A 204450-nucleotide genomic window follows, 5' to 3' on the forward strand; every position below is an offset into this window, starting at 1 on the left:
CCCCCCTCCTGCAGGGCAGGGCAAAGCCAGCACCCAGCAGCGGGAGGAGGAGGAGGGCTGCCCGCCCCCTGACCGCTCAGGGACGTCGGACGGCCCAGCCAGCGGAGCCTGCAGCTAGGGCACACGTACCCAGGCTGGGACCCGTGTCTGGGCAACGCCGTCCCAGGCGGAGGTGCCCCCTGTGACCCCGATCCATGGCAGGCGACGGAGAGGGGAGCGTGCCTGCAGCAGCCTGGATAACGGTGTGTTCTGGGCACGGCCCTGTCCGAACCCGAGGGGCCCTGAGCGACGCCTGAACCGGAGAGACCCCCGGGGCACGTGTGTCAGGGCAGGGGCACAGGGAGAGCAGCCGCTGGGAACTGCTGGGGAAGGGTTCCTCCAGGCAGCCTGCTAAATGCAAACTGCCCGACGGGCCGAGCCCGAGGGGGGATTCTGCAGGTCGTTACTGAGGTCCTTGGTTATAGCTGTGTGGGTGCCCGGGCCGAGGAGAGCAGGGAACGCAGCAGGTCACGCGTGAGGTGTACTGACCGCAGCCTGGGACAGGAGCGTGTGCCAGCACGGGCATCCATTGGCACTTTGGGCGTGCTCCAGCCAGCGCTGACGGACCATCATAGGCATCAAACCACCTCACCCGATTTTCATGTACGTTTAAAATAAAGAAAACCACAGATTCCCAATGTACCGAAGGACCAAGAACCACTGCCAAGGACTCGGCCCTCTCGTTAAAAAAGATTTATTAAGTACTCCTTGTGGCACCAGCCCAACGGGCCATTGCCTCCCAAAAAACCAGCAGGCTGCCGTTAAGCAGTTAAGGATGCAGGAACTGGCGAGACGGTTAGTGCTTCTCCACACAGAACAAACCAGAGCAAAATCCACTGGCTGTTAGGACGTCGCTCTGAAGCGCAGCGAGGTTAGGAAGCAGAAAGGTGACCACAGGCCTTTGTCTCTTAAACCTGCTAGGGGCACACGGGCTGTGCAAAATACAGCCCATCGACCCAATGCTATTCACGACCACCCCACCCCAGAGGCTGCAGGCATTCAGTAGTTAAGGCTTATAAAGTGCTTTGAAGAAAATCAGCCCTATCCAAGCACAAGCAGTAGTATTAGGGTGTCATGTATACACACCGCAGCTGCAATAATACAGAGCAGGGTGAGCAGTGGCTGTCAGGTGCATGCTCGGAGGGCAGTGATGGAAGACGGAGGGCGGGGAGATGTATCTCATACATGCACCTCTGTCATAACAGCACAGGGCAGCTGTACACTGATGATGTCGTAAACACATGCCTGGCATGAAAGAATAGAGGAGCGGGCGTGCAGTGACAGTGTGTTATCCACACACACCAAGGGTACAAGGCGGGGCTGGCCTGGCACACCCATGCGCCTCGGCTGCAATAGCAGGAGGGGTGCAGCGATGGCGTGAGCTACTCACACCGCAGGGGCGCTGACACAGGAGAGGGTTGTGTCCATAAAGCTCCAGCTTAGTAATACGGGACGGGGTGTGCTGTGATTGGGCTGGGTATTCTACACCCACCTGAGGGTCAGCTGCACTGAAGTGAGTCTGCAGGTGCGACGTCAGCCCTGCATGCGAGTTGGGAGGCAGGGACGCAGAGTGCTGAAAAACCACCACCCAAGCGATTGGACCCTACCTCCATTGAAATCAACAGCAAAGCTCCCATTGACTTAGGGGTGCAGAATTGCACCCACAATGAACAAATCAACAGCCCGTGGTGCACTGGATGAGGGTGCAGACTCCCTCAGAGGCTTCCAGGTGCACGTCCTGAGCTACAGACTCTTCTCCCTAACGCCTGTCAATACTGATGAACCTCCTTGACCCACGTCCTGCAGAAAGCGTCGGATCCGCACGTTGCCAGGTGCGCCACCACCGTAGCTGCTGAATGCGCTGGCTGCAAACCGACTAGGTTCTACAGTCAGTTGTTCCTCTGCCCCGTACATGGCACCTCCCTCCCCCGCGCCCCCTCCCCCCCCCCACATTAGCACCTTTATGAAAGAGTCACTTTAACCCTGAAGTCGAGACGTTTCAGAGTCGGGTGATTTACAGCTTCATAATCACACCGCTTAGAATGCTCATCGGCCAATCAAATTGTTCCCTTGATCCAATTGGTCACAACAACGTCCTTTTTACAATAAAAGAAGCCCAGGCTTCAGGAATTAATCACTGTCCCGAGGGCAGAACGAGTCCTTTGGCCCCCTGGGAGTGAGAATATTAGTCCATCGTTTTCGTGTTCTGTCCCTCTTTTCTTTGTTTCTCAATGCAGACGGGAGAGAGAGCATGCCCATGCGGTGTAAGATCTGCCTCTTCGGCTGGCAACGCCCAGCCCTCCTGCTCTCCCTACATCACCATAAGCAATGAGGTCCTGGAATGGATCTGGCCCCGTGCGGCCCCTTTTAGGAAGGTTATTTGTTGCAAGAGAATTCAGAGCTAGCTGTACAGCTCTTCGTGCCGACAGCTTTTCTGCTGCTGTTGTCTCGGAAGCGTAAGAAGTGCCGCACCAAATAGACCAATGGTCCCTCTAGCCCAGTGTCCGACCTCCCACAGCGGTCAGTAAGCCTGAGCACATCCATCTACCTGCGCATGCATCTCTCCACTCGCGTGTCGGGGCGCACGTTCCTGGCGGGGGCTTGCCCCCTCAGGCTGTACAGGACGGCACTCCTGCGCAGCGATCGAATCCTCGATCGCAGAGCGGGGCATCCCTCTCCAACCCTCTCTTTTCCTTTTTCTAAGAATTCTTTATTTTTGTTTTCTCCCGTGATTTTTGTTTTCTAAAGTTCCCTGTGTGGGATGAAAAAAAAACCCCACACAAACAAAAGCTCCCGCCCAAGCTCTTCACCCAACAGATGGCAAAGACCCCGGGACGGTCTAAGGCAACTGGGCTGCTCCATGGATGCAGTGTTCCGAGACACCCCATTTCATTTGACATCAGTGAGCGGGAGGGCTAACGAACCCTCCCCCTGTTACTGACCGGAGGGGAGGAGGGAAGGGAGCATTGAGCATTTACAATATGTAGAATGCGAGTTCATTATAAACATGGGGAAATAATCAAACCAGACCCCACCTCTCTGCGGCTGGCTTGTAGTGCCGCGATACAGCTCTCTTCACGCTAGAGGGGGCTCCGGGGACATTCTGGCCTGGAATGGAGCCACCACTAGGATATGAAGAGAATGTCTCGGGCTTAGACCCGAGCCAGCAGTTTACACAGATATTTTCCTAGGATCAGAGAAGACAGGGGTGGAAGAGCCCCCTGAGGTGTCCCCATCAAAGCGGGGCTGGGAATCAAACCGGAACTGCGGTGGAAGCTCTGTTTAGTGCTATGGCCCCCCATCAGGGCTGATCCCACTGGATTCGATGGGAAGAGGGGGGGTTTCTGTGGAATTCGGTGGATCAGCCCAAAGCTGGCACAGTGAATGGTGTGCAGCTGACCAGGACAGGAGAGGGGACAGGGACGGGGAAGGCTGGCCACGGCTCCACAGAGCAGCATTAACAGGGGTGGGGTGAAGGGTCTGAGCCTGGCTGGGGAACGCAGCGAGCGGAGTTGCAATGGTCGGGACTGTGACAAAGCCTGTCTCCGCTCACCTCCCTGACACCAGGAGGCTGAATCAGAAAGACTCCTGCTGACTTCAACGGGCTTCAGATCAGGAGGGACCCGACCAGAGAGGGCCCAGCTGGCACTGGCCAACCGTGCCCACCTCGAAGTCCACCCTGCCCAGAAGACAATGGCCTGTCCCCATCTCCCCTTTCCCTGCCGCTTTTGTGAGAGGGAGAAGGGCAAAGAGAGGCAGGAAAGCGGAAGCAGCAGCAGCAGGAGGGCAGGCGGCAGCGGCGGGAGTAGGAGAGCGGTCAACAGACTCCGGGGTGTCTCTCTACCCGAGGGGAAAGGAAAGGGGACATGGCAATCCGCAGCGGGGGGACGGACTCGGGGTCGGGCAGGGCTGGCCAGCCTCACCCGGAGTGGAGGGACAAGACCACGTTGACACAGGCGAGCTGCTTGCCTTCGTGGCTCAGGGTAGCCTGGACACGGTAGTCGCCGTTGGTCAGCCAGGAGGGCAACTCTAAGGCGGGCAAGTAGAAATCAGTGGGTGGCAGGGAGTAGGCACCCTGAGGAGGGAAAAGAAAGAGTTAGCGCACGGCAGCTCCTACCTCAGCCCACCATGACCCTTGGGATGAGCCGGCTTTCTCTGCCCCCGGATACAGGCCCAGTGAGGAGTGACCACACCAGGCGTTCAGATTCTACCCCCATCCGCTCCCACCCCTGCACCTCTCGTGCAATCTCTATCATTATCAAGATGAACAAACTAAAGAGGATTCGAATCTCCGTAATTCCTGATCACGACATTACTTCCCCTCTGGCACCCTTTGCTGCCCACCCTTCCCCAGGGGAACCCTGCAGCACGCCACCCACTGATTTCCAGATCGGCCTCTCCGCGGCTCAGCCACCTGCCTGGTGCAGAGACTTTAGCACCTGGAGGTTTCTGTCTGTATTTCCATGTGTTCCTGGGCCCCGTTTCCAGTGTCTGGTCTAGCTCAGTACAACTAGCTACAGCAGTGTCTGGAAGGTGACTTTCTCCACCCCAGCTTCACCACTGCAGGCAAGTTACTCCCGGTCCCGCTCAGGGGCGAATCCAGCGGCCCTTGGGACTGCATTTCCCAGCCACATTTCAAGCAACCAGCAGGTGACGGCGGCGATCAAAGTGAGCGGACACCCCATCAAACCAGTCTGGACCCGGAATTTGCCAGCCCGATTCTCCACTGCTGGGCATCGCCGTGCACCTTGTGTGCAAAGCAGGTGCTTCAGATTGGGTCAGATGGGCCCAGCTCATTCAGGACCGTCTCCGTCAGTGACACAGGCTGCAAGGCAGTGGAGAATCCAGCCAGCCCACACGCTGCCATCTAACTACCCCTTCTCTCGCCTGCCTGGGTTTCTAGTCTCTTTCCTCCACGTGGTCGCAAAGCCCCTTCCCCAGCGCGCCAACAGCTGACTGACAAGGCCAGAGGGGAGGAGGGCTGTGGGCTGGGCAGGGGTCCTGGCCTTGGGGATTGTGATCACCCTGCCACATAGTGACATGGGGCTCCCAGCTGGGTCTTGGCTGGATGGGAGGGAGGAGGTCCTGGCCAGGAACAAGCAGCGGACTGCTGGCTTAGCGCTTACCTGTTTGAAGGGGCAGTGACAGGGGATGCCATAGCTGAGCAGGGGCTCAGGGCACGGTGTTCCAGGCGGGATGGCCATGTCTAGTATGTTGCATAGGCCATCGTACGTGCAGCTCCCGATCTGGTCAATGCAGGGGATCTCTATCCACAACTCAGCTATTTTCTTCTCCATCCGTAACACCGCCTGGAACAAAGGGCGGCACACACAGTCAGATACCAGAGAATCCCAACTGGTACAACAGCAAGAGTCCTGCAGCACCTTAAAGACTAACAAATTTATTTGGGCATAAGTTTTCCTGGGCAGAAACCCACTTCGTCAGATGCAACTGGTGCAGTGTTCCCTCCACACTTCTCCCCCTCCAGGAAGCTTTCCTCTGTAAACACCATCCGCCAGCTTTCCTGTCCAATCAGCCCCTTTCTTGTCTGGTTTCTCTTGTTGGTCTTAGATTGTAAGCTCTTCCAGGCAGGGAATGCCCCTTCCTAAACTGAAGGCACTGGTGTTTCTCCAGACTGACACCTGCGTAACCAAGATCAGAAACCAGCCCTCTGCCTGCTAAGTGCTTAGGGCACAATGCAAGAGATTTTTAGGAAGAATAACACCTGGTCCAGCCATCACCGGGCTGCAGGTTTCCTATTTAGAACAGCTCAATGGAAACCCAGCTTCTTCTTTAATTCTGTTCCCAAAAAAACACCTCAATTATAAACCCTTTAGGGCAAGCAATGCCCTTTCCTGTCTCTCTGTTCAGCATCTAACACAGCGGGACCTCGACCTAGGCAACTTCCAAGCATTGCCACAAACACAGACGTGAACTAACAGCGACGGGAACAGCAATGAAGGTTGCAAAGTCTTGCCCAGGGTAGAATCTGGCCCGCTCTGATTCTTTTTGCACGAGCAGCAGCGTGAACTAGAGCCACGCACCACTAAATAAAAGAGAGGGAACAGAAACGTAGTGTCCTGGTCAGCAGTTCCCTGTCCGCCTTGCTCAGCGTTTGTTACTGTGGTAGCTGTCTGGCTGTGGGACAGGAGGCACTAGGGCAGCAGGGGTGAAAGCTGTCTAGTTCCTCTGTAACTTCTGTTATTGCAGCTGTGTCCTTGGGTCAGCCCCTTTCTTCAACTCCCCCGGCACAGCCCGTGGATCACAGCAGCCATCCGTCTGCCAGGACGGGGCTGCAGCAGCGCCAGACCCTGCGTCTTTGTCCTAGTTGGCTATGCCAGGCCAGCAGGGACTTCGCCCAGGAGCAAAGGGCAGGGGAGAATCAGGCCTGCTATCACTCGCTGTTCACACTCCTGGGGAAAACATCCCCCCAGTAGCACTGGTTCTGCGGGGCCGGGCTGCCTGCAGCAGAGAGCAGACCGGAGAATCCTGCCCCTGCAGATCAGGGCGCGAGGCAGAGCCGGTGTAACTGCCCTGATCCAGCTGAGCCGTCAGTCAGCCACACTGATTCCAAGGAAGGGCAGAGCAGGGTTCATAGTGTAACTGATGGGCAGGGAGCATTGCTGCTAGGCCGGCCTCGCCTGGCAGCGTCTTCTTCCCTCCCCCAGCCACCCACGCCATCACAAGACCCAGCTCACACAGCTGGGGAGCTCGGTGAACCAGAGACACCACCACAGCCGCCCCTTCCTTCCGTTTTCAGCAAGGCGTGGGAACAGCAACGCCATGTTTGCAGCCTGAGCAGCCGTCACTAAACTCCAAAAGCCCAAACCCTCTGCCCCCGGCACCCAGGCCCAGTGCACACCTCGGGTCCCAGGAGGGCGTGTGGGTTCAGGAGGGCTCCAGGCCCCCGCGGCAGCGGATGGTGCGCGCCTGCGGATTAGTTTTAAGGAGGCGATTATGTTAATTATCAACGTCTCCACAGCCAGGAGCCCAGACTGGCGTTTTGGGGCGGGTAATAGGTCTGTTCCCCAGGGCCGGTGTTCAGGGGAGGGGGTCTCACCTGCCTCGCCGCACCCCCTGGAGTCCTATCCCTCTCTCTTCCTCTTCGTTCATTTCATCTTCCGCTTCCCCTCCTCTTGACTTTAATCGGACTCCCGCACGCAGGGTCCCCCATCTCTCTGCCCCCGAACACCCCCTTCTCACTGCTTCCACGTTCCCTCCACCCTCTCTCTCCCTCCCCCCGTGTCTCTTCATTCCCTTCTTTCTCTGACCGCCCCTTTGTGGCTTTAGCTCTGTGAAATCATTCCCCACCCGGGCGAGGAAAGATCAAGGAAACGGCTCCCTGGCCCCAACTTCTCCGGAAGACAGCCTCTCTCCAGCCGTCTTCTAGCCTCTCCCATGGAAGCGGCCTTATTCTCAAAGGTGCTGCGGGCTCAACAGCTCCCACCGGTCTCACTGGGATCCGTGGGTGCCCAGGATTTGCCAATCAGGCCACGTCAGTTTCGGTCTTACACTGTAGGTGCTTCTCAGACTTGGCCGCGTTCCCTCAGAGGCAAGGCTGAGACTCACTCATCACCCCAGCCTAACACAGACACCAGCAGGTTGCTCAAGGGAGCCGGAGGTGGAAGCGGCTTGGATCTTCTCCAGATCCACTCCACACAGGCCCTGGGCGCTGAGAGGGGGTGGGAAGTCACACGGGCGTGTTTAACTCAAGCCTCATCCACACGCACACAAAAAAGGGCTGCTTTAACTTTCCCGAAGGGAAGGGGAACAGCTATTGTGGTATAAGCACCTTTCTGCCCATATAACGGCATCCGTCCTGGGGCTTGCACTGACCTATTTCAGTGAAAAGTCGCTGCTCAACAGACACACTGTGCACAGACCAGGCCAGCCTGAGGCCCCCCCAACAGCAAATATTTGTATTCATAAGAAACAAGAGTTTTTTAAAACTCTGCTCGCTGGAAACTGAACGCAGGGTCTGGGGCCGTGGGGTCAGAAACACGCCGCAGGTCTAGCAAGACTCGTGTATTCACAACTGTTGGGCATTGCAGAGAACTGAAAAGCTGCTGGGGCTAGGTATGGTGGTGGCTTTTGGCACGTTCTTTCCCAACGCACCACAGCAGGCGAATGGGAAGAGCCTATGTCTGAAGAGGCCTCTCGGCCTGGCTTGCCTTTTTCACCTACCTTCAGAGGCGAGGAGAGGTCAGCTTCACTGGAAACAGCCACACTGACTTTCAGGTCCCCTGGAATGCTGATCGGGTCCGGTTCTACGGACAGGCTCTTAATCACCAAGGGATCGGTCCCATTGCCACAATTCTTCCACGAGAAGCCACCAACCTACAGGATTCAGCGAAGGAAAGGGTTAAACAGACTCTGCATTAAGCTGGGCCTGCTGGCCTGGGAGCTAGAATGCCAAGGAGACCCAGTTCTCAGACCCAGCCTCGTGCTGGGACACCACAGGAGGGAAGGTGCTCCAGCGGGCTCGTGGGAGGCTCGGAAGGAAAGACGGAGTGCGACGATCCCTCAGAATCCCATTGTGGGGGTGGGGGCAGAGAACTCCATCCATTTCACACACACACACGCGCGTTCTTACCGATGACATTAAAAACCAGAGGAAAACGAGCATTCAAAATGTGCAATCAAATGCTGGAGAAACAGTAACACTGCACCAACATTTCAGGAAGAGATTTTTAAAGGTGCCAAGGGATTTAGGAACACAGAACAGGGCAATTACTGAGTAGTCCATCCCCGGTCATCCAGGCCCAGCTTCTGGCAGTCAGAGGGTTCGGGCCATGGGTCGCTTAGCATTTCCATGGAACATCCTGTGCCACTTACTCAGAGTGCTCCAGTCTGAGTCACGCACCGCACGGTTACATCTAAAGCACGTTTCCCCAGCCACATCCCAGGCGCATGTCCCCGGGCAGGGACAAAAGCCCAGTTCAAGTCTGAAGTTTTAATCATTTCAGCCTTTGAGTTAGTTTGAGTGCAAAGAAGTGTCTAGCTCAGGTAATGGGACGCTTGCCACTTGAATGCCCCTTTTCACTGCCACAGCGGTGTAAAGCGGCGTCGCTGTAAATGAGAATCAGGCCCTAATCAATGTTTGCTTTCTACTGGATGCTCTTGTATAATGGCTGGGCACACACTGAAACCCCATTCTGTGCTCACATGGCCCAGAACCCTACTGGGCGTGCTCCAGACAGTGACAGCTTTTACTCCGGCTGTACTTGGCTTTGCTCACGCCCTGACACAGTGTCGGTTTGGAAACCCCATGGGGAGATGAAGGGCTCCTCCTTTTCCGCCGAGACGTCCGGCGGCCCTAGCCGTTTGGCACAAGCCAGTAGCAAAACGTCCATTGCACTAGCCTGGCTTCATCTTACCAGTGCCCAGCACCAGCCAACTCCCTTTCCAAGGTCCACATCCTTTCCCAGCTAGCACCTCCAGCTTGCAAGTGGCCTCTGGTTGCTTGCTGCAAGCAGATCTGTGTGTCAGGTAAAGCAAGCGCCAGGCTCAGGGATGGGTTACGGGACACAGAGCCTTTCACCTCCACGGCACCCCAGCTCAAAGGCTGGCGATGGCGATGGCTCAAGAAACGGGAGCAGGCACTGGAGCCATGTTCTGCTGTGCCTCCGGTTTGAATCCGGAGCAAGGCATTCAGCCTGAAAGTGGTTAACCCAGATCCTTCCCTGCACCCAGGTCACTTTGCACCACGCTGGCAGCAGAGTGGCTCGAGCGCTAGCGCAGCCAGTCTCAGAGGTTCACCTCGATGTAAGGGATCTTCCTGAGGGTATGAAACCAGCGTAGCAGCATTTACACCATCGCTCCACCCGACAGCCTCCCTTCCCAAGTCGCACGCCTCAGCTGCAGGGAAGCTGCGGGCCATGTGTCAATGTCCGTTCTGCCGCCTCTGTGCAACGTGTTACATGCCTGTCTGCTTAACCTTGGGTTTTTGGCTGGGAGATCGCTCACACCCACACACCTGTCTCCAGAATATTCTGACTTTTGCTGGGGAGGCGGTTGCTGCAAAAGCAGAACTGATATTCAACAGAACAAAACGGGAACCGAATGTTCGGGCAGGCGCCAGAGAAGGCAGTTTCTGAGCCCCTGCTCTGTGCTGGCTCTCTTGAGCTGTTACTGGACAGATTCAATAACACTGCAATCTATTTCATGCCTGAGTTTCTGTCCGCGGCAAGGAGGACTGCAGGAGGCAGGTAAGGAACGGGACAACCATTCGGAAGAGCTCAGGCTGCACAATGACCCATCTGAAGCAGGTGTGGCTGAGGGATCTTGGTCCAGCTCCTGCCAGACAAGCATCCATGTCACCAAAGCAGCATTGCTGGGACCCCTTCTGGCTACGGACACGGGCAGGGCCAGCTCACAGAAGGGCAAAACCTGCAGGGTCTGACTCCCCCACCTGGCGCCATCATTTATACCCATGCAAGAGGAGCTGGGCAAACTGCCAAATCAGGACGCCAGCGATTCACGCCTGCGTGGCACAGCTGTGAACAACTCCACAAGGTGCAGGGCCACAGGGAATTGGAGATCATTGTTAGCCACTCCGGGATACAGGCAGGCAAGCAGGGCGCTATGCCCATAGGAATTCAGGCCAGCATTCACCACTGCCCTCCTTGGGACAGAAGTGGGCATATGGCCCATGCTACCAAGGGTGGGGGGGATATGCAGTCCCAGTCTCCATACTAAGAGTCCGGGCTCCTCCACCTGCGCACACACATTCATCTGGATACAAGACAGCCCCACTGCCACGTGACTCTCCGGGCAGGGCAATGGCTATGTCTCCGCCTGGCGTGGGGCTCTGCCAAGCCACCGACCTTCAGCCTCTGCCTTCCTCCCCACCACAGGGCAGCCACACAGATTACCCTAACTCAGCCTAACCCTCGTTCCTGTTACAAGCCTCCCTGGGAAATAAGCCATTTCCCCCACTGTAAGAAAATAACCCAGCGCTTAGCAAGGGCTTGTCGTTAAAGCCAGGCTTGACTTTTTGGTCCAACGGTTTTGTTCATGTTATAACCCCCCGCAAAAAAAAAAAAAAAAAAAAAAATTTTTTTAAAACCACGTCAAAGGTGGAGATCCAGGGGAAAGGGGTGGAAATGATGGCAAGGTCCCCACCGACCCCGCTGGCCGTTCTTCTGGGCCGGTGAAACCCGTTGGGAGGCTGAGATCGGCTCCTCGTCCGGCTGCAAAAAAGGGGGAACATTTCTGGAGATCTGGACAAAATCCTGGCCGGGCAGGAGAACCATTTCCCACCCGGCTCAGCCCCTCTGCCGGCTGCCCTGGGGCTGGCTCCCAACACAGGCTCTCTCTGTCCACGCGGGCCGGGCCAGGCAGGACAGGAGCAGGTCCCAACAGGTCCTTGGCACTGGGGGTTAGTGCGGCTGGCCGCAGAAACCTGCCCCTTCCCCATCAGACAGCCCCGGGGGGGGGGGACGGACCCTTACCTGGCTCAGCATCCTGCGCTGGGGCCGCTCCAGCACGAAGGGCTGCCACCGCTGGCCGCCCCGCACAGCTGGACACAGCTGCAGAGCGCACAGGGCCAGAGCCAGGGCCTGCATCGCTCCCTCGGCTCCGGGACCGGCGGCTGGAGAATCCCACGGGCGGCTCCGGCTCGGCGGGGACTGCGGCTGTGGGTGCGCGCTGCACCCGGCTGGCTCGCCCTTCCCCGGCGCTGCCCTCTCCCCGCCGGTGCTCGGCCGCTTTCCTCTTCCTCTTTCGGCTGAGCTGGTGCCGGGGCGGGGAGCTGGGCGGGGGAAGCCATCCCCGCTCCGCCCGGGGCCGGGAGGCGTTCTTCCCCCTGCCCTCTGCCGGCACAGCCGCTGCCTTCGTCTGCCTCGCCTCCCAGCAGATCCCGGGTGGGTCCCCCCCCCTCATTTCTAGCAGCCCCCCCGCCGTCCTGCAGACAGAGAACCAAAAGCCAGGCTCTGGCCCCAACCGCTCTGCAAGCTGAGAACAGAGCACAGGCCCCAGGGTGACCCCATGTCCTGATTTTATAGGGACAGTCCCGATATTCGGGGGTTCTCTTACATAGGCGCCTGTTACCCCCACCCCAGCCGGTCCCGATTTTTTACCTGGTCACAGCGGACAGGGAAACAGCGGCACAATGCTGGCCCTGATCTCCGCTGGTTCCGCAAGGGCCGGCCCTGCAGCCACCGGCTGACACAGGACCGTGGTTCTCAGCCAGGGTTACACCTGCCCCTGGGGGTAGGCAGAGATCTCCCAAGGGGTACCTCAGCTCATGGAGGTATCTGCCTCATTTTACAGCAGGCAACATAAAAAGCACTAGCAAAGTCAGAACAAACTAAGATTTCTTACAGACCGCGGCTTGTTTATACTGCTCTGTGTACTCTGCATTGAAATGTAAGTGCACTGTTCATATTCCAGTCGATTTATTTTATAATGATATGGTAAAAATGAGAAAGGAAGCAATTTTTCAGTCATAGTGTGCTGTGGCACTTTTGAATTTTTATGTCTGATTCTGTAAGCAAGTAGTGAATGAAACGATGATGTAGGAAGGAGAGGTTTAGATTTATTAGGATCATGGGAACATTTTGGGGAAAGGGGGAGTCTATGCAGTAAGGATGGACTCCACCTAAACCAAAATGGAACCAGATTGCTGGCACGTAAAATTAAAAAGATCATAGAGCAGTTTTTAAACTAAGGGGTGGGGAAAAGCCGACAGGTGTGGAGAAGCATGTGGTTTGAACAGAGACATCCCTTCTGGGAGGATCTGTTAATGGAGATTCTCTTTAGCCTCTATATCTATATGTAGTAAGGAGGAGAGGATGGAAGAGGATAAAATATGGGTAGGATCTGATGAGAAAGAGTCAAATGAAAAAGAGCCCAACTCAATTACATCACAGAATGGCAGACAGCTAAAAAAGTGACAATTTTTTAAGTGTTTACAGACAAATGTTAGAAGTCTAAATACTAAGATGGGTGAACTTGAGTGTCTCATATTAAATGAAGATATTGATGTAATAGCCATCACAGAAACTCAGTGGATGGAGGATAATCAACGGGACACGGTAATGCCAGGATACAAAATATATCAGAAGGGACAGAATAGGTCACACTGGTGGGGGAGTGGCACTATATGTGAAAGAAAGCGTAGAGTCAAATGAAATAAAAATCTTAAATGAACCAAACTGCCATAGAATCTCTATGGATAGTAATTCCATGCTTGAATAAGAAGAATATAGCAGTAGGGATATACTACCGACCACCTGACCAGGATGGCGATAGTGACTGTGAAATGCTCAGGGAGATTAGAGAAGCTATAAAAATAAAAAAAAACTCAATAACAATGGGGGATTTCAACTATCCCCATATTGACTGGGTGCATGCCATCTCAGGACGGGATGCAGAGATAAAGTTTCTTGACACCTTAAATGACTGCTTCTTGGAGCAGCTAGTCCTGGAACCCACAAGATGAGAGGCAATTCTTGATTTATTCTTAAGTGGAGCACAGGATCTGGTCTAAGAGGTGAATATAGCTGAACTGCTTGGTAATAGTGACCATAACATAATCAAATTTAACATCCCTGTAGGGGGATGACATGAAAACAGCCCACGACAGTAGCATTTAATTTCAGAAAGGGGAATTACACAAAAATGAGGAAGTTAGTAAAACCGAAACTAAAAGGTACAGTGCCAAAAGCAAGATGCATGGAAAGCTTTTAAAGGCACCATAATAGAAACTCAATTTAAAGGCATACCCCAAATTAAAAAAACATAGTATGAAAACCAAAAAAGTGTCACCATCGCTAAACAACAAAGTAAAAGAAGCAGTTGGAGGCAAAAAGGCATCCTTTAAAAAGTGGAAGTTAAATCCTCTTGAGGAAAATAGAAAGGAGCATAAACTCTGACAAGTGAAGTGTAAAAATATAATTAGGAAGGCCAGAAAAGAATTTGAAGAACAACTAGCCAAAGACTCAAAATGTAACAGCAAAAAAAATGTAAGTGCATGAGAAGCAGGAAGCCTGGTAAACAACCAGTGGGGACACGGGACGATCGAGATGCTAAAGGAGCACTCCAAGAAGATAAATCTATTGCAGAGAAACTAAATGAATGCTTTGCATTGGTGATCATAGCTGAGGATGTGAGGGAGAGTCCCAAACCCGAGCCATTCTTTTTTAGTGACAAATCTGAAGAACTGTCCCAGATTGAGGTGTCATTAGACGAGGTTTTGGAACAAATTGATGAATTAAACAGTAATAAATCACCAGGACCAGATGGTATCCACCCAAGAGTTCTGAAAGAACTCAAATGTTAAATTGTAGAACTACTAACTGTGGTATGTAACCTATCATTTAAATCAACTTCTGTACCAGATGACTGGAGGATAGCTAATGTGACGCCAATTTTTTAAAAAGGCTCCGGAGGCGATCATGGCAATTACAGGCCGATAAGCCTAACTTACGTACCAGGCAAATTGGTTGAAACTATAGCAAAGAACAGAATTATCAGACACATAGATGAATACGATTTGTTGTGGAAGAGCCAACATGGTTTTTGTAAAGGGAAATCATGCCTCACCAATCTACTAGAATTCTTTGAGGGGGTCAACAAGCATGTGGACAAGGATGATCCAGTGGATATAGTCTACTTAGTTTTTCAGAAAGCCTTTGACAAGGTCCCTCACCAAAGGCTCTTAAGCAAAGTAAGTGGTCATGGGATAAGAGGGAAGGTCCTCTCCTGGATCAGTATTACTGGTTAAAAGATAGGAAACAAAGGGTAAGAATAAATGGTCAGTTTTCAGAATGAAGAGAGGTAAATGGCGTCTGGCAGATGAAATTCAATGTTGATAAATGCAAAGTAATGCACGTTGCAAAACATACTCCCAACTATACATATATGATGGCATCTAAATTAGCTGTTACCACTCAAGAAGGAGATCTTGGCATCATTGTGGATAGTTCTCTGAAAACATCCACTCAATGTGCAGCAGCAGTCAAAAAAGCTAACAGAATGTTGGGAATCATTAGGAAAGAGATAGATAAAAGAGAAAATATATTGCCTCTTTATAAACCCATGGTACACCCACATCTTGAATACTGCGTGAAGATCTGGTCACCCCATCTCAAAAAAGATATATTGGAATTAGAAAAGGTACAGAAAAGGGCAACTAAAATGATTAGGGGTATGGAAAAGCTTCCATATGAGGAGGGATTAATAAAACAGGGACTTTTCTGCTTTGAAAAGAGTTGACTAAGGGGAGGATCTGATAGAGGCCTACAAAATCATGACTGGTGTGGAGAAAGTAAATAAGGAAGTGCGATTTACTCCTTTTCATAACACAAGAACTATGGGTTCACTAGTCACTAGGGGAGTTATTTACTCCTGTTATTTACTCCTGTTATTTAATCCTTCTCATAACACAAGAACTAGGGATCACCAAATGAAGTTAATAGGCAGCAGGTTTAAAATGGACAAAAGGAAGTATTTCTTCATACAACGCACAGTCAATCTGTGGAACTCCTTGCCAGAGGATGTTGTGAAGGCCAAAATATAGCAGAGTTCAAAAAAGAACTATCTAAGTTCATGGAGGATAGGTCCATCAATGGCTATTAGTCAGGATAGGCAGGGATTGCTGTTTGCCAGAGGCTGGGAATGGGTATTACCTGTTGCATGCATTTCCTCTGAAGCACCTTGCCTTGGCCACTGTCAGAAGACAGGAGAAGACAGAAGACTGGGCTAGATGGACCATTGGTTTGACCCAGTATGGCCATTCTTATGTTCTTATGTAGTTTTTAAGGTAGGTGAAAGTTGGGGGCATGCAAGACAAATCAGGCTCCTGAAAGGGGTACAGTAGTCTGGAAAGGTTGAGAGCCACTGACAGAGGACTATCGGAATAGCCCCACTGAATGAGATCAATGGTCTATCAAACCCAGTATCCTGTCTCTAACAAGAACCAGTACCAGATGTTTCAGGGGATCATGTATCATGGACACTTATGGATGTTATTAGTTATATAAATATCTAATCTTGTTTTAAATCCTGCTAACCTGTTGGTGTCAATGATATATAGTGGCAGAGAGTTCCACAGGTTAACTGTGTTGTGTAAAAAAATAGTCCATTTATCTACCTGAGGAGTGTAGGTATCTCTTGACCTGCAGCTTAGAACCCTTAGCCAACCCCTCCAGATCAGTACAAAAGTGCGTCAGAACATTTTCCAGCTTTGTGGGTTTGTTCCATGAAAACAGAGGCAATGTTTCTGGGGGGGCAATATGCCATTTAGGGAATTTCTAGGGGGCAGGAGAAGCAGGTGATAAGAACCATGCAAAAGGCAAGTTTCCTAGAGTCTGTGTGACTGTGAGTCTGTTGTGGGGTTTTCCTTTCTCCAGTCCAGTTCTGCGCTGAAGAATTTGGAGCTTTTTTTTTTTCAAAATTCTTAGAGCTTCAGGGACATACAGCAAAATGCACGCCAAGAACTCCGGCAGGCACATCACCACTGTGGTGTCAATGTGGGCCCAGCAATACTATCACATTCTGGGTGCCCAGCAGCAAGGAGGTTAAAATTGGCAGCGTAAGGCACTTAGTGAACGTCCGGCTGTCGGCACCGGCTCTGACTAGCTGTGCCTCCATGACCTTATCTAGAGAAGGGCCAGGAACTGAAGACCCACAGAGTTATTTAACCCAAACGCAATTGCCCTTGTCTTTACATCAGGCCAAACTAAACCACCAGGATCCAAACAGCCCCCCGATTGGGGGGGGGGGCTTTCATTATCCAGACCGTAAAGCGAGAAGAAAGTGCTACGCGGGATGGAACATCTTTCCGTGCAACAGACCAGTGGGATAGCTGCCATGCAACGGCCCAGGGAATAGGTGGAAGGGCTGAGGGAGTCTTGAGTGTCGAGTGTGGTAGACATGGCACCTAGTAAAGGCTTAGTCATGTCTGGGAAGCGGTTACAATGTCTTCCCCTTGGGGATGTTTAGCCCACGAGGCTGGCGCAATGCTGGTAACGTAACCTCCTTACTGGAACTTGTATGGGCGGAGGACTCTGCAGAACCAGTCCCGGCTGCATCGCTCTGACGTGGGGAACGCCCTCATGCTGGGGCCTGCTCCCGCAGCTGACTCAACCTCTCCATGCGAAAGCCGTGGTTATCCTCTCTCCGTGGCCCCTGCGCACAGACTCTGCCACTCCGCCGCGCAGACTGGCCTGCAGGGAGACAAAATGCTTCTGTATGGAGCTCAGGTACGGGCGTTCCACAGGCAGGGGGGTGCTTGGAGCGGAGGCGACAGCATCACCATGTCACCAGCCACGGAGCCTGGTTTGGCAAACGGGGCAATGGGTCGGTGGTGGTGGGCTGGACGGCGAGCCGGCCCCACACTCAACCGGCAGCGGAGTCTCCTGCCCCAGGGGGCTGGGCCCCACTCTCCCTTCCGGGTGCTGTGACCTGACGCACGGGCTCGCCGCGCCATTCTGGTTCGGCTTGGCCACACCTCTGTCACGACAGAGAGGCAGCTGGGCCAAATGGTGCTGCGACATGGCACGTGGGGCGGCCGTGCCACGTGAACTTGTCATCACGCCTGGAGCAGAGAGCTGGGCCCTGAGCCGCTACTACTGGGTGAGTGCGGGGTGGGCCCCCTTTGAACATGTGTGCAGTACAGTACACCTCCTTCGTCAATTGCATAATGTGCTAGCAGGGGAACCGGTTGGTTGCCCCACTGGGCTAACTCTCTCGCTCCTTGCAGCTGCTTACCTGTGCTCCTGCTGGAGAAAAGGAAATTCCCTGAATAACTGTCTCTGCCTCCCTCTCACCTACCCCCCCCGGGGGCCCTCTGTGCATTTCTAGGCTCCGGGCAATCTGCCTGAACTGGAGAACGGGAGGTTTCTGAGGGTGAGAGGCCTGGAATTATGAACTTCACGAGGATGGGGCATGCACGCACCTGCACAGAGGCTCTTGTTTCCTCTCATGTGTCTTTGAGGCCAAGTTCATTATGCTCCAGCCCTGCTAATGGTCGGGCTTATTTCTCACCCTTGGGGGATCTCCTTCACACTCCTGGTCCCAGCACCCACACCCATCCTCTCCTTTAACTGTGACCTTTGCTGTCCTAGCTGCTTTCCCATCCGGGACGAGAGCGCCGTCGGGGCGCGTAGCTCAGGATGAGGGTAAGAAACAGCACTTTGGGGTTTAAGGTTATTTGCTCAATAGATGCCTCCCCCCCTACAAGCAGAATGATGCAGCAAATAAAGAAATCAATACGGGTGACAGTCAACTGACAGCGCTCCGTGACAAACGTGCTCTGCGCTTCCACCGCTGTCCGCAGATCTGCGAGCGCTTCGAACATCAGCATTCATCCCCACAAGCCAGAGAAACGCCTCCAGGAGCTGTTGGAGACATGGGGGCAGCTTGCGCTGCCCACTCTGCTCTCTGCAGAGGGAGGGTGGGCCTGGAAACTGGAGGGGAGATGCACTTTTCCTTAGGTGCCTCCCTCTTTCCCTGGCAGATCAGACCCAGCGCATTCTGCTGCCCTGCTCTGCTGGATGTGCATCACGTTCAGAGCGAGGAGGGGTGCAATATTCTGGTGGGCCCCAACTAATGCACCCACCCAGGCACTGACTCCAGTAGGGGAAGGGTCCCAAAGGTCAGCAGAACCCTTGGCAGAGCTCTATTTTTAGCAGCCCTGTGTTTGCAGCTCCTCCTTATTTAGTCATCATCAGCTGCACCAGAGTGTGCGTGCGGGAGCGCAGGAGGGGCCTGGGGGGGCTGTGACACAGGCAGGGTGCATGGAACATATTAGCTCGCCTCACACCGGCCAGGCAATGACAACTGCTTCACTTATCATCCTACAGAGGCTTAGGGCTGAGGAATAAATAGCAGCACGCCCATGACCCTCTTCCTCCCACCCAGCCCCCAAGGCAGCCATGACCTTCCTATGCCCTTGGCAGCAGGGGTGAGAAAGTGCAAGTTACCCAGCAGGGATTAATTTTCACTCGGCCTCTGCTTACCACAGGGCCTGAGAGCTACCAGTAAGCGAAGCCACACAGAGTGCAAAGAGCTCACCTGGGGAGAGGCACAGTGCATGGGCCGGTCACAGCCAGGCAAGCCCCCCATCCTTACACAGAGGCAGTAGCCTGGTTATTCAGCCACTTCCGTGTTGCAATAGCATCCCCACACAGCCCTGCCAGCGAGCCTGGCACCTGTCCTGCCGATTACAGTCCCGAGTCTCCGTTCTGCTCCGCCAGGGTCCCCAATCCTGGTGTGCTCCTGTCATTCTAGGCCTCTCTTGAGCAGAGCTGGGGAGCGTATGGTGGTTCCGCGCTGGGCTCAGCTCCGTGCCGATGACCGGGCTGAGAACACCAAACTCATTCCACGCGTGACCCAGGCCAACGTTTGAAAGTAGATCCCTGCCCCCAGGTTTGGGGGCTGGATTTTGCCCTAAACCTTGCACATTTCATCCATCTGCAAGCCTAGATTTTTGCTTTTTGTGGGCAAAGTGAATTTCATCCTCTCCCTTTTTTTTTTAACTTAATTCTATTTTCCCTTTATTTACCATTAAAACGAGAGATCGAAAAAGGAACATGGTCGACGGGCTTTGGCTTCCCTCCTGTCCCCACTTTTTGCAAAAACACAGATTATTCCCCCAGAATGACAAGAATGCTCTGAAATCACCGCTCCAGCCCAAAACCAGAGCCACACTTTACCTCAGGCCTTAGAAGACGCTATACTTTCCATCTGAAGGAGCCTGTGTGTCTATTTCCTCTGGGTCAGGTGGGCCTGAGCTCTCTCTCGCTTCGACAGACGTGCTGAAAACTAGCCACGCTCAGTCAAAGTTGCAGAGTCTCAGCTAGTTGGACAGAACCTATAAACACCCGCCGGCTAGGTAAGCATCCAGCAGATATCAGTGATAGCATGAATATCTCGTTTATTTATAGCCTACCATAAAAGGCCTCAGCCTGGCAAATCGTGCAGGTGTCCAGTCTGCATGACCCTGAACTCCTGCTATGGGTCTTTTCAGCCTCCCTCCCATTGCCTGTTGTCTTTAATTTAGTTCAGGTCCCAGGACAGCGAAAGCGTAGCAGCGTGAGTCATTACGCAGGGCTCCGGGCGTGTTTGTACAGCCCCTGTTGGAAGATGCTCCACCGCAGTGTCGCTGCTCCAGGACCTGAACTAGCTACTTGGGTACATCCGCTCCAGTGGCAATCGCACCCTGTGACTGTGGTATACACTGACCCATAGTGCCAGGCACTATGCTGGGAGCTGAGAACAGGGCTGGCATAGAGCCCTGCTGCCAATGCCACTCGGCTGGAAGAGGATGGGGTGTTCTCCAGGGGCCATCTCCAGCCACTTGGAGGTCCCTTCGCAAATCTCTTCAGCCCATTTTGAATGAGAGAAACGTGGGGAGGGGGGGAAAAAACCCACTTTCCTACTGTGAGTGAACGTGACGACTGTTTTGACACCGCGGCCCAGAAACGGCCTGTTGTGAAGTGCAGCTGCTTCTCCGATAGCCACCTTCAAAATAAGGGAGTGGCAGATTGTGCCCTTGGGAGCTGCCTGGGGAGAGAACTCTCTGCACACAGACCTCCCGCCGCCCAGAAAGGGGTGTGCGCTGTCTCCAACAAACGGTCCCAGGCAGGGCTGTCTGTAGCACTGGGGACCCTGGGGGGAGTCATGGCAGGAAGGTGTTAGAAGGTGCTTTGTGCACTTAAGAGCTTCGGTCCATCTTCAACTATAAGAGACCAGGAGGAGGCCTAATGTGGGGGGCAGATTATCCCACATCTGCTGCTGCCTTCCCCTGCAGTGTCAGAGACAGGATAGGGGATTGGATCGGACCCATCTGGCAATTCCTATGTTCCTAAATTAACTGTTTCCCTGCACCAAAACGCACGTACAGAAAGACGCTGAAACCCCTTGAAATGGCTGTCTGCGAACGGCGTAAACTCCCAGTCCATTGGGGCAGGGGAAAGCGACATAGGAAACAGGCCTGAAAAGCAAAATCTCGCCGGTGATGACACATCCTGTGTAGCCCACACAGGAGAGGTTTGATAAGGATTTGCTGCCAGTGGAACGCAGAGATCTGGGGCAGCAAAGTGACGCACAGTGAACCAGTTCTCCTCCGGGCCTCAGTATGCAGCCAGCCGCCTGGCGGGGAGGAGGGTCTTAGGGCATGTAACCTAATCCGGCCCAAAGCCCCGGATTTCAATGGCAGTATTTTAAAAACAAACATGTGTTGTAACAGCGCTTGGTAACCATAACACTGCCTGCCATGCGGCTGCCCAGCGCACAGGAAGCCTGGCCTATCGGCACATCCGATATAGTTATCGTATTACAGCTAGTAGCGCGCTCTGAGCAGCAAGCGAGAACTGTCCATTGAACAAACTGCGGGACGTGGATCCAAGCCTGCATTGGCCGCAGAACCGTGGCCGGGCTGCCCTTCATCCTGCCATATCGGAGGAGCTCAGGCCTGCAGCTCCACAAGCCGAGAGGTGGGAGCAGAGGCGCTGGGAAGCTGGGAACCGATCAGGGAGCGGCGCGAGGCAGCAGATGGCGTGTGCACACAGCACCCAATGATTCCACGGGCACGGAGGGTGGAGCCTTAATTGATTCAGAGGAGTTGGAGGTGGTCATTGAGTGCATTTCCCTGCAGCACAGATCCTAGTCAATGCCCAGATAGTGACACTGCCCGAGACAGTCAGTTCCAAAGACCACTTTTGTATGGCTGAATTCATGAGAGCCGCTTCTCCTCCTGTGACCAACCACACTGCCCTACTCCACCCTATCCTCTGATGCCCTACTGCACCCCAAACAGCTCTCGCAATGCCTCATCCCACCCCTCCCCACCATCCAGACAGCCTGCACCTGGACTTCCATTTAGCGGCTGGGTCCCTGAATCCGGCCAAAGCTTCCTGAATTAGGGGGAAGTTTGATCTGGATCTAAAATGTGTGGCTTAGGCTTCGCTCTAGTACGGACTACCAGCCCCCTGCCCCTCTCTGCTAAAATCAGAGCCATTTATGGAATGAGACCCCAGCAGGGGGATGGTGTCGCAAATACCCATCCCCCTCCACCCCTGCTGACATCCCATGGCATGTGATCACTCATTTAAAAGGTGATCTGTAAAGCCCTGTAGAATGTAATAGAGTTCTAGAGAAATCACTCCAAAACAAGCTATAGAAACTATACCATTTTTTAAACATCATACGGAATTATCTAGCACGAAATTATTTTCTATGTCAGTCCAAAAAAACGTATAGAAGAGTTATCATTTCCCAATAAGTAAGTTCTCCAGGGTTTTCCCTGGGCGAAGGGGTGTGGTACCGTGTCTGTGCCTTTTTCCTGTGTTAAGAAATATTGGGGTGGATTTTCAAAAGAACTCAGGTCGCATTTAGGACCGTAAATACACTGGGCAGATCTTCGGCAGCTGCCATTGAGAATGGTGGGGGTTGTTGAAAGCTGAACACTTTTGAAAGTCTGGCCCATCAGATCTTGTCTTTCTGGGGAGGCTCCTGGCACACAACGTCCACTCCCCTATCCCTCTTCATGTCACATTTGAAAGGCAGTAAGAGGAGAACAGTGCCCGGGATTTTTTTCTTTTTTTAATATATATTCCAAACTCAAGTTCAAGATGCCTCTGTATATCCTGGCCCACCAGGGATCTTAGCCTGGCAGTCTGAGAATAGGCATCTAAAAAATGTATGTGCACAAAATTGTGTGCAGATTTGGGCACTCGGTTTGCATACACAGTTACCAATAAAGCACATGCAATTGCCATAATTTCATATGCAAGTGACCGATTAGACATGGAACTGGTCAGTTGCCCATGTAATTAATTTCCATGTTCCTGTGCACAATCATAGCAACATTGCATGCAAATTAGACACAGTAAAGTGCATGTATTTTTGCATTTCCATGTTGCATGCCTTAAATTTTGAAAACCTGGGCCAGTGTTTTTAATTAACTCTTAGTCATCGAGTGTAGGGCCGTGGGCTGATTAACCCTTTGCCTACCAAATGGTGTATTAGGCACATCCAGCAAATGCCCTCAGCTGATGTACCAGCCTTGCCCAGTCTACTTAATGTTCCAAAGGAAAGTGCTGCTGGGACATGCTTCCCTCATGGCAGCCACAGAAGGGTTAAGAACACGGGCCTTATCTGTGGTTCCCACATCACCTTTGCAAAGGAGAAGTTGGTGACAACGGAAAGCTGGGAGGCAAAAGTGACTCACAAAGCTGAGCTCGGAGCTAATTTACAGCTGAAGGTAAAGATTGGGGACAACGGGCTAAGCAGCAGGTCTGCAGAAAAGGACCTGCGGTTTACAGTGGATAAGAAGCTGGATATGAGCCAGCAGTGTGCCCTTGTTCCCAAGAAGGCTAATGGCATATTGGGCTGCATTAATAGGAGCATTGCCCGCAGATTGAGGGAAGTGATTATTCCCCTCTATTCCACACTGGTGAGGCCACATTTGGAGTATTGTGTCCAGTTTTGGGCCCCCCACTACAGGAAGGATGTAGATAAACTGGAGAGAGTCCAGGGGAGGGCAACAAAAATGATTAGGGGGCTGGAGCACAAGACTTATGAGGAGAGGCTGAGGGAACTGGGCTTATTTAGTCTGCAGAAGAGAAGAGTATGGGGGGATTTGATAGCAGCCTTTAACTACCTGAAGGGGGGTTCCAGGGAGAATGGAGCTAGGGTGTTCTCAGTGGTAGCAGATGACAGAACAAGGAACAATGGTCTCAAGTTGCGGTGGGGGAGGTCTAGCTTGGATATTAGGAAAAGTTTTTTCACTGGGAGGGTGGTGAAGCACTGAAATGGGTTACCTAGGGAGGTGGTGGAATCTCCATCCTTAGAGGTTTTTAAGGCCTGGCTAGACAAAGCCTTGGCTGGGATGCTTTAGTTGGGTTGGTCCTGCTTTGAGCAGGGGGTCAGACTAGATGACCTCCTGAGGTCCCTGCCAACCCTCATCTTCTATGATTCTATGGTTATGCAGCATCTGACCCAAAAGAGAATAGACAAATCTGGCCCTACCAGTTGCGAGAAGACTCTTGGATTTACAGAGCTGCAGATTGGCCTGCTTGGTGCAGTGTGTCCGTCCCCACGCTGTTATCAAACCAACATGTCACAATTCTCTGGGCTTTTTCACCCTGTGGTTGTGACAAAGCAAGCTGTAGCATGCGTCAGCCAAAAAAAACCACCCACCATTCTTACTAGGGGCACATCTTCTTGGCTCTCTCCATTAACACCTGGACCAGGAAAAAATGAGTCTGGCCTTGTCTACACTAGAAAAGGATTGCCAGGATAGCTCTCCATACCAGTAAACCTTTGTAGTGTTATGGACATAGAGCTGGTCAATATATTCCTATGGAATGGTTTTCCATTAGAAAATGCTGTTTCATCTATATGGAAATTTGCCATGGGAACATGTTGATTTTGATGAAATTTTGCACTGGCGGGAGGGGGGGCGGGGGGGGGAAGCATTTCCATAAGATTGAAACATTCTGTTTCAACATTTTCAGGATAGAACATTTCGATTTTTCTTATCACAACACATTTTTTGTTTACAAATTCCTTTTTATATTTAAAAATTTTTAAATGTTGAAATCAAAACGAAATGTTTCAATTGACCTGAACTAGGTCCCCCCCCCCCTGAAAATGTCATGTTGGGGGAATTTTTTTCTTTCCAGTCTGTTTCGGAAGGAAACAAACAAACAAACAAACAAACAAACCCCCATGGAATTTCCTGCAAAATGGAAATTCCAGTTCCCGCGCAGCCGGAGACACAGCTTAAAATGTTTGCCAGTGTAGTTTATCCTGGTTCCTGCCTGAAATACACTATCCCAGCGCACTTTTATGCCAGCGTAACTGCCTCTTCGCTAGGGCTTTTGCTGGTATAAAAATGATGTAAAATCATCATTACAAAGATTGACAGAAGTTTCTGGCCTAGCCCTGACTTAAGAGACAAGCGGGGGCTGCCCTCTGCCCGGGGAGGGGGGGATACAAGTCACTGACTCTTTCCCCATTTGTTCCTTAACACGTGGAGCCGGGAACTCCTGGGGAGGAGGAGAGCAACATGTGCAGGGCGACATGCAAGCATTTTGCTTTGTGACTCCCATTGGACTCTCCCTCGAAGCTGCCCGGCAGTGATGGGCTGGATGCGGGGGGACACCGGGAGGATGCCCTCCGGCCTGGAGGAGGAGGAGGAGGAGGGCAGACTGGAGTCCATAAAGGGATCAAAGGAAGTCCGAGCCCCCAGGGGCCCGAGTGGGACGCGGGGCTGTTTCCCCAGCTTGCAAGCGGCTCTTTCCGTGCAGCGGGCGGGGTCCCTGCAGCGCTGGGCTCCGGGCAACCTCCCCGGGCCAGGCCCAGGCTGGCGAGCCGCGAGGCGCCCGGCATGCTCTGCTCGGCCGCGTCCGGCCCGCCGGGGCTGGGTGGGTGCGGGTTTTTTGGAGGGGGGCCGCTCCTCGGGTATTTACGGCGCGCGGCGGTCCCAGCAGAAGTTCAAGCGGGCGGCTTGCTGTAGGGCGCCCAGCTGCAGCGCCGGGCACCGAGCGCCCCGCCGCCAGCCGCACCCGCCCGGCCATGGGCTGCACCTGCAGCACGACGGGCCGCTGCCAAGCCAGGAGCCAGGTAACGGCGAGCGACCGACCCCCCGCGCTGGGGTTTGGTTTTGGTGGGTTCTGCTTTTGACGGCGATTCCGGCGGCCGAGGAAGGGAGGCAGCCCCCGGAGCCTGCCAGCGAGCTTAGATCGAGCCCCGGGGCTCTGCCCACGGCCAGCGAGGGCAGCTGCCTGCCGGACTGCCTGCCTCCAGCATCGCCCTCCCCAACCCCCCGGGAGTGCGCGGCTCCACACCAGCTAGAGACTTGTGTGGGGGGTGCCTGTTCTTCCCCGCTTTAGACAAAGACCCAGAGACCCTTCCCCAAAGCCATGAGCAGGAGAGGGGCTGGCCGGCGTCTGGGCACAGGAATTGGCTGGAAGGGGTGAGGCATCCTGCCTGAACACGGCAGCCAGTGTGTTGATGGTAGCGGTGTGTGTGTGTGTGTCTTGGAGGGGTGCTAGGGGTGTGTGTGTGTGTGTGTAAGTAATGGAGAGGATCTAGGGGTTCCTCCCACAGTAAAGTGTGTATCTATTTATTCATAACATTGGTAGACTGGTGAATTCCAAAGGCAAAACACGACAGTGCCCTTCAGAAGTTGTCTCCCTTAGCCTCAGAGAGCAAAACCTTCCCCACAGCAGGACAGGATTAGCAGCGCCCAGAGAAGGGGTGAATTCACCAGAGCAAGGAAAGTCAGGCCCATCCTCTCTTCAGTTCAAACAAGCGGGTTCCCTCCATCTGCCTCCAGCCCATCACTGGCTCCTGCGGAGCGAGAAAGATGCTTTTAAGGTTTTGGCTGAGGAAGCTAACTGCTCTATAAGGGGAGGGTGGCAGCAGGAGAGAAGGAATCTGAGATCATAACGGGGGCCGAGCAGGTTGAAGCAGCACCAGAGCAGTTTAGATGTCTGCAAACCTCAACTTCTAGCATCTGACGGTTAGATGCTGCTTTTCCTTTCTTTGCTACTTGTGCCCCTAAGCAGGAAGTGCAGCAGCGATATCCTCAGGGTGCAAACTGCATGTGAGCAAAGTGCTCCCAGTGAATGGATTTAGCCTTTTTCCAGTTCTGGAATTATCTGCCAACAAACTGATCTTTACAAGCGTGTTCATTATTTGATTGAAAGGTCCTGTGTCCAGTGTCAGTTTCTGAGTTGTTCTTGAACTGTTGGTTTCCATTGTGCTAAAGTTATTTGCTATTTATTATTCAGAGCTTGTGATTGGTCATCTGAGCCATGCAGTGCACCCTACATGAATGATTTTGAAAGGAGAAGGGAAATCAAAGAGATTGCAAGATGGCTGTACAAAGCTTTTTGCATATTAGCATTTGTACGAGGAGGTGGGTCTGAGACTTCCAGGAACACTGAGAAAGAAAAACACTTGTATAAATACTCAGGGAAAACGGATACAAAGGGACACACGTGCTGCCCAAGGGAATTCACAGGGGAGTTGCAAACGAATGTCTGTGAATACTTTTTATCAGCCCAATGCACATGCTTAGCTGTGTAGTAAAGAAATGTACTAATCTCTTACACACAAGCTCAAACATTTCTAGGCCAGTCCATAACTCTGAGGACTCCCTGTGCAAAAGAGACATTGGGTGAGAAATGCAGCACAGAAGCCCCAGGAATTGAGATTAAGGCATGCGCTGGCATGAGACAAGAAACACCTCCCTTGATTCTGATATGTCCAGTAAATACCACAAACTTAGCTGGGGCAAGGAAGGGGATACGGCCCGTGCTGGCCACATCTTTAAATCAAGATTGGATGCCTTTCTAAAGGGTATGTCCTAGCTCAGCCAGAATGTATGGGCTTGATGCAGAAACCACTGAGTGAAATGTGATGGCTTGTGTTACACAGGATGTCAGACTGGATGATCACAGTGGTCCCTTCTGGTTTAAAAATCTGTGACTCACAAGGAGATATCAGAAAGCCTGAAAGGGGAGTGTAAAAGGGATTGAAGGTGGGGGGAGGGGCACGGGAGGGATTCAGAGAGTCAAAAGGAAGTAGAAGATGACTCCTTCATGCTAGGATTTGAGAAAAACAAACAGTCAGACGCTAGGGACCTGATTCCATTCATGTTTAGTGACTTCTCAGGCTGGGAAAAGTCTCTTGGACGCTAGTGGTTCTTCTGTTTTAAATGGGGACGGATCTTGAAGTGCTCTGATTCTTTCAGCATTGCACAGAGTTAAACCTGATTGCCGGAATTGGGGATGGGATGCAATTTTCTCCCAGGACCCATATGGAAATGACCTTGTGGAGTCGTCACCTTGCTATAGGGTATTAACCAGGGATCATCTGTTCAGACCCAGTGGGCGTATCATATCTTCCGAGGGCAGGGGGAAGGGAATTGGCAGGCCTCAGTCCTTTGTGTCCTCTATTTTTGTCTCTTAGCAGAGCAAAAAGATAAGAAAGTGATTGTGCAGGTGCCGCCTGCAAGAACCCAGCAGGGATCTTGTAGCCATAAGACCACTGGAGCACGATTCAAATGGTTCGCCTCTGTGCTATTAATTTGAATCAGCTGTGTAATTCAGCTGCCTGAAGTAGCAGGACGCAACCTGCATTTCATCGGACATCCAGCCATGAGAGGTACTAAGGTGCCTTCTTGAAAGATCAGGGCTCTGGCGTGGCATCAGTTCAACAGTGGGTTATATATATTACAATTAAATGCTACATCTACACTAACACCTCCTTCCCCCATATTTACTTACAATCAGAAATTAAGATGCTAACAAGAGGGTTAACTCAGCCCCAAAGCTCAGTCTGTATGGTTATGATGCAGATTGAATGGCACAAATGGTAATAGGGTAAAAGCCATGGAAGAATAGACAATGGTTTATAAGTGCACCAGGCCTCTGCCAACATTGCTCTTGACGCATTGAGCACCAGCTGCCATTGAAGTTGTTGACCTAACTCTGCTCCCACGGAAGTCAATAGCAATCACAAAGTAAAGTTCCTGGTGCCTTTAGGGGGAGCAGCAGCAGGATTTAAACGCACATTCCTTGGTTTTTGGTGACTTCATTCTGCAGCATTAATATTGCCTTCTGCATTAAAAAGGCAATTTTAGAAAAGAATCTCGCACTAAAACCTCAGGCACAAATCCTGCATAATTCACTGCTCGGGGTGCAGCTCTCTACCCCCACCCAGCTGCATTGACTCCACAGGGGAGCACATACACATAGGCATTGCAGGATTGCAAGCAGTATTGAGTCCAAGGCTGATGGGTGCCGCCTCAGTTCCTTGGGAGTAGGACAGAGTAACAAAGGGACGCAGCACATACCTTAGGGCATGTGCACTCTTCCGGGTGTCTCTCTGCAAAAGTGCCAGTGCTTTCTAGGCACATTCCAAACGGTCGTCGTTTTCAGCCAGGTTTTTGGGGTTGTTTTTTTTTTAAAATACTTGGTTCTGAACTTTCAGGGTGAGCTGACACCTAAGAATCAAGTGGCCAAGCTTCAGGTGTTTTGGAATTCCCTCGAGGGGGTGGGGAACATGGCAATCGTTTTTGACATCGGGAAAAGTGGCTTGATTTTCTTCTGCCCACACTCGCCCTTCAAAAACAGCGGAAGGGATTTGGACCCAGCTCTGCAAAATAATTCACCCCAGGACAGACACCCACTTTAAGGCCCCTTGACACTGCCAGCGCAGTGGGCTCTTGAAACACAGCTTTCCTGGACATCCTGCTGTTCTATTCATTTGGACGGGCTTTCCACCAGAAACTGCAGCCAAGGACATTTGCTCATTCTGGCACCTGTGAGCAGTTAATGGGCTCCCTGGGATACTCCTAGAGAGACTCTCACGGAAACAGAGAGAGAGATCATTAGCACATGTGGAATACTCAGACTTCTCTTCCAGTTAGATCCCTTAGTCCCTATTCTCCCCTTGCAGCATGAGTAGTGTAACGTCCCTGGTTTGGTATTGGACACAGGGACAGCTAACCCAGAGACACAATCCAGGAGCTTCCAGCAGGAGCTGCCCTGTACTGCAGCTTGCTCAGAGATTGGGCTGCAGAGATCCAGCCACTTGCACCTCCTGGGGTGTGCTGCAACTGGGACTGTCAAAGGCACAGTCCACTTCAAACAACATCCATTGAATTCCATGGAAGTTTCTCCTCTCCTGTGTGGACTGGCGAGAATCGCCCACTATGGCTTGTGTACAGCATCATTGCAGAGAGAGAGCAGATCTAGATGTGATGGACACACAATGCACTAGATGCTGATTTGATTTATTCTTCTTTTCATCTCTTTCTGCATTTCTTTCATTTCCCAGATTCCCATTTTCTTTCGCCAAGGAAGGGAATCCAAGATGTGCTTGCCAAATGGCAATAGGGCATCTCAGCCTCAGAGTTAGGTTTGCTGGGATTGCGGGGAGCTGGGTGCAAACCCATCCAGAGCAGATGCCTTTGTGGAGAGCGGGGTAGTCCTGGGAGCTGAGCTGCCCCCCTCCCCGGTACACACATGCTTCCTTTCCCCTGGGGGCTGGTACATTAGGCCTGATGGGCTCCCAGCTGGTTCCAGGGCTAGGTAGAGAAGAGGGATCTGATCAGATCCTTCCTTGTCTGTGCACCCCCTGCAAGAGTCTTCTTGCAACTGGTAGGAGCACATGATCCTGCTGTAAAAAGCAGTCTCTGTGCGTAAGAAGGGCACTCCTTTCTGGGTAACTTAATGCTTGGGGAAGAGGTGGACCCCACAGTGTATTTCAGGGTTTTCAGGCCCCCCGCTGTCTCCTTGTCTGTCACTCTCTCCCCACCCCCAGGGACTCTGGGATGCACGGAGAGCAACCTCTTTGATCTTTTCCTGTCCTGGGAAATGGTGCTCAAAACCCCACTGTCCTTTTCTCTAAATGTGGCCGTCACACATCACAGGTTGTAAAGTAGCAGCCCCCCCGTAAGTTGGTCTAAGTTTCTGGACCCCTCTCAATCTCTCTCTCGCACACACCATGGCTTGGAAGTTGAGAGGATTCGAGCCCCGTGTTCAGAATTCAGGGAGTTCCTGCAGTGTTCAGGAAAAGTGGCACCGCCCAAATCTGTTTTGCAGCGCTGGGCATTTCCCCCCTACCCCCAAATTAAATTTTCCGTTTCTTTCCAGCCTGCATCTTCCCAAATCCATCCCCTACCAGCATCACTCCAAGAGGGGCATGGCAGCGGGCAGCAAACGGCTCTCTTTGCCTCCTCGCTCTTTCCCTGGCTGTTGCTGTGAGATAAAAGTGCTCGTTGCAAAGTCCTTCTAGGGATGTTCTGGGGAGGATTCAGGCACCAGCCTGGGCTCTGGACAGGCTTGATTTGTTTTGTGCTGCTGCTTCAGCTGAAACTTGGCTCTCTCTTGCATTCTGTGTGTTTTGGTGACCTGGAGCCTGCTGGCCCGAGCGAATGAGCCATGTGCTTTCAGTGCATAAACACGGAGCGCCTGGAGCTCAAATCCTCCTCGTAAAGCTAGCCAGAGCAGGAGGAATCTCTTGTAGCGTAGGGCGCTGTGACCACTCCTGACCCTTCTCCAGATGGCCATAGTCTTCTCTCTTCCCTCCCATTCTGCAACAGAGTCGCTGTCAGTAAGATTCAGATTATTTTCAGGGCTTTGTTTTCCTGACTCTCAGGTTCCTGGTGCCGAGTGTGGGAGTTCTCTGTCACTTAAAGGACCCTGTTTTGCCCAGGTTTGGATCCTGAGTGGGCTATCAGTTTCCATTCAGTAAGTGGTGTCTGCATGTGTGCATGCCTGTGTCTGCATGGGAGGAGCTGGGCACACATCGCCCTGGAAGTGTCTTTACCTATGTGACTATTTTCCCTTGGTTTTCTGGGTCCTACGCCTTTCACCCTGTAGGGATGCTCCTGTCTGCAGGGAAAGCCAGTCGGTGTTCAGTTCACCTCCGTTTCATTTCCAAGGCAGACCCCATTAGACAGTGAAAGGCACCCTGCGGTAATGAGTGGAGGGCACAGATCCCAGAAAATCAACTAATTCCCTGGAACCAAGAATGAAAAAACAGGGATGGGGTGCAGGTTACAAGGGATGCAGAGAGGGACCCGGAACAGAAAATCCCCCCTCTGTCCGCTCTGAGTAGGAGTCCCAGGAGTCAGTGAATGCCTCCCAGAGGAACTGTCTCTGGGCCCAAAGAAGTATTCTCTCCCCTGTAAAGATGGGCAGCTGAGTCAGAGTGTGTAAATGATGTGAGCAAGGTCACATAGGATATACCTTCCTGAGATGCAATTTCCTGTCCTCTGGTCTCTTGCTTTCAGGGTTTGTCTCCGTATCTGTGAAAAACCTAAGGTGGCCCCCTCCCTCCCTGCCTCTGTTGCAGGAAACAGACAGCAGCACAGGTCCTCTGCTGCAGATCTGCAGCTCACTACAGACCAATCTCGGCTGTCACTGTTCTCTTAGAAGCTCTGCCACTCTTACCCAGGACCTTCTGTGAGCACATCAAGCGGTGCAGGACGGGATGAATGGGACTCCTTGTCCAGTCGCTGTCATCCATCCGAGTTTATGACAGAAGGCAGCTTACAGTGCAGGGATCAGTGGGTGAAATTCTCTGGCCTGTGTTACGAAGTCAGAGTAGATAATCATCAAGGTCCCTCTGGCCTTGACATCTATAATAGAAACCCTCTTCAGACTTCCCCTCCCACCACAACAGAACATTCAGTTCCTGGATCTACATCTGCATGCATTCCTGGGTCTACACCTGCCCTGTTCTGGGAACTGTTCCCTGCCCAGAGCAGCGCTTGCCCCCGGTCGGAAATACCTCATTCCTTGTTTTGCACATACTACTTGCCTGGGAATCTTTCTTTCCCAGAGGTGCATCGCCACCATGCAAGAAGTGTAGATAAGCCACGGAGGATGATCTGCCCTCACTTTAAATAAGAGGGGGGTTGATGGTTGTGGTTGGTTATATGTGAGGTTCAGATAACTGAGGTTTATTCACAGCTTTAAAAACAATTCTAGCTGACTTACATACTGTTACAGTGGATTACTTGCTTATAGCTTTTCTGATTTAAATTGTTTTTTCTTTTGCTATAATGGAGTTAGTTTGAAGCTACAGGGACATGAAAAAATTGCTTAAATGCAAGGCACGTATATATCACCTTTCAGCTGGGGCAGGGACTGACTATCTTTCTGTTCTGTGTATGTACAGCTCCTTGCACAGTGGGGTCCTGGTCTACAATTGGTCTACAGCCTCACTACAAGTAATATTAGGACTCTCAAGCACTTTATAAGGACACCCTCCGTTCCTAATATCCCCACCTCCAGTTTTCAGAGAGGAAAGGTGAGGCAGAGACATTGAACCAGGGCTTTGTTTCGCTCACACAGCAAATTGGTGTCCGTCAGGAGCGGAACCCAGATGGCCAAACTCACAGTCCTCTGCTCTGTTAGAGACTGGGCCAAATTTAGAGCTCACTGCAGTAAAGCGGTACGAGCAAGTCTAAGACTTGTCTATGATAAGGAAATGCACACTGGCGTAACTCCATCAGTATGGTTACACTGGTAGGATTTCCTGAATATAGACAAGGCCTCACCTGGTGTGACTCGCGCCTCCTTCAATCCTCTTCTGTATGTATAGCGAGGTACACCGCCCTGTCCAGGCTCCGGGGGCCCAGTTCAGAGGTGGTAGGCGCAGGGTGTGAGTCACACATTGGGCAGCGGGTGTGAATTTTCAGGAGTCTGACTCAGGAGGAGGGAGGCGGAGCTGGGGTCATTGCATGCTGAGCGGGCTGGAAGAAAGCGGGAGTGACACCTGTTGGATTCCTTCACGCCAGGTCTACACTACAAAGTTAGGCTGATCCCACTACGTCACTCCGGGGCGTGAAAAATCCATGCCCCTGAGCGACACGGTTAAGCCGACCTAACCCCTGGTGTAGACGGTGCTAGGTCAACGGAAGAATTCTTCTGTTGACCAAGCTACTGCCTCTCGAGGAGGGGGATTAACTACCACGGTGGAAGAACCCCTTCTCTCACTTCAGGGTTTGTCTACACTGAAGCACTCCAGCTGTGTCACTGCGGTGTTTCTAGTGAAGACACAGCCACAGAGCTTAGTTCTCTTCTTGCTATTCCACACGGGGCTGACTCTACTGGTGTGAGTGGATCTGTTCCTGATCTACACCAGTCAGCTTGATCCACCTTGTCTGAAGGGTTTTGAGGCAGGGGAGTTGGGGAGAGAGTAGTATTGCTCTTCGGCAGTTGAACAGTAGCTAAAAATAATTTTTTTTTTTCCCTTCCAGTGTTGTTAATGCAACTAAACTCAACTGCTCTGGGCCTGGAACGTGACCTGCTAAGTCTGCGTCCCCTCAGCAGGCTCCTAAATCTGAGTTATACGAACTCCCTTAAACAAGGAGGCTGGGTTGGAAACTGTGACCCGACCTTAGCACTCACTCCTGGGGCCGGTAGCACGAATTGGTGCTATAACAAAGCATTCCTCTGGTGATGATGATGATGTCATTGTTTGATATTGTTTGAGAGCAGGAGAGTGAGAGCTTTGCTGGTGCCAGATATGCAGAGGCATTGTTAGGACTGGGCTTTATCCCTGTAATGGCGTGTGATTTATCGTTGTTTTTCATTTCTCATTCCTGCCCCGGCTCTAGTGCAAGCTATTTCTAGGCTCAGAGCCTGGCTATAAAAAGCATCAACTGCGCTACAAGTTCGTGGGCGTCGCTAGCAGACCCGCACTCCCTATCGGATCCTGGGTTCTGACTGGCTAGCGAGCTGTCCGGTATCAGGGGCGTATGTGGCGTGCAGAGGGAGTTAAGGGAGGGCCCAGCAAAGAGCACTGGAAAATGTTTCCAGCCCACTGGCTCCCAAAGCTTTGGCGCTAACCCCTATCTCACACCGACTGCTTGTTGGACAGATTCGTACGTGTCCTTCCCGTTTTCCAGTCTCCCCCTCCCAGCAGCCCTTCGAGGGAGTTTGGGACTGAGAATGATAGTAAGGCAAGGGGCAGATTTGTACCTCCAGCTGGGAGGGTCCCCGTGGGCAAGCCCCCTCCACTCCCCAAAAGGTGGAAGGGCAATAAATCTTCTAGCCTGTCTGTGTGGCGGGCGGGTGCATGGGATGAGCGTGTGGGTGTGTACATGTGTGCGCGGCAGGGAGTGTTGAGTGGGGTGTGGGTGTCTCCTCCCTTTACTGGTACACGCCATCTCCACAGAGCACTGTGAGTAACCAGCAGGGAGGAGGGAGAGAAAACAAGCAGGCACGTGTGATCCAGCCTCACGCCCCTCTGCTGGCATTTCTCCCCAGATATGCCACAGGATCTCTCTCTGCCCTGGAATGTGCGTGGGGTCCCTCTGCGTGCGGGCTCACAGGTTACACGTTCCCCCGCGTGCGCTGGACCATGTTAGCCGTAAGGCCAGCCAGTGACGCGTCACTTGCCATCAGACCCAAAGGAGAGAGGTGGCAGACGGCCAGGGTGGGCTCCGTGGAGGAGGTGTAGCAGCCTAAAATGGGAGGTCAAAGGTGGAGTTTGCCAAGATACTGAGCTCCCTAGAAGGAGAATTGGCAGAGATTCAGAGCAGGCTAAAGAGGACGGAAAGTGACAGAGGCTTGGGTTGTTGGCTGGGGCTGCAGGTTGAGCTGCCCAGGGACAAAGACAAGGTGCTGGGTCCATCTGGCTCTTGGGAGCAGCACTCTGGGTTGGATGGGACGTAGCTGAGCTGCTGGGATCTTAACGTTGCAGCAGCTCTTTCATGGAGAGGGACTGCTAAACAACTCAGCCTCACGGGGACCTATTTAAAAATGTCTTTTTGTTAAGGGGACTAATTTCACGGTCTTTCATCCATGACATGATTCCCTTCGAGTCTCCGCTCTGCCGAAAGTCAGCCTGCCACCACCTAGCATGGTTTTACATTTTCCTCCCTGCATTTCATGACTCCAGTTTTCTGATCTTCCCTGCAGAAACGACTAAGAACTCACCAGGTTTCTCAGGAACGGGCGGCCTTGAAGAGAGAGAATGGTGAGATGCAAATCTTTTTCCCCCCCACAGTGGTTTTCAATGCAGCTGCACCTTAAAAAGCATGAAGCTAAGATTGGGGCCCAACAGATGGGCCAGTGTGTTCTGGGCACAGATGGACCCTGGACCTGCTCAGACAGGCAGCGTTGTGAGCATGGGTGCTGCCAAAGTGGCCTTGTGTCTCGTGGCTGTCGCATTCTGGTCCGTACTAAGGCCATCTCGTATGTGTCTGAGGCTCCTAGGGACGGGGAGGTGATGGGTCTGGGGAACGCTGGGTAAAAGGTCTTCACTGACTTGAGTTAAATCAGAGTGGATTCTCTCACTCCAGTTTCCCGGGAGGGATCTCGGCTTTAGTCCCACTTGAGGTGGTGTCACAGAGCCACAGGATTGATGCTACACCCCAGCTTTTAAACAGCCCCTCTCAGGACCCCCTTCTGTGTGGCAGACCCGGGAAGGGCCCCACTCTTCCTTAAGGTTGGCCACGCAGCCTGAATGCCTCCAAGACTGAGCTTCCAGGCTCCAGCAGCCCCGCTCCACATCGTGAGCTCTGCCCAGCGAGTCCAGCTGAGATGAAACTCCTGGTCAGAGATGCGGACACGTCCTGGCAGCGACACCAGGCAGCCTTTTCAGAACAGAGTCAGCTGGAACACGCCCCTGGAAAGGCCTTAGGTTAGCACAGAGGAATAAAGGTTAAAACACCTCTGTTCTGGCGAGGGCAGCGTTCCACCCAGCCAAGGAATCCCTTTCTGGCTCTGGCTTTCCGTGTCCCTCTGTCAGTCCCAGGGGGGAGCTGCTGAGACCCTCCCAAAGCCAACTCTTCTCCCCACCGCCTGAAACCTTTGGGTCCATTCTCCACCTCCTGCAGACCCATGCTGAGTTCACAAGCTCCGCCTGCTGGAGAGTCCCATGGATAAGTGTCAGGGGCTCAGTCCTGGGGGGGGGGCTTCCATGGTCTTTGCAGACCCTCCATTGACATGGGTCAGTTTCAGCCAGTACTTGAATGAGCCGTTCATTTCCCCTCAGATGGGTACATGACACAACACCTCACGTCTCTTTCTGTGCCCCACGAACAGATCTAGCCCTTTTGCACCTGCTGGGGAGCAGTGCAAAGTACATAGGGAAACTGAGGCACACATCGGCCCCATAAAAATATATTACAGGAGATTCCCTCTTCGTCACAGGTGGTTCCTTAGAAAGCGACAGATTATGTGGGATGCGTTCCTGGAAACGCAGCCTTGTTCAAGTAGAAATACTGCAAATTTGTAGGAGACAAACTGAACCATCCAGAACCAGGTTAAACATACAGATCTGTATCCTCGTCTGGCATAAACCAGCCATTGAGTCAACCGAGCGATGCTGATTTACACCAGCGGTGGATCTCAGGCTGATGAGGCAGGCGCCGTGTTGGCCGCGGCACCAGGTCGAGCCCTCCCCGCGCTGCCCCATAATGAGCTTCGCAAACCGTTGCCGGGATGAACAACAAACGGAGCATGCTGCCCTACCAGTTACTCTCCAATGCCTGAGCAGGGGGCACCCGGGCTCCTGAAAATCTGAGCAAAATTCAGAAAATGTCATGAATTCCTAAGGGAAGTGAGTAAAAAAGACCCAACGGCTTGCTAAAGGGGGAAGTGACTAAGCAGAACTCTGGGCAGCTGTTTTAATGTTTACTCATGGACAGAGAGATCCATTACTGAAGTCGAGTCATATGTAGGACCGGGCGCACATCACAAATGGCCAGCTCAGAAACTCGACTAGCTGGCCAAAACACCCCCCCAAACCAATCCCGCCCCTAAGGAAGTGGTAGGTGCAACAGTGGGGAGGATATTGCGTTCTAGCTGGAGAGGATGGTGTCTGTACAACAGTGGGATGTGTGGTGTTGCCCTGATCAGAGTTGACACATGCTAGCTCTTAGGTGGACAGCTGACGCAGAAAGAACGACCGACTAGCTCTGAGAGAACCGCTCTCTCTGCCCACCAAGTTATTCAGCAGGCTGTGTTCGGCATTCATTAAAGTCCTGTTTAAATAGCTTTAGGCACCCGGTCAGGAAGGGGATGCTATACCAAACTGTGACTGGCAGTCAGCTGGGGCCGACTGTTTGCAAGTCTCCACCCCAGGTCTGGAAATGATTCGCTCAAACTATTCGCTGAGTAACGAATGCATTCACAGAAACTGGGCACGACTGAGGGGAAATCAAATGAGACTGCCGACACAATGCCTATTGTTGCTAATTAGTACCAGCCGTAGTTTGGGTAGCTGTCCAATAGGAACGAGACTGAGATCGTATTTTATGTGGGCCACCAAGTGATAATGACTTGACCAGGCCAGGATTCAAACTGGCGACCTAGGGGAGAACAGCCCCAGAATCCTGTCAGCAAAACCAGCCAGCCAATCTCGCCATTTCTGTTTCATTGGCAGCCGTCGCAGCCCCCTTGCACGAGGAAGCGGAGAGGAAGAAGGCGGTGCTGCTGGAGGAGCCGAGGAGTGAGCTTGAGAGGCTCCTACAAGGACAGCAGGAGGAAAAAGAGAGGATGAAGGAGGCCCACCAGGCAGAGACCACGACACTGACCCAAGACATCAAAATCCAGGTTGGATCAAAGTAGCTTCCCCACCCCAAGAGCTTCTGTCTAGTGCTCCAGCACAATCACCCCAGTCCTTGGCATTCATGTTTCTGCTTCCTGACAGCCACTATTACAGGTTCAGAACTGTGGAGCAGATACAGCAGGACCTTGATTACCTGATAGTCTCCACAGACACCAGACATCATGAGAACCTTTTGTGTGGTCAGCTAACAGGCTTTGAACTTCCTTTTCTGGCCCTGATCTCACACTTCAAAGCCAACTGACCTGCTCCCCCAGTTATAAACACCTGTCTGCCTTTCCCATGATGGGCTGACACATCAGGAGTTTTCGGTGGCTGCATTCATGAGATTTCTGATACTGCCTGGTTCCAGTGGGATCAGGGATACTAAGGGGAACAGCAGCCTCTTTTGTTGATTTCAGCCCATTTGCTTCTGATCTTGCCCATCAACAGAGGGAAGGAAAAGAGAGAAACGTCAGAAAAACCGGTTGGTTGGGATTTAGTTTGGGTTGGGAGCAGAAGACCAGGTCAAGTCCGCTATCGTCCAAACCAATTCATCTGCCCCTAGCTAATGACACGCTCTCACTTGTTCCCTTTGTGTCTTCTACTTGAAATACGGACCAAGGGATGATCTCCTGACTCTCCCACTGGAAATCTAGCGTAGCTGCCAGAGAGCCACTGCCAGCTCCATTCCCAGCTGGGTTCTGATTTCAGAATCCTTGTTGCTGTTGATAACAAAGGACCAGGCAGCAACATAGAAATGGGGCTCTCGGGACAGACTGTTGAAATCCATGAGTTCTGGGCAGGGTTCTTCATAAAGATTTCTTGGACCTGGTCACAATTCAGACTTGCTCTGATCCAGGCAATGAGTAATTTGTCCTGTAGAAACTTTCCAACCAGCCATTATGGGACAGAATATGCCAGTTATGATGGAACCTAGTAAACACGCTCTGTTTGTCTTGTTTAGTTTTCTTGACCTGCAAAGTCGCTGGGCAGTTTACCACATCATTGAGACAATGCCAGGAAGGGTCAGGATCAGCCTGTGGTGCCTGACGCATCTCTGTAACTTCCCTGAACCATGTCAGGTCTCTCGTGTGTTTAAGGCGAGGCAGGTGGGCAGGGGTTTGGTAGGTTAGTGTCCTCAGTTTTCACCTCTAGACACCTAAGGCCAGGAGTGAGGCTACAGTTTTGTCATTGGGAGGGGTCACGGAAATCGTGAATTTGAATAAAGTCTGTGAAATCTCAGAAATGGCTGATTAAAAAACGCTTGATCCGTGGCATCGTGGCCTGGTGCATGGGGGGGTCTCGGCGCTGCTCAGGTTTGGCCTCTCCGGCTCTATCTACGGAGGGGCGGACAGACCAAACCTGAGAAGTGCTGTGACCCATTCACCTGGAGCAGGAAGCTGCGCCTCCCCCCACGAGACGAGCTGCTGCTGCAGGGTGAGCTCGCTCTCTGGCCTCCCCCACCTTCCCTGACTTATTGGGGGTTTTTTTCCCTGCACCTCTGTTGTGAAATGTCCTTGCCAAAATCAGAGCCTTAGCTGTGAGCGAAGCTGACCTCCGTGGTTCACCTCTTTGTCCCCCTTTGACTGAGATCACAGAATTCAGCAAAAGGGGCAATGGTCCAGGAAATACTGGAAAAGTCCAGGGTGCTGCAGGGCGGCTGTCCTAGCAGAACTGTGTGAGACGCTTGCCCCCCACCCTCCCCAATCTATGTATATTGTTGCCAGTGGTATTAACCCCTCGCGCTCATAAGCAGCCACGTTAAATTCCTGGATCCGCCACGCAGGAGATGACTCAGAGACTCTACTGAGAGGTGCACTTCAGTGTCTCTTAAATCCCTGGATCCTTAGGGCTTCTTGTTCCCTTTGTTTCTAGGTGGAAAAGGAGAGAGATTTAGAGCTTAAAAAGCAGCTCTCCGAGCAGTTCAGCACACTGCAGAGAGAGCATGAGGAGAACCTCCGAGGTAAGGCCAGAGTCTCTCCTTCGCTGGGCGGTGGCTTCCTTCTACACCAGCGCTATGGTTTAAATGTCTCCCTGGGCTTTTCTTGCCTCTCTTCTCCTCTCCAACCCCTTGGCTCTCTTGAGCAGCAGCCAGTTGCTCCTGTGATGAATATTCAGTATTGTCATTGGAAGCTCCATGTCCAAGAGGTCTGCCCACTCTCTCTTTGACGGGTCCAGCTGGCTATCATCTGCCATGCCCTCTGGATTTCCCATGGTCACCTGTCACGATGGCGCTCGCTTACTGTCCTGTCGTCTGCACCTCTTTGTGCCACGGGGACGGGGGTACTCTGGGAAGGGCATAGAGAGATGCTGGAAGAAGATATTACCCTGCATTTCATGACCTAGCATGGAGTGTTTGCAGACAACCCAACCCAATGCTTGGAAAATCAACCCCATGACAGGGATGTTACATCTGCCCTGCCAATGTCTCTGAAATAAACCTAAAAGCCTTCAAAAAGGAGACTCCTTCCATCTGAGCTGGAAGCTTTCCAGGGAACGTCTGGGCTGGTCATGTTTGCACCACAGCCAACCGTGCGTGAGCAGGTCACCCAGTCTCAGCTCTCAGGCTGCGAATGGTGCTGGGGTCATTCCCTCTGGGCAGCATCTTGTCTCTCTCCACAGCATAGCAATCACTCGGCTAGTAGCCCAGCCACTCTAGCTGAGGGAGGCTTCCAGGGATCTCCCAACTCCAAGGCTGCTCCAAGAAACTGCATTTCCCCTGCTTACCGTCCCAAGCCCCAATCCCAGCTGAGTCTTAGCCTGGAGTGATGCTGGTCCCCCTTGTGGCAATGTCCTCTGCTGCCACTTGGGCCGTTCTACACAGGTAAGGGGGCTGGGCCAGGCTTGCTTCCCTGTCTCCCGCATCTGACCTTGGTTTTGTGTTTCCCCTGCAGAACTCCAGAGGGCCCACGACCAGGAGAAGCTGCTCTTGAGGGAAGCCTGTGAAAGGTCCCAGTCATCCTTACAGGTGCTGCCCTCCTTGTCTTTAGCTGGCTGAGAAATTCCCCCTGGGCTAAAGCGCACTAAACGAAGTACAAAGGCCTGAGGGCTCTGGGGGAAGCTTGCAAGGGACCTGGCTGAACTACGCCTGGGGCAAGACAGCCCTGTCTGCCCCTCGCTTTCACAAGAACCAAAGTGAGAAAGCCAAGGTTTTCTAGGTAGCCCTTGTGCTGAATCCTCTTTGAGCTGCCCCGAATCCACCAACCGTGGGGTAACCCAGGCCGGCTGTTTGGGGGAATGACTGGCTCGCCTGAGCCCGGCGGGCTGGCTCACAAAGTGAGCTTGCCTTAATTTTGCAGCAGTCAAAGAGGTGTTTAATCAAGATGGCCACCTGGGCGTTAAATTCCAACACACAAAACAGTCCTTCACTGGCTCAATCAAAAAAGCACAGTCAGCGTTCAGCCCCAGCCCCAGCCCAGTGTGACTTGGGTTAAGGCAGCGGAGATCCTTCTTCCCCTAGAAGACGCAGCCAGAGCCCGCCCTTTTTATCTCGTCTGCTGAGCCCTGATTGGCTTCTGCCTGCTCCCAGCCCTTCTAGCTGCTGGAGGATTAGACCTCATTGGTTCTGCCAGCAGCTGATCCTTGGTGTCTTCTCTAGGCAGATCTTGGAGGTCTGAACTCACTGTTTTCCCTGCAGAGGACACCTTCTTGGGGCAGAGTGTGCCAAGGCGGTGGGGCTGGCATAGGGTGACTAGATGTCCCAATTTTATAGGGACAGTCCCGATATTTAGGGCTTTTTCTCATATAGGTGCCTATTATCCCCCACCCCCTGTCCCGATTTTTCACACTTGCTATCTGGTCACTCTAGGCTTGCACCAGGGGACATCAAACGCCTGCTACACTCCATCACAGGGACTACCAGGGTTATTTACTCCTGGTTAATTTGTGGGTGAATGCTAGTGTTTATGGAAAAGACCCGGGTGTGATCTCACTAGCCAGAGCTAGGCTTCATGCAGGCTTCCCCCATCCATATCGCTCCGCTGACGCCCTTCCGTGCTCGCCTGCAATAACTCCTGCTCTTTTAGCGGTAGGCTTCCCAGCAGCTCTGCCGAAGAATCCCACAGCTCCTCCTGCAATTCTGAGTCCTGAGAGTTTGCCGAGCACTTCCAGTCTCCAGCAAAGTCGGTGGAAGTTGCAGGGACTCAGCGCTCAGGATTTGCCACAGAGGCTGACAGTTGTGCCTGCACAAATTACTGTACAGCACCAAGCACTGGGGTCCCTGACCGCACCTCCTTGGATTTGTGACCGTAGATGGGTCTGATCTGCAGGGTGGGGTTGGCAAAGGGATTTCGACCCTTGCAACGTGCCAAGGGATTTGGACCTGGTGGTTTGGGTCAGCCCACTGGTGACACAGGGGACAGATGTGAATGTTGGCTCCAGAAGAGGGGTTGAGTTCTGAATATCTCCATAGCCTTCATGGTGCTCAAAGCTCAGGTTTTGGCTGGGGCACATTTCCATTGGCAGCCACGTCAGTAACCTGAACACTCCCAAAGGGAAAGGCTGGTGCTAAGGAGCTAACGAGCTGCTGTCCTGTGGCTAATAGCAGAATTGGCAAAGTCAGGGAGTCGGTTCTTATAGAAGGCCCCCAGGAAGTGCTGGTTATAAAGAGATCTCTCCTGTGGTTACCGACTGACCCGTTGTCACCAAGGAAGCCATGGTGGCAGAAGGCATTACAGTGGGAACTGCTCCCCACTGCCGTTAAATCCTGCATTAGGGAATTACTGCATGGGGCTCAATGTTCGTTTTGAAATAGCATGAATCAAATTGCAAGACATCTCCATACAATGCAGTAGGTTATTGTCTTCCCTTATCTGAACGGCACCCCTACTGGCAGGGAGGCCATAAAACAGGACTCAATCACATCCCTCTTCCTTTCTCTTCTGCCCTAGGAGACGATAGACAGATTGGATTCCCAGCTGAAATCCTTCCAGGAGAAAATGAAACGGGTGGAGAAATCGATCCTGAACAGAGACTATAAGAAACATATTCAGGTGCAGGAAAACAAGCCAACTGTGGCCTCTGGGAAGGGTATTTCTTTGTCCCATGATTTGCTAGTGTCTCTGAGCAAGCCTGTTGGATTCACAGTACCGGCAATGAAGTGCTCCAACTTGCGGAGTCCTAGAAGTATTTGCATGCTATAAACGCTTTGTCGCCAAAACAAAAGCCAAACCGGGGTTCTTCGTGGCTGGTAAACCTGTAGTATGTTTGCAGTAAGCAAAGGGATAGGAAGTAGACCATAGAAAATGAGGGGCACATGCTGTGTGCGTTATGCAGGTAGTTCAAGTTCCTTGCACTTAGGTGGCTAACGCAAACACTGTAAAGACATGCATGTAGGAGGTGAATGACTACCAGTAAGTGCATTTTTTGGTGCCAAAATCCTATCAGTCCAGGACTGAGAACACTGGACAATATGCCTATTAGCTGTTGTCACCTTTGGCTCACCTTCATTCAGGAATAAAGGAGCAAACCAGAGCCATGCGTTAGCCCCTCCACACTCTCCCTCAAGTGGACTTAATGCGTTTTCTTTCTCCCCTGCCAGGATTATGGGAGCCCCAGCCAGTTCTGGGAGCAAGAATTGGAGAGTCTGCATTTTGTCATAGAGATGAAGAATGAACGCATCCATGTCCTGGACAAGAAGCTGCTGAACTTGGAAACAGTGGTGGGTTTGATGGGTTTATTTCTTCCCCTCCGTATCCTCTTCCAAAAAGTCCACGGACTCCTTTCCAGGGGCAGCAATAGCAGAGATGGAAAAGCAGAGCGAGCGGGAGAGCTCTCCACCTACCTAAAGGCAAACCGCGTCCTCCAGAAGCACTCCCCTCTGGCTCACCTGCTCTCTGTGGGCAGCCAGTCTCCTGGCTGGCCCCTCAGCTGAGCTAGCGGGTAGGATGCAGACACAGTGAGCGCAACCAGCCGATGGAGGACTACACTAATTGGCCAAGGCTGCTGCAGTGCTGGGCACCTGCCGGCATACCCAGCCACTGGCTGCTGTGTATTACTAACCTCGCAGAGAGGCAACGTTGGTTCAGTAACCATCAACGTTTGTAAGCTGGCGCTTAGACAGGAGCTCATTAACCAGCATAGGGGATCTTCTACTGCCAGCTCCATGTCCCTTCTGACCCTTGAATCCTCTCCTTTGAATCCTCCCTTCCCAAACCCTTCTGGGATGTCACAGATGGAGAGGAACCTGCTGCTGGAGGAGAAAGTGAAAACCCTTGAGCAGGAGAACGAGGATCTGCACGCTCGGACCCAGAACCACTTGACGATGTCAAGGTAACGTCGGCAGTACCTCCTACCTGCTGCTGGCGTCGGCGCTCACGGGCAGAGCTCTGGGCGATGGGGAGGACGAGCACGGCAGGAGCGGCTTTATTCTGAACTGTAGGCTGGATAACTGGACGCTGTGACCGAATACGCAGCCCGTGGGAGGGCCTCCAAGCTCCTAGCATGGAAGCTGCAGGGCAGGGGGGAGATGGGAGCAGGGCCATGTCAGCAGGGGTGCTGCAGTATAGGGCTGAGATGCACGAGCCGGGCTCCCCATGGGTGTGACACCTGGCACAGAACTTGTCTGTGTCAGGCGGGTGTGCGTGTGCGTGCATCGATTTGCACCCGTCTGGCTCAGGTCAGTGTGTGTACGTGGCCGTGACCAGCCCCTAGCTGACTCTGGGAGTGCATATAATCCACCCCACCCCTTTTCAAGACCATCCTATGCCCCCACTGCACTGGCCCACCTGTGGCAGTGATAGGAACGGCTGGCAGGGCCCGGATCCCTGTCTCCATCTCGCTCCGTCGCTCTTTTACCAGCTCGGCTTCGTCACATGCTGTGTCTTTGCAGGCAACTGTCCGACGAGCTCCTGGTGGTGCGGGAAGCCCTGGACAAGGAGTCCCAGCTGCGGGAACAGGCGCGCCGGGAAAAGGAAGAGCTGCTCTACAGGGTCCTGAACGGTGACTCCTGCCCCACCTTCCCCATCCCCCACGGCGAGGTGCCGCTCATCGCCAGGTAGCGCTTTGGGACGCGGCGACGGAGGCTGCTGGGATGAGGAAGCAAACGAGGGGCACCGGCGACTATTCCAGCTCTCGTTTTTAGCCCTTCCTTTATTGCACGGGGCCAGAGCTGCTGCCCTGGGGACGCTGTCCGGGAGAAGGGCAGCTCGTGAGCGCTGCCAAGGCCGTGCGACGTCCTCCCTCTGAAGTGACAGTGCCGTATTTCACGGGACCTTTTCATTGTGCTTTGATCCCTCTTGTGCGTTCCCGTCTGATGCCCAACACGGGGGGAGCTTATGAGACCTCCCACAACCCAGACATGGCAGCAGACAGCCGAGACGGACCAGTGAGTGCCTGCAGCCGGAGATGGGAATAGCAGAGGAGAGGATGCACCGCTGCACTGGGGCAAACATGCCCCATCTCACCCATCCCAGACCTGCCTGTGGATGGATCGTCTGGGCCCGGAGCACCTCTGGGCCGGAGATGGGTGCACATGTACAGGGAGTGGCCTACAGCTCCTGGGGCCCGCAGACTAGGTGACGTGGGCCTGTGGGGGGTGACGGGGAAATTTGCTGCTGTGAGCAGGGCCTCTTGTTTCACATGCCCAGACTGCAGGTGCCGCCTTCTGGGCTGTGCCAAGTTAACGCTCCTAGGGGCTCTCGAAGGATGGACTCACCCCCCAGGCGCGCCCCCTCGTGGCCAGGTGCGGTGTAGCGGCCTTTTCCTTTCAGGTGCCCCTTGCCACCTGTGCTCTGCCTCCTCTCGTGAATCCTCCTCCGGCCAGCTGACGTCTCATTTCCACCCCTTCCGGGGAACTCTAGCCCTATGGCCACAGTAAACTGTACCCACCATTCCAGCCACTTCAGCCCTTCTCCCTGGGGGTGGGCAAGACCCACGGGTCCTCACCCGGGATCTTCAATATTGGCCACTCAAAGAAACCTCCCCTCCAGCACCTCTAGTCCCACTCAGCTCCCAGCACTTCACTCAGCACCGTGAGACTGGCTCCCAGCACCATGGTGAGCCTCCCTTGGGCCCTGCTGCAGTGAGAATCACCATCTCCCGTAGCCGTCGCCTCTTGAGTGTCCAGGGCCAGGGTTTGCCCTGCCTTTAGTGACCTTCCCTGACAGCCGGAGCTTCCCGGGCTTCCGTTCCGGCTCCCCCGCCCTCCTTCCTCTTAGCTTCTTGCTGGGGCTCAGCCTAAGGCCTGCCACGTTCTCTTTTGCTCTTGTTTCAGAGCCCTGCCTGCCAAGAATCTCCCCTCCTTGGGGACTGCCGCAGGTGCCCGTCCCTTCCTGCAGCTCCTCGTCGCAGTCCCCCAACTATCAGTCGAAATGCTGCCTCCTGCTTCCTTCTGACTCAGGGCAACATTCCTATTGCCCCAGGCTTCCTCCTGGGCCAGGACCTTCTAGGTCTGGCTCTCTCCTCCCAGCCCTTAGCCCAAGAGAGGGCAGTCCGAGCTACTCCTCTCCTCCCTGGCCTTTCTTTCCGCGGTGCTCCTTCCCTTGTGGAAGCCCAGCTCCTCCCCTGCTGGGTTTGCTCACCCCTTATGTCTAACACCCTTCCAGGGGCCACCCCGTGGGCTCTGGTTCACTGGGGGTTAGCAGGAGCCTAGCTGGAGGTTTATACCCCATCGCGGGGCCGGATCTCATCTTGCACAAGGGCTTCTTTATGCCTCTCCGGCAGGGTAAAGGGACCTGAAAGTACAAATGTAATTTATTCCCACTTTAAGACCCCGTCCACTGCCAGTGGGGTGTAAAAGGACCTTTTTGTAAATAAGACTCTGTTTAAAGAGCCTCTGACGTCTACCAGAGTCATTTGCAAAACATTCTCCATTGCACTCTAGACCTCCTGTGGTCAGTGCGGCTCACTCCCTCGCTCCCCTATAGCTAAAGGTCACCTCCTGGAAAAGGATCTTTGTTCCTTACAAACTCACCTGCTCCTGCTGTTTGCTCTCCACGTCACCCTTTAACCTCCCCCTGGGGGCTGTGGGAATGACTGAGATTGAGGAAGGGGTACGAGGGTTGCGAACAAGCAGCAGGAGCAGCTGTGAACTCAGAAAACCCGACTCTGGTGGGGACGGCCCTCCTGGAGAACGGGAGGGGGAGACGTGGAAAGCCCAGGGCTCTTCAAAGCTCTCCACCAGAGGTCAGTCATTTGAGCAAAGAGCCTGTCCTGGGTCAACCTCCAGAGTCTGATTCACTTCTGGTTTACACCGGGGGTGGCCCATTAGTTTGTATTTTGTTTTTGGAGAAAAACAATGCATGCCCTCTGAAGCACATACACATAATCAGTCATGGAGAAGAGCAGCGTACTGGTGGAACAGGTCACCATAGTGGGAGATGTGCAGAAGCTAGCGGTCAAGGACTAGCCGGGGAGGCAGAAAGGTTTGCGGTTGTGATTTAGCACACGGCTGTCACTGATATCACAAAGCAGGGGAGAATCCAACCCTGCCCAGGCCCTGGGCATCCTGTCAACTCCTTCCCATGCTTTGAAATTCTCCGCCAATGAGCCGTTGATGCCTTCGTTTGTTCCCAGCTGGGGTTCTCAGGCAAGCTGACAGCGGGTTGGGCAGACCCATCCCTCTCAGCTTGGCCATGATTCAGCTGGGCGTGGCTGTTTTAGTGAGAGTTTGGCCCAGGTTGAAATCTTGTCACTTCCGGGCTCGCAGGCAGGACTTGTAGAGTCACAACACGATTCCAGTCAGCCCACTACAACCCCTGGGCAATCTGGAGATTTCCTTCAGGTGGAAATTGCCCGTTTTCCCAAAGACGGGCCACCATTTTCACGGTGAAGTGAGTGTTTTCTCGGGCTGGAAACAGTCCATTTCCACAGGAGAAAAAAAAATTGAGACCCTCCCTCTGCTTTTCCCCCCTTCTCTTCCTCCTCATCTTTCCATTTTCTCCTCCTCTTCTGTGCCTCTTTCTTTTCTAACCCTCAGCCCCTAAGAGAGATTTTTAGACACTGCACAAACATGCTCCAAATCACCGACCCCGCAACAAACCGGCAGTTCTCCTCGCCCTTCTGTGAAAGCAAAGGAGGCGGGGGGAAGCTGTGACTAGAAAGCGAACTACTCCAGGGTCAGTCCTCACAGAAAGCAGAATGGGGGAAATGAGTCTGTTCTGCTTTGCATACTTCAGTCTAGGGGGGGATAGACAAGATCCCCTGAAGCTGTCTGAGACCTTTGATGGTCTTTGCAGAACCCGCACAAGCCAGGGGCCTGAGTGAAGGGAACCTAGCGGGGTTCTCGCGAGCAATGAAGAAGTCAGTGTTCAGTCAATACTGATTAATTACAGTAACCCGGCTCCCACGGCCTGTACCTTTTCCTTGCAGACCCATTTCTCATAGAGCCAAGAGACCAGCATGGGGTGGCGCAAAAAGAGACGGTGCATGACAGCAGGCCCGGGCAGCTCTGGTGGGCTCAATTCTCCTTCTGCTTGCCCTGACGTGACTCAGGAGTAACGCCGTAGCGCCAGTGGAGTTATTACACCAGCATAAGGGAGCACGGCAGCAGGTAGAGGTGCACCGGTTTAGGAGCTCAGACTAGATAATCACAACAGTCCCTTCTGGCCTTAAAAATCTATGAATCTTGCATCCTACGACTATCGTGCTTCTTGGAGACATCACGACAACGTGGCTTCCTAAGTTGTGTGCTCCCCCTTCCCTTGTGCAGGGCTCAGACCCCTGAGGCTTTCCCAGCGCCTGTCTTAGATGAAGAACCAGCCGTTAGCTAAGTCTGCACAGGGCCCAGTTAGTTAATCCACCCTCAGGTGCATTAGAACTTGAACCGTGTTTTGACGCCAGTCTACAACTCGCTCGGCTGTCACAGTAATACCAGCTCCAGCTCCGAGTGCAGGAGCAAAACAGAGGTTGCTAATATTGTGGTATTTGTTACTCCTCTAGGTGTGACTTCTTTATAGGTCCCCGTTGTGTTTGCGGTGGTGTGTGTAAAGCCATCCACGGGGCTGGCTGCTTTCCTCTTTCCTTTCCCCCTCCTCCCAGCCCGAATGTGCCCAGAGCAGTGACCGCGCTCCACGCAGGCCGGGGGATGAGGGTGAGCGGAGACAGCGGCCCAGAGCCGCGCCACTGGAGAGCTGACATGTACTAATTGGACGCCCGCAAGCACTTTCCACGGGTGGGCGAATGCTTTCAGGAGAGACCAAGCGGAGGGTTAGCAAGTGCCACAGGCTGCCCCGCAGCTTTCCACCGGGATTGTTTCACACCCCGTGTGTGTAAAACAGGTCCATGTGCTAAAGGCTGCAACAGTCCAGTCCTGTGAGACACCGTTACCAAAGAAATGAAAGGTCAGTGTTGTCCGTGTGTGCGTGGGGTTTGTTTTGCGTCTCTGACACGTTGCTTCAGAAGCTCTGTAGGGTGGTTGCAATGGGATTGTGTCACAGGTTGTGTCTTGAGGTGGCCCTGGGGTAAGGACAGGCGCCTACTTACCGCATGTGTTGTTCCCTGCACAGTGGCCATCCTGCGTCCTCCGGCTGCACCCCTTCCAAGTCCACTTCCTTCCAGGGGATATAAAACAGTCCATACAAAGAGGAAAGTCGATCCAGGCCCCTCCCGCACACAAAGGAGGGACGCAGTCTCTCAGGAAGTCCTGGCTCCCACCCTCCTTCCCGTGGGGCTAAAGGCCAAGAGTTAATCCTGGGCTTTTCAGCAAAAAACAAACAAACAAAGCAGCCTGTCTTCTTTCCTCAGAGGGCCTGGGCTGGGAGCTCTAGCTCTGCTGGGCCTAGATTGCCCCCGGCTGGGTCCCTGCCCCAGGATTAAGAAGCCATGCAGGTGCAGCAGGTTGGGGCTGATTGCGAGCACAGGAGTTCTTTAGCCTCTGCCGGCGTGGTTGGAGGGTTATCTGCCCCCGCCCAGAGGGGGTGTTTGGCAGGGAGGCGTGGAACCCCAGGCCCAGAAAAGAGGAGAAGCCACAGGAACCAGAAGGGGCCCCAGCTGGAAAGATGGTGGAGCTCAGTGGGAAGTCAGCCCGTGGCAGGTACTGCACTCTGCCTGAGACTAGGAGAGAGGGGAAGACTCTGGTACCAGGCCTTATGGTCTGTGGAGCGTGGCTGCTGGGCTGTGTGCAGTCACGGGCCGGGAGAAGCCCTTTCCCATAACCAAAAGGGGTTCTTGTGGTGGGTCACACGTGCGGCCCCGGAGATCCCATCGGAGTTGGCTGAAGTCTTTCTAAATTTCACTTTCCGATGGGAGAGGAAGGGAGAAAGCTCTGGCAATAATTTCCCCCTCTCCCTCCTTGTGTTTTTTGACGAGACAGGATGCTCATGGCTGGGATTCTCCCAGCTGCCTCTGGAGCACAGGTTGGGGGGGGGCAGGCGTATTCCTACTGCGCTCAGCACTGGGGAAATTCCCACCCTACGTCAGCATGCTCTCTGGGGTCGGAGGGCCCCAAGGCACTGTGGAGTTTCAGGTCTGGGGCTAGTGCATCGGTCTCCACAAAAAGCACCCCTGCGATTTGCCAGCCTTGTGTGTGGTCTCTGCTGCGAAGTCCAAGACTGATCGAGCTACCATCTTACCCACCTCCTCCCCTCCCTGTGTGGATGGAGACACGCAGGCACTGCAGGGGGGGGGATGTTTGCACTGATCGTTTTCTAGCTACATACCTGGCCCTCTTCACTGTAGCATCTGAGCACTGGCGCAATTATCCTGCCCTCGGCTGGCACCCCCGTAGCTGGAGTACTGCGGTGTTATCCCTGTTTTACAGATGGGCAATTGCAGCACAAAGCGGCTAAGAGCTGGATGTTCAAAAGAACTCAGCAGGGGGGGGGCCCAGGGGGTGCTGAACTCTTGCCAGCAGGGTTGCAATGGCAGCTTCTGGCCACTGAGCACGTTAGAAACTCTGGCCCTTATCTGTGTGCTTAAGAGACACCCCCTTACTCCCCAACCCGGCCATACCCTGAAACGAAGCAACCTCCATAAACCCCACTGGGGGCAGAACAAACCTGCGTGACTTCACCAAGGGCACCCAAGGAGTCGGTGGCAGAGATGGGAACACACCCTGATCTTCTGAGCCCCACGCTGTTGTCCTACCCCCAAGATCTAGCCCCCCGCCATGGAAACACTGAGGAGGTCGCTCCCCAGAGCTGTCAATCAGGCAATTGTCACCAGCACTAAACTGATTTTGAAACCGGCTGCTAACGAGAGACGTCTCAGCTTCTTATGGGGCAGGGGAAAGGAGAGGCTGGGCAGGGACTGAGAGAGGCCTGCTGTTGTGGCTGTGCAACCATGGAGAGAAACCGCTAGGCGGCCGCCCCTGTTCGTCAGGACAGCAGCACTCCCGTGGGTCATGGCCACAGGAGAGCAGCAAACCTTCGCAGAGGCTGTGTCTGCCAGTGTCTGCCCCAGAGGCTCCCTGGAGCCAGCCATTCCGTCATGCATCCAGCGTGCCTGGGACCACTTAGACCTCACTGTGTCTCTCCCAGAGGTAGTTTGCTGCTATCTTTTCAGCCTGCTAGGTTAGGAGGGAGATGAGGCAGGTAGGCGAAGATGAGGCCGCCAGACAACGGCCCTTTCTCTGGGCTGCTAAATTAGAGCGTGTTCGTCACCTCCCTGAGGTCCAACTCTTACCCAGGCACTGACACCGCGGGTGTCCGAGGGAGCCGTCTCTGTGCAAGGACTGCAGGCAGGGATCCTCCTGTGCAAGCTGTCAAACCCTGGGTCGTTACAGATCCAGGCACAAAGAGAGAGCGATGGAATTCCTGGCCGGGTGTGTTTCCAGAGCGTGGCTGTCTCCCCTTGGCCTTTCCCAGGAAAGGACTGGGGGAGCAGCGGCGTGTTTGAATAGAAGTGTCCAGCTGCTGGAAAAGGAGGAAAACGGAGGATGGTCTCTGCTCGGGCTGCACACACAGGCTGATGGATGGATGGATGTGTGAGTCCCTCGTGCACTGCACACATACGTGCATGTTCATGGGTGTGCATGTACACACAGGCCCATCCAACCGTTCAGGCGAGCACACACAAGTGCACGGACACACCTGTGGACAGCTGTGTCTGCAGACAAACACACACTGCATGCAGCCGTGCAGCTGCACACCCCCCCCACACACACACGGTCACACACCGTACACTGGTGACAATTAAACGATAGGGCCGTCTCCCAGCCTGAACCACAGCTGAGCCTGACCCAAAAACCTGGAGCCAACCAGCCCTCAACTGTGGGATAGCAGAAGCGGTGAGAGACCCCACCAGGTGACAGGCTCTGGGGCAGGACTGTCAGAAAGGCAAGCTGCCAGCAAGGCTCTGTGGCACAGGGGGTTGGTTTCCCATCTCCTAGCCTGTGGAAGAGCTCTGCTTGCTCAGGGCAGACCCGGATGGAGCTGGGCTAGCCTCTCTCCTCCAGTCCGGGCACCCTGTGGTCAAAACAAAGTCTCTCCTCTGTCAAGAAGCTGCTCATTTTAATGAGTAAAGAGATCACATGAAGGGGAGGAGGGAGAAGGGAAGCAAGTTTGGTCCCTGTATTACAAAGCGATCTCTGGTCCTTTTATTGCATATAGCAACCGGGGATGCACTGTCCTGCGTGACCTCCCTGGCCGTAGCCTGGGCTGGCTATCCAGACTAGGTCCCCCTCGGGGCCGGGGTGGCTGGGAGGACCCGGACCCGGGTGGACACGCTGGTGGTACCCTGCAGGTTGGTGGCACGGCAGGTGTAAAGCCCCTCATCGACGGCGCGCGCCTCGTCCACGTAGAGGACGCTCTCCGACTCCTGCTGCACCTGCCCGCCGCGGCGCACCAGCTCAGCGTGTTCCCGGCTGTAGGGAGGCCTGCCCACCTGAAAAGCGAGTGAGGCGGGGGGTTGGAGAGCACCTCTCCTTGCCCTGGCAGCCCTGCAGGGCTAGCTTCTGGGGAGGACAGAGCTGGAGGCCAAGAAGGACTGGTCAGATGCCCACCGGCCCCTCGCTCATAGCCCTGGCCAGGGGAATCTGCTGTAGCAAGAGGGGGCAGAGTAGCCAGCCCCCCGCGACATCCCCTGTTCCATGCACAGAGCACTAGGGGGGCTTTGTATCCCCCCCCCCCCTGCAGTGGCACCACCGATGGGCAGAGGAGAGCTGGGCTGAACAGCCGCCCCCGCCACCTGCGCCGCCCCCACCCCATATTACCCCACAGTGCCTGCACGGGGCTGGCCTGTGAGCTCTGCGTCCATCCACCCTCGTCCAGCTCAACCACAGGCCTGCTCCCGGCTGAGCTGCACCCACTCGTGACGCCAGCGGACCAGCCCGAAGGAAGCACCCCCCGTCCCTCTGTGCAACACCCTCCCGGGGGGCGGGCCTGGGCCCAGGCTGGGAAGGAAGGTTTCTCAGGGTGAGGACAGCGGCCACGCTAGTCCTGGCATGCACAAGTTGCTCCAGTGCTGCCCCTGGGTAGAATTCAGCACCTTTGTAAGATAACGAGTCCCTCCGTGACGCTCAGAGAAGGGGGCCGGGTGCATTTGCCCCATTCCTTCGCCTCCCTCCCCCCCTCATTCCTTTGCCTCAGTGGAACCCCCCGTCATTTTGCAGGGCCCAGCTCATCTCCTGTGCGGTTCTGTGTGGTTTTCCCTGGGGCGCCGAGTTAACAGTGCGACTGCAACGGTCCCGTCAGTCCTTTGTGCTCTTCTCTACGGGGAAAAGGCCCTCGATCAGCCGCAGAGAAGGAGCCCTCGACAGGAAAGTTCTGTGCAGCATGAGGCCGTTCTCCTCCCTCTGCCCTTACATCTGGTGAGGCGCCATGGTCTAGGAGCCAGGAGAACCGGGCAGTTTCTGGCTCTGACCTGCTGTCTGACATGGGGCAACTGATTCCCCCTCACTGGCCTTTATTTCGCCCCCTGCCCTTTCTCTGTCCAGACTACAAGCCTTTGTGGGCAAGGACTGTCTCTTACTCTCTGTATGTACAGCGCCTGGCACGATGAGGCCCAGATCTTGTTGGGCCCTTCAGAACCTGCTGTCATGGAGAGACTTCAGGCGAACCACCCCCATCCCACCCACCTCGCTTCCCTACCTGCTGCCCTGGATACTCCCAGGTGAAATCCACGGCGACTTCTGGTTCTCCAAAAACCGTGCAGGTCACGTTGAAGTTTTCTCTGGCCCACACCGTGGCGGCTGAGGCGCTGACCATGGGTTTGGGAGCAGAGGAAGGGTCTGCAGGGGCAAGCATGAAGCGGTGAGACGCAGGCATAAACTGCTCTGAGTTAGACCCTTTCCCTTTCTAATCGGAGTAGCCGTTCCAGTATCTCTAGCTAATGGGGTCACTGCTTCTGCTTACCAGAGGATGAGCCTTTATCTATAACAACCTACCGTCTCCCGGTGCTGCATGGACTGTGTTTGGCTGGCTGGGTGGCTAAGTGTCTTGTCAACGTGCGTACGGTCCTTATAGACCAGGGCCTGTGACAAGGGGCACTTCGTTAACATGCCCTGATAGCTCAGCTGGCAGAGAGGTTGGCTGTGCCTGAGCAGGTCTGAGGCACCCTGTCTGCAGGCAGCAGTGCCCGTAAAGCTAGTGGCAGGGTGGATACACGGCCTCGAGAGCTAATTCCTCATGCTCTGTCTTACGAAGACAGGTGGAAGGCTCTGTCCCCATTCCTGCCCCCACTGCTGGTGGCGTGGGGTGTTTCTGGCTAGGTAGCACCGTTCCTGAGCTGGCCACGGGGGGGCTGGCTGGGTTAAATGCAGAAGACGCCGGCAGGTCTCAAAACAAAAGGAACACACCGGTGTGGGGCTGCAGAACCGGCTCTGGGATCTCAGTTGGCCACTCACAGTTGATGTAGATCAGCATGTACTTGGTGGATATCTGCCGCACGCCGTCCAGGCTGGCCATGCAGAAGAGCGACCCGGCGTAGGAGGGCCGCGGGCGGTGGATCGTAAACCCCCTCTTCGTGTCGTACGAGATGTCGATCCCGTCCACGGCCACCTCCTCGGGGGGGAATTCGCGGTGCAGCGTCACCTGGGCCAGTGGGTTGGTCACCTGGCAGGGCAGGAGCGTGGGGCGATTGGTGCGTAGCTGGACCACTTCGTAGTAATCCTCCGTCGGCACAAACAGCTCCTGCGGGTCTGGGGAGGGAGGAGGGCAGTGGGGTTATGGAGGGAGACATGCCCTCGCACTGTGACTGCCTGGGGCAGGAGCGGCGGGAGAAACACATGGAGAATCATTGCCTTCTGGCTGGCAATTGCCTTCAGTTGCCCTTTATGGAAAATGTGTGTCGTTTCCATCTACTGGCTGCCAGAAATCGAATCCTTCCTCCGCCACCTCCCGGCTGAGGAGGACGGGAAAAGCCCCCACAGCTGCTGTGTAATCACGGCGACAGCAGGAGGCCCCCCCTCTCCCCGGGGCTGAGCCCGTCAGCCCCAACGGTTCAGCTGGCGTTACGGCCTGTGGGCCCGACAAGACAGCGAGAGCGTAGGCGCCACCTCTGAGCTTCCCGGCTCTCCCGCTGCGCCCGCCTTCTCCGTAACGCGCCCCACCCCGCAGCAGGCCTCGGCCCGGCCTTCCCTCCCCGCTGGAGAAGAGGAGCAGACGCCGACGCTGTCCTGCTCGAGTCTCCTGCCTGCCCCAAACCCATCCAAGTGCCGAAGCGCTGACCTGTGAAGAAGATGAAAACCCTGCCCGTCCTGTCCGCTCCGTCCCGGCACTCGCTGTCACCGCACTGGAAGGCCCAGCAGCTATACTCGCCCGTGTCTGCAGCCGTGGCGTCCACCACCAGCAGCTGGCTGTGCCTCTCGAAGTGCTTGATTCTGAAACAGGCGAGAGGGCCCCGCTCAGACGCCAGAAGAGAGTCACCCTGCGCCGCCGCATCGAACATAAGAACATAAAAACGGCCAGACTGGGTCAGACCAATGGTCCACCTCGCCCAGGATCCTGTCTGCTGACAGCAGCCAGTGCCAGGTGCTTCAGGAAGAAAGAACAGAACATCGAGTGATCCGTCCTCTGTCATCCAGTCCCAGCTTCTGACAGTCAGAAGCTAAGGACATCCGGAGCATGGGGCTGCATCCCTGACCACCTTGGCTAGTAGCCATTGCTGGACCTATCCTCCATGAACTGATCTCATTCTGTTTTGAACCCCATTACAATTTTGGCCTTCTCAACATCCCCTGGCAAGGAGTTCCACAGATGGACTGTATGCTGTCTGAAGAAGGAAAACTCCCACTGATCTCCACTCCCATGATGACTGCCTGGGGAGGCCGGAGCTAGCCTGGGCCCCGTTGCATGTGCGTAAGGACAGAAGGTGTGTGACGGGGTCACAGTAACAATTCCCAGTGGGCACTGAATGTCACGCTCCCCTGCTTTGGCCTACCTGCCCACCCAGAGGGGTGGAGTCCAGGGACGGTTAATAATGAGAGACTTGGCCAGCGTGCTCCAAATGCTGAGAGATGGGCAGTGGACTCCTGGTACCGCCCCCAACACCTGTGTACCTGGCTCTGTCCCCCAGCCCGGGGGCATGAACGGTGGGCAGGGCAATGGAAGCTGCAGCCGGCTCGGCTCTAGATCCATGAGCAAGGACGAGCATGGCTGGCGAGTGCCTGCCAGCTTTGCTTCCTGGCAGATCTCACAGAGCCCCAAGTGTGTCTGTGTGTCTGTGCCTATTCAACGAGCTCCGGTTGTCCACGCCAGGACAAGGTGCATGCTGCATGCCCTCCCCAGCATTCTCTCTGAGAACAAGGGTCTCCCCGGCAGCCTCAAATCCAGGCCTCTTGCACTGAGTTTAGTGAAGCCATTTGACGCCCTTTGGCATCTGGGGGGAATGGACCCCACCCCCGCAGGCCCTGCTCAGTGCACGACCTGTCATCCACGGCACAGGCCCGCCACAAATACCACCGGCCTGGGCAGCTTCCCAGAGCTGCTGGCACATCACTGACACGCACCTGAGCCGCCCCTCGCCCTCATCCTCCAGGTAGGCAGGGAATCTCCACCTGACGGCCCGCCCTTTGCAGCGCAGCTCCAGGGTGTCCCCGGCTGGCAGCGTCAGGGAGTCGAGCACCTTCTGGAAGCGTCCCCTGGCCACCACCCGCGTCAGGATGGATGCAGGCGGGTGCACCAGGCTGGGAGGGGCCACGGGTTTCCCTCGGGGTTTGGCCTTCGACGGCTTTGCTGTTGCCTGTTGGAGTTTTGGAGCTGTTGCTCTGGGGGGTTTGAGCTCGTTTGGCTTGGGCTCTTTCATGACCTTCTTCTCGGTGGCTCTGGGGGGCTTTTCCTTCTCCCGACATTCAGCTGAGGACAGAGAAGGCGAGTTTCTCATCAGAGCAGCAGCAGGCACAGGCCCCCGGGGGCAGAGGCTCAGCGCCGCTTTGCAGGTTCTTGCCCTGATCTTTAATTACAAAGGCTGCTCAGCACCAGGACAAGGTGAGGCCCTGGGCATGGCAGGGAACCTGCTTGCTTATTCTGCCTCCTAACCCACAGCACAGGCACGGACACACCAAGGGCCTGGGGATGCGATGCCCCATTTGTGTGTCTGCAGCGGAACCCACAAAATGCGGGGGCACCAGTCTGCCACAACAGATCGACTCCGCTGGGGCCCAGCTCCACAGCGGATGTAAATCAGTGTCGTTTCATTGACGCTGATGAAGCTGCCCCAGCTGACGATCCGGCTCCAGGTGCCTGGCTCCCTGAATTCACATCCACAAAAGGCCATTTGCATGTTCCAAATGGGGGTCTGCCCCCATCCTCTGGCCACAATCCGTAGGGTGTGCAAAATCAGAGGCCAGGTCTGGAAATCTTGTCCTAGAGTCATATCCCATAAGGGGCAGAAACCTGCACTGCTGGCGGATAACATCGGTAACGTTCTTTACCAAGGAAATTCTTATCTGCTTCCCGTGCAAAGCACACGCCTGGCAGGGTCCCTGTGCCCTGTAAGATAAGGCTTTACCTAGTAGCATTAGGTGTCTGCCTGCTCAAAGCTGCTTCTGGATCCTGGCACAGAAGGGTGCTGTGAAATTAACTTAGCTGAACAGCCAAGAGGCCTCTCTGTTCACTCACTGCTTTGCCGGCTTTCTGCTCATTGATTGCTGGGAAGCATTTGTGTAGCAAGTGGCTTTTGCCTCCTACCTGTCATCCCCACATTGCACCCGAACCCTGGACTGCTGGCACGCACCTGGCAGAGAGCAAGAGATCAGGAGTCCTAGCTTAGATTTGGGTTTCCCGTATCTGCCAAGCCATCAGGCTGGCTTGCACCCCTTCTATGTATCCTCCTTCTCTGGGCAGGGAAGGAATGGCTTCTGTACTTGGGGCATGTCTGAAAGGAAGCCCGTCAGGCTTCCTTTACCACTGACCAACGGAGCCAGCAAAACCTGGGATCTTTCCCCTGATGATGCACAAGTCAAAATAATTGGGGCTGCGGCCCCATCGGCAAAGGTGTTCCAGTACCGCGGCCTGGCCAAAGCTGCAGAAGCAAGCCCCTGTACAGCCAGCGTCCCTGAGTTCCTGCTGGTATTGCAGGCAATAAGGGACCATCTTCGTGCCATGCGTGTCCTCCAACAAGGCATTTCTTGTGTAGGCCATTGAGGAACGCAGGGAGCACCATGTGAGCACCCGGAGAGGGGAGGGAATCGTCCATGCTTGGGAAATGAGTAGGAGGAACAGAAAGAGTCAGAAAAGCGAGACTTACCCACGATGAGGAGGAGAAGGCTGCAGCCCAGGACAGCCAGCGCCTTGGAGTTCATGCTGGGGCAATCCAGGCACAAACCACCCAGCTGTGCCGCCAAGGTGGGGTTGGAGCGCGGGAGGCTGAGGACTGTGGCAGCTGCAACGTTCACAGCTCTGGAGAAATTTCACACTCTCACGTTTTCTCAGAGAGGGGAGGGGCCAGAGAGTCCGGGGGACTCGGGAGATGAAGGGGAGAGATTTCAAAGTAAATCAAAGGCTTGACTCTTTTCCCTCTTTAAACAAAATTCCTTTCACCCCCACGTGCCATGAAGGCATTCAGGTTCCTTCGGAAGAGGTGAATGGAGCTATTCAGTGCCTGGTTCCAGCAGTCACACTCCAGGCTTAAAAGAAAACAGTTTCCACCTCCTACATTTCCCACCTGTGCCCGGTCCAGTTACGCTTTGGAGAGGACAGGGCAGTTCGGGTTGTTAGATGCAAAACTCTTTGGGGACGGGACCAGCCCTCCCCCCGGTGTTTGTACAGCTCCTAGCACAACGGGGTGCAAATCCTGAGGGAAGCCGCTGGGTACTATCCCAATGATGGTGATAGCAAAGGGTAGCAAGTGTGGGTGAAGGGGAGCTTCTTGTTTGAATCGTGGGGTTTGCTTCCCCTTCCAGCTATTATCTTTCATGCACCGTACTGAAGGGCAAACGTTGCAGGGCAAGATCATGTCACAGAGCACAGCACGATGCAGGCCAGCAACCTGGGATAAAGTAATACTTCGCTCCAATACAGCACTTTCCATCCAGCGGTCTCAAAGCACCATCCCTATGGTACAGATGGGGACGCTGAGGTACAAAGGGATGAATTGACTAGCCCAAGGACACTCAGTGAGTCAGTGGCAGGACTGGGTCACAGCACTCATGTTCACCTCCCAGGCTGGTGCCCTCTCCCCAAATCACGTGGCCTCTCTACGGTAGGACCGTTCTGCAGAATGCTGGGCCAACGTGTGGAGCAATATGGAGGATGGGTGCACATATTAATGAGACATGGGGGCTGGGGAACCGTAAAAGGGGGCAGGACACGGTGAGCAATGTCCCTGTGGTTTGGGGGAGATTTAGGCCCCCGCAGGCTGGGCAGAGGAAATATTCAGAGTTTGACTTTTTAACACTATTTGCTGCAGAAGCCCCGTTTCTGAACTTCCATGGAGAGCTGCAGGGGGTTTCCCCATGGGACTATGGAGAAAGGGGCCACCAGGCATTTCCTGCCGCTCGGACTCCTAAGCCCTGCCTCGCATGGCCCCTAGGGCAACGGCCTGTCACTGCAGTATTGGCACAGTGGCAGGCAGGCCGGGTTCTGACGCCTTCCCACACACCCCAGAAGGAATTAATAGAACAGATAATCATCAAGTGATCCACCCCGTCACCCATTCCCAGCTTCTGGCAACCAGAGGCTACAGACACTTCAGAGCATGGTTTTGCATCCCTACTCATCCTGACTAACAGCCGTTGATGGACTTAGCCATCCATGAACTTATCTAGTTCTTTTTTGAACCCTCTTATAGTCTTGGCCTTCACAAGATCCTCTGGCAAGGAGTTCCACAGGTTGACTGTGCATTGCATGAAGAAATACTTCTTTTAAACCTGCTACCTATTAATTTCATTTGGTGACTCCTAAAAGAATAATGCGTGTGGGTAGCTAGATTCTATTAGAAAGGCAGCCAAAATAGCACCATGAATGTCTGAGAAGAGCCATTTTCCTCATGAATACCAAATTCTGGAAATGAAATTACTAGCAGAACTGAAATGAAACTCATCCCAAGTGACCAGCAAATAGGGGCTGCATGGCAGGGAAGGTCTTTACTAAATGTCCAACCACCCGGCAATGGAACGTGCAGAAGGGGCACTTTAATACAACCACTTTAGATGTGGGGTTGGCTCTCGGAAAGTTTCCTTGGGGCAGCTTTCACTCCGTTTGCTCCCAGGGGAAGGGTTAATAATGAGCAGGGAGCCCATTTGTTGGGAAATTTGCAAAAGTCGCCCACCTGCTCCCCGCTCTTTGATGGCGGATCTGAGGAGGTCTCAGACAGGGTTTCGATTTTACTTATCAAACCATTGTTCTCGGCCTGGCCTATGGCCTGGCCTACACCAGCAAAGGGCCTTGCTCATTTTGAAATCACTTAATTTACTCCTCACGGCGTCTGTGCGGCATGTGCCTGGGACAAAGCGGGTCAGCTGGAGGCCCTGCTCGTTGCCCTGGGCACGTGAGAAGGCTTCTCATTCTGTAGGACTTAGAGGGCAGTGTGGACTCCAGTGGGTTCCTCTCTGCCCCTGCAGCTTTCCCCATCCGCAGTGATCCTCTGCTTCCCCTCCCCCGGAACTGCACTGGTGCCCCCTCCCCAGCCTCCATGGGGGGGCCTATGGGGTACTTCAGTCTAATGCCTTCTGCAGCTGGGCCAGCAGGTGGCAGTGTCGACTCACAGGCCGGCCAGAGGCCATGCTGCAGGGCAGGCCGTTCTGCCTGGGGTCAGGAAGTCAGGGCTCCGGCTGGGGCGTGCAGGGGCAGGCTCCTCTGTGCGTTGTTGACGCGAAAGCTCCCACTGTGTCTGTGTCTCTCACAGCTGAGGAGCCTGCGCCAGTGTCAGGCACGGCCAGAGCCCCGCTGACCAGACAGCAAGTGTGAAAAAATCAGGACATGTTTTTTCAGATCTGCCAGACAGGGCCCAAGCATCATTTTTTCAGGCCCAGTACACATTTGTGACACGGGCCCCCTCCCACACACGTACCCCTGGGGTTTGCAGCCTGGGCCGGGCCCCCCAGGGCCTCTGGGCCCTGGTAAAGTGCACCCTTCCCCCCCTGCCCTCAGGTGGGGTCCCTGCTGCCAGCACATGAAAGCGATGGACAGGGACAGGCTGCAGAAGAGAAAATTCAGTGACGACGCACGTTGGGTAGAGAGCGTCATGGAGTGGGGTGGAGAGATGTTCACAGACGTGACCTTCTAGCCCCCTCGCCAGGTGCCTTATTTCTCTCCCCCAGCCCCTCCTATGCAGTGTGGCCAACTCTCCTTATATTTGGTGTTTATCTTGAATCCCCTGCTGCGGGAATCGGGGGCTGGCGGGAGAATCTCCACTGTTCTTTGGGGGGGAGGGGGGAAGTAACTTTCGAGCTCCCATCATTGCAGAGAAAAGCTTGAAAACATGTAGCGAGCGCACCCAAAAGGCTCAGAAACCAGCAGGCAAAGAAAAAGATCCCAACCTTTTTTTTTTTTTTAAAAGTCTCATGAGTTTTAAGCAAATCTCTTAATTGTGGGGGCCTGACTCGTGGTTCTGGAACGTTTGGCAGCGCTGCGTCGCTCCCACTGACTTGTACTCTGCATAGACAGGTCCATCAGTGGCTATTAGCCAAGATGGCCAGGGACGCAACCCCATGCTCTGGGTGCCCCTAAACCTCCAACTCATTTACACTATGGCAGTGGAGAGGCCTCAAGCCTGGCAGGCCTCTTTACCCTGCCAGAGTGGCGTAAAAGGGCCTTTGTACAAATGAGAATTAGGCCCAGAGTGATTTCAATAGGAATCCTTTCTCTGCCCTTCTCTGGAGCATGGCCAGACGCGTGTCTTGGTGCCTGGGACCTTCTCTGAGGGCCCGTCTATACTAGCAGCGCTACAGCGGCGCAACTGCACTGGAAGAGCTCTCTCCCGTCGGCATCACAACCTCCGGCGAGAGGCCATAGCTGCCTCGGTGGGAGAAGCTCTCCTGCCGACACAGCGTGTCCACACCAGCGCTTAGGTCGGCGTAACTTACATCACTCGGGGGGGGAGGGGAGGGTGTATTATTTACACCCCTGAGCGATGCAGATGATACTGAAGTACGCTCTAGTGTAGACCAAGCCTCAGCCCTTTGCGTTACCACCGGTAACTGCCCGCGACACAGCTGTGGAGGGTGTGGTGCTCCCCAGGTCTTTTGAATCCCCCGGCGCTCTGATTTTGGAGCAAGGCAGGCCAGCCATGAACCCAGGCCCTGCACCAGAGCATGCAGCCCAACAGCTACGTTAGCGTCTAACAAGGCAATGCTGGAGATTGTTTGGTGAGGGTCCCTGGCCCAGGAGCACTATCCCCCTCCTGAGTTTAAAGGGTTTTGCTGGAAGGTGCTACTGGCCACTGCACGGTGAGGCTTTGCTCAGCCACAGACCTTATGAAGTGCATGTGCCAGGCCCCTCTTTCAGCTGCAGGGGAAGAGCAATTGGTTTGCATCCTTTGCAAGTTAGTTAGTTGGGGGCAGAAAGATCTGTGAGAGGGAGGAAGCAGAGCCACACACAGCTTCCCGGGCATGGCTGAGCCAGGGAACTGCGTGCTGCTGTTTCTTTCTACTGTGTTCAGGGAAGCAGGACTTTGTGCACCTTTTTGTTTTGTAAATAACCAAGCTGATACCAAAGAAGAGAGCTGATTCATATCACCAGCTTCTCCTCCTAACAGAAACAATCCTGCAAGGCCCCAACCTAACTGTTTGGGCTAAAAGGGCAACAACCGTTTCTGTGTAGTGGGCTGCTGCTGCTGGTGTTTCCAGGTACAGAAAGCAAGGCCTGCACTTTGAATCTGCAGCAGCTTTTTTCTTGGCTTGGAAAGATCAGCAAGAAAGGATCAAAGTAAAACTCTGCAGGAGAGAGAGAGCCCGGAGTGCACATCCCCTCCCTATGTGCCTGCAGCTGCCCAGAGATTGCAACAGCTACTGAAAACAGCAGGCAGGCAGCGGGCTTAGAAAGGTAAAGGTGCAATGCACTGAAAACTAATGGCCCCAGAGTTCCAGCTGCATGCCCCACAGCTCTGACCACACTAGAGTTAGGACTTTTAGTATTTCCATTATCAAGCCCAATTTTCAGGTGCTTGCAAATAGCTAAAAACCCTCCTTGGTGTCTGACCTGAGAGACTGCTTCTCACTCAGAGGAGAAGAAACTGGGCTGGTCTTTTATCGTTTCAGAGAGCACAAGAGAGAGAAAAGTGCCATATATGGTCTGACGCTTGCTAGATGGATGAAGGATGCACCCCTCTGCCACTCCACTATCCTACTCTCTCCTCTTATTCACTCCCATGGGGTGCAACACCCACCCAGTGAATGATCACCAGAGGTGCTTGAGCTGGGACCTCCCCCAGTTCAAAAGGGGCAGGGCATTCTCCATGAAGCCCTGAAACTTGCTTCCCTCCTTGGCGGGTCAGAGCCCCGCTTCGTCATTTAACTTTCCTGCAGCCTTGCCCCTGAATGAGGGGCAGGGGTGAGCTGATGGGGCAGAGGGGATCTTTGTGTTACGGTCATTGGTGGACGCCGGTGAGTGCTGGCACGGGCAGTTTCATCTAGCTATGAAGAGCTTACTCGTGTGAAATGTTCTTGTGTTAATCAGAATACAGCACCCAGGGTCTGAGATTCATGCTGTAAAATTGCAATAAGTATTATCTCCAGTACATGCCATATGACACACACCATGAGGCTGAGGGCGGTGGAATATGGCCGCGGTGAAAACCACAAGGGTTTTCCACCACGCTGTATCTACACAAAGCCAGTGGGGGCTGGCGTCGTATCTCTGCAGCCTTGAGAGTCACCCAAGTTATCCCTCTGCTTGTTCTTGACCTGGATTTTGCTGGGTGTAAATAAGCTGCGTTGCTGAGCTCCGTTCCCCCTTGGCGCGGCGAGACGTTAAATCCACTGGAGGCAGGGCTGGATTATTTCTCTGTCCCCGTCGCCTTTCCTCAGGGAGGGTGACGGCTGCCAGTTTGCTGGTGCAGGGTCTGTCTATAGTGTCACGGCTGAGGATCTCTCTGGGGGTCTTTGCCCCTGCCTGGGAGACAAGGGTGAAACCCAGGGGCCAGGCAGGATTGGAAGGCTCTGGAGCCTGTGACGTTGCTCCACTGGAGGAGGAGAGGAAACAGCTGCATTGCAAGGGGGGGGGGCAGGCTGCACACTGCCATATCAAGCCCTGCTCTGCACCGCTCTGGCGCTGTCTCCCTGCAGGCTGAGAAGAAGGGCTGCTCCAGGAGAAGAGGCCTTGGCAGGACATGTAAGTCTGAACCCTCCCTGGGAAAAGGCTGGACCCTGAGTTAGAGGGGAGGCTGGAGAGCACAAGAGCTGATTGGGGGGGGGGTCTGTCAGGCCACTGGGCTAAAGGCAGATTAATAGCCCCTCCCGTGTGCATTGCAAAATGTTTGGCGTGCTGGTGCGTTGCAGGGTTGTTTTCTCTTTAGAGTCAATTCATGATTATTTATTATTAATGAAAATCACCATAAATCCTCCCAGCACTCACCAAACTGCAAGCAAGCCCCATTCAAACCCCCCAAACCCCAGAAATCGCTGGGAGAGTTTTTAGGTAACGGTTCTGTAACCAGTGATGGCTGGGAGCTGGTGAGCGTGTTCTGAGCTCCTTTCCTGGGGTGCAAAACCCAGCCTCAGGGATGAGCCCGGCTTGGCTTGTCCTAGCAGTTGGGCAAACGACAGAAAAAGACAGGAGCTCAGTGTCCTGCTTGATTTGGGTTGGGGAAAGTGGCTCCCCAGGAAATTTTGCCCTCCCGTTCCACAAAACGTCCGCTGCAATAGTTATTTTACAATGTATACTTTGAATGATTCATGACTCCGGGGGGAGATTCTTGAGCTCCAGGCCGGTCCTTGAGGAGCTGGGTTCGCTTGTTATAAGGCTTAAGGTTGAATTTAAAAAAACAGACTGCATTGGATTCACGGGTCTGTGCGCTCCAAGGAGGCGGCTGCATCTCTGTTTAACCCTCCTGATGTTTCAATTGTTGCCCTACAGATGCTTCTTGTAACGTGAAGAGCCCCAAAGGGCTGGTGCAAGAGGGGTCTGTGGTTTCACATTTGCTCTGGGAGTGACTTTCTGAAAAAAAAAAAAACCTTCTGTCTAAAGCAGAAATAAACCTCTCCTGATGCTGCAGCTTGGTACCATAGTGGCGAAGAGCCAGCAGGGTGTGTTCCCAGAGCTGCAAGCTTTAAAAATAACCCCATGGCCCTTTCTTCCCCCTGGTCTCTCTGTCCATGCTACATCTCGGCAGGGATCTGCAGGACTGGGATCAATATATTAAAAACCAAAGCCCCCGGCTGCTCAGAGAAGCCATGCAAAGGTGGGCCAGGCTGAATGGGGAAGTGAATCCGTCAGTAGCTGTAGCTGACAAGAGCTGTAGCTGGCTCACACACCATGGCTTTCACGGGTTCTCTTTGGGAAGGGGAACTCCGGACAATTATCCTGCCACTTCACCGAGGGTTAAAAGGCCGTGGGGAGGGGTCACTGAGTCCCCAGAGACCCTGGATGTAACAACAGCAAGCTCTCTGCTCTGGTACATTATTTATTAGGTGCTGTTAGAAAATCCCTCTAAGCCCTGATACAGCATAATGAGCAGCGAATCCTTTTGTCTTCTCAAGAGCCTGCAAACATGGCCGCATTTACACCTCCCTGATTCCCACCCTCCCAGCCATCAGGGCTGTGTCCATCGACTCCCTTTGTCTTTCTGGTGCTCCGCAGTCGGGGAATGGGCTGCACTTGTCAGGAGAGATGGCCGTCCAGATTGGCCTATGGGGATCCCCCCTCCTCAGGACCCGGGAGGCTGGGCGCGTCGAATAGTTCATCGCCCGTCTGCGTCTCCCGGTGATTGTCCCGAGGGCTGACCGGCTCTTGCTGTTTGTCTGGTCATCGCTGGGCCTTGCCTAGGCCGTTGCCTGGGGAGAAGGAGCCTCCTCTACGGACCTTTGCCAGGGAAAAGCTGTGGAGCCGCTTGCTGTCCCGGCGGGGATCCGCCGCGCTCAGGGGAGGGGTTTCTGTCGGGAGTCATCCGACGCCGGTGGGATGAGTTTGGCTGGCTGGCACGTTTCTCTGGCGCTGCGTGCGCAGGCGGGAGCCAGGCCTGGGTAGGTGACCCGTAGCAGAGGAAGCGAGGCGGGATGATGACATTGGGCATGAGCCTTGGCGTCTCCCCGCTCCCATGAGCAGTAACGTGCTGCAGTAGTCACAGACAGCCCCCTCCCGCACCCGGTGCCACAGGGAGGGGCCCCGTCTGCGCAAGTACCCTCGCACGACGGGCGCCCCCTTTCAGCACGGCTCGCGCGCTCGTGGAGCCGCGGCAGCTGCTGGCCAGCCCGTCGGTTCCCCTGCTTTCTGCCCTGAGCCCTGCCCGGTGCCGGCGTGTTACTCATCAGGCTCCCTGTCTTCGCCGGGCATGGACAAGCACCCAGTTCCTGGAGCTGGCCCCGAGAAAAGGGGGCAGGCCATGTGTGCTTTCATCTCCCGGCGGGCTCGTCCGCACCCCACTGGGCCTGGCTCGCCATCCTGTCCAGTGGAGACCAGCAGAGCGGCAGGGTTCCATGCCTCTGGGCCAGGAGCCGTGGTCAGGCAGCCTGGAGGCTGAGGGGTGACTCTGGCTGGTGGGATCCTTGCTCTGCAGCCAGACTGCAATGCAGGGACAGGCGGCTGTCGTCAAGGAGCCAGCCAGGCCACTTACTGTCAGCTGGGCTCCCTCCTGGGAGATCTGAGCTGTGCGTTCGCTCTCCTCCTCTGGGCATAGCTGCAGGTAAGAGGGCGAGGCAGCTGAGATACGCAGCAGCCTTCGGAAAGAGAAAAGGAAAGCAAAGGGGGATGAGGAGGCTGCTATGTTTCTCAGCAGAGCAGGTACAAGTGCCCTTCCTTCTCCCCTGCAGCAATGCCCACTTGTGAGCCGCTGGTTCCAGAAATCCTGCCCCCGTGGAATGGATACTCGTGCTTAGAGACTCTGTGAATCATAACTAAAACAGTGACAATGCTGGACAGTCTTGTCAGCATCTCAAAGCACTTGATTCGTGTTGGGAGAGCACTGCGATGCTCTCATGAGACACTGTTGTCATCTTCATTTTAGCAAGGGGGAAACTGAGGCACAGAGGCGGTTAAGTGACTTGCCTAGGGTGACACAGGAAGTCTGTGGCAGTCAAGAATAGAACCCAGAACTTTTGAGTCCTACTCTTCTTGAGGAACAAGAAGGCAAGGGAAGCCCACCCTTCCTGCTGCCCCTGGAGCTGTGGTGCTAGAAATCCAGGAGCAGGACCCCATGATGGACAGACCTCTTCTGGGGCTGTGAGGGAAAACAGCCTCCTGTTTGAACACAGTTAGCTTTGGCCATTTGCAAACGCAAGCAGGCTTTGTGGCAGTGGAATGGATGGCGGGTGTAACGTATTCAACATAGGTTTGAAAAGTTCTCCCAGAATGAAAATTACCCCCCTTGAAATTGCTGCTTTGGAGGTTTGCCACTATTGAATCTTCCTGCAGCATGAAGCGTTGTCTCCGGGAAGAATGCAGGGTGCGGGATCTGAGTTGTACCCAGAACGGATGGGTGTCAGATAACACTCAATAGGCTCATTCATTTCCAGGGGCCGTTATCCAGCTGCTTCTCTTCCCACAGTCATCCTTCGCTTCTCTCTCTTCCCAGAGAAAGCGAAAACAGCGCCTCCTCTTTGGGGAATCTCTTCCCCTTGGGGCCGGCAGGTCCATTGCACAGCAACCTGCAGTTGTAGTGACTTTCATGGTGATGGCTTGTTTCCGTTAGATTTATATCACCGGAAACACCATCTTAAAGTAGGAGTACAGTGAGCTGCCATGGAAACCGAGCTCTATTTCCTGGAGTCAGGTCTCTGTATGTCTCTGGCATCTGGCTTGATTTCTAATCTAGACAAAGTGAGGGGCCCCAGAGGGAGCTGCACAGAGCGCTGCAGACACGTGGGACGTGGGACGTGGTTCTAGCACCTCAAGCGCAACGGGCTCCCCGGCGAAATCAGGGGCTGACTGAAGCTGAGGCAGGATTCTGTCTCTCGAGGGCCTACGGGATGAAATGGAGAATGGGGAGTGAACCAGCTGGGCTCTAACACAGCCCGGCCCCGGTCCGCATTGCCCTGCCCTGCGGGGTCACTGAACACAACACCCCATTGCAGGGGGTCTGGATTGTGAGGATGTCACCTGTAGCAGTGGCATATTGTGACCTCTGCTACTGCCTCAGTTTCCCTCCTTTCCCTGGTAAACGGGTGTAGTCACCATAACCTTCCCCTTCTGGGAGGTTGGTTTATTAAGTGTTCAACACACAGGCCTTCCGCCCAGCCGCCTGCTGCGTCACAGCCTTCGCCCTGTTGCTGCTGAGGCTTTCCCTCCCCGTTGGCTTGTTTTCTCCTAAGCCTTCCTGCAGGCTTGCGCTCGCCAAGACCTCGGCCTGGGAACTCAGGCCCCTTCATCGCTCTCACCCCGGCCTCATTCCCCGCGTCTGTGCCAACCAGCCCAGATCCCTTGTGTTCTGAAAGGGCCAGCATTGCAACTGGAGCTATGAGACGCCTAGGTACCCGGGGACCACTGCCCTGTTACACCAGCCATCCCTGTGTCCCCGGGTGGCTCTCCCGCCTGCCAGGGCTGCCCCGAGGTTTCGTAAGAGGCGTCTGAGTGTCTAGCGCAACTTCCTCTCGTTATGGCGATGCAGTGCCTAGCAAAATAGGGCCCTGATCCTCCCGGCTGGGGTCTGGGCCCTGATCCCCCCCCGGCTGGGCGGTCTGGGCCCTGATCCCCCCCCGGCTGGGCGGTCTGGGCCCTGATCCCCCCCCGGCTGGGCGGTCTGGGCGCTATCGCAGTACGCAGGATGCTGACGTGCAATAGTTCACCACAGGGTGCCTCCAGGTCCAGATGGCATAATGACATGACGTTGTTCCAGAGGAAAATGTCTCTGAGATGGCGGCCCTCAATGGCTTCCTCGGCCTGGTGCCTGAGGGAACCCTGTGCGTCTAGAGAGCATTATCGCTCAGCCGGTGTCTAATTTCAGGCACAGTCCGGGGATCCTGACTCTGGAAACACTGGTTGACGTCAATGACTTATTAAAAACTGCTGAGCACGCCAGGGTCCGGCCTTCGGTTCCCACTCCTGATGATCCTGGGTTTGACTGGGGCTTAGATTAGGAATAAAACCCGTCTGCTGGCTCCAGCCGGCGTTGGGTGGATGTGGAGACCATTGCGAACCAGGACAGAGCTGGCCCAATTTAACATGGTTGGCGGCTTCCTTGGGAGACGCCAAGGACTGGAATAGCAGGGGAGGGGGATGTGCAGGTCAGGCTTGAGGTGTGTTGGCGGAGCTCTACAGGGACTCCTTGCTCCATGCCCGGCCGGAGCTCTTCGTTCCTCACCTAGAGGCGTTCTCAAGTAAATGTCCTCGGTTGTGCCCGTGTAAATCTGGAGTGGATCCACTGATTTCAGTGGTGTCACTGCAGATTTACACGGCTGTGGCCGAGGGCACAATCTCTCCCAAAGTCATGATGGCTGTTGGGTAGAAGCACGTTTTAGCTGACATTTCTTTTTCTTTTTTCTGCAGCTGTCTCCTCCTCCGTTGATTCTGATCGAGAAGCCATGGCGCCCACCGGAAAGGTACTGGACTGGCTCTAGCACATGGGAAATGTCATAGCACCGGTTACCTCCTGCCGACTCCTCTGCAAAAATGGAGAGGCTTGGAGCATTTTGTCTTTGGGACAGAGTCACTAGTTCTGTCTGGTTGCTTTGAGTCTCTTTGGCCGTGCAAAGCAGCCACAATCCTGGCTTAAGGATTCACTACCAAGAATCCATCCCCTCTTTTACCAGGGGTAGTGAAGCGAACAGGTTGGCACGAGCTACTGACCCAGTTTATCATTCTTGCCATATGGTAGAGGGTAACTGAGCATTTCTGCTTGTTGTTGGGTGAGTTTCTTTGTTTCATGCCGCTGAAGCAGGAGAGCAGCCATGAGTTTGGCAGTGGGCGTTGGCTTTTCATCCGGGAGGGATGTGCGCGAGGCTTGAGATCTTAGTGACAGACGCCGTTTACGTTTTCCATCCTTCAGCTAGCGCTCTGTTGAGACACAGAGCAGATGCAGGGTCAAATCCAAATGGTTGTGATCGCTGAGTAGGGCTGGGAAGGAAAGCCAAAGGGGACCAACGAGGGGGGAAAAGAACTGGGAGGGAAAAAAAAGAAGAGAAAGTGGAAATAGAAAAAGGGAAATGGAGTCAGGCGCCTCTATGGCGACAATAAACTTCTCCATTCGCCCCAGGGAGGAACTGTTATAAGTTAAACCAGTTCACGGCCCTTAGTCCAGATTCTGGTCTCAGCTACTCCAGGGCAAATCTGGAGCAGCTTCACAGAAGCCAAAGGACTGACTCCTGTTTTACGCTGGGCTAATGGAGATCACAGCCTGGCCTCTCCTGCTTAGAGGAAATAGATCTGGAGACTCCTCTGAAGGAGAAAGACTCCCTTCCGCCAGGAGAGCAGGTCCCTTCGCCATCTGGCAGCTTCTTTAGCAAACAGGCACTCGCTACCGGGCTGAATATTTCACAGAGCCCCAGTGTGGGTGGAAAATCCCCTGTCTCTGGTGTCAATGATGTCCACACACACACACAGTGCTGGAGGGCTGCTCCCACCAGGCCAGTCTTTACTCCACCTTGACCCCACGGCCCTCTGGGGACATCAGTTGGCGGCTCCTTCATGGAGCCATAAGCACAGGCATGTACTTGGCGTGGTTCACCCCTCACCCCAACACCTGCCCCTTTGGCGGCATGAGGGAGACCCTGGCGCACGTTTATCTGGAGTGCGCCAGGCCGCAGCCCCTGTTCCGGCTGCTCCAGAACCTCCTGCTGAGGTTCTGGCTGCACTCTTCCCCACGCTTGTTTTTATACGCACACCCCGCCCGTGGCCCCACAAAGTTACGGGACCTCCTCGTCAACCTCCTCCTCGCCCTAGCCGAACAAGACCAGGGAGAGGAGGTTGGCTGGAGGGGCGAGGGGGGGCGCCCTGCGACTGTGGGCCCTACTTCCGCTCCTCCGTCCACTCACGCTCCGTTTGACCCTTTGACCGTCACGCCCCTCCCTGGTTTTTTTTTCATTAGTTGTCCCCTGTAATCGGTTCTATCCCGGGCTCAGTGACTCCTCCCCTTAGGCTGGGGGAGGGGCCTTTAGCAGTGGGCTTGCCCGCCCACTCCCTGGACTACAAATAGACCACTCTCCTACTGCCCACGGCCTGATCCCTCGCACCCCCCACCCCCAGCTGCTGTGCATGTGTGGCTGGTGCATCTTTCTGCCGCCACTCCCCCAGGAGCCGCTGGCCAGCATGTCTCGCCTCTCCCCCTCTGTGCCCGATCCACGCAGGACGTGGGCCTGTTGCAGCCCCTCGCCGCAGAGCTCGGCTCCTTAGCTCAGGCTGCGTGCGGCAAACCCTAGAGGGCCCTAGATCCATCCGGATGGTGGCAAGGGGGTCGCCACCGCTTCCCTGTGTACTGCTGCCTTCGTGGGGGTGTCCAGGTGTCCATGAGGAAGGAGGGGCGGGGGGAGCTGGCGTTCTCTCTCCCCAAAAGAGTTCCACGCCCTTAAAGCGACTGACAAATGTTCAGAGTATATTCAGAATATTCAATAGTGCAAAGAAAGCGGCCGCCGGGCAGGGAGCACGTGCACACGGGGCTCAGCAGACACTGAGGGGCCCCAACGTGCACGGGAGGAGAAGCGAGCGAAGCCGTGCAAGGAATTCAGCTTCCACCCACCCTGGAGCTGTCTATTTATAATAGCCAAGGCTCCAGCTGTCGGGAGGCTGGCGTGACTCAGACCTGGGGGGGATGGGAGCAGAAGGAGTCTCTATAGCCTATACACTCATTCAAGCAACAGAGGAAATGGGGGGAGGAGCGGGCAGGCAGGCTTTCCACCGGGCGCCGCGTGGCGTGGCTGTGAGGGTGAGCAAGTCACTGTTCATAAAGCACAGGGGGACCATAAAGTGTCCTCTCAGTGCTGGGTACTACTAAAGCCCCTGCCCGAGGGGTGGGAGCTGAGTTTGCCCATGCCATCTATGGCACGCCAGCTCCCAGGCAGTAAGAAGTTAGATCTGACTTAGATCCACTTAGCCAGCAATGGGCCCCGGCTCTGAGCTCTCCCCTTAGATGAGTATCCATAGAGAACACCGTACCCACCCTCCCATACACACTCACACTCTCTCTGTCTCTGCAGGAGTCTGTGACTCCTTTGTCAGGAGCTTTGTGTGGGAAGTTGCTTACAGTGAGAAAAAGAGATCTCAGACAGGAGCTTCATTGCGGGAAAGCAAGGATAAAGGCCTGGCCTCCCCGTGAATCATCCGCAACATGATCTTATCCCAGCAACATGGAGAATGATCAGCATCTCTCCTATTAGCCACGCCCGAGGCTCTGCATATGGCCTGCTATTCCCACTCTGGGAGGGAATGCCGGCTGTTGCTTTCCCAAAGGACAGCTTCCTCTCTGGCCAGGGCTGGCAGAGCAGAGAGGGAGGTGCCTGCACACGTGCCACTAAGAACCGGGAGATTAGCCCCAACACCTTCCCCCTCGCTCAGGGATAGTGTCACACCCACCACTCACCTCCACCCCAGGAAGGGGGGAGCAGCTCAGCTCGTCTGTCCTTTGTCTGGTCAGGGGAAAGGCTGGTCTGTAGCACTGTGGGAGCGCAGGATCATCTGTCCAGCGTCCTGTGTGTAACACGCCGAATCCTCATCCCACTGAATTCAGCGACAGTACTTCCAGTGATTTCAGTGGGAGCTGGATCTAATCTATTCTGCGCACAAGGGCCATACCCAGCCTGTTCTCGCCTGTTCAAGCTGGTAAAGAAACATACAGCTCTGCACTGCAGGACTGCAGATACTATGACCCTAGGGGAACCAGGCGGCTACTCTTAACGGGAGGCAGATTGGCTCAGTAGACAGAGCACAGACCTGGGTCACAGGAGACCTGGGCTCTGTTTTTGGCTCTGCCACTGATTTGCGGGGTGACAGTCAGCAAGTCATGTACCTGCTCTGTGCCTCAGTTTCCCCATCTGTAAAATGGAGCTAATGATACTGCCGTCCTGTGTAAAGTGCTGGAGATCTGCTGATGGAAACGAGCTAGGGAAAAGCTCGGGATTAGCGGCGCCCATGTTTGTAAACAGACAACAGACAAGGTGGGCAGGGTAATTAACAGAGCATCATTCAGCCCAAAGCATCACCCTAAGTGGCACCACGGAGGCAGAGCTCCTGCTGGGTGAGCAGCTGTCGTACGTCCCCAGGGCAGCACATATCCATCTGCGACTTATCAGTCACACAGCGTTTGGCAGGAAACCTTCGGCAGCCATCTCTTCTGCTTCAAACCTTTGTCCATTTCACCGATTCCACTTCTGTGAATTGCCCGGGGCGGGGGCTGCAATCTCTCCTTCCCCTCCACCTATGTTCCTAGTTTCTTACTGGCAGCTGTAAGAATGCCCTGTTATGGCTGGGACCACTTCCCCGTGCATCCCCCCTTTGGGAATTCACTCGAGGGCGAGCTCCCATGTGTAGTGGCACTGACAACGCTACAGTGATGGAGGTCTGACACGCCAGCTGACCTATGCGCTGCTCTGCAATAGATTTGCCTTCATTGAAAAGTCAGTACAAACACCGCTGTGCATTGCTCTAGCTACTGGGCCTTTTAAAGCCCTTTGCAAATATTAATTGATGAAGCCTCATAGCAGCGCTGGGAGATGGCTACGTATCCATTTTGCAGAAAGTAAAACTAAACCGAGGCACCAGGGGGTTACGTGACTTTCGCAAGGTCACACAGGAATTGAGAGGCAGAACCACAACTAGAACCCAGAAGTCTTGGCTTCAGGCCAGTGCTGGAATCACCAGACCATACTGCTTCTCCACATGCTAGCAAAAAAAATGCGTTTTTGCAAATACACTTCTCCCGGCTGTGGTCTCCTTTCAGTTCTTCAAACTGAACTGTTGGGGCTGACAGCTGCTGACTGACAGGATTTCAGATCTGCTCTCCAGCAGGGTCATAGCTGTCTATAGCTGTCCTGCTCATATGTTCCTGCACCAGTTCTTTTGTGGACCATTCTGCCTCTGTGGCTAACCATCAGCCAGGGACCACGAGGGATATCCAAGTTTCTCCCATTTGACTTGACTTATTCATTCTTAGGCTCTATTCTTGTGCCATAACTGTCCATGGTGACCTGATAGCTACCTGGGTGCATAGGAATTGCCATGATGTGTTAGACCATGGCCTCTCCAGCCAGTCTAGTGTTATACGTAGAAAAGACTAGCAGGATCTTATTCGGGGGGACAGGGCAATACGCCATGTTTATTATAAGAAAAACACAAGTCTATTAATAGACTTACACACACACACAAATGTTCTGCAGTCTGTCGGGTATAGTTACCGGTCCCGAGCGTTGCTTGGGATCGTAGCTTGAGTTCGTTGCCGGTGTTCGCAGCTTGTGGCGGCTACCTGGCCAGGGAAGCCGGGCACGAGGGAGAGCGGGGTCTCTGTCCGGCGCGCACCGATGCTTTTTGATGCTATGCAGAACATTACCCAAAGCTCTACAATCTCACCCATTCCTTTACAGTTTGTATTTTTGATGGGTGTCTATGGGTCCTGCTTTGTCACTCAGCTCCTGTGTGATCACTGATCACCAGTCAACTGCAGACATGACTTTCATCTTGTCTTGACTATGCTTTGTTCTTTGCTTTCTGGGGTGGATCCTTCTTTTTGCTTTTTCAGGGATTTGTCTGCATTCTTCAGCCGTTAGGGTGGTGCTTGTGTTTCATCAGGACAGGCTGGCATTGGAGACTGAGCCCACCACACACACACCCTTCATTCACACATCTCGTTCACATATCTAAATGAGATTACACAGTATGCACCTAAAAACAAGTTTAATCAAGATTTCATGGAGAGTACAAAATGGAGGACATTGTTCAAGATGGAGTTCTACATTTACAATAGGGCGTCTTGTGGGACGTGAGTTACAATGGAATAGGGCAAGTTATTAAGCAGAGTTACTTTAGTGTAAAAGCATTCTTCTAATGGTTACAGTAGAAGAGTGAGTTGCTTTTTCTATCCGTGGTAGTAATAAAAACACAAGTGATTTAAACAGCAGAGCAAGTAACTTGGAGACAGCTTTGTCCGTGGTAAGTAAAAGGAGCGGCTTTTTCAGAGCAAGAGTCTCCTAATACAGGCACAGTGCGATTTTTATGAATGAACCAATTTAGCGTGGTTTATGAATGGATCAAATAGTAATGTTTCAGTGTGTGTTGTACAGACCGTAAAGATAAATCATTTTTAATACTAACTGGAGGATCCCATCTCTGACCTTAGCTGGTATTAGATGCTTCAGGGGAAGGTGCGTGAAACCCCAAAGGAGATCGCGATGGGATAATCAGTCCCTCTGGAAGCCTCTCACTCCCTGGTGGCCGGAGGATGGCCTATGCCAGAAGGCAGCAGCGTTTGCAGCTTTTCAGAGCATTTTGTCTTTGTGAATTCCCTGTAACCACTCTGGCCGGGCCCGTCAGCCATATCAATGGCCAAGCCCCCTGGAGCCTGGCTGGGTTAGTTGTGCTAGAACCGCAGAGCAGCTGCACGCACAGGGGCAGCTAGAACTGCAAAGGCCGAGGGTTAAGGGACGATCCCGGGGCCTGATGTCTGTGGTTGGAGCAGGCCCAGCTGCCTCAGCGAGACCCTCCGGCAGAGGCCTGGCGCGCAGATAATTGCCGCACCATTGGCTGCTGGCAGAGCTGAGCTTCCTGACTCGGAAGGAGGGTCAGGTTGGGGCGGGAACAAAGGCGAGGGTCCGGTGGGGCACGGGGAAGCCCCGGGCTCTTGGTGAACCTGGGCCTGTTTTGCCTTCATCCCCCACTGGAGGCTGGTTGACAAGGCCAGTGGTGGGACTCAGCTGCGCCTGGCTGGCTCAGATGTTGGCTTTGCCCCACACGTTCACATTGCCACCCCCCTGCCAGGACTTTCTCTGGTCAGCCTCCAGCTGGCTCTGCCCCATTTGTTTTCTCGTTCCCTCTCTCTAGGCTGGCAGGTACCGGGGCTCCGTGAAGGACTCCCCAAGCTTCGACGCAAGCCAGGACGCAGAGGCTCTGTACAACGCTATGAAGGGCTTCGGTACGTATGTGCCGCGGCGCTACAGGCCCGGTCCAGCGTCCATTGGATCGACAGGTGTCCATGGCTTTGGAGCAGGCCTTGTGCTAGGAGGCTGCTAACAGCCCCCGGGGCTGGATGCCCAGCTGTGAGCGGGATGGAGGCAAGGGAGAGAATTAGGGGGAGAAGGCCACGAAAGCACCACCTGGTCCTTCGGTGCTGAGCCACCCCGTTCACTCACTCATTCACGTCACTGGTGAAGGAGGACGCCCAATGCGTCTGTTCTCCGGGCACGGCTGCCTGTTTCTGTACAGCACGGGAGTGGGTTCATGACGCACAAACGACCCTTCCTGTTGGCAGTGCCCCGTGGGCTGCCTTGGGGCGAAGAGGCAGGGATATGGGGGCGGGGTGGGGCAGGTGAAGGCACATCACTTCAGTCTGGATCTGAGCTGGAACAATCTCCGGTACCCAAGTACAGGATCCCCGTGGGGAGAGCCAATGAATGGGGCGAGCCCTGTGCTAGCATGCATGCCCCCCTTACCCATTCCTTTCCCCAGGGGTGCCCCTGAGACCGGTCAGGCCATTGCTCTGGTCCCTGCTAGGCCAGCCTCGGATGGATGTGCCCTGCTTGTAACTCTCTGCCCTAGCAGACCCAGCTCAGAGCTGGGATCCACTTCTGATCCAGGCAACGCTGGCTCACCAAGCAGAAGCAAATCTGAGCTGTGGGATGAGGGTGACCGCCCCTGTCTCCCTGCAGGCAGTGACAAGGAGGCCATACTGGACCTGATAACGTCCAGAAGCAACAAGCAGAGAAGCGAGATCAGCCAGGCCTACAAATCGCTCTACGGAAAGGTAACCCCAGAGGGTTGGAGGGCGCCAAATCCTGCTCTGGGATCTGCAGGAGAAGGAGCCTTTGCTGCGTCCTCCAAACGAGAGCTTGCAGGGTATCTAGCCCCTGCTGCACCCTGGCCCTGGCAGACTGGCAATGGGTCGTGGTTCCACACAAAGCAAAGCAAAATCCTTCACTTGGAAAAACTCACTAGCTAACGCCAGGGTGGATAAAACTCACACCAGCCTTCCAGTGCCCATGGCCAGTCTGGACTCTGCCAACAGCCCCGCTGTGAGGACCATGACCTCCTCCCAAACATCTGAATCTGCCCTTTCTCCAAGAGAGTCTGCCGCTCATGCATTCTTCTCTCTCTCCTTCTCGCATCCCCTTCTGCGTCCCGTGGCCAGGACCTGATCTCAGACCTGAAGCGAGAGCTGACGGGGAAATTTGAGAGGCTGATCGTGGGTCTGATGCGGCCCTTGGCGTACTTTGATGCCAAGGAGATCAAAGACGCCCTTCAGGTAAGGGGCGGGAAATGGCATTCTCTGACCGTCCTGGAACACAGGTTGTGCTACAGCCGAGCTCTGGGTGCTCTCTCTAAGGGAGCGTGCATTCATCCCAGCTCCCCCAGAGGCTGTCCTTCTCGGGGTGATGTCCACCTGGTGTCAGTGCCGGGCATCTCATGCGGGGATTGTTTTTCCTGCCTGCAGGGCATTGGCACGGACGAGAAGTGCCTGATTGAGATCCTGGCATCCCGGACCAACCAGCAGATACACAGCCTGGTGGAAGCCTACAGAGACGGTGAGAGAGGGGCTGGGAATGCAGCCGGGATGCCAGCAGTCACTGCCCTGTGGGCAAGGGAGGAGTAAAGCCAGATGGGAACAGGTTCACCAGAACAAAAGCACCCCCCCCCCAATAGCCTGTTCCTCTGCGCTCCCCTCCCTGCCGCTCCTGAGATGGTCTCCTCCACTCCGAACTCTGTGCATGATCACGGGGGAGTGGGGAACTGTGGGGGCACCTGCCTGCATCCTCGCACGTGCACGGGGGGGGGGGGGAGGAGGAGAAGGCCTGGCCCTGGGGCGGCTGAGCCTTTGTGCTCAGCTTTCCGATTGGTGCCGGGCAGCCGGAGTTAAGGAGAGGCGAGCGCTGTTTGGTTGGCACGGCGTTGCAGCCGAGAGAGGGGTTGCATGCGTGTCCGGTGCCAGGCTGGGAGTGGCAGCTCCTGGGAGCCCAGTGCCACATACACCCTTTGAACCGGGGGTCTGGATCTTGGCGTCCAAGGAACCTGCTTTGTGTTGGGCTGAAGTGCTTCCCATTTCCCTTTTCAACGGCTCCAGCCTACGAGAGGGAGCTGGAGGCAGACATCCTCCAGGACACCTCCGGCCACTTCAGGAAGATGCTGATTGTTTTGCTTCAGGTACATTGATCCGTCCCCGCCCCCCTCTGTCTGTGTGCCGTCTGTCTGTCTGTCTGTGACTGAGGCTCTCGGCTTCTGGTCTCTGATGCAGGGCACCCGGGAGGAGGACGATGTCGTGAGCGAGGATCTGGTGGAGCAGGATGCCAAGGTAAGCGTCACTGAATGGAGGCCGGCTCACGTCTCTGGCAGTCGCAGAGCCAGTGACTGGAAAGAAGAATGATGGGACCCAGAGCCAAAGAACGAGCTTTTCCCGGCACTGGGCCAGATCCCCAGCTGGTTCACATCAGCATAGCTTCATGAGTGACACTGATTTACACCAGCTGAGAATCTGGCCCCCCAGGGCTTCAGTTTCAAACCCAGGTTTTGTAGTTTTTTTTAGTTGCTCCACTGTGTGTCTGGGCAGCTAGGAAGGGGCCCAAAGACACCCCCTCCTGGCAAATTCAGCTCTGATTTCTGCCGCTTTTTACAGCCTTTGAGAGGCCGTATGGACAAGAGCCATCCAGGGGGTGCTTCTTAACCAAGTAGAAAGCGTTGCAAACAAACATGGCTGGGGACCAAACAGGAGTCAAACCCAGGTCTCCAGCCACAAAGGCCAGACTAGCTAACCCAGCAAGCCACCAAACCCTCTGCTACTTCCAGCCCTGTGAGCTTGCAGGGTTTGTAACTGGTTTTATGCACAGGCATGCCTGCACACACACACACACACATATATGCACACACACCCTGCAGCCTCTGCTTCCAGCCATGTGATCTTGCAGGCTTGTCGCTGGTTTTTTACACTCAGATAGAGATATAGCATGGGGGAAGGAAGACAAGACAGCATCAGATTTTGAATTTACAATGTTACGATAGATGAAGTCAGTTAAACAAATGATCCAGCCTGAAATATTCCATGCAGCTGAGCGAGACTGGGAAGGAGTTTTGCCTTTTGTAAGCAGTGGCATTAGGGTTTTGAGCTGGCACCGCAGACAGGTGTGGAGTGTGTTTGTGCGGCTAGGATTTTACCATTCTCTGACTCTAGGCTTTTGCTGCTGTTTTCACCTTTCTTCAAGGATCTTTTGGAAGCTGGGGAATTGAAATGGGGCACAGACGAGGCCCAGTTCATCTACATCCTGGGAAACCGAAGCAAACAGCATCTCCGGCTGGGTAAGCTGCTGTCTGCAGAGATCATGAGACCCTCCAGACAGCTTTCCTTCCCCAGAGAGAAGTTCCAGAGGGGTAGCCGTGTTAGTCTGTATACAGCAAAAACAACAAGAGTCCTATAGCACTTTAAGGACTAACAAACTTAATTTCTGCAGCCATAAGCTTTCATGGGCTGCAACCCACTTCATCAGATGCAAGAATTAGAAATCAGATCAGGGGGGTATATATATACATCCAAGGGTAAGGAACGACAATGGGGAGGGTAGGTGTTAGCAAAGTCCATTCAGTTAGAGTAGATGAGGCCTATTCACAACTGTTGACTAGAAGGTGAGAATGTGTGAACAGTGACAATTACTTCTTGTAATGAGAGAACCATTCCAAGTCCCTATTCAGACCCAGTCTGATTGTGTCAAGTTTGCAGATGAGTTCCAGCTCTGCAGTTTCTTGCTGCAGTCTGTTTTTGAAGTTTTTTTTTGTAGAAGTCTGGCAACTTTCAAGTCAGCTACAGAGTGTCCTTATGCCTGCAGAAATAAAATTGGTTAGTCTGTAAAGTGCTACAGGACTCTCGTTGTTTTTTCTTCCCCAGAGAGCCGCTGGCCGGTTCTTGCAGATTCGGTGTGGGTTGGCTGTCACACTCAGGGCGGTCTGGGCTGTCACCATCTGGTGGCCACGCTGGGGAAGGAGAAGTAACCATTTTGCATGAGCTCATGAATTTTGAGGGAAGAGAGCCCAGTGCCCAGTCCATCTCTGGCAAAATCTTATGGTTTGTTGCTGGGGGAGCCCTGAATGCTGAGAGACCTTGAACGTTCGTCTTGATCTTTCTCAGGCCTCACGGCAATGAAGGCCAGCCAAACCTGTAAAAGGCAATAATCCTGATCTCTGAGGCTCTCCCACACAGACACTGGCCTCCATTTCTCCCACCTCTGGGTGGCTTGTGACCAGGGCTTCTCTTGCGCTTTCACCCCGCAGTCTTCGATGAGTATCTGAAGCTTTCCGGGAAGCCTATCGAGGAGAGCATCCGAGATGAGCTGTCTGGGGACCTTGAGAAGCTGATGCTGGCAATCGGTAAAGCTGGTGCTGTCTGATGGAGGGCTGGGCTGGTCTGGAGCCAAAAGAGTCAAACCTGGGGACTTAAAGTTAAGGGCCCATCTCCATATTTAGGCACCTGAAGAAGAGGCCTGATTATCGGAAGCCCTGAGCACTCACTTATCCTGTAAAATCATAGACTCATAGGACCGGAAGGGACCTCGCGAGGTCATCTGGTCCAGTGTCCTGCACATATGGCAGGACCAAACATTAATCCACGATCCCATGGACATCACCCGGTGGTGTGGGTGCTCAGCCCCTCTAAAAAATGGGCCACTTTTGTATAGGTGCCTTAACATGGATTATGGGGCCTAATCCAAAACCCATTGAAGTCCATGGCAGAAATCCCCGTGATATCAGTGGGCTTATGATGAGGCCCCAATTGCCCAGTTTGAGGCACCCACATTTGGAAATGTGAAGCTAATCCCTGTGAAAAACACAGTGGGTCCCCCATGTGTACGAATCGTAGAATCATAGAAGAGGAGGGTTGGAAGGGACCTCAGGAGGTCGTCTAGTCCCCTCCCTCCCCCCGCTCAAAGCAGGACCAACCCCAACTAAATCATCCCAGCCAGGGCTTTGTCAAGCCGGGCCTTGATAAATGTAGGACTTGCCCTACTGCATGAGGCAAGGGACCATCTAGTCTGGTGTCCGGTCTCTGAAGGCGCTTCTGGGCAGATGATCGTTCGTGCTAAAATGGGTAACGTCCAAGATTCAGGAACATTCCACTGACCGTGCAGCGAATGGCTGGAGAGCCATGAACCTTGGAGAGACTCCCCCACAGACAGCCGGACTGCAAATCCCAGCTGTGTCATGGAACCAGCTCTGCTCTGTGTGTGTAAATACAAGGCCACATCCGGCAGTCCTCATTCAGGCCAGCCAGACCCTGTTATTGTAAAGGCTAAGAGAGAAGGAAGAGCTGCAATGATCTTATGTCTGCTGGAGTTACCTGTAACCTGGAGCAAGAAAATAGAGCTCCAAGATTTGGCCCAAAAGCCCAGAAGCTGCCATTAAAAAGACCTTTACCAGCTATCACATCCCAGCAGCAACTGTGATGCTACACTGATTTCCCTGTACCTAGATTACCGACAGCTGTGACACCTCCGGCATCACAACACAATAACTCTTCCTGGCTCTTCCGCGGTGACCACTGGCCTGGGGGTGGGTCGTTCTACACCGTAAAGGGAGACTCTGGAATTGTGCCGAGACAGGCAGAGAACAGACACAGTCCAGGGAGAACAACTGAGGCTGGGGTGGGAAGTCGGGGAGCAGCATCTAATGTGTTGTTGGAGGTGTGGGAGAAGAGACCGGGAGCCTGGAGGCTTTGATGGGGGTCGGCCGTGCCCTGAGCTGGGGTGCTGTGGTTTGACGGGTTAAGGAAGCCGCTCTGCTCTGCTGACCGACAGGGTGCCCTGTCTGACTGGACTCTCCTTGTTTTTTTGCCTTCATTGTGTCTCCGGCAGTGAAGTGCATCAGGAGCACCCCAGAGTATTTCGCGGAAAGGCTCTACAAGGCCATGAAGGTGAGTGGTGCGGTACGTTCTCAGGATCCCAGGCTCCACAGACGCTGTGTCCAACCCATACGGAGCGGGAGCCGAAAGGACATCCTCAGGGAAACCCCACTAGTTTCCTTTAGTCCGTGAGACGCACAGGGACTTCTCTTCCAGGCCCAGGCCTGGCAGGGTTCTAACCCCAGAGAGTGTTCAGCAGAGCCTGGGGCAGAGGGGGATTCCTCAGGGTGCAAGCGGGCTGGGCAGGTCCATTCTGTGAAATCCGAGCCCAGTCTAGCATAATCTCCCAGGGATCTGTGCTCACAGCTCTCCTCTGAAACTGAGCCCTGGAAGGAGATTGCACGGCTCCAAGAGAATGACCCTCCGAGCGGCTTGGGAACTAGCAATGTGAATGAGCAGAAATTCTGACAATGGGCCACGGATACATTGACTGGCTGGCATTTGGCTGGGCTACTGAGGTCCTGGGAGCCCAGCTGAGTGACTGGTGCAGAGAGAACCCTATGTCCAAGGTTTCACCTCTTTCTCGGCCGGCGAATTGTCTGCAAACCAGCTGTGACTTTCTGGCATGCTTCTGAGGCTAATCCTTGGCCCGGGGGGGGCTGTCCGTTCCAGGGGCTGGGAACAAAAGACAACACCCTGATCCGCATCATGGTCTCCCGCAGCGAGATCGACATGCTGGATATCCGGGAAGTGTTCAGGACCAAGTACGAGAAGTCCCTGCACAGCATGATTAAGGTATACAGAGGGCACTGCTGGGAGAATACCCAGTCATCCCGCTTCGCGCCCATCTCCCTGAATGTACGGGAGACACATGGGGCTAGGGGATCCCACCCTCTCCCCATCTTATGACAGTGCGGGGAGGGGCGAAGGGGAGGTGGACTTGGAAAACCACCAGGAGAACATTGGAGAGCTCTTGGGGTAATGAAGGCAAGGCAGGGAATATAATAAAGGCAGGCTAGCCCTATGGGCTACAGAGGTCTGCCCTGCACATGCGTGTGGTTCTAGCGTCTCCCTCTGCTGCTTCCTTTCCAGGACGACACGTCTGGCGAGTACAAGAAGGCCCTGCTGAAGCTGTGTGGGGGAGATGATGAGTAAGCACGCCCGCTTCCCTCTGCTCCTGTGGGTTGACTGGAGTCTGGGACCGTGGTGGAGGGTTTCCACTGCAGCCCAGGGAAACGCCCCCGATGCTGGTCTGGTGCCCAAGTGGACGTCAGTGGGAGTTTGCCATTGCGTAAAGTGGGAGCAGGAGCAGGCCCCATAGTGCACATGGCTAGCACAAGCAGAGGGGCTAGCATCCTGTCCCAGGCCTGCTCCATCTCCCTGACACCCTCTCTTATTGTCGCCTCGAGAGGTTCCCTCTCAGACCCGTCTGAGCCAAGTGTTTGTAGCTGCCCAGTCCCTGGGGCCAAGGGCGTCGCATTCTCCTGCGTCTTCAGCTTGCAGCGGCCGGAGACCCCCCTCCACCCCTGCAGATGAGTCACTCCCCCAGCTGGCTGGCGACGTCCCAGCGCGAAATAGCCTCGTTCCGTAGGAACGGCCCCAAACGCAGCCGTCAAAAAACCCCAAACCAACCCCCGCCTTGCAGGGGACGGGACCATTGTCAACACCCAGGGAAGCCCCAGCACCGGCAGGCACTGCGAATGCGAAACCAGCCTTCTTCTCAGCCCTGCGGTCCCCCGAGGGGACCCGTTCTGTGGGCAGGCGGGGACGCGAATGGGGGATTGTGACCGGTGCAGGACACATACTAGAGAACGGGTCCTACGCTGTGAGCGACAGTGGGGAGAATGCTCTGTCTTGGTGCCCCCAGTGCTGGGGGGCAAGGAGCAGAGAAACCCCCTGCCCTGTTCCCAGCCCACCAGTCGAGCCAATCTCTTGCCCCCTACCGGTGTCCCAGAGCGCAGCGAAGCAGCTGGATGGCCAATGGCACCCTGAGCAATGAAAACGCTAGCGGGAAACCCCCCCTCTGTGCCCACGGCTCGGCTCAGCCCAGTCGCTTTATCCTGACAATGCACTGCAGCCCCTCCGTTGTCTTGGCAGCGTTAAAATTCAGGCGATGGGGGCAGGGGCCCTGGGGATTGGGTTGTGATGCTGGCTGGTTTGTCCTGAGGGGCGTCTGGGTTTTAGTGGCGGCTGGTTTGCCCCAGGGGCAGCAGGAGATGCGCTGCAGCGTCCGCTGATCTGGGGTGGAATCCAGCGGGGATTGGGGGGGGTGCTGCCAGCTGGGCTGTCCTGTGTTGGCGAGATTTCCCCCCCGTGGCTCACCGGCCTTGTGTCCTATCCCCTCCCGTTTCAGCGCCGCGGGGGAGTTCTTCCCCGAAGCTGCGCAGGTGGCCTATCGAATGTGGGAACTTAGTGCAGTGGCTAAAGTTGAGGTTAGACCCCCCCCTGCTCCCTGCTAGCTTGGAAATCACAGCTTCTCCCCGCTGCGCGCCGGCACCTCCCGTCTGCCTGCTGCCCTGGTCCCTCAGACCTTCTTACTGTGCCTGCTAACACGGGGGGGGGGCTTCGATTTCCGCTCTGATTTCGGGTGACGGGGCAGCGGGAGCGCCTCCTGAGTTAACCCCGGAGGTGCCGGACGGCACGGCAGCAGCACGTGTTTCTGCTAACACCCACTGCTCAGGCTGAAATGCAGGCCGGGCAAATCCTGCTGGGCGTGGGCGATGCCCAGGGCCGGGTCCAGTGCCCTGAGGAATGGCAGCGCAGCAGATCAGCTGGGAACCTTTTCCAAATCCTGGGTCTGTCCAGGGGGCTCCGTCCCCAGCAGAGAGGCTCTTAAAGGAGCCCCTGAGGAACGTGGCCTGGCTGAGTATTACATGAGGAGCAGGGTTAGGTCGGGTGGCAAGGACCTTCCCCGCCCAGTCGGCCTGTGGTGGGGCACGGACAGCTCCGTTGGTGGGAGCTGCAGGACGCCCGAGGGTAGAATGAGGATTTCATCCCCTTCGTGCTGCTGACTCCCGGTTCTCAGCTCTCTCCCTTTGCCTGGTGTGTGAGGCGGTGAAACTCTCTGGCCGTCATGCAGCATGAGATGAGGATGGTATTTGTACAGGCAACAGCACCTCTTCTGTGGGGCTTTTTTTGGCTATTTCCTTCCCTGGGGGCCAGTATCTAGACACTTTGCTGGCTTGGCATCCACAAACAGCCCCCCCCCCCAACTGCTTTCTAATCTCACTAGCTGCTTTGCCTTTGGCTTGCTGGTTAACACGCCTTCTGCCTCTGTTTCTCCCCTCTCCCGGCCCAGTGGGCTTCCGGATTTAATCTAAACCTCTTAACGTTTCTGTAGCTGAGAGGAACCGTGCGCCCGGCTGCAGACTTCAATGCTGATGCTGATGCGAAGGTGCTGAGGAAGGCAATGAAGGGACTTGGTAAGTAGGACACAGTAAGCACCAGCACTGGTGGAAGGTGGGGAGGCCCTGGCTCCTCTGTCTTCTGGGAAACATTCCACTCGCCCGTGGGTTCTAGAGCAGAAAACCCACACAGGACCGAACCCCTCTGAATAAAGATCTAGAAACACAATTCTGCAGAAGAAATAACTGTCTGCATTAGGACCAGGCAGCTGGAATTGGAGCTGCTGCAGAGCGGGGCGCTTGCAAAGAAGGATTTACTCAGAGAGTTTGGCCCGTTACCCATATCACAGGTTGTCCCTCAGCAGACGGACTTTCCGGAGGGGGGGGCCCAGGCCAACCCCCGGGGGTTGGGGAGGGAGCACCACACAGACTCACTCTGCCCCCACACAGCCATGGCCTTGGTCTGGCTCCCAGCCCCGGCTTCGGACGCAGCTCTGGGGGGTCATGGACCAGGTAAGGGGAGGGCGCCACCAAAAACGTTTGGTCTACTCAGTTAACAAAAAATCCATAAAAAGACCCACCGCAGCGAGTCTCCGAGCCCGGGTCAGCCGACTCCGGCTCCCAGGACTTGCACTGCGGGGTTAGATACAGCCGTGTAGACTCTCGGAGCCGGGGGTCTGAAACCCAGCGTGGGGCTCACAGTCCAGCTTCCAGCCCAAGCCCGAACGTCTACACTGCTATGGATAGCTCCGCAGAACCAGCCCCGCCAGCCTGAGTCAGCTCGCTGGGCTCTGGGACACGCTGCCCCGGGTGACACGCTGGGGGCCAGGAGGACGCAGGGGTCATATCACCCGACCAGCTAGCTAGAGCCTCATCTTTCCCCGGGTAGGTGAGGATCACAGACCTGTCACTACCAGAGCTGGAAAAGACCCCCTCAGACTAATGGGATTCAGGCACCTCAGTAACTTCTGAAAACGGGTCTTGTTCCCTCGCTATTCGTAGACGCTTTTGAACCTTCTGCCTCTGGTGTCAGCTTGTTTTGCCGACGGAAGTTGCCGTTGCCAGCTTTGCTCAGTCAGGCTCTCCTCCGTGGCTGGCAGACGCAGAGTTGGGGTGGTGGTGTGACCCCACCGCCTTGGATGTGCCGCGCTGGAGTGTCCCAGCCACTCTAGAGTGGCTCTAAATATCAGGCCTGTTGTTAGAAATTGCCTGGGGGCTTCTGCCCAACCCCCTCACAACCCCACTGAGAAGGGTCTAGGGAGAGGGGCTCCCAATCACCTAGAGATCCAGGTTTCCACCTCACAGGCCCCGTGGAAGGGTCTTCTCAGGGTCTTGGGTTTTGTTCTTGAGTGGCACTGTCTAGAGCCTGGACTGGCTCGGTCTGTGCCTACCTGTGCTCCAGGCCCATCCCCCTGGGCAAAGCCCCTGGTCTTGGTATGGGCTGGGTTCTGCTGTCCATATAATCTCTGGCATCATTGCAGGCACCGACGAAGGCGCCATCATCGATGTCGTCACACAGAGGAGCAACACCCAGAGACAGGAGATCTTGAGAACCTACAAGTCTCACTTTGGCAGGGTAATGAGACTGGCTCCATCCCTGACGCTTCCTGCCACGTTCCCGTCCTTCCTGCTCTTTCCCTTCTGCCTGGCTGCTCATTTTCACCTTCTCTTTCCCTTTGACTGGCTCCTCTGGCTCCCCCAGGCCTGATGAAGCTGTGAGGGGGAAAAGACCCACATAGAGTGTTCAGCATCTTAGAATCTATCCCTTTCCGTGCAGGGAGGACTCTGGTCTTTAGTGAAACCTTTCTGTCCATTTTCTCTCCCAAATACCCTGTCAAGAAGGGCCGTGTTTTCAAAATGGCCCCAACTTTCGGATGAGTTTAGACAACTCGGGGGCTGATGTTCCAAGAGCTGGGCTCCTGCCTGTGAAATGGGGTCTCCTGCGGGGCATCCCATAACTGAGGCATCCATAATTAGAGGTGACGCTTGAGAATTTGGGCCCAAAAGTATCATTTCCATATCTGTCTAGTGCCATTTCCATGTCTCTGTAATCCCTCTGTCTCCATAGTACCTGCACGTCACACTCATTAATGGACTTTCTCTTCATGCCAACAGGGTGCAGCAGTATTAGCTCCATTTTACAGATGGGGAACTGAGGCACAGGGAAGCCTAGGTATTTGCCCATGGGATTTCTTCCTTGCTCCCCTCGCTTATTCCTGCATTCTGCACCTTTCCGCTAGCTGGCCAGCAGGGAGTGTTAAAGATTTGGAGTAGCCACGGCTCCCGCCGTTGTTAGCTGCCCTGAGTTGTGACTGGCTAGGAAGGGAGGAAGCCAGAGTTAAGCAGCATCACTTCCATCCCGTTTGCAGGACCTGATGGCCGATCTGAAATCAGAGCTGTCGGGAAGCCTGGCGAAGCTGATCCTTGGACTGATGATGACACCGGCGCAGTTTGATGCCAAGCAGCTGAAGAAAGCCATGGAGGTAAATTGTTTAGTCGAAAAATTCTCCACAGCAGTGCCTGAGAGCCAGACATGGTGCTTCCGATGTGCCCTAGCCAGGCACCCGGCGCTGCATGTCCCAGTGCACGAGGACAGTGCCTTAGGGTGGCATCTTTCACCCAGTTGGCAGCTTCCGTTTGCTTCTCCTCTTGCAACAGACTACCAGAGAGAGAGCAGCAGGGGACAGGCTCTCCCCTAGCTCTTGTCATCAGTCGATCTTAAAGCACTTTACAAAAGAGGTCAATATCATTATCCTCATTTGACAGGTGGGGAAACTGAGTCACAGGGCAGTGAAGCGACTTGCCCTAGGTCATTGAACAGGCCAGGAGCAGAGCTGGGAACAGAACGCAGGTCTACTGAGGGCTAATGCAGTGCTCTACCCACTAGGCCATGCCAGCACCCGCTTGGGAGAGGCGCTACAATAGGAGGGAAAAGCAAAACATGATCAACCTGGGACCACACACTTTGTCAGCAGAGAGAGAGAGCTACAGCTCTGGGGCAGATGCAGCTCAAAGACTTGAGCTGCATCCCACGTGTCATAAACTTCCCCACCCCAACAAGAAAACATTTCAACGATAGAGAAATACTTCGCTTTGGTTCCTACCCTCCCAGGAGCTCGGGGCCTGCTGCAGCTCCTAGCGCTTACAATAGCAGAACTCCTCTTTAAAAAGCCAATGGGTACCTGCAGGATTGTCAGGGCAAAAGGGATTTTTCTAGATGCCACTTGCCTCCGTGAATCCTGAGAGCTCTTCAAAGGCCCACACCACAAACGCAGCCCATGGATCAGTGAGTGCGCAACCGCACTGAGATAATCCCGGTAACTATGCGGGAAAGGAGCCAAGCGAGCAATCCCAGGAGAACAGCTTCTGTTTGCTGTGCTGGGAATTAGTCAGGGCTCGAGGCCCAGAAACGCAGAGTGACTTCTCCAGTCTCTGCAAATACAGAGTAAATAAACGGGAAGGACGGTACAGCAGCCGGGCATGTTACTGTGTAGTTACGGATTTTTGACTTGTGAAACAAAAGCGTCGCTGTGATTAAAGAGAGATTCCGTGTTGTGCGACTGGAGGATGATGTGGAGATGCCCAGACAGTAAAGTTTTCACACTAACTTCCCCAGCAACTTTGCTCCGTTAGGCATTTCCCCATCCCACAGTGCCCCTGGGGTCGCTAACGTATGGCCGTGCGGTTCTGTTCCCTTTGTGCTTCCAGGGGGCTGGCACGGATGAGAGCATTCTCATTGAAATCTTGGCCACTCGAAACAATCGGGAGATCCAGGCAATCAACGAGGCATACAGAGCGGGTAAGGAAGCTGGACGAGAGATCTTAGAGCAATGCATGGGGGCGATGGCCCTGGGGAGAAGAGGGCTACGTTGCAGCGCTAGTGAAGGTGAGGGACTCCAGACCGATGCTGTCCAAGTTTCCCCCAGCATAGCTCTGCCAAGGTAAACGGTCTATGTACCGCTGCTGTTCCAGGCTTGGGATCCTGACACAGCTCTATCGAGCCTTCTCGGCATGGCCAGCGTCTCACAAAGGAGATGTCTCCATTCAGGAGCGATAGAAATGTACAGGAAGCTTGGCACGAGCCCTGGATTTCCTGCAGGTCCATCATCAGAAAACAGGAGCCCAGGTTCTCGTCATGGTTGCTTCTCCCAGCGTGTCTGTCATTAGAAAACAGGAGCATCACAGGATCCCATTCAAAGCCCTTCCTCTTTCCTCGCCAACGCCCACTGCCCTTCACCAGACAGCTCCATCCATGGTTACTAGCCAGACATGCCAATCCTGGAGCCTTGCCATGACCCAGTTACACAACTCGTGCCTTACTATTGCACTCTCCTCTGCCCAGTCTTCTTCAGTCTGTCCCGTTCGTTATGGAACAAAAGGCGTGTCCTTTACCATGTGGGATCCAGCGGGCCTCCAATGCCGAGCACCCATTTTTCTGTGTCCAAAACTGTGCCTGTAAGAGCTGTTGTGCATCCATTTTATGTGTGCAAATCCGGCAGCTGGACACGTAGCTACACGGTCCGTAGGTGCAAAGTACTGTTCTCACGTGCACCGTTTCCAGGGGGCCAGTGTGGCATGCATAATCAGCTGCCTGAGCAAAAATAGATGCGTAAGTGGAAGGCAGGCGCCGACCCTTCAGGGTGTGATGCACATTTATTGGGTGATCATTTTTTTGCGTTCCTTTCTCCTCAGCCTATCACAAATCTCTGGAGGATGCACTGAGCTCTGACACATCAGGACATTTCAAAAGGATTCTTGTCTCGCTGGCTCTGGTAGGGTCGCTTTTTGTGTGATATGCTTTGCTTGGGGGACTGTCTGGTTTTCCATCTAACCCCATGCAAAACTCCAGTTGCCTCATAGTCTCCTTCTCCCTGACAGTTGACAGGGATGGGGATGTGTTTCTTCAGGTAGAATCTAAGACCTCTTGCAACACTCAGGAACACCTTGGTGTTTTCAGTGGTTGGCCCTTGGTTTGGCTGCACCCACTCAAATCTTTCCCTTCTTGCTCCTGTGGCCTAGAGTTAAAGCCCTGATAAATTATCCTGTAACTGCAGAGAACAGGGAAGAGACAGGGAGCCGGATGGCTTAAAGGGACATGACTCCACAGATGGCACCACGGACTCCAGTTCTCTAATTCTATACAGAACAGGCAGCGCAGGTTTCCCAGCCTCATCCATGTGTGTCAGGCCTCTTCTGGGGAGACCCCTTGCAGGGGTGAAAAGGGAGCGCAGGCTCCAGGACATTCAATCCTGGGCCTGCCGGCTGAGGGTGCCATTAGTGCCAAATGCGTGGCCATTGGGGTGTAGACGTGTGTCCATTAGGACCCAAGCCGAGGTCACCAAACAGTTGTCCGCCAGCCAGGGCTTTTGACACCAACCACGTGAACTGGCAGTGAAAGACTCTCTCTGCCACCCACCGCTCATTGCCTCAGCTGTCCAGTATCGTTTGGGTCTGCAGCAGGACATGGACCCTTCCTGCCCTGAGCAGACATTTCTTCCAAGATCCTTTCTCCATGACTGTCATGTTTAAACACAGGGAAACCGTGACGAAGGAGGAGAAGACCTCGCCCGAGCTAACGAAGATGCCAAGGTGAGAACCGCGCGTGCGCACACACACACACACATACGTACATTCACGCACCCGGTCATGGGAGTGGGAGTGTGTGTTATTTATCAACCTCTCCTCTGCTGACTGGGTCTGAAAACGCCCACACTGAGACTACCTCTCCGTTTCTGGGGGGGTCCCCTGCACCCAGCACTGAGGTGCACAGCCTTCAAAGAGTTTGCAGCGCTTAGTCGCTCTTCTTTTCCCAACCCAAAGGAAAAATCTCAGTGAAATTTTCCATGAAAATAGTCTAGCTGGGGCTTGCAGAAATCACACCGTACTGCTAGGAGAACTGGAAGGGTCGGGGGCGGGGGAAGGCAATGCTTCCTTTTAGAGTTTAAATCATTTTATTAGTTAAAAAGATGTAGAGCTAGTGAGCTGATTGGTGTCCGAGGCCCTGGACGAAGGCTGCAGAGTCTGCCAAGGGGTCACTTTTGCATTGGTAGAAGGATTGAGTGGCATTTTCAGAGCATTCTGGAAGGTATAACCAGTCTCCTGCCGGTTCGTGCGATCTCTGACTCTTTTCCCACTGGTCTCCTGCCTTGGCTTTGCTCTCTTTCCGGCTGCCTTGAACCACCCCAGACTCTGCACTTGGAAAGTCGGATGCCTGCACAAGGGGCCTGGTTTTCTGAGGTGCACCGATGCGGGCTCCACCCCTCTCTGCAAATCAAGCCATGGCTTCATGAGTCTTAACGTCAGGCCCCCGTGTTTGGAAAGGCTGACTTAGATGTCCCCGGGCATTAAACGCGAATGGAAAATGCCTAGTGAGGCGGGACCATACCTGGGACAAGTGTGTTTGCTTCAAACGGCCACCCCTGATTTCTGCAAGTCCTAGTTCTAATATCCTGGAGCCAGAACTACTGGCCGAGCTCTGTATATGTGTATGGCAGCTACCAAGGTTGACAGAAGACAAGGTCCCTGTCCTGAGAAGCTCCCCGTCCGGCCCCCTGAATTCAAAATGTTTGTATCCTAGGAAATGCCCCCCCGCCATCACCAACCCCCCTTGGCTTTTCAGAAGCTACTTAGCAAAACAGCCACCATTTTTGCGGGCCACACAAATAACAGTGAGCGCCCCCTGCTGGCGCTGCCACGGCAGTTAGCTTAGAAAAGCTGTCCCTCGGGGAGAAGCTCCGTGCTTTCGCTTTGCAGGGGCTGGCGCCAGGAGCTGCTTTGGTTTGGATCTGCGGGAGTTACCGATCCCTTGCATTTTGCTGGCAGTGAACTCAGAGATTCACAGTGAAATGCCGCTGAAACTGCTGAGCTTCACTTGGTGCCTAATCAGAATCAACGAGAAGCTGCTGAATTCGTGATTTCAGAACGAACCCCTAAACCGTCCTGGGCTTGCTTGAAAGTCCCGGGGTCCTCAGTGAGCACGGCTTGAGTTAGCCAGGCCAGGTTAGCCTGGTGGGGTCGAGCGGGGAGACCCCTTGGCACAGCTCTGCCCTCCCAAGAGCAGCACACTTCAACCCCCGTGGCAGGAATCACCACCCTCTCCCCCTCGCGCTGCGCCACCCGGACTGGAGGTCGGACGCGTGATTCCTGGTGAATTCTTTCTTGGAGATTCGCCTGAGCTGCCCAGTTCAGGTCGGAACCCAGGTCTGAATGCACCTGATTGCAGGTGCTTCTGATCCTGCTTGGAGCCTTGCGAGAGGCCCCCGAGCTCCGAAGCCTGTTTCAGAATCTCTCTGAGGTGGCTTCCCAGGGCGATTGGAGTGTCCTGCTGCTGCAACACACCTGGACGTGGCTGCTCTGCCACCCTCCCGTTCGCTGCTGGCTGTGCACGAAGCATGTTGACCTGTGCCTTTCATTCAGCACTGCTGCTGCTGTTCTCTTGTCGTTAGCATTGCTACCGGCAGAGGGGGGGCTTGCATCACGACTGCATGCCTCTGCCTCTTCCTCTGCCTGGCCTGGCTGGTGCTGCATTCACACCTGCTGCTGATTGGGCCAGAGAAAGAGAGAGGCAGTGATCAGTGGCTAAAATGACATATGCTGAGCAGATGAACTCAAAACCCCAGTGCCCTCATTAGGCCAGTCCAGCCAAACTACTCCCCCAGGGTCAGCTCTAGAGGAATGCACTGAGATAATCTCACTTTTCATCAGATAGCAAGACTGAGCCCCTCCCGGCTCAGCGCCTGAGGGCAGGGTAGGTTTCTGAGGCTGACAGAAGAGAACAGGCCCCGTGTATTTTTGCAGAACACCTTCCCCCTCTCCCTGCACCAAGCAAACCCCCTGACCTCCTCCCAGTTCCTTTGGCTTGACCTTGCATCACCAAGCTCCGCTCTGGGATGTGCACATGGCCTCATCCCTGTCTCTCTCCAAGTTTGTCCACACGGCAGTCGTGCAGATGGACCCGAACTAGCTTTAATCTAGCCAGCTCAGGTATCCACTCAGGGAAGCTGCGGCAGCTGCACGGCTAGCCCCGTAAATGCCCCGGGTTCCAGGTCGGCTTGGACGGCCAATGCTGAAGTGCGCGCAGCCGCAGCTTCACCATTGAACCCAAGCTAGTGAGATTAAAGCCGTAATCACAGGGGGTGACTGCAGTCCAGACGTACCCTTAGCCTGCCAGCTCTTCGGAGCAGAGGCCTTGTCTTCCAACGTGTTTGCAAAACACCACGTGCATTGATGGTGCCCTGTGAATAACAATGATGTGCCTCCATCACCCCATTGGGGGAGACTCCCCTTACTGCAAAGGGATTTCCATTGCACTCTCCATACCTCCCCCCTGCCCCCCCCCCCCCCCCCCCCCCGCTCTTCCCAAGAGAGGGCCCTCTCTTTAAGGGATCATTTGCAGAGGAGGGGTAATGGGGTTTTCCATCTTCTACCTAATGCACGTGTGAGCTGCCTGATTGCCAGCCCTGGGGTCGGCTGGCATTTTCATCAGCCAGAGCAGAAAAGGGCACGGCCCAGCCAGGCAATGGCCAGAAAGGTTGGCGCCTCCGCAGGAGAATGTGAGTCCTCTTCTGTCACCCTCGCCTCCCTCTCTCTTGGTAGCAGGGAATGATCGGTACCTCCCCCAGGAAAGGGTGTGTCCTGCACATCTCTGACCCTGTTGCCTTCCTGTCTCTCCCCCCCCCTTCTCTCTGTCAGGTGGTTGCTGAGAGCCTGGTGAGTGCCTGCCCTTTGATTCTTTAACCCCCATCTGCATGATTAACAGGATGCTACTGATTTTGTCTGCAGTGCTGGGGCCGAGGGGAATGGAGGGGGAGGGGGCAGTAAAAGCCAGCCCGCTGCACAGCCAGACCAGGCTGCAGGCTCCTCCTAGGGGATTCTCTGTGCTGGGATCTCCCCGTCTCCCTCCATCGCATCCCATGGGCCAAATCCTGAATCCGTCCTCTCTCAGAGCGCCCCCTTGAGGTCAGCACGGGAATTCTGCACACGCGAGGGCCCTCCGGTCTGAGCCCATGTATGCAGTGTCCTGTGGGATCCGCCTAGGGCCCTAGGCAATGCCCCCCGCCCCCCGAAAGGCCCATGGTAACCTGAGTGACAAGAACAGCGACGGGTGCCTTGGGAACGTGAGTCACGGCCGAGTCCCAGGGCAGTCCCAGGTCACATCAGAGGGGGCAGCACTGTGGTCCCAAGCAGGGGCGACATTTGCTATGGGGCAACGGGGCAGTCTCCCCCACACCTTGGTTTCTCTCTCCCCCCACAAGGTTTTCATAGGTCTATCTGCTCCATTATGTCTTCCACTTTTGCCCCCCGCCCCCTCGACGTTGCAGGCTGGAATACAATCCCCTCTAGTGTTGTGTGTGCTGACACAACTTCCCCCCTCCCCAAATGCTTCTGAAACGGTGCCCCCCCGATCCCAGGTTTAGTTGTATGCCACGTAGCCCCGTTGACTGCCGAGGGGTTACTCCTGACGTACACCGGCATAAGCAAAGGGAGACTCAGGCTTTGCGTCTGCACTCCCAGCAGACAAGCCTCTCTCTGCCCAAGCGGGCTCCAGCGGATGCGCTGCGCTATGGGGAGGAGAAGGGAGAGGTTCCACAGGCGCGCTCTACAGATGTGCAACAGCTGGGAGCCAAGCCTGTTCCCTTTGAAGTCAAGAGCAAAGCTCCCCCAGACTGCAGTGGCTGAGGACTGGCTCAGAACAGGGTCTGGAGTTGCAGGCATGTCTCAGGAGCACAGGTGCGGCAGAGCCGGGACAGTCGACTTATGTTCATTACTGCGATGGCTGATGTCCACACTACACCAGAAGCGCTTCCACCGACCCAAGGGGCAGCGTGAGGAGCTGAGATCCCGGCCTCTCAGCTCAGCGAGGAGCAGGGTCCAAGCCACCTGGACTTCTCTCCCTGTTCCCAGACTGGAGTGGGGCTCTCCAGGGGCGCGGGGGGCAGCTGGGCTCTAGCTGCCCAGCTTTCTTGTCAGCTGACAAGAATGGCAGCCAACAGCCGACGTAAGGAACGCAGTAACTACCCTGACACTGCGCCACCCTAACTACACCGACATAAGCCTACATGTTGAGGTGGTTGTATTATGTCGGCATAGCAGGGGAGTCACATCGGCGGGAGGAGCAGTTCAGTGTGTACGCCTCCACTGTTTTGTCGACGAAAGCTGACTTTTGTCGACAAAACTCTGTAGTGTAGACAGCCCTCAGGCCTGCACAGTTTTTTAGATCGGTTTAACTATTTCCATTTGGGGTGTGACTTCCTTCTGAAATAGTGAAATGAATGCAATCCCTAGTGTGGACGCAGTTCTAGCGGGATAAAGGTGCTTTACATCAGCATAGCCTATTCCTGTTCCCTACAGGAATAAAGCACCGCACACACCCACAGTCACAGTGTGGACCCAGGTATATCTCGTTAAATACACGAGTATAGTTAAAGCTTTTGTGTGTAGACAAGGCCTGAGTAAATCACAGGATCACAGAAATGCAGGGCTGGGAAGGGACTTCAGAGAGTCATCAAGTCCAGCTCCCCGGACCAGAATCAAACCTAGGGAGCAGAGTTGGTTGGGAAATAATTAACTTTCTCTGTAAAAGCATTTTCAACAAAAATGGGGGGAGGGGGGAACTCCTTTGTGTTGAAATTTTTCAGGTTTTCACTGAAAACCAAAATGTTTCTGTTTCCTGTTTTGCAGTAAAAACCCAAATATTTTCAACAGAAATGGAATCTATTTTGTCAAAATCTCTGTTTTGTCAAAGAAGCCGTTTTCCTTCTGAAAACCTTTTTGGTCTGAAATTTTTCAACCAACCCTCCTAGGAAGAGTTCCAGAGGGGTAGCCGTGTTAGTCTGTTTTCAGCAAAACAACGAGTCCTGTGGCACCTTAAAAACTAACCAGTTTATTTGGGCACAAGCTTTCGTGGGCAGAAACCCACTTCTGCCCACATAAGCCTGTGCCCAAATAAATTGGTTAGTCTTTAAGGTGCCCCAGAACTCTCGGTGTTCTCCCAGGAAGAAGTGGTGTACTGCACGCCCCCTTCTCTCTGTCTCCTCTCCTCCTCCTCCTTCACTTTTGCTTGGTTTTGCAGAAACTCTCTGATGTTTCCAGCGGCGACTCCACATCCCTGGAAACCCATTTCTTGAGCATTTTGTGCACCCGGAGCTACCCCCATCTCCGCAGAGGTAGGAGCGTGTTAATCACCAGCGTCTGGCCCTATGGCTAGACATGAATTCTTGGACCTGACCCACGGTGCCCACATTGCAGCTTCCTGGAAGCGTGAGCTTGTGATGGCCTCACCCCCAAAGGCTGGTGATGCATCCACTGAGAAGAGGGTGGAAATTCTCCTTTAGCCGGAGGGGAAGAGTGGCAGGCCCTGCAACTCGGGGTTTCTGGGTTCAGGTGGCCAACTACTCCTGCCTTAGGAAATCTCCAAGTGCTGTTTCGTAACAGTCCCTTCTGGCACCTACTCAGTCTTTCCTAACATGGACCAGACCATTTGATCTTCAAGTCTGGGCAGGACACTTGGGATGGGACCCAAAGGAAGGGCATAGGTGGCTTTGTGCCCTGCTCCCCCCCCAATGTTGGGGTCCACTTGAAGCTGGTTTGGCCTGCACCAGAACTTACAAGAGCCTTGGGACTGGGGGGCTGGGACTTCGTGTGCTGGCTTGTGACCATCTCTCTTCTGCTTCGCTCCCTAGTGTTCCAAGAGTTCATTAAAATGACCAACCACGACGTGGCCCACACCATCAGGAAGCACATGTCTGGAGATGTGAGGGATGCCTTCGTGGCCATAGGTCAGTTCCTCGCCGTGTGCTCAATGGGGACAGGGGGCCCGTGGTCTCACCGGGCACACCGGCCCAGTATGCGATGGCACATGGCATTGTCCCTCTGTTGGGTCCTGCAAATCCCAATGCACGTTAAGTCCTGGGAATGGACAGCAGTCCCATGGACCACCCCTCCCTGAGGGACGGCTCTGGGGCTCTCCCTGCAGCAAATCGAACAGGACCATAGCGCTGTATTGGTTTTCCCAGCAGTGGGCGCAGATATTCTCCCTCCCTGCGAAATGTGGGAAAGGAAAGTCCTGTTGATGTCTGTGGAGCTGCTGGGGGGGGGGAAAGAAAATCAGGGTTTGGTTCTGGTCCATCTTCTCCATTCCATGGAGACGAGGCAGCTGGACAATTCAGAGCCTGCTAATTATCTGCTTGGAGCGGGAGATCCCTAATGACTCCAGGGAGGGGCCTAGGCTGTGAAGTTGGGATGTCGGGTGAAATCCTGACCCCACTGACGTCCATGGGAGTTTTGCTATTGATATCAGCGGGACCAGGTTTTCCCCCGGGTTGTTATCCCAGCCCCGCTAGCATTCAGGGACGGTGGTTGCGCCCTGTGAAATACCCCAGGGGAGAGCAAACAGCGCTCCCAAAGCAAAAGCTGTTTGCGGGGCTGTCCTGTGGGGAAGGATTCCCCCATACCAGCCTCCACTGGGGTATCCTGGAGCCAGGCCACTATTGCTGGGGGGGCGTGGGGCAGGGCTGATTACCGGTGACCCTTGGCAAGGTTCCCATTCCGCGTCTCTTCTCTCTCTGCTCGCAGTGCGGAGCGTCAAGGACAAGCCGGCTTTCTTTGCTGACAAGCTCTACGACTCCATGAAGGTGAAAACAAGCTCGCTTTGGGCTGCCCGAGGGCAGCCTGCTGCTCTTTGCATTTTTCAGCCTGCCTAGTGCTGTGGCTGGTATTCTCAGGTCCCTGGGTTCTGGGGAAGCATCTGTCCGGCTGCTCCGGGTGCAGTGGTTCTGTCCTGCATTGCGTCAGACGCCAGTGTCGCTGCTGCCTCACTTCACGCAGATTTGGACAACTGGTTTACTTAATCAGCAAGAGGCGTGAGGGGGATGGGACACACCATGCTCACACACCCCCCCCCCCCCAGCCTATTGTGGTTATTGTACTTTCTCCTTATGTTGCCAGGGCATCGGCACAGATGAGAGAACCCTCACCAGGGTCATGATCTCCAGGAGCGAAACTGACCTGCTGAACATCAGGCGTGTCTTCAAGGAGATGCACGAGAAGTCGCTGCACCACATGATTGCGGTGAGGAGTGGGGGGGGGGAAGGACATCCCTGTCATGTTCCGCCCCATCCCCCCCATTGACCAAGACTGAGCCATGCTTTAAAGACATGCCTCTTAGCTGGGCTTTTGCCCTTAAAGCTGACTGCAGGGGGGTGTCCTGGGCTCTTCTGATTCGCTGGCCATTAGTGTCCCCATGCTGACTGCGGGGTGTCGGCCCCCACTCTTTCATCTGCCGAGGGGCAGTAACTAGCACTTTGTCCATTCAAGCTTTAATGTACCAGGCAAGGGGGGCTTGTGTGAACTCCCTGGGGAGATGGATCTTCAGGACGTAAATGAAGGCGTCCCTGAGGAAATTAAAACACAAACGCCCAGAAGAAACAGAGCAATGTGAGCTAGTCGCCAAGAAGCTGTTCTTCCATTACACAAAGAGAACGCGATTGGACGGGGAGTGCATGAAAGATGCTGCCTCGCTACTGCAGATCCTGCTGCCTGGGCCGGGGAGTTGCTGCTAATGATCTGGAGACGCCTGTATTTACTGAGCTCGTTACTGGCACACACAGGCAGGGGGACTGGGGCAGCCGAAGTGGGGAGACTCGTGCCACTGAAATGCTTGTGTTTCTATGGCTATGGTCTTGCTGTAATTGCCTGAGTTGTAGGACTGCTGGTGTCTTAACTGGTTGGCCATTCCGGCGGGATCTCTAAAGCAAAGCGTCACGTTAGTCCAGGTATTTCTAAGGGGCTTGTCCTCCGAATGTCTGGGCACCAATAGTGCTGATCACTCCTGTAGTGCCTTCCGCTGGAGATCATAAAGATTGCCATCCCCGTATCGTGTTGAAACAAGATTCGCTTCCCTCCCAGAGGGTGAGGCTGATTTGCAGAGGCATAGATCACAGGTGGATTCTGGCTTTTCATTTCTCTCTCACGCGTCTGTTTCCTTCTTGCAGAAGGACACCTCCGGCGATTACTGCAAAGCCCTGCTGGCCATTTGCGGAGGGGACGACTAAGCTGCCACAGGAGCCCTGCAGAAGCCTGTCCCTGTGTCCGAGCCATCATGCGCGCACAGCCTAGATGTCACTGTAGCTTTTAAGGCTTCGGAGGACGTTCAGTTCCACTTGGAAGAAGATTCAGCTCGTGCTTGAAAAAACACACCACAGAAGAACGTGATATCACAAACAGGGGAGACCCCCGGGGTGGGCATTGTGTGGGAGGGAGTCGGGGGGGGATTACTGTCTGAATTGGTGCAAGAAAACTCGTGTCCAAACATGTCACTAACCCAGGAAGTTATTATGATATAAGAAACGTTTTAAATCACAGAAATAAAACTTCAATGTTGCTAACCATGGAAAGACTCCAGTTTGCTTATTGCATGGCCTTCACACGAGAGAGAGAGAGAGAGAGAGAGAGAGAGAGAGAGAGACCGTCTTCTCAGCTACCCTGTGTAAGGCTGAGAGACTCCTGATTCTGCTATCTGCTATCTTCACTCCCATGGATATTTTCTGTGGGAAGTCTGTCTTCTTTCTGGTGGAGTGGGGGGACGGAATACCCAGGAGAAACAGTGGGAAAGGCACATCCAGGAGCTTCATGATTTAATGCCAAGATACGGAGCTGTCAGGAGTTCTCCAAGTGCTGTGTGACCCAGAGTCCGCTCCAAGTGGAAACAGAAATCCAGTCCAGGATCTGTCTGAACTGGGAAGAGGTTAGTTAATGAAACCTATTGTTCATTCATTGGCAATAGCTTAACTTCACTTTTCCGCTGTGAAAAAATCTGAACTGGATTCCTGTAGCCTTATGGAATGGACTGTGGTTACAATTCTGGATAATTAGGTGTTCGTGTGAATGATGGTACAATAAACCTGAAGTAAAACTCTGACCCTCCTGCCTTCACCTCGGATCCTATTCATAGTTCACTGTGCTTTACAAGCTGCTAACGGGGCGTTCAAAATACGTGAGCCAAAACTTTAACACGCACCCAACAATGACTTACTTTAAAGTTGCCTCCAGATCCTAGTAAGTAGGACTTGGAATATCCGTTCTGGAGGAAATGCCAGCATTTTGAAAACTCTTTTCGTTCCGAATTGGAAGGAAACATTGAAATGTCAAATCTTTGTGCCAAATGGAAATTCCGAAAAATCTCAGTTGGGAAACATCAAACTGTTGTTACAAACGTAATGAAATAATTAACACACACAAACTGAAATGAAATGATCAAGTGGAAACTGAATGTTCTGAAATTGCCAAAACAAGACTGTCCGAATGATTTGTTTAGACACAGCCACCGACCATTTCTTTGCCGTTGACGTGTTCTCACAAAATGTTACAATTTGGACAAAGGGGCATTTTCACCCACTCTCCCAGTAACCTTCTGCACTCTGCCATCCCATGTGCAACAACCAGGCAACCCAAGCAGAGTGACGAGGCTGCATTGCAAGCCGTTAATCCCCAAAACACAGCCGGTTGGAGGGGGGGCTGCCTAACGTAGAAGTTGGCATTGACCCCTTGTTGCTGGCCTCTGTTGGGAAGAGCAGAGAGCATTTTGCAGGATGCAGAGGATGTTTTAAAAGGGGCTGAACCTATTGCATGAAGGGTGATTGCGTGCTGGGCCTGTCTGCCTTGAGCCACATGAGTGGGTTGGACACAAGGACAGAACAGGTCTAGTAGTTGCCCCGATCCATTCCCTCCTCCTCGCTGCTCACTGAGAATGTTCTAACTAGGCGTCTGCTTGCGGAAGCTGTGGGGGCAGTTCCTGCTTTCAGTCACCGGGGGGTGAATTCAGAGTCACTCCAGTGACTTAGTGGAGTCACTCCAGCTTGACACCACTGTAGGAGGAAGAATTTGGAGCAGCACATCAGGTGCCTCCGGGTCGCTTGGAAACAGGAAGGTTGACCGCATCACGCAGTGTAACTGCTGGCAGATGTGATGGTGATGGGCGTGGCATCCTTGGGTGGAGCCTGTTTGTCTGCATACACTGGGGACCACCCCGAACCGCACAATTGGAGACCAGCTGTTTCCGTTCACGGGCAAGCCAAGCATAGAGAGGTGATCCCCAAAGCCCTCTGGAGGCACCAGGAGGTCCAGGAGCTCTTGCATGTCTTTGTTTTGGCCCCGTGTTCAGAGATTGTCCTCAACTCACCCTCCGCAGCCTGCCAGAAATTCCAGCTGAACCTGATGCACCGAGACCAGCCCCTTTGTTTTCATGCACCAGGAATTTCCCTGGGAGGGTGTGGCTGTGAATTCAAGTCCTGGCTGCTCCCTGTTTAGAGGGTGAGAGGACAGCAGAGTCACTCAGTGATAGGAGGGGGAAATCCTTGTGAAAGGGGCTCTCTCTGCAACACCAATTCTCTGACATCCCCCCCCATTGATGGTTTAACCCCAGGGCCTCTAAGTCCTTATCTGGCCCTTACTGCTGTGGTAGCTCCAGCAGAAACCAGCCATCACCGTGTGATCTAACCCTACAACCCTGATCTCCACATCCGTTGCTAGTGCTGGGCGTGGGGGGCTGTCCCAGCGCTAGCGCACTGGTGGGAGAATTTCAGAAGATCCTCAGTGCAGACCTAGACCAAGCAATCAATGTCCCATCAGCGTGGGAAGCTCAGCAGCTCCGGAAAGCATCCCAAACCATGAGGCAGCAACTCCTGGTGGCCCTGAGCATGTCAGAGATGGGATAATCCTAGAATACTAGGAGAGCTGTATCGGCGTGGGGAACTCAAGCACAGTCTATGGGATTCATTCTGCATCTGGAGTATTCTCCCTCTTTATTCCCCCCCCCCTCCCCCCTTCCGATGCTTTGGGGAAATAATCCAACTCCACCTTCTTCTCTGCTTCCCACACGGCCCCCTGGAAATAGCCCTTGTTAGCCATCATGGACGAGCGGGGATGACCTCAGCGATGGTTCCTGTTGTGAAAAGTGAAGGGTTAATTGACGCAGACTGAGCCAGGCACCGTGGTTCCACTGCCCAGGGTGTAAATGCATCTTGACCCCACTGGCAGCACCTTCTACTACTCTAGTGCGAGGTCCCTGTCTAGCAGCACCCACCCTCCCGGTCCTGCGAATACCTTTGGGAGAGCGTGACCCTTGTGACCTTTATACATGGAGCTAGTTCAAGGTGAGAGGACTTGCGTCCAGGCCATCTTCACCCATCCAGGACCTCAGATGACCTCCCGAGGTCCCGTCCAACCCTAATATTGTATGATTCTGTTACTGTAGTCCTGGTCTCCAGCGGAGAGCTGGGACTATCCTTCCAGTGCACCTCTCTCCCCCATCATGGGCTGGTGCTGAGCCTGGTCTGAGCTCAGATGCCAGGCGTTGAACTTTCCTAGCCTTGAAATCTTTCTCAGGACCCCACCTGACTAAGTTATGTGGTTCTGCAGGCAAACGATGACCACTGGTAATTCGATGAACGCCTGTAACTAGGACGCCTGTCACTGGGAACTAGGTGTTTCCTCTTTCTCCTGTCACACCCCAAATATCTTCTCCCTCCGCCGCCCCCTCTGTCCTTCTCCTCCCTCCCCCACCCAGTAAGTACATGAAAAGGAAGATGTCAAACACAACAATAAATGCAACAGGAAAATTGTTCTAATGGTTAGAGCCACAGCAGTATGGAAGGAAGTGAGGAGGCGGACAATGAAAAAAGGGAAGCCTACGAAAGCTGACTGGTGGGTGAGGTATGAATGCAGGCCTGGGTCTGCCCCTCCTCCCGCCAGGAAAACGAGGCCCTTTGTGTTCCCACAGGAAAACCGTCTGCAAAGGCCAGAGGTTCATGTACACACAGCTACTTTGCATTCTGCTGCAGCCTGGCTGAGAGTGAGGGGTTGTTTCCAGGCAAAGCAAAGTTGCATTTCATTAGTTGCAACATTTAAAAAAAACCCAGACCTGTGCTCTGAGTTCCAATTGGATGAGCTTGCGCTCTGAGTCAGCTCCTGGGGTTCTGTCAGAGCCACTCTGTTGCTGACAGACTCTGGGAAGTATGTCCAATGTATTCAGTGTGAGGATGGCTTTTGGGCTTTGCTCCTCTCCCTACGTTCCAGGCTGCAGCCTTATTAAGCTACTGTCTTCTGGCCAGAACCGACCGGGCTGCTTTGGAGAAGCCGGAGCTCACTAAAAAAACAGCAGGCTGGGTTTTGGAGCTGGGTTTTCAGTACATTTCCCTGTACGTGGTGGGGAGTGTGTAGGTTATTTTTCTTTGTTTTTCCTTTGGCTTTTCGGCCCTCCCAAATGAGACAGATAAGGAGGAAAGGACAAGCTTGACTGTAGGGGTGCCGATTTTGGTTGGACGTATTCCTGGAGGTTTCATCATGTGACACAATCTTTCATTAAAGATTCATCTTTCATTCCTGGAGACTCCAGGACAATCCTGGAGGGTTGGCAACTCTACCTGCCCCCTGTACTCACACAAAACTCCCTTTACTAATTTTAATGGTCCACCACAGCACACCAGTTCCATGAGAATGGCTTGTGCACAAAGGGGCTTGGTCTCACCGGAGGCAGTGGATAGACACCAGAGTTGGGTCCCCAGATGATGTCCATGCTGGAGATGTATTGGCCACCGGGCTGTTTACAGAGGAGCATCACTGCAGAAGCCTTATAAAGGCATGACGGTCTGATGGCATTGTGTTACTCCTTCAGTTGTGTCTCTGTTGCCTAATTTGCTCAGTGCATGGGGCAAATCCTCTTCCCCCCCCGGGGCTGTCCCCACAACCTGCTCATGTCTGCGGTGCTGACATTCCAGGAGATGACGGTTGCTGGTCGTTCTCTGGCTTTGTGTCTAGTTCAAGGCAATTGGATGGCAAACAGCTCTGAGTCTGTGGGGGTGAGAGAATCCCCCGTGTGTTACAGACCTTGCAAATTTAGGCTTGAAATAACCAAAGGCTAAAGCCGGGCAAACAAATGATCCGAGTTCTCTTCTGACCAAATTCTCTGTAGCTGCACGTTGGTGTGGCTCCGCTGCCAGCACTGGAGAGGCACCGGTTTACCCCAGAATGTGGCCCGTCAAATTGGTCATGCCGGGACCTCATCTTGATTTCATAGTTCTTGTTAGCTGCCCAATGGGTGATACCCATCCTGGTCTCAAGTCCCTACAATAGTGGAAAGTGGGCACCATCATCATCGAGGCAAATCCCAAAGGGGCATGGCCTCCTTCCTAATGGAGCGCCACCCAGACTGATCTCTGGCTAGGTCCTGAAGATGGTCCAGCTGGCTATTCAGTTGGTCCGTCACGGACAATCTTATCGTGCTACCAAAGCTTTTGGTGTCCACATGATTGCCGGCTGGGTAGCGGAGATCCTTGGTACGTGTTCTGGGAGTTGTTTGATTAAATGAAAGGGTAAAAACCCCGGCAGGATGGGATGGGTCATAAAGGAGCCTGCCCTTCAGGCATGAGTCCTAAATGTCTTGGTGCATTGCACAGGCAGTGGGCTGGAAATGGTATGGAAAAGCATGAAGGATTTTTTTGTTGTTGTTGTTAAGAATTAGGCAGCACAGACAATATTGGAGAGGTTTATTTACGATCCTGGGAAGTCTGATGAATCAGCTTCAGCTTTATGGTGTTACAAAGATTACTTACATACAGTTTTTTATTACTTAAATAATTGAGTTATATATTTTTTATTTATTTACTTATACAGACTTTGTTCTTTTCAGAAAGAACAGGGGTGATAAAGACAGATACCGAACATATGTGCAGAGACATTTTACTTAAAGGATTTGTAATTATTGGGGAGGGAGGGAATGGGTGGAATTGTTACAGATGAGAGGGTATATTACAAGGGGGGTGGGGGCAGGGGTGTAAGGAATGTGCTCTTTTTATGGAAAGGCGGAATCACTAAGTGGGCATTTGGTCTTGGAGGTATTAGGCATTTATATTAGCTATTGTTTCGGGGGGTTTGTTAGGTATGCCTGTTAATTATTGTGGGTTTCGGTTGGACTGAAAACTGCTTTAGGTCTAACAGTATGGAAGAGCAATTGCCTTCCTTCACTCTACTCTCTTCTCCTGTCTAAGCACCCTGCTCCTTTCCTCTCCTCTCTTCCCATGATCACTTCTCCACTCCCCTGCTCAATGGTCCACTCTCCTCCTCCCTCTACCCGTCCCCTCTTAGCTACTGTCTCTAGCATACCTGAACTCCCAATGCATCCATCTCCCTCGCGCCCCATCCCTGAGCGCTCTCAGCTTGCCAGGGTAATCTGAGTGCATGATTTACATAGTCAGATCTTGATGTTCTGGAAATCCCCTTCTGCGACCAAAGCTTCCTCCCTGAGCTCTGAAGGCGTCATCCTCACAGTTCTTCTGCTTTCCTTTGTCAACCAAAGCAACAAACCAGAACAGCCAAGACTGATAAATACTGTAGCCCCGGGAACAGCGAAACCCCACTTCTGATGTCAATTGACACCAAGATGTCAGCAATGTGGTGCCCCGCGCAGATCAAAGTGCAAAAATGGCCTAGAAAAACACTAAGCCTTTGGTACTGTGCCTTCACTCAAGCTGCCCTCTGTGTCTGGTGTTTGCTTCCTGATCTTTGTCCTCAAGCTCTCTCCCCCCTCCTCTGGTACAAAGTTACAGGGGGAGAGCTTGGATTCTAAAGTAACCTGAGCAAACCAACAGGGAGCTCTGGGATGTCTTGTCACTCAGGGCTCTTCTGCATGCAGAATTGCACCAGTTTAACGAAAGGTGCAATTTGAAACTGATCTACATAAATTGGTGCAAAAGGTAGTGTGGGGACTCTGGTTTACACCAGGTCTGTTCCGGTTTAGCCTGACTTGATTAGGCACAGGTTTAAGCTAAACCGTAATAAGCCACTTCTGAACTGAAATAAGTGTGCGCAGCCTGAGATTTGCACCACTTTAACTAAGCTGGTATAACTAAACCAGTGCAAGTTTGCTCCCTTAGTTTCCCCTTCCAAGTGCCAAAGGCAGGCACAGTAATGAATGAGTGGGAATTTACAGTGCACCCACAGTGGCTGACCTACGCACAGTTCAGCATTCTGGAGGGCATTAAAAGTCAGCTGATTGTCCAGAAAATGACGGTCTAAAAATGGCAATGACTTCACTATCAGCTCAGCTCTCTGCAGGCTTCTCTGCTGTCCAAACGCTGCAGAACCCATACACCAACGGGGGAGCAAGCTGCATTCCAGTCTGCCGCTTGCAGCATCAGTCAAGTTGTCCCCTAATTCTCACTGTAGAAGTAAGGTGAGGCAAGGGGCTGGGGGAACACAGCCTGAAATTTTTCTGATGCCAGGGAAAGGACGCAGAGCTCACGGCTAGAAAACCTGAGCTAGATGGTCCAATAAAAGATATGACCTCACCCACCTTGGCTCTCCAGATTCTGCTGTCAGTTATATTGTTGCACTCTGCAGTTGGGTGCATCTAGAATAGAAAAAGAAATGCTCACAGTAGAGCAGGAGCCAGCGATGGTGCAGCTGCACGGTACTGAACTGGTCTAGAGGCTCTGAGTCCCTTCACAGGAGAGGAGTTACACTATCAGAGAATTTGTCCTCCAGGCTCGATGGAGCGCTGGTGTTTCTGCTGCCAGGACGTATTGAGAGCATATTTGAATGATACGGTATAAGCGTTCTGCCTACACCAGTGCTTACACTGTTGCAACAGCTGTTATAGAACACAGGCAGTCATTTTGCTAATATAGACAAGGCTGCTGGAATCCGTGGGTCGGCATGAGTGTAACTGACAGCAGAATGTGGGCCTCTCATCTTCCTTGTGCTTAAAGAAGGAGGAATTCTGAGCACTACAAAGTTCATGCTGTCCATGTTTTGGACTATCACCGATGCAATGCTCTGGCCTCAGCCGACGGCCCCTTTGGAGCCTCGCGGTCAATCGCCTTCAAATGGAAGAGATGCTGAGTCTTTCCTGTTTATCCCAGCACCAGCCAGTTCCGGCCATTGAGCAGACGGTCAAATTACCCGGTAACTACTCCATGTGGTTTATCTGGCATGACGGCGTCTATTCACCCTACCTTCAGAACTGTAACACTTCGCAACGGAAGAGCTAATTGGGACACTGAAGGAATATCAGTGGAGCGCGCTGCTCACTGGTGAGGGAGGACAAAGTAGGCTGGCCAGTAGGAAGCATTTCCTAGCAACACTAAACTGGTTTTCTAGGGAAGCCACTAGCCAGACGGGGAATGTGGTGCAGAGAACGATCCTCCAATGGTCAGGCAGGAACCGGATGATCTAAGCAGCCTTTCTAGGATTCCATAACTGAATCACAATTCTGGGGCCTCCAGGAGACAATTACTAACTAAGAAGTGACGTACAGTCCTCTCTTCATCAGGACGGACAGGGGACAGCCCTTCACGCTGCGTGCGGCTTCTCAGTAAACCACTCCAACTGTCTGGGGCCTCATCCTGGGGAATTCCCCTTCTCCTGCCTAAAAGTAAACTCTGCTGGGCTCTCCTTCCTGTACTAGATTAACACTGCTGTGGAGTCTGGACCAAACGCTCTCTCTCGCTGGCTTCCCTTGGCCCTACCTGGGTGAGTAACTGAAGGTTCTTTTAACCAGAGCATGTGTTAGATCAAATGAAGTGGAGAGGAGTCCGTTGTTATGCTGTCAATCAAGATGCTGGAACTATGGAGCTAGAGAGACACCGCCCCTCTTTCTCTCTCTTTAACAGGAATAGACCAGAGTTTTTACAGTCTGTGTTAGGCTATTCTTTTGCAGACCGAGACGCTATCTTAAAAACAAGCCCCTTCGTGGCTCAATACAGCTGTATTTAGCTTTGCCTCCAGGCTTTCCGCTGGCTTACAGAGCAGCGTTTGGCTGCAGAGGACTGAAAAACAGAATGAAACAAGCCCCAGAGCGCATTATGGGCTATGAGAAGTGGGGGTGAATTGACTGTTTTTGAGTTAATCGGGGTTCCCATAAGATTGCTGGGTGCCCATAGCCCCTGGGTGGTATATTCAGCCATAGAACATAGGCATTTCCAGTTGTAAAATGCAGGACACCAGAGACCCCAAAACCAGAGTCTTAGAACTCGGTGGGCTGTGAAATTAAACCCTGCAGAACATTTTAAGGCATTGTTCTCTTTAGAGCAGAGAGTGACTGAGTTTACCCCTTGTCACGTACTCTAATGACAGTGTTCTCCAGTGTTTCCTGAAGCCTCCGCTTCCCAAAAAGTGATTGTGGTGCATAGGCAGCAAGCTACTGGAACGGCTGATCATGCTATGAGTCAGGGTTGAAGGGTGCAGGCAGCTTCTGGGAGAGCGCATCATTGGCTAGGAGGAGTAGCTACGAATCAGCATTGAGGTGCATAGGCAGCGAGCTGTGGGAGAATGGTTAAATTTCTCTGCTTGCCTGTGGATCCTCTGCTTGTTCCTTAGCCTCCTGGGTATATTCCTTAGCATCTTACTGCTGGGGACCTGACAAAAGGTGACTAATAATTAAACGGAACATCGGGTATATGGTATCTGAAAATCTATGCAATATTGTGCAAAAATGGGGGAAATTCCCTGCGGTTTTCCCTGGCTCTTTTTTCCCCTGCCATTATCCACCATCGTTGCTCATGAGCAACCCTACAATAACAGAAGCGATGGTGCTGGGGGGAAAAATGTGATAAGGCAACAGATTTCAATTTCGGGTTTCCAATAGCGCATGAGAAAACAAACAGCTGAAAAGGCCAGATGACTTGTCCCTCCCCAAGGCAGTAAATGGCTGGGGAATTCTCTCAGCCTGAGTAGTTCATGATGCCAGGAAAGCTGCAATAACCTTGGAGCAGCTCTCTGCTCTGTACATAGGAGCGCCTCTCAAGCATTCTTAAAGCCATACACGGCCCTTGACCTTCATGCACATCATATCAAGGGGAGTCAGTTAAAAGGCTAGACAAATAGATGGTCATTGCAAAATAAAGCAGTGGGTCTTTGCCATGCTAAGGAAACACAGTGGGCATCCTCTAGCCAGCAGAACGTGCTGCCTGACAACTCACAGAAACCTTCAGGAATCGGAAGTTACGTCTGCGTTAATTCACTTTTGACAACTTTAAGTAATAATGGATTTTGCATGCCTCCTTGCTCCTCGTGCCCCGACTTCATCTTCCCAGCCTGGCGGGGAGTTCCACCTCTGGGTCTGTGATGTCCTGAGATCCAGACTGGGGGCATAAGAGCAGCCATGTAAAGGCCCAGGGTTTCTGCTCTCCATCTCCCCTCCCCGGAATGATGGAGTCCTTGCTGACAGCTGCACCGACATTCCCCCTGTAGGAGTGCAGAAGTAATGCCAGGTGCTTTGGAGGGAATGAACAGAACAGGCAATCATTGAGTGATCCATCCCGTCAGCCAGGCCCAGCTTCTGGCAGTCAGAGGTTAGGGATACCCAGAGCATGTGGTTGTATCCCTGACCATCTTGGCTAAAAGCCATTTGATGGTCCTATCCTCCATGAATGTATCTAATTTTTTTAACCCCATTATAATTTCAGCCTTCACTGCATCCTCTGGCAATGAGTTCCACAGGTTGACTATGCGTTGTGTGAACAAGTACTTCCTTTTGTTTGCTTTAAACCTGCTGCCTATTAATTTCATTGGGTGACCCTTGGTTCTTGTGTTATGTGAAGGAGTAAATAACAGTTCCTTATTCACTTTCTGCATACCATTCAAGATTTTACAGACCGCTATCACATCCCCCTTCAGTCATCACTTTTCCAAGCTGAAAACGCCCTCTCTTTCTAATCTCTCCTTGTATGGAAGCTGCCCCATACCCTGAATCATTTTTATTGCCCTTCTCTGTACCTTTTCCATTCTCATATATCTTTTCTGAGATGGGGCAACCGGAACTGCACACAGTGTTCAAGGGGTCGGTGTGCCATGGATTTACACAGTGGCATTACATGATTTTATTTCTTATTGTCTATTCCTTTCCTAATGGTTCCTAACATTCTCTTAGGTTTTTTTGACTGCTGCTGCACATTGCGTGGAAGGAAACAGATGGCAGAATCCCTCAGCTATGTCAGCAGCATGGGGTCTACACTTCCTTGCAAATCACAAAGCCCACCCGCAAGCCTGCCATTTGGTTGCATAAGTATCTCGTAATGATTACTGATACTGCCAGATGCAAGCAGACACCCAGTGGGCATCTAACATGTGGGGCAAAATTGGGGCAAAGACCATTTTTTTTGTTGTGTGTTTGTACAGTGCCTTGCACAATGGTGTCCTGGTCCTTGACGGGAGCTGAGGGGTGCTATGGCAATGCAAATAATAACAACAGAATCAGACACAGGCTTAAAGCCTTTTTTTTTTTTTTCTGAGCAACTCTGTGGGTTGGAGAGACTGAGAGGAAGCGGCAGATCGTGAGCAGCCCAACATCCACTGCAGGCACAAGAGTGGCAGTACCCACTTCTATCCAGGAGTGGAAATCCCCCACCAGATACGTAAACCGTTTGAGAAAGGCCACCAGCCTTTTGCCTCCCTACCCGCCCATTCCCCCGAAACAGCTATCCAAGGTGGATGAGTGAATCGAAGACTCCCAACCATTGGAGTGCTAAATTTAGGAAGGGAAATGTAGGAAGATAAGAGCCGTTGCCTCTTCCTGCTCTTTGCGTTATAAAAGCAAAGACGGTATTTGGTAGCCATGATCCAGCACGCTACAGCTCAGGCGCGTGAACCCACAGGGCACGGGGCCGTCAGTCCAGCATCCTCCAGCACATCCCAGCGTACGACACTGATCACAGGCCCTGCTGCCAATCCCAGACGTTCAAAAGCCAGGTGTCAGGCTCAGCAAAAATCACGAGGCTGGCTTTAAAACCAGGAGATGATGTAAAAATATGTAGGTGTTCTTTTTGTTTGCCTGCTGCTTTAGGGTGCACGGGGTGTGTGTGTATGTGTGTGTCACATTTTAAAGTTTTCTCCACCGCCAGGAGGGCTAGGAACCTACTTTTCCTTTAAGAACCAGGGCTGGAAATCACCACATGGCCACCTGACTCCAGGAGCTGGGGCTTTAGGGAAACCAATAACTGTCATGAGATGCCAGATGAAAGCATGAGCACTGGCAATGCTGCCCCATGCCTGCTGGGGGGCCAGCCGTCCAGTCCAGCCAGTCCCAGTGTCCAGCCCTGCCGGGCCAGGGGCCGCCAGCCCACCAGGCTGGTGTGGTTGTGCAGTTTCCCTGCTGGTCCCTCCCTCCTGGCTGATTGCAACCCCTCTCCCCACCGTATCCCCCGGGCCCGGCGCTGCATCGCTGGCCCGACCCCCTCACCCCCCCGTCTAGCGCCTGCTGGCCGATCGGGGGCACGCCGGAGGGTGGGGGGGAGGACCTGCTGGGGAGCTGCCAGCCCCGCGTGTGTCAATCACGGGTGGGAATTTCCAGAGGAGGCGGCGCGCGCTGACTCACAACTTCCTCCTGCGGCGCGCGGCGCTGCTGCTGCTCCTGCAGCCGGAGCGGCCGGGCTCAGCTGGGCTGTCGCAGGCGCTGTAGGGAGCGAGCCGCTGGGAGACCCAGGCTGCCCCCCCCCCTTTCCCAGGTAGGACCCGACCCCCCCACTTACACACTCCCCCAGCCCGGCCTGCGGATGCACGGGTCCCGGGAAGGGGCGCTGCGGGCTCCGCCGCCGTCGCTGGTGGGGGTGGTTCTCTGCCGGCTATTTAAAGGCTGCTCCGGGCTGCAGCCCCTCTGCAGGGGGGCGGGCTGGGCTGGGCTGGGCTGGGGGAGTGCGTGGGTTGGCCGCCGGCTGAGCTTCGTTTTTGCCAAGCGAGCCGGAGATGGACAGCTTGGGATTCTCTCTCCATCTGACCCCTAGTAAATGTCTGTCTCCGGGGGCATCCTGCTTTCCCCCCCGGCCCTGTGGGGCTAGGGGGCAGGGAGCACAGAACCAGCCGGGCTGGGACCGCTCTTATGGCAGAGGTGGTTGGAAGTGGCCCTCTCTGCTGTGGGGCCTCTGGGGTTTTGCTGGCCCACCGCCTGCCGTGGCGGTGTGAGTTAGCGCAGGTGTTGGTTAAGTCGGGATGGTGGGAGCAGGGCCGGGTAAATCCTCTCACCAGACGTCTGGTGCATTGCCCCCACCCCCGGCACCAAGCGACTAACTCTTTCGGAGCCTGCCGGGAGGCTTCGTGGACCTGCCGTGGGACGGCTGAGATGTGGTGCCCGCTGGACGAATCACGAGGCAGCGCACTGCGAACCCATTCGCCCCAAAGATCCCCCGGTGGTGCTGTGCTCCCCTGGAGGGCCCCCTATGGTGCTGTGGGCATGGGGTATGGTGGAGGGGGGGGACACGTTACTTATTGCCCGTCCGCTTACTGTGCTGCTCATACACAAGGCTGACCCTGGGGTTGTCCTGGGAGCTGAGATGCTGCTGATTATAGATGCCACTTACAGCAGTGTCTTGGGGCACGATGCTTGTCCTAATAGCACCCCTAAAACTGCAGCCTCTGGAAGGCCAAACTTGCCCGTTCCATTGAGTGCTGCTTCTCCGGTAATATTGACTCCCTGCTTGTATGCAGTATTTTTACTCTAAGGGTCTCCATGGACTTCACGGACATGCATTAGTGAAGTCTGGCAGCAGCCCTGTTATAATAATATCCCTGCTGTGCTGATGGAGACACGCAACCTCCGAGAAATGACTTGCTTAGTTCACATCACTAGTGTGCGGAGCCCGGGTGCCTGACAACCCATCCTCTGATCTGACCGCTAGACACAGCCATCCCCTGCTAACCTGGTCACAGATTGACCAAGTCACGAAGGGAGCTTCGTCCATGGAAGCCCTCAGAACTGCTCTTAAAAGAGAGTGTGGTGGGCACCCGCCTCTGTACGCTGCAAGTCGAGGGCTTTGATTTAGGGATGGGGGGGAACTTCTCAATAGTCAGTCCAGTTGTGATTTCAGAGAACACCGTCCTCGCTGATCTTTGCAGGAGAGACACGTGCTCTCCCTGCAGTTTGCCTTTCCAGATTTGCATTTACCTGCCTTCGAGTGAGAGCGAGGCAGAGACAAGCTCAACTTAAATATCACTTGCTGATTTGCCTCTTTGGGTCAGATCCAGCTGTGCAGCCCATGGACCGTCAGTCGTCCACGGAGTGCTTGCTAGTGGTCCAGAGAGCTAGCTGGTCACACAGGGCTGGCTTCTCTCCTTGCTGCCAGCTTCACACAAGGACAACTAAAAATAAGACCTGGTTGGTAGTAATGGGGGACTTTAACTATCCGCTTATCATCTGGAAAAGCAAAACGGCAAAAAACGAAATCTCCAATAAGTTACAGGAATGTACTGGGGGTAAGTTCTTGTTTCTGAAGGTGGAGGAAGTAACCAGTGGGGCAGCCATTTTAGATTTGATTCTGGCTATCTGGGAGGAATTGGCAGCAAATCGGAAGGTGGAAAGGAATTTGGGTGAAAGTGATTATGAAATGATAGATTTCCTTCTTCTGTAAAGGAAGGGGTGAGAGCAGCAGGATAAAGACAATGGACTTCTAAGAAAGCAGACTTGAACCTAGTCCGAGAACTGGTAGGTGAGGTCCCATGGGAAGAAAATCTAAAGGCAAACATGTTCAGGAGAGATAGCGTTTCCTCAAGGAGACAACAGCAAACTATCCCAGTGTGAAGGACAGATAGGAAGAACAGTAAGTGGCCAACATGGCTCCGTCGGTTAATACACTGAAAATCAAAAAAGGAATCCTACAAAAAGCGGAGACGTGGACAAAGGCAGGCGTATAGGGACAACATCAGAAAGGCTACGGCACCAAACGAGTTACGCCTAGCAAGGGACGTGACAGGCAATAAGAAGAGGTTCTATGAATACATTCGGAACGAGAGGAAGATGAAGGAAAGTGTAGGTCCACTACTTAGCGAGGAAGCAGAGCTGATGGCTGATGACATCAAGAAGGCTGAGGTGCTTAACGCCTATTTTGTTTCACTCTTCAATTAAAAAAGTTAATTGTCACAAGGGGGAGGAACATAAACCAGAGCAGAGAAAAGAATAGGTTAAAGAATACCTAGATAAGTTAAATGTATTGAAGTTGGGAGGGCTTGATGAAATTCAGTCTTAAGTACTCAAGGAACTAGCTGAAGCAGTCTCGGAACCGTCTTCAAGAACTCATGGACGGTGGGTGGAGGTCCCAGAGTACTGGGAGATGGGCAAACATAGTACCTACCTTTAAAAAAGGGAACAAAGAGGACCCAGGGAATTATAGGCCCATCAGCCTAATTTTGATACCAGGATAGATACAGGAACAAATTATTAAGCAATCCATTTGTGAGCAGCTAGAGGATAATAGGGTTCTAAGGAATAGCCAGCATGGCTTTGTAAAGAACAAATCACTCCATGCCCACCTAATTTCCTTCTTTGGCAGGGATACTGGCCTACTGGATGGGGAGAAGCAGTAGACATGATGTATCTTGATTTCAGTAAGGTGTTTGCCACAGACCCTCGTGATTTTCTCATAAGCAAACTAGGGAGATATAGTAATTTCATCTAGACCATAAGATGGTTGCCTAACTGGTTGAAAGACCATACTCAAAGAGTAGTTCTAAATGGTTCTCTGTCAAACTGGTGGGATGTATCTCGTGGGGTCCGTCCTGGAGGGGTCTGTCCTATATCTGGTACTAGTCAATATTTAATTAATGACTTGGAATAGAGATTATGTTTATAAAATCTGCAGAGGACACCAAGCTGGGGGGGGGGGGGTTGGAAGCACTTTGGAGCACAGGATTAGAGTTCAATGACATTGATAAACTGGAGAATAGAGCTGAAATCAACGAGCTGAAATTCAATAAAGACAAGTGCAGAGTACTACACTTAGGAAGGAAAATTAAATGCACAGCTACGAAATGGGGAGCAGCTGGCTAGGAGGCATCAGTAGTGCAGGAAAGGATCTGGGGGTTATAGTGGATCACAAATTGAATATGTGACGACAACGTGACGCAGTTGTGAAAAAGGCCAATTATCATTCTGGGGTGTATTCACAGGAAAACTTGAGAGGTAATTGTCCTGCTTTGCGCAGCACTGGTGAGGCCTCAACTGGAGTATTGAGCGCCGCACTTTCAGAAAGATGTGGACAAATTGAAGAGAGTCCAAAGGACAGCAACACAAATTATCAAAGGTTTAGAATACCTCACCTCTGAGGAAAGTTTTAAAAAAACTGGGCATGGTTAGCCCTGAGGAAAGGAAGTTTGGGTGGGTCCTGATAACAGTCTGCATATATGTTAAGGGCTATTATCAAGAGGACGATCACTTGTTCCCCCATGTCCACTGAAGGCAGGACAAGAAGTAACCCACTTGATCTGCAGCAGGTTGGATATTAGGAAAAGCTTCTTTACTATAAGACCAGTTCGGCATTGCAATAGGCTTCCAAGGGACGTTGTGGAATCCCCGTCTCTGGAGGTTTTTAAGAACAGGTTGGACAAACACCTGTCAAAGATGGTCTAGGTTTACAGGGTCCTGCCTGTGCAGAGGGGGGCTGGACTAGATGATGTCTCAAGGTCCCGTGCAGCCCTGCCTGTATACGATTCTCTGAAATACACTCAGTCCTTCCCCCCGTGTTACTTTCTCATGCAAACAATTGTCGCGGTTGCCCCAGGGATGTTGTGCGATCCCAAATGGCAGGAGAAGTGTCCAGGAGCCAGTCTCTCTGTTCAGATGTGCTCTGTACTATGGGAGACGTTTGAAAGCCCCTGGGTTCTGGGATGGAGCGTGCAGGTAACTTTCTGTGGACTGAGTTTTGCGCGCTCTCTCTCTCGTTGAACTCAATGCACTGGCTAGGAAAGCTGTCACTGGAGCGGGCCCGGTAATTTGTGTCACAGGTGTGCCTGCTGTCTCAGTTGCTAGCTGTAATGAACTTCTCACTTGTATGGGACAATCCTGGATGTGGTACCCGCCTGCCTGTTAGCAAGAGCGAGCGCTGAATGGTCGCTTCATCATGGAGCTGAACTACACGTGCCAGACCTTGGCAGCAGCTTCTCGGTCCTTAGGGGCGCTCGGTCTATACCAGGGTCTGTGGGATGATGGTGGATAACACCTCCTGCATGGTGTTAGTGATGATTTGAAAATTCCTTGCAAGCACTGGAGTGGGCCGGGACTGCTCCCTGCGTTAGCCAGCTCTCTCTCAGCTGCCTTTGCTTACAGAATGCTCTGAAACCCAGACGAGGGTCCCTCCCACCCCGGCTTCAGCTCAGCTGGCTCACTCATGTGGACGTTAAACTGCATTGTCTTCGCTGAGGTTTAACATCAGTTATTTCACTTGTGTTGAGAACTCCCCTCTTTCCCCAGTGAAGACAAGGCCTGGCTGTCCTGACTCAGAGTGCAGCCCCTGGGGTTAAATCAGCTGAGCAGCATCACACCAACCTTCACAAAGGTTGCGAGTGGGCAGTTACTATTAAAGTCCATGGCTCACTCAGGGAAGGACAGCCCAGTGGTTAGGGGGCTCACTGGGGCTCTTGGGAGACCGGGGTTCAACTTTCTGCTCTGCCACAGACTTCCCATGTGACCATGGGTGAGTCACTCGGTCCCTCTGTGCCTCAGGTCCCCATCTGTACAACGTGGGTAATAGCACCATCCTGCTGCCTTTCAGTGGAGGAGAAATATGCTAAAGATGCTTGGATACTATGGTAACATAGAGGCCGTATAGAGGGCCTGTGACCCGCATACACTAGGGCACCTCACCTTTACCCTTCTGTGGGCTCAAGGCGTAACCCAGCTAATTTAGGCAATCCCACCCTTTCCCAGCTTTCTTAGGGCTCTAGGCAAAAGGCACCTACCTGTACCCAGTTCCTAGGACTCAGGGCGTAATCTTCTGCAGGCCTTTTACCAGTGAAAGAGCCTTACACAGTAATATCCTTAACCCCTATTTGCGAACAGTTAGCAAAACAGAACACACACCCTAAGCATCCAAAGCTCACTACTGCCAATAAGGCAGATGAACTTTTCTTGATGGCCAGTCAAAATTATATCGTCCATGACTCCAGCTTCTGCCCGGCGTGATTGGCAGGGTGTTGAGGTCCGGCAGCTCTGATCTTGTGTGGGGTCCCAAGAACTTCCACTCTTAGACCCCAGTTCCTATAGTTAAAATTTGAGCCCCGCTTAGCTATACCCTAACCAATCATTCTACTGAAGTATTACAAAATAATTCTTTGAGAAATCTGAGCATTGTGAAACAATTCTTTAACCAATCATACCCTGACCCCGTAGTTGATTTAAATCTTGCAAAATTAGTTAGGCAACAGACAGAAACAATCAACGAATCAGACAGAAACCACACTGATAAACAGAGAAGTAGGGACCATAAAGGCAAAACAATAGAAGTCTAGATTTCACAATCCCAACTGTTCGTTGCCAGACAGAACAAAGTTTTCTTTAAAGAGCTTAAGATCTGTTTCTCTATCTGGTGGTGGTGGGTGATATTAGGACAAAAGAGCCTTCTTAGCAGCCCGATATTACATTGTTTTGATGTAATTTAGATGGAATGTGAGGATGTGATTCGTTGCTGCTGTTCTCAGGTGACTGCTACTGTTTAGCCAAAGGAAAAGGTCTCAGACTTTACAGGGCAGGATGATCATTTATTTTCTTATACACAAGTTCAGGGGCCTTTTCTTGGGCTAGCTTCCCCATCCGGGAAGCTCACTTGGACTTAGCTGCCTGAAATATGGCAATCCTCATCTTGCCGTTTCTAGGCTCCTGATACTGTGTTGCCTGATATTTGGTGTTTTCCCTAAAGCCCCAGCTCCTGGAGTCAAGTTATTTCATGAGGAGCTCAGCTTTCGTTTAACAAATAAATAATTTAAATGAGTTCCTGGTGCTCGTGGTTGTGGAGAAAAGTTTGAAAACCTGGCCTCCTCCTCGAAGACTCCAAAACTAAAATGCAAATAAATCAAAAACTGGGTTAAAAAATCATGAAGCTCATGATTTCTGAACAGTTATTTGGCAGTACTGTTCCCACACCATTTCATTACATTGCCTCAGTTAGAAACTTAGGATGAGATCCTGATCTCACTTGTGCCCAGATAACCCCTTTGTTGCCAGAGGAAAAATGTCCGTCAGGTCTCCCCTTAGACTTGTTGCTGGGTTAGTGGTTTTCATTCTATGGGGGTGATACATGCATCCTAGGCTTGCCTCTTATATATACAGACAGGCATCCAGTGCAGGGCTCGACAAACCCCGGGCGCCAGGTTGCCATGGCACCTAGAAATTTAATTCTGGCACCTACTATTTCTCCTGGGAGAGCGGCCGCCCCACTCTGGCCAGGGCGCCACTGCGTCCATGTGGCAGGGCCGGGAGTGGGGAGCGCCGTGGCTACCAAGTTCTGGCCAGGGCACCCCGCCGCTGGCCCACGTTGTGGGAAGGGGCGGGGGGAAAGGGCAGGGCTGGAAGAGGAGAGCGGCTGCTGTGCTCCAGCCGGGGCACTGCTGGGCCCACGTTGTCTGGCTCCTTAATTTTTGGGCTGGCTCCTAGCTCCAAAGAAAATTTGTCGAGCCCTGATCCAGCGTTGTTGTTGTTGTTTCATATTTGTATTATCATAGCGCCTAGCAGCTCCAGTCGTGGACCAGGACCCTGGCGTGCCAGGTGCTGTACAAACACGCAACAAAAAGCCAGTCCCCACCTCAAAGACCTTACAATGAACCCAGCAAGCTTGATCAGTCATTTTCCTGTCTTATAGCCAGGAAACCTAGTAGAGGACCACGATGGTGTGTCTATCAGATTGCCGGTTTGTAAGAAGCCTTCCAAGGGGGGCAGTGGGGGCAAAAAACCTAGCTGGCTTCAGAACTGAGCTTGATAAATTTATGGAGGGGATAGTAAAATGGGACAGCTTAATTTGGCAATTAATTGATCTTTGACTACTGGTGATAGATATGCCAATGGCCTGTGATGGGGCATTTGATGGGGTGGGCTCTGATTACTACAGAGAATTCTTTCTGGGTGTCTGGCTGGTGAGTCTTGCCCACATGCTCAGGGTTTAGCTGATTGCCGTATTTGGGGTCAGGAGGGAATTTTCCCCCAAGGTAGATTGGCAAAGGTCCTGGGGTTTTTTCGCCTTCCTCTGTAGCATGGGGCATGGGTCACTTGCTGGTGGATTCTCTGTATCTTGAAGTCTTTAAACCATGATTTGAGGACTTCAATAACTCAGTCATAGGTCAGGGGTCTATATAGGAGTGGGTGGGTGAGATTTTGTGGCCTGCGTTGTGCAGGAGGTCAGATTAGATGATCATATTGGTCCCTTCTGACCTTAAAGTCTATGAGTCTATGAATACTCATTTATATAATTTACTAATAACACACACACGCAGTTTGGCCCAGCCCCCACCCCCAGTCCCACGGTGCTTTGTGGATTATAAAGATTCTTTCTCTGAGACAATCTGGAAAGCATTTAGTGACAGAATGGCACGTGCTCCAGCTATTGTAAGCTCTTCCAGCCCAGGAACGTGCCTCTCTATATTTGTACAGCATGGTGTAAATTTCCAGCATGAGAGAGTGAGTTGGATGACTCCTGGGTATTGCATCTGGGTATCTGTCAGAGATGGAAGTAAAAGCCTTATGCAGTATTGGAGTGTGGTGCTGACAGCGCTAGAAGCAATATGAAGGTGGAAAGAAATGCACAAGCCCTTCCCCTTATCTTTTTATTTCCATGCTTCCAAGGTTGTGGGTGGAGGGGGTATACGCTGCTGCAACCTCAGTTGTCACGAAATGTAGTTATTATTTGTTCTCTCCCACAAAGACAGTCATGGGATGCTGGAGTTAGCCTGGTCCATGGGATTTATTCTGGCCGCACTGGAAACGGGGACACTCATACAGGGTTTCTTGTCAAGAGCTCAGAACAGTGTTTGAAAAGGCAAAATTAGTGAGAGGAAAGGAAGTGAATCTTTAGCAGCCTTTTCGTCATGTAGAGGTAGGGGCTGAGCTGATCCTGCAATGCCCTTCAACCAGACCCCCAGAAAACAAGAGAGCTGTTTTGCACAGGGCTTGAAACTTCCTTTGCTAGTGGTGGGTACAAAACATTGCCTGGTGAGTGAAGGGAGCATAGTGGAGCTAAACCGTCAGTTTTTACAGAATTTCAGCTTCTGTTTAAAATAAGAATTCCAGATTTTGTGGTTATGAAAATAACTTTGCAAATGGGACTCGGTGCCATGCTGTTTTCCTGAGTCTGCTGGCAGCTTCGCTGCCACTGTTGCTGCTCAGAGTTTCCTCCGGCAGCAGCAAAGTACGCTAAACAAGTTCTGCTCCATTTTAAATGCTGCTGTTTGGAGCTTTGAAGGCTGCAGGGGAAGGATGTCAGTTTTATTCTGCTGCTTTGGAAAGCTGTGATCAGCAGCTGAGGCAGGTACTGGTGCTGTGTGGAAGGAGAAATTAAAATACTGGGGCTCGGGGAAAGTAGGTTAGTAGAGAGATCTTATTTTCCCAAAAGAGGATGGAGTCCCTTAGCAGCATCCAAGGACAGCATCCTGCGAAGATCATCACCCCGCACCTTTTCAGCAGAAGGGTTTAGAGGGCACTGCTGCTAAAATCTCACTGCTGGTACTCCTTTGCGTTGGTCTCTGGCTAATAGATTTAGTCCTCGGACTGATCAGTGGCTGGTAATTGCTTCTAGTAGGAACCTATAAGAGCAATGGCTTTCTTGCTTGCTAACAAATCTGCCCTTGGCATGGCCACCTCCCCATCGGAGTTACAGGAAGAGCTGGAAAACATTTTGATGAACCAGTTTTCCGGTGACAAACGCTGTTTCGTCAAAACGGAAATGTTCCGTGGAAATGCCTCTCTTCGGACACAAGTTTCACCGGGAAGTTGTCTTGGGCCCAGGATGGAGTTTCTAGACAGACAGTACGCCCACACGGCTGGAAGGTGTGATTTCCACCTTGAGGAGGCGTACCCCTGCTATCTGTTACCAAGCTAGCGTGGAAAACAAACACAGAACAAAAAGCCAGTCCCCACCCCAAAGACCTTACAATGAACACAGCAAGCTTTGTCAGTCGTTGTCCTGTCTCAGAGCCAGGAAACCTAGTAGGGGACCACGATGGTGTGCCTATCAGATTGCCGTGTAGCCATGGGCAGCGGGACAGGCTGGCCGCCCTGAGTGCAATCCTGAAAGAGACCCAAGGTACCTACTCAGGGCAACTAGCCTGTCCTGAAGCTCTCACCACCAGGGCTACACTCCTATTATTTTTTTTGCATGCTAGCTGGATCAGAGCTAGTGTGAGTCTGTCCACTTAAGCTGGAAATTACACCTTCTTCAGCTCCAATGTTGACATAGCCAGAGACCAGACTAGCCGATAGTCCAGTGCAGTGGCTCTCAGCCTGCAGCCCAGTCAGCACGCCGCTGCGGCCCATGTGACATCCTCACGGCCATGCAGGTAGTATTGGATGCAGCCCACAATGGTAAATAGGTTGAGAACCACTGGTCCGGCGGTTAGGGTTCTCCCCAGAGCGGTAGAGACTAGAACCAGGATGTTCCCTATCCCAGATGAGTGCCCCAACCACTGGACTATTGGCTGTTTGGTGGGCGGGGGTGGGGTGTCTCTCCCTCCTTAATAAGAAAAAAACCCCCAAAAAGTCCAAAAGGCAAAGGTTTCGTTCCAGATCAGAACGAAAACAACTTTTGAAACCTTGTTTTTTAAAACCTTGAAATGGTTGTTTTCCAGCCAGCCCGTATTGTAAACCAAACTCTGGCAGGGTCTCTGCAGGCAGCCGGCCAGGAGTTACCCAAGCACCAGGCTGAATTCACTCTTGTACAATCTGGATTTTGTTCACGTTCCTTCAGCTCCTCGTACAGGAAAGTCCCTTCTCCCAAGCAGCTCCCCCGCCCTTCACGTTTTCCAGCATGTGCTTCCCCCTCTGGCTTCACCTCCAAGAGCAGGTCTACACTGCCACTGGGAATGTGCGTCTCCACACGGGAAGACAGACATGCACTAGATCTGCTAGCGTGCTAAAAATACCAGTGTGCCGGCCAGGTACTTACCCGGGGGAGGTAGGTGAGTTTGTATGAGAGCTAGTGGTAGAATACTTGTATCTGGACTGAGGCACTACTGGAGTTCTCACAGAGACCTAAACCATTGTAGCCCCCGCAGTAGCTGCTTTCCTGACCACAGATGTCCGGCTTTATATTTAGCTGCTTTCCAGTAAATAAGGCTGAAATGCTTTTGCTTTCGTTCTGCGGAGGCAGTTGCTGTCCTTAACAGGTGCCCTTTGGAATGCCAAGCGTGGTGCCAGCGTTCTGCTGAGCGCTTTCATGCCCCCGTTTCCTGGCTGCCCTGGGCTGTCTTGTGTTGCAAGAAGGGGGAAAAAAACCCCTCTGCGTAAGGATCGGCTGAGGCTGAGTAGCGTTTCTCTGGTGTACCGTGCCCGTGACTTCCAGCGTTCGGCACACCTGCGTCCTGGCTCTGCTTCTGTTCCAGCTCCCGGGAGCGCCAGGGTCCTGCTGAACAATTTGGAGGTGGGTAGGGGTTGCGTGGGACAGAGCCGCGGGCTGGGAGGGGGATCTGAGAGAGGCCAGGTGATACCCAGCCTCCCGATAAGGCTTGTGGGGACAAACAACTGAATTGGCTTTGAGAGAGAGCTGGGTGGGCTGGTTTATATTTGAGGTTCCTAAAAGCTCACACCTCAGGGCTTCAGCTTTCAAGACAGATGGGACTTTATCCCCCCCCTGCACACCCCATGCTCTGAGGTGGATTGGCAGTGGTTTTAGGGACTTTTTGCCTTCCTCTGTGTGGGCGTGGGTCACTTGCCGGGCTTATCTGGGTTCATCTCACTTAATCATTTCCCGGCCTCCGACATTGGGGCGCCTCGGCCCTGCCTGTTCTCCTTGTGTGACGCACAGCAGCCTCGTCTCCTGTGGGCTGTGATGCCCCAGTCTAATTTTGGTTGCGGGGTTTGGGCTGTGGGTGCTGTTGGTGGCCTGTGATATACAGGAGGTCGGACTAGAGGGTAGGGTGATCACGTCTGGTCTTAAACTCTGTCTGGCACTCTAGAGGTCCAAAAATGCCCCGTTACAGTCGGTCGGTATCAGCCCAGAATCTCCCCCCTTCCGCCTCCATTGGTATCGAAACTCATTTGACCACTAGTGTAAATGCACCACGTTTCTCAACCCTGTAAACTGTTTTACAGGGCCGCTTGGGGGGACAGCCATGGCTGTCAGCAGCAAAAAAGGGATCACTCTCCCAGTATATCTGGGGCTTCCCCGGGGGGGGCAGGAGAGGGTGTAAGGGCCACATCATGCAGGGTTGCCATGTCACAACTTTATTGCGAGTCTCACAATATTTGGTGTATTTTCCTTAAAACCCCAACTCCTGGCATGATGGGACCCCCTGAGAATCTCCACTTTCATTTGAAATAGCTATGGCCGATCCTCTTCTCCTTCTCTTCTCTTCCTATTCCCGCCCCCCGCACCGGTAACCCTAATTATTTAAAAAACAACCCAAGCCTACAGTCCATGTAACTAACCAGGCTGGGTCAATTCTTCACCTTTCCTGCTGGCTTGTATGTTGTTTCAATGGCCTCTCTCCATTACCTGTCTGTGTTTTTTCGACTGCAAACTCCTTGCAGCCAGGATTGTCTCTTCTGTAATTGCACAGCCCCTGCCTCAACGGGTCCCCAATTTCTACAGAAGCCATTGGACACTACCATCATTATTGGTATTTGCTACTAAAAGTACGTTTCTCGTTCTCGTGGTTGTGGAGAAAGGTTAGAAAATGTGCACCCCGAAGGGAAATAAAAAGAGCCCACTGCGTGTTGTTTTCGAGCCAATCTTATGATTTCTGGATGCCTGGTCCATGCTTTTTGGGGGTTGTCTTCCCATATAGGTGTCTAGGTTTTGCGGTGTGGCACTGTGCCGTCTACTCTAGTTAACTCAGTCTCCTGGGCATGCCATGGCTTCTCCGTGCAGGGCTGGTGGAAGGAAGGGAAGCTAAGGATTCTGTGGTCCTAAGGAGTTGGCTCTGCTATTGTTCAGGTGATACCAGTTGCTCTTCTGTGGCCCAGAAGAAAATATTTACTCTTTTCCATTTGTCTAGCTGCTGCTGCTTAAAAAAAGGGGTGAGGGTGGGGGGAAGAAGTGGTATGTTTCTAACACTGCTCAAACCAATGTGGCTTTGTATTGCTTCCTCATCTCTATGTGGGCCCTGCCAAGAAGAGGAATGATCTGGAAACAGCATTTTGTTGCTTGTCAGTGGGTTGGTGTAGAACGTGTGGGGGCGGGAGGGGGAAGCTTTTGGTGGGTCACACCAAAAAGGCTGCTGCTGTCTGCGTCCGTATCTCTTTTAATAGGTGCTTATGTTCCATTATTCACTAAACCGTAACTAGTTCCACGCTGTCACCGCGGGATGGCTGAGAACTAACCTCTCGCCACATGGGTTTTTAAATCATGTTGGGGAGCGGCGGGGAGGGGAGCTGGTCATGGCCCACGAGAGCTAAAAATAATCACAGTTGGAAGCATATTGCAGAGCAGCTGGGAGTATCTGAGTGAGACGTTAGGGCTGGTCGTCACTGGAGAGTTTTGTCGACAGAACAGTGGAGTTGTACACATTCAAACGGCGCCGCTGTCGCTCCCCTGTTATGCCGACATCCTAAAACCACCTCAGTGAGAGGTGCAGGACTTACGTCGGCGTAGACAGGGCGATGCAGTGTCGGCGTCGACACCGCGCTCCCTTACCTCAGTAGTTATCGGTCATTGCTGGGCGGCCCCTTCTGCAAGACGGGGATCACTGGCTTAGCACCCATTCAGGTGTGACGGGGACTAGTTAACGGTTGCTGAGCGCGCTGGACAGCAGAACGACAATGGGCGCTGGAACACGGGTCTCCAAGGCAAGGTCTCTCCAGCCTGAGGTCCGAGCAGTGGTCCATAGAGTGCAATCCTACACTGTACCCAGTAACAATGCCAGGAAAAATTCCAGCCTGGGCTTTCCAGAGGTGCCGCACTGCAGCGGGGAGTGTTCCCAAGCAAAGTCTCTCCTGGAACCGGGCAGGCATAGGAACGCTGACTGTGATGAAAGAAGTGCGGGTAGCCTGACGTGCACCAGAAGCAATCAGTGGAGCCCCTGGGGCTTGCCCGTTTGAACATCTCTTCAAGCTGAGAGGGGGCTCGGATGGACCGAATCAGGATTGCTCAGCTGTGGACGCGGGGGCCTAGTCCGTTAGTGGCTAGTAGAGCTGCTTCCTTCGCCCAGGCGTGGGGATGGGGGTTTGCATTTGGAGCAGGATGACCTCCGTTCTATTCCTGCTGCCACCACGAAGCTGTGCGTGGCCGTGGTGAGCAGCATAGCAGTAGCCGGGGGGGGGGGGGGCACGTCACAAACAGGTCTGTGCTGGCGAGGAAGAATACAAACAACTTCCCTTCCCTACCCACTTGCGCTCTGTAATTCAATACAATGAGCGTATGCGAAATGCATTACACCACTGCATTTCCCTGGGGAGCCAGCCTCCTCCGAAAGGCTTCTTTGAGAGGGTATACAGTAGAAGCCAGGCACGAGCATTAGCTAGGCTAGTAGATCTGGGCACCAGCCTTTCGCTTCTGGAGACCCAAGTCTGCCTCTGGTCATGGTGATTTCGGTGCCCTCCTCTTAACCACCAGTGAAAGCCGGTCGGTCCTTGACGGAGACACCCACGCGTGGGCCAGCACAGGTGACACCGCTCAGGACTGAGCTGCGCTGGCAGCGCTGGGTGGGGACAATTTGCATGGTGCTTCCTGGAATCAGAACTGGCTCAACCTAGTGCTCTGTGCACGAAGACCATGTCTACACTCGAAAAATAAGTCAGCCTAACGTAGGTCGACTTACAAGCACCACAGTAGTTACTGCGGTGGTTGAAGTCCACACTTGGATCCTCACCAGAAGCGCTTCCAGCGACCTAAGAGGGGCAGTGTGGGGAGCCTCACAGGCTCCCGTGCTCCCAGCAAGCTGCCCCCTTCCCCCACCTCCCCGTTCCCCACTGGGAGCCAGCCCTGGGCTTTTCCCATCCCCATTCCCTGCTGGGAGCCTGTTCCCAGGGGGAAGCAGCCTGGGGATTGGGGTCCAGCTGCCACGGCTTCTCCCCACTCCTCTCCTCCCCCCCTCCCTGGCCGCTTGCTTCCCGCATCAATTTCATGGCTTCCCGGCTCCTGGTGGGGAGCGGGCAGAGAAGTTGCCCAGGGCTTCTCCCTTCCCGGCTGGGGTCCAGCTGCCCATGGCTTCTCCCGTCCCACTGCACAGCCAGGAGCCAGGGTCCAGCTGCCTGGGGCTTTTTGTCCCATCCCAGCAAGTCAGGGGCTGCGGTGGGAACCCAGGAGTCCTGCCTCATAGCCCTGATGTCTCTGCCTCTCCTTTTCTGATCTGCTTTGGTGCTGCCCGGTAGTTAAAGTAGATTGAGACAGGCGGAAGAGCTCTAAGCCAGGGATAGCACCGACCCAGTTTTGCTGTACCAGGAAAATATTGGAGATGTTGGGGGGGAAATGACCTGTCTCAAATAGAGTTGAAAAGTCAAAACCTTGAAAATGTTCACAAACTGGAAAAAAAAAAAAAATTAAAAATTGGGTCCTATTGGGTCAATTTTGACTTTTTTGTTTTTGTTTTTAAGACTATAATGAGTTTAATTTTGAAACAAAAAGTGTTTTTAAACGGGAATGTCAAAATGAAACTTTTCAACAAATTCAAACTTTTTTTTTTCAACTCAAAGCTTTTTTGGTGTTTTTTTTGTTTTGTTTTGTTTTTGTTTTAAAAGCCCACCCTTTCCCTGAGCGGTTTCGGTTTCAGCAAATCAGCACTTTCTGGCAAAACCCAGGTGTCTGAACATTCCTGACTGGTTCAACTGTCAACACACACCAGGCATGGAGGAGACGCTCGCTCATCGAGTTGTATTTTTCTTCCAGATGCTGCAGTGTGGCTATTTAGGCATGTGACTTTCTTCATCTTTAATCTGAATTCTCCCCCACCCACTCTCATCCTCTCATTTCTCCTCCTGCTGAGTTGTTATAAAAGCCCTTCTTTGAAAGGTCTCTGTGCCCCCACCCTAGCAGGCTGAGAGCAGAGCTGGTGGGCAGGTGACCGCAGTCTGCCTTGCGTGACTGTGCCTGCTCCCTCCTGTTCTCTTCAGGCTGTTGTGCTCTCCCTCAGATAGTCTCATGACTCTTGTGGAGTCATCATCTCATGCTGAGAAGACCAGAGCAGCTTGAAAAAACGCCCTCCACGTGTCTCTTCAGTTCAGTTCTGGTGCTAAGTCAGAGCCTGAACAAAACTCCGAGCGGCCTCCGGGCAGAGGGGTTGGGAGGGCCCCGTGGATTAAAGAGTTTTGACTGAGGCGCAGGGGGTGGGCGTGACAGAAAGAGCCTTGAATTGGACCCTGTGTGTGACAGAGAAACGCTGTGTGTGTCATAACGGGATTCAGGCTAGTTGGTGGTGAAACACTTAACAACAGTGACATTTAAATGCCCTCGTTAGGCTTCAGAGTTGACAGAGATGGATGGCTTGGAGCTATTTTTCCTGGCTGTCAGCAGATTCAGGCAGGCAAAGGCTGCCATCCATATGAGGCTACAGTGCCTCAAGTCTTTGCCGTCAGCCGGGCTCTAGCTATTTAAATCATTAGTTTAGGAGAAAGGTTCTCTGTGGCTCTTTCGGTTAAGAGAGATCTGTGCATTAACCCAACCCCCAGTCCCGTGGGTCTTGGCAACCAAACGTTTGATCCTTGGATAATGAGGGAGAACTGCTAGGACAACCAGTGCTGAATGGCCCCCCCATGGGAGATGGTCCCGGTACCCCGGCATGGCCAAGGCAGCGCAACTTCCCTTCCAGTCCCTTCCTGCCAGCTTGCATTCTTTTTAGGGAATTCCTTAACCCTTGGTGCATCTCTTCTGGGGAATGCTACTTCCCGCTGCCCATGGCTGGGTGGTGTCTCCCTCGTTCGTTATGGGAGGTCAGCAGGCACTGAAACTATCACAGCTCTCAGTCAGCTTCCTGTCAGTTGCCCACATGCTCCAGAAATAGCGCCTTTGGTCAGGCAGCACCTGAGAAGCTACAGACTGCTTTTCACCGCCTTGGCATCCCCCTGGTCTGAGTCTCCAGCCTCCTGATGCGGGGCTGCTCCCTGAAGTGGAAATCTGACTAGCGGGCATGGGGTGGGGGGGCATCGCTATTCCACCAAGCGCAGACAGGTCTGGGTGGGTCAGAGTGCACTGGAGATGTGGTGTCGTAAGTGCCTCAGGGCACAGAGAGCACCAGCTCTAACCTCTAGGCTTGGTGCCTCGCTCACGGGTGTTTATCCGCCTCGCGCAAGCTACCCGTGTGTGTGGGCAGGATTGAATTCTGCACGGGGAGGTTGAGGGTGCTGCTGGCCGGGACCGAGGCCCAGTGGCAGAGCCGTGTGCGGCGAAGGAGTCTGGGGGCCTGCTCAGTGCCTGTTCTTCACTGCTGTCTGTCCTTACAGATTTTAAGGCCAGGAGGGACTGCTGTTATCTACCAGTCTGACCTCCTGTGTAACACAGGCCAGAGAATGTCCCCAGAATAATTCCTAGAGCAGATCCTTTAGAAAAACACCATGTCTTGATTTTAAAGATTGCCAGTGATGGAGAATACACCGTGATCCTTGGTAAACTGTTCCATGGTTAATTCTTCTCACCATTAAAAATTGAGGCCTTATTTCCAGTCTGAATTTGCCTAGCTTCAGTTTCCAGCCGTTGGATTTCAGTGCTAGACTGAAGAGCCTGCTGTTGAATATTTGTTCCCTGCGTCGTCGGCGTGTGTATATATAGACCGGGATGCAGCACTTTCTCTCCCATGTTGCGCAAATGAATGTGGGATTAGCTCTGTGTTAGCTGCAATACACTGGTGGCCTTTGCAAAGTGCTCACAATGAAGTAATGCACTCAGTGTTGCAAAGGTGTAAGCAGAGGGACCGAGGGATCAGACCTGCAAACCTTCTCCTGGGCCTCTAACCCAGGACACAAATTGTCTCATCATGGGCCTTGTGGGAATCCAGTCCTTGGTAGTGAAAGAAATCCACGGAGAGAATGGAAGGTGCACAGAGCTGGGCCTTCCTGGTGCCCCAACATGTTCTAACTAGCCCTTTAAACTTTGCTCTGGTGGAAAAGTCCCTCGGCTTGATCCTGTTAATTATCTTCAAACAATCAGTGAGCTAATTGCTTTTCTGGTTGCAGATCCTGTCAGGTGGCAATTGTCGTCTGGAAAGTCCCTGATCTCCCTGACAGGCAGGTTATGTAAACTGGGAAGTATCCCTCAGCAGCAATGTGCCTCAGGCCAGGAGGCCTCCAACTCTGATAGCATGGACTAGAGCTTTCCCAGCCCACAAACATTTGAGATATTGAGAAAATTTCCTGTCCCAAATCAGGAAGAAAAGTCATTGCCAGTGGAAAACCTGAAGAAAAATTGGTTCGGATCACTCAAAGGGTCTTATTTCAGTTCTGGCCTTTGTTCTTTTAATGACTTTTTTTTTTCCCCGTGTAATTGCACTGAAATTTGTAAACAAAAAAATCATTTTGATTAAAACACCTGAAACTTATTGTTTAAAAAATGGTTAAACGTCCATTTAGACCATCTCAAACTTTTCTTTTCCCAATATTTTGAGTCAGGAGATTTGCCAAATCCAGCCCTGCTTTGTGAACAGATTTGGTTTTGACGAATTGGCATTTTTGGGGTTAAAAAAACAAAAACAAACAGTTTGCCAAAAAAATCCTGACTGGTGGTAGCATGGGCCTTGTAATAATACAGTGATTCTCGTGTAGCGGCTGCTCCTTCACCCCCTTCCCAATTTCGTAACATCCCTCTGGTGACTACAGCCATTGCTTACATGGAAAAGTAATTAGGGAAGCACTGAATGCAATTTAGCAGCCTTTGAGTGCCATGAAGCAGCTGGCAAAGGGCTTCCCAGAGTTTAAGCAAGGAAGAGTACAGTATTATCCCTTAACTGCTACAGAAAAGCCAGCCGGTGGTATGATTTCTTTTGAGACCCACAAAACCGGCAGTTTAATAAATAAAAACAACGAGAGTCCTGTAGCACTTTAAAGACTAACACATTTCATTTCTGCAGGCTGCAGCCCACGAAAGTGTATGCCTGCAGAAATTAAATGTGTTCGTCTTTAAGGTGCTACAGGACTCTGGCTGTTTTTGCTGTCTACAGACTAACACGGCTACCCCTCCAGAAACATTCATGTAAACATTCTGAGCTTGCGCAGTCTTTTACAAATCTTTCATGGAGACTTTTTTCCCTCCTTACCTTTCGGCTTCTCTTTGTTCGGTTTTGATTTATCATTGCTCACGTTCCGTGGGGCAATTTTCTCTCTGTTCTGTTCACACTGACGGTTTTACTTGATCTGTTTAGTCATGTGGTGGGAATCTTGTCCAAGCCGGGGGAAAAAAAAATCATTTTACAAAATGTCAACAACAACAAAAAATAGTAAAAAAAAATCTTGCTGTGTCAAACTGGGATGAAAACAGCTTCCGAGGCGCTGGTGATCTTTTTTCAAAAAAGCGTTTTAACCAGCTCGAGTGTTAACCATGTGGCTACATAGCAGGAGAGCCCAAGAACTCCAAGGAGGAAGGTGAGAGGAACAAGGGTGATCAAGGGGAGTGAGGCTGAGTGAAGTGGCTTTGAGGGAGGTGGAGAAGGAGATTGGCGCCAACAGCCAGTGAGCACTGGGGAAAGAATGCGCCGATTGAACACTGAGTCTAAGACTAACCTGTATAAGCTCCAAAAGATCATTGCAATAAACAGTCTTAGGGCTGACCTACTCACAGGTGTCTTACTGACTTAATGATTTCGGTTTCTGAACTGATCTAGTTCAATTGGTGCAAAAACTGTGCGTAGAGTAGCCCTTAACAACCGGCTCTGCCTTTGTCCTGTGGACGTTCTCGGTCAGTGAAAGGTGGGCGAACACAATGCTGGGTGTCCACAACGACCGGTGTCTCTTAATGTGAGTAAATACAATTGAGAGGCAATAACTTGGTCTTCTCTCTCCTGACACCGGTGCCCGTGGCTGTAGCTTGCGTGATGGAATGGGTGAGAGATGGCGGAGGGTACGGGAGACAAGTCTGCTTTGGTGCCAGTGGTGCTTCCACGTGGCTTTGAATGTCAGTGGCGTGCTGGGGGTGAGGGAGAAAGGAAGTGGAGAGACAGGCTTTGTCCCGTGTGCAGGGGCTGCCTGTTGATGCCCCGTCGTGTGGCTGAACCATACCCAGCAACAGAGACCAGCATGCTTCTTGCGGCTGAGCTGAGCCAGGCTTCAAACGCAGGTCGGCAGAGAGGCCGGGGGAGTGCATTAACCCACCGCCACACGTACAGCCATCCACCCACCTCCTGTGACCGTCACACAGAGACATTGCGACCCATTATGGAAGCTGCAGGCCAAGTGGAGAGATCTGTATCTGGCAGCTGCTGGAATCCCAGTGCTGATAAGCCGGGTGAGATCCGTGCTAGGCCTGAGATGCCCCAGGGCCATTCACGCATCCCAAGGGGCTCAGGGTGACTTTCTGATTTGTTGCCTTTCAGGGATGGCTGGTTGGGAGGTAGATGATTAAGCTGCAGACATGGAAGGGAAAGGACCATACCGCATCTACGACCCTGGTGGGGGAACACAGGAAGAGGCGGCCGCAGCCTTTGAGCGGCTGGTGGAGGAGAACACCCGGCTGAAGGAGAAGATGCAGGGGATAAAGTCTCTAGGTAATTGCTGTGGGGCTGGACAGATGTATGTGTGTGTGTGGGGGGGGGGGGGGGAGGGGGTGGCGGCGGCTTTTCTTTGATCCTTCCCCTTTTTTGGAGCATCTGCTACCTCCCCGTGACAGACATTGCATGCCAGCCACGACGCCACGTTCAAAAGCGCATGGTGTTGCGAGTTGGACCCCTCGCTTTCCCCACCCCAGGCTGCACTTGCTGGCTCTGCACCGCTCCCTAGTGAGGGCGTGGGAAACTGGGACTGAACGAGGGCCCCCTCTCAGCTTTTCCCCGAACACGCCCCTGGCTAACTGATATGGAAGGGGTGATTCCCTGCACGGTAAGCCCCTCCCAGGGACAAATTCTGCCATTCTGCAGCGTGGGGCACAACTGTGCACTGAGGTGGCAATGCCCAGCTCTTTGCTCTCTGTAGAGTCTGGTGTCGTGCTGGCAGGATCTCTTGGCTTGTGCACTGGGACGTGCCGAGATGCCTGCTGTGTGTGTGGCCTACGGAAAGGCCCACGGTCTGTGTGAAATGCTGTGGGCGGGTTGCTATGGTTGCTGTGCTGATGAATGGCTGAGAATTGAGAAGTAGCTTAAATATGCTCCACTTCTCTGGCATCCTTCTGTGATGCATTGCAGGAGCTTGGATCCAGCTGGCTTTTAAATGAGGCTAGGCTCATGCACAGCCACCAGCTGAAACTCCCTGTCCCCGTCCCCCATCAATCTGACTGCTCTTCCCCGTTCAGAGGCAGCAGAAGTCTCCAGTGGGCTTGTGAAGTGCCATTTTGAGATGCCTTACGGGGTGCTTGAGTGTGGGAAAAGATTTGGTCTTATTGTACTACACAGTGGAGATTAAAGGCTGTGAAAGGGACCCACCTGGCCCAGGGTGAGGTTCTCTGGCTTAAGATCAGAGCTTTTAAAAACTGGGGAAGGCATGTCAAATCTCCCCTGCAGAATGTGCTGTTCTTGATGTTCTCATGCTAAAGTCCCTCTGTGGCAGAGAAGCAACAACTGTAGTTCCAGTGTGGGATGATTTGCCTGGCAAGAATTATTTCTGGATAAAGGCAGCCATGTGGGACATTTCCATTTCTTCTGTCAATGATGGTTGTGAAATCCAAGTGGGAGGTGATTTGTGCAGGCTGGTGTGGGGAACTGGCCTCTGGGGCGTAACAGCTATATACTGGGGAAGGTGTGTAAATACCAGGACACATGAACTCCTCTGCTTACTGTATACACCAGGAGAACTGCTGGAAGAGTCCCAGACGGAGGCATCGAAGTTGCGGCAGAAGGTGGAGGACCTTGTGAAGGACAATGAGATGCTGAGATCTTCCTCTTTCGACAAACTGGCTGACATAACAGGTGTGAAGGAGGGAAGATCACCCAGGGAGACTCTTCCAGTCCAGATTTAGGAAGAGGACTCAATGTATTTGTCTTAGCAGATTCACACTTAGCTGGGTTTCTTAATGGCTTTTTCTTCTCCTATTTTAAATAGAGCTCCCCTTGGTTCTGTTTCATGCACAATCCATGAAGGAAAACGCTTTCTCTCTGAGAAGTAATTTGACCTTTCTTCTCTGCTCCTGATTTCCCCAGGGAGCTGTGTGGCCAGTGGAGTGTCCTGTACCCATTTATGGAGAGAGGAGGTTTGGCAAGTCACATCTGATCTGCCCGTTAACCTTCCTTAGTGTGCATACATTAATAGAATGGCCCGTGGCAGCATTTTAAAATGGGTATGCAGGCTGTCGGTGCTCCTTTGTCCTGTGTGCAGAGAGAGGCTGCATCTTGCTTTCTTGCAAGGAAGTGAAATGGCCAATGACACCTGAAGGCCAAAGTTAAATGTCCTAACAAAAAGAAGAGGCTGCCCTTCTTTTATATTGAGATTTGCCTGCAGCTAGTCTGCCTTCTCCAGCTCCTTGGGAATGGCCCTGCTCAGCCTAGCCATAGGGGGTGGATTGGTTGTAATTAAACTTCATTTTGGAAATGCCAGGACTTCCTCAGCTAAGCCATCCACCCTTGAGATGACAATGCATGGGATGCTTGTGCAGTTCATGCATGTTTCAGCTAAGCAATGAAAACCTGAGGTCCCGTCTGATTTCTGTGGACATCAGTCACCCCCGGCGCGGTTAGTAAAAGTGGGATTTACTCTCGCTGGCCAAAAATTCCTTCCCTGAAGAACCAGTGAGTACCCTAAAGTAGACAAGCCTCCTGCAGCCACGCCCATGTCTAGAACCCTTTTAGTTAAAGCTGCTTAAAGCGAATCCAGTCGAAAGAGCGGCTCAAAACGGCTGTGGCTGCCAGAGAGTTGTCTCCAGGAGGTTCCCAGTTCGGCTGAACCGCTGTTGGAACCAACAGGAATCTTTGTGAATTTCCACGGCGGAAGCAAGGCCTGTGTGACGGCTGCTGCTGTTAAAGTTGTCTGCTCGCAGGGGCTGGCGGATGAGACTTAATGGGCTGCAAACAGAGCACCGAAGCCTGGAACCCCATCTTTCAGGGTTGCAAGGTGAAGCATCTGCAGGGGCGAAGTTCCAGCTGCTTTACCTGACAAAGCTGACTGATCAAAGGCAAAGGCTGGGAGTTAATACACACAGTCTGTATGTGCACAGCATGCAGAGAGCACACAGCAGCCACTGGCCAGTGCAGAGAGAAAGGAGAAGGATGTACAACTATGACACTTAGCCTCCCCTGGAAGCAGTTCCTCTGTGCCTCATGTCTACTGCTGCTGGTTCGATCAGAGGAAACCAGTCCGCACTCTGACTCTCTCGCTGCAGCCTGTTGCTGTTACAAGACTCTGTTGTTCTTTAGTGTTGTTGGCTGGGGGCAGGGTTCGGAGAGAGGCCAGTTGAGTAACATTTGTTGCTATTGCAGAATTTCACTTGGTGGAAGTCTGCCTGCTCTTTCCCCCCCCCACAGGGGAATGAATCGGTTGGAGGTTTCTGTCTCATCCCACTAGCTGGAAATCATTGTTCTGTCAGCCTGTCTGGTCTCTGCTCCTTCACCGTTGTCCCATTCACCGTGCCAAGCTCTGAAACATTCATGCTGTGGCGTCCTCCCTTTTACAGGAGGTGATCCAGACCCCGGCCTGTCTGCCACGGGTCCAGGCAAAGCTGAGAAGGTGCAGGATAAAGAAACTCAGAAGCCTCCATCCACTGTAAGTCTGATGAAGGGGAGGGGGGAGAAATGGAATTTGCCCTTTAACCCTTAACAATCGAGGCAGTGAAATTATCAGGCAATTTAAAAAAAAAAATTATTCTGAGGCTTAAGGAACCAGACATGGAGGAAGGGGTTAGAATTCCTGCTTACCTGGGGAGATGAGCGGGTTTCCTTTCTTGTTTCCCACATCAGTGAGAATGGGAGGCTGTGTCTTTAGACTAGCCTGTAATTGCTTCCCGGCGCTATAGGGCCAGCTCATTATCTATGGCCACTTGCTTTCCCTTCAGGGGGCTGCATCCCAACTCTGACCCCTGTAGACACAGGACTTGCTGTCTGTTTGTGGGGAAACCCTGTTATACTTCTAAGATAAACAGCAGGATCCTATTCGGGGGGGGGGCAAGGCAGCACGCCACGTTTATTGTGAATACAAAAATTCACACACACACACACTTCTACAAAGATGAAGTAGAGTTACCAGCCTCTATTGCTCGTGTTAGTCCACTGGCCAGGTGGCTAAGAGACGACGGAGGGAGCAGAGGCCTGCCTGTGCGCACCGATGCTCCTGGAGGATGATTGTAGAACCAAACCCCAAAGTCCACATCTTTCTGTCCCCTCTTTTTAGGTGTAAGCTCTTCTGCCACTCTATGGGTTTTGCTTCATCATGCTGCATCTGCATTCTGGTGTGATTATTAATCACCCATGTTTTGCAAGCATGACCGTGGTTATTTTTGATAGTTCATCTAGTTTTCATCCTTCGAGGTGGATCCCAGGGTCATCAGGGTGGGCAGTCTTTGGCCATCTGGATCGTAAAAGTTATCTTCACTCCCTTGAACATCCGGGGCTGGCGTCTTTTCCTGTCACTCTCTGCTCTCACACGCACACATCACTCGTTCATCTATTCACACCCTAATCTCTTCACATTTACTTAAAACTTGTAACTGGAAGACACAAGTGTCCTTCAAAAACAGTAACATTTCTATTTATCTAAAACATTCACTATGATCACAATACACTCTCATTTACCATTGAATCTTTCTGGTTCAGAACATTTGCTGATGTTACATTAAGCAGTGGTCTTAAAACATGTGTATTTAAACAATAGCAACCGTTTCACAGAATGATCTTTGGTAACGTTACAAACAGGATAATCAATGACCAGATGTTAGTTTCGGACAAACAGATAAGTTTGTTTGGAACCACTATCAATAGTGAACAGATCACCCTGCATACCCAAAATGCAAAGCCTCACAGAAACTGCAGTGGTGGTTTGTCACGTACCAAAAGAATAAGGGTATTTCACATAGAATCAATATAACAGAATCAAGTTTTGGGCCTACGACCCGCCTGTCCCAGGAGCCCCCATCACTGCATTCCAGTCTCCAAAGCTGGAGGATCATATGGAGCAGCTGAAAGAGCTGACCTGCTGGTCCAGACCGTCCCTGTTTTGGACTTGTGCAAATAACATTAAGCCAGCTGGTGGAACAGGGAAATGTCTCCCTTCCCTGCTGCCCCCGTAATCCCTGACGGAGCACGATAGGACTCGCTTTCCCTGCATGAAGGCCTGACTCCCCTCTCTCCCTGCGCAGGGATCCTCGTCAGAGTTTGAAATTGTATCTGGTGAGGACAAGAGGTTATCCCAGGAGAGCAGGAAGTCGGTGAGTTATCCTGACAGCTCGGTGTCGTGAGGGGGGGGCTCCTTTGGGCTGGTTAGTCAACCACTCGAGACAGGGCTGTTGTGATACAGTGGGGGCACAACATGTCCACGAGCAGGTGGTGGGGACCGTGTGAGAGGGCAAGGCTTGTGATCAAGGGTCAGTTTGTTCTGGTTCCCCTGCACTGACAGAGTTTGCTCTTCCTAAATGGGAGTGGAGGCCGGGTGGGTGGTGAAAGTAGCTAGGGCTAGGGCAGTAGCTAGGGCTGCAGTGCTTTTTCCCAGCTTGTCTGGGTGACCAGCAAGGCCAGAGGAGCAGCCAGCCTGTTCTCCCCATGCCTTGCCCTGGCTCAGTCCCTGGCGTGATGCACAAGAGCTGTTGCACACGCAGCAACGACCGCACGATTGCTTCCCGTGGCCCATTTCCTGGGACGCAGGCAAGATCAGAAGGGGAAAGCGTGAGACTTCTGCACTTTTCACTCGTTGATGCAAAAGTCGTGCTGGCGACTTCCCTCCGGGCAGGCGCCGTGCGCTCCTCTGCAGCTGGGCATCCAGCCAGGACGGCAGCTGGCCTGGGAAACTGGGTGCCTCGGGGCTGAAAAGTCCCGAGTGACGCAATCGCGGGAGCAAGCTGGTGCAGCTCGTTTTGTAACCCGTTCGGTCTCTGCGCAACTTGGCAGTCCCTGGGTTATTCTCCCCCCCACCACACACACAGTTGATGGGATTTTTGCTCCCTCCCTGCCCTATTCAGGACCCTCTTGACCCCTGTTAACTACCCCTGTACAAACCGCCATGTGACTCAGCGTAGCTCGCAGGTTCTGCTCAGCAAGCACCTCCTGCTGGCACAGCAGAGCTGGGGGGGCGTGACCGAGGCCCATTGGGTAGCGTGCACCCAGCCTGTCTGTGCTTCGCTTGGTTCTTTCCCCGATAGGAGTCAATGCCGTTGAGGAGCCCTAGAGCGAGCTCCCCCACAGATGCGCAAGGGCAGAGGGGAGCGTGTCCTTTGAGAGCGTTGCCAGTCACTGCCTCCCTGCTCTTCTCCGTCCTCCTCTTGCTTTGAGCAGGCTACTGCTGCTGCTGTTTTTCGGGGAGCCTCTCTGGAGGCTGCGGCACTGATTCAGACTAAGCTCTGACGAGGAGGAGCTGAGCTGCTGAGGAAGGGGGCCCTTGCCCCCTAGTGCCCACTTACTGCCCCTCATTAAGAGTCTGTGCCCCCCCTCCCCCCTTGTGCCTCAGCCTGTGTTTTAGTTCCCAGAACCTGGCCTTACCCCACGGCTGCTCTGGGAGGCGCACACCTGAAGAGGGGAACCCTGACCGGACTCTGCCGGCACCGCAGCGGAACGAGCCTTTGCACGTTTTGCTCTGGTCGCCGGCCACTGTGTCCGAGCCGGGCAGCACCCTGGGCGGGGGAGGGAAATAGGACAGTCAAGGGAATAGCTTCTTGCCGGATAAAAACAGCCCCAGGGCCGGGTTCCAGAAACACACACTGCTCCACTGGGACAGGTGCTGCCTGGCAATGTGGCCCATGCACACGTTTGCCCCAGTTTCACTAACGGGGGTGATTTTTCTAGCGGTTCAGTTAATGCAGTTAAAGCTCTAAAACCAACTTACGTCCATTCGGCTTCCGCCAGTCCCTTGAGAGGTGCCCGCTCAACCGCTTGAAACCGCAGAGGGGTAACTCACCCAGCGTTAGGAGAAACCTGTGTGCGTAGAGAACCCTGTGAAACCAGGAGCAGGGGAGAGGGCGGCTGGCGGTGTGAGGTGCTGTGCTGCAAAGTCAGAAGCACGTCATGTTGTCACTCCCTTTGCTAGCTGGTGCCGGGGCTGACGGCTTGCACACACAGCCCTCCCCGCTCCAGTCCTGTCCTAGCAGCTCCGATGGGCGGGGGCTGGGGATGGAGTATGCTCCAGTGAATTTACTGCTTGACATTGCTCTTAGCCAGTTTTCTCTTGGCGGTAGGCGAGAGGCGTTACACCTGCCCTGCGTGCTGCCTGGCTGGGCACGTGGGGAGGCTGCCACGGCTGAGTGCGAGCCAGGCGGGGTCTGTCCGGACGAGCTGCTCTTCTAGGCAGCATTGCTAACAGGGCTAAAAGCTGACGGGGCTAGAAAGCCCCAGGGCAGGGGACAGCCTGTACTTTGTGAAGCTGGGCGATGTCGCTGTTTCACGTTCCCCTTTATGAGTCAGCAGCGGGAGAGGTGGACACGGACTCCTGAAACTCGGGGGTTTCCCTGGGCCATGGGGGCAAAAGGCCAGGGTGCGGGGTGTGAGTCAGGCAGCCTGGGGAGCAGTGCCAGGTTCCCAGAACAAGAGGCACGAGACGCTCTGCGCGGGAGGAGCTTGCAATCTAGCCGGGGCAGGCCCCGTTCTGGGTGAACTGGGCACATGGCATGCAAGGCGATACCTGTTCCCTCTTGGGCGGGACGGCTCCAGAAGGTGCCTTCGGTCTCCTAAGCAACCAAGCAGTTACATACCCGCGGTAACGTAGGGCACGTCAGGGCTCAGTAATCGAACGGTGCGGCTGGGAGTTCTGTCGGCGTGTGCGTAAGTCAGCGGGTGGGCGGGGTGACGGCGACGCACGTAGGCAGGTGTGTCCAGCCCAAGCCCTGCTTCGCCGTGCTATATACAGCCCGGTTCAATCTCGGCTGGCGCCTGTCGTGGAACCTGGATCCCCGCACGCCGTGGGGCCACTGGGAGCAATACAGCTGCAGAGACCGACCGCGGCGGAAGAGAGGAATTGTGTGGTAGAGGCAAGAGGAATTGTGTGGTAGAGGCATCGTGTGGTTGGGGAAGCAGTGGAGGGCTGCAGGCCGGCTGGCTCACGGACCAAGAGCTGCAGAGGAGAAGGGCCTGGTGCTAGCAGTGGGGTGAGCGCGGGACCGAGAGGAAACTGGTTCTGAGCGAGGCTGGAAGCGGGTCCGTGAGGTCCGGCTCCCACACAGCACCAGGTAGCACGAGCTGAACATGTTCCAGGGTCTGGCTCAGAAGTGGCATGTCCCCGTGAGGTGGGGAGCGAGGGGAGTCGCTGCTCTGGGAAGTGGAGAATCCAGGCCCAGTCATCCCCCTGGAGCCTAGCCTTCTATTGCCGCCCACAGCCAGAGCAGGGCTGAGTCCCGACTCATCTGGGTGAGCTCTCCTACCCTCCAAGACTCCTCTGTTACCCCGGGGCTACCCGCAGGATGTCTCCCAGAGAGCCTGCCCTTGAATCGAGACCCTCCAGGTCTCAGTGGCAGGTCGCAGGCAGGTTCTGGCTGGCCGTCGAGGGCAGGATGGGGCTGGTGCTTGCCCGCGTTGCCTGTGTGGGACGGGCAGTGGATGGAGAAGCCGGGAGATCCCAGGACTCCTGGGTCTCCTTATGCTGCCTTTTGGGATGCAGAAGGGCTGTGTCGTCTGTCGACACAAGAGCCACTAGAGGGCACTGGAGGCTGAGTCCTGTGTGGCGGGAGACGGGAGAGGAAAGGAGCCAGGTCTAGAAATGAGGACTCCAGGCTGAGCCCCAGGGTCAGACTTGGCCCCACGTTCATTCTCCGCTCGGCATCTCAGTGGGAGGAGGCGCGCCGGCTCCCAGAGGCTTCTGGGTCTGGCTGCCAGCTTCCCCCTTGCTGGACGGGTGCGAGGCGCCTGGTTCGCTAGCTGAGCTCCCCTGGGACCAAATGTGTGAGCGCCCCGGATGGAAGGTGCTGCGTGGGTGCCACAAGAAATTGAACTCTGCAAGGCTGCCGGAGTCGCTGGTCTCCTCCTCTCCTCCTGCTTTGCACGGACCGGCTCTTCCCCGGCCGCACGCGTGCCAGGCTGCCGGGCTGACCTGTCTCACCGACTGCGATTTCTCTCCCAGGACCTGGAGCTGGCGAACGAGGACACGAACTTGATGTTGCACCTGCAGCGGCTGGAGAGCACCCTGAGCGTCTTCGCCGAGGAGGCCGACAAGAACCAGGTCCTGGTCCACCTGGGGCGCATGGCCCTGGAGTTCAACCGCCTGGCCTCCAAAGTGCACAAGAACGAGCAGAGGACATCCATCCTGCAGGTAGGGGGGGGCTGCACACAGCAGAGGACATCCATCCTGCAGGTGGGGGGGGCTGCACACAGCAGAGGACATCCATCCTGCAGGTGGGGGGGGCTGCACACAGCAGAGGGGCCTGTGGCGTCTGTCCCTGTGCAGGCGTGTGTAGGAAACTTGCTCTTGGCTTTGACACTTTGACTTTTCTGAGCTTCTTTCCCGAGTCCTGTCCCCCCCGCCCACTGTAAATCCTGCACGCACCGGGACCTCCGCACGGGGGCACTGCCTACGTGCCTTTCTCCACGCTTCCCCCTTTTCCTTTCCTCATTTCTCCCCCCTCCGCCACACCAGTCCCTCCTTAGATCTTTTCTTCTCTCTGACTCCCACCTCCCCCTGCTATCTACGCGAGAGAAACTGCAGGCTCTTCTGGGTCCAGCCTGCTTTCTGCCAGCATTCCCTCTTCGCTCCCAGCAGGGGAGGGACATTGCCATGGATGACAAACCTATCGCTAGCGTGAATTTCTGAGGGATCCCAGCCCGCCTATTTCTGGCCATGAGCAAAGCACTACGTGCCAGGGGGCAAGAGACAGGTTGATGGTGTAACTGCTCATTACTGGGCATAGAATGACTTGCATCTTCCTCTGAAGCACTGGGGGCAGGTGCTCCCGAGAGGCAGGCTGCTGGGTTAGCTGGACCACTGGTTCACTTCCTCCGTTCCCTAGTAGGGATGGCCGCCCTAGGACCTGAAGCCCTGAGTTCCCATTCTGCCTGGGAACGAGATGTGTCGTGGCCCATGCCCAGTCCCAGAGGGACAGGTGTGCGAGCGCTTCTCCCCTCCAGTAGCATTCGTGGGGGAGAAACCTAGCCATAGATCCCTGGTGGCCAGCAGGGTGCCGGGAGGCAAAGCTCATGGCACCACTGTCTGCCCTGGCCTTGTTAAACCCAGGGGATTCCCTTGCTCGACTGCCCTGGGCCGCTCTGTGTCATGAACCTAAAGCCGCTGGTGTTCCTCCGGCAGACGCTGTGTGAGCAGCTGCGTAATGAGAACGAGGACCTGCGGGCAAAGCTGGAGAAGGATCTGGAGCAGAGGAACCAGGCTACGGAGAAGCTTAGGTGAGAGCCGGAGGGGTGTTGGTTGGGGAAGACGCACGGGTGACGGGCGGGGGAGAGGAGGACAGATGGAATTTGGGATCTTTCCTGCCCTGATTTTTTAACTTCTTCGAATGCTGGTTTCTGTACGAATCCTCGCGGGTCTCTAAATCTGCATGTCCGTTGTGCTCCTCCTGCCCTGAAGGTGTGAGAACCTGGAGCTGAGGAAGATGGTGATGATGAGCAACAAGGTGGGCGTGAAAGGGGAAGGTGTGGAGAGCGCTGGCCAGCAGCAGGTAGGAGCCGCTAAGACGCTTCCTCCTCCTTGCGCCGTCCCAGGGTAGCTCCCTCGCCGCAGAGGAAGGCCACCCTCTGTCACAGGGCCTGATCCCGCCTGGGAATCCCAAGTCCCGAGCTCCCCGTGCTGCGGGAGGGTGCAGAGAGCGGGGCGTCCGGGCGCCCTCCTGACAAACCTTTTGTTGATCTTTGAAGCATCCCTTAGCCCTTCACAGGCTGGTATTTTTAAACTTCCAGGACCCGGTTCTCCCCGTTAACACCAGCTTACCCCCCCTGTTATTGGTGCGCTGCCCCCTGACTCCAGCAGTCCTGCCGCTGTAGAAGGAGGGCAACAGGCCTGGGGCTGGGAATAGGTGCAAGTCTTTATTTCTCTTGCTGTGCCACCCGCCAGCAAGGAGCACGCCGTTGTCAGGGGAGGGACGGTCTTGTGCCGAAGCCCAGAAATGAGGGAGCAGGCGATGTTCCCGGCTTGGCCCGGCTGAGCGGGCGTGTGGGTAATGCTGTTGCCGCCGCAGGCGGCCAGGGGGCCAGATGAGTGCGGCTCACGCCAGTAACAGGAGCGAGCGGGGGGTGGTGGGCAGAATTAAAAGGCAGTAAAGCCGAAGCTGAAGGCTGATCTCCCATGAAGTAGAAGGCCTCCCCTGCCATTGTAGGCAGCTGGCTGGCTGCTCTCCTCCAGAGAGGGGGAGATGTACTTGTCCCCAGAGACGGGAGGGTAGAAGGGGGGCAGGACTGAGGCAGACACCAGATGGCGCTGTGCAGGACACGTGTCTCCTGGGCTGGCCGATGGCGGGCAGAATCAAGGGGTTATGAGGACCGGCCAGTGGGCTGTGCCTGGGCTGCGAGTTCAGGTTCTGCCCAGAGAGACCAGCGCCAGGCTGGTGTCATGGGGGGGCGGGGGAGTTGGTTCTGCTCCGTGCTGTGTGGGCCATCGCTGTGTAGACAGCAGGAGCGCTGTTGACGGCGGGACAGCTGGGGCCGGCAGCTGTCGGACGTAGGACTCCTCCCCCTTTCCTCACCGTGGGGTGTGCCTGGACCCGCTGCCATGGAAGTGCTGAGGGTTTGTCTGCGTTGTCCTCAGAGCGGGGTGCCGGCAGAGAAAGCGTCGGGCCAGGGCGTGACGGGGGCAAGTGAGAAGAAGGTGAAGGTCCTGGAGCACCAGCGCAACGAGGTGAGACGGGTGTGGAGCGGCCCGGGACGGACGGGGGCTGTTGGCTTAGTGCGTCGGCCTTTCCCCCGAAGGCGTGCCAGGCCTGGGTGAGGCTGAGAACGAGTCGGGCGGCCTGGAGCAAATGTATGCCCGTTGCAAAGCAGCCCCCCTCCTTGGCACGGCAGGCAGTGTCTGCTCTGGGGTGCCCGGGAGCAGAAGGGGAGCTGTGGATCAGGCTGACGGAGTTGCACTGCCGGAGTTGACCTGCCCCCTGCTTGTCCGTAATATTCCTGCCGTGTCTCCTGCTGGAGCTGCTGGTTGCTCAGTAAAAGTCCCCGAAGCAGGACGGCTTTAAAATTAATGTTCCGCTTGTCTTCTGAGAGCATGAGCCCAGCTAGTGGGAGAAGAACTGGCTTCTGCTTGGGTGCTCCGCTCTCCTGGGAGAGAGAGACAGACACTCGGGGTAGGAGACTGGCAGGCTGCAGACTCCTGTTGGTCCGGGGCCCGGCTAACTCTGTGTCTTTCTCTAGCTGCTGGAGGTGAACAAGCAGTGGGACCAGCACTTCAGGTCCATGAAGCAGCAGTATGAGCAGAAGGTAACTCCTAGCTGTCAGCAATCTGCCATGCAGCTTGCTTCTGGGCACAGGAATCCCTTTGCGGATGCCGTGTTAATAATGCACATGTGAGCGTTGCACAGAGACTATTCCGGGCACACTGTACTTCTCCTGCTAATGGGGACTGTGGAGTTCTGCTGAACCGTCTTGGAGGTGAACGCGTGTGTGTTTGCAGGGAGTAGCGTGGGCACAACTCCGGTATCCCCAGCCCTCTGAGTGCACTCTCCTTTCCCCAGGCAGAAACTCTCCCGAATCTCTCTCCCCACCCAGAAAGCCGTTCATTCCCCCCTCCATCCACGCCAGTGTGTAGGCATCTCTGGCCTTCTCATCACTGTGGTATCGGAGCCCTTCTCTATCTTGGAAACGCCTGTTGCATGCCTGACACAGGTGGGGAGAGGCAGCTGGAAGAGCCCTGGGACATTTTAAATTAAAAGGCAGATGGGCAAATGCACCTCTGCTGAGCGCACATGCTGCAGTCCAGACGGTCACCTGGCTGCCTTGTCCCCCGGCAGATCACAGATCTCCGCCAGAAGCTGGCGGACTCGCAGAAGGCGCTGAACGAGCTGGAGAAAGAGCGGGAGCAGAAGCAGAGGGACTTCGACCGCAAGCTTCTCCTGGCGAAATCCAAGATTGAAGTGGAGGAGGTGAGTCCTGCGTGGCGCTGTGCCCTCCCTGCACCCAGGAGCTGGGCAGAAACTCCAGGCACTGGTGCGTTGGCGTCCTCTAGCGACAGAAACATGGGCTCTTGCCAGTACATCTTCTCCCTCTGCTCCCCAGATGTCTCCTGAGCCAGGCCTCTTTGGCTGAGTCACAGCCACTATGTCAAACAAACCCCGGGCCAGGGTACAGATGAGACAAGATGCCTCCAGGCTCTGTGAGGACAAAGCAATCCTTCTGCATGCCTTGCCTCGGAGCAGCCTGTGGCTCTCTGGGGCACTCTGCCCCTCGCTGCATCTCTCCTGCCTGCAGTGGGATGGGAGTGAACTCCTGGAAGGAGGCTGTGTCTTCTCAGGCCCCAGGAACAGGGCTGCCACCCCACCTGCCCTGCAGCACCAGAGCCTGCCACGGGGCCTGGGCAGCAGGAGCTGTCTCTGCTTTCAGCCCCTGGTGTGGGGCGGGGGAAGGAGGTGCAGAAATCTGCTGAGCCCTCCCTTGGGGCCGGTTTTAGTTGAGGGAAGGGCAGAGGTCTGACTAGACCCACTGCTGCTGGTCCAAGGCCGTGCGCTGCTGGGCAAGAGGACACCTTCCCAAGCGGAGCAGAGGCGCTGCTCTCTGAGCTCCCCGGCGCTTGAACCGAGGGGCGAGTCTCGCCGCGCTCTGCTGCCCGCTTCTCCCTCCCGTCTGTGCCCAGGGACGCCTGGGAGGAAGGGCGACTGGGCACGCCAGGCTGCGCTTTCCTCTGACCTCCTTGCGTCTTGCTCTTTCAGGCTGAGAAGGAGAGTCTGGCTGGGGAGGTGAGGGATCTGAAGCAGAGGGTCAGATTTCTGCAGGAGCAGCTGGCACCGGTCACCAGGCAAAGGGAGTACCAGGAGAAGGAGATCCAAAGGCTAAACAAGGTGGGCTGCCCGGCCATGCCCGTCCCAGTCCCTGATTTGGCTTCCAAGGACCCAGGCTTTCTGCTTGTTCCAATAGGCGTTCCTCTATCTGTGGCAAACTGCAGGTCCCCTGGCTCCCTGGGCACTGCCTGCACCTCAGATCGGGGCAGGAGAGGCCGTGCTTTCCAATGCACCGTGTCTCAGAGCAAGGCAGCGGCTCCCCCTTTTCCTCCGCCTCCTCCCAGCTGGACAGTAAACCCAGAGCAGCTGCTCCCCGTCCTGCCTTCCTGGCCAAGATCTTTCCCGGAAACCTTCCCGACAAGCTGTGCGGCCCCAGAGAGCTGCGGCCCTGGGAGTCCCGCAGTGCCCAGAGAGGGGAAGTGCTAACGTCCTAGGAATTCCCTGAGCCGAAGGAAGAAAGCTTTCTCCCCCGTGGGAAGGGTCTCGGATGGATTCTGCCTCCCTCGCCCAGCTCAGGAGTGTGTGTGCTCACGCTGCTGGGGGATTGTGGCAGGGCCTCCGCTTATGGCTCCGTCAGACAGTGGGAGGGCAGCTGCTTCTGCTCGGGGCACTTTGCTACAGCTCATCGGTTGGTAGTGGTGGGTCTCGAGGCTTCCAGGTCAAGTCTGGGCTGACAGCGATAGCAGGATGTTCCAGGAGGTGGAAAGATGGGGCTTTAGTTTCTTTTAATCAGAAACCGGAGCAGGAGAGGAGGAAGGGGCTGGGTGGTGGCCGTTCTCTGCACCTTCGCTGTGTGCTCGGCTTATCTGCACTAACGCTGGATATTGCCTCTTCAGGGGCTTCTGTGACATCAGGGGTCTCACCCCCTTCCCGCTGGGCCTCTGCCCCGCTACAGACAGGCCTGTCGGGAGGGCTGCAGTGCCTAACGGATCTCTCTCCCCCTCAGGCCCTGGAGGAGGCCCTGAATGCCCAGGCCCCTGCCCCTTCCACACTCAGTAACGCCATGGAGCTGGTGGGGAGCATGAGACCACACGAGCTGCTGACCCAGAACGAACTCCTAAAGCAGCAGGTGAGGAGGGATGGTGGCTTTTTCTCTCACTCTGGCTCCCTGAGCAGGGCTAGTACAGGCTGCAGGGAGCGCTTGCCCTCAGACGCTGGGAGGGGTCTCGTATCTCTGAGCAGACACTCCCAGCTTCAGGGCCTTGGGTTCCCACCAGTGCGGGCAGCTGGGGACTGGAGAGCAGCTCCACTGAGGTGCCCCTGGCTTGACTCTGGTGTAACTGGGAAGAGGCTGTAAAGATAGCAGCCTTTAACTACCTGAACGGGGGTTCTGGGGAGGATGGGGCTAGGCTGTTCTCAGTGGTGGCAGATGACAGGACAAGGAGCAATGGTCTCAAGTTGCAGTGGGGGGAGAAGGTCTAGGTCGGATATTAGGAAAAACGTTTTCACTAGGAGGTGGTGAAGCACTGGAATGGGTTAGATGGAGATTCCACATCTCCCTAGTATTTAAGGCCCAGCTTGACAAAGCCCTGGCTGGGATGATTTAGTCGGGGTTGGCCCTGCTTTGAGCAGGGGTTGGATTAGATGACCTCCTGAGGTCCCTGCCAACCCTCATCTTCTCTGGTTCTGTAAGAGCACCGTTGCTGGTCTCTGACCCTAGCGCCATTCAGGCCTCAGCTGGAAGGAGGGTGTCGCTCTCAGACACGTCAGCGGTGCCCCGGTCTGACGTGGGCTCGCACGGTTGGCTGGTCTCGTAGCTCTAAGCCCAGCGCGACTTCGTAACTCAGATGGGCCCGAAGAATTGCAACGTGTCTGCAGAGGGGCCCGGCCTGCCACCCTCTGGCCCCCGCGGGGGGTGTCTGAGCAGGGTGCAATGACCTCCTGCCTCTTCTCTTGCCAGGTGAAGATCTTCGAGGAGGACTTCCAGCGGGAGCGGAGTGACAGGGAGCGAATGAACGAGGAGAAGGAAGAGCTGAGACAGCAGCTGGAGAAGCTCAAGAAGCAGTTAACAGCCTCTAACAACCAGGTAGGGGTGTGGGGGGTTGTGCTCTGGACCCTTCCATGCTCTGCTGCTTAGGTCAAAGGGAGTTTTGGGGATGGGGGAGAGGAGTCTGCACCCCCCCCCCCGAGCCTTCAACTCGGGGACACGCCAGCATGTGCCATTTGCATGGGTGTGTTGACACAGCCAGCGCTGGGAGAGCTGCCTGGGCACGAGTGGAAACCCATTGGCAATGGAGCCGGCTCTCTTGACACGATCCTTCCCCGACCCCCCTCCGCCCCCCCAGTTGTGCTAGTCGGCCGGCAAGCTGAGACTTTGCATCCCAGCCGTGTGGTGGGCGCGGCTCATCCCCCATGCCGCACAGGTGAGGTGGAGGGGAGCCCGTGGGGAAGGGGAACTCGTGCGGGAGAAGAGGGCGGTTTCCATGGTGCTTTGGGGTCAGCAGGGGCCGGGGAGCAGAGACCAACCCGGGGACACGCGCATTCACAGCATGCAGGGCCCTGCGATCCCAGTTGCAGCCCCGCCTAGGAAGGCGAAAGGCCTGTGTCCCCCGGGCAGGAAAGACTGTGTCAGCAACAGCGTTCGGGTCAGCGCTCCCACCCTGGCTTTGCTGGGGAGGACGGGGGGCAGGGGGGGTAATGCAATGAAGGCCTCCTTTGCGGCCTGGCTTCCCACCAGCCCCGAGGGTCAGTCAGTGAAAGGATATTGAGATTCAGCTGTTGTCTTACCTCCCCCGGGCCCTGGGGAGCGCCGCGCTGAGGCGGGTGGGGGTGATTTGGGCCTGTTGTCTGGGACGTTAAGGATCTCTTCTCCTGGCGGGGGGAGCCAAGAGATGTGTGCGGAGGAGCCGCCCCCCCCCCCCCCCTCCGGCCGTCGCAGCCCCGGGCAGCAGCTGCTTGGGCTTCTCTGTTTGAAGACGTGCAGAAACTGCCCCCTTGGGGAGATTTGGGGCTGTCCCCCACTTCCCCTCTCGCCCCCCGCGCACAGCCCAGGATTGGTTTTCAAACCCTCGGGGTTCATGCTAAGGGCAGACCGGCAGCGGCTCCACCTGCCCAGTGCCAGGGGCGTGGCGGGGGGCCAGCGGCAGCATCTGAGAGGGGGAGCTGGTGCTGTGCGTCAGCCCCCTCTCCGTCCTGACCCCCGGCCTTCTCCCCCTGCCCCTGCCTCTCCTCCAGCTGCGCATCTCCAAGGACGACTACCAGAGAGAGAAGGAGGAGAAGGAGAAGCTGAAGAAGCTGCTGAAGCAGCACAAGCAGGTATGGGGCGTGGGGGGCGGAAGCAGCTCTCCCGTCATGGGGATGGCGGAGCTGGCCAGGACAATGCGTGTCCCATACAGAAGAGCCAGGGGCTGGCTTTTTCTGGGGGAGCGGGGGGTTGAGAGGGGAGCAGCTGTGGTTTAGATGCCCTGGCTGTAAAAACCCTGCATGCTGTTAGGGAGGCTAAGAAATCCGAAGGTGTGGCAGGGTTGCCAGTGGGCTCTCTGCCCCCAGCACAGAAGGGATGGGGCGGGTGGGTGTCTGGTATCACCACTGAAGTTGCTGTCGGTGATGGTGGGGGCTGAACCTGCCCTTGGCTGGGGCCAGGATCAGAGGAGACGAAGCAAATTTACCCTATCTAGGATCTTGTGCCAAGTGCCTCTCAGCCAGAGCTAAGGATCAGGGTTCGTGGTGCCCAGAGGCTGCAGTGATGGGCACAGATGGGTGGAACGGGATCTGTATAAGCTGGGCTGTCTTGGCTTTGCTCCTGACTCTGCCCCTCCTGCCCCTTGCAGGCGTCTGGAGAGAGGTTGAACCCCGAGCCTCTCCCGGGACCTCTCGGCCCTGCCTTCCCCGTGTACCAGTTCCAGTACAGCCCTCCAGGGCCCCACCACGTCTACCGAGGCTGTGAGGACTGGCAGCAAATCCGGTACCCGCCTTTGGCAATGGCAGGCGAGCATCCGCCGATGCAAAACTTCCACCCCTTCCCTCCTGTGAGTACGACCTTCGGAAGGCATAACCACCCCTACTCCGCGCACGCCCCTCCCAGCCTCTCCTGCAGCGTCTGGATGTATTTACAGGCCAGGCTGTTCCTGTCGCACAATCCCCAGGTGGCAGCCTGACCACCTCCTTCCACTCCTCCTCCTGCCAGCTAAGTGTGGGCAACGGCCTGCATTCACCATGGGCCTTGCTCCTTATCCGGAGGGAGTCCCGCTGTGCTCACATCCTGCGTGGGCAGTCATCATGAGTGCATGCACCCATCAGGTGACTGATGACTTGTACAAATGACTGGTCCGGGCAATTTGCACATGCTACTGGTGGTCCGCAGATGGCATGTGACTTGCCCAAGGCCGCGAATTGATGCAGTGGCAGAGCACTCAGGAGTTGGTGGTTGATGGATCCCATGCTCCCTCTGCTGGACTCAGGCCACTGATGAACTAAAATGTCAGTGCCTGTCTCTTACCTCACTGATATTTTCCTCCACCCATCTATCTTTGCCCCCAGCGCTATAGTAACTGAGATTCTCACATTCTTTTTTGCATTTATCCCCGGGAGGCAGGGAGAGTGTACAAAGGGAAACTGAGGCACAGAGCTCAAGGTCACACAGGAAGTCTAGTGGAGCAGAGAATTAAACCTGGGTCCCCCAAGTCTCAGGCGAGGGCCCTGCCTGCTGAACTATCCCTCCTACACCCCCTTCTTCCTCCCGCTACGTTGTTCTGTTGGCAATCGGAACCCACATGCCCTCCCTCACGCTGTCCTGTTCCCCCCTCTCCCTTCCAGCCCGAATACACCTGGCGCCCAGCTTGTGCTGTGTCAAGGAACCAGAACCCCCCAGCTGTGGAGGGAGTGAAACCGCTGCCCAAGGAAGCCGGTAAGGAAACGCTGCAGCGTCAGACACGCCAGGGGTTACTTTCCTCCTGCTGAGGGTGGCTCTGCTTGGGAACCCCAGATGGCCACCGTTCGTGTTCGGGCTTAGATGGGCACCGCGTACTGCAGGGCATTGAGGCAGTGGGGCTGGACCTTTGAATCCCATCTGTGATCGGGAGTGAGCCTAGCTTGGCAATGGCTTTCCCATGGCGTGGACCCACTGCACCGGGGCGGGGGGTGGCGTCTGCTCAGCAGGATCCCTAAGCTGTAGCAGAACAGACTGAGGCGCTTTGGGAGCGCGGGGGGTGAGGGGAAGCTTGCGCCTCACCTCTGCCAGTACTCGGCCCCTGCAGTTCAGCAGCGTGAAAACACAGGTTTCGAAGCTGATAGGACAGTTAAGTAAAGGCTTGAGATGCCCCTAATAACTCCCTGTCCCAGCACATGGGAGGCTGCTGTGATCTCTTTCCAAATGGCAATGAACCGGCTATAAATAGGGTGTGCGCAAGACGCCCGGTGCCTGGAGTGATACTGACACGACGCGGGTGTGTTTTCTCTCTTCCAGAACCTGCTGGGCTTGGGTTACCAAAACACCAAAGGCCGGTTTAGCTGTGCGCGGTGGGCTGCTGTCAGAAGAAGAGGGGGGCGGCTGTGCCTGTGTGTATATAGAACCTGCCCCCCGCTAGCTGTCCCCGTTCAGACACGCTGTGTCTCTGTAACGTCAGGTACCTGACGCGCTGGAATGTCTCCCACAGGAGCTACTGAGGAGAGAACGCGCCCCGTGCCCGTGGGAGCTCTAAGGAGCAACTGGGGAGGAGGCAGTTCCCGGGTGCTTCCTGGGCATCCCGACTGGGACCCCACCTCCAGGGGTTATGCAAACACGGCCACGTGCAGTTATCTTGCTTCTAGTCGTGTAGCTTTGGTTTTCGTTTGACTCCCAGACGTTATGCTCCTTATCCAGCTGAGACGGGAGCTTGCATTCTCCAGCATCGCCTGCTGAGACCCTCCCCTTCCCTGTGTTTCAGCAGAGTTGGATGATTTTGCTGCAGCCTGGTTTTTTATTTTAACGTGTGTTTGCTGGTGTACAGCCCCGGTACTAGCAGAGCTCTTTCAAGGGATGCCGGCCGAGAAGGCATCTAATGCCCTGGATGGGTGTGGAAGAGGGGAAAATGTAACTGTGTGTGTGTTCTTTTCATGCTTAAAAAAAGAAACCAAACTGAAGCTAACCCGACTCGATTTGTTCGGATCCTCTACCTGTGAAAACTCTCTAGGCCTGAAAGGGAGAGCTCTGGTCTGAATGGCTTTTAAAGCTTACCGAAAGAGTCCCGAGTCCCGGGCCAAATGTAAATGTTACTCGACTCTCTCCGTTGAAACTCTAAGTCTTGTAGTGCTTGCGCCATGTAGATACTGCCCAGCCCTCTGTACATACATATATATACTCACTCGCTCTCTTCGCCCGGTGTGGCAACCCTCATTCTCTTATTAGACTGACATCACAATCCAGTCTCTTAGCGCTCAGGGGGCCACGCGGCTCTGGTGTGCAGTAACCCTGCCTTTATTGCTCCCAGGGAGCAGGCTCTGAACTCCACCTGTCTTCTCCCACCTCCCCAAAGCAGAGCTGACGAGCCGCCTTTCAGTAAAGAGTTCATATTTCAAGGCCTGCTTCAGCCAGGTACTTAAGCACGTGCCTAATATCCAGCACGCTTGGAAGTCCGTGGCACCTCTCACCTGCTTAAAGGCAAGCGTGTGCTAACTACCTTGCTGGACCGGAGGGGGAGAAGGAGAACCTGACGGAAGCAGCAAAGAATAGACACGAGTTCGTTTGTGGGACCAGTCAGACCTGTTCTACTCTGTCCCGCTTGCGACGTCCTCCTGGGCTTGCCCTGCACCGCACACTCCCCCGGGGAGCCGTTGCGAGCCCTGATTGCAAGCGAAGTGCTGGTGTACTCTGAACAGGAGGCCTCGAGATCTTGCTGTTGATGTTGTTACTGGCAGGGGCTTTGAAGGGAAGACAGGTCTTCCAAGGGGAAAATCGACAGTGAAATAAGGTCTGAGGACAGGGAAGGACTGGCCAAGGTCCGATTCCTCGGGTGCTGGGGAGTTCCCGTGTGGTCTCCCCGGAGAGGCTAACGTGTCTGTTTCTTAGCGCACGTGCAGCGTGTTGTGGTGTGTAATGAATCCGGTGTATGTTAACGTTGACCGCAAATGATAGCGTGTACTTTGGGGGGACTCTAGCCTCTGCCTCTCTTGTGGAAATGTCACATCCCCAGGTCCCCCGAATTCCCTGGTAGCTGCGTAGGCTAGTTCTAGGGATCAATGGCAGATCTCTGCAGCGCCCTAGTGCAGTTCTCTCTCCGTGCCCCTGCTTCTCCTCTTTAATGATCACTTGTAAGGGATGGGAGGGGGAGAGGAAGACTTTTCAGCCAGTCTGCCCAGGGGAGAAAACACCCAACTTCTTGTCCCCCACCCTGTCTTTCCCTACCCCATCTGCTTGGCTTTCCTGTCTGGGTTGTGAATGGACTAACCCCATCCAAGAGAGGTGTTGTGTGCTGTGACCCTGGACAGTCGTCGGACATGGGGGGCGGTAAATTCAGGACATGAGCAGTAGGAAGGATCGCCCCCAGTTCCCTAAATCACTCATGCTTCATTAACCCTGGGGTGAAGGCTGGAATCACATTCGAAGTCGTTTGTGTGTGTGTAGAAATGTGTTACTGGGAGATACGCCTGTCTGTGTGTACACACCCTCCTGTGATCTCTGTGTCAATCTGCTACGTAGACCAGAGGGTGTGAACATAAGCCCCCGGGGAAGCTAGCGGTGGGGGGGGGGGGGGCAGCTGATAGCACTGTCTGTTTGCTGACTCCGCACTGCACACGTTGGAATCCATGGAGTGCAATAGCCCCCTGGCCATACCTGGACTGTTATCCATGATAACACGGCACCTGTGTCCCCAAGAACCTGGGTCTGGCGATCAGTGGCACGTAGAGGAGGCTTTCAGACTGTTAATCGAACAGCGCTGAATGTAGAGAGTTGGCCTCTGCTTATCTTGTTCATGTCAGCAGCCCCATGGTCTTCAAAGGCACTGTTCACATGTGCAAAGCCAGCGGGATTTGGCCACGAGTGTGAGAAGACAAGGCTACCAATATAACCCACGTCAACAGAACTGGCTCCTTGTCTGCCTCTAATGGCTAGTCCATATGCCGAGGTTTGAGTCTGCTTCTGCCTCTGAACCAATAGACCCTGCTCTATTGGCTCAGAATCTGTCCTGCCAGCCCCAGACCAAAGAGCGAGAATAACAGGGAGACCAGCACTGCCTACGGTGACTGAAACCTGCAACTAACGTGCGGGTGTGAAACGCTCCGTCAGTCGCTCAGCTTCGTGGGTCCCTCTGGCTCCCGGTGTCTGTGCCGTTCTGCACCCACCTCCTGGTGTGTATTGCTTTCTGTGCGGCTCCTAAATAACCCAGCCTCTCGTTCCTTTGTTCCGGTTGCTCCCTTTCCCTTCAGTTACCTGTTTGCGTGGGTTAGAGCCCGTTCCTTACTGCTCTTTATCTCAGTCTGGGTTTGTCAATCTTGGCTGAGTTCTTGTATGTGAAAAGCCATCCTTGCTCTCGGTGAAAACCAGCCTGAAGAAGAAGGAGATCCCTGTAGGACTCTTACCCAGTGTCAGCATTAAATCCCTATCTCTGGCTCTGGGCTTCCTTTCTCTAGCCAGTGGCTCTTATTGCAGCTGCAAAGTGGTGAGGGAAGGGCATGAAGGGGCTAATTTTTCTTACCCGTGTCCCCCTGGATTTCCCACCTGGAGAAGACCATTTCCATTTATTGGGGATGTTTCACCATCCATTTTGCCCACCTATCTAAGAGATGCTAATGTTTTAAACTGATGCAAATCCAGCTGCTCAGCCTAGGTTTTGAAATGCCCCCTTCTATAGTAAATACCCTGGAAAACCTTACCTCCTATTCCCCCAGGTGGCAAACGTCTACCCCAGAGACACGCGGATCTTTGGTACACATCTATTCAACAGGCGGGTTGGTTTTTCTGTGCAGAACATTATGATGAATTGTAACGATAACTCTTTGTTTGCAATGCTCCATAATAAACGATCTGGAGATTTTCCACCCCAGCCCTTGTCCCGCATGGGTTTGCTTTGCCTCCTCGCGTGTTCTCAGACCGGCACTTGCCTGGCAGGCTTTGTCATGGCGCAGTGTTAGGACGGCGTCCTGGACGGAATGGTTGGCAGTTTGCTCTTGGTAGCTGTGCTTCTTAACTAGCAATTGCCCAGCTTACCGGACCAGAAACTGCTCCCTCGCCCCCGACACGCGTACCCCCGGCTACCGCGGGGAGCTGGTGGGAGGTGTCGCTGATCAGGCGTCAGCAGCTCCCAGCTGTGCGTGGGGGAGTGAGGGAGAATCGAATCGACCCTGGCACTGAGCAGCAGGGGGAGGCTGGGATAATGACTGGGGGGGGAGCAGAGGTTTCCATGTCGCTCTGGACCAAGCACACCTCCCTCTGGCCTGCTCGTTAGCTGTACAGGTGGAGATGGACGAGCAAGGCACAATGTCACCCCAGCCCCTTCCGCCTGTCTGCACCCCAGGGAGGACAGCCCCACTCCGCCTTGGGCAGCCAGTAGGGACACCCCAGTGCTTCCGCAGCCTCAGTGCTTCCTCCGGTGATGCCCTCCCTCTCTGGGGCGTTAGATTGAAACAGAAGAAGGAGGGAGCTCTCCCTGCGCCAGCCCAGGAGCAGGAGAGGCCAGGGGTTGGTGTGAGTCCTGGACTCGAGACCTGGGTTTATTTCCCTGCTCTGCCGCAGACTTCCTGTGGGACCTTGAGCAAGTCACTTAGTCTCTCTGTGCCCTAGCTGTGACATGGGGAGGGGAGCACTTTGCTACGTCACCTGTACTGAGGACGAGCCCACTAAAGGCCGAGGCACTCGGGTACTCCCACGATGGGGGGGACACAAGCACACATAGCGGGGAAGGGGCTGCTGCACCGGTGAGTCAGGGAGAGGAGAGGAGCTGGGCTTTAACCCTGCCTGCCAGCGAGGTCCGAGCCATCTGCCTGGGGCTTCTCTGGACCCAGGGCATGGCCTGCCGCAGTCTGCTGTGGCAGCTGGCGTGGTGTGGGGCATGGGTGGGTTCAGCCCCACGGCCCAGGAAGGGGAATCCTTTGACACCGTGTGGCGGGAGGGTTCGTGCTAAACGGGAAGAGACAGGGAGGAGCTGAGGTGTGGTAGGAGAGAGACGCCCTCGCTCTCCAGGGGTCTGCGGCATTGGCACCACAGAGCGCTCGGCCCACGCCAGCTGGTCCCCGGTCACCCTCGCAGGTAGGGTGAGGACCCCGTGGCCCTGGCTCCCCTGGCAGTGGCACTGTCCTAGGGGCCCTTGTCTGTGGGCTCATCTGGGCAGTGTCATGAGCAGCCTGGCCTTGCTGTCTCACCTGTGGGCTGACAGGAGCTGGGGCTGGAGCCCGGGGGAGAAGCAGAGGACTTGGAGCTGAGAGCTGGGGCCCAACAGGATCAAGTGCCGGATGGACTCGCTGAAACACACCCTTGCCTCCTGGCTGAAAGGAATCCCGCCCCCCAAAGCAAACCTCCTTAAGAGACATGCACGCCCAGCCATGTTTGCACAGCTGTTTATTTTGCATTTCTACAGCGCGAGGCAGGCTGCAGGCGGGCGAGGGAGGAGAAGCTGGGTTCCTGGGGGACAGCAGAGAGCGCAGCCCTGCACAGGAACCGGCAGAGCAGCTTGAATGCACTGGAAGGACTGCTCTACGCCGCCCATGCAGGCTTGGGGCAGGTCCACCCTTTGGGGGCTTTCAGACCTGCCCTTCATGGTGCTGCATTCTCCTGGCACCCGGAGCCCGGGCCCTGCTCTCACGCGCACCCACCGATACGCGCTAAGCCATGGCAGTTAGCGAGAGCTCTCCCGCCAGACAGCGTAGGGCTGCAGGGGGAGCGATGCCAAGGGGCACGTTCCAGGTGGGGAGGGGTGGGGCAATGCACGTTATCCAAGCGTACTTGAAACAGTCCCCATCCGTCACGGAGGGCTCGCGGTCCCTTCCTGAGGGAGGAGGGCTGCCTGTGAAGGCAGTTAAAGCTACTGCACGGGCCTGCTCACTAGTGAGGAGTGGCTTCCAGCCTGCGTCTGTCTAGGCGTGAGGGCGCAGCGGGACGGGTCGCTTTCCGCACTTGCACACGTCATGCAAAGGGTCTTCCCCGTCCACTGAGATTTCCTGTGTCCGTATCCCACTAGGCCGGGGGAAACGGGGCTAATAATGAGTTAGGTTAGGAACAGCAGCTAGGATCGCAGACAGCTCTGCTGGCTACAGAGGTGAGGCCAGGTGGAGATAGGGGACTGGCATTAACTCAAATGTCATTTAAGGCTCCCCGGGTTTCCCCAAAACTTGGTGCAGGGAGTGATGTTTGGGGCCCGTCTCTATAGAGCAGCACGAGTGTGCATGCAAACTAGGCAGCAGAGACCTAGCTTATACCACCCGGACTGGGGTCGTGGCAGAAGGGAGTTTGGATCAGGGGATTCAGGTCCTTGGATGCATTGCATGGAGATTTTTGGCGCTGGATAAAGCGTTGAGTCCCACCCCACCGCCGGACATCTCTACGTTTGCTTTGCCACCGCCCCTAAACGTAGGCCTGCCGTCTCATGTAATCTATGATGTCGTTCTTCACCACGGCCAGGCTGGTCCTGGGGCACCATCTCATCACGGGCTGCCCCGTCGGGCCAACCAAGAACTTCTCGAAGTTCCACTTGATGTCATGGACCTTGAGGGGCTCCCAGAAAAGCCGTTTGGGATCGCCGAAGCTTTCCACCACGGGAGGGCAGGAGTTCTGCGAGGAAAGCAAGGGACAAACGTCAATGAGACAGTGTGCTGGGGGAAAACTAGTCTGCGCCAGCGAGGGTTCCCCCTGACTTGAGGGTTGGGCTCGGGGCAGGGTGGCTGGAGCCACGCACCTTCAGGAAAGTGTAGAACTTCTGTTCATTCTCCCCATTCACGTCCCCTTTTTGAAACAGCTGGAAATTTGGGACAAAGCCGCCCCCAGGCCGGACGTACCTGAAATTGAAGGGGGAGAAGAGTCAGGTTACCGCTCAAAGGAACCTCCAGCCCCATCTCCACCAGGCACAGAGGCAGTGATGCTCCTGCCCGTACGTGCTGCCTGGCCGGCGTAAACCAGCCATACCCCACGTTCTAGACACGGCTGGGACCTGGTCAACAACCGGGCTAGAAAAATGTTTTCTAAATGGTTACTGGGCTCCGTGCCCGGGCAGGCTGTGGGGGCTGGAACAAGTTATAAATTGCCCCCATGTACTGTTACGCTGATGCTGTTTCAAGTGCTGGCGTGGTGGGGCCCCAGCGTCATTTGCTGGGTCTGAGCCTGTCTCTTCCCTGATGTCACAAGCAGCGGGGAGGAGCTTGGGCCAGGGGGGATGCAGCCTGCAGTTATCGGGATGCAGCAATTGCAACTAAAGGACGGGACCCAAAACTACCTGCTTGGCAGCGGGGGTCAAGCAGAAATTGTCCTTTTGCATTCCTGCCACACGCGAAGTGCAGCGTGCTTGGTTCTGCCCGGATTCACGCTCCCGAAGGCTTGTCAGATACTGTGTCAGAGCAGCTGGCTGTAATTCCCCTTTGGCTAAGCGTGGTGCAGACACACCTCAGGGAGTCAATGCCATTGCTGTTACTAAGATCCAGGGTACCCACTGCCCATTTCCACCCCCTTCCAGCATAGGCGGAAGCCAGGGCATTTAGAGGCGAGAACCCAGAGCAGTCACCCTCCCACCCCCCGCGGAGCTCAGGCCCCAGCGTCACTCAGCTGCCAGACTCACTTCAGCGCAGGCAGGATTTCGGAGTTCTCGCCAGGTTCTTGTTTGCCAAATTGGTTGCTTGGGAAGCCCAGGATGACCAGGCCATAGGGCGCCAGCTCATTGTGTAGTGCATTCAATTCTGCGCACAAGAAAACCCAGCCAGAAACGGGTTAGTTGGGGCAACAGATGTGTCCCCACCCCCGGTGTCATGCAGTGTCACCAAGCGGCCGGCTGGAGTTTGAGAGAGGGCCCACGGGTGATGTTTGGAGCCTGGCCTGGCTGGGAAGCTGAAGCGCAGGGGAGGCAGGAGAGGACTCGGGTTCTCTACCTCTCCCAGGACGCTGAGATCAGGATCACGTTGCATGTCTCCAAGCCCAGGGCCAGAAGTTCGGAGATTCTCCTTCAGCAGCAGGGAGCTCCACGCCATTGCGTCAGCCTCCTCGGTCCCACAACAAACCAGCCATGACCCCGGCACCAGCACTAGTTCTGCACTAGCAGAGCCCCCCCATTGCTACTTCCTCTTTCATTTCACAACCTTCCTTTTCTCTTTGCCCAGCCCCAGGCCCCCCATGTCCCGTGGTGCACAGAGGACGGCAGGGCAGCACGCTATGGGAAATACGCCTCCCTCCCTTGCTGCAGGGCGGGGATCTTACCCAAGTACTGCTTGGTGAGCCCTCAGTAGGTGGCCACGTTGACAAAGAGGATCATCTTCCCTTTGTACTTCTGGAAGGGGATGTACTCTTCCCCGTCTAGGGTGAGGGCCCCGTAGTTGTAGATTGTTCCCTCCACGGAGCTGTAACAATCCACCTGCAAAACAGCAGGGCATGGCCCGTGGGAAGGGGCAGAGCTGGTGAAGGGCAAGCAACAAGGTCCGACAGCCGGGGCTTAAACTAGCGTCTTTAGGCTTTGCTCCGTTTCCCGACAAGTGCTGCCGCGTCCCCCAGTTCCTCACCTGGCTGCCGCCTCCTGGCCCCGCTTGCTGACCAGAGGGGGGCCAACCCACCGTGCTGCTGGGATCCAGGTTTTGCAAACCCGCAGGGGTGGGTGGGTGTGTTTGGCTGGGCTCATGAGAGGGAGGAGACAGCTGTGAAATTCTGCTTGGCTTTTGGTGTCTGAAACCAGCCCCCTCCCTCTCCCCAATCAACCACAGGGAAGGTTGGATCCAGGGTTTATCTACTCCATTTCCCCTTTCCTTAGCACTGCTCCAGCCAGCATTCTCCTTTGTTCACATGCTCCTTTCCTCCAGCCATCCTCCACCCCTTTCTTTGGAGGAATTTGCAGAGAGGACGCACCCAGGGGCCAAGTTGGATGCCATCCTCTGCCCCGGCAAAGGGCTCTGAGAACCCATGCCATGTGGGGCATTCCCAGAGCAAAGCGTGGGTGAGTCATGGCGAAGTGTGTGTTATAGGCACCATCTGTGCTCCTCCCCAGAGGATGTGAGCGGGTGCAGCCCCGTGGCGTTCTCGCAGCTCGTGCTTTTAGCTCTGGAGGTGTCAGGGCAGTCCCTGGTGCCTCGGCCAGGATGGGGGCTGTCACAGGGGCAGCTGGTCTAGCTGCATGCCGAGAGGAGAGAGGGAAATCTGTCCCAAGATTCCCTCTGGGTGAAGGCTGCCTTCCACTTGCATTACACACCGGGGGGGGAGGTCACTCTCGGGAGTTAAATCCTAGTTTACTCTCTCCTGGTGTTCTGAAGAGATGGGCCCTACCAATGCACGGGAGGGCCTCTCCCACGCTGGCTGATGGCGTTAAGCGGTAGGATTCCTCGCCCACATCCTTAGCTGGGTTCAGTGAAGAGCCCGGTCAGGGTGTCTCATGCAAACACTTCCCAGACCCAGCCACCAGCCAATGCTGGGCTCCAGCACGGTGTGGTCGTCCCGCTGGATTCTCATAAACGGTGCGTGACATGCACCGCCCTCCCACCCGGCTCCCCGGACTTTCCAGTGCTGCGGCTGCTCGAATGTTTGCTCCACCCAAGCAGCGGCCACAGAACCGTGGCAGGGAGGAGGAAGGACCGAAAATAGCCACCCTGTGTCAAGAGCAAAGAAGGAACCTGGCGCCTCTTTCCATTGCTGCCCCCTCCGGTAAGTGCTCAAAGGGACCGGGAGACGGCTACGCAGAAGGATTCACAGTGGCTTGCTAATCCTCACTGCCCGGCTCCTGGCCGAGTGACTGTCACCTAGAAACAGGCTGTTACTAGGCTTCCACTGGCACATTTCATCCACAACAGCTGCAAGGGGCGGGAGACTCAGCCACGTCTGTCAGGCGGAGCCGCCGGCTCACAGAGCGGGGAGCCAAATTGCACCCCAAAGTGGCCCGGGTTCTCTGGTCGCCAGGCCAGCTCCAGAGAGACACTGAGAGGAAGAGACCTTTCTAATGAGAGAGAAAGCAATTTTAGCTACTCCCCTGGCAGAGGAAGAGCACTGGCAAGAGAGATTCCCTGCCCCATTCCCTACAGTTCACTAATGGGTCTCAGGAAGGGAAACCTGCTTCTGCAGACTATGGGATAGAAATGGCAAGCACATGGACCAGATCTGGCTAATTCTTTTTGTGTAAGCACTAAGTGCCTAACCCTTAAGGCTGTGAAGGAAACCTTCCTGCGGTGACCTAAGCATAACCAAGGCAGAATGGAGAGTCCCTGAATCTAACAGTAAACAGCTGCTCTTGGAGGCGTGAACTCCCATTCACCGCAATGAGGCGTTAACTCTTAACCCTAATGATGATGCTCAAAGACACCCCTCGGGTTTTTCCAATAAGTTGGGTGTTGAAAATGTGTGTCTAGTTAAAGAGCACAGATTCATAGATCCCAGGGCCAGAAGGGACTATTGTGGTAATCTCATCTGACCTCCCGTATGACAGGCCAGAGAATTTACTAATAATTCCTAGAGCAGGTCTTTTAGAAAAAATCCAATCTTGATTTAAAAATTGTCAGTAAGGCAGAATCCTCCATCACCCTTGGTAAGTGGCTCCAATGGTTAATTACTCTCGCTGTTTCCAGTCTGAATTTCTCTAGCTTCAACTTTCAGCCGCTGGCTCGTGATATATCTTTCTCTGCTAGATTGAAGAGCCCATAATTAAATATTTGTTCCCCACGTAGGTGCTTCTAGACTGTAATCAAGTCACCTCTTAACCTTCTCTTTGTTAAGCTAAATAGATGGAGCTCCTTGGATCTATCACTATAAGGCAGGTTTTCTAATCCTTTAATCATTCTCATGGCTCTTCTCTGAACCCCCTCCAAGTTATCAACATTCTTCATCAATTGTGGACACCGGATCTTGACACAAGTCTTCCAGCAGCGGTCACACCAGAGCCAAATACAGCAGTAAAACTACCTCTCTACTCCTTCTTGAGATTCTCCTTTTTATCTATCCAAGGGTCCCATTAGTTCTTTTGCTCAATGTCGCACTGGGAGCTCATGTTCAGCTGATTATCCACCAAGACCCCCAAATCTTTTTTCAGGTCACTGCTTTCCAGTATAGAGTCCCTCATCCAGTAAGTATGACCTACATTTTTTGTTCCTAGATGTCTACATTTACATTTAGTCACATTAAAATGCATATTGTTTGCTTGTGCCCAGTTTACCAGGCAATCCCGACTGCTCTGAATCAGTGACCTGTCTTCTTCGTTATTTACCACTCCCTCAGTTTTTCTGTCATCTGCAAACTTTAGTAGTGATGACTTTGTTTTCTTCCAGGTCATTAATAAAGATGTTAAATAGCATAGGGCCAAGAACTGGTCCTCCATTAGAAACAAACCTGTTTGATTAGGATTCTCTGTTTCCAGTTACATTTTGAAACCTAATAGCTAGCCAGCTTTTAATCCATTTAATGGGTGCTGTCTTGTATTGTTCAATTTTCTTAATCAAAATGTCATGCAGTACCAAGGCAAACATCTTACAGAAGTCTAAGTAATACTATGTCAGCACTATTTTATCAAACAAACTTGTAATCACCCAAAAAAAAAGTCAAGTTAGTCTGACAGGATCGGTTTTCCATAAACCCATGTTGATTTGCATTAACTACATTACACTCCTTTAATTCTTTATTCATTGAGGCTCTTATCAGCTGCTCTGTTATTTGCCCGGGATCTACATCAGACTAACAGGCCTATAATTACCCAGATCATCCCATTTACCCTTTTTAAATATTGGCAATATTCCTTCCAATATTCTGGAACTTTCCCAGTGTTCCAAGTCTTATTGAAAATCAGCATTAATGCCAGTGAGCTTCTCAGCCAGCTCTTTTAAAACTCTTGGGTGGAAGTTATCCAGACCTGCTGATTTAAAAATGTCTACCTTTAGTAGCTACTGTTTAACATCCTCTTGAGATACTAGTGGAATAGAAAGAGGGTTATCATAACATATGATTACATCATTTGTTTTTCCCCCCCAAATACAGAACAGAAATATTTGACCATTTCTGACTTTTCTGTGTAATTATTGATAATTCTACCATTTCCATCAGTAATGGACCAATACCCATGTCAGGATTCTTTTTGTTCCTAATGCACTTAAAAAACTCCTTACTGACCTTAACTCAGCTGGCCATAAATTTCTCCTTGTGTATCTTTGCTTCCCATATCAATTTTCTACAATTCCTAGCTTCTGATTTATATTCATTACTATCCACTTTCTCTTTCTTCCATTTTTTTATATTTTAGAGCTGCCTTTACTTCCCCTCTACATCAGAGGAGAAGTGAAGAAATAGCCATGGGTCTAAAACCTTCCAAGGTTTGGCTTTTTTGTAAGTTTAACCCCGACTCTGAACTCCCTGAGTTTCTAAGTTGTTGTTTGCATTTTGTTTCACTTTCATGTTCTCAGAAGGCAAGATGCACTCAAAGCGCTGATAGATGCCAGCTTAACTTCCATGAACAGGGTTTAGCTAGCTGTAGCGTGACTGCTATTTGCTATGCTCCTCACAACCATCTTGCTGTTCCAGCCTGTCTGTCAGATCCATCTGTTGCCTCTCACCATCGACTGAGAATGTGAGTTCTTTGCGGGTAGGGGGAACCGCCTTTTCATTAGATGTCTGTACAGCACCTAGCACAGTGGGGGCACTTCCCTGAGTGGGGTTCGATGTGCTACCTTAGTCTGCAGGATCCGCTACAGAAAATGTTGGGGTGGGGGAGGACTAAGCATTACTGCAATAATTGTATCTAATTATCTCATGCAAACTGGCATGCATTTCCCCCATGTCCAGCATGAGGGTGTCAGCACACCTGTCTCACTTCATCACCCTGCAGCCCTTCCTTCTGGCACTGTGGGGCATCTAGAATTATCTTCCCCATGCCATCTGCCCCCCATCCTCTGCCAGTAGGAGGGCAAGGTAGCCTCAGCGCACAGGAGCACAGACAAAACCGGTTTAACAGACGGGGAGCCAAATGGTTGTAGCTTTTCCCCTTTCCACCCCCCTCCTCAGATTCAGTCCAAGAAGCCAGCACTCAGGGCTTGTGACACCACAGTCCCTTCAAGGCGATGGAGGAGTGATGCAGAGGGGCCAGCCAAGGAATTATGCAGCACTCTGCTCTCACTTAAGCCCTGTGTTGGGAGCTGATCGCCCCGCCAGAGACAAGCACACGGCTCAGCGAGCCTTCCCTGCAGAGCTCTGCCAACGCAACTCGGCCCTCGGCTGTGACAGCTCCGGCTTTCACAGGTCGGGGCACCGCACAATCTGTTTATTATAGATTACTATATTTATTATAGGCGTGGGCACTTCATAATCTATTTACGCGCACAGCAGCCTAGAGAGCAGGGCAGGTCTGTTATCCCCATTGCACGGACAGCCTAAGTGACTCCCCCGAAGTTAGGCAGGAAGTCTGGGGCAGAGCAGGGAGCTGAATTCAGTTCATCTCTCAAATCCCAGGCTCGCGCCCTAATCACTGGACCATCCTGCCTCCTTGGGCACCTCCCACGCCTCTTTTGATGCCCCTCACTCCGGCCCTGCCACTATTCCAGTCCCGGGGTTGGCCTGAGTAGCCTTTGCCCATCACACTGACCTGGCCGGTGCCTTCATGACGTGGCCTGTTAGAACCACCAAACTCGTTCCTGGTAACGTGAAGGGGGCTCAAACCCTGTTTCTAAGCAAGGATCCCGGCTGACTTAAGCAACCGAGACAATGACGCTGATTCGATGTCTTCCTCTAAGATTCCCAGGCAGCCAGTCTCAGGGGAATAACCGTCCCCAGGGGCCCCAGGACTCACAAACAGCTTTGCACTCACCAAGAGGAAGCTTGCCCCTGACAGCTGAAATGGGGGGGGGGCTGCAACAGCCATAGGCGGGGTGCAGCAAGGGAGCAGGGAGAAGAAAAGGCAGAGTCTGTGCTCCCTGCACGAAGGCCATGGATTTAAAAGAGTGAAACCAAGTTAGGCACAAGGGAAAGAGGGAATCAGCTGGGAGAGGGAATGAGAAATTACCCCTTCCGCCCCCCCCACAAATCAATGCATTCCCCTTGTTTGCTGGCTGAGAGCTGGGAACTGGCCCAGGCCAAGCCCCATGAGCCAAACACCCATTGGAAATGGGAACTTTGACCCACATTTTGCAAACAGCCCCTTTCTGGAGGGGGGAGGGGGAGCCGTTGGCTCCCCACCCCAATCCCGCCACACCAGAACTTGGGGGCATTGAAATCCAGATCCAATTTGTGCCCCTCTTCCCTGATGAGTGTAGGGGAGAGACACCCCCCCACCGCCAGGGATGAAGGATGCTCGCCCAACCCCAGCATGCCCCACAGCTGGTCCATGGGGCCTGGCACCTTCACAAGCCCCCATTGCACCATGCCAAAGCACCCACCCTGCTCTCTGGGGAGGGGGGATTTCCCCTTACCTTCCCTTTCTCCTGTCCCTGGTTAGGCTGAACTAACCCAGCCAAGATCAAGGGGAAAATCCATGAGCCTCTGAGTCTGCCCCCCATGGCAGCTGTGGGGTGCACGCACCCTCTTCTTGCCCGCCCGGAGCAGCGAGCCGTCCGGCGTCACTGCCTCTTCCCCAGGCTCTGCCACCTTCCAGCACGGCAGCAGGGAGAAATAAAAGGCTGAGTCCGAGTCCTCCTAACCAATCACAGGGAGGAACGGATGGCAGGGCTGCTACCAGAGCTATTAACCATGTGGGCCCTGGGCTGTAGCGTGTGCTCCAGAGGGGCTTGGGGGAGGGAGAAAGGGGGTATGGAGCATCTTCAGGCGTCCCAACACCCTGAGGGCTGGAGAGATTAGGTTGCAGGGCTTTGGTTCCGCTTATCAAGCCAGGGCCTCTTTGCAAAACCCTGCCTGGGATCTGAGTGCACACTACAATCATCCTCCAAAGTGTGTGTGTGTGTGTGGGGGGGGGGCTGAAACCAGAGAGTATGGGGTGGAGGTGGGGCGACCAGAGAGCAAGTGTGAGAAATCGGGACGGGGGGGGGGGGGGTAAATGGCGCCTGTATAAGAAAAAGCCCCAATGTCAGGGCTGTCCCTATAAAATCGGGACAGCTGGCCACCCTAGGTGGAAAGGACTGGAAATTAACCACACTAGGGGCCTGGAGATGAGGAGAAATTCATGGCTATTATCGGTGAGTCTCTCCCTTGTGATCCCTCGGGAAATGTACAAGTGCTGCTACTGCTCAATGGTGTCTTACATGCCAAGTGGGGCATGAGAGGGGACAAACCAGCGTTCCGGTGCCAATCCCTGCTCCTCACAGGCTGAGCTCACCCCAAGATGCAAGAAGCTGATAAAACCAGCAGAGAGGCCATGGGGTGGGGAACAAGGAACAAGAAAGAGGGGTATGTTTGCATGGTCGTGGCAGCGGGCAAAGCAGTCAGCGGGAGCTCCCACGGGTAGGCATCAGGCTATAAAATAAAGGCAAATAAAAGCACATCCTGGAGAGGTGATCAGTCCGGGGAGGGGATAGAGAACGGCTGGCACCTTGTTGACACCAGGGAAACAGGCTGGATTTAGGTCAGAGGTTCAGACATGGCCTCTAAGTTTGCCCCTATAATTTTACACGTGCACATAAAATCCTGCATTTGTACATGCAAATGAACCACATGCACACTCCGGTGCTATGTGCGTGCAAATGCAAGGGCTTAAACAACCTTTTGGTCTCAATTCCCTGTGACAGGGCCCCTCAAAAGCCAGCCAGCGTCCCCGAGATCCCCTGGTGACAGAGCTCCTGCACCATCCCACCTCTCAGCGGCTGGTGCAAGGGTGGGGAAAGGCACCCTGCACTGTGCTGATCCCCGGCTGTGTGGCCGCCAGTGTAAATTAAAGCACCCCTCCAGCTGCTCCAGTTTACATGGGGAACGGGGCAGGTAATGGAAGCACACACAGTCCCTTTACACTGTCCTCTGCTCGGGGCACCCAGAGCTCCTGGGTTGCAGAGTCTCTGGCCTGCATGCCATCGCCAGAGCAGCCAGCACCGCTATGGACTCAGTGATGTCACAGATCTCTCGAGAGCCGCACCTGGGCCGCCAGTGCTCTGAGCGGGGAGGGAGCCGTGGGGCTGCGCTGTATGAACACTAGCAAACCCTGCTTCACACTGAACCCTACCAAGAATCCTTGTCCCCTAAACCTTCGCCGCCTGCTCCCCACTGACGCCATCCCTGGGCTCTCAGCGGCCTCCAGGAACGCTGCGATTATTAATGAGGCGCCTGGCCGTGCTGGGCTCTTTACACACGGTTCCTGCTAGATTGCAGCGGGACTAGAGACCAAGGGCTGGGAACAACCCCACGGTGGAGCAGACTGGAGCAGAGCGCAAGCAGCGTGGGTGGGGAGGGCTTGCTCTTCCCCAGGAGGGCTGCTTGGGTTTGGGTTTTGCAGAGTGAGAACAGGTGGAGTCTGGAGGGGGAGACCAGCAAGCCTGATGAGCAGCTGGAATCCATTACAGCGCCTATAAAGGCTGCCCCTCAGCAGAGCAGAAGCCTGTGGGTGTGGACCCAGAGGGAGGGAAGGAAGATGCTTTGCTGGGGTTCTTGGCGCCCTTTCTCTAGCGTAGGGCGGGGACTGGCTAATGCAGGCTGGCGTGGGGAGCAGGAACTCCTTGAAGCTGGTTTACTCAGCTTGGCCTGTGAGCCTCAGTGCACGAGGAGCCTCTCGGCAGGCACCTTACCTGCTTCAGCAAACACATGCAAAACTTCAGCTGGGGGGAGAGGGCCTCCCAGCCCCACTCCATACACCCCTTCACCTCCTCAACCCAGGGCGCAGCTGGGGAAAGAGGGAGGAAGGTGCAGAAGGGAAAAGCGGGGAGGGGGGAGTGCAGAGCTGGGACAGGCTCTGAATGTGAGGACAAGGAGTTGGATGTGGTGGAAAGGAGGGGGCAGCAGGAGGTGGCCAGCCAGAGCCACATGCACCCAAAGTAATCAGGGCAGCTGTCTTGTGGGGAGGGAGGGGAGGAGAGCCATGAGAGTTGCAGGGCCTGGCAGACAGGGGTAGGTGTGTGAGGAGAAAGGGCAGACTGGGTCTGAGCGATGCTATAAACTGGGGCCTCCTGCAGATCCCCCTCCCCAGAGCCCGGCAGGGTAAAAGCAGCAGCAGCTGCAACTGAGAGACAAGGTCTGGCCTCCCGCCTGGCATGGAGCAAAGCAAACGTCCTGGGCGCTCTGCTGCTCCCTGACCATCCCTGAGCTGCCAAGGACCCAGCGTGTCCCCAGCTTGTGAACTGGAGATATCAAAATATTTGCTTTGCAATGGAGCCCGGTTAAATATTCTCGGTGCTGGAACAATTCCCGCACAGAGTCCCTGCAGGGGATTGGTGGAGAGCGCTGAGCTGACGCAGGGGTAGTTCGGGGAGCTAGCCAAGAGATTTCTTGCCCAGGTCAAACGGAGCAGGCCAGGGACGTGGGACAAAGGTCCCTGGGAGGCAGCAGAGAGTGGACAGCAAACACTGGAGGGAAGGTCAGAGTCGCAGGGCGGAAATGTGAATCCCGGAACTCACGGCAAACTGACCAGTGCACAGGGTGGCTCCTTCGCTGCGGCTGGCATGGGCCGTGTGGGCTACAGACGAATATTCCCGTGGGATCAGTGTAGTTCAGGGAGGCTGGTCTGAGGTTATTAGAGCGGGGATCGGGGTGTATCAGAAAGGAGCAGTAAGGATTTGGGATTATCAGAAGCACTCCGCTTTGGCCTAACCCTGCTCCCAGTGCAGTCACGGGTAAAACTCCCCGGGAGCAGAGTTAAGCAAATTATTATTTATTATTTGTATTTCCATAGTACCTAAGAGCCTTTGTCATGGATCAGGACCCCACTGTGCCAGACGCTGCCCCAAACATTTGGTTCCGGCTGACGGCCCTCCCTAGGGGCTTACCATAGCCCCGCTGGCCCCGTCTGTGTTCAGCTGACACGGACAGCACCAAGAAGGGACCAGAGAACTTGTTAACGTGCCTGAGAACCTGCTGCCCTTCAGGAAATGCTGAGCTCGTTAAGCTTTAGTGTCTTTATCAGAAAACAAAATAGCCTTGTTCACGTAATTCGTGCTGCGGGTGAGATCTCGGGCCGGTGTGCTACGGCGGATGAGGGTTATGCAAGCTGAGACGGGCAGGATCATGGCTGGAGAAAACAGCTTCTCTGATTTCAGCCAAAGTGCCCCATGCTTTGGAGGATTACAGAGCTGGAGATAACACGAAGCATCCTAGGTGCCTCCAGATGCTGATTCTATAATGACTGCCACAGGCCAATCTTGTGCCAGCATTTAGAATAGGTAAACAGGGCAACCCACGTAATTATAGACAGGTCAGCCCGACATCTATCCCGGGGGAAATAATGGACCAGCTGATATGGGACTTGATTAATAAAGAATTGAAGGAGGGTAATCTACTTAATGCCAATCAACAAGGATTTATGGGGAAAAGGTCCTGCCAACCTAATCTGATATAATTTTTGATGAGATGACAAGTTTGGCTGACCAAGGCGGTAGTGCTGGTGTCCCATGCTTAGACGCCTGTCAGGCGTTGACTTGGCACTGCACAACATTTTGATTAAGGAAGTTGAACAACACAAAATCAACACAGCACACATTAAATGGACTCAAAACTGGCTAACTGATAGGTCTCAAAATTTAATGGTAAATGGGGAAACATTGAGCTAGCATGTTTCTGAGTGGGGTCTTGCAGGGCCCAGTTCTTGGCCCTATGCTATTTACCACTTTTATCAATGACCTGGAAGAAAACAGAAAATCGTCACTGCTAAAGTCTGCAGAGGACACAGAGGTTGCGGGAGTTAATGACGGAGAGCTTTATGGATCTCTTGATGAGCTGGGCACTAGCAAACGCTATCCATTTCAATATGGCCACATGTAAAGCCATGCATTTAGGAACAAAGCAGATAGGTCATACTCAGAGGATGAGGACTCTATCCTGGGAAACCGTGATTCTAAAGAAGACTTTGGGGTCACGGTAGGTAATCAGCTGACACGAGCTCCCAGTGCAGCACGGTGGCTAACGAGCTAATGTCACCCTTGGATGTTTAAATAGGGGAATGTTGAGTGGGGGCAGGAGGGTCTATTTCCTCTGTTTGGCACGGGTGTGTGTACGAGTGGAACACTGGGCCCAGTTCTGGTGTTCACGGTTCAAGAAGGACATTGATACATTGGAGAGGGTGCTGGGAGGAGCTTGGAGAATGACTAACGGGTTAGAAAATCTGCCTTATCATGGTAGACTCCGGGAGCTCCATCTGCTGAAGTTTAGAAAAGAGAAAGGAAGGGGGCGACTTGGTCACAGTCTCTGAGAACCAACATGAGGAACAGTGATTTGATAATGGAAGGATCTTCAATACTGCAGACAAAGAGATAACAAGACCCTATGGCTGGTAGTTGACGTTAGACCAATTCAGACAGGCAATAAGGTGCAAAGTTTTAACCGTGAGGGTAATTAAGCCGTGGAACAATTTACCAAAGGTTCTGGTGGATTCTCCACCATGGGCAATTTTGAAATCAGACCTGGATGTTTTTCTAAAAGGTCCGTGCTTGTCCCACCACCACGAGTGGACGTAGAGCAGCAGTTAATTCCGGGACATCTCAGGGGCTGTGCGATGCAAGAGGTCACAGTAAATGATCACGGTGGTCCTGCCTGGCTGTCAGATCTACAAACAAGTCACTTCTTCTGTGCAGTGGGGAGAGCAGCACTTGCCGACTTGCCTGGGGTGTAGGAGGGTACAAGTGGTCAGTGTTTGGGAGGTGCTGTGGCGATGAGGGCCATATAAGCACATGGAGAGAGTTCACCTGGGACTATTAAACCCCAACGGGCTGCAGCGAGGAGGAGAAATGCCAACTCAAACGCTGGCCTGTTTGAGTGCTGCTTAACACGGGCGCGAGGCAGGGCTGTCGTTTCCTTTGTGTGCGACTCTCCGGCCACTCTTTGTGCGAGTGGCTAAGGGTTAATACGAGCGGGCCATGGCCAAGGTCAGCAGACCGCCTAGTGCTATCACTGGCTAGTGGCCCCTTCCCCGCCCTCTGCCCCTGTGATAAGCGAAGGGTGTCAAAGCTCTCAGCAGAGAAGGTTTGCGGTGTGACTGCTTTTGAGGAAAGCCAGACACAGCAGTGGAGCTGGCTGCCATTGGCTCTGCTAGGAGCAGACCTGTCAGCGAGCTGCTCCCGATACTCTCCGTCCTCCAGTTCGAGGCTGTGCGACGCTCTGAGCCAGAACTGCCCCTGTTCCAGCCACAGCCCGCATGTAACAGCAGCTGTCAGGGCCAGTCTAGGTAGGGTGCACGCTCCCTGCTGCGGGTGGAGAAGGCTACGGCTGGACCAGCTAGTGAGAGAGACGGGCCACGGCTCTCTGGGCTCGATCAGCTAATCTCTCATCCGTGCCAACAGGAAAAGCCACCCACTCCAACAGCATGTACCTTCCTGTCTACAAAGCCTTCCTAATCAGTGACCTCTTCCTGTAATTAGCAAGGAGCCTTCAAAGCCTGAAGGAAAAGCCAGTCTAGTGAGGGCTTCCTGTCCTCTGGGTGAGATCAGTGCTGATGGAAGATGGAAGCACTGGGGGGAAAAATCCCCTTTATCCACAAAAGGGCTTCAGCACAGGCCATAACCCTACGAGCTTGCCCCTAGGCTGCCCCCCGCCCCTCCCACTGGGCTCCAGCCCGGAGGACCAGCCTGAGGCAGGAGAAGCCAGGTCAACCTCCTGGCCCTGTTCAGTGCTTGGCCCCTCTTCAGAGGCTGACAGTGCTTTGTCGTTTTTGTGGCCACCTGTCCGCTAGGACCAGGACTGAGCCCACTGATCTATTCCAGAAAGGCCAAAGCGCCACGAAACAGCACTGGCCACGAGGCCACTGGACAGCGTTTCAGGGGTGACACGTCCCTTTTCCACGGCGCTGCAGGAGGTTCACTTCGACAGCGCGTCTCTTGTGCAATTTGGGCCAGTGCGTTCAGACTGATGTGCATTATCCCATGACCCCTGTTTATGGATTACAGGAGAAGGAAGTACACCACGCTGGCGATTAGCACACCACAAAACCTCCCCCTTACGTAAATGCATGCAGGTTATCACAGGCTGTCTCCACGCTTTGACATAAGAAGCATATCATATGGCCGCTCTGCCGTACGGCTGGCATTGCTGGATCTGTCTCTTCGGGCTTGGGGGAGGTTCAGAAGGACACAGACAAACCTGTTATCCCAGAATGCGTGATCTTCCAAAGGAGACGCTAATCTGCAGAGGGGTGCCAGGGCGAAATGTCTCCTCCTTTCGCGCGTCTGCCCATGTTAAAAACAAAAGGCTACCGATTGCAGCCGTCAATGCAGGGCGGCTTATGCAGAAGGTGGGACCCTCACTCCACCCTTGATTTAAGGCCATGCACGTCATTCTGCTGCCTCTTTATCCCATCTCCACTGGGGACAGCTCCTGACTCTTCCGGGGAGGATGCCCAACCTGCAGACACAACCCTGTTGCTCTGCATGGCTTCCGGCCACGGTGTAAGAAACCCAAGGGCATGTAGGCGGAAGCGGAAGAGTAGTGGGTCTCGGGGCACAGTGCCCGTATAGCCAACAGCGCTCAAACGGGAGAGGGAGGAACTAGAAGGACTGAAGAGCTTGAGACCATGCATAAGCTGCTGCCCAACGTCCGCTCGCTTGCTGCGCCGACGGCTCACGCAGCACCTTGCTAGGCTGGGCAAACGTGCCATAATCTTCCACACAATGTACCTCAGCCCAGGAGCAGCGCGGGACCGGCGAATATACAGCCAGGGGGCGGGCAGCCGGCGTGACTGGAACTCTGAGATCAGCTGCTCCTAGCAAGCTGGGGCTCAGTTCATCAACAGCTTTCCCATGACACGTGTGATATGTACGGAGCCCCCCCCCCCCACCCTTCTGGATGAACTCCAGCACAGGGGCAGCCCCTGGGACTTGTATTTTTCACCCACCCACTGGGCTCCTCTTCTCCAGAGCAGATGTGGGCGGCAGGCCAACGTTGAGCTAGGAAGCTAGAGGTGAAGGGGTCCCACGTCCCTTAGCATCCCTCTGAGCCTGCGGACGCCTCACTCGTATGGTTCTGATAACAGAAAACCCAAACAAGGCCAGGATGGGCCAGACTCTGGAGTCAGTGTGTGAGCAAAGGGACCGGCACTAGCTCTCTGCTCACCCCACAGTGGCTGTAACCTGCTCAGAGACCAAAGCAGGGCTGCAAGTTTTAAATCTACTGGAGGCCATTTATTGCAAGAGAGAGGCCAGCACTCTCAGACCTCTCACTGGAGACTGACTCGGAGCTTCCTGGAAGGCGGGGAGCTGGAAAAGAACAGTAACACGCGCCCTTCCGGCCGCCAGCACCACATGTGACTAACAACACGTCAGGGCCGTCTCCTGACACCCTGGCAATCCTGCACAGCTCCAGGAGTGCTGTGTGTAGTGCTGGGAATGTGATCGCTGCTCTGGCAGGCTCCCCCGGCATCTCCTCTCTGTGTTTGCTGGAAAGGTTGGTAAAAAGAAGGATGCACCACCTCCCCGCCCAGTCACACCTCCTGCCCTGGACGCACCCAGCTAGAGATGATCTGATGTTCCCAGCAGCTGTCGGTATGGGGAGGGGGATCGCAACGGCCCTGGAAGGCGAGGTGCAAGAGAGTCGTGTTATCTTCCTGCATAGAGCAGGACAGTTCGTACAGCACCACTGAGGTGCACGAGCCAAACGGGGGCACACCAATTAACAAAAGAAAGGAGGATGGAGAGAGAAAAGACGCGTGCTGCATGCTCCTCCACCACCACACACAGCTACCGCAGAAATCGCCAGCCCAGGCTCCACCTCTGGATCTGCACAGGAGGGTGATTCGTGTCCGAAGACGGGCAGCCGGCGTTCTGAAACCAAACGCAGCGACCGGCGTGTCCTGCTGCCGCAGCCACAGCCCACTGCCGCCTCCAGGGCGGCTGCCGATTATGCGAGCCCTGGCTTGCGAGGCACCCGCTGGTCTCCGAGTTACGTTTGTGCCCGTTGCCAGCACCGGGGCTGGATGTTTGCTGTCCCCGCGCTGATGTCGGGGCGGAGATGAATTGCGTGGAGGCTTGCGGCCCGTTTGCCCAGCGTAACAATATGCTGCATGAGTGACTGGCACAACGTAAGCTGGCATGGGGCAATCAATTATGCAGCCTCCCAAACTATTCCGGCTTTAGCCAGCATCCCCCAGCGGGCGTGCCGGGGAGAGCTTGTTACGTCACATGCAGCTGTCAAGCGGCTAACCGCTGGCAGTGCTCTCCATGCCCGGAGGGGTCTCTTTCTCCTCTGGTTCCCCCCTTTGCTCATCTGTCAGTGGTGACCCCATGCTGGTCTCCTATGGCAGGCGGGGCACAGCAGAGCCGGCTTGTTCAGGGGTCGCTTATTCTTTGTGATATCTGCAGGCGTGGGTGAGCAATGCACTGCAGAAGAAACCAGCCCGGCTGGTTACCAGTGTGCTCTCCTGTCCTTTCCCAACATAGCCCCTCCATCCTCCACCCCCGCAGAGCTGGCTATGTACAGCCCCACTGCAGGTGTGTGGTGCAGCCTACTTCCGTTGCATTTTCCCATGCATGTGTTTTCACTCCCCGGGGGATGCTCAGGACTTTGCTGGATCGCTCTGGGCCCAGCTGTCTCACAGAGCACACGTATTGAAAAAAGAGACAAAGGAGCTCAAGTTGCCTCTACTGGCCAGCAGAAAAGTCCTCAGCCAGCAGGTGGACCATGGGAGGGTGGTAGCCATCAAAAAGCAGGGGGCTGGTGACTCAGCCATTGCAAAAGCAGACGGCACGGGAGCGCAGGAGACCAGCACGGGTACAACCAGGTGTACTGATGCAGGAAACCCACCCAGTGGCCTGGAGTAGCAAGGCAGTGGGGGCCGACGGTCACGGGGTGCCAGGATGGGAACGGACGCAGACGGTCTAGGGGAGGTGGAAGAGCCGCAAGCGCTTTGGGCAACAGGGTCGCCCCAGCTTGTTGAAATGGCAAAGTAAGTCGAGACAAAGGACCTAGGAATGGGGAGACCTGCATTCAATTCCCAGCTCTGCTGCAGACCCCCCGTGTGACATGGGACGTGTCATTTAATCTCCCCGGACCTCAGTCAGGATGCTGGTCTCTCTCACTGGCTCCCCTCGGGGGCAGAATTTCCCAGGCCTTAGTGGCACCTGCTTATGTCAACAGGGCTTTAAACATCCCAAGCCATCGTTGCCTGGTGGGTTTGTTTGTCAGACCCAGGAAAGCAGAGATCAATATCCAGCCCCAGGTTCAAAGACCAGCCTCGCCCCTTTCCTGAAATGGCGCCTGGGGTTGTTTACAACAGCCCACGTGAGACAGCGGAGATAAAAGGAGACAGGGGTTGTGTTCTGTTTAACCGTGACCCTGGCATCTGGAGTGGAGCCCAGCTAGGAGGAAGAGCCTGCGGAGGTTTTGCAAGGTATCACGAGGCTTTACTAGAAAGCCCTGGAATGGACCTACGGTAAAATCCGGCCAAGTCCCTCAGAGCGATGCGCTGCGTGCGTTGATGCAAGGGGCCGAATGCGAAAGGAGGAATCAGCCTATGGTACTTGTACTGCAGTCGGCACCTCAGCTCCCCAGTCAGAGACCAGGATCCCAGCGCGCTAGGGCTGTCCAAAGACAGAACAAATAGACTGTCCCTGCCTCAGAGAGCTGACAACCTGAGTGGGAAATAATTCACATTCAGGTTCATCCTCATTCAGACCCTCCCAAAAAAGCACCAAAGGCAAATTCAGCCGTGCTTTCCGGAGCTGGGCAAATGATTCACAGCAACCAATTGGCCTGCGGCAATCAGCCTCCTTTTCTCTTTGTGAAATCTTCCGGGACAGCTGTGAGGGCATCTGAAGGGGCCTCCCTGAATACAGCTGAGTCTCTGGATTCCTCGTAACTATTCGCCAGGGCTCTGGCTGTGAGTAATCACTATTTGCGCTATGTGATTGGTCACCTACTATTGTTTCAGCTCTCTGGATGCCTCCCAACCCCCCCGCAAGGAACCGCCAAGGAGTTTGTGGTATCGATCAAACCTGCCCTCATCCTAACACATGAGTCACACTTAAAATGTTTCTTCTTATGTTTGCAATCCCGTCTATTGGCTGTTTGCAAGCACCACGACGAGTGAAACTTGGTTCATGAGAATGGCCCTCGAAAAGAAAAACGTCCCCAGTACTTGTGCTTAGCAGAATGGAGCCTGCAAACCTTCGGAGGGTCTCCTGCCACTAGAGGGCTATGCAGGGCCTTGTGTGGCATGGATCTCTTTCCACCCACTTCCTAACCAGAGAGGCGTCTGCAGCAGGAAAACAGCAGCTATGTTGTATGTAGCGAGGCAGGCACTGGGATTTCATGTCCTCTGCACCGCACTTTGCATTTTGAGATGTCTGCTGAAGGCAGCTGCCGGGTGGGGCGGCAGATCTGGGGCAGCATGTTAGAGGAGGAGACACATCCTAGGTGCTCTCCCCCCCTAGTCTTTCATTTTGTTCTATCTTGATTTGACGTTTCACTGAAACTTCAGTTAGAGCCATTCAGACTGAAAGTGCAGAGCTGCTCTTCGGCGCGGGAGAAGCAGAGCAGCCGTCCCAGGTGGTGCTAATGGACCTGCAGCAAAGAGAACAAGGATGGGCAAGGAGATATGAACTCCCCACTTCCTCAGAGAGGTGACCCCTCCGTAGCAGAATCCAGGGGCGGGTTTGGGGTGGAGAAAGTCTGCCCCAGCCCCTGATGGATAAACTGGAGCCTTTAATCCCTAGGCTTTTTGTCCAAGCCCTTTTCACCAGCACTAAAGTATTTAAAAGGAAAGGGAGATGCCTGCCTATTTCCAAAGCATCCAACGTGTTCGTCTAGAGCCTGCAGCAAGCACAGTTTATTTACAAGTCGGAGAGGATTATGTGGTTAGACTCGAGGGCAAAAGTAACCTTCGCCCTCATTTGTCTTTTAATAAGAAGTCAGCAGGCTCCATTCCCTCGCCTCGCCCGCCGGTTGGTTTGGCGGCAGCTTGTAGGAGGTAAATGGGCTTAGTCGCTCCGTTTCCCCTGCTCTTCCAGAGAGCTCACTTCATTTCTGGCTGTTGCCAGGGCCGGGAGAAACTTCCTCGGCCGAGCGAACGGGGGTCAGAACAGCGTCTGTTGTTAGTGTAGTCTAGTGTTGCTAACTCCCAAGATTTTTATCATGAGTGTCGTCACTATCTTGGGTTGTTTCCCCAAACCGCTCCTGGGTGCGTGGGAAGAGAAAATCCCAGCTTTCGTTTAAAAACCAAACTAGGCATTTAGCCCTCCTGTTTGTGGGAAAAGCTTGAAAACATGACCGAGTGTACCCTGCCGGCTTGGAAGCTAGAAGGCAAATCAAAACTACCCACAATGCAATGTGTTTTTCAACAAAAACCTCGGGATTTTTAAGCCAGTTTCGGGATTGGGCGGGGCGGGTCGATGATTTTTGAACGTTTGGGGTTGGCCATGCTGGGGACCACGCCACCTCCAGCCCACCCACGAACACTGCCTCTCCTCCCTAAGAAAGCCGCCTGTATTTTCACGCCAGATTGCTTGGAAAGTTCTTATTGGTGTTGACTGAAAAACTGCACGCACTTGGATTGACCCAGCTGAACTGTAGTTTGCATGGGCTGGACCAAAACTCGATAGTGCCATCTTTAGGCTCTGAGATGTATCTATCTTAAATAGGAATAAGAAATACAGGTTTGGGGTACAGAGGCCTGGGAAGGGATCCCTCCTATCAGCCCCGAGACATATATGTGTTAACGCACACGCGTGCACTTGTGCAAACTGACGCTCGCACTTTTGCAGGTGTATGCATCTGACAACACGTTTTTTACACCCGCACGTTGGCCACTGCACGCTTTTGTACTCACACCTCCTCCCGTTATGCAGCTGCACACACCTGAACACACCCCTTCCCTTCTACACATGTCCACTGAAACGGAAACCCTCCAGGAGTGTCCTGGCGTCTCCAGGAATTACGTCATGTGATGAAACCTCCAGGAATACATCCAACCAAAGCTGGCAAGTCTAGCTGAAACACACCTTCACACAGGCCACTCCTGTCTCGCTGCAGCTACTCAGAACCTTCCGCCTTTCATTTCTGAGTTCATTGTCTTCCCTTTTAACCAGCTGGTCACCTTTCGAACCTTCTGCTACGCGGCTGGCTCCTGCTTTAACTGCCTCCACCCACTCCCATTGATGTCAGACCTCGGCTGCCAGAACTGAGCATCAGGTCATGAAGTGCGTGGTCTCTGCTTCTGCGGCCAGGCGGGAGGTCTAGTGTCCAGTGGCTGTCTCCTGAAGAAGGAGCGAGAGGCCTGGCCTGTGAGTCACAAGCTCTGTGACTCCAAAGGGGGATGGAGACCCAAACAGCTCTCTGCTTTGCTTGTGCATGAGTTCAGTCCTGTCTCCATCTCAGAGACCCTCCCACCTTTATTAGCCCATGCACATGGAGAGAGTGTAGAGATTTCCCCCTATCTCAAGCTAAGGGGCAGATCTTTCTCCTCTACTGGACAGCGAGGCAGAGATGGCTCTATGCTCTCTAATCAATGAAGACATCCCCAATGCACTCATCTAATTTCTCACCTGACTGCAGGGCGTGTGCACCAGGAGACATTCAATTAGCTTTGTGAGCTATCTGGAGCTGCCTGAATACAAGATTCCCGCTGTGTGCTCCATGAGCCCCGTTACCAGCGTAAAGATCGCAGCCAGGCACAAACCTGTGAAGTCTCCAAGGAAGATGATGTCCGAAGGGTGAGCAAAGAATTCCCCACTCTGGCTGAGATGAAACTTCCAGAAAAAGGCAAAGTCTCATGCCAGCCATGACATCTTCTTTCCACTCCTCATCAATTTGGAATCCTTCCAGCTATGCAATCCCATTCAGTGCTCCCTTGTCTTCTCTTTCGGAAGCTCTTCACATTTGACGTTTAGCCAAGGCAGGCTGGAAAGTTAATTTGTTCACAGCGGAATTCGAGAGACCCATTAAAGACCCACTGGCGCCTCCTGGAAACATGGGGAAAAGGTTCTCTGTGGAAACTATTCTGCTGCAAGAGTCTTTATTTTCTGCACCCTCTCCCTGCCTCCCCCCCTTCTTCGTTATTCCTTATTTACCATTAACATGTCTGTGGTGCCTTTCGTTTGAGGGTCTCAGAGCACTTTGCAAACATTAATTAATCTCCCCCAGTTCCCTGTGAGTTAGGTTTTATGTCACTGTTGTGTAGATGGGGAAACTGAGGCACGGAACAGGCGCTGACCAGCATTTGGCTGTCACATGACAAAGAGTCACTGATCAGTCACTCTCCCGCTAAGTAAAGGGATGCTTTAAGAAGCAGTGCAAGGAGAAGGATGCTCCAGGGGTTAGGGCACTAGCTGGGGAATCAGTGGTTCAACTTCAACTTCCTGGCCTACCACCCGCTTCCTGGGTGACTCCAAGCAGGTCACTGTGATCCTCAGTCCTCCATCTGTTAAATGGGGATAACAGTGCTGCAGGGGTGTGGTGAGGAGAACTACATTAAACCTCACTGCATCAGGTACTATGGAACTGGGTGCACCGTAAGTCTGATAGATGGATAGAACCGTGCCCCCATGGAGGGAGCAGCATGTTTTGAATTCTAGAGCTGATCTGGGCCTTTTCCATTCTTCGAAAGGATGGATCCTGGTCTGGAAAGCACCTTTTATGCTGCCTGACCATCCACCCAGAGGCTGCCGGGCCAATATCTGAACCACTGGGATGCTCTTCAGAGGCCTCGAGCTCAGACCTACCCCTCCGTGATGGCACAAAGAGCTCCGTGGGCTGAACTCTTCACCTGCACCAAGCCAGCAAAGCAGAGGAGGGAGTGCATTGCATGGAAAGAACGTATTGTAACTATCCAAAATCTTTGTTTTCTAATGGCAGTAAGTCAAATTCCGCCCTGAGGTTCAACGGCGCCAATCTGGAGCAAACCTAATTACTTCAGTGCAGAGACTGATGTCACTGAGAGCTGGGGATCTTCAACAAGGCACAGGCTGTATTACGGCCACCTCAGCGCTAAAACAAATGACTGGAGCATGGGGAGCGAAAAGCAACACCGCGCGTGGTTGAGCCGTCCGGCTCGGACCAGGATCCACGTCGTGTCTGCCTCTTGCAGCTCGTCAGCTCCCTGGTGGCCAGCGAAAGCGTTTTCTTCGCTGGTACAATGCCTGTGTGGACGTCACCGCTGCAGTTTGTTACCCAGGCAGCTGGTGTTGGTGATCAGACCCTGTGTTACTGCACTTCACTCCTTTGGTACCCCTAACGGATGCTAGCCTGCGTGCCTTCTGCAGCCTGAGGACTTGTTCATCAGTTACCATGGTGGGAGCAGGAACCTGGCAGAGGATTAGCATTGGCCTAACGAGGAAAGCCTTGATCTGCAGCCCATGAAAAAACCTCACAACAGTTCCCTGCGCCCAGAAACCAGGCCAGAGGCTGAGTTGGTGTCCAGTTTTGCAGCTGGGGGCGTGGAAGCTGAGAAGCTGTCTTTCTTGAACGTCTACATGTCTGGAGAACAGAGCTGAACCTTTGAGCTCTCACCGAGATCAAGAGTCTAAGGGAACAGTGCTAAATTGTAACGTGCAGTGCAATTTCTTTCAAGGAACGATTTGTACAACCGGCAACATACAATTTATCTAAAGTCCACGTAGACTCTGAACTTTTGTTCTAGTTGCACAATAGAAAGCAAAAGAATAATAACCTATGGTGGGTGAGGGACACCAGTTACCTGTGCATCGCATCTTGTTGTTGTAAGGACATTCGACTATTTACTCAGCCGTCTGACGGCAGCAGAGTCCTTTTCCGGCTTCATAAATCTTCTCTGTCCTTGCTGAATCACAGCGGGGAATCTAGCAATATCTGGGATGTTGAGGCGCTGTAATATGTAAGTCAGAGCATGGACTTTCATTAAAGGTTTCACAGGTAGGAGAGAATATGCAGGTGTTTGAATGTAGAGAAAGGGAAGGTGTCACTGTCAGCGAGTTTATAAAACAGAGAATGGAGAGTCTAAGAGGTGGCGGTTCCCGAACGTGACTGGGTTCATTTTATCTCCAGTAAGGAAGCATGTTCCAGTGGCTAGGGTGCTAACCTAGGATGTAGGAGACCAGTGGTCACTTCCATGTCCTGGCTTCTTTTTAATAATCCACGGGGAGATGGAGGAGCAAATCACAGCATCACGCTAGCTGCCTCAACCGCCACCTGCTCTGGATCCGCCACAACCCTATTTCACCGAGGGCTGCCAGGAGAGCTTTGTGCTTTTCAGGGTGGATTGAATAGAAGGGGAAGCTCTTGCTGTACTGGTCAAGTAGGAGAGAAGGAGGGGGTCCGGTATTTAAGGAACATGGCATCTGAGTTCAGATCTTCCTCCTTTTCCTGTGTGACCTTGGACCGCCCTGTGTGACCAGGATAATAATTCTCTTTTGCTCTTTACGCAACAAACCACTGTGAAGAAGCCCCACCAGCCCGTGTGGGCCCCACATAATTGTGTTTGCTAAATACACACAACCTCGCCAAGCCTAGCTACAGATCCCCGGCTGGTCTCCGGTGGTGCCGACAACACAGAGCATGGTCAGCGTCACTAGCGTTTTCACCCCCCAACTCCTATACACTACAGCATGTTTCCCAGCCTCACAGCCCCTTGTGCGCACTAAAGATTGCACAGTGAAGATGGTGACGTGCTCCGATTCAGCCGTGATGGGGGCCAGGTAAGTAGCTTAGCTAAACCGATACCTGGGGTGAAATCCTGCCTGCTGCAAACCTCCCGTGGACTTCAGTGGCGTCAAGACACCGCCCGTTGCTCAGAGAGTTGGTGGAGTCACAGAAAAGACTTGAACTGACCCAACTGACTGGCCCCATTAGCATGTCGTTTCCTCTAATACCGTGGCCACCGAGGCAAGTTCGGCTCCCCATTCCAGCCCCGTGCCGGTGCGTTGTGACGGCCCGTGTGTTCGCGCGGGTATCGACCCCTTCTTTAATCCCCTTCTTCCCATGTGAGGACACGGGGACTCTCCGTGGCCCCAGAGGGCCAGTGAAACGTGTGGGATGTACAGGCGGCTGGCTAGGTTGCTTTTCGTAAGGCGTAAGGTGCTAATGTACATGCTAGAAACAGACCCAGTAGGACTTGAGACTATATGTATTTTAATCGCAGGGTCACTCTGGGGCTGTGCTGTGCGAAAGACATAGCCCAAGGATTCGTTATAGCGCTGCAGTCGTTCCGAGGCAAGGCCTAAACACATGGGCAAGATGCCCTGCCTTCTCTGCCTGCCTCTTCAACGCTGTGCGGTCACCCTGCAGCTATTAATTATTTCCCATCCGCTACCCCAGAGCAGCTGCCGGACTCTCAGCTATAGACGCCACCGCCGCCAAGAGAGGCAGGGTGGTCGAGTGGAGGGCACTGTGGTGGGAGCCTTGAGAGACCCAGGTTCTAGTCTTAGCTCTGCTCCCGGCAGCAACGTGGATCTGTGCCTCAGTTTCCCCATTTGTAAAACATGGCTGATGACACTGAAAACGACTGATTAAAGATGCTTGGGATCCACCTGCTGTCTCCTTCTAGACTGTGAGGTCTTTGGGGCAGGGACTGTATTTGGACAGGCCTAGCGCAGTGGGGACCCAGGCAACGACTGAGACTGCAAGGTGCTATGATAATACTCCTGATAATAATTAATCAATAGATATCGTTATCAGCTTGAGTCCACAGCGTTAAATGTAACCCCAAACGTCCACCAGGGGGCTAAGCCTGAGCGATTTTCTGCGCAGCCTGGAGGATTATAACGATTTCCAGATGCTGACATCAAGGGGACACAGGCTCCACTCCGATTGGCTGGCCCTGTGGACACCGCACACCTCCAGATGCTATTTGGTTTCAGGCAGGAATGTTTTTTGCCTCCTCTGCTGACGGTCAGGCAGGCGTTGGGCGGGTCCCGTGGGCTGCTTCTGAAATCCGACTTCAGGCCTTTCCCAAGAACAGACAGACAGGTTATTTGTAAGCCTCCGTAGTCCCGTGGCGCCATATGGGCCGATGCCCAGTCCCAGTAGCAAATGGACTGGATTCCCAATTCCCGCTAGCTCCCCTGATGAAATCTTCCTCACCTCCCCTCTTCTTAAAGCAGCCCGGTCTCTTTCCTGCTCCCCCTTCACAGCTGCTGCTAGCGTTACAGGGAGCCAGGGGCCAGTCTCCATCTGGTTCACTCGACCAGCTTTCCCGCAAAGGCCGGGGAGCTTGGGTAAGTGGGGGCTCAGGCCTGAGTCTGCCGCGTTATTCTGTGGCTGCTTGTGATTTACAGCCCCCATGGGCGTGCCTGGCCCTTGCGCTATTTGTGGGAGCGTTGTGGGGGCATTTGTGGACGTAAAATGTTGCAGGTGACCTCCAGCCAGCAGCCGAGAGAGCAGACTCCTGCCCCCACCTCCTCGGCTGGGCCTCTCGGCAGAGCATGAGGAAGGAATTCATCTTCTTGACAGCCCCGAAAGAAGAAAGCTCAGCCATCTGGGTGTCATTTCCAGCCCGGGCGCTTCATTTCCCTGAAAGCTGTTGTCATCTGAGCCGCTTTCTCTGCTGCTTTGCCTCGGGGACGCCTTGACATAGCCCGGCAGCACAGAACGTGGTCGCGGGGCAGGAGCTTGCTACCTTCGCTTCCAGAACTAGCTGCTGTATCACTCCCCTTCACTGCCCTGCCTGTGTGTGTGTGTGTGTGTGTGTCAGCAATTCGTGCTGACAACTCTCCCAAATTTATTGCATGAGCCAGGGTGCCTGTTACTGCCTGAGAGTCCATACTAATATGCAAGCCATATAAGCCCCCAGTTTCGCCCCGAGCCACAAATTCCTAATGAATTGTGTGTGTGTCCCCCAACAATTCCCTGACCCCCCAGCACGCAGCATTTCTCTCTCACACCCCCTTTGCACAGTAGCACATGCAAATGCATATGCTCAGTCATGCAGATGGCAGCCACTCTGGGGAGAGCACCCAGTGAGTAAGCAAGACAGACAGCATGTAGGAATCTAGTGACTTGACCTCTGTGTATCCTGGCCTTCTTATGCAATTGTGGGAATTGTTGCTGAGTCAGAGAGTCTCACTCATTATCTGGCACTGTAGAGGGCAGCAGATGAAGCAAAAGGGGAATATCAGATGTGTGACACAACCGACTGCTTCTCTTAATCCCTTACACACATTGAAATTGATTAGTATTATGGAACGGGGGCCAGTCACTCCTTAGTTAAGAATGCTACTGAGTTTCCTTTGTGTATTTTAACCTTTTGTGTAATGAACAATGTGCCAGGCCTGGCAGCCAACTCATCCACCACCATCACCTCTAAATGCCACAGAATAAATCATTTCAGCATCTAAAATGGTAGGAGGGATCTATGCCAAGAAAGATTTTTCTATAAAATGTGAAGTGAATTGCACAAGGGGCTCTTGAATTATGTCACCCACTGAAGAGAAAGTCCTTCAGCGCCTCACAGGATCGGGCCCTTAATTAAGAGTGAGAATGCTATTTGTCTAATCAGGAACATGTAAAATTTGCATACATGTGCTGTGCGTGACCATAAACCATCACAGAATTGAGGTTAGGATATGCTAGTTTTTTTCTGGTCAGTGCTACAATTGAACTGCTTGCTCTGGATAGATATGGTAGGATATTGTGTGGTTTGTGTCAGGCGTTGCTCGGGGGGCAGAGTTAAAGTGATTTGGGTGCTTTGTCTGAGAAATGCAAACTGTATTTCCAGGGCTTTGGATGTTTGGGATTTTCCCTTATCTCTGACAGTCTTGGAAGATAACACACTATAACACTTGCTTATAGAACTCTAGACATTTATTGGAACACTTCAGGTAACAACTCCAGCACAACAGGCAAGGTTCAACCTGCCTCTTAATCCCCACATCCCAAATCAGATGCAACATAAAAAAACATACCAGACAACATCTTAACTCTAACATAGAAATACAGCAGCATCTATTGGTGGAGGTGCTGCCATTACAATACAGGCCAACCACCGCTATGGGCCTGCAACCTTAGATGCATCTTACCCAAGCTTTGTGTGTGGGAATAGAAAGAAGGAATGACTTGGGGTCCAAGTATCAAGCATGATACAAATGCTGGCAGGAAAATCCAGCTAAGCAGCGTCTCCAGGGACGGCTTCTGCACCGCTCCGCTCCCTCCATGCGGCAGGGCTTGTCAGGTATTAGAACAAGCAGGTCTTCACTTGGGCTGTGTACGTCTGTGATACCTCTGCACCATGTTCACTGCCAAGGAATGTAAACATGGCATCTGGTGGTGAGCCAGGCACGAAGCGGGATTTAAACAACCGGGGAAAGACGACCAGTGTTTGTGCGTGAGCCACTGGCCTCCCCCGGCTTACATCAGATAATGGCCCTGCGATGCTGAACGGCACTGGAGGAGATTTACGGCAGCCTCATTGAGAGGGGCGGGCGGGAACAATAGCCAGCCACGCGCTGTGTGCTCTGCCAGAGGTAGTGATGTATTGACAAGTGACGGGGGGTCCTCGAGAGTGGGGTGTGACGTAGTGGGATGAGACGAGGGGGGTGGGCGTGGAGCCTTGTTCTGAACCCCCACCACAGGAGCCCACCAGCTTAAAAGAGCCATTCAGATACAATCTTTTCACCTGGTCCTCTCCCCCCTGGGTCCCTGAGCGCCTCAGGATCTCTGGTCCCAGGGACAAACTCTCCCCAGTCTTCAGTCAAATTCTTCGGTGCTCCTTGGTGGGAGCTCTAGTCTAGGGAAGGGGGGAGTGACTCAGTAGTTCAGGATTAATGTGATGGGGCATATGTCCCACAATGGCAAATAAAGGGCTAAGATGGAGCCCTGAGGGCCCACTAGCTTATTCTGTGGCAGCAGGAGGGGAGAATGCTAATTAAGGACTAGAATCAGCTGGGGAGATTCAGACGGGGTGGTTCGTATAAAGGAACAGGGCTAGGGGAGACACCGAGGCTAGAAGGAGGAGACCCAGGAGGTAGGACGGCTCCTCTGTGGAAGAAGGAACCACAGAGAAACCAGAGAGGTGGAGTGCGCCCCAGGCTAGGGCTGGTGGAGGCAGTCCTGTCGGTTGGTGTCCCGAGGGAAGGGCGAGGAGCTGAGAAGAGCTAAGGAGTCTCCTGAAAGTAACTGCCAGACGCCCGGAGAAGGGTCCAGCATGACTGCACGGGAACTAGAGGTAGGGCGTTGCCCAGGGACGCAGCAGAAAGTCTGAAGTAGCTGATTTAGCTGCTTAACACAGGGTCCCACCCTGGGCCAGAATCCAGAGCAGAGGGTGGGACTGGGTTCCCCTTTCCAGCCCCAAGGAAGGGCGTAAAAGCCTGACACAAGGACTATTCAACTCAGGGTGGGGCTCGAGAACGAGGCCAGAGGAGAACCTGTGGAGAAGCCCAAGAGCAAGAGAAGGACCTTTTGGGCCCTTTGGCCCTTTTAGCTGGACTTTTGTAGCCCTGGAAGGGGATTGAACGTAAGTGGGATCTGGCCAGAGGCCCAGTCATCCAGAAGAACATGGAAGAACTAAAACAACCAACCAGAGGGGGCACTACAGAGAAAGGATCCCCGCAACGTCCCACCAGCAGTGCGCAAACCATGTCCAATCACCCTTCCGCGTTTCACTCTCTCTCTCTCTCTCTCTCTCTCTCTCTCTCTCACTCCATTATCAGAGCATCCCCCCATTTCCTTTAGAGATCTCCCCGTCCTTCATCATCGTAGCACGTCCACACGCTCTCCTGCCACCCAGTGGCCTCGTCATGCCTTTCCCAGTTGAGCCAAGGGTGCCCGGCTGTGTGTGTGTTTCAGGTTCATTGCTGAAGCAGGTTTGTCCCACAGGGATGGAAAATGCTTCTTTGTTTGTCTGAGAAATACCAAGAGAAGAAAGGACCCGGATTTGACCTCTGGTTCAATGCCAATGGCCAGATGAAAGCCAAATGAGTATTTGCTTATTTTGTGTAATCCTGGAGAGAGTCTGAAGAGGGATTTCCAACTCTTTGTCTAAATCAATCTAAATTTAATTCCCTATTGTCATGGTTAAGAAATGTTCCACCCTGTCGATGCCCTCCCCTACGTTAGCCTTTCGGGCTATGTTTTTCCTATCACCAGCTGCTGTTTGCAGGGGTCTGCAGACACTTGGCTGGAAATATTTGTTCCAAGGCGGCAATCTCACCGTTGCAGGAGCAAATCTTTCTTCTCCGCTTTGGAACATTGACAATGCAACGTGGCAGGGAGGGCGCTGAAAAGAGCGGCCCAGCCCAGCAAGGTGTTTTGTTTGTGCACCGCTCAGTCAAACCCAAAGTTGTTACTCTTTAACGTGGTGTTTTATGGACAATCAGCAGAGCAAATGGTGGTGGTGCGACCGCAGGGTCAGGTCGTTTCAATAGGCCCAGAATCACCTAGCGCCTGGACATGCTTCTTTCTCCAAAGGGCTGGGGAGGTGATCCAAGTTCAGTAGGGCCAAAACTCCGTCCCTTGCCCTCCAGGCTTGTAAGGATTAAAGAGGTGGCGTGCGCAGCCTTCGTGGGTATATCTCCAGTGCTGTGAGCTGGGGCTAGTGTAGCCCTGGTATAGCGTCCCCACCGCAATACGCTACCTGTGTCAGACCATGTGGCCATATCCACAATGGTGCTGTACTGGCCCGTGTGCTGGGCTGGATTTCTAGCAGGGCATCCCATGGTTCTGAGTGTTGCGTTAAACTGGGCCCCTCTACAAATTCATTTGCAATGTATTATGGGAGAACCCGTCTGTCCTTCCTGGGCGGCTGTGCAGAATTGCTCTGACGGGTCTTACTGAGAATCAACTGGCAGGACAGGAGAGACCTTTTTTGGATGGCATCTCTGCACCAGCACAGTGGAAGTATAGCAGAAAATGAAGAGACAAGGCAGACGAGGGAATATCTTTTATTGGACCAACATCTGCCGGTGAAAGAGACAAGCTTCCGAGCTACACAGAGCTCTTCCCCAGGTCTGTGCCGCTCGAAAGCACGTCTCTTCCACCGACAGACGTTGGTCTGGTAAAAGAGATTCCATCACCCGCCTCGTCTCTCTGCAGCCCGGGACTGACACAGCTATAACGACACTGCAAATAGCAGCAAATGGAGCCGGCAAAAATAGGGGTACATTGCAGTGCTGAAGAAGGGAAGGGTTAGATAAGAAAGTAGAGGGGGGGACTGTGGGATAAACCTGGCGGACTAATAGTACCTCGGTTAGCCTGCATTCAAAGCAGGTGGGGGGCCAGCCCTTGCTGAAGCAAACCCCAAGTTCAAGTGTATGCTTTCAGCCATGCCTGCTAACTCAGGTTTAAGCACCATCAAACCCAGGAAGGAGAACTAACAGCTGGGCGATAGCCTGGGCTAACTCTGCAATGAAGACATACCCTTTGGGAAGGGGAGCAATCCCTTATCACTCTTGAGTGGCCCCGTCTGACCATTGTTCACAGGTCCCAGGGGAGGCCACGTCCCACCCTCCTTGGTTAGGAGGGTAACCTGCATGTGGGGCCTTTGATGGGATCATATCAGGGAATAGTGTGGTGGGGGGTATAGCCCAGAGGAGGGGCTTAGCCAGCCTGCGTCCCACAGTGACATGGCATGGGGATGGCTGCAGGGCATGCTTTCTAATGGTAGATTGGCTGGCAAGCGGGGCGGCTGGCCAGCGGGGCGGCTGGCCAGCGGGGCGGCGTGCTAATTGGCAGTCGGCACGGCCTGCTTGTCAGGTATCTGTGTGTCAGCCTCCCTGACCTGTCTGACAAAGGGCTCTGTCGTGCCACTGACACATACTGGCCTTGACTGGTTCAGAGATATAGGCCCTCGTATGGACGTGGTAGAGGAGCTGATTCGGGGCGAGATGCACCTCTGTGCCGCATCGAAGGCCCTGTCCCTGAAAGCAACAAATCCTCATTTTTAGAATTCCCATCCCACTGAATCTCAGATTTCCTCTCAGTGTATCAGAAGAGCATTATCTGAAATGCCTTTCGGATTGCAGGGAAATAACCAGGAGATTCAGTTACGGTTGCTGGCAAAAACCGAGGGATTAAAATCCATCAGTTGCTCTGTAATGAAGCAGTTTCTTGCTGAAGGGCCGTATCTGCATTTTGGTGCAAAGGGAGTTTATTTTTAAGTTAAATAGCAGTCCTTGAGGTTTGTACTTGTCTTAGACAGAGAAATACGGGCAATTCATTTACACGGGGTCTTGCTGTCACAGGGACAGACCGCCCGCAGTTCCTCCTGACTTCAGCTGGCGTGGGGATGCTCCTTTGAAAATCAGGCGCGGGGTTCTTTTAAATGTAGTCCGTGGGAAAGAAAAACAGGGGCTCTTCAGTGGCTTCACAGCTTCTTTCCTATCCCTGAGCCCCTCCTTAGCTAACTAATCCACCTGGCCCATTCTCAGCAAACAGCTTGTAAGCCACACTGAGCCTTTATTATGTATGTTAAGCCTTTGCGCAATGAACATCGTGCCGGGCGTGGCAGCTAACTCACCTGGCCAATGCTTCGAGGGCCCTTAGAGAGGAGTTTCTGGGAGGCCTGCACTTGGTGGAAGTAGTAACAAAGGGGGTTAGAGCGTCGTGGCTTTCTCTTCTTTCTGGGACTAAGTGACTTGCAGCTTGATGGTGAGGTTGGCCACGCTTCTACGAAAGTCTGCGCTCTCGTGGGGTTGGCTCAGCTGCCTTGCCCTGGGGACCAGGATAATTTAGGAGCTGGTCCAAAGCCCACTGAAGTCAGTGGGGGTCTTTCCATTGGCTTCTCTGGGCTTTGAGTCAGGCCAGTAACGTTTGTAGCTAGTGGGGTGAGACGAGGGTGAGAGAAGCTGAGCAGGGATGGGAGCGGGACAGAGGGAATAAATGTGTGTGTGTGAGGAGGACTCAAAGGCAAGTTTTGGATCCAGCAACCACAGGAGAGTCTTAACTGACTCCAGATGTGGCTTTCAGACTGGCGTGCCAGGCCGACTGGCATGAGACAACAGGCTAACGAAAGGAAAATAAGTTGCGGGAAGTGGGGGTGGAAAAAAAAGTTGCAAACGAGTCAACGGCCCAGCAGAGGAGAGGAATTTAATATATTCTTTTCTTCCCGGGGGGAATACATTCCTGGGCCCGTTCTCGGCCTTCAGTGTCAGGAAGTGGCTGCGGTTCACAGTGAGAAAAGGGGTCGTTATGGTCCTGCTGAGACGAGCCAGTTAGCCAGAGCCAAACAGACACTGTGCTAGCCTCCGACACGCACCTGTCAGGGCCCCCATAGCCCTGACTTTCAGCACTGCCTGCTGCTCCTCCCCTGCTTCCCACATGCCTAAATCCTGACCCGCAGCACGCCAGCGCTCTGCACCCAGCTCTGCCCACTGCACCTCGGTCCTCACCAGCACTGCTTCCCCTCTTCCCCCCCAGGATCCTAGTCTTCAGCCCCACACGCAACTCGGCTAATGCCCTGCAAATAAACCGGACGGCCTTCTGTTGCAAAGTCATTCAGAGATTAAGAGGAAGCTGGGAAAATCCATCCCACCCACAAATTAAGCGCACGCCTTGGCACCAAAGGCTTGCTTTGATAACCTAGAGCCCAGTTCGGAGTAAACAGCCACTCCCTGCGGCGCTCCAGGCACAGTTACCGAGCGGAACAGAGTAGCGGTGGGAGGGGACGCTGCCAAGTTTGGAGGCCTGGCGTCCTGTAGCTACCCACGGCCAGGGCCATTGGGAACACGGGGCCAGAGCCCACAAAAGGAATCAAAGACGGTGGCGCTGCAGCAGGATTGGCAGGAACGCGGTGAAGAGCTAAATGCAGAGGGAGGGAAAAACAGATTTCTCCTGCTCGTGGACCTGTTGTTCTCAGGGAGCGCTGGGAAGAGCTCCCCCCTACCCTGCCATCTGCCGGTCCCAGCCCGGAGCCCTTTCAGAGCTGGTTTGGGAGCCCCTGTCAGAGGCCAGGTGGTACTACGGGCTGTGTGTTCTCTGGGAACGTGCGTCTTGGGTAGCATGTCCTCTCACAACGGGGCTGCGTGTGGTCTGAGGCTGGAGGCATTTCCTGAGCTGTATTTGCTGGGAGTAAACAAGTATTTCCTGGGCGATGTGTGCTCTGGCGATGTGAGCCGCGGGCTCTCCAGGAACGGGCACATTTCCTGAGCGCCACGTTCGTGTCTCTCTGGGGAGCCCTAACCCAATCCACATGCTGGGCCCCTTCTCCCCCCTACATCACCAATGGGCCATTCAAAAAGAAACGCTATTAGCAATGTCCATAACTGCGTCAGCTGATGTTTTCTTGGGAGTGACTGTTTCCTATGCATTTAGGACTAATCAGCCCCAGTTGCCCAAATAAATCCCTGGCTGGTTACGAAATCTCTAGGTTTTAACTTTGGTCCCTTTGCATGTCTATCATTTGGAGCTTGAACGGCTTCTCCATTTACATGAATATATAGAAAATAAGGTTAGCTACCACAGCTGTCCCTGTCCCGATCCCACACACAACTGCTCTGCTTTGGAAAGACTTCCGTTAACTTCCGTGGGCTTTGCATCAGACCCTAAATATCTTGACATTAAACTGCAGCAGCGACAATGTCTTCTCCCGGTTTCCTGGCCTCACAAGGTCATTGTTGCAGTGCCAGGAGTCAGCTACGCTGAGGACAGAGGCGGAAGTGCCAGGTATGCCCAGCCATGAAGGAGAGCAGGATCCACAGGATTTCATTTCACTGCAGCTGTATCCCTTTTAAATCACTTTTGCAGATGACACTAAGCTGGGGGCAGTGGAAGGTAGGGATAGGTTACAGAGTGAACTAGACAAATTGGAGGATTGGGCCAAAAGAAATCTGATGAGGTTCAACAAGGACAAGGGCAGAGTCCTGCTCTTAGGACGGAAGAATCCCATGCACAGCTACAGACTGGGGACCGACGGGCTAGGCAGCAGTTCTGCAGAAAAGGACCTGGGAGTTACAGAGGATAAGAAGCTGGATATGAGTCAGCAGTGTGCCCTGACTGCCAAGAAGGCTAATAGCATGTTGGGCTGCATTAGTAGGAGCATTGCCAACAGATTGCGGGAAGTGATTATTCCCCTCTATTCGGCATTGGTGAGGCCGCATTTGGAGTACTGTGTCCAGTTTTGGGCCCCCCACTACAAAAAGGATGTGGACAAGTTGGAGAGAGTCCAGCGGAGGGCAACAAAAATGATTAGGGGGCTGGAGCACATGATTTATGAGGAGAGGCTGAGGAACTAGGCTTGTTTAGTCTGCAAAAGAAAAGAATGAGGGGGGATTTGATAGCAGCCTTTAACTAGCTGAACGGGGGTTCCAGGGAGGATGGAGCTAGGCTGTTCTCGGTGGTGGCAGATGACAGAACAAGGAGCAATGGTCTCAAGTTGCGGTGGGGGAGGTCTAGGTTGGACATTAGGAAAAGTTTTTCCCTAGGAGGTGGTGAAGTACTGGAATGGGTTACCTAGAGAGGTGGTGGAATCTCCATCTTTAGAGGTGTTTAAGCTGCGGCTTGACAAAGCCCTGGCTGGGATGATTTAGCTGAGGTTAGTCCTGCTTTGAGCAGAGGGCTGGACTAGATACCTCCTGAGGTCCCTTCCAACCCTCATCTTCTCTGATTCTATGATAAATCTGTGCCAGGGCAGGTCTCTCTCTCCTTCTGTGCCCTAGCCCACCCCTCCCTCCAGCCGTACACCCAGTGGAGAACGGTTATCACAGAATACATCCTCTAGCATGACCATGGATTAGTTTGTATTTAACATTGTTTCTAGCGCAGATGCCATGCCGTTGCTATGGTAACTCAGTAAATACCCAGTGTTACCATAGTATCTACGTGTCCTTCATGGTACGCAGATGTTGGCTCTCTTCTCGTTTAAGCAGCTGCATCTCTCTTGTGGCCCAGATCCCGCTCCACTGGGACTAGGCCCCAAGACCTGTTTAGAGCCCGTTTCCCAACGTTTGTGGTGCCTGGGGTGCCCCCTGTTCCCATTTCTCTCAGCTGCAAGGAGAACAGACACGCTATGCCCAGGGATGGAGCGCTCAGACATGTCAAATCCAGGGATTAAGGAGCAGTGAGCAACACAGAAGATGTTAAACCAAGGTCCCCTCTGCCCAGTCCTGGTCACAGTGCAGGTGGAAGCTAAAATTCCCAGGCGATAACGCCAGCGTCCCGGCTAACAACGTGAAAGCTACGGCTTACCATGGAATGGCAGCTGTGTTCCCCCTACGCCGGCCTGGCCTAACTCATTGCTTTGTAAACTAAAGTGCTTGGAAACACTCTCCCCGTGGACAGGAGAATAATCAGTGCATGGAGCAGAGCCGCTAGGAGTCAAGACGCGGGTTCTATTCCTGCCTCGATCACTGACTTGGGGCCCAACTCCCCCTTGCCTTGCACTTCATGTTGTCATTTCCATGGTCTGAGCACGTTGCACGGCCTGCACCCACGCACATTCCACAGGTGCTTTCTTTCCCAACCTCTCAGCAAGCTGCACTGGAAGATGCTGCCCAGCCTGAGACGACCCTGCAACGAGAACTTCAGCCGTGGAATGTCCCTTTCCAAGATGCATCACTGCATCGTCAGCATCTTTCTATCTCCCATTTGCTCCTCTGAATGCAAGAAACAGGACGTAGGCAAAGACAACAGCTTCCTACCTACGTCTCTGTGGCCTCAGAAACCTGCAAGCTTCCACCACTCTCCCACACCACAGCCTGACTCATATCATTATTTAGCCCCAGCTTGCGTTTGCTGTTTTTAAACCCAAGATGTAAACAAACATCCTGCAGGGCGTCATAGCACCGAGTGGCATGCTATGCTTCTTACAGTGAGGTTGTGGTGGTCACAAGATGTATGGGGAGAGGAGTCACCCAGTCAATTATACAACTCATCCTGCAAATGAGAAAATAAAACCAACAAGCGCTCTGTGTACTATGGATAGGTCTGGTTTTTGTTAAGCATCTAGTTGGGTTTTAGCTTTCCTGTTTGTTTTCCGTCTGCCACTCTTTACTTTATCAAGCATATTCATCTCTCCCTATCTAATCTGGTGTGCTGAGGGTGTACACAACACATTACAGAGCATGGAATAAGAGATGGTCCGTGCCTTGGGGAGCTCCCCATTTCAAACAAGAACAAAGAGAGGATGATGGTTCAGGACAGGCAGCGTGTGCAGGCGAGGGAATCAGTGTAGGAAGGATCTATGGAAGAAGTGAGATACTGCGGGCCCAAAAATACCCTTAGCATGGATGGAACTTCGCAACATCCGCGAGTGTAGGATAAAGTCAATTTATTCTGAGGATTGGTGCAAGATCACAGTTTACATGATGGTGATTTTGCTCCGACACGTCCTATAAATACATTTACTTCACACTTCCCCTATATACATTGCACACCCCCTCCTGTTCCTTTTCTCCCCATAGCTTTATCGTGCACTTCGAAAGGTGCAAACTTGGTGGTTTAAGTGTTGAGTTTTAGTGTCTATGAAAGCAAGCGAGGGCAAGCGATGGCTACAGTGAGGTACAGTCTGGCTGTGCTAATCCCCAACTGCAGCCCCCGCCCCTTCCCCTCCCCCCTGCGGCACCCCTACTATTCCGTTCCTGGGTCCAAAGCATTCCAGGCTTGAGTTATTCCTCTCCTGAGCACTACTTGTTAGCTGGGCCCTATTACACAGAGATTTTCCACTGCACAGAAATATCCCCTGGTAACAAGACTGAGCTTGGCAAAGTCACTGCAGCGGTGCTTTAAATGGATTGTGTTCTCCCCATGAGAAGGGTGAGGGTAAAATAACCCTGTGCTGGTTTCTAGCTTGGAGTCTATACCCTGTATCCAGAGGGTGTAACCAATCCGGACTTGCTGCTAAGTACTAACAGGGGCTCACTTCTCCTTCCTCCCTCACTGCAGGTCTCTAGCTCTCTCGCAATCTGCATTCTCCTGTTTTGTTAACCATTTCCTCCCCATCTTTGAGCGAGGAACAGCAGATAGGCTGCAGGAGAACTACATGGCTTGGGGTTGTTAACGCCATGGAAGGGAGGTGTCTTTGACATTGAGATGGTTGATTCAAATCCAGCCTGGATTTAGTGACTGAACATCCTTACCTCCAGCGGCTGTTGGGAGTCTGTGTACCATGAGGCCAGCTGTCCCTATCATACAAATCACCATCACAACGGACTCCATGTTGGCAATCTCCTACCTAGTACATTTCTGTTACAATGACACCATGTGCTTGCAATGCAGCAAGACCGACACTAGCTGCCTTTATGCAGCGTGGCCATGACTGGCCCTTTCACCGTGTTAATGATGCTGATACAGGCCCAGGCTTTGCAAACCCAGAAGCCAAATGCACACCTGTTTTTGCGCCTCTTTGCATGGGACCCACCTTTCATAGAGTCCCTCCCAAATAAGTTACTTTCACTGAGCCCTGCTTCCCTTCCTGGTCAGGGTGGGGGGCGTTTGGGGCATGCAGACAGGAGATCCCCGCTGTGAGGATTCAGAGGTCTCCAGCCAGCCCCTGCCGCGAGGGAGAGTGGCACGGTGCAAGTCGCTCAACGGCTGGAAACCGTTTCAACAGCTTCGCGCTTGGAAGTTTAACATTTCTTTTGGGGCGCCTGACCCGGCAGCTTCCCCGTCATTGCCGAGTAGCGCAGCTGGGTAAACACGAGGGGGCCATTTGGACTGACACACACGAGGGGACGCCAGCATGTTGAGGGGCAAACAGTTTTGTTGCCAGTCGGAATGAGTGACTTTGGTGCATCTGGGTGACGCACAGGGAGTTCTGCTCCCAGGAACACCGGCCTGTGCTTCCTGCCATGTCCTTGCCGGCACTTGGTCCCCGCCCTTCCATGGTGCTGCCTCATCCTGCAGTCAGCTGAGGGCGCTGGCAGCGTTGCTCATTGTCTTTTCTCCGGCATAGTCTTAGGGAGGCAGCCCCGGCCCCGGGCTCTGTTCTCACACCGCCCCGTTGCGTATGGGGTGAGTCCGCACCCTGTGGATGATGACAGCCGTGGCCGGGCACAGCACCAGGGACGTCATGACGAGGACGGTGGCCAGGATGATCAGCACGATGACCCAGATGTCCAGGATGTGCTTGGGGAGGGCGGCTACGGTAGGGTTTGGGCTGCTCGGTCCTTCCATCCTCCTCCTCCTCCTCCCTGCCATGAAAAGAAAGTTACGGACAAAGCAAGGCGCAGGGCGGCACAGTCCAAAACGGGCCCGAAAAAGACCCTGGCGCTCCCTACGGAGTTATAAACCCCATCCCATCCCCCCTCCTTCACAGTTCCCCCCATCCCATCTTTAACCCCTTCCCTCCCTTCCGGCTGTTACCCCTCCCCATTCCCTCTCCCCACTCCTGGTGGTAAGGGGCTTGGCACCACAGAATCACCAGCTGTCTCGTTCCATCTCGCTCCTGGCCTGTTCCAGCCGGGGCTGAAACCTCTCCCGGTTTCTCAGATCACATTAAGGCCTCAGCCTCCTCCACCCACTTCGCTCCCTTTGTCATTGACAGCGACATACACCAGTGGAGCTGGGCCATAAGCAGGCTAATTGTTCTGGGGGGGGGGGTGATTTTCAAACCCCGCCCTGCACGGCTAGAGCTTGTCTGGTGCTGCTGTCCCTGTGTATTTTGAAACCCTTCTTGCATTTTAAACGTTTCAAAACTTTAGCGCATCAAGGTACCTCCTTGGCATACTGGATTGTTTTTCCCAACATCTCTATCCCTGTGATGTTCTGTGAGAGGACAACATGGCACAGATGTAAACTCATGAACCCGCATTTCAAACAAAGCAACTTGGTTTGATGCTAGAGAAGGGGGCTGGGTGCCAGGAGCTGTGTTTCCAGCTCTGCCATCGACTTGCTGTGTGGCACTGACTAAGTCCCTTACCTGCTATATATATATAATAAATGTATGCAACTCCATTTACCATCTGTTAAGCGGCCCTTGAAAAGCTGCTGTGAGGAGGCCCAGTGTTTGCAATGCTTGGATAAAACCCGCTGTAAAAATACTAATTGTTAATTATGACTGTAAGTATTATTATTATAATATGACTTGAGAGAACAAAGCAGCAACACAGTAAGTCCAGCCAGTTGTACAGTGAGGAAGAAGTAGGTTGCTAAGGAGTGGAAATCTCTGAAATTAGTGAGAAGAGCTCTGTGTGGCTCAATAGCTTGTCTCTTTCACCAACAGACATTAGGCCAATAAAAGATTTTCTCTCACCCACCTTGTCTCTCTAATATCCCAGGACCAACACAGCCACAGCAACACTGCAGATGAGAAATTTAGTGTCTGATTCCACATTGGGGTGACTTTTCGGTATTTTTTTAGGCTGGGATTTTCAAAGGAGACTAGCAAAGTCAGGTGCCCAAATCCCACATAAATTCAATGGAAGTTGGGTACCTAAGCGCTGTGGAAAATTGCAGATGTAAACTCAAGGCCCTGGCTGCCGTGTCATGTCTGTTTGCACTGGGGATTTCCCTGGGAACTAGGGACAGACTATCCAACCAATGCTCTCTATCTTGGATCTAGTTTTCTTGCTTCTCTGGTGGGTTCTGACAACACCGGGCTGTGGGATTCATGCCGGGGCGTCTTCCACTGGATTCAGCTGCCCTGAGGCATCTCCCTTCTCTTCACGTAATTGTAGTTTCCTGAGTCACGGTCGGAGTTAATAGTTTAATTACCAGAAAATCATCAGATGACACCATCAGGTAGGACTGATGTGCTGTGCTCTACCTTTCTGGTCTTTTATCCACCCCCGCTCTCTTCTGCTCCTCTTTCATGTCTCTCCAGTCAACTCCAGGGTGTGCTAGCTTGCAGAGCAAACTTCCCTCTGCCTCCTCCTTCTTTTTGCAGAGTGGCTTTCTCAGAGCAGAGCCCAGGATCCAGGTGTTCTCTTGTTTCCAGAGCTTAGTGAAGCAGCAGGACAATCTCTCTCTCTCTCTAAGGTCGTTATCTGACCCCCATCATCATTGCACTGGAGCACCTCACAGTCTTTTCAGGCACTTATCCCCACACACCCCTGTGAGGTAGGACAGCGCTCCGATTCCCGTCTGACTGATTGGAAACTGAGGCACTGAGTGGCTAAATGACTCACCCGAGATCACACAGAGAGTCTGCGGCGAAGCAGGGAATTGAACTCCCAGTTCCTAGGCTCGTGCCCTAACCATTGGACAACCCTTCCTTTCTAAAAGGGCGGCCGGGAGGGGAGGGGGATAGGACATTAAAAGCAGGGTCAGGGGAGTCCTTGTTTAAACAGAACACACTACGCCAAGGAGCTGTTCTCTGACCCATCTGCTTCTGAACAATCGAGGTGTGCTGGAGTAAACAGCTGTTTGTAATTAAATGCTGAGGGACGTAGATGATGTTTGTTAGTGTTAGGGCTGTTCTGGGCTACACCAGCTAGACCGATCTTCTGGCAGGAGACTGAGTCACTGGCTCTGCTCCCAGCTCATCCAGAGACACACCCCCTCGTGGAACTGGGGGTCATGAGTGATGTACTGCCTCACCTCTCTGCTGCTAAACAAGGCAGGCGAAAGATGTGTCTTTCCCAAGCTCTGAGCAAATACATTTCCCTGGGCAAGTCTGGGGCCCAGACCAGGCTCCACCCACACTGGTGATCCTACGTCACCCACCTGTTTAGGAAGGACGTGTTTGGAAGAGAGGACTGGCTGAAATTGGCACGTGAGTGATGCACATCCGTGCGCTTCCATGTCACAACTTGACAGGGGAGAGGCCGCCTTATGTCATCAGCGGGTTCAGGCACGTTTCAGGGCAAGAATTCGCTAGCACGTTTAAACTGAAGTGAAAAGTTACTCTTCCAGTGTAGTGGAGGCTGCGCTCAGCAAAGATGACCTGTTCTATGTCCCCACCAAACACAGAAATGTGGTGGGGACGGAGTAAAAAACAGACCTCTGGGAAGAACAGGCTTCTAGGAGAGCAGCAGAAGAAAGTTACCTTGGTCAAGGTGCAGTAGATCTAGTAACTCCTAGGGTGGCAAATGGTGCACACGCTTAAGGGCTAATTCTGCAATCCTTACTCCTGTGAGTTGCCCCGGGAAATCCTTAGACTCAGTGAGATGCTATGGTAGTGGGCATTCTAAGTAGATCTCAGCCTAGGAGAAAAAGTATTTCCTCTCTTGCAATCTCAGTGATGTACTTTGTCCATCTCGGCTAGCACGGAAACACAGCTCTGATTCTCTTCCCCGAGGGGTACACTCAGAGTCCAGAGTCCATGATACGTCAAGGCTCATGCAGATTCAAGGGTCAGGCTGCACCCACAGCAGAGCCTTGAAAGGATTTCTTGAAACACAGGCTGTGTTTATGCAACCGCCAAGCCTGGTAATGGCTGCTATGCAGCACATTCACCCTCCGCTACATGAATGCTCATTAGCGCTCTGACGAGTCTGAAGAAATCACCAGCACTCTGCTTAGCACCACAGAGGTTAAAGATGCACAGGGCCCAGAAGGCCATCTAGTCCTTTTCCACTGTCACTGCTTGGGGCTTAAAACCAAATTCAGTAGCACTTTATATGTGGCTAACCTGCCGCAACTCCAATCCGCCCCTCCTTCTGATTTGTCCCATAGGGCAGGACCCAATTTTTGAAAACTGCGCTTGTTGCGAAAATGCATGCTCACTTGAGCACCGACTGTGTGCAGTTCCTGCAGCCATGCATGCAGCTGTGGGAATGTGCATGCAGATGGACAGACAGACATCTAGCTAGTCATCTGCAGGTGCATTTCCTGTGATCCTGTGCACACGTGTGGGGACGGTGCATGCAAATTAGCCTCCAGTTTGGCCAGTTTTAATTCTGAAAATGTGGGGTTCGGTGGCAGTGAGCAGGGTAAAGCCCTGTGCTCCCGTCTTTGGAGATCTGGGTTCGAATCTTAGCCTACAGTCGGTTAAAAAACTTAATGAAAGTTGGTGGCCTTAGTTTAGTCCCCACTGGATGTGTATCAACCTCACCACTCGAAACACCACTTGGCACAACTAATCGAGCACTCTACAATGGAACAGCAAGGGATGTTGCAGTTTAGGACTGAGATGCAGACATAGGCAGAGCTGACAGAGGTGAAAGGTTTGGAACAAAGAGAGGGTGGGACTGGTTAGAATAAATGTCCATGGGCAGAATGGGGCACTTGCATGGAATGCCTGATTCCAGCCTGCCTCACTCTTCTGGGCACTAAATCTCACCCCACTTTATAAGATTTTAAATGTCGCCAGGGAGGAAGCAGCCTGCACTTAAGAACAGATGTTCCTCTCCTCCCCCTTTGTCTGGGGCGAGGGCAGGGCCCCAGTGAGAGAGGGCTCAGAGCAGCTTCCCGCATTCTGTAGCACAATTCTGATACGCAAGGCTTTGCTGTTTTGCTCGATCACACTCACCCACTCCAATCTCAGCCATAGGAAGCTACATGTCCGAGGGTCTATTCCCCACCTCCTGGGCGTCTCTCCTCCTATCATTACCTAATATTTCGCTCTCACTCCCCCAGAAGAAATCCTGGCATCCCAGCTGAGCTGTATAATAATCCCTAAACTCAGGAACCGCACACAGGAAGGAGACTTTTCTTTCCTTTTCAGTTCTTTCACCTTAAACTTTTGTTCATGGATGTTTTTCCCCCTCACCCTTTAATGTAGATAAGCATCTGCAGCACATTGCAGTCCGGGCTCATTCTACACTCCCAAAGGCTCAAGTGGAGGATTGCTGATGGTGTAACTTGTACAGAACCAGTTTTGCTGCTACTTGCTCTCATGGCAGAAAGAATTCTAGCTGCAGGGAACTAATTTCCGAGTGGTCATTTGTCTTCCCCACTCCATTGCTCACACTGAAGTACCTATGCCAGGGACAGCGAGGAGAGCTGCTCCCATGCCAGAAGGCTGAGAGATACCAGTACCAAAGCAGCCATTCAATGCCATATCAGGGCCAGCAACCCTGGTCTGGAAACAAACCTACATCCAAGAGACAATGGATTTGATTCTGAGTTAATTTCTGCTGGTGTCAATCAGTTACTCCACTGACATCGATGGAGTTATGCTAGTGAAAATGAGCAAAGATCCAGCCCAGGCAGGTTATAACTGATGCTGGAACAGCAGCAGTGGATTTCTTAAACTTTTAAACATTCATTTGTAACCTTCTTTCGGAGATGGTTCGGGAATAAATTAGTCACTTTTAGTGAAGAATGACAGCATTATCTGACATGGAGGCGCATGGGGGAAGGACTGAGGCCCCACCAGAAGCTCCCGTTCACCCTGCAGCTCAGCCTTTTCCGTGATTCTGATCAGAGAAAGGAAGGGATAGCTAAAAGGGGAAATGCCGTGACCACAGAATGATAAACAGGAAAGACACGGACACACAGAAGAGATGAGAAATGCACATGCAGCCCTTCACTGTTGGCTGCTAAAGATTTCAGCCACAGTCCACATGCACCCGTGCTTTCCCTTGCTGGAACGAGTTACGGCTAAGACTCGTTTTCAGAAGGCAGAACTGGAATAAGAGACCAGGAAATAAGATTCTATCAAGCTAGAACACTTGGGAAGATGAATCGCTGGTGGATTCAGACACCTCTGCACTGGAGAGTGTTTGAAATTCAGGGGCCAAATCCAAATGTTGCACCTTGAGACATCTCTAAGAACGAGCCGCGGCTGTGCTTAAAAGCTAGTGAAAATAACAGCGAATAGTTACCAGCTGGTGTCCTGAGTGCTCGGCCACTAGGTGACTCCTTGGGAAGAAGAGGAGAGAGACTCAGACGGTCTTTCAAGGTAGCGAGTAGACAACTTTCCGCGCCATGCTGAACCAACCTGCTCACTCGTAATTCTCTGTGTAAGAGAGAAAGATCGCTCCGGCCCTTCTGACTCACTCCGCACTTCTGCCTGGAAGCTCAGAGAGTGAGCGTGGGGGGGACACAGCGCATGTATGTCTCTCTCTCTCTCTCTCGGTATTCTCTCTCTCGCTCTGGTTAGAAAGCTGCTGTGTGCAGCTCTATGTGGCTCTCTGCCTCCACCCTCTCCAGGAAGAGGGAACGTACAGTCTGGCTGAACTGCAGTCGACTCGCTCACTAGTAAGGAAGTCCACTTTTGCCTCCGTCTGGCCCAGTGCCGCCCAGTGGCCATGTGCACACCAGGAAAGCACGCAAAAGGTTTTAAGGGCCCCGCTGCCGGGTTCAGTGTCAGTGTGAAAGCAACGCTTGTCAGGAAGTGGGGCGGGTGCAGCAACCAAATCAAAAGTTTCAAAGCCACAAATCCCACCGACCCCCGATCCCTTCCTGCAAATCCCATCACCCTCCTGCTGCCCTGTGAACTCCATCCGTGCTGCTCCATCCCTGCAAACCCCCTGCTGCTCCCATTCCACCCCCGTGCTCCATTCCCAGGCACCCCGCACCGATCAGGGTCTGCATTTCCTAGCCACGTGCACCCCGCAGAGGCCTGTGTTCTCCAAACCATTTCCTTGCTATTCCTTTGGAAATGTACGAAAGTAATTGACCCAGGGAACTCACTGCCAGGCCGGAGACAGAAGCCGAGAGGGCCAAGGGCCGTCTGCTCATTTCCCCTGCTTCTCCAAGGCTTGGAGCGGCGAGCCTGCTGGGAGGAACGTCCTATCGCATCCACACCGAGCACCACCAGGGCAGGTCCCTTTTGTGACCATTCTCAGGCGCTGCTGGAAATGTGGGGACACCGACGGAGCTGCCTGGAACTGGGGCAGGACCGCGCCGAGTCCCCAGTGGAGAAGGCTGATGCTAAACGAGAGCTCGTGGAGGGGCTGGGAGCCCTTTGGGAGGGAAAAGAGACTGAAATTCTGCAGGAGGGGAGAGGGGTGACACCACGCTGAGTTCCCTGAAGAAACAAGGACAAGTTCTTGGGTCGAGGACACTCATTCATCCTCGTGGCTCTCCACAGCCAACCGTACTGCTAACCCCGAGCATGTTCTACCTTCCAAAAAATCAGAATTAAAAAAAAATATAAGAAAGCTGGGTTCTTTTTCTTCGGTTCCCAGGTGTCATATTTCCAGGCCTTCCTCCGCGGCCGAAAGGGCTAGAAACTTCCCTCCTTTTTAAACAAGAGCGGACGTCTGCTCAGAATCACTTAGCTCCAGGAGCTGGGGTGATCAGACACACAAGCCTGACTCTGAAGTCTCAGGAATGGGCTGTTCTCAGCCAACACGCAGGGCCCCCCCCCCGTGTTCTGGGAGACGTTTGTTATGCTAAGACTTTGGCACCAGGCTCAAGATCCTGACTGATGGTGACGAGAAGGCCAGCGCTGCGCCTGAATCCTGATGAAATATTCCACTACGCTGAGAGATGCGAAAGGCTGGGGGGGGGGGGGGGGGGGGGGGGGGGGGGAACCATCTATTCCTGGTTGCCTCCAATCTCTAAAACAGAGAGCCAAAAATAAACGAGAAATTCACCTCTGCTTTTTGCAGCCGCTCTAATATCGAGCTCAGCTAAGCAGGGCTTGAGAGCAGCCTACAAACATGGGGAAGGTATGAACACCGGGGAGCCAGAGGGATTGTTTGCGGGTGGTGCCTGGGGGAATAACTAGGAGCTAAGAGGGTGAAAGTGAGGCAGATAAGCATGCTGCAGTGGGATGTTGTGAGCTAGTCTCCCGAGGGAAGTGCTGGAAGCTTCATTCCTTGGAACATTTACAATTAGGATGCTCAATAATGCACAGTAGGGAACAATCCTGCCGTGGGAGGGGACTGGCTCAGTGAAGAGGGCTTTTCCAGCTCTAATGTCGCTCTGATAATGCCACAGCGTGGAAGAGGTACACCTCCGGGAGGATCTGCCTAACGTGCTTTGATGCCCCCATCACCCTAGTTTCTGAGCGCCTCACCGTCTTTTTATCCTCACATCACCCTGGGGAGGCAGGGCAGTGCTAGTATCCCTGTTTTACAGGGGAACTGAGGCACAGAGGCCTAAAGCTCTTAACCCCCACTGTCGTCAAATGACTTGTCCAAGGACAAACAGGAAGTCTGAGAAGGAGCAAAGGGAGTTGAACTAGGCTAGTGCTCTAACCACTGGACCATCCTGTCTCTGGACATTTTGCTACCATTCCCATTTAGATTGTGAAACTATGCTGTACCTAGAGCATGAGTTGGTGATCATGCAGCCAACCCTAAAGTTCCATCGGTTCTTAAAATGACTCACAGACAATTGCGGGGCAGAGGCAAATTAAGGCTGCTTTTTCACAAGAGAGTCCTGTTCAGTCTTTGACACCACTGTCTTCTCCTGCTTGCTGGTGAAACCTTATGGACCGCATCCAGTTGGGTATGATTCCACAGAAGTTAGTGCATTTGCTCCTGCTTACCCCCAGGCATAAATTAGGTCTGATATCACCAGCATAAAGCAAACCAAGAGCAAATAGAGTTAATGGAGTTGGAGAATTTCATTGCTCCCAGGAAGTGCAGAAAGACTACCGAGCGGGTTAATTAAAAGAGATTAGGAAGGAAAATAGCCTCTTGCAACAAACAAGGAAGGAATTTGGGGAGGGAAATAATGAGAACATAGTAGACAAGACTGTGGTGGAGAGGGACTATACCCTCAGAATGTGTCTGAGTAACAGGAAGCCACCTGAAATCACTACACAAGTTGCACCTCACCCCACCTGCCTGAATGCTGTGGGGAAGCGCTGATGTGTATTGGTGAGAATGTGGGGAGACCACGAGACATGCTGCACCTTCAGTGGAACTGGCTTAAGCCCAGGAGATGTTAGCAATGGCATTCAAAGATGCTTCTGGGC

At 53.7% G+C, this 204450-nt stretch overlaps 7 protein-coding genes across 11 annotated transcripts; 3 read left to right on the forward strand and 4 right to left on the reverse strand.

Annotated features, from left to right (window-relative positions):
* Positions 1-717: 717 nt before the first annotated feature.
* Positions 718-11777, reverse strand: GM2A (ganglioside GM2 activator). Its single transcript, XM_067566612.1, has 4 exons — positions 11493-11777; positions 8224-8376; positions 5166-5348; positions 718-4114 (listed from the first exon to the last, which is right to left on the reverse strand). The coding sequence occupies exons 1-4, from the start codon at positions 11604-11606 to the stop codon at positions 3959-3961; spliced, it is 606 nt and encodes a 201-aa protein (XP_067422713.1). The 5' UTR covers positions 11607-11777; the 3' UTR covers positions 718-3958.
* Positions 11778-25527: 13750 nt separating this feature from the next.
* Positions 25528-49368, forward strand: CCDC69 (coiled-coil domain containing 69). The gene is made up of 9 exons (XM_067567535.1): positions 25528-25617; positions 35445-35502; positions 37915-38084; positions 39955-40042; positions 40974-41047; positions 42969-43070; positions 43619-43738; positions 44252-44349; positions 44909-49368. Exons 1-9 carry the CDS (start codon positions 25570-25572, stop codon positions 45075-45077), a joined length of 927 nt encoding a protein of 308 aa, XP_067423636.1. The 5' UTR covers positions 25528-25569; the 3' UTR covers positions 45078-49368.
* Positions 49369-52339: 2971 nt separating this feature from the next.
* LOC137165354 (platelet-derived growth factor receptor-like protein) lies at positions 52340-58696 on the reverse strand. Its single transcript, XM_067566596.1, has 6 exons — positions 58642-58696; positions 56903-57248; positions 55623-55774; positions 54800-55093; positions 54045-54184; positions 52340-52839 (listed from the first exon to the last, which is right to left on the reverse strand). The coding sequence occupies exons 1-6, from the start codon at positions 58694-58696 to the stop codon at positions 52627-52629; spliced, it is 1200 nt and encodes a 399-aa protein (XP_067422697.1). The 3' UTR covers positions 52340-52626.
* Positions 58697-64429: 5733 nt separating this feature from the next.
* ANXA6 (annexin A6) lies at positions 64430-100152 on the forward strand. 2 transcript variants are annotated; one of them, XM_067566422.1, is made up of 26 exons: positions 64430-64664; positions 69972-70024; positions 76446-76536; positions 77270-77364; positions 77749-77862; positions 78052-78142; positions 78679-78758; positions 78850-78906; positions 79811-79904; positions 80871-80966; positions 82448-82506; positions 83107-83229; positions 83527-83585; positions 84788-84866; positions 85775-85856; positions 87260-87354; positions 88148-88261; positions 89487-89577; positions 90471-90550; positions 91314-91367; positions 94470-94487; positions 96850-96943; positions 97460-97555; positions 98352-98410; positions 98724-98846; positions 99770-100152. In XM_067566422.1, exons 2-26 carry the CDS (start codon positions 70007-70009, stop codon positions 99827-99829), a joined length of 2022 nt encoding a protein of 673 aa, XP_067422523.1. In that variant the 5' UTR covers positions 64430-64664; positions 69972-70006; the 3' UTR covers positions 99830-100152. The 2 variants fall into 2 exon arrangements, with proteins under 2 accessions (XP_067422523.1, XP_067422524.1); XM_067566423.1 differs by lacking the exon at positions 94470-94487.
* An 8127-nt stretch (positions 100153-108279) lies between these two features.
* TNIP1 (TNFAIP3 interacting protein 1) lies at positions 108280-154748 on the forward strand. 4 transcript variants are annotated; one of them, XM_067567075.1, is made up of 18 exons: positions 108280-108302; positions 132183-132353; positions 133587-133706; positions 135404-135492; positions 137081-137149; positions 140980-141168; positions 142159-142253; positions 142435-142525; positions 143608-143697; positions 144207-144272; positions 144803-144934; positions 145718-145846; positions 146733-146855; positions 147687-147812; positions 148961-149041; positions 149557-149754; positions 150542-150632; positions 151191-154748. In XM_067567075.1, the coding sequence occupies exons 2-18, from the start codon at positions 132221-132223 to the stop codon at positions 151232-151234; spliced, it is 1866 nt and encodes a 621-aa protein (XP_067423176.1). In that variant the 5' UTR covers positions 108280-108302; positions 132183-132220; the 3' UTR covers positions 151235-154748. The 4 variants fall into 4 exon arrangements, with proteins under 4 accessions (XP_067423176.1, XP_067423177.1, XP_067423174.1 ...); XM_067567073.1 differs by lacking the exon at positions 108280-108302 and adding an exon at positions 112117-112273; XM_067567074.1 differs by lacking the exon at positions 108280-108302 and adding an exon at positions 123021-123151.
* Positions 154749-156240: 1492 nt separating this feature from the next.
* Positions 156241-165442, reverse strand: GPX3 (glutathione peroxidase 3). The gene is made up of 5 exons (XM_067567553.1): positions 165257-165442; positions 159096-159249; positions 158464-158581; positions 157591-157690; positions 156241-157466 (listed from the first exon to the last, which is right to left on the reverse strand). Exons 1-5 carry the CDS (start codon positions 165341-165343, stop codon positions 157260-157262), a joined length of 666 nt encoding a protein of 221 aa, XP_067423654.1. The 5' UTR covers positions 165344-165442; the 3' UTR covers positions 156241-157259.
* Positions 165443-194000: 28558 nt separating this feature from the next.
* On the reverse strand, positions 194001-201512 carry SMIM3 (small integral membrane protein 3). Its single transcript, XM_067566564.1, has 2 exons — positions 201401-201512; positions 194001-195883 (listed from the first exon to the last, which is right to left on the reverse strand). The coding sequence occupies exon 2, from the start codon at positions 195864-195866 to the stop codon at positions 195681-195683; it is 186 nt and encodes a 61-aa protein (XP_067422665.1). The 5' UTR covers positions 195867-195883; positions 201401-201512; the 3' UTR covers positions 194001-195680.
* Positions 201513-204450: the final 2938 nt, after the last annotated feature.

Source organism: Emydura macquarii, unplaced genomic scaffold (assembly GCF_026122565.2).
Source record: "Emydura macquarii macquarii isolate MOO-44397 ecotype Brisbane River unplaced genomic scaffold, CSIRO-AGI_Emac_v2 contig_2768, whole genome shotgun sequence".
In the NCBI taxonomy this organism is placed as follows: Eukaryota; Metazoa; Chordata; order Testudines; family Chelidae; genus Emydura; species Emydura macquarii.

Bases quoted from the DNA above. Each gene is read 5' to 3' on its own strand.
- GM2A (XM_067566612.1), bottom strand. From the start codon at position 11,606: ATGCAGGCCCTGGCTCTGGCCCTGTGCGCTCTGCAGCTGTGTCCAGCT. The intron at 8,377-11,492 runs GTAAGGGTCCGT...TGAATCCTGTAG, and splicing joins AGCGCAGGATGCTGAGCCAG to GTTGGTGGCTTCTCGTGGAA. The intron at 5,349-8,223 runs GTAGGTGAAAAA...CCTTTGTTCCAG, and splicing joins ACCTCTCCTCGCCTCTGAAG to GCGGTGTTACGGATGGAGAA.
- CCDC69 (XM_067567535.1), top strand. From the start codon at position 25,570: ATGGGCTGCACCTGCAGCACGACGGGCCGCTGCCAAGCCAGGAGCCAG. The intron at 38,085-39,954 runs GTTGGATCAAAG...CTTTGTTTCTAG, and splicing joins CCCAAGACATCAAAATCCAG to GTGGAAAAGGAGAGAGATTT. The intron at 40,043-40,973 runs GTAAGGCCAGAG...TTTCCCCTGCAG, and splicing joins GCATGAGGAGAACCTCCGAG to AACTCCAGAGGGCCCACGAC.
- LOC137165354 (XM_067566596.1), bottom strand. From the start codon at position 58,696: ATGAACTCCAAGGCGCTGGCTGTCCTGGGCTGCAGCCTTCTCCTCCTC. The intron at 57,249-58,641 runs GTAAGTCTCGCT...CTCTGTCCTCAG, and splicing joins CCTTCTCCTCCTCATCGTGG to CTGAATGTCGGGAGAAGGAA. The intron at 52,840-54,044 runs GTAGGGAAGCGA...CTCGCTTTTCAG, and splicing joins GGGAGTATCCAGGGCAGCAG to GTGGGCAGGCCTCCCTACAG.
- ANXA6 (XM_067566422.1), top strand. The intron at 83,586-84,787 runs GTAAGCACGCCC...CTCCCGTTTCAG, and splicing joins CTGTGTGGGGGAGATGATGA to CGCCGCGGGGGAGTTCTTCC. The intron at 96,944-97,459 runs GTAGGAGCGTGT...TTCGCTCCCTAG, and splicing joins CTACCCCCATCTCCGCAGAG to TGTTCCAAGAGTTCATTAAA.
- TNIP1 (XM_067567075.1), top strand. From the start codon at position 132,221: ATGGAAGGGAAAGGACCATACCGCATCTACGACCCTGGTGGGGGAACA. The intron at 149,042-149,556 runs GTATGGGGCGTG...TGCCCCTTGCAG, and splicing joins TGCTGAAGCAGCACAAGCAG to GCGTCTGGAGAGAGGTTGAA. The intron at 150,633-151,190 runs GTAAGGAAACGC...TCTCTCTTCCAG, and splicing joins ACCGCTGCCCAAGGAAGCCG to AACCTGCTGGGCTTGGGTTA.
- SMIM3 (XM_067566564.1), bottom strand. From the start codon at position 195,866: ATGGAAGGACCGAGCAGCCCAAACCCTACCGTAGCCGCCCTCCCCAAG.